Raw genomic sequence first — 229741 nt, forward strand, 5'->3', positions numbered from 1 at the left:
TATTACTCACAGGTAGCAACGACGCCTGATTGGCCACGCTTCTCCCTTAGCAACCAGGCGATTGGCTGTCTGGTATCCAGGAGACCGACGTCAAACTCTCTCGGGGAAAAGGGAGAGAAAGTCTAGGGGGAGGGAAGGGTAGGAGGGGGAAAAAGAGGAGCAATGAATGAAACGCCCGTCGCCTGGCCTTCCCCTCTCCCCTTTCCTCTGCACTCAAGGAGTGCTTCCTGGAAAAAACACCAGTTGGGGCGCTGCCTTCCCCTCAAAACGGAGGGGCCGGCACTCTCAACCTGCTATAAGGAAGTTAAACCGCAATTCACCAAGGAGTGGGGTGTTCGCGAAGCCAGCTGTGTAGACCAGTTGTGCTCCTCGGGCACAAACTCGTTTTATGGACGCGAAATCTCGTCGTAGCTTTTTTCCCCCAAACTGACTCTCTTGTCCCCCTCTCCTCCCCTTTTAGAAGAAACCGAACTGAAAAAAGGATATTTATTTCTAAAGTCCCAAAGTGTGTGAGAGGAGGAGGGAAGATGGGTTTGGGAAACAGGCTGAGGGTGGGAGTGGTCAGGTGACTGATTTCTTGTTTATTGTACTAGTTTAGATTCCTAAAACGAAGGCAGGGTTTTTAAAGAACATAGAAGTTTTACTCAAGTTCTGCTTTCCTAGTGTTTGGGTTTTTCAGTTGTAAACGAGGAAGAGTGAGATTTTGGTTGTGAAAGTACGGAAGCATTTTAAATTAAAACGCGCCTTTCTCTGCATCAAAAAATTTATATTACTCGTTCAGTGTTGTCTTCTTTTTGCTTATTTGTATTTTTTTCTATAACGAATATTAATTCCATTTGTTTTTAATAAATGAGTTATTTTAAAATTTTTATATTTAGTTGAGCACAGAAATTACAAGAATATAGGATATTTTGGGAATGGTTTACTCAGAAGAACACTTGATTTTTCGTGTGCTGCAGAGCATAATTTCCCTTTCCATTAGGCAAGTAATATTACTGTACCAAACATCCAGAATTGCAGGACCAAGAATCAGCCATGTGTCTCGATTTGTAATTTGGAAAATATATCACTATAATTAGAGGAGCATATTAGAGGAGCATATGCTTGTCTGAGATTAATATGTCTAACTAAAGATAGATGAATTGTAATTTTGTAAAGTTTATCTATACTTTTCAAGAATTCTCCAAAGGGAAGACAGAGATTTACTTTTCTGAATCTATAATCCCAGGTTTAAAATTTAAGAGCAGTCAAATATTGATTAAATAGGTATTGATTAAATATTAGTAGTGGTAAATAGAATTTTTAAATCAGAAATTTAGATATAAAACATTTACGGGTTATTGCTGCTCAGCTCAAGGGTATGAGAGGGTTTCAAACCAAATATAAATACAAACACACACACAGTGAGGCCCCGTGGCACACAGGAAAAAGTAGTGAAGAGCAGATATTGGGAAATCTGAATTTCACCCATTTCTCAACTTTTAGTTCTCTCATCTATAAATATTTATTGGATTAATCTCTTAACTCTTTCAATTAAAAAATTCCATATTTAAAACTCAATGCCCCTAAAGTAAATGGTGTAGTTCTTTTTCAAATATAGATTGCAAATAAAAAGAAAACCAGATTCATATCCTTCCAACCTTGCCAGTCACAAGGTATAAAATTCCCTTTATTCAAGTTTGCCCTTTAAAGGACCCTTTATATGACTTATTGCTATTTAACATTTACTTTAGAATTGTGCAAGGGAGTAGACTGCTAAATGGATATTTAAATTTATGAAAGAAAAAAAGAATTTGATATTAAGCTCCAGGTGGTATCACAACCAACAGGTATTCCTCTCTCTGGCCAAGTGATAGTCACTGAAAATCACAGCCCTTCCCTTTCACATCATTGCATTCCACACAATTTCTGGAGTGGTACTTTACAATAAAGGTAATAGTTGTTTGGTAAATGAATAAATTCCAGGGAATTCCCTGGTGGTCTAGTGGTTAGGACTCGGTGCTTTCACTGCTGGGGCCTGGGGTTCAGTCCCTGGTGGGGGAACTAAGATCCCGCAGCCTGTGGCGCAGGAAAAAGAAAAAAAGAGAGAGAGAGAGAGAATAAGTCCCAACGGTTCTTGAAAGTGTCCTGAATTATTACCTCATTCACACATATAAACACACATACACAGCTCACCTTGATTTCTGAGAGAGATGTCCTAAACTTTCTAATTCTCATTCTGTTTCCTTGTAAACTGAGACAAGATTATGGAAGAATCACCATCACATGATCTGTATTTACTAAGGCTCATTTCACTTCTAGGGAATCAACCTTTTACCTTTTTTGAAAATTAGGCAACATACAAATGTAATGTTCTTATCATTATGGTTATTCATTTCTTTTAGATAGTCATGCAACATAAACCACAGCATGGGGCTTCCCTGGTGGCGCAGTGGTTGGGAGTCCACCTGCCAATGCAGGGGACACAGGTTCGAGCCCTGGTCTGGGAAGATCCCACATGCCGTGGAGCGGCTGGGCCCGTGCGCCACAACTACTGAGCCTGAACTCTAGACCCTGCAAGCCCCAACTACTGAAGCCTGTGCCACAACTATTGAAGTCTGCACTCCTGGAGCCTGTGCTCTGCAACAAGGGAAGCCACCGCAATGAGAAGCCTGCACACTGCAACAAAGAGTAGCCCTCGCTCTCAGCAACTAGAGAAAACCTGGGTGCAAACAAAGACAAAATGCAGCCAAAAAAAATAAAAAAATTAAATTAAATGAATAAATAAATTTATTTAAAGAAAACCATAGCATGCACCTTTAAAAAATTATGAATAAGGAACAATTAAAAACTAATCATTAGTTATTAAAAGCCAAGTATACCAATTCTTTATGAAACATTTCTCAAAGGAAGTCACGCACTTATGACTTAGGGAACCTCAGTGTGGTTTCCTGTGGTTTCTCATATAGATTAGTAGAGGAAGGCCATACATCCTCTGAGAGATGGGAACACACACATTTGTAATTACAAGATAACTAGATAACATTGAACAAACCCATTTATCTTTGGAACAGGCAATTTCACTGAAGCAACTTGGTCTGATATGAGAATGTCTTCTTATAACTTGCTCTCTCCCTATTATCTTGATGAACAAAAATGCAAACAAAATTTTGAAATTTCTTTCCATTAGCCAAGAATGAGGATTTTGATCTCACCCAGAGATTATAGTTGCAAATCCTAGGAATGATCCAGTGTTCACAACATTTTAAGTACAAAGAACATGTATTTAAAGTCTCTGTGAGCCAATGTTATCACTTTGAATATATGAATTCTGGATTTCTTCCATTGCACACTATGTTAAGGAAAATTGAAAATGCTCTATTGTAATGATACATAAATTTAAAGCATAGATTGCATCTGTTATTATGCAGCTCTGCTTAAAATAGAAATATATACATAATTCTATTTTATAAAATAGATATTAGGGTCCTATAATTCTGGATATATATAGAGAGAGAGAGTGAGAGAGAGAGAGAGAGAAATACACACACACACACACACACACACACACATACAACTGTAGCAGACACTGTTGCTAGCTCACCCATTTCCCATGCCCTCTCCCCTTCCTCTTGTCTGCCTGACTAAAGAGGCTATAAGAGCTAAATACGTAACTTCCCAGCCTTCATTGCAGTAGGGGTGGCATCGTGACACTGTTCTGCCAATGAGACATAAACAGGCATCAGCTGGGAAAACAATCAGGAATCACCGGGAGAAGATTCATCTAATAGAAATTTCTCCAGTGATGGAAAGATGCTATATCTGTGCTGTGCAGTATGGTAGCCACAATTCTCATGTAGCTACTGAGCCCTTGAAAAGTGGCCAGTGTGACTGAGGAACTGAAACTTTTATTTTATTTAGTTTAAATTAAATGCAAATTTAAATAACCACATGTGGCCAGTGGCTCCTGAATTGGACAGCAGGGATCTGGAGGCCTTTTTTTTTTTTTTTTAATTTATTTACGTATTTTTGGCTCCATTGGGTCTTTGTTGCTGCGCGTGGGCTGTCTCTAGTTGTGGCGACCGGGGGCTACTCTTCGTTGCGGTGTGCGGGCTTCTCTCTGCGGTGGCTTCTCTTGTTGTGGAGTGTGGGCTCTAGGTGCATGGGCTTCAGTAGTTGTGGCACATGGGCTTCAGTAGTTGTAGCACATGGGCTCAGTAGTTGTGGCTCGCGGGCTCTAGAGCACCAGCTCAGTAGTTGTGACGCACGGGCTTAGTTGCTCCACGGCATGTGGGATCTTCCCAGAATAGGGCTCGAACCCGTGTCCCCTGCATTGGCAGGCGATTCTTAACCACCATGCTACCAGGGAAGTCCTGGAGGCCTCTTTACTTACATGAGTAGCATTTGGGCTGGGATGACCCAAAGGCTAGGCTCAGCTGGCACTGTTGATTGGAGCATCTGCACATGGCCTCTGAACTCTCTCTGTGGCTTGGGCTTCTCATAGCCCGGCAGCTGGTTCTGAGAGGAAGCATCCCAAGAGGGAGTTTCTGGAGAGCGAACATTCCAAGAGAGCCACGTGGAAGCTGCATGACCTTTTATGAACCAGCCTCAGAAGTTATAAAGCACCACTATTGCTATAGTCTATTGGTTGAGGTAATCATAAGCCTGCCTAGATTCAAGAAGAAAGCACATAGATCCTTACCTCTCAAGGGAGGAATGTCAAATAATTTGGGATCTTTTTTAAAATCATCACTGGGACACTTTCACCTTTTCCCTGCCTTAACATGCGTCTAATGGCAGGAGTTGCAACAGCCTTCTTATAAACATGAAGAGAATGCAAGATAGTCATAGAGATAAGGGCTCTGACCAAACCTAGTAACTGCCTGGGTTAGGTCTACTTTTTAATCCACGTTAAATGATTCATGACTTACAGCTGAGCATATTCTCAACAAAAATACCAATTTAACATCTTTTAAGGAAACCTGAACTTGATTCTTAAAAAACAAATGTTTTCAAGTCTAAAATATCAGGGCTTCTCTCTCATTATAAAACCTGGATATGCCCATTGTAGAAAATTTGGAAAATAGAAATAAAGAAGAAAATAGTGATCATCTTTAATCTCACCACACAGTGACAACCATTGTAAGTATTCTGCTCCTTTTCTTTCTGAATGAGTTTCTACTGCATATGCAGTTTTGTATCTGCAGTTCATTTAGCATTACATTGTTTCTATTTTCCAATACACTAAGTATTGTCATAATCATCATTGTTAATGACTACGTTCTATGATTTAGAATAATTGATTTAATCATTGCTCAGCATGTAGGTTGTCGAGAATTTTTCTGTATTAAAAACAATCATATTTAATCAAACATTTTAATATATGTCTTTAACTACATCCTTGGGATAGTTCTACATGTGAATTTTCTGGGTCAGGGAGAAGAGATCATTTTTTTTTAAGGCCCCTAATACATAATGCTCCACTTTCCTGAAAGATTGTATTACTTAATACTCCCAGTGTATAATCATGTCTGTTTCATTACATTTTTCTATTCTTGGATAATTTGATAAGGAAAATGGCATCTCTTTGTTGTTTTAATTTAGATTTCTTTGAATAGATGTAGGACGAACATATTTTCACATGTTTATCAGCGCCTGTATTACTCTTTCAATGAATTTTCTATCCACGCCTTTTCTCTGTGTTTCCATTAGAGGTCTTTGTGTTTTCCTCTTCAATTTGTGTGAGCATCCTGCATACTGTGTGCCAAATACGTCACTGATCATGACTCTGATCTTAAATTTCACTCTAGAATTTGCCCAGATGTTTTAAACATGTGATTTATATTGATGCCTACAACCTTGATTTCCAATCTATTGCTTCATTTTTTAACATTTGGTCTGACTCAAAGGTTACCAATGAATGCTTAAAAAAAAAAAAGCAAAATAAAACAGTTCTAATCATCTTTCCTCAGTGCTCTTTCTCCTTGATCTTTTTGCCACTTTTCACACTGTTTACTGGTAACTACTTGAAATATTCCCTTTTGACTTTGCACGTTCTTGCATTGACACAGAATGTACTCAACGTGACTCCCATTTCCTATCTCAGCTGTAGTTGAGTGTAGTAGAAAAATTAGGACCTTGAAACCAGAGGATTTGTATTTGAGTCCTGCTCTGCCAGATATTAGTTGAGTATGGCTGTGCTGGGTCTTAGCCTTCATATAATAAATAGATGCGGGCTTCCCTGGTGGCGCAGTGGTTGGGAGTCCGCCTGCCGATGCAGGGGACATGGGTTCGTGCCCCAGTCTGGGAAGATCCCACATGCCGCGGAGCGGCTGGGCCCGTGAGCCATGGCCGCTGAGCCTGCGCGTCTGGAGCCTGTGCTCCTCAACGGGAGAGGCCGCAACAGTGAGAGGTCCGCGTACCGGAAAAAAAAAAAAAAATAGATGCAATAATTACCCTCTGATCTGTGTGAGAATCAAATGAGATAATGCCTCATCATGGTGGTGAAAATTCTTTGTGAAAGGTAAAAGCCTACATAGATGTTCACATTGTCTTGCATCCTTCCCCCCTTCCTCTCTCCTTTCCCTTCCTCTCCTGACCTCTCACTTCCCTTCCTCCTCCTCTTCCTTTGCTTCTTATAGCTGATGAAAATTTGATTCAGCTCAAGTAAGAAATATGTGAAATTACTTTTAAACTATAAACAAATATTATTATTATTTCTTTAACATCTTTATTGGAGTATAATTGCTTTACAATGTTGTGTTAGTTTCTGCTGTATAACAAAGTGAATCAGCTATACATATACATATATCTCCATATCTCTTCCCTCTCGCGTCTCCCTCCCACCCTCCCTATCCCACCCCTCTAGGTGGACACAAAGCACCGAGTTGATCTCCCTGTGCTATGTGGCTGCTTCCCACTAGCTATCTATTTGACATTTGGTAGTGTACATATGTCCATGCCACGCTCTCACTTCGTCCCCCTTCCCCCTCCCCATGTCTTCAAGTCTATTCTCTATGTCTGCGTCTTTATTCCTGTCCTGCCCCTAGGTTCTTCAGACCCATTTTAAAATTTTTTATTTTTTTTAGATTCCATATATATGTGTTAGCATATGGTATTTGTTTTTCTCTTTCTGACTTACTTCACTTTGTATGACAGTCTCTAGGTCCATCCATCTCACTACAAATAATTCAATTTTGTTTCTTTTTATGGCTGAGTAAACTATAAACAAATATTATTAACACACTCTTCTCTCAGATACAGTCTCCCCAACTTGTCATTCCCTCCTTCAAAATGTCTCTCAGAATCTCATGCCTTGGTGTTATTTAATTCTTAGGTTATCTAACTTCCCATGGTTTATGTCCTGTCTCCTATGTTGGATTGATTCCAAGCTTTTTTAGGGCAGGTACCATGCCTTACACTCTTTTGTACCTTTGCACATGAGCTCTATAGTGCCTTATAGTCAATCAACATAGACTGATTGATGGCTTTGCTCTGCAGTTGCCTAATCCAAAGAAAGAACACAGAATATTTGAGAAAAGGTAAGTGGATCAGAGTGGCTAGCGTTTAGGTTCAGAAGGTGAGATTCTAGAGAGGAGGCTGGGTAGGCAGAAGACAGATTACCAAGGGCCTTCGGTTAGGAAATTGAGATTTTTGTCTTTAATGGATGGGAAGATATTGAGTGCTTTTTCAGTTAGAAAATGACATTATTGGAATTCTGTTTGGAACCTATCTTATTCAGCGCTGAACCCCAGAGCCTAGTATAGTGCTTTGCACACAGGAATTGGCCTGTCAGTGTGTGTGCAATTGCTTTTATCACTCAAGGGAGTGTTCTTCAATTGTTTGGTATTCTGAAGATGAAATACTTTGTCTTTTAGGAAGGAAATAGACCCTGCCTATAGACCAGTATTTCTATCCTCCTTGGAACAAAAGAATTCTTTGGCACAGTATAAGCCAAAATCTTTTGGTTTCTGAAAATCCTAAAAATTCTCTGAGGAGAATTGTACTGAGGCTCCATCAAGTGTGGTTTCTTCTGCCTCCACCTTTCCTGTCTGTGCGGGATATTTGCTGTTACTTTAAACAGCATCCACTCCCGTTCCTCCAGCAACAGTCCTGATTTTTGTTTGAGCATCCAGCCCTCTCCCACTCTCTACTCATGTACTTCCTTTGGGACCCACCATCTAGTCTGAAGACAAGTAGAACATGACATTCTCCTGGTCGCTGTGATGCGTTCAGGGATGGCCGCTGACCTATTAGGCCAATTGAAGCCAGTAACTCTCAGTTCTGGGACTTCTATCTGAGGTATCAGGGATAAGGACTCTTTCCCATGAAATATGAGCCGCGAAGGCTCACATCTGAGGCTCCTGGGGCCATCTCAGTGCCATCAGTAGAGAGCTGTCAGAGAATGCAACTAACATAGGCAAAACGTGGAGAAAAGCCAAATCCTGGGAACAGACTTTGAGACCCTGTGTCACCTCTACTTGGACTTTTGGCTTCAGGATGTCCAAGCATGGATCACCCAAAGAGCAGAGCCAAAAAGCTTTGTGTTACCACTTTATTTATTTATTTATTTTAAAAATTTATTTATTTATTTATTTTTGGCTGTGTTGGGTCTGCGTTTCTGTGCGAGGGCTCTCTCCAGTTACGGCAAGCGGGGGCCACTCTTCATCGCGGTGCGCGGGCCTCTCACTATTGCGGCCTCTCCTATTGCGGAGCACAGGCTCCAGACGCGCAGGCTCAGTAGTTGTGGGTCATGGGCCCAGTTGCTCCGCGGCATGTGGGATCTTCCCAGACCAGGGCTCGAACCCGTGTCTCCTGCATTGACAGGCGGACTCTTAATCACTGCGCCACCAGGGAAGCCCTGTGCTACCCTTTAATTGAGAGTGAAAGACCAGGGAGTGGGAGTGAGGGATGAGGGGAATAAGACAGGGGAGGGGGGAGAACCAATCAAATGTTGCATTCCTGAGTCGGCTGCTGTGAAGAACAATTGTTTGATCACAAGGGCCAGTCCTCCAAGAAGTCACATAAATTGCATCCGAGGAAAGTCCATTTGAGGAAAGGAAGGGTGAAGAATTTATACACTGGTTGCTGTTTCCCACTGATCAAGATTCATATCATGGCACGTTAACTCTCCCATATTTCTGGGTCTTGGACATTGGAAGCCAACTGAGGGTCTTGCACTCTGGTGTCAACTGGGAGGTCCCTAGGCAGGAGGCAAGAGGCACAGTGTGAGGTAAGGAGCTGTCAGACTGTGCCTGTGTGATGTTAGTTAGAGCCTGTGGAGATCTGGTCACAGCAATGACAGCTGGAAGGAGAGAAGGTGAGGCCAAGAGAACCTGAGGTTGTGCCTAAGAGGTATCAGATACTCATGAACTAATAATAAGTTCCTTTTTGGCCAAAAACAAAGTGGGTTAGGTTTCTACATAAGCAATCTTGTGTCCACAACCCCCATTTCCCCACTCACTGAACTGCAGTAGCGCTCACTGTCTGGGCCATTCGTTTTGGCGTGGAAGTGTGCGCTGCCTTTTTTGTTACTTAACTGTCTTGCATTGGTGTGTGTCCTGTCTCTACAAGAGATCTGTGTGAGTGCAGGGAAGTAGCTTCTACTACCCTGTGCCTGTGCCATTCACGGGAGGCTTTATAAATATTTGGTTGAGCTGACATTTCAAGTTTCATGAAATTCAGTGTTCTGCCATTTGGTCATTTGCATCACAATATATGCTGTTCTTTTAACCTATTACATTTGATCATTTGGCCGGTACTTACGCAATGAATCACCAGATGATTTCACATGCTCAGTGGCGTGTGGATTCTAAAGTTAAATCATTGTTCTTCTATTCTCAATATGGTTAACACGAAAAAATATTAAATGACATGTAGAATAGCTCTAGGAGTTTTGATACTGACCCAAGTAGGAATTCCAGAAGTTACAAATGAAGGGAATAATTAAATTATAGAAAAATTGATATATTAATTAGATGAAAAATAAAGATTTGGATAATAACCTTGATTTAGTAGATATCTGTGTTCTTGTAGGACTTTCCAAGGATAGACATTATTTTCAAATGTCCATGAAATAATTTAAAATTGCCTGTGTAATATATCGCAAAGGAAATTTCCATAAACTCCCCAGACTAGAAATCTTATGACCTAAACTGTCTGCAGAACATTAACACTAGAAATTAACAACAAATATAGCAAAAAAAATCTATTCACTTTAAAAGCAATTTAAAAACACTTTTTGAAATAGCTTTTAAGTTAAAGAGGAAATCAAAACTGAAATTTCATGTAATTTGTAGTTAAATAGGAAAGTAAAACTGAAACAACAGATTATTTTATTTTATCTTTTATTTATTTTTAAAAATTTTATTTATTCTTTGGCTGCACTGGGTCTTCGTTGCTGTGCACGGACTTTCTTTAGTTGCGGCCGGGGGGGCTACTCTTTGTGGTGGTGCGCAGGCTTCTCATTGTGGTGGCTTCTCTTGTTGCAGAGCACGGGCTCTAGCCGCGCGGGCTTCAGTAGTTGCAGCACGCGGGCTCAGTAGTTGCGGCACGCAGACCCTAGAGCTCGTGGGCTTCAATAGTTGCAGTGCGTGGGCTTCAGTAGTTGTGGCTCGTGGGCTCAGTAGTTGTGACTTTTGGGCTCTAGAGTGCAGGCTCAGTAGTTGTGGTGCATGGGCTTAGTTGCTCCGCAGCATGTGGGATCTTCCCGTACCAGGGCTTGAACCCATGTCCCCTGCACTGTCAGGAGGATTCTTAACCACTGCACCACCAGGGAAGTCCCAGATTATTTTAGAGTAATGACAATGTGGATGCTATAAAAAGTGATAGATGCAGAAAAAATGATAACTGGAGGAAAATTTATTAACCTAAACACATTTATTAGAAAATAAGAAAACCTGAAATGAAGTTATTAGAGCATTCAACTCAGGATGCTAGAAAAAGAGAAGCAAAATAAACCTAAGTAGAATGTAAGAACTGTTATTCATTCTTTATAGATACAACAGAAATTGATAAAATAAAAAACAAACATCAAGATGTCCAAAATCAAAAGCTGATGATTGACCAATAAAATAGATTAAAATTTTACAAGTCTGTGCAAGGGAAAAGGACTCAAACTGACAATATTAGAAATAAGAAGAAAACATGATTACAGAAACAGAGGTTATTAAAGAAGAGAATATTATGTACAACTGGATTAAATCTGTATTAAATTTAGATTTCTCAGGGAAAATATAAATTATCTCAATTGACTTAAAGATAGTATCAAACCTAAATAGACCACCAACCATGGAAAAAAGTTGGAAAAAAAAATAGTTTAAGGTCTACCCACAAAAAAGAGGCCAGGGTGGTCTTATGGTAAGATCTAACAAACTCATTCCATGAAGCTGGCATAATGCTGATACTATAGTAAGCAAGCATAGGACAGTAACAAAGAAAAAAGAAAACCAGGGCTTCCCTGGTGGCGCAGTGGTTAAGAGTCCACCTGCCGATGCAGGGGACACGGGTTCGTGTCCCGGTCCGGAAAGATCCCACATGCCGTGGAGTGGCTGGGCCCATGAGCCATGCCCGCTGAGCCTGGGCGTCTGGAGCCTGTGCTCTGCAACGGGAGAGGTCACAACAGTGAGAGGCCCACATACCGCAAAAAAAAAGAAAGAAAAAGAAAACCAAAGGCTAAATTTTTAAAATCCTAAATTAAATATTAGCAAATTGAATCAGCGTATTAAAAGTAATGCAAGGATGATTCAACATTAGGATATTTGTTAATGCAATTCACTACACTGATACACCAAAGAGGGGGGAAAATGATCATTTCAGTGGATACCAAAAAAAAAAAAGCCTTTGATAAAATCCAATACCTTTTTATGATTGGAAAAAACAATGACAACTTCTTTTAAGTGAAGTAGAGAAGGAAACATCCTGGATTTCCCTGGTGGTCCAGTGGTTAAGACTCTGCACTCCCAAAGCAGGGGACACAGGTTAGATACCTGGTCGGGGAACTAAGAGACCACGTGCTGCTCAGCGTGGCCAAAAAATTATTTTAAAAAAAAGAGAGAAGGAAACATCCTTAACTTGATAAAGTCTTCATCAGAAACCTACAGTAGTATTACTTAATGGTGAAGTATTAAAAGCATTTCCTTTAAAGTCAGGATTGAGATAAACCTAGTTGATACCATCATTATTATTAAACAAGCTTGGAGTACCTAGTCATTGTAATGAGAAAGAAAAGGAAATAAGAGGTATACATCAACATGTGAAGGGATAAAATGGCATTATTTACCAGTGATATGATTATTTATCCAGAACTTCTAAGGCCAACACCTTAAAAAATGATTGTGGCTTATGAAAGAGTTTAACAATGTGGTAAATTAGAAAATAAACATATGAAAAAAATCAATAGCTTTCCTATACAACAGCAATAATAAATTAGGAAATATAATAGAAAAAGGATATCATTTACATTAATAAAAAAACTATAAGGCACTTAGGAACAAATGAACAAATAATATACCTACACTGAATAAAACTATGAAACTTTATTGAAGGACATACAAATATTGAGTATGGAGAAACAGTTTATATTCCTGAATGAAAAGATTCAGTATTTAAAAGATATTAATTCTTCTTCAAATTAATCCCTATTGACATTCCAGCAGGACTTTTTATTTTATGAATATACTGGTTCCAACATTCATCTGGAAAAGAAATATATAAGAATCGCCAAGAACACTTTGAAATAGAAGTGTTTGAAATGAGAGGAGCACCTCCTGTTATATATCAAGACATACAACAAAGATATCAAAGATCTAATAATAAAAACTGTGGTATTGACGTAGGAATAACCAAATGGATGAGGAAACAAAACAGAGTCCTGAAATATATCCTAACTAAATAGGAGCTTAGTTTATAACAATGATGGCAATTATAATTTGTGGGGAAAATGGTGTTGGGACAACTGGCTATCAATTTTAGGGGGAAGAAGTTATAACACATCATACACAAAAATACCAGGTAGTTTAAAGATTAAAACATTTTTAAAGCTTAAAAGTCAATAAGAAATAAATATACAAACTTTAAAAAAATCTTCCTTTCTAAGGAAGGCGCAAATCCTAAAGCCATAAAGGAAAGATTAACAGATAGACTACAGATAAACAGATTTATCTCTTAACAAAAAGATTAACAGATAAGCATTTAAATCTTTGGTGTAACTAATTTTTTTAAGATAATTTTCTAAAATAATTTTTTTAAATTAATTAATTTATTTGGCTGCATTGGGTCTTAGTTGAGGCATGCGGGATCGTTAGTTATGGCATGCTAATACTTAGTTGCAGCATGTGGGATCTAGTTCCCTGACCAGGGATTGAACCTGGGCTGCCTGCATTGGGAGCATGGAGTCTTAGCCACTGGACCACCAGGGAAGTCCCTGGAATAACTAATTTTGATAAACAATATCAAAAGACAAATGACCAGCTGAGAAAAATTATTTGCACCTTGAGCAAAGAACAAAAGATTAATATTCATAATATATAAAGAACTTCTACAAATCAACAATGGAAAGATATATAAACCCAATGGAAATTGACCACAGTAAAACGGAACCATTCACTGAAGAAAAAAAATACAGCTTATTAATAAACACATAAAATGACATTCACTCTCACTAATAATATGGAAAACAAAAATGAAATAATGAGATATTTTATCTTGTCCACTGGTTTGACCGAACTTACTAAAAATTGCTAATTGTTGGCCAACGAGTGGGGGAAAGGGCATTCTTAACAGGAATTCAAATTGGTTAAGTATGAGGGTGAGGGTGAAAATTGATGCCATTTTGTAATGAGAACAAAAATGCCCACAAGTGTACGGAAAGATATATCTTTAAAGATACTTACTTGTAAAGACACTTACCGTTTAGAATTGTAAGGAAAATGGAAGTAGCTTAAATGTCCATCAATAAAGGATTGTTGAATAATGTTGATAAAGCTTGTACTTTGAAGTTGTTGATGAGATGAAGCCATATGGATGGCAGAAGATAACATGTACCAGGTATTGTTCTCTGTGCTTTACATCCATTTAATCCTCACAGAACTCCTCTGAGGAAGATACCATAATTTGTGCTATTTCACAGATGAGGGAGCTGAGGTGCAGTGGGATAAGTCATCCATCTAAGATCAAACAGCTGGTAAGTGGCAGAGCTGGGATTTGAACCCTCGGGGTCTGGCTCCAGAGCCTGTGGCTTGACCATGACCCTAAATCGTGCTTCCATAGGACTATGACTGGGAATTTAAGCAAGTATCAGAAAAATACTGAATAATCTCATTCTTATTAAAAGTGGAAAACATGTTTTGGTGCAGAGGAACAAGTGGTTACATTTGGTGAGTGGTGGCTTTGGAGTTGGGTGAAGGGGCACTTACGTCACTTTGATTCCATTCTTCGTATATTGCTTGAATTTTTCACAGTGAGCACTTACTTTTGCAATTCAAATATTAAATATATTTTAATATTTATTGTATATTATATATGATTTATAGTCTTAAATTATCTTTACATTTGGGGTTTACTTCTTTGTTTATATAGTGTTTGTTTCTAGAAGCTTCCTTCAGTTCAAACTCTTAGCTAGTAAAAATGAGAACAGAATGTTCATGCCTCATCTATCTGCCTACACTGCAAAAGCATTAATTTATCACTTTGGAAGAGATCTGATTTTGTGCATTTTTTTTTTTTTTTTTTTTGCGGTACGCGGGCCTCTCACTGTTGTGGCCTCTCCCGTTGCGGAGCACAGGCTCCGGACGCGCAGGCCCAGCGGCCGTGGCTCACGGGCCCAGCCGCTCCGCGGCACGCGGGATCCTCCCGGACCGGGGCACGAACCCGCATCCCCTGCATCGGCAGGCGGACGCTCAACCGCTGCGCCACCAGGGAAGCCCTGATTTTGTGCATTTTTAAATATCTATTTGTTACAAGAATTTCGTAAATGGTCTGGCTAAAATTTAACATACTCCCTAAAACAGAATTTGCCTTTTTGTTCCCAGCGTCTAGATTTCCCTTCCACAAGTTTTTTCTTTTTTAATGTTGGGGGTAGGAGTTTATTAATTAATTAATTTATTATTTTTGCTGTGTTGGGTCTTCGTTTCTGTGCGAGGGCTTTCTCTAGTTGCGGCGAGCGGGGGCCACTCTTCAGCGCGGTGCGCGGGCCTCTCACTGTTGCGGCCTCTCTTATTGCGGAGCACAGGCTCCAGACGCGCAGGCTCAGTAGTTGTGGCTCACGGGCCTAGTTGCTCCGCAGCATGTGGGATCCTCCCAGACCGGGGCTCGAACCTGTGTCCGCTCCATTAGCAGGCAGATTCTCAACCACCACCAGGGAAGCCCCCCACAGGTTTTTTGTGCGATGCCATGCTGGGTGCAGGGGCCGTGAGACTGAGCAAGCCCCAGGCTAGTGGGAGCCACAGATACTTCCCAAGCCAGAAACTGGGGCGCCATCTTGGCCACCCCTTTTGCTCACCTCGTCCCTATTTCCAACCTGCCACTGAGCCAGTCTAGTCCATCTACCACTCTCCAGGCCACTGAGCAACCCTTCGCTGAACCACTTCACCAGCTTCCTGCTGGCCCTCCTGCCATCACTCCTGCCCCCATCATTAACCCATTCTCCACTGCGCAGGTGAGAGATCTTTATAAAAAGCCAAGAGGACATGCTCCTACCTCTTACCCGCAGCACGATAAACCCAGCAGTGTTTCCCATTTCTCTTCAGTGAGACCAAAACTCTCACGGAGGTCTACAAGAGCCTTGGAGGACCTGGCCTGCCTGTCCAGCCACAGCCCAGAGCTTGCACGACCTTCCTCCACCCTCTTTTACTTCCTCATATATGCCAGGTTCCCTTTCACTTTGCTCAGTACTACTCATTCTGCCTGGAGCCTCTCACCAACCCCCTTCCCCACCTCTCCCCCAGACCTCATTAACCTCTACTTAGCTTCCAGCTGGTATTTCTCTTCTTCAGGAGAAGCTGTCCCAACCCTCACTATTAGAGCAAAGTCCTCCTCTTTACCTCCGTAACTCCCGTGTAGTTATTTACTCAACTGTCTGTAAGGTCCATAAGGGTAGGAGCCATGTCTATTTTGTTCCCTGTGGTATCCCTGGAAACAAACACAAAGCCTGACTCATCCAGGTGCTCAGTGAGCACTTGAGTGAATGAATGAATGAGTCAATGAATGAGTGATCCTGCTGCCTTAGCAGACAGATTGTGGGGCTGTTGGGGCATGGCGAGACTGTCTTTGCCTGGGGGGTGGGGAGGCATCACAGAGAAGAAGGAGGCCTTGAAGGGTGGGTATCACTTCACGGACAGGGAAGGGCAAAGGACATTCCAGACTTAGAAGCTGCAGAAGCCTGATGTAGACTCCACTGTGCTTGTCAAGTCACAGAGGGGAGAGGCAGAGATAAGTGCAATTGTGGGTGAGCTCAGCCTGGGAAGGGCTCTGCGTACCAAAACAGGACTTGACCTTTATTCTGCAGGTAATGGGGGAGACTGGGAAGGTTGTTAGGGAATGTCTCCCCTACTCCCTTCTTTCTTCCATCTCTCCTTCCCTGCTCTTCTTCTTTCTGGAGACAGGGAACCTCCAAGTACCAGACAGTAAGTCTTTGGATGGAAATAAAGTGACAAGGTGCTGTCAGGCCATTTGGCTCAAGGGACCCCTTTTCTTGGCCCTGTCCCCAGATGTATAAAGCAGAGCTAGCGTAGTTGAAAGAGGGAAAGTCACTCCCCAGGGCAACCACATTCTCGCAGAGAGGCCTGGGAGCCTCTGAAGCACCCAGGATGCTGAACCCCAAGAGTGGAGGCTAGAGGGAGGAGTTGAGAGGGCAGGTGTCCATCAGTGAGAATGACAAATTGATGAGGCCGCTGACAAGTGTCTGGGGAGGGTCCCTGAGGGTGTGCCACCTTCCGGTGTTTCTTCTGCATTGTAGCCTTTGCCACAAGGCCATTGAGGGGTTGAAGACCACAACTCCAGGACTCTGGCTCTGGGGCACAAACAATTTCCACCGTGTGCCTCTCTGAATAAGGTTGGTGAATAAGTGAGCTCAAGGTGCTACCACGGTCTGAGGATTTGCAGCCTCACCTTGAAATTACCAGTGTCCCAGGTGAGGGCACGAGCCTGAGGTGGGTTTGGGGAGACAAGTGCTCAGAGGGCCAGGCCTGCAGCCATTTCCAAGGGTTCAGACCCCTGCTCTCCTGGTACTTCTGCAGACATTTCAAACCCTTCAAAATGTTAAAACCATGGGACCTATTGGCTTCAACGTTCCCCACCCTGCTCTTTGGCCTTGAATTTGTACTTCAGTTCAACAGCATTCATTGAATGCCTGCTCTGTGCAAAGCCCTGTGCTAGGCTCTCAGTCATGAGGGTGAATAAGTCATGATCCTTGCTCTCAGGAGGCTTCCAGTCTAGTGAGGGGAACGGATACAAACAGAAACTTTCAGAACAATGTAAAGACCTCAGAAGAGGTCAAACTCTATGGACTCCACCTGACTTTTTACTTTCTTTATGTAACTGCCGTATATAATTCATGACCTAGAGGCTTGACCCAACATTTTATCATCTTTGCAATCCTTGGTTTTTTTTCCCTCCAGGACTCTTTTGGGGTTTGGGATCATTTTGCGTTGTTTGGCTACAAAGGTTAGATGTTCTTCAGTGTCTCCTCAAAATTTCCTCTGCATCATTGACCAGCTCTGTCTCCTCTGAGTTAGGTGTGCCCCATCCCCTCCTCACCTGGGAAAGACAGGCCTTTAACAGGTGAGCTGAAAACTGCTGAAGGAAGCAGCCAAGATGTGGCTTCTGAAGAGGAGAAAGAACATGGGGAGGGGGGGTGGGGGAGGGATGGATTGGGAGTTTGGGATTAGCAGGTGCAGACTATTATATACAGAATGGATAAACAACAAGGTCCCACTGTATAGTCCAGGTAACCATATTCAATATCCTGTGATAAACCATAATGGAAAAGCATATGAAAAAGAATATATATATGTATAACTGAATCACTTTGCTGTACAGCAGAAATTAACACAACATTGTAAATTAACTATACTTCAATTAAAAAAAAAGAAGAGCAGGCAGGAGGGTCCCTGGCCATAAATATGTCCTTGATAAGGTCCTACAATTTCAGTTAGAACTTTATGCCTTTGAAGATGGACGAGCCCTGAGAGGAATGACGCCTTAAATAAATCCTGACAACTTATCAACTCTAGTGGGGATGTGTCTACAACAGGGAGAGGCGGCCAGCTTTCTAGGCCCTCCTCATTCTCTAGATTTTGAGGTTGTTTCAGTTAGCTATTGCTTATTACTCTGTAACAAACCACAGCAAAACTTGGTGGCTCAAAACAATGGTTTATTGTATCTCACATGCTGGGGGTTGTCTCCTTGGGCAGTTCTGTTAGTCTCATCTCTGACCATTCACGTGGCCTCAGTCATCTGATTTGGGCTGGAGGGTTCAACATGGCCTTATTCACCTGCCTGGCAACTGACTCTGGTTGTCAGTCCTCCAAGTGGCCTCTCATCCTCCATTAGACTGACTGAAATTCATCAAGTTATGGTGGTCCCAAGGTTATGAGAAGGCAATAGGAGAAACTGGAAGACCCCTTTAGGCCTAAGCTCCGGAATTTGCACAGCATTATTTCTGCCATATTCTATTGGTCAAAAAAGGTCACGATTGGGCTTCCCTGGCGGCGCAGTGGTTGAGAGTCTGCCTGCCGATGCAGGGACACGGGTTCATGCCCTGGTACGGGAAGATGCCACATGCCGTGGAGTGGCTGGGCCCGTGAGCCATGGCCGCTGAGCTTGCGCGTCCGTAGCCTGTGCTCCACAATGGGAGAGGCCACAACAGTGAGAGGCCCGCGTACCGCAAAAAAAAAAAAGGTCACAAGGCCAGTCCATATTCAAGGGGATATCAACATAGAGTTGACCTCGATAAACAACAAGGTCCTGCTGTATAGCACAGGGAACTATATTCAATATCTTGTGATAAACCATAATGGAACAGAATATGAAAAAGAATATATGTATATGTATAACTGAGTCACTTTGCTGTACAGCAGTAATTAACACAACATTGTAATTCAACTATACTTCAGTAAAAAATAAATTTAAAAAAATAGCCTTGACCTTTTTGTGGGGAAGCAGCAATATCACACTGCACAGGGGGTGTGATTCATGGAGGCCAATATTCTAAACTCTACCACAGAGACCTAAAAGATGTAAAGTGTGAAGTGTTTGCTTCAGGACAGCAGGGTAGAGGAGTTGTAAGTTTCCTATTCTTCTATTTCCATGACCTTTTTAAAAAATTTTTTTATTATTTTTTTTTATTTACTTTTGGCTGCATTGGTCTTCATTGCTGTGCGCAGGCTTTCTCTAGTTGTGGGCAAGCGGGGGCTACTGTTCGCTGCAGTGCATGGGCTTCTCACTGCGGTGTCTTCTCTTGCTGTGGAGCATGGGCTCTAGGTGCGCAGGCTTCAGTAGTTGTGGCACGTGGGCTTGGTAGTTGTGGCGCATGGGCTCAGTAGTTGTGGCGCACGGGCTTAGTTGTTCTGCGGCACGTGGGATCTTCCTGGACCAGGGATCGAACCCATGTCACCTGCATTGGCAGGCTGATCCTTAACCACTGCACCACAAGGGACTTCCATGATCTTAACTAGGGTTCTGTTATCTTTTGTCAGCAAGAACAGCATACAAATCTAGTTCGCTTGACTCTACAAAGGCTGTCCAACTGCTACATAGTGCTCTTTGACCCTCTTCAGTTGCTAAAGCATGTTCTTCATGCCCAGCGATATACTGCTAAACTGGATGGGATGGGGGAACCCTGATTTGTAGCATTTGCCAGTTTCTGTGGTATAAATACTCCTACCATGGCTGGGCTTCCCTGGTGGCGCAGTGGTTGAGAGTCCGCCTGCTGATGCAGGGGACACGGGTTCGTGCCCCGGTCCGGGAAGATCCCACATGCCGCGGAGCGGCTGGGCCCGCTGAGCCTGCGCGTCCGGAGCCTGTGCTCCGCAGCGGGAGAGGCCACGGCAGTGAGAGGCCTGCGTATCGGAAAAGAAAAACAAAAAAACAAACTCCTACCATGGCTGATTTCAAGCTACTAATGTGACATCACTAAATGAGGAGTTTGGAATAGATACATATAATTGATTCTCAACCCTGTACAAGCCAGCTCCACACCTGTTCCTTATCTCTGGAATTTTCTAGAAAAAGTGAATACATATTTTTTAAAACCACGGAAAGCAAAAAGCATAAACCTTTCTTGGTGCCAAAATAATAAAATGTGTTAAGAAGACAGAGTCTTGTCTTGGAAAGTGAAGAATTCCACCACTATTAGGCAGTCTGTGGCAACACTGGAAACTAGATGGGATCTAAACAAACCTAGTGATACCTTTGTGTGGACATAGACAATTTCTGGAAGGGTACTCATGAAACTAGAGTGGTTATTTCTGGAGGTGATGGTGGGTGGAGGTGAGGGACCCATCTTCAGTTTTTTACAGTGAATTGCATTCAATTTATAATTAAATAATTAAAATTAAATAAGCATACATAGACTCATTGAACTTTACTGACTATTTGATTCAGGGAAACTTAATTCCAGATAAGTTAGGGAATTTGCCATGCTCAAGACTAGGACCCAGGTCTCCCCATCTGGGAATTCAAAATTCTTTCTCACAACCTTAGGGCTGCCCCACTCCATACAGTTACAAATGAGGAAGAGGTGATAATTGCACCACCAAAAGCGTGTGGAAATTTGGAGAGCCTTACCCTGAAGGACTGTGCACAGATCAGAAGGCAACCCACTGGGAGTAGCTTCCAGACTTGTCAGGCCATCAAAGGGCAACAGCACAGACCCGCTTGGGGACAGACGTACCCTGTGGCCCCAGAGGAAGTCCGACTCACTGCTAGTGTCATTTAACAGTGAAGTAAAGCAAGTTATGGAAATCCCTGATCTGTATCATTGGCCTGAAAGATACTCCTACCCAACCTGTTCTGGACTCTCTCCTTGGGAAACTTCATCACTGGTACTAAATCAACTGATTGTTTTGTTTTTTTGTGTTTTTTTGGAGAGTTTAGGTTTCTTTGATTTGTTTTCCCCTTTCTTGTGCCCATTTGCTTAAACAACCTTCGGGCTTCAACAAAGTAAGTATAAGGCCAGTCAAATGCAGTATGAAAACAAGCATCGATAAATTAATGAAAATAACACCCAAAGGGCAGCCTTATCTTGCATTGGGAAGAGGGAGACACTGCTTTTAGGAAAAGGTCTTGTCCTGTTCAGGATGAGCATGGGAGGAAGGTCAGGGAGAAGGAGTGTTAGCCGACCAAGGCAAATGGGGAACTGAAGGGAAAAACCTATCTGGAAACAAAACAAATCACTGCAATGCAGGCTCTCAGCTCAGAGCTGCATTCAGGGCCCACTGGGACGTGGTTGGAGCCCCTGTAGGGAGATTTCCTTTCCCAGGTTGGGCTGACAGAGAGAGGCCAAACCACCCAAGCACTTGGAGGTGAAACAGGTTCAGCTCAGCCTTCATACTTTTCTGGAAACATTCTGTATTTCCTACTTCATGTTTAGTTCTTTGGGTGTGCAGCCTCTTCCTTGTTGGGCAGAAGTCTCCTTAAGGGTGGTGTCCACATCTTGTCTGTCTTAGTATCTCTCTAAGTGCCTTTCACAGTGGCTCCTTCTTGGCAAGTGATCAGTAAACATGTCAAATGAAGGAATCAAATTCAAGGCAACAAATATATTGCAGATGGACTTGGCTAGCTGGTTTTGCGGGGAGTACTGGGCATGGGGAACTGGGAGTGGGTACAAAATAAAAGGTTAAATAAGATGATCAGGATATGTCCCTGCCTCAAAGAGCTTCCAGATAAATCGAAGAGACAGACTTTGACACGGATGTGGGTTAATTACCCATTTAGCTCCTTGCCCTGGGGCCTATTAATTTCCACAGACTGTGACCAAACTTGAGACACAGTCTTCTCCTTCTGTCCCTCACCCCCATGGGGCATCTCTAGACCAAACATAGGGGAACAGGAGAATGTGGGTGGAGGAAGTGCTGGATCCACGTCGCAGTGGCTGCGAGGGCTGATCTAAGCTCCAGCATTCCATGCAGGTCCCCAGCAACTGAGGACAAGGGCCAAGGCTGAAGTCCAGGGGCAAGGATGGTGCAGGGTATCTACTCAGAGGTGGGTAGGAGAAGGAGGATCCAGAAGGTGTGTTCCAGCCAAGGCCCTTAGAGAGTGCCAAGGGTTAACCTGGAGAAAGCCAGTTCAGGTGTCAGGTCCAAAGGGCAGGAGGAGGGCTGTACGTTGGAGAGGACCCAGGTGGCCCTGGAATGGAGTGGGAGCAGGCTGGGCAGGAAGTAAGTGTCCTGCAGTGTCCGCACAGGACTTCAGAGGCGCCAGCTGTGAAGATGTGGATGGCTTAGGTCAGCATGAAGGCTCAGGGCCAGGACAGACACCTTGCACGTAGCCGCAGAGCCTTTGTCACGTTCCTTGCAAACAAACCCCCAAGGTAGTCCAGCCCAGGTAGGGGAGCCCTGGGAATGAATGCATTCTAAACTCTGCTTTACCCACCAGTCCTGCTCTGTGCTCCGTCAGCTGCCCACTGAGAAAAAGACAGTGTAAGTTGGTATTTTGTCAAGTTAACTTGACAAATTTCCAATTTAAACGGCTGTCTATTTTGAAATTATGTCTGTCTTACTTTTGGTGATAAGATGGCCTTTCTTTCATGGAATTATGGTGATGGTGGGTAATAAGTTTTTGGTTGTTTAAATGGCCTCACTTGGCTAAATTAAAAAGTTGGCAATATTGGTCCTAGACATACGGGGGAAAATCATAAAGCATTGAAGCCCAGTCTGGTTACTACTGCTCTAAGGGACTGAAATCCTGACCCTGAACCCCAGATCCAGGCCAACAGAATACCATCATCATCATCACCACCACCACCACCGACAACAGCAAAAACACTTGTGTAGAGCACTGTCCTAAGCCTTTGCATACGTTAATTAACTCCTTCTCTTGTTTTGACATCTTGCCCACCTATATCTGCCTAATATCTGGCTTTGGCCTTCCCTAGTCTGACCTAGCCCACTGTCAACTGAACCCCAGTTCTGTTGGCTCCCCTACTACAAGTTTCACAGTCTTTTCCCTGACTCCTGGCCACCTAGTAAGTAAACTCCTGCCTCGAAATTCCTAGCCAGTGGCTGTGTCTCCACTCCCTGCTGCCAAATCCATGCCAGACCCTTTATACTGACTATGTGGTTGGGCTCTTACCAGACACCATCAGACCCTCTAGATACCGAGCACCAGCCTGGAAGGAGAGCCACCTGCTGCCCAACGTTGAGCCCCCCAAGCTAACCCCCTGTCCAACTGGACCTTCCCCACTTACCTGTGTCCGACCCTCGTGGGTCCTCATTCCACCCTCCTAGAAGTCTGACTTTACTGCTTGTGTCCTTCTAGAATCTTCCCTGAACAAATGTCCCACCACTGTGTGAATCTTCTGGTTTCTGGGTATAGCCCTTCTCATGGAAAAGCAAATCTTGAGTCAAATACTATACTTTTGTCCCAGGCCTGGAGTTGTTGCTTTAATAACCATTGAGAGCATACTACATGCCACCGTTCTACACTTTACTTGTATTAACCCATGTGCACCTCACCATAAGCTTATGAGGTAGATACTATTGTCATCTCCATTTTACAAATGAGCAAACCAAAGCCCAGAGAGGTAAACTTGCCCAAGGTCACACAGCTAGGAAGTGGCAGGAATGGGCTGAATTCAGGTTCTAGAGACCCAGGCTTTAACTACCACATTGCCTGTCTTCATTTAAAGCCTAAGAAGCCCTGTGCTGGAAAGTTTGGAATCAAACAAGACTCTTTGGCTTATGAGCTCCAAGACTGTGGGAAGTCACTAGTCCTCCTAGTCTCCACTCCTGCATCTTCCATGGTTGTATGAGAATCGACACTAAGCACTTATTGTAACATCTGGTGGACACAACCATCAGCCCCGTTCTTTCCTGCATTAAAACCCTGGCAACCATAAACCTGTCACAAATGGGGCCCAAGGCATTTAATTCAGCATTCTGGAAATATCAGTCACAACTAAGAAGAATAAACCTGCATCTAGGGACTTCCCTGCTGGTGCAGTAGTTAAGAATCCACCTGCCAATGCAGGGGACACGGGTTCGATCACTGGTCCGGGAAGATCCCACAGGCTGTGGAGCAACTAAGCCCGTGCGCCACAACTACTGAAGCCCATGCGCCTAGAGTCCATGCTCTACAACAAGAGAAGCCACCGCAATGAGAAGCCCGCGCACCGTAACGAAGAGTAGTCCCCGCTCGACACAACTAGAGAAAGCCCGTGCACAGCAACAAAGACCCAATGCAACCAAAAATAAATGAATAAATAAAAGTTTTTAAAAAAACAGGTCTGCATCTATTTAAAAAAACAGGTCTGCATCTATTTGTAAAGCAGCAGTTTGAGTCTGATGGAGGCGGTGAATGCAGTGTTTTGAAGCATGGACTCCCAATTCTGGCTGCCCAGGTTTAAGTCCGGATTCCACAATAGTGTCTGACTTTGGGCACTTTTCTTAACTTCCCCAAGCCTTAGTTATTTCATCTCTAAGGGGGATGACAATCATAATAATACCTACCTCATGTAGGTTGTTGCTATCCAGCTATCTATCATCTATCATCTATCATCTATCTATCTATCTATCATCTATCATCTATCTATCTATCTATCATCTATCTATCTATCATCTATCTATCATCTATCTATCTATCATCTGTCTATCATCTATCTATCATCTATCTATCTATCATCTATCTATCATCTATCTATCATCTATCTATCTATCTATCATCTATCAATCTGTCATCTATCTATCTATCATCTATCTATCATCTATCTATCATCTATCTATCTATCATCTATCATCTATCTATCTATCATCTATCTATCATCTATCTATCATCTATCTATCTGTCTGTCTATCTATCTATATCTATCTATCTATGTGTAAAGCCCTTAGAACAGTGCCAGACACACACAAAAAGCTCGACATGAGGGTGCACTGCTATTAGCCTCTGGGCTAAGAGAACTGGGACTTTACCACCACTTCACAGTCAAGGAAACTGAGACTCCAAAGAGTTGCGTGAAATGCTCACTATAACATGGCTTTTGTGGGGTGGAATCAGAATTGAAGTTCGGAGCCTCTGGTGGAAGACTTGTGAGCTCCTTCATTTCTTCCAGTAGTTTCTTATTTCCATTTCTGATATGGCTTCAGTTGGCCCTGATTCCCAAGCCACCAGTTTCCAATCTCATTAATCAGCTTCTACAAAAGGACATTGCTGCTGTTTGGAGCAGACCCGGGCCCATTCAGCAGCTGTCCACCTACACGCTGTCCCCAGAGTGCTGGGTGTCAGTGGGGAGGGCATTTACCTCCATCAGGGGCCTAATTATGTAAACGCTGAACATTCGAGATGAAGGGGAGAGTGTGGCCTGCTCAGGGCTGATGGGTGAGCTGGCTGGTGTCATCTTCTCTATTTCACAGAAAGGAGGCTCTATCTTGAGAGCAGCTCAGCTACGGCATCTCAGTGACTTTGTTGCAGGTGATGGGGCAATGAAGGCTGAACTGGGTTAATATAATTCTCCAGTGACTCATCCCAGAAGAGGACCTGTGATGGCTCATTAAGCTGTCTTAGAACTTATTTCAGGCCCACATCCCCAGGATGAACGCTCTCAATTTGTTTATTGGGTCTCCAACAATAGGCCACTATTCTTCCCTATAATTCGGTTACACAATCTTTCCCCTCGTGTCTTTCAGCCTCCCACTGAAAATCTGCCTGCACTGAGTGTGTGCTCCCCAACCCTCTCCCAGATGCCTGACTGGCATGTCATCCCATCTTTGATGGGTAGCTCACTGCCTTCTTGCTGAGTTTGACTCTGCTCACCAGGATCCCCTACGATGCAGGCGCTTACTCGCCTGCCTGAGCAGATTTTGTTCTTTCCCTCCTAAATCTTCTCTCTCTCACTGACTCCAGACTGCGTGTAGACCTCTGAAGTATCCACCTTCTAGTGTCTAATGAATGTCCTGGGTCTTCCAATTCCCCTTTGATCCAAGGTTTTTGGGCGGATGTATTTAAATTAATTCTTTAAAAAAATATACAAATAACTCATGTTTATTGTAGAAAAAACAATACAAATCTCCCATAATTCTGCCACCTACAAATAATCTCTATAAATATTTTGGGGGATACATCTTCTTAGATCTACCTCCCCACATTCCAAAGTTTACCTCTGTGCCCTTCCTTGCTGGGGTACCTCTGATTTGTCCCCCCCAGCCTGGTGTACTGAAAGTATGCAGATGCCATTTCTTTTTTTCTTTTTTTTTTTTTTTATTTATTTATGGCTGTGTTGGGTCTTTGTTTCTGTGCGAGGGCTTTCTCCAGCTGTGGCGAGCGGCAGCCACTCTTCATCGCGGCGCGCGGGCCTCTCACTATTGCGGCCTCTCTTGTTCCGGAGCACAGGCTCCAGACGCGCAGGCTCAGTAGTTGTGGCTCACGGGCCTAGTTGCTCCGCGGCATGTGGGATCCTCCCAGACCAGGGCTCGAACCTGTGTCCCCTGCATTGGCAGGCAGATTCTCAACCACTGCACCACCAGGGAAGCCCAGATGCCATTTCTTAATGAGCATCTACTATAGGACAGGATACATTTATCAGCTTATACATGGATTGAGATTGTGGAGTCACCTTCCTCATGGCCTGGGCACAGCTCCAGGTGGGACTATCTTGCCTACATTTCTCCAATAGCCCCCTCCTGGTCTCCTGTCCTTTGCCTTGTCCTCCACAGGGCCTCCAGAGTGAGCAGACCAAGACATTAATACCACCACGTCCTTCTTCTGCTTGCAGCCTTCAGTGGCTTTCCATCTCCTTCAGGATGGAATCAGGACTGCTTAGCCTGGATCCAGTGGCTTCTCATGACATGGCTTGCTTTTCTGGTCTCTTCACTTGCTTCCCCATTAAGGTATCGGCTCTCTACCTTTGTCAGGCAGTTTGCTCTTCCTAGAGTGGGACAGCTTTTTGTGCTCCAGGATCTTTGCATCCACCGCTCTCTCTGCCTGGAATGAGCTTCCCTTCCCCCTCGTCTGTCTGGATGATTTCTACTTTTCCTTCAAGACCTAGTTCAAGCATCGCCTCCTCCAGAAGACTTCTTTAACCCCCTCCCCTCCCATCTTGTCCCATCTCGGTTCAGTGCTTCCTCTCTGCGAGGACATATTGTGTTACCTGTAGAACTTGACTCATGACTGACGATCTGCTGCCTTGTCTATGTCCCTCCCTAGATCATGACTTACATGGGGGCAAGCACTGTGTTTTTCAACTGTGTTTTTCTAGCCACTAACAAAATGTCTGGCCCATGGTTAAAATTTTTTTTTTCTTACTAGAATGTGAGAATGAGAAACATACCTGTAGCTGTCCAATGTTATTCTTGCATAGGAAGTAAGCATTTTTATTAGACCCAGGTACAGCTTACACTTCAAAATTGATTCTGACACTGTTTGTACACACTTATGATCACAAAGCTTTACCTTATATGTAAATTATCCCATTTAATATCATTTCAACCTCACAATAACCACATGAGATAAGAATTATTTCCATGTTATAGATCAGCAAGATCCAGGGATATATCAGTATCTTACAAATAGTAAATAACAGGATTGGAATTTGAACCAAGGTCAAAGCAATCACCATTCTCTGAAGAAATGATTGAGATTCGATTCTCTTTAAGGTTTTTTGAATGTAGAAATTTGTTTCCCCATCTGGTTCCTTGTAATTTAGCAGACAGATAATCATGGGTTTGCATCCTACTCAAAGGTAATGAGGGAATTTATGGCTAACTCACGGATTGGTGGGTGACTCTGGCACTGACTTTCAGTATCACTACTGTCATCAAGTTGCTCAAACCCTGCCCCTCTCTGTCCTTCTTCTCACAAGTATGAGAAAACTTTCTCCAGTCATCTTCCCTTAACCAAACGTTTTCAGCTCCACTTGAAGAGGTGGGGAATCGTTACTCACCAGTGAATTACCACCGACTCAAGTGACATAGCTGGTACTTTGACCAGCCTTTAAGATCTGAACAGAAGGACTCTGATACTGAATGTTCCTTATGGGTGGAAAAGTGCCTCGTTAGACTCTGCAGACTCTCATTCACTCATTCATTTGAAAAAACATTTACAGAGTGCCTAATAATCACAGTTAATAACAGTAGCTAACATTTATTGAGGGCTTAATATGTGAAAGGTGCTGCTCTATGCCCTTCACATGTAGTAACTCATTTAATCCTCATTGGTGGAAGATTCCCTCAGGCAGGAACTATTATTTTGACAGTTTTATAAATGAGCAAAATGAGAGACAGGGAGGCAATGTAACTTGCCCAAGGCCACACAGCCCATGGTATATGCCTCTCCCACCACGCCCAACATTATCTGCCATCTTTGGGTACCTGGAGGTGAGTGTGAGGCCCCGCCCCCAAGGAATTTATGTGCTCGTGCAAAAAAGATATGGCGCCTAGAACTGTAATACGCTGTGACCTTCCATGTGCAAGATGAAAAGAAGCATAAGAAAGGGATGTTTGGTGGCTAGCTGATGACATCAGAGGAACCAGAGAGGAGGTGACGTTTCAGCTGAGCCTTAAAGGACTAGTCTGAGTTAAGGAGATCAGAAAGGCTGGGGTCTGTTGCAGAGAGCAACCTTTGCAGTGGGGCTAGAAGCAGCAAAGTGTGGAGATGGAAGAATAACTTGCTTGAAGACAGTTCCATGGGGTTGGCTTACAGGATCCCCAGGGAAACATGGCAAGAAATGGGCTAGAATAGTAGGTTGAGCCAGGTCATGGAGGGTCTAGAGGAATTGTACTTTATTTTGTGAGAAATGGAGAGCTCTGCAAGGCGTTTTAGCAGAGGAATGGCATGATTAGATTTGTGTTATACATGTAAGCAATAGGGAAGGTAGACAAGTGGAAGAGTCAAGAAAAGGAAGCCAGGAGAATCAGTCCACCAACTCCTGGCTGGAATTACCCAGGCAAGAAACACACGGTCCCCCAAAGAAGGCACTGGTTGGAGAAGTATTTTAAGTAGAATCAACAGGACTTAATGACTTTATGCTTCTCACTTGGGTCTTATGTGGATAGGCTGACATTAACCATGGCAGGAATAAAGGAGAAGAGCTCCCTTGTTCATCTGCTTTTTTTTCAATAAACACTTGGTCAGAGAGCCAAGACCTACACCAGGTAGTGGAGATCCAGCAGCCAATCAGACACAATCCCGCCCTCGCAGAGCCCACAGTCTAGTGGGTGAGGCAGGCTGGTAAACAGACTGATTACAGTACAGCGGGGTGAGTGGGCCACTCACAGAGTGGAGTGCTTGGAGTCTGCTGATGAAGCCTTTCCATCAGTCCTGACCGGCATGACCCACCCCGGAGGCAGCACTAGTTTCTTCTCTGCTCCTTTGCTGGTCACTCTACCTCCCTGTCACTCGGGTTGTCCAGCCTGGTTTCCCCGGGGGCAAAGACCAAGAGTCCGGCATAGAAACTGGGCATCCCAGCCTGTGAGCCGTGTCAGTGCCCATCTAGGGAATCCAAGAGCCAAATGCCAGGAGGACTAGATAGAAACCCCTAGTCCAAAGGGCCAGGAATGGGGAGGCAGAACCGAGAGTTTGGAGTTGAGCAAACACGAGGCCCAAAGAAGCCGGAACTCCCGGGATGATTGTCACAACCCTGGGGAGATTTGTTTTCCCTAGTGCACGAAGAGACTGCGACGTATAATCAGTGCAAATGCTGCAAAAAGCCACGATCAATGGCAGCGGGGCCTGCAGTGATCAGTGACCGTGGCCTGCCGCTGCCTGGTAAGCACATGGTGCACGGGTGCTGGGGGCTGGCAACAGGCCCAGAGGTAGGACACCAACCAGTGTGCCTTTCCTACAGAGAAGGGCAGAGAAGTGGCCCAGTCCCCACATGCTGCCTGCCTCCTGGGTAAGCCGTGCCGATTCATCTGGGCCTGCTGTGGACCACAGAGCAGGGGCACGCTGCCGGAGACCAAGGGAGGCAGAGACGGGAGCCACTGCACAGACAACGGGGCCTGCGAGGAGGCTCGTCCCCCACCCCTCCTCCAATTCCCTCTTCACAAAGAAAAAGAAACGAACAGGGTCAGCAAGAGCTGGAAGCCGTGTTTGAGCGGAGCAAAAGCCGACCGTGCCTGCTGGCCTCTTTGGGATGTCCCCAGAATCCAGGCCCTGCTCGGAACATTCAGGGCGTGTGGAGGCCAGTAGAGAAGAAGATAATGGGAAATGAGAGACACCTTGGACAGGAAAGGGAGCAGCAAAGGAGATTTGGGAAGGAGAGTAGAAGCCAAGGCCCTGTTCCCTGTCTCTGCTTCTTACTCTGCTTACAGCGGCCTCATTCCACGTGGCCCCTTGGCAAAGGGGCTGGAGGGGAGTGGTGGCGGGACAGCCAGCAGTGAGCGGGGCACCCACTTGAGCACTTGAAGCCTGACAGCCCCTGATGGGAGATGACAGCAGGTCGACTGAGTCACGAGAAGGCAGGAAACAGGGGAGGGGAGGGGTGTGATGAGGAGGAGACCAGGCAGCTGCAGGCCACGGTCACTGATCACTGCAGGCCCCTCTGCCATTGATCATGGCTTTTTGCGGCATTTGCATTGATTATTTGTTGCAGTCTCTTCATTTTATTAACTTTAATTCCTAACTGGGTCGATCAGCAATTGTTCTTCCTGGAGGGTGTCATTATGATTATAAATAAAGCCAAGTGGAGAGTTTGGACAACCAACAGCTGTGCCGTTCTGTGCTGTAATGAGCCTGCCTCCCCACCCCCCACCCCCTCCCTGGAGAACCCATTTTCCAACAATAGATTTGTTGCTTCATTGGCTCAGATGGAAAGCTGAGGTCTCAGAGAAGCCTCACACTTCATTGTTTGGAAGGAATCAAGACTGATGTTCTAGGGGCTAATTAGCTTGGGTATTTATTGTAGCAGCCTTTTGAATTTACAGCCCATAGCAGTAAATCAATTCCAGAAATCACATCTCCTACATGAAACCTCCCTGGGTATGGTACACATTCCTTCCCACCTGACCAGCTGTCCCACAGATCTAGCCCCTTCTCTCCATGCCCATTGTCCAGGCTTCCGTTCAGGACAACGCAGTTTACACCTAGATTATTCCATAGTCCTCCTGGTTGGTCTCTCCATGTTGTGCATCTCACTTTCTCTAACATGATCTTCCTAAAACGCAAATCTCTCCATGTCTTGCCCCTGCCTTCCAGGATAAACTAGATTCCCCTTAGCAGAGCACAGAGCCTTTCATAATCTGGCCCATCTGACCCCCACACTCCTGCTGTACCACTCCAAGACCATCCCAAACACGACCAGCCCCTCATACCCCTGGACCTTTGCACATGTAATCCCTTTTCTTTGAATATCCTTCTGCCTCCTTCACATGGAAAACTTCTATCCACCCTTCAAGGCCCAGTCCAAATACCTTCTCAAATGAGTCTTGTTGAACTCCTTCCAAAAGACACCATTCCTTGGAGCTCCCACTGGACTTTACATTCACTTCTCTAATTGTTTGCTCTCTTGCCCTTATATGTCCATCATTGCTTGGTCTAATATTTGTCCTCTACTGTCTTAAACCCTGTGTGTCATTGTGTCGTTCTGGAAATGTAGATGCATTTTGGGCAGGGATTCTACCTCTGATATGGTTTTTTTTTCTTTAAGGCCCAGCCCAGATAAGGGCCCTATGTAGATGGTGTAGGAATGTTCTACGTTATAAAGCTGCTACTGCATACATGACTAAGTGTTTAAACCACTGCTTCCACTAGAATGTTCTGTGATATTGGAAATGTCCTATATATACATTGTCCAACGTGGTAGCCACTAAACCCCTTGTGTTTATTGAGCACTTGAAATGTGACTGGTACAGTTGAGGAACTAAAAGCTTGATTTTATTTAATTTAACTAATTTAAATTTATTTACTTATTTAATAAATTTATTTATTTATTTATTTTTGGCTTCATTGGGTCTTCGTTGCTGTGCGCGGGCTCTCTCTAGTTGTGGTGAGTGGGGGCAACTCTTCGTTGTGGTGCACAGGCTTCTTATTGCGGTGGCTTCTCTTGTTGCGGGGCACCGGCTCTAGGCGCACGGGCTTCAGTAGTTGTGGCCCACGGGCTCAGGAGTTGTGGCTCGCGGGCTCTAGAGCGCAGGCTCAGTAGCGTGGCGCATGGGCTTCGTTGCTCCATGGCATGTGGGATCTTCCTGGACCAGGGCTTGAACCTGTGTCCCCTGCATGGCAGGTGGATTCTTAACCACTGCGCCACCAGGGAAGCCCTAATTTAAATGTAAACAGCCACATGTGGCTAGTGGCCACCATAGTAGAGAGCACAGGTTTGGATCAAGCCGATTTAGAATAAAAGTTAGCCTAAAGAGGCAGCCTACCTGTATCAGATTTAGCACCTCACAGCTATATCACAATCTTTTTTTTTTTTTTTTTTGCGGTACCCGGGCCTCTCACTGTTGTGGCCTCTCCCGCTGTGGAGCACAGGCTCCGGACGCGCAGGCTCAGCGGCCATGGCTCACGGGCCCAGCCGCTCCGCAGCACGTGGGATCCTCCCGGACCGGGGCACGAACCCATGTCCCCTGCATCGGCAGGCGGACTCTCAACCACTGCGCCACCAGGAAAGCCCTATATTACAATCTTTGAATAAAATAAGCGCTAACAGTGATAATAATAAGGAGTTGAATGATATTTTCGTGGCTCAAACTGGGACTCTATCACAGGGTCGTCAACCCAGTCAAACTTTTGAGGGTCTGGGGCCATGTCACCCGTGGCCTTGATTAAAACATGTGCAGACTGGCAGGATCCTGCCAGTAAGTGCTTTCTAAAGAGTCAGCTTGAAAACAACTAAGTGAGTGACTCCTAAATGGGTAGTGATATTTTCCCAAGCAGGGAGAAAGGTTTCTAAGGTATCCCGAGGTCTGAGAGACATTACAGCCCGAGATTCTTATGAAGAAGAGCTTAATTTACCCCTAAGGAGCCATTTATTGGCCTGGGCCTAAAAACTTCAGAACAGGGGGAGACTAGGGCCAGCCCAGGAAATGTGCAGTGCCAGGCTCATAGGTTTCCTTAAACTCCTGCTCCAGTGGAAGATCTTTATGCTGCCTGTAATTTCCTACCTCTTAGCAATTAGCAAAGCATATGAACACGAAAAGAAAGGTTCAGGACTTCCCTGGCAGTCCAGTGGTTAAGACTTCGCAGAGGGTGCTAGTTCGATCCCTGGTCTGGGAGCTAAGATCCCACATGCCTCGGGGCCAAAAAACCAAAAGTGATATTGTAACAAACTCAATAAAGACTTTAAAAAAGGTCCATATCAAAAAATGTTAAAAAAAAAAGAGAGAAAGAAAGAAAGAAAAAGAGAAAGAAAGGAAGAAAGAAAGAAAGAAAAAGAAAGGTTCATCCTTTCTCTTTGGACAGCTGCATCATTTGGAGTTAGGGGTGTCCAGAGCTCTCTGGTGACTGATGGCAAGGTGGAACAATGTGACAGGGAGGTGAGAGCTGGGGTGGGACTGACAGCAAAAAAGTGAAGTTCTCCAGCTACAGGCTGCCTGCTCCAGCTATCAGCCCACGCTGGTGAAGAGGGAGGGCTCGGGAACAGAAGTACCCACCGCCCCCGGCCTGGGGAAGAAACGGTTTTACCTTGGGGGTGGCAGGCAGAGAAGTCAGGGTGAGGCTGCCAGTGTGGCAGCAGCTCTGTTTAAAAACACTCTCACGGGATGGTAAGAACTAGCAAAAGGAAAATAATTATGGCATTTCAGCTAACAATGCATCTGCTTAAACTCAGGTATAAATAAATCCTTAGGCCCTTCTCTACACAGCGCAGTCCATTAATCTCAACCTTGAGCTGCCGCTCTGCGGGGAGGGAGGGCAAGGGAATGTTTCCTGGAGAGGCAAGGGGGCTCCCTCCTGCTCCCTGAAGCACCAAACCACCTACAAAACCAGCTCAGTCCCTGAGGAGAAGAAAAGGTCAAGATGCAGAACAGGGAAGGGCTGCATTCAAAATCCCTCCCCCTCATACATTGTAAAATGGTACAACCATTTTGGGAAACAGTTTGGTGGTTTCTTAAAGAGTTAAACGTATGCTTATCATACAGCCCAGCCATCCCACTTCTAGGAACTAATGCAAGAGAAATGAAAACATACATCCACGTAAAGACTTATATGTACGTGTTCGTAGCCACTTTCTTCATAATAGCTGCAACCCAGAAATAACCCGAATGTCCAAAAAACAGGGAATGAATAAACAATCTATGAGATATCCGTACGGTGGAGTATTAGTCAGCAGTATAAAGGAAAGAACTACCAATAGACACGATGACATGGATGAATCTCAAAATTATTATGCAGAGCGAAAAAAGTCAGACACACGAGGACAAGCAGCATGGTAACCTGTATCAAATCTAATCTATAGGGACAGAAAGTGGATCAGTGGGTGCCAGGGGCCGGTGCCTGGGGCCAGTGTAGGGGCTGGTGATTGACTGGGAAGGGGTCTGGAGGGAATCTTTTACGGTGATGGAGATGTTCTACACCTTGATGATTGTGGTAGCTACTCAAGTATATGCACTTACCAACTCATTGAACGGTACATCTAAAATGAGTACATTTTATTGTGTATAAAATAGGTATACTTTATGGTATGTAAATTGACCTCAATAAAGTTGATTAGAAAAATAATTCCTTCCCAAGAGCCTGGATGAGGGGCCAAAGCCCCCATCTTGTCAGAGTGACCACAGGCCTGAAGCTTGTCCTACAATAATCTTACCACGAGCAGGCAAATGTCTTCCCAGAAAGCCTAAGCAAAGATCAGGGCAGTCTCCCTCAAGGCCTGGTAATACCGCCAAGCAGGATAGCAGCTCCCTGGTGCCCTGGAAAAGGCTCCTCTCTGGCCCTTGATTCTTAAAAGTCTAGAATTTCTGGCTGAACAAGAAGGCCTGGGCCCAGTCCCTGGGCAGCTTCTCCTCAGCTCGGGGCAGGACGCCTAGCCACTCCTCACGCAGGTGCCGGCCTGCTGCCCAAGCACGGGGCCCGAGGGCCCTGCCAGGTCCCCCTAGGGGCAGAGGTGGGAGACCGCCCAATGCCCAGCCCGCCCTCTGCCCCTACACCGCACCACGGTGGCAGGGTCTCTGCCTAGAGAGCAGGCTCGCAGGGGAGGGAAGCAAGGCCCCAGCACTCAACCTGGTCCCCCAACCAAACTCTGGGCCAGGGGGCCCAGAGAGTCACCCAGACCTTGACTCTGAGTGGGGATGGTTTAACAGCCCCCAGAGAGGCAGGGAGTCGGTGACAGGACAGGGCCTGGAGGCGTGGACTTTGAACTCTCAGCCCGGTGCCCTTTCCCCCACTTCAGACTGGGCTCCCAGTTACTTTCTGGGGGCAGGGTTTTTAATGGGGCTGGTTCTGAACAAGAGTTCTCCAGGGCAAGGCCTGTGAAACAAAGGGACTGTCTCCCGCAGTGGCTGGCGGCCCCTGGGGAGTGGGGCCTGGGACCGGATTCTGCTCACCATAGGATCTGGCCTTCCAGACTGCCCGGGTCCTCAAGGGTCCCGGAGCCCCACCTCCTCTGCTCTGTCTGGATTCACCTATCTCTCCTTGTCTCTGTCTCTCCGCCTCTCTCTGTCTTTGCCTCCCCTCCCCCATCCCCTGTTGTCACCTGCCCCTGTTTCTCCTGCCCTGCTCAATCTCGCCAATCCACAGGCTGTTCATTCCCAGGGGTCCCCTCCCCTTATCTTCCTGGCAGCTGTTGGCCTTGGCCTGGAGGTACAGGATTAGTTAACTCTTCCTCTCCTCCCACCCACTGCATTTCCAGAGAATGAGCAGCAGCAGAGCACCAAGGGCGGCCTAGGGTTAGAGTTCAGGAAGTTTGGGGTCTGGCCCTACCTGCCTCATCGTGTGCCGTGAGCTGGGCCCTTGCCCCCTGCATCTCAGTTTTATCAGCTGTAAAATGAGAACATCTTACCTTTTTACTATCCCAGCTCTGCACCACCCCCCAGCATACACACACGTTCCATGTTTTAAAAGTTTAGAGCTATCAAATTACATTTTTCAGTAATTATTAATTCAGGAGCCAATTTTGTATGAAACAAAACCAACCAAAGCTTCTGAGCAGCATGCCATGGTTTTGTTTCACATAAAACAGGATCTGGAATTAATAATTACTGAATAAAGGTGCGTTTATCATATTTTCCATTATAACTCCAGCAAAGAAACTTGACATTTTAGTTAAGCCTGTGTAGCCTTCACACAGATAAATGTTCTATTTCTGCTAGGCTTTTGGAAAGATAAAAATCAACTCCAGGTCTCTTCCTCCCCGCTATTTTCTGATCTCAGGTGCGAAGTGGGCAGCCAAGGATAGGTGATCTTTAAGACCCCTTGTATTGCTGGAGTAGTAGGTCCGAGTGTGTCTCACTGGCTATCGTATCAGTCACTCATTAGGCACCAACATCATTGGTCCCGCCTACCAATGGCTGGCCTCCCATCAGGTAACAAAGAGAATCGCCAGCAGGACAGGGCCTGGGCCCCAAGACCCGCCCACAGCACGAACCCTTCTGCTCCTCACCTGCCAGCCCAGCCCGCAAGTAACCCCAGAATTCAGAGCTAGTGATCATGGAAGCAGGAAGAAGCCATGGTCGTCAGGAACGCCTCAGGATTTTCCCGAGGGAAAGAAGCCAGTTGCCTTGGCAAGGAGACAGCACTTGGGAGGAGAGGCTGTATACCAGACCATCTCGAGGGGCTTAAAGCGAATGTGCAAGGAGAGCTGGTCCCCTCGGCACAGCCGCCCACTCCGTACCCTTGCTGTAAACACCTCCCCTCATTCCACAGGAGGGGGACGGAGGCCCAGGAGTGTCACTTCCTTGCCATTCTCTTTTTTTCTCTGTCCCCGCCCCCCCTCCACTGCTGCCCGCCCGGCATCCCAGGTTCCCATGGAATAGGTCAAAGGCACTGAGCTGGATGGGATAACCTGGGTTTCTAATCTGGGACCCGAAGTGAATTCCAGGTCGGTAGCCCCTGCTCCTAACTTTGTTCCCTACTGGACACTCCACGTGATATCTTAGAAGTACCTCCAATTCAGCCTGCTCACACCAGCCCACTTTCCCCCTTTGGTGGGGGAGCTGCCCCTCTGGCAGGGCTCCATAGCTTTGCACCTGGCCACCGATCACCCAGGCTCTGCCTTCGGACCCAGGGGACCCGCCACCAGCTACTCTTCACCCCTCTCAGCCCAGGCCTCATCCTAGCCCTCCTAGAGCACGGTGGTGGCCTCCCAGCCTCCCACCCACCCCCACACTAGAGTCAGAGGGGACTCTTCACTTATGACCGATCGCTCACAACCTTCGTCAAAACCTTGAGTGACTTCATCGTACAAAGATTCTGCGTATGTGCAGAAGGCAGAACGAGGAGAAATGAAGGAATGATGGAAGTTCTTGGAGGAAAAGATGGGGAACCATTCATTAGACTCAGAAACATGGAGTGCCTGGCTCAAGGTCACCCAGCAAGGCAGAGGCAGAGTGGCATGTTTGGGGGACAGTAGTGCTCTCTTTTCACCAGGGCAGCTGACCACCCCTCCCCCCTGTCGCCCCCACTGGATACTGGAGCTTCCATGTGCCCTAATCTTGCACACTCTTTCACACCTCTGCTTCTTTATTCATGCATCAGTGCCCTTCCTCTCTTCCCCCACCTCCAGTTAGCCAGCTGCCCAAGCCTAGCTGAAATTCTTCCTCCTCCAGGAAGCCTTCCCTGAATGCCTGTCCTGGCACACCTCTCTCCACGTCACTCAGCACTCTCAGACTTAGGTTAGAATTATTCCTGTGCATGCCCGCTAGGAGGGGTGGGACTCATCTTACTCACCTTCATATCTCCAAGAGCACCCTGCACAGTGCCTGGCCTGTCACAGGTGCTCAACAGGTATTTCTGGAATGAATTATCATTATATTTATACTGTCATTATAAATGTCTGGCATGGACAGAGCCCTCATTTGAATAAGCCACTGGACTCAGTATGCAAGTCAGAGTGCATGTGTCTTCACAATGATTAACCCTGACGATTAGCCCCATTTCACAGGTGGGAAGACTAAGACTCAGAGGAAATAAGTAACTTGTCTGGGTCTCACTGTTAGAAGGTGGCAGAACTGGTACTCGACCCCAGTGTGGCTGATTCGAAAGCCTGATGCGGCCCTGTGACTCTGGATGTCTGTGCTCTGTCTGCAGCCCAGATGACAGTGCAGCCGGGCCAGGTGAGCCGTTGGCGAGGGCCCCAGGATTCTGCCGGCCCCAGGTGGCCTTTCTAGCTTCATGACACAGGCTCCACTCAGACCTGCTTTGTGGATGACCCTGGTAGTTTAGATCCTGCCCTGGAATCCTGAGTCCAGCCAGGTGACAAGAGTCCTTAACTGGCCCCCTGCCACAGGAACACAAAGTACCTTTGCACACAACCTCTCTTTGCTGGTGATGGCAAACAGGGAAGGCCCAGGGCAAAACGGTAAGGTGGCAGGAGTTTGTTTTGGACGGTGTTTGCAGCCTCTCTGTTCTGTTCTCTTCCCACTTGGGGTTTCCTGCTGGCTGCCCCCTCCCCTTGCTGCAGACTGCCTGCTGCGGTGTAACCCGTTTGTAGCTCAGAGTGGTGTGAAAGGACTGCCGAGGGAACCTGAGGCTTTGGGGAGATTTGTGATGAAGCGGGGCTTTCTCCTTGGTCATGGAATCTGGACCAACCGAGAGCTGGTCCCGAAGAGAGCCTGTGATTGTTTGGCCCCTTGAGTGACCCCCAGTCACAAAGCTCAGTGGGAAAGTGTGCTCTCTCTGTTGCTTCCCTCACTGGATCCAAGTCCCTGTGCAGAGACCCCAGATATGGGGCCTGCACAGCCTCCTCTACCTGCTGCTCCTCCTGTCCCCCTCCCCACACAGGGCCCGCTCACATTCACCCCATCTTGTGTGCCAGGCCTGCACTCAGCCTTCAGACATCAGCTCACTTGATCATCGCTGGAGCCCTGAACTCTCCACCCCATGTGATGGATGAAGATGCCGAGGCTCGGAGAGGTTCCGTGAGCTGCTGGGATTTGAACTTTGGCCCGTGTGGCTACAAAGCCCATGCAGCCTTGGCTCCCTTTCCATGCACTGTGCCCCTGGGCAGGGACACAGCCTGACGCTTCTGCTGCCCTCAACTGCCCAGCACTGATGTCCCCGGAGAGCAGAGGCCAGCCAGGGACGAAGGAGAGGGGCTGCCCAGCACTGTGGCTTCGCTCCGGGGGCAGGGTCAGGCTGCCTGCGCTGGCTCGTTCCTGCTTCTATGACCAACCTGAACCTCAGTTTTCCCTTTTGTGAACCTATTTCTAGGGATTCTTCTGAGGATTAAACGAGGTAGTTTGAACTGAGTGCTTTGAAGAGTGGCCCATGGCAGGTGCTCAAGAAAACCTTGCTGACAGCCTGTGAGCTGGGTGGGGGCAAGGTGAGGAGGGGACGGTGATGAAATGGCACAGAAACCACAGGAAACTTCATCACAGAGACTGACAGCCTATGCAAGGGAAGTATCAAAACAAGAAGAAAAAAACTTTAAAATTTTGGCTGAGTAAAGGCAACAGTATAATTACCATCATTTATAAAAACTACTTCCCATTAATGCCTAATTCCCATGAAGCGCAACAATGATTATCTCATTAACTATGTGTCAGATTAACTTTGTTGTAGGTTTTATTTGATTAAAACAGTGAACTCTCAATGTGTATGCTCGTTCTTCATAGTCTGTTAGTGTCTGGAGCACAGTCCTCTGCTGACAACTTTTTCTAAATTAGAAGCCGTATTTCCAGGGAAGTGGCTTGTAAAATTCAGTTATTTTGATTTCCCAAAGCGAGGTGAAGCAAAGGTGGAGAGAGAGTCTCAGAGCTTCCACCAGCACCCACCCTGGAGTTTGCAAAGGCCAGTGATGAAAGGTGAATTATGTGTCAATGTTTTAATAACTTTGGGGCTTTTGTATTATTTGAATATTTTACTATGTGCATTTGTATTATTTTGTGGTAGTGGAGGATGCTATGTTTTCCCCCAATACATTGAAAACTCTAAAGTTGTTACCTCCTGGGTTCTATCTCCCCCATGGGGAGAAAACGTTGCTCTCTGTCATATGCACTTAAGCGCCTGACATTCTTCTCATGTTCTGATAGGCAGTGCAACCCCCTCACCCCTACTTTTCACCCTACCTTAACAGAGAAAAGCTGCTGGCTGACAGCTCCCATCTACACAGGGTGATCGCTAAGAATTTCCAATAGGGAAGTGTCATGCTTTGCCAGCTCTGGGGAAGACGGCGTAACTGGCTGGAACCTGGGCCACGGCGCAAGAGAAGACAGAGCTGGCTGGGGAAAGGGTCCCCCAGAGGTGGGCTGGTCATCTTCCACGATGCCAGACTAGAGGCATTGTGTCTAGAGGCCCAAGCCGTTCAGTGGCCCCTCTCCCCTCCAGGGGCCCTAGTGTGCGCCGCTGACATGTGGGAGAGTCTCTGCAGCCCACACCAGACCCCGAGGACCCTCTTCCCGAACTCAAGCTGTATGTTTGTGGTGGGAGGAATTCAGAAAGAAGAGCCCAGTGCAGAGGGGAAGACGGGACGGGAGCAGCAGAGGTCCCTGACATCATGACAGAAGAGGGAGGCCAGAGATCCAGGAGAGGGTACCATCCTGCTGTCCTGATTCCTCGGGGGTCTGTGCACACCGGGGGCCTGCAGGCGGAGGACGAAATGCCAGGAGGAGATGGCTTACTCTGATTCAGACTCGGCTCTCAAGGCCAGAGACAAGGGCAAACTTGGATCCTGGAGGACCAGGGTAGGAGGGCCTCAGAGAGGCTGACGGAGCCAACCTGACAGTGAGGTTGGGGAGGCACTTACTGGTTTCACCGCACCCTGATCAGAACCCAGTGCCCAGATGTGGTTTGTAAAAAGAGCCCTCAGCTCAGGGCCCCTGGAGACCAACCTCCCCCAGCCCTGACCTCACTCAGCACATATACAAGTTAAAATTTCTCCATAGCCACATTTTTTTTTTTTTTTTTTTTTTGCAGTGCGTGAGCCTCTCACTGCTGTGGCCTCTCCTACTGCGGAGCGCAGGCTCCGGACGCGCAGGCTCAGCGGCCATGGCTCACGGGCCCAGCCGCTCTGCGGCATGTGGGATCTTCCCGGACCGGGGCACGAACCCGTGTCCCCTGCATCAGCAGGCGGACTCTCAACCACTGCGCCACCAGGGAAGCGCTATAGCCACATTTTTTAAAGTGTGAAAGAAACAAGTACAATTAATTTTAGGAATATATTTTGCTTAACCCCACATATCCAAAATATTATCCTTCCACTATGTAATCAATATAAAAATTAGTGAGATCTTATATATTCTTTTTTTGTACTAAGTCTTCAAAATCAGGTGCGTAGGGACTTCCCTGGTGGTGCAGTGGTTAAGAATCCGCCTGCCAATGCAGGGGACATGGGTTCGGGCCCTGGTCCAGGAAGATCCCACATGCTGCGGAGCAATTAAATCCGTGTGCCACAACTACTGAAGCCCGTGCGCCTAGAGTCCACGCTCCGCAACGAGAGAAACCACCGCTCGCTGCAACTAGAGAAAGCCTGCGCGCAGCAATGAAGACCCAATGCGGCCCCTCCAAAAAAAACAAAAAAAAGCAAAATCAGGTGTGTAGTTCACTCTTGCAGCACCTCTCAGCTTGGACTAGCTCCATTCCAGGGCTCAACAGGGAGCTCGTGGCTCCCTCATTGGGCGGCCCAGGTCTAGGGCTTTCCTTATGCCCTGCCACTCCCCAAAGGGTCCGTCGTTTGGCCTCCTCAGAGCCCCCAGGTCCAGATCCTTTTGCCTTTCCCTGACCCGGGAGCAAATCAGCCTTTGGGTCTGGGTGCCCATCTATTTTTCTTTTGTTGAACAAGGGAGGCCCGTGGGGTAGCTGTCACCTCCCCTCTCCGGGCCCTAGTTTAATCCTCTGTCAGGTGAGGGGTTTTCATTAGACTTGTGACTTTCAAGCAATGGAACCTGTTTTTTCAAAGGAGATCTTATGCAGAAGCCCAAAGTATACATCAGAAGAAAGAGTTGCTGTTCTATCTGTTTCAAGATGATGAGGGGCTCGGGCCCTGCTTCCTCCAGGGTGGGGCCTGGATCGGTAAATGATTGGCCAGGCCCCAGAGTACCAAGGAGGAGAACACTGCATCACTCTGCAACTCACACTTCACACATCATTTTATAAACATGCAAAATGACACTGTAGGTTGCTTATAGACCCATATATATAGTAAAAGTATGAAAACACGTGGGAAAATGTATCATTCTCAAGTTAGTGGGCTCTGAAGAGGGAGGGAGGAAGGAGATGGGCTAGGGATAGCACTTCGGTTCTATTGTCAACATTTAATTTTTTGACCAAAGGAGTCCTAAAGAAAATACAACAAAATGTTAACATTTGTTCAAGCTTAGTGGTGGGTGTGTGGCTATCTAAAATATGACTCTGTACTTCTCTGTATGTTTGAAATATTTTATAATTTAAATTTATTTAAAATTTTAAGAAGGGTAAAAATCTATAATTTGATGTCACTTAAAGCAAAAAAACATTTGTTTTAATAGTAAAATATAAGTCCCTCCCCAGCCACAATCCCCCACCCCCAGCCCTGCTTATCCCTGCAACCCCTTCCACCCTTCCTGCTCTGATAGCCCAGGGATCCAGGAGCTGAACTGACCAAGGGCTGGGGTCCTGGGGAGAAGGACTAGAGTCAAGCAATTATGCAATAAACATTGATTGTACCTACGGTTATCAGACACATGCGGCCCCTGGGGTGATTAAGACGCAACCTGGTTCAAAAGAAGCCTAAGAAAGGAGACCTCCCATGGCCCCTGGCCTCGGTGCTGGATGTGGGAGGGCTGAGGGAGGAGGCTGGGGTCTTCTCCCTCCCTGGTTCCTGGGGCTCCCAGTCTGTAGACTTTAGGGAGCCCCCTCTTCTCCAGTTCTCACGAAGTTCCCCTCCAATCCCAGCCTGCCTCTCCAGTCCACTGTGGATTGCTCTGGACTCCTCTAGCCAACTCCGGGGGACACCGCTTGATCACTCATTTGATTGTCTGTGTCTTCTTCCCTGAGCCCTGGCTCTGGCTCCTCCCAGTAGCCCCTCCTCCCACCTTGGCCCTTGAAGTCCCAGAAGCTTAGGAAGGTCACCTTGCTGGGCTGGGCAAGGGGGAGGTGGAGGGCCGTGTGAGGGCAGCCATGTACTAGGTCCAGTGGGGTTATTTCGTTCCAGCAAACAGGTCCTGCTGGTTTGTCATTTGGAGAGTTTGGCCCCAATTCCCATGGGCTGGTTAAATGGTAACTTGTCTTTGGTTGTTTGTGGAAAAGTGACAGAGAAGGAGCCACCAGCTCTAATGAGGGGCAGTGTGAGCCCCAGCTAGCTCTGGGTGCTGGACGGCAAGGGAAACTTATTTCCTTTCTTTTTTACTCTTTTCTGGGATCTCCCCCTTCCACACAACTTCCCGGATGAGTAAGAGCAAGGAGGAGTGGTGATGATAACAACAGAGTTCCACAGCCGCCCAGGCCTTTCATGGCGAGACTGCTTAACCAATAGCCACTGTGCCCATTTTACAGAAAGAGCAAAAAAGGCCAAGTGGAGTGAGGTCACTATGAGTCACTGGCCTTCCTGGCTCAACAAGGCTGGGCCAAGAGGCCGAGCAGGCCAGGTGGGGGTGGGGCTTCACCTTACAGCCTCCCCTTTTTCCAGCAGAGCCAACTGTCCCTACTGGCCTTCAACCCCTGCATTGTGTGGTCGGGGGCGGGGCCACCACCCTCCCTTTGTTCAGCATTTGCCTGATTACAGAGCTGGGCACACAGATCTCATCTGCTCCCACAACAGCCGTCGCAGGCAGGGCTGGTTTTGCAGGTGAGGGAACCCAGAGTCAGAGAGATTAGGGCCCTCTTCAGAGCGTGGCAGCTGTCAGCCTGAAGGAGACCAGGCCTCCAGGCGCCAGCTCAGGACTCAGGCTCGTCTGAGGCTCCCAGGCTTGTGCCAGGCCTGCCTCTGCTTCCAGAGGAAGGACCCCGGAACGCGGCGTTTCTGGTCTGAGTGTGGGAAGGATGAGGGCTGGGAACCCGCAGGGGTCCATTTTGGAGAGGACAGTCGGTTTGAGAGCGAGGCTTCGGACCAGCCGTCCATTCTCCCCTTTCGGCTGGGTCGGCCTGTCTCAGCCCTGAGACAGTCTGTCTGCTCGCTCCCAGGGCGTCAGTGCTGCCACGCTTACTGGCATTAGTTTGGCCATTTCTCAAGTGGCGTCCCACCTGTCACTGTGTGCTCACCTGGTGTCAACATTCTAGTGAGAAGAAGGAAGAAGGAGGATCTCCACGCCCAGCCCGGAATCCCAGGTGGGCAGAGGGAGTTCTCTCCAGCTTCTGGAGACCTTGGGGAGATAGGCGCCCGCCCACCCGCTCCCAGGGTGGGCGCCACTCCCCAGTCAGAGACTGTGTGCAACACAGGACAGGCCTGGGTCATCCTGGCTCCATGGAGCACGAGCGGTGACTCCTGAATTTCCTCCTCGGTTCCCTGGAAAAGATACTACCTTCCTCAGCAGGTCTTGTGAAGGTGCAGTGACGTAACGTGTGTGCGAGAGCCTCAGGCAGGGCCTAGCCCACAGTGTGGGCCCAGCAGCCCCCTCCCCCATGGCTCCCTGGGCACCTCTGCTGCGATTTCAGCCTCAGAGGAATGGGAGGCTCCAGGAGGGAGCACGGTGTCCTCACCCTCAGCAGCTGGCCATGCTGGGGCCAGAAGATTTCGCTGAGGAATCTGCAGAGGTCAGAGGGAGGCAGGAGCCAGGGTCACAGGGCAGGAAGGCTAAGGTCAGCTGCCCATGGCAGGCCACGGCTGGGGCTCTCCCCACGCTGAAGGCTGGCTTGTTTCCTCCTGCAAAACCGTGTTATGTAAATAGGTGCTGGGCTGAGCACACACGAGTGAGCGTGGAGGGTCGAGCGCCCAGGGTGTCCACCGGCCTGTCCCAGTGCGGATCATTGTTTAGCCTGCTCTGGAAACCTCTCTAAGGCCAGAGCAGGTGGCCCAAGGAGGTGGGCTCCTTCCCAACGTGTTCTGGGAGGGGACACTAGGCATCTGGTCCCAATGATGGGCCCGTCCTCCTGCAGGGAGGAGGCTGAACGATGTAGCCTTGGAAAGCCCATCACCTGGCTTGGGAGGAGAGACCCTCTTGCCAGGTACTTCCAACCCTTGATCCAATTTCTCCCTCCCTCAGGAGACCCAGATGGGAAAGGGTGTGGCTGGTTTTCCAGGGGCCCATGTCTGGCCACTGCCCTTAACAGGGTCAGGCAGATCCCATCTGCTGAGAGAGTGTGTCTCAAGTGGGCACCAAGTTCCATTTCCAGGGGTGCTGGGACCTCTATCTCAGCATAGAGGAAGGGGCGTCCCTTTTCTCTGCACCTTCTGGTCCTCCTGCTTCCAGACACTCGCCTCCCCCAGGGCACCCCAGTGGGTAACTCTCCCACTCCTGGGACCCTGGACTAGGGCTGCCCTTTCAGAACCAGTTTGAAGCCTAACAGTGACATGTCCCAGTCCACCTGAGCAGGAGGCTACAGTGGGGTCCGCACAAGCCACAGTTCAAGGCTCAGAGAGGCAAAAAGATCGATCCATAGAGACCCGAGGGTAGACCGCAGGACGTGTGCAGTGTGTGTCCTCCCCTGGTCTGCAGGGACTACGCGGCCTCACAGAGTAACCCGAGGGCCCCTCCTCTTCCCTGTGGCCCTATCAGAGCTGCTGAGCAGCACAGGCCTTCCTCTCTGCAGCAGGCCTACCCCTCGCCCTGGGGGGTGAAGGAGGGGGAACAGAATGAGGGGCTGTGGCCTCCCTAACATGAGAGAGGAGCATTTAGGTCCAACTGGCTGTCTAGAACTTATAGAAGCACCCTGAGAGGTTGACCAGTGACCCCTGGCTCCGTGGGAAGTCTGTCCTCCCCCCAGGGGAGCCGAGAGCCCCAAGAGGTCTCCTGGATTAGAGGGCAGCCCGGATGCATGTTGGACAGTCTGGCAGAACGGGGGCCAGAGCACCGGCTGATCCATTGTGGGGGGACGCGGGGGCCCTAGCAATTCCCTTGGAAATGGAGAGACTGACAGGGCACAGGCTGGGAGGGGAAAAGCTGGTAGGCGGCTGCTGGACAGGCAGCGAGCTCTGTGGGGCCCAAGGCCTCTTCCTAGAACTGCCCTCAGCCGTGTGTCTGAGGCCTGGGGAGGCACTCACCCTGTGTGCGGGGGCAGGCTAGGGTGGTGCGGAGGTACGCTGGGGCGCGCTGCTGGAGAACACACGGGGTCCCTTGGCCGGAGCTCAGGAACAAAACTGGCCTAGGGCACCCTCTGAGCTTGCTGCCTGGCCCCTGCCCAGAGCCTCTGAAGAGGGAGGCAGCAAGGAGAAAACCCCAGGGGCGTTTCTCAGCCCCTTGCTCCCTGGCTTCCCTGTGGCCGGGCACCGCGGGGGACCGCGGGGGTGGACTCCACCCCACAGCTCCTCCCACCTCGCAGGTCGCACCCTCCCCCACTTTGTGCTCCTGACTTTCTGCGGTTGACTTCCTGCAGAGCAGTCTGTTATTCCCACTGTGTGGAGCACAGCGGTGGCTCCGCCCCCGGGGCCCACCCTCTGGGCACAGGGGACCCTTGTTGACAACCTGACTCCATTATAATGCAGGGTATGATTGGGCCAGTCACACCCGCTACCCTGACCTCGAAATCCTCATCTGCTGACTGACGGCGTGAGACCAGAACACCCCTTGAGCAGCCATCCAGACCCTACAGTCTCCCATCCCGTGACCTTCCTCACCAGCACCGTCCTTTACCTGCCCCCCCTCCAAGGGGAGCGGATGGATAACTGGGCCTTCTCCTCCCCAATTTCGAGGCGTCTCTCCCAGATCCCACGTCAAGGGGCCCAGCGGTCAGGGGGACTCCCTTGGAAACACCTGAAGTTGCCACTCACCATTGGACTAGGTTTTTACAGTTTACCGCGCACCTGTCTGTTATCCATGATTTCCTTTCACCTTCGTTGCGAGGTAAATATTGTTAGTTCTATTTTACAGGTGAGAAGACTGTCTCGGGCCCTGTGACTTCGCTTAAAGCCACCAAGCAAGTCAGGGGCAGGGCTGGGTTTTGAACCCAGATCTGCTTGCAGCCCGGAACGGGGTCCCAGCAGGGCCCCTGGGTCGCCCTCCTCTAAGGGGTTGCAGCGGGAACACCCAGGCGCCTCCATTCAGGGCTTGTCTCCGCAGGCGGCTGAGCCTAGTGATGTCAGCATTGCCATGGAAACCCTTCCCCTGGTGTCGGGGAGGCTGGGGCAGGACCAGCCTCCCCGGCGCAGTTTCCCTTTGTGTGGACTTTGCAATGCGTTGCCAGGGCAGTGGGGCCCGCCGGAGGGTTGGCATGGGGTGGAGAAGGCAGACAAACCCACACTGCATCCCAGCAACACAGCCCATGGTGCCCTCACGAGGGAGGGGCTGCGGTCTAGGGTCTTGGGCTGGTGGCCAAGGCCATGAAGGTGTGGGGGGAGACCCTGCGCCCCTGCTTATGGCCCCAGCCTGGTAATAGGTTTCAGCATATTTAGTGCTGTCTTGGGGTCCTGCCACTTCAGAATCACCTGGGCCAGGGTCTCGAGAAAAAGGTAAACCCCAGGGTCACTGCAGACCTACTCGGCAGCGGGTGGGTGGGAAAGAGCCTCCGTCTGACCTTGTCCCAAGGCAGTTCGGGTGTACCGTCAATTCTGAGAACCGCCCTTTAGGGAAGGTGCGGTTTACTGAGCACCTCATTGTGTGAGGCCCTTTGGCCTAATTTATCTTGCATAATCCTCTGGCCAACGCTGAGACGGGGAGGTAAACAGAGGAAATGGGTTTTTGGTGGTCTTTCTAAATCCCCATTTCACAGTGGAAGTCACTGAAACTCAGAGAGCTTAAACCTCTTGGCCGCCTGCCATCACCCAACTTGAACGTGGCCGAGTCTGGATTCAAACTCAGGGGTCCGAGGCCCTACCCCGTGGCCTCCCCACTGGCCGGGGCCAATGGCATGGGCCAGCAGCCTGGCATCGGTAGCTTCCTCCTCCTGCTGGTTTTCCAAGAAGAATCCTAAAGTACCTTTGCAGAGTGGGCCAGCTCTGTCCTGAGCCTCCCACGTGCTCCCGGATCTAAGAGGGCCTTGAACCAACAGAGAACCACAAAGCCGGTGCCTCCCCGCCTGCGTCTGCGGCCCGCCCTGCCCGATGAGGAAACCCATGCTGTGCCCCCTCGCAGCCCCGCTACACCCTCTTCTGCACGACTGTCTGCCCCGACATCCTTGCTCTCTTGAAGGAATCCTCCAGTCCCTGGTCTCTCCCCCTGCCCTGGGGTAGGTGGCCGCTGACCCAGTCCACAGAGATGCCCCCTTCTTGGAAGTCTCCAGGAAGAGAAACTCCGTGACCTTTGCCTCTGGGCTGACAGCCGACAGCCTTCCTTTGTCCAGCTTCACCCCTCCTGCTTTCTCTGAATATTGGCTCCTCCAGCGCTGTCTCCCTCTCTCTTAACCTCTCAGGGTGCTCAAAGGGACTTTAGTCCTGCGGTTGTATTCTGCTGGTAACTCTGGGAGGAGGCTGAGACCCTGGCTGATGCCACGGCCACCGGGTTGGGGCCCCACCTCCCCACCTGCATCTCCTGCATTAAAGGTCAACAAACACCAGTGATGTTGGATGAGGGCTGAACACACACCAGGGATGCCAGAAATTGTTGGATGGTGAATGGTGACGGGACTCTCAGCCCTGTGCTGGGTGTACCTAAAGCCAGCCAGCATTCCAGCCCCAATCATTACCCGGCTCTGCTTGTCATTCTTTCATTGAACAAGTATTTCCTGAAGTCTGTGCTACATACTAGGAAGGATTAAAAAAAAAAGAAAGTTTCCAAACAAGCCAAAAAAGATTGACGAGGATAAAAAAACCCAAACAACTAAATACCTGTGATCCCTGCCCCCATAGAAGAATAGAGCCTAGTTGTAACTCATGTTTAATATCACTTTGGAAGAAAGGAAAGCTACCTCCAAATTACTCAGAATGGTCATCTTTAGCTGGTGGCTTCGTGGGGGACCTTTAGTACCTTTGTCGTGTTTTCCAAACTCTGTAAGACGTTACATAAACAGAGCTGCCCCAGTAAACACAAGTGTTCCTTCGGATCCTATTAAGAAACGTATCATTTACAGCCTCTGGGTCTGGAGGACAGGTCGGAGGTCAGGTGGGCCATTCCCTCTCCCACAGGGGCACGCCCAGACAGGTGATAAGTTCCCCAGCCACGCCTCTGCAGGGAGAGTGAGGCTGCCTGGGCCGAGAGAGACCTGGCCACGGGGCCCTGGAGCTTCCGACCCCAGCCAGAGAATGCAGAAAAAGCAAGGCACAGAGGGCAACTCCTAGCACAGGCCTCTTAACCTCCTCCCTGGGCCTGCCAGCCTCAGGGAGCAGAGGGGAGAGCTGAGGGGTAGAGATTTCCTGAAGGGGAGAGGCACCGATGAGACCAGGCCTCTCCCAGTCTCAGTTTAGTCATCGGTAAATGACAATAATACCTCTTGCACTGATAGGGGAAATTCAATGAGAAAACTGGCCCCTGGGCACTGAGAGGGCACCTGGCACACGGTAGGTGCCACTGCTCAGTGGATGAATGCACGGCCTGGCTGTTCTCCCTTATTGGGTTGGACGTCCCCATTGTTACCGTGAAGCTGCAGAACTTTTATAATCTGGGTGAGAAGCCCTCCCTACTCACATTCTGGAGCGCAGGCTGCAGCAGAAAGCCCAAGGCTGAAGACGCCCTGGTGTCCAGCTCTCTGGAAGTTTTCCCAGTGCCCTGGGGCCCAGGCAGCCCCACTGGGACTGCCACGTCCAGTCCTACCACACCCCAAGCAGCAACCGCAGGAATGAAAGGGATTATGGCTGTCTTGTGGGACATTCAAACATTTAAAAACCCTGTGAAGGCCAAGAGTCCATCTGTAGGCTGCAATCCATGTTCTAAATCTCAGCGTTAATCTTGCTAAAATAACACCTTTGCATTTTTATCAGGGCCTTTCCTCCAAAAAAAGAGACCATTTGTGAGGGAATCGCAGGCCATTTGGCTGCCCCTGGGTCACAACAGGCATCCGTGAGTCCTGTGCTGACTGACGCTGTCTCCCCACAATGTATTTTTAGGCACCAGTGGATTAGAGATTTTGTCAACAGTCTGAGGCATTGAGTTTTGCCAGCATATAAGGTGGGGGCCGCTGTGGAAGGAGAGAACATGAGCCGTATCCTGCATTTGCAGAGAGGGGGTCCACTGCACGGCTGGGCTTGGGATTCTTGGGAGGTCCCAGAAACACCCCCTTCCCACACTGAGTAGACTAGGGTTTGCACCTGCTCCTGCCTTCAATAATCCCTGCATTTGATTTTCTAACCAACCATGAATGAGACCATGATTCCCATTGCAAGTGAAGAAATTGAGGCTCGAAGGATAAATTACCAGAGGTTGCACAGGGAAGAAATTCAAGCCCAAAGAACTAGAACCACGTTAGAGCAGATTTCCCAAAGGCCCTGTCCTGTCATATCTCCCCCAGGAGACTGCGTCTGTTGTGGCTAGTGGGATTTCTTTCCCTTTGTAAATTTTATCTTGTAATCATTACCCAAACCCCATGTTAATACCCATGACAAGAACCCAAAAAAACCGAAAGATAATCTGTAACCAAAAAAAGTTGTATTTCCACATGTTTCCTTCCAACCATTAGTCATAGGAAATTCCTATTTCAATGCCTCTGAGATATGCATTTTTCCCTTTTCTAAAATATAAATGCATTTATAATTGACGTATACACATAATGTGCCTGTAGTTTTCTTTTCTGCCTATAAAAGCTCTTGGTAAATCTCTTGTGTCATAGAATCAAAGAAATAGGGTAGGTCATTTTGTGGAGATATAATAAAACCGTCAATGTGATTTGCCTCCCACTCCATTCATTTCTCTGTAGATCTCTCCACATCAGCAAAATTTTAAAGAGGTCCAGCCCCTACTGGATGAGACCCAGTGTATCATAATCCCTGGTTGGCTACCCTCACACGGAGCACTGGGGTGATGTGACTAACTTCCACACAAATTAAAACAGCAGTAGAACGTATGTAAGCCACAACTTATAAATTCCAAGGGGAAACAGAAAGGAAAGAAACTGACATTTAAGTGAGCACCTACTCTGTGCCAGCCTTGTGTTGGGGAACTTGAGGAATGAGGAGGGCTCTGGCCCCAGATTATAAAGGAGGGATGTTTAACAATTCTGAGGTCAGAGTGGGGAAGGTTTCCAAGGGAGAGTAACCCAACCCGTAGTGTTCCCTGACCCTCAGGAATCAATAAACCAGAGTAAGGTGTTTTTTTTAAAGCATCTTTAAACTGAAGGTGTCTTGTTAAGCTGCTTGTTTTCAGATGCCAATTTCTGGGCAGCCACTACCTGTGCCTCCCACCACAGTCTGAAATGATGAGCCTCAAAGGTTATTGAGAATCAGAATCAGCTGGAGGGTAGGTTAAATCACAGATTGCTGGGCCCCAGCCCAGAGGTGCTGAGTCACTTGGCCTAGGGTGGGGTTCCAGAATTTGCATCTCTAACAAGCTACCCGGGATGCTGGTGCTGCTGGTGTGTGTCTGAGGATGGCCTGAGGAGATTTTTAAAATGCTGGTGCGGGCTTCCCTGGTGGCGCAGTGGTTGAGAGTCCGCCTGCCGATGCAGGGGACATGGGTTCGTGCCCCGGTCCGGGAAGATCCCACATGCCGCAGAGCGGCTGGGCCCGTGAGCCATGGCCACTGAGCCTGCGCGTCCGGAGCCTGTGCTTCGCAACGGGAGAGGCCACAGCAGTGCAGTGAGGGGCCTGCGTATCGCAAAAAAAATAATAATAATAAATAAATAAAAATGCTGGTGCCTGGGCCTTCCCCGAGGACTCTGGGTACAGCCTGGGCAGCAGGATTAGCAAAGCTCGCCTGTGATCCTAATATACCGACATGATGGAGAGCCACCGGGGTTTATGGCAAAAGCCACCAGACCTGATTCAGGTTCCTCAGGTCTGGAGGGTTCCTTGGATTTCAGGGACAACCTGCTCAGTCTTCCTAGATCAGGGCCTGCCAGGTAGTGGGTCTCTGAGTGTCAAAGGGAAGCTGTCTCATGCAAGCCACACTTCCATACCTGTTTCTTTGAAACCAAATAAACTGTTTGCTAATGCTGGAAGAAATGTGTAAGCCTATTACCCACGTATAAATCAGGAGATGTCATAAAACCTTCTGGTCCCTCTGGGCAAGCATCTGGGCACGTGGCAGCATCTGGCTGGAGCTGAGAATGGCCACCCTTTCAGATAGGCACGCACTTGACAGCTCGCTGCAGTTCCCATCACTTCCTGTGAATTAACTGCCCTGGGCCTGAGACACCCATTGATCTTAGCTCCTTATTCATCAGTCTACTCCTCTGTGCCCCCCTTGTCACATACTACTGCTTCATAACAAATCACCCCACAACTTAGTGGCTTCAGATTGCCATTTTGTTTTGCTCGTGGTTTTGTGGATCTGGAATTTGGGGTGGTCTCAGCCGGGCAGTTCTCAGCTGGGGACTGCCATGGGCTGCGATCCTGTGAGGGTTCCCCTGGGATGGATGCACGGGGTGGTGTATGCTCACGGCTGCAGCTGATGCTGGCTGTTGGCTGGGGGCTCGGCTGGTCTTTCAACGGAAGTGCTACACGTGGCCTCTCCAGCATGGCAGTCTCTGGGCAGTCAGACATCTTACATAGCTTAATTTCCCCTAGAGCGAGCATCCCAAGAGAGCCAGAAGAAAGCTGCCTGGCCTTTTCTGATCCAGCCTTGGAGGTCAGGCAGTGTCACTTCTACCGCATTCTATGGGTCATAAGTGAGTCATAAGGTCAGCCTAGATTCAAGGGGAAGAGACAGGGACCCCGCTTTCTAAAGGGAAGAGTGTTGAAGAATTTGAAGACATGCTTTCAATCCTCCATAACCCTCAACACATTTGTTGGATGGATGGTTGAGTGGATGTATGCCAAATTGCTCCCCACCTATTCTGTCCTATGGGTACTTAGTTCTTTCTCTCCTACCTCCTTCTCCTGCCCCACCATGACACCAGCTATCTGAGAATTGGCAGGGCAGAGCAGCCTGGTGGTGGAAGAGCCAGCTCGCTAACAACTCATGGCCTGCTGCCAGCTGCTGGGAAATGGTGGGGCCGGTCCCTAGCTAGTCCTGGGCTTCAGTTTCCCTGCTCAGATAACAAGGCGCTGGGCCACATCTCTCCAAGGCCCTCTCTGCTCTAACTTTAAGAACATCCAGACCTTTCTTCTTGCTTTCTGAGCAGGTGGCTGGAGGTGGAGTCCGGTCTCCCTCTGCAAGGAGGTTTGTTTCTAAATGACATAAGCATGCACAGTACATTCTGGTGTGAGAAATTCAAATAGTGCAGAAGTATGCAGAGTAAAGTGTGAACTTCCCTCCGACTTACCTTTAGGCCCTGCCTCCCTTCAAAGGGGATCAGCCCCAGAGTGCAGTGACCACCCTCATGGCCCCTTTAAAAGCATCTAGTTTCCTGTACATTGCAGATGCAGAGATAGCTTTGCTGGGGATATGTGGTTTGCTTTTTCTTTAACATAAATGAGACCATACTGTTCACGCTGTTCCCCAACTTGCTCTTTTTCACTTAATTCTGCCTCTCTGGCATCTCTGAATAGAGATCACCCCCAAGTCTTCTGTACGCCTCTAGAACATACCACAGCAAGAACGCGCCATAGTCCATTTGCCCGTTCTGCTTATTGTCAGACATGTTGGTAGTTTCCAGTTTTCCATTATTCCATGCAGTCTTGCAGTGGACATCCTCAGGCTGTGTTCAGCACCCCCGGGGCTTGCAGGGCTGCGCGACTCTGCATCTCTGCCCAATGATGCCGAGAGGCTCCTTCCGGGCAAATCCAGTTCAAATCCTGAGGGCAAGTCCGGAGCTGTGTGGCCTGGGACGCCTCACTTAGGCTCTCTGAGAACTCGCAGAGGAGCCGATGAACACAGCTACTGCCTCCTCCGGGCAGGCGGCCGCAGAGGCAGGAGGGCCCGGCCGCTGGCTGCTGCGCTCCCCGGTCCGGCTCTGGTGCGGTTATGTAAGTGGGCCGCTAATACTGCTTTCATTGTCGGTGGAACCCAAATTTAAAAAGGAAATTATTCTCCTGATGCTCAATTCGCCTAATCCCCATCTGTCTCTCCCCTGGTCCCCACCCCCCCGCACTCGCCGAGCGCTAGCATCTAAGGGCCTTGAACACGCTCCAGATTTCTAATTTAGTTTGCTTATGCAACCAAAAATATTATGGCCGCGGCTCCTGGGGGTGACTAAGTCTGTATTCTGGGCTCCAGGCACACTAAAAACGGCAGCGCCAGGGCCCCGCGCCGCTCGCGCGCGCACCACACGCCGGCTTTTTTTTGGTTCCTCCGAGGCGCCGGCAGCTCTGCAGCGGTGGGAGCCGCAGGAGGGAAAGGCCGCCGGGTCGCCCGGAGCGGGGAGGGCCGGGGACGCCCGGGAGGAAGGAGGGTAGCGCCGCGAGGGCCGGCCTGGGGCGCCCGCACACGCCGGGGGACGCTCTGGTCGCCGGCGCCTGGGTTCCTCTCGGAACCTCAGCCTCCTCCCATTTCTTTTATTCTCCGGCTCTCATTCCTTTGTGCCAGGAGCAGGAATCCGTCTTTCCCGCCTGTGCCCTTACCCAGAGATCTGTTGAAATACGTTTGCTGCACCATTGTTTATTCTGGAATAGCGAAAAATTGGAAACAGCCCTTCTATCAATGGGGATCCATCTAATAAATGAGGGGAACTTCGACACTCTGGGGTACTGCGTAGCTGATAAAAAACAATGGGTTGATCAGGATGGCTTGATGTGGATTCAATTAAATTAAAATTAAATTTAAAAAAGGCAAGTCACAGAAAAAGAGAGTATGGTTTTAATTGTGTTTTTAAAAAATCATCAATGTGAAAATGGAAGCCTACAATGGACTAAGGTGGTCACCTCTGGCGAGTGGACTGAGATTGGGGATGGGGAGGGTAAAAGAGATTTTTGGGTTTCATCCTACTTCTGCATTTTTTTTTTTTAATTTATTTTTTGCGGTACGCGGGCCTCTCACTGTTGTGGCCTCTCCCGCTGCGGAGCACAGGCTCCGGATGCGCAGGCTCAGCGGCCATGGCTCACGGGCCCAGCCGCTCTGTGGCATGCGGGATCTTCCTGGACCAGGGCACGAACCCGTGTCCCCTGCATCGGCAGGCGGACTCTCAACCGCTGCGCCACCAGGGAAGCCCTACGTCTGCATTTTTTCAATCATACAAAGAGACTATATTCATGTATTACTCCCATAGCTTTAATTTGCTTTCAATGTTACAGGGGAGTGGGAGAGAAGAGCAGGGAGCTTCCCTGACTCATAGTCTCTGGAAGCAGTGGTCAGATCAGGAGTGGGACTGGCAGGAAGGCATCTGCTCTCTACCTGCCCCTGGTTGGGGCTTCAAGATACAGGACTACTGTGCTTTGAGCTCTTGCTGCCAGAAGTCTTGGGGCTGAGGGCTGGATGGGCACCTGGCCTGGCAGGGCAAATGCTGAGGGGCAGAGCACTGGACTGGGAATCAGAAACTCGGCTTCTAGTCCTGAAGTTCTGGCTGGAAGGCCCAGTCTCCCTTCTGCCCGCCACTCTGGCGTCCGCTGCCCTGATGGCCAGGCCAGGGCTGGGTGTGAAGGTGTGGCGACCTGGTCACCGGCTCTGAGGCCTGGGGCCGAATGTGAGGCCTCGGCCACTTCTGGAGAAGTGTCACCTGACTTGACTTCTCTGGGCAAGGCCAGGGCTCCCTGAGGCCCCAGATGCAGAGGGCAGCACGTGTTTCCCAGGCCTAAGACAGGCCCAGTCTGTGTCTGCACAGCACTAATCAGCCAGACAGTGGAGGCATCCACACCGTCACCAGAGGAGCAAGGAGGCTGCCTGCACACAACGGGCTGTCTCTACAGCGTGCTGCCGACGTCCCCAGGTGGGCACTGACTCCTCCAGTAAGGTGTTGTCGTTCCAAACCAGGAAGCCCTGTGTGGGACTAGCTTGATGAAGTGTCTTCACCTCATTCCTTCTTGAGGCCTTCCGTCTGCTCAAGCACGTGGAGACTCTTCACAAGATGTACTAAATGCAGCTTTCATCAAAAACAGGTGACTCGGGGGCCCTTTCCTTCCAGAGCCTCCCAGGGGCTCAGAGCCCTACACACCAATGAGCTAGTGAAGGCGGGAGATGGATGGGAGGCGAAGGACGGTACTGGCGCAGTTTGGGGAAACTTCAGATGAGCGTGATGAGGTACAGGGATGTGTGGAGGACATGGGGGCCACCTCATCTGGGAGAGATGAAAACTAACGGTCCTGCCAACGGGGGGCACATGTGCCAGGGCAGGAGCAGGGAGCCAACATTAATCTCTTTCCTCAGAGCTTGACCCCCTGCAAACGCACATCACAGGCTCACATACAAGCCCGTGCTCACACAGCAGGCGTGCAGGCAGCACAGCTCCTCACACGAGCACACCCACTCGTGCACACTCGCACACACCCCCTCACATACAAGCAGGCTCACCACACACGAGGAGAAGAGCACACGTCCATGCACACTCCCAGTACACACCCACACAAACCCTCGTGCCCAGGCAAACCCATGGGTGCTCACGCACAAGAAGACAAGCACACAGAAGACACCAAAGCACAAATAGGGGCACACACGTCCACACACGTGCCAGCACCCACCCACGTACACACACGTGCAGGTGAACACGGATGCCAGCCCTCTGGAGCTGCTCAAGCGGGCGCACACAGAGGACACAGCTGCATCTCCACACTCATGCCCTCATACACAGGGTGACTTTTTTTTTTTTTTGCGGTACGCGGGCCTCTCACTGTTGTGGCCTCTCCCGCTGCGGAGCACAGCCTCCGGACGCACAGGCCCAGCAGCCATGGCTCATGGACCCAACTGCTCCGCAGCATGTGGGATCCTCCCGGACCGGCGCACGAACCCACGTCCCCTGCATCGGCAGGCGGACTCTCAACCACTGCGCCACCAGGGAAGCCCCACATGGTGGCTTTTAAGGCCATAGCAGGCTCCCTGCTTCTTCTTGCAAGTGGGGCCAGCGGGTGTGGAGTGAAATTGTGGTTTAGAGGGAAGCTGAAGGACTCCTAAAGTACATTTAGCAAAGCAGTTCACAGAGGCATATGTCCTTCGAGTATCTTTATCTTTAGCACTCATATGTCTAGCAGAGTCTGGGTGGCTCAGTATTGCTACCAGGAAGGAGGACAAGCGGCAGATGGCCTCTGGGTGCAGAGGAAGGATACCCCTTGCTCCTCGTCACCCTCCCCCCCCCCACACACCATAGTGTTCCCTCCCCCAACCGACTGGGTTCCCCAGAAGCCTGCCCCCTTCCCACCAGGAAAACAGCCAGCAGGGCAGATTCTCCAGCCCCCACCCAGATGCCTGGAGAGAGGGTCAGCCAGCCCCATGCCCCCCGCCTCAGGAGCTCAGGTCCCCAGAGTACTTGGGGCCATAACCATCAGCCTTGGGCCTGGGCTGTGGCTGACTGTGGGAGGCCTCTCCCCAGTTCCCCCAAATGTACGCATGGATGGTGTTTTCCACTACTCCTGAGCTGGCAGAAGGTCTGGGCATATGCCCCAACCCTCTGGCTGGTTGCAGACAAGCCAGTGGATTTCGAAAGCTATTTAATCCCTGGGTTCTGACACACCCAGTTCACCACCAAGCAGGATCTAGTGCCTACGGATCTGATGTCAGAGGGCGGCCCTGGCACAGCTCCATCCTTCCCGCCCACATGAGCGTGGCGGAGCCAACAGAGAGAAAGAAGAGCCCCAAAGCCTCACCTTGTGAATCACAACCATTTGCTTCACGCCAGGCCTGCAACATCAGCACCTTCTAAAAAAATGATGCTGGAAAAGAATAAGAGCAGGAAAAAGAATCAGGGGCTATCAGGTGAGGACAGCAGATAAGCAAAGCATTACGACCTTGTGTTTATTTCAAAACAGTACTAAACGTATTTAGGCAGAGAAAAAACTGGAAAAACTAACAGTAATTATTTCTAGAAATTTATCATTCAACAAATATTTGTTGAACACCTAGTATTTGTCACATTGTTTTAGGTGCTGGGGTTATAAGAGTGAAGAGACAAAACCCTTAGGGATCTTAGATTCCTGGGAGTTAACAGACAATAGCAAACACCTAAGCTCAATATATAGCATGTTAAACCGTGATAAGCGCCATGGGAAGAGGGCAAAGGAGAAGAGATATGGGTCACTGGGGAGCTGTAATTTTTAATAGATTTTATGTTTTAGAGCAGTTTTAGATTTATAGAAAAATTAAAATAGTACAGAGAGTTCCCCCAAATCCCTCCCCCTGTACACAGTTTCTCTTGTTATCGACATCTTAGAATGGTGCATTTGTAACGCTTGATTAATGAACCAATATTATTATTAACAAGTCTATTGTTTATTCAGATTTCCTTAGTCTACCTAATTTTCATTTTCTGTTCCAAGATCCCATCCAGGGCACCACATTATACTTAGTTGTTTTGTCTCCTTAGGCTCCTCTTGGCTACGACAGTTTCTTAGATTTTCTTTGTTTTTTTTTTTTGCGGTACGCGGGCCTCTCACTGTTGTGGCCTCTCCCGTTGTGGAGCACAGGCTCCGGTCGCGCATCCTCAGCGGCCATGGCTCACGGGCCCAACCGCTCCGCGGCACGTGGGATCCTCCCGGACCGGGGCACGAACCCGTGTCCCCTGCATCGGCAGGCGGACTCTCAACCACTGCGCCACCAGGGAAGCCCAGCTTTTCTTTGTTTTTGATGACCTCAACAAAACTAGGAAGTCCCGGTCAGGTATATTGTGTTGGAATTTGCCTAATATTTTCTCATGATCAGACCGGGCCTATGAGTTTCCAGGAACAAGATCATAGAGGTGAAGTGCTATTTTCATCACATGTCATATCAAGGGTACATGTTATCAACGTGATTTATGGCTCTTGATGTTGACCCTGTTCACCCGGCTGAAGCAGTATTTGGCAGGTTTCTCTACTCTCCCCTCCCCTCTTTCCATACTGACATCTTGGGAAAGAAGTCGCTTGGGAAGGAAGTGCGTGCAGCCCACACTGGAGTGAAAGTTATGCTCCACTGCCTCCGTTTAGGGTGAAGTATCAACATAAATTATTTGGAATTCTTCCGCATGAGCGATTGGTCTCTTCTCACCCATTTATTAATTTACTCAACACATTTATAATGGACTCACAGATATTTATTCTACATTTGGGTTATAATCCAGTAATACTTTATTTTGTTGCTCAAATTGTTCCAGCTCTTTCACTAGCTCCTGTGGCCTATTGACATGCCCCCATCCATTTTTTTTTTTTTTTTTTTTTTTAGCACTTCCTTACTCTCTGGCACAAGAAGATGCTCCAGGCTTATCTTATGTACTTCCTGCCCCAGTCCTAGAATCAGCCATCTCTCCAAGAAACCCTGGATCCTTTTATTGTAGAATGGTACTAGAAACCAAGATCTGGGTACTAGGTGTGCTCTGTAATTTTTAATATGATGGTTAATGAAAGCTTCTCAGAGAAGGTAATATGTGAGTGAAGGCCTGAAGAAGGTGAGAACAAACCATAAAAATATTGGGGGAAGATCACTCCAGGAAGAGGAAGACTGCAAGTGCAAAGGCCCTGAGGCAGGCATGTGCATAGTATATGCAAGGAACAAGGAGGCTAGTGTGGCTGCAGCCAGATGTGGGAGAGGTGGGGGAGGTGTAGATAGAATAGAGCTATCACGAAGGCTGTGGCTTTCCGCAGATGGACAGGGGAGCAGACGGACAAAATGATCTACTTTGATTGTGGGTTTTTTTTTTGACACACCACGCGGCATGAGGGATCTTAGTTCCCGACCAGGGATGGAACCTGTGCCACCTGCAGTGGAAGTGCGGAGTCCTAACCCCTGGATGGCCAGGGAGTTCCCCTAAGTTATTTCTTAATAAAATCCCTCTGGCTATTACGTCAGGAATAGAATGAAGGGGATGAGCAGATATCGTTGTAGGAATCCAACGAGCAATGATGTTGGCTTAGATCAGGTTGAAGCAATGGAGCCAGGGTAAGGGGCTGAACTCCGAGGCAGAGCTGACAGTGTTTTCCGACAGATTGGATGCTGGGCGAGAGCTGGGAGCCTGATCATCTGGAAGGAGGCCGCTGTGACTTGTCCCATTTCGGGAAGACTGGAGGAGCCGCAGTTTTGGCAGGTTTCAGGAGCTCACCTTTTGGACACATTAGTTTAAGACGCCCACCGTTCATCCAGTCTGGAGCTCGGGGGAAGGGTGGGCTGGAGATATGAGATGAGAACAAGGCCCAGGTGAGAGCCAGGTCTCCAGCCTCCCCGCCCAGCACTGAGACGCTCATTGATTTTAGCCAGTCGGAGCCTCAAGGCCACGGGCTTAGGCCTGTTCGGGGCCGATGCCACTCAGCCCAAGCTGAACCAGGACCAGGAGCCAGCCCTCAACCATGCAGGGGCGGAGGAGCCCCTGAGGGAAGTGGCCCCAGATCTGGGGGAGGGCTCCGTCGGTTCCCAGAGAACCCTTGGCTTTGCTTTAGACCAGGATTTACCACGCACAGCTGGGGCTCAGGGCATGGAAATGCTCAGAGTCGGGGTGGGCTTTCTCTCCAGCTGGGTGCTTCCCAGGGTGGGACTTGGGAACCACACTTACTTTTTCCTCAGCACCCAGCCTCTGGGCCCCAAGCCAGTCATCAGGTCTGCCAAGTGAATGAAGGACATACTCTGGTGGGCAGCGTCTCTGGTCTGTGGGCCGGAGGTCACTGAAGCCCTGAAACAGGAGGGATGGAGGAAGGGAGAGAAGGCGGTAGAAGAGGGGTGAGGTGAGGGGATAGGAGACAGGGGGAGGGAGGGGGCGGGGAGGGTCCTAGACACGGGGCGGGGGTGGTGGGAGAAGGAGAAGAGAGGGGACACAGGGGAGGCCAGCAGCCCTGGGCCTCAGGACTCCGAAGCCTGGGGAGTGGGCAACGGCCAGGAGCCCTTCTTGCCTTCTCCCTTTCTCTCACCCACCCTCCTACCCGTCAGCAGATGCTGTGACACACAGTCAGACCACCCCTCCCCCGACTGGCGGTCTCCACCCTGTCCAGGCCACCACTTTCTCCTATTTGCGCCTCTCTAAGAGCTTCCTCCTGCTTTTGCCTCTACAGTCTGTGCTCCTCAGAGCAGCCAGAGCTCTGCTTCTAAAACAAAAACAAGGTCAGGCCATCCCTTCAAAAATCCTGGAGCGGAGAGGCCTCCCCCAGCCCTGCCCCACCTGCCTCCACCCTCCCGGCCTCCCTCCAGGCCTCTCACACTGGCCTCCCCAGTGCCCCTGACACCCCAGGCCGCGCCTGCCTTGGGGCACCTGCACTGGTGGTGGCCTCTGCCCGCCCGACCACTTTCCTCCACTTTCCCACGTGCCTTATCCCCTCATTCTCTTCAGGTCTCAGTTCAGACGTCACCTCAGGCCTTCCCTGGGCACCCTCTACCACTGCTTCTCACCACCCCCTTACCCAGCTTAGTTTTTCTTAATACTTATCCCCGGTTCATATATATATTTACATTTAAGATTTCCCCCACGAGAACTGTTTTGCCGCCAGTGTGTCCCCAGCACCTGGAACAACTCCCAGACAGGTAGGCACTTCATAATATTTGTCAAATAAACTAATGGCCACCTCTCACCTCAAGAGTCCCTCAGGGCTGGCGCAGGCCATCCTCATCAGGTCTGACCGCTTGGCTCTCAGAAGTTCTTAGACCCTAAAGATGGGAAGGGAATGCACCAGAACCGCAACAGAGCCAATCGCACCCTCCTGCAAATCTGCAATTCCACCTGAGGCTGAAACCTCACACCTTCCCAGAGCCTCCTCCCCGCCAAGCCTTCCAGCCAGCCAGGCCCCGGATCCTACAGGTCACCTCCAAAACATCTCCTCAGTGAGGCTGAAACCTCACACCTTCCCAGAGTCTCCTCCCCCCCAAGCCTTCCAGCCAGCCAGGCCCCAGAGCCTACAGGTCACCTCCCAAGCACCGCATCAGTCCCGCTCTTGTCCGGCCCCATTGCCCCCTTGCTCATCAGCTCAAAGCCTCAAAGCTCGCACAGGAATCCAGAGTGGTCTTGCTAACAAGCGCGTCAGGCCTGTTCCCTGCCCCTGCTTAAACTCCTTCTGTGGTCCTCAGGATAAAGTCCGAAGTCCGGATGCCTCTGCCTCTAGCCCCACCTCCTCTCCAGCCGCCGCACCCCCCCCCCCAACCTGGGCTCTCCTTCCTTTGAGCTCCTGTGGGGGATCGGCCCCATGGTGCCCTCCCAGCCCCCCTCCTCTCCACAACCCTCTTCAGTGACTGCAGGTAGTGGTGTAACTGTCATCCTGCCTTCCCACTTTGAGTTCTCAGGGCTCTGTCTTGAGTCCTGTTTGCACGGCAAGCTGGCTGACCTGTTTGGATGTTTGCCAAGAGCGGCTGTGATGGGTGAGGGGGGCGGTGGAGGGGAGACCACGGAAGGAGGAGACCAGGACGGGTGCCGAGGCCCCTGGTCTATCCCTTGGCGTCCCCACTGCTGACCTGGCGTCAGACCCTAGGCTCGGTGGGCAGGACTGGGTCTCTCTGCTCCAGGGCCTGACACAGAAGAGGCTCTTAGGAAACATCCATTAACTGTCTGGCTGAATGGTTGACTCCAAGGAGTGGCTTGGAGTGATTTCTTCTTTTCTATGTTTCTGTATTTTCCAATTTTTATAAATAAGGTACATCCCTCAATGTTTAGAATGAAAAACAAAAACTAACCTTGAAAAATCATTCTTATGAAAATGTTGACTAAAAAGTAACACTTCCTGTATCTTCCAAAGCTGAAGAGACGCACACCCCTTGCCCAGCCATCCCTCCCGTGGGCACATACCCAACGGAGATGCGGTCCTGTAGTCACAATAGATCAAGACTAGCGTGTTCATGGCAGCTGGGAACTGGAACCTACCCAAACGTCCACCAGCCGTAGCATGGGTGAAAACGTTGTGATGGGGTCACTTGGTGCTGAGCTACCAGCCATGAGGACTTAACAAGACTTAAATGAAACATAATGTTGGGCAAAAGAAACTAGACACAAAAGAGCACGTGCCGTATGGCTCCATGTCTGGACAGTTAGCGTGGACAGTTTAGAAGCAGGCGTAGGGGGTTAGCTTAACTCTGGGGCTAGTGAGTGAAGGTGTCCTGAGGGGCTCTGGGCGCTGCTGAGGCGCTGTTGTTTGATCTGAGCGCTGGCTCCACAGACATGTTCAGCTTGCGCAAAGTCATCCAGTTGTACACTTTTGAGCTTTACAATTTTCTTATGTATGTTTAACTCCAGAAAAAATGTTAAGGAAAGAAAACGGCATGCATCCTGGAATGAGTTAAATCTGCCTCTCTTTTCTGTCCAAAGGGGGGCAGAGTGCAGGTGTCCAGGGTCCCTGGTGTACTGGCCTCTCACCGGTGCCTCCAGAGTTCCCCTCCAGTCTCTGAGACACCCGACCCCGAGACTCAGATTCTGTTTCCATCAAGCCTAGGGGATGCTCTCCAGAGCTCTGGGGTCAATTCCCACCATCACAATTTAGGACCGAGAAGCAGGGCTCTGGGGGGCTACAGGCTGTCCCTCCCTGGCTGGGTTACTCTGGGCCTCCCTGCCACCAGCCACCAGCTGTGAAGCAGGGCGGGGGCTGGGGGCTGGGGGCTGGGGGCAGGGGGCATGCTCCGTGTGGGAGGGCAGAACACAGCACAGGCCGCCTGGGTCCTTGAGTCCTGTCTGGCAGCCTCGTGGCACCCTCCCATCCCTGTAGGGCAGCCTGGCAGGAGCTGCTGTCACACTTCAGTGCCTCCCTCGCAACCCCCATCTCCAGCAGAGGACAGGGAGCAGGGCACCTGCTTCCCTGCACCCAAGGGCAAGGGAAGCCCAGGGACCTCATCTGACCTTGTGCTTAGCCCCCAGAGGTCACCACATCGGGGTCTAGGGGCTCAGGTCGCCACAGTCAGGACGGGGGAGGGCAGTAACCAGTCCTAGCCGAGCAGCAGCCCGGGGAGGGGCGGGGATCCAGCGCTGCCCTCCGCCATGGCCGCCAGGGAGGTTATAAATAACCACCGCGGGTCGCGTTACCTCCTGACCTCCAGCTGGAGCCCAGCGATCCGCAGTGATTAGCATCTCCTCGCTCGCCGCCCACTGCGAACAAATACCCCTCTGTGTGCCTCCCGGGCGCCGGGCCTCACCGCGGGGGCCGCAGGAAGCAGGATGTTGGCCCGGAGTCAGGCACCCCAGGCTCCCTCCCGCCTCCCCGGCCTGGGTCTGCCCACAGGGGTACCCCCTTCAAAGCCAGTGGGAAGGAGGCAGCACTGGTGACTGGCCCCCCTCCTCCCAAACGTTTCCGGAGTCACACAAGACAAACAGCATTCTCCCCAGCGGGGCCCCACCTTCCTAGATGGCAACCGAAGCTCAGAGGGGGATGTGACTGGTCCAGGGTCACACAGCCATACATGGCTGACAGGGAAGCACCCAGATGTCAGACGTCCTAATTTTGACCCTGAGTAGCCATTGTAAAAGGAGGTTGGGGATGGGGAGATTGGCCTATTCATTCAACACATTTCTGCTGAGCATTTACTAGGTGCCAGGTGCCGTTCCAGGCAGAAACCCTTACCCCTGTGGAGCGGTAGTCTAGGCGACGGGGTCACTGACTCCCTGGAGCCTGGGGTCTCTTGATGGAGCCGTAGTCCAGGCAGCTGCTGAGGGTCTTGAGGCCCAGGGAGGGAGACTGGGTCAGGGAGTGAGAGGGCCAGGCTGAGGGCGCTGTGGGACTGCAGGTGGCCAAGGCCACGTGAGTGTAACATCCCAAGCTAGGAAGGATTTGTCTCATTAGTGGGCGCCCTCCCCCACACCGCTTCAAATGACCTTGCACCCAGGGCAGAGGGTGAGGTCTCACACAGCACCCAGTCGCGGTGGTCGTCCTGGGGGAAGCCACAGGACTGGGACTAGCCGAGGAGCTGGCTCTGCCCAGTGCAGAGAGGAACTGAGTCAGGAGGTTTGAAGAGGCCAGCAGTGAGGGAGGGGGTGGTTCTGGATGCTTCCTTCCTTTTCTGCCACGCTCGCAGACACTTGGAAGCACTTGTAAGAACTTGGGCTGTGTGGCTTCACCATCTCCTTGCCCTCTCTGGGCCACCATTTCCACAGGTAGGAATGAAAGGGTCTGGCTGCCTGGGGTCCTGTTCTAGGGACTCAGAGATCCTCCACTCCGAGTCAGGCTCAGCCTGCGCGTGTTCCCCTTGCTCGATGAAGCGCAGGGCAGAGGTCAGCGGAGGCGTCGGGTGTGGCCAAGTGGCCATGGGTAGCCAGTGCTGGCCAGCCCCCCCCACCATGTGTGCAGAAGTACCGTGCACACGTTGCCTGCGTGAGCGTGCGGGACATGCCTGCAGCTGCATGCGTGGGAGTGTGCCTGGTGGGCCGGTGGCTGTGTGAAGCACGTGCGCAGAAGGGTGTGGATGTCCTGGTGTGTGGATATCACTGTGTGCATGGGGGAGGAGATGGGATAGCGTGTGTGCGAGTGCGGAGTGTGTGGGGTCCCTCGTGTCGGTCCAGGTGTGCACACGGAGGGCAGTGTGTGTCTTGGCTGGACTTAGCTTGAGGCGCGGGATGAAAGCCTGGCGGGCGCTCCCTCACTCTGCAAACTCCCTCTGCCCACATGGTCAGCCTGTGGCCGATGGGGCCTGACCAGTCAATGAACTCAGGGTCTGGAAGAGTCAGCAGCTTTTCCAACCTCTTTGCCAAATGAGATGTCAGCACAGAGGCAGGGGTAGGGGTACAGGCTGGGGAAGGTGGCAATGACTTCGTGACAACTGGCTGCTGGGGAGGGGGTGGGGAGCTGGGCCTGGCTGGAGTGAGGAAACCTGCCCCACTAGCCCCTGTTTGGAGCAAGGCCTGGGGACCCACTCTGGGTGGGAGCAGCGGCCCAGCCCCAGGCTCACACTTCTTGGGGACCCCTTGGTTCCCTTTGTGGGGGGCGTGGTTATGCCAGGGTCTCCCAGGAAGGCGGGGAGGGGCACCCTGGAGCACTGGGCACCTTCCAGGGGCTTTCACAAGCCATCCCATGAGCTTACAGCAACCCCATGAAGTAAGGACTCTTATTCCTCTCTTGCAGATGAGGAAACTGAGGCTCAGAGAGGCAAAGGGATGGAAGTATCTGAAGCCATGCAGCTAGAGTAAGTGGTGGAAGTGGCCTAGAAACGTGGGTCGGTGTGTCTCCCACTCCACCCCACCGTGACGCGGGACAGCGGCAGGGGTAGCCCTTCAAACTGCTCCTCTGGGAAGGCCTTGAAGTTTAGGCATCGGACCTTCTCTGAATCCTCAGACCCTCCACATACTTCTCTACAATTTGGGGGACAGGAGACATCACTCACCATGCAGTGGGGCCACCACAAGTCCTCAGAAGCCTTTCTCTGAGCACAGGTGGGAGGCTGGGCCCTATTGTGAGCACAGTGCCTTGGTCCAGGGATCAAGGCCTGGACTCACAGGGATGAGGCTCGTGCTGCTCCTTTGTGGGGTTAGAGGGGCCCCAAGATCACAGACCCAGGGGTGCGTGTGAGTAGCATCTTTGCACCCAGAAGCTGAGATCACGTTTGGGGTGCTGTTTCTTCAGCCATTGACTAGTTTCTCATAATAATAATAACAATAGTAATAATAATAAAAACTACCCCTGCCTATGCCTTATAGTTCATAAAGTACTTTCACAAGCATTCTCTCACTTAGTCCTTACACCTGCCCTGTGATGAGGAGTTAATATACCCGTTTTTTGGAACCAGAAACTGAAGCACAGGAGGTTCTGGGACTAGTCTCGGCTCTCATGGCCGGGAAGTAGCAGCCACCCAGCCTTCCTGACCCCTGCCCAGACCCGCTCCTTCCACAGCAGCAGCCCTTCCCAGAGGAGCGTGGTGATCATCCGACTTCTCCAGGGGCAAGCCTGCCCCGTTCCCCGCACTGAGACCAGACAATGTGCTCTTTTCATCTGGGGCTGTGTGAAGACTGGTCCCCACCCTCCCCTCCTGCAAATACTGGGGGCTGGGATGGTGGGGACGATGTAGAGAAGCAAAAGTGACTGCTGCAGAAGAGAGCTGGAAATAGGTGCTGGGGAGGGGTCCCCACTGCCCTTGGCATTGGGCCCAGCAGAGGGGTGGCAAGGACCAGCGGCTCCTGGAACATGAGCCCTGTACCAGCTGTTGCCATGTTCCCATCTGCTTGTGGCAAAATGAGAAAAATAAGGACAATACAGTGGGGTTTTCATACAGGTCAACCTACTCAATCTGAAGGACTGTCCTCTTACCTGAGTTGTGTATTTTCGTGTGTATGTGTTTGTCTGTGTGTTTAAAAGGACTTTTCCTTTGACATTTCCTTTTAATGTCCTTAACTCAGCAAAATGAAAAACTGGTGACCATGTCAGAATCTAAATTGTTGTTTTGGAAATATTAGTGACCTGAGAAATCCTAAGACTGGGAGCCACTGAGCCAACTCCTAGTTCTTGGTGGGACCTGGCATAGAAGCTGTTTTTTAGTTGAGGGATGATATCTGAACAGCTGGAAAAGCCCAAGGGGCAGAAGGGGCCCGGCGGGGTTCCTGCCCAGACTCAGCCCCACAGCCCCCGAGCCCAGGTATCCCCAGGAAGCCTGAGCGGAAGGAACATTTGTGTGACGCACAGGGAATTCTGAGAAAGGCCTCAGGGCTAATTCTCCATGCCACACGCCCTCAGCTTCTTCTGTGGTCCGGAGGCAGGCACAGATGCTCCCCTAAACCTCACCCCTGCCTTCCCCGGCCGTCTCAAGGCAGGTTTCAAAATAGCACAAGCCCTGGAGGAGACGTCATGGGTCAGGCTGGCTGCCTGCCCCTCAGAGAGGGCACATTGGTAATGTCAAGGCCAAATATAGAGGTACCCAGGACACCGATGGGGGACTCCGGGCCTGGGGAGCTGCCCCAGCTTCAAGATGCCTACCCTACCCCACCCGCGCCGAGCCCTGTACCCGCTAAACCCGGGCAGCTGGGAGGCAGTGCCTCCTGGCCTGGCCGAGGCCCAGGGACATGTCCTAACAAGTCCTGACTGGAGCTGGAAGGGCGCCGGCCTGGGCTGGGTGTGAGCGCGGGGGCACGGCCTCCGTCTGGGGTCTCTCAGTGCTTTTATAGGCATCATTTCCCACAGGCTGTGCCTGAGATCAGGTGACTCAGGGGACAGAGGAAGTGGGTGCTCCCAGGTGGGAGCACTCCTGCCCTCCTTTCTTCCCAGCTTCCTAAGGAGACCAAGGCCGTAAATCCAGGGGTGGGAGGCAGAGAAGAGGGCAGGCAGCCAGGCCAAACCCCAATAAACTGCTTGGCTCAGTCGAACTGCAAATAATTAGTCCTGATCGCCAAGGTTGCCTCCACCCTCCACTCTCGGGAATTAAAAGTCAAAGGGCAGAGCTGCTGACGCAAATGTCAGGGGAGACGGGTGCTTTGGAACAGCTGGGATCCTGCTTCCCGGGCTCTGCCACCCCAGTGCCCTGGGCACGGCGTCCTCCAGGCCAGGGCCCGAGAGCCCAGTGTCCACGCAGGGAAGGGGGTGTACTGCCTCTCCCTCTTACCGGTTCTAAGGTGAACCATATTTGACTGGAGGTTGGTTAATCAGAAATTCCCATGAGGGCTTCCCTGGTGGCGCAGTGGTTGAGAATCTGCCTGCCAATGCAGGGGACACGGGTTCGAGCCCTGGTCTGGGAAGATCCCACATGCCGCGGAGCAACGGGGCCCGTGAGCCACAACTACTGAGCCTGCGCGTCTGGAGCCTGTGCTCCGCAACAAGAGAGGCCGCGACAGGGAAAGGCCCGCGCACCACGATGAAGAGTGGCCCCCGCTCGCCGCAACTAGAGAAAGCCCTCGCACAGAAACGAAGACCCAACGCAGCCAAAAATAAAGAAAGGAAGAAAGAAAGAAAAGAAATTCCCGTGACATGGCATTGCCGATGCCTGGGGGCCTGGGGAGAAGCAGCGGCTCAGCATCTTGTGAGCCCCTCTCCCTCCCACGCCTAAAAGGGAGGACGAGAACTCCGCCCTCTCTACCGGGGGTGGGGGTGGGGCGGCTCCCTGAAACCCGATGTGCGTCCCGCCAGGTCCACCCTGCAGCGTGCAAGCCCTGGGCAGCTGCACCGTGGTCTGTGCACCAGTGGTGACCCCCAGTGGTTAGTGTGGGACTTAAACTTGGGCTACTGCAGACCCAACCCTGAGCCTCAGCCCAGAGCAGTGGCTGGGGAACTCCGGGGTGTGCAAGGTTTAGGGATTTGATTTTGGTAAGAGGGCTGTTGGCATTTGGAAGTATTTTTGGATGATTTTTCTTAATTGAACTGTGGCTGGATCTAGGCCTACAGGTCCCACTGTTGGCGAATCAGCTTCAACGTGTCTAAGAATGCACTCATCTGCTAGCCCTGAAACTGCTCCCCCTCACTTCCCTGTTTCTATTAATAGCATCACCACCCTCCCAGTCCCTCAGGCGCTGAACCTCGAGCCTCCGAGTCATCTTCCACTCCTCCCCGCACTGGGCTGGGTGGCTGGTCCTGCCCCTCCTCACTCTGCAGGTCACCCTTAACACCCTTTTCCCCCGGTACTCACGGCCGCTGCCCCAGTTAGTCAGCCTATCGCCCGAGCTGTTGCCATCCTCAACAACGCCTCTGGGTCAGACCTGGGTATGTGACTGGTCCTCCACTTACCCGCTGTGTGACCTTGGGCAAGTTACTTACCTTCTCTGAGCTCAGCTTCCTCAGTTGTAAAATGAGGATAATAATGACAGTCCCCACCTCACAGAGCATTGCAGAAATTAGACGACAGAATGTACATAAAGAGCCTATCACATAGGAGATGCTCAGTGCATGTGAATTATTAGAGAGCATCCATCCAGTCCAACTTCTCCAGTTTAAACAAGTAAACTGAGGTCAGAGGCTGGAATGAGAGCTAACGTCTGGCATTGAGTTCCAAGTGCCTTTACAGCACGCTCCAGTGCAGGGCGAGTAGAAGTTCCTGGAGTCTTGAAGCTCCTCTCCACCCCCGCCCCCATCATCGTGTTCTAAACCCACAACCAAAGGCCACCTTCTGAGTTCACTGGACCCACCTGCCTCCTTCAGGGGCAGGTATGCCTGGTAAGAGTTGAGGTCACTCAGCCATAGCAAATATTTTCTGGGATGAGACAACCACAGATCACGTCCAGTGGCTGTGAGTCAGGGCGACCCATCTACAAGGTGCTGAGTGAGGTCCGGCACGTTGACCTGGCCTCCTTGGGGCTGCTGGACATGCAGGGCTGTGGCCATACAGCAGAGGTCAGAGGAGGGCAGGCTCCTACTCTTGCAACCCCGCCCTCACGTCCCTCTGCCGACTCACACCCACCCCACCTCCAGGCCTCGGGACTTCGCTTGGGGGTCAGAGGGAGGGCAGGCTGATTCAGCCAGCTTCCCATCTAGGCACAAATGGGCAGCCGGCATCCACAGCCTCATTGAAATTGAAAGTGGGAGCCTTGTTCTGGGAAGAGATTTTCAAAGGGACTTTTAAATTTTTTTATAAATTTATTTATTTTGGCTGTGTTGGGTCTTTGTTGCTGCGCACGGGCTTTCTCTAGTTGCTGCGAGTGGGGGCTACTCTTCGTTGTGGTGCGCGGGCTTCTCACTGCGGTGGCGTCTCTTGTGGAGCATGGGCTCTAGGTGCGCGGGCTTTAGTAGTTGCAGCACTCGGGCTCAGTAGTTGTGGCACATGGGCTTAGTCCACGGCCTGTGGGATCTTCCCGGACCAGGGCTCGAACCCGTGTCCCCTGCATTGGCAGGCAGATTCTTAACCACTGCGCCACCAGGGAAGTCCCTCAAAGGGGAACTTTTCCCCACAAAGAAACAGCAGCAAGAAAAGCAGATGACCCAGGTTCAAACGTGGGCCTATCCTAGGGCCCTTGGACACCTACCTACCGTCTAAGACAGTGGCTCTGGAAGAGGGATAGTTTTGTTCCCGAGGACATCTGGCAACGCCTGGAGACAGTTTTGGTTGTTATAACTGGGGAGGGGTGGTGTGCATGTCCTCCTGGCATTTAGTGGGTAGATGTTTAGCAGCCAAAGATGCTGCTAAATATCCCATAATGCACAGCATAGACCACACGACAGAGGATTATCCAGCCCAATGTCAACAGCGCCCAGGCTGAGAAACCCTGGTCTAAGAGCCATCTGTCCAGCAGGGGAAACCCTTGCCTCAGAGCTGCCTTGGAGATTGAGGGAAACAATGCATGTGAAGAACACGACTGGACCTAGCTCATGCTCCGTGTCTGCAAGGGACCTTTGTTTGCTGAGGCCTTTTCTTGGCCTGGGATACCCTTGCTGGTGGGCGGAGGTGGAGTGGACACACCCCCTCACATGAGAATTGATCTTTCTGAATTGATATTAGTGTTTCTGCCCCACACAGCCTGAGGCAGAGTTTCTAGAACAGTCTGGTGCTCACTTGCAAACCCTTTCAACAAACAGAACTCAGGCTCTGGAGGGGAAGCCCACTGTTTCGGCAAGTGAGTTCCGTAGGGAAAACGGGGCACTTGCCATCCCACCCGTGCCTCTCAGCGCTTGGGCTCATCAAGTCTCCCTGTGACCCACCCACCCGCCCCTTTCACTTGAGCCTGTGAGGCAGAGAGAGGGGAGAGGACAGGAGGCGAAAAACACCTCCTCCAAGCTGTCCTCAGACCCAGCAGATGCCCCCCGGGGAGGAAGATTTGTTTAGAAGCAGCCCCGCGCAGAGGCTGCTGTGAAGCAGAGTCTGCAAGGGTCCGGCCAGCCCCCCTGCCACTCACCTCAGCTGGCATCTGCCTCTCCTTCGGCCTTAACAGCCGAGGGGTCAAGTGTCTTCTCTACAAAAATCGGTCCCAAATAAATCATCACCTTCTCCTCTGGGAGGGGACTGGTGAACCCAGATCAGAATCCCCACACCCTGGCCCCTGAGCTCTGCTTTGCTGGTCTACCAGCTCAAGCATAATAGATTATCGGATTACAGCCCCGATGGGGGTGGAAAGGTCAGGCCAGTTGATAAAGATGGGACCCTGAGACCCCTTCTGGCACTGTTCATTTGTGGGGTCTGGGGGACCTGGGGGATTAAAATCACACCCTCCTTCTCTGGGTCTCAGCTTAAGGCACCTGTTCAATGGGGGACACCACCACCTTCCAAACCTCACTGATGGCAGTAGGCCAAGCTGGGGGTGGGGTTTCTGAGTCTGGAAATCCAGACTCCAGGACAAGCCCAGACACAGCTGTTCTCAAAAAGGAAGCAGCAGCAGTGGGGGAAGGGCAACACACCGAGAAGAGGGGAAAGGGGAGACCCAAGAACTTCCGACTGATTGAGCACAGTTAAAAGGGCCTAACGAAGGATCTGTTCTGAGTCTCCAGGTCAGAGCTGCCTCCTGCCACAGGAATCTCCTTCCTGGGGAAACACTGTTTTCTCCTTTTCTTTTCGCTGCACTGCTAGGCTTGTGAGATCTTACTTCCTCAACCAGGGATCGATGGAACCTGGGCCCTCATCAGTGAAAGTGCAGGGTCCTAACCACTGGACCCCCAGGGAATTCTTCCCTCTGGGGAAACATTTATGGGCTTCCTGCTCAAGGGGTGATCCCATCATGAAAGTTCTAGGCTCAAACGGCTCACCAAAAGTTCCTTCCAAGGACCCTCATCCCTCTGGCTGTTCCAGCTTCCAGCTTTCCTGTCACTTTTTTTTTTTTAATAAATAAATAAATAAATTTATTTATTTTTGGCTGCGTTGGGTCTCTGTTGCTGCCTGCAGGCTTTCTGTAGTTGCGGTGAGCGGGGACTACTCTTCGTTGAGGTGCGTGAGCTTCTCATCGTGGTGGCCTCTCTTGTTGTGGAGCACGGGCTCTAGGCACGTGGGCTCGGTAGTTGTGGCTCGTGGGCTCCAGAGCATGGGCTTAGTAGTTGTGGCGCACGGGCTTAGCTGCTCCGCGGTATGTGGGATCTTCCTGGGCCAGGCTTGAACCCGTGTCCCCTGCATTGGCAGGTGGATTCTTAACCACTGCGCCACCGGGGAAGTCCCTTTCCCGTCACTTTCTAATGCCACAAACTTTCTGACATCCTCCCCTCCCAGCCCAAGCTTTTCTCCCAAGCTTTTCCCTTCCTCAACTGGCTTTACACTGGGTGCTCCCAGATGGTGGGATCTGGCCTGTAGCTTGGCACAGGTGGCTGGACAAAGATGGACAAGCTCCGGGTGGTATGTGGACGGTAGAAGCTGTCTGTCTCTCTGACCCCAGGCAGGAAGAGGGGGAGTGAGTGACAGAAACTGTGTATGAGGGCTGTCGGCCCCTCATACCCACCCAAAGGCCCTGGAGCATCCCTGAGCCATCTCAGGCCCTCAACTCCCCAGGCTTGAGGATGGCAAATATCCCTCTTCTCCAGGTGTGTGGCTGCTCCCGTTCCCATTTCACCTGTGTGTGCGCGCGCGTGCGCGATGCGTGTGCGCACACACTGACTGGTCTATAGCACTTGAAGGCCAAGGGGGAGGTGGCACGGGTCCTTTACCCTGTGCGCTCCCTGCCCCATCCAAGGCAGCTGTGACCACCCCCACCCCCCACCAGTGTTGGCCGGCCTTCTCTCCCTCCTTGGGGCCCTCACCTGCCTCCATTAGTACAGTAATATCTCACAATACCCCTTTCCCCTCAAGAGGATCCGACAGCTTCTTGCAACTTTGGTGGTGGTGTTGGGGTAATAAGCCCTAATTTCCACTCTTTTGTTCCTAATGTTTAGAATCGTAGGGGCAGAAAGGGACCTTGAACTCACCCAACCCCCTGACATTTTACAGAATAGAAAAATGAGCTTCCCTGGTGGCGCAGTGGTTGAGAGTCCGCCTGCCGATGCAGGGGACACGGGTTCGTGCCCCGGTCTGGGAGGATCCCACGTGCCGCGGAGCGCCTGGGCCCGTGAGCCATGGCCGTTGAGCCTGCGCGTCTGGAGCCTGTGCTCCGCAACGGGAGAGGCCGCAACAGTGAGAGGCCCGTGTACCACAAAAAAAGAAAACAAGAAAAATGAGGGCCCGAGAGAAAATGACAGCCTAAAGCTCGTGGCTACTCACAGCAGCTTGGGACAGGGGTCTGAGTGTCCTGGCACGAGGCCCAGGCATCTGGATGCACTGTTACACAGCCAGCCCCTCCAGGAGTTAACTGAGTGGTGGTGAGTTAACTGAGCGGCGGTGTGCAGGAGAGGCAACTGGAGATTCATTCCAGTCACAGATTCTCTCCCTCTAATCCTCACGCCCTCCTCGTTTCCTTTTCAGCAGTGGTTATAAAATCCAGGAAATAAGTGTGGATTGATGGCCTACAAAGGGCTCAGTTGGTGCTGCGACCTACTGAGTTATGTAACTCCTGTTTATTACCAGCCTTGGATGAAGTTTCTTATTGAAGCAACTCACTAAGCTGATTCCATGCCATTTCTTTTTGCCTTGTTCAGAGGTGGCAGTAGCAGAAATTCCTTTGCAACTTCAAAAACCAGAAATTGGCGGTATGGATACTTTCAAAAATTCCCTCCTTTCATCCTTTGGGCCAATGTTTCTCTCTTATCCATAAAAACCCCTGCTCACCTCAGCAGGGTCCCAGGCTCTAGACCACCTGCCTTCCCTTTGGGTTCCTGGGCTACAGGTTGCCTTGGCTGGGGAGGCTCAGAAATGGTGTTTTCCCTACCCCTGGTGAATGAAATGAGGGAGAACTCAGGGCTATGAGAATCTAGAGACAGTCTAGTAGAAGGAACACTTCCATCGCTGCTGTTGGAGAACAGCCACTCTGGGCCTCTGCTTGCTTGTCAGTAAAGGGAACCAGTTTACCTTATCTGTACACTTTGACCCCCAGTAGGCACCCTTCTTGATCTGGTCCGGCCTGCCTTACTGGGATGGACAGCCTGGTGAGGATGAAGGGGAGGGATGAGGGGCCGGCAGTCTTTGGAAGGCTAAGCCCACCACAGCGCCACCTTGTGTTCAAAGGGCAGCAGAGCCCAGCCTCTCCATAGCAAGGCCGCTTTCCCAAACAAGTTCATTTCCTGTTCCCCCACCCCTTTTCTGCTCTGGCGGGGGGTAGGGGGGGCATACTGGGAAGCCAAGGATCCTCCCTAATTAAGCATCACTTCTCAGGCTTTCTCTTTTTTCCCCAAGTGATGCCACCAAAGGGCCCTAGGGAGAAGCTCTCTGAAGGCTCAGCTGACATTCTAAAGTAGACTTCTGGAGACCTGTTCCCAGGTTCAGGAAGGGAAAGATGGACGCCCAAGGGAAGCTCAGGACCCATAGAACTCAAGTGTCTCTCTTCTTAATAAGACATATTCCTTCCATTCACGGGAGTGATACTTTGATGCCTCAGGGACACACTGGTGCACAGAGACAAACTGGTGCATCAGAGCAGTTGGTTTTACTGAGTGGTGTAGGCTATGCAAATTCCATTAAGGGTCTGGCTGGGCATGAAGGCTATTAGTCCACACAACTCAAACTGCACATGGCACAGATGACCCAGCCTCAAAGAATATCACCCTAGAAGAAGCCTTAGAGCTCATCTGAGCCAAGTCCCAACTTTCACAGATAAGGAAAGCGGAGGGTCCAGAGAGAGCGATGACTTTTGATGGCTCAGCAGCAGGGAAAGGCTAGAACCTTTGGCTCTTTATGAAGATTCGGCTTTTGAGATGTTTCCTGGCTCCCATCATACCACACCATAGTGGTCTTTCAAAGAAAGGGCTGTCACCTCGGCGCCCCAGAAACACGGACATAATACGAGGCAGAAGAGTCTGATAAACCCCCAATTGGGTAACAGCCCAGGATCGGGTCTCTAAATCCGCCAAGGTCTGCCTCGAGGCATCTGCCCAGTTTCCGCTTATCTCCAGCCAGGCTCCTCCAGGAAGGATGTTTGAGATGCCTCTTAGAATCAATATTGGAGTCTTTTCTGGTGAAGAACATGCCAAACTTTTGCTCCTAGTTCCTTATTTACAGACCCAGGCAAACTCTCCAAGATAGAAATGTAGATTTCCTACAGAATAAACGCCTGTTTCCACAGAAGCATAATGGGCCAAAATACAGCAAAAGGCCAGCAGCCGAAAATTCACTCCAGGATTTGTCACTTTGGGCTAGCCAAAGGTAAAGAAAAGTAAGTTTAAATTAGAGAAAGGACAATAGGAAAAGAAATTGAGGCCTCAGTGGGGAAAGGACACAATGTTTGTTTACTGTTGAGTAGTACATTAACTCACTTAATCTTTCCAACAATCCTTTGAATGATAGATCATTACTACAATACTCCTGAGGACCAAAATTCAAGTTTTTGAAAGACTGCTCCACTCTCTTTGGGGATTTCTGTACCTGAGATGGCCTGCAAAAATCTTAACAGATGAGGGTTTGTGATCTTCCTTGGGCGGAGTAATGCTAAGCCTCTTAGTTTTTAAAAAAATATTTATTTGTTTATTTATTTGGCTGCACCAAGTCTTAGTTGCAGCACTCGGGATCTTTCAGTTGCGGCACACGGGCTCTTAGTTTCGGCACGTGGGCTCTTACTTGTGGCATGTGGATCTAGTTCCCCGGCCAGGGATCAAACCCGGGCCCCCTGCATTGGGACCGTGAAGTCTTTCACCGCTGGACCACCAGGGAAGTCCCATAAGCTTCTTAATCATGTAGAAAGCATATAATCCTCCTTGCCACCATACCACACCCTGTTGTGCGTCAGCTGTTCATATTTTATTTAGTCCTGTACGTCTTCTTTCTACCTGTTTATATGCAGTGACTAGGAGTTTAATTCTTGTCATAAAGCATTATGAAAAAGATACTGAAAAAATACGTTCTGATGGCATCTAAAAATGTCAAGCTCACCACTGTTTTCATGTTTCAACATGTCCCTCGGTGTGCCTGCACAGGAATGAAATGCACTCTTAGATGAAAAAGAGAATATGGATCTCCTCCTGTGTTTAATTTTCATGGAACACTTCTTTCCCTTCAGCTGGGGAGTGTCGGGGCAAGAGAGAAAGGCGTTCCCTGAAAGGTCCAATAGACCTGAGGTAACTCTGTTTCCTAACACAGTTCCTTTAGGACAGCCACGGTCTAGAACGCTGATAAAAAGACTGGAAATAAGAATATTCTGTACTACGTAAGGACTGAAGACAGTTTTCCCCTTGTTTTTACCACATTACAAAATAGCCAAGCAGACACCATACCAGTATCATTTTCCAGCTAATGCCTCAATGAATGGCCATAATACTTGACTCCACTTTACCATTTTCGTGTCTACTTTCCTCTCTTACCCTAATGTCCTTGAAGGTGTCTTACTCATCTTCACACACCTGATACGTAGGGACCACCTGCCAAAGCCTGGTGTTGAGTGCCTAGTGGCGGTAGGTAATGTGCCGACTGCCGTCACACCATTGCTTCATTAAGCCATCACAAGAACCCTTTGGGATGTTACTCTCCTTTTATAGTAAGGAAACAGAATAGTTAAGTGACTAGTGAAGGGTCGCAAAATTAGGGAACAGTAGACTCAGGACTTAACCCCAAATCTCCTGATCTGGGATCTAATACTTTTCCCAACACACTTGCAGTAGCCTCTAGTGTGGAGTTAGTCTGGTTATACCTCTGATTATATGAGGACCCTGGGACTTCACTTATCTCAGCTAGACCTGTTTACCAACGGGCAAGGCCCCTCCTGTGGCTAGGCCTCTGGTTCACCTGAGGACAATAATATACTCCAAAGGGTGGCTCTGTGGATCACCTGTGAATTTATGGAGTAAACACCTTGAGGAAATTATTAGATGTTATGCATATGCAAGCTAGTCATAACAACTAAAAGGTAATAGTTTCTTCTATGAAAAAAATAGCCTTACCAAATGAATGGAGATGAAATATTCCCTTTAAGCTTTTAATGTAGCAGTAAGTTCAAAGTACCCTAAACTTCAATTATCCATAAATCAAAAAGGAAAGAGCATTGGGTTGAGTCTGGGGTGAACCTGCTAGCAGGTCACCATGTGCTGGTAATAAATGGCTAAGAATGAAGAAGCTTTGCGCTCCTGGAAAACAAATGTTTGTGAATTCAGCTGGGCTGCTTGAGTTCCTCTTAAGCAGCTATTCCCAATAGAAGGATCAGAATCACCAGGGTAACTGTTTTACCAAACACACTAGTAGAATCTGATACTCCTGAGGTGAGAGGAAGAAGGAAATAATTTCATTCTGGAACTAGCTCCTCGGTGATTTTGGCCACACCTCCCTCTCCTGGCCTGGTTGAGAACTGCAGCTTTTCTGTGCAGTTGCTGCCCACCCTGAGCTGTGGGTGGGAAGCCCTCCACTAAGTTTGGAAAGAGAGTCTCACCACTGGGTGGGACTGAGGGCTACAGTTCCAGGTAAGACTACAGGGCTCCTGTCCTGTTCCCTCAGTAAAATTAATATGAACGTTTGCTGTCCTGCGCTGTTACTGTAGTCTCTCACTAGAGACTGGCTGAATCAGGAACATGATTAAATGAGGCTCAAAAAAAGCTTCCAGGGCTTCCCTGGTGGCGCAGTGGTTGGGAGTCCGCCTGCTGATGCAGGGGGATGCAGGGGACGCGGGTTCGTGCCCCGGTCCGGGAAGATCCCACGTGCCGCGGAGCGGCGGGGCCCGAGAGCCATGGCCGCTGAGCCTGTGCGCCCGGAGCCTGTGCTCCGCAACGGGAGAGGCCACAACAGTGAGAGGCCCGTGTGCCGCAAAAAAAAAAAAAAAAAAAACAAAACCTTCCAAAACAGTGACTTGGCAGGCCCCAAAGGACTGAGGGGCAGTTAGGTTAGGTCCTGTAGAGTAGGGATGAGACAGGCTGTTCATTGTATTCTAGAGCATCCAACCTCACTGGAGAGATGGCTGTGCCTTCATCTAGTGAACTGTCCTATCACATGCCGATCAGGACGACTTCTACTATCATGTCAGAACCCCACAACCTTGTAAACAAAGCACATGACATTAGACTAAATACCACTGTAGTGAATGTGGATTCACACTGTGCTACCACATGATTCGTTTTATAATCATCCTTCCTTCCAGAGTCTCTCCCAAGCAAATGGATCACAATAAGCACACCATATTAGTAACATCTGCATGACAGCCTGCCTCTTATTACTGAGTAGCCTGGCAAATGGTATGCCTTGTATCATGTGTGGCTTGTTACTCAGCTCGCCCACATTTCCAGAAAGCCCTATTGTCTATTATTCATATGTCACCTAAACACGTGAGCCAAGCAAACATGTTCTTCATGTACTGCTCACTGCTCACCCTCAGCCAGTGCCAAATGGCGACAGTCCTGACCCTTGGAAATGACATGTTCGATGGGAGATGATTATTGGACTTTCAAATATAAATCAGGTCAGACCCCTAGGAAAGGCAAAAACAAAACAAAACACACTCCTCATACGTGTTTCATATACATATTTATATATATTTCATGTACAAAGTTACATTCTGAACCCCAGGGATTCCATAATAGAAATAAATACTGAAATAACTACATTGCTAAATGAGCTTTTTGCTCATAGAAATGAAGCATCAGCCTCTAAAGAAACAGCAAGTGGGACCCTCTAGAACCCATTTTTAAGATTATAGAGGCAAGTAAAATTCTGAATAAAATGTCCTGGACAAAAAACAAATTCAGACCATAAAATGGCTAAAATATATTCAAGTGTTGAGAAGTGTATGACAAAATTAATAATAAAAACTTAATTTTTTTAAAAGAAAAGAAAAGACATTTAGTGTTACAAAATAGCATAACCCTGTTAGAAAAGCATTTATGATTTCCACATTTAATTCTCTCTTCTCTTCTCTTCTCTTCCCTTAGTACAAACTGGGACCAAAACGAGTCCCTTTCTCAACGTGATCAATTAAGAAGAGCCCTAAATCTGGTTGAATCCTTTGGTAATGGTCATAATACTCACAAGGAAATAAATATTCAGTTCCACAGCATTTGCAAGACACACGTTCTTTAGGACAGTTAGTATTATGAGACAATTGTTTTGCTTTGTTTTGTCACTAAGGCAACCTATGTTAAAGGGTCCATTCTCACACGCAGGAAGACCTTTACAAGAAATGAACAACACAGAAACTGAGAGAATATATCTTAACCTTTTCTATGCAAACACGCTTCGTGTGAAAAGTTATGTGCTGCATATTTTGCACTCAAAATGTTTTACACTCTCAACAAGCTGCAGCTATTAAGATATTCATTCCTATTTTAAAAATTTAGATCCACACAAATTAGAAAAAAACACTCAAAACTGAGTTCCTAAAGAATATTATCCCTTTGCCTCATAGGGATTTGAACCTGCATTGAGCAGTGAGTATTACGTTGATATATATGATACTGTCATTTTTGTAAATCAGCAATGTTTGAACATCGGAAATTTCACATGGTTCAACATCACACATAACCCAAACATAACAGAATGAGAAAATTCTCAGGTATTCCTTATTTCTTCCAACAGGGGTAATTTTTTTTTTTACATGGAGAGACCAACCTGAGGTACTCAAGCCTCTTCTTTACCACTGATGTGGTAGCTATAGGCAATTACACCAACCACTCGCTGCTTACAAGAAGCTTACATTTTGGCATTTTCTTCCTAAGGCTACCACCTTGACCAAAGTGAACGCTACAAGAATATAAGCCTATTGTTGGGGGAAAAGGTGGAAGTAAAGCAATCTGCAAAAAATATTTAACTGAAATTACAAACATAAAGACAAGCTCTTAAAACAAATTTTACAGACATTTTTGTACTCTCTAGTCCCTGAAGTTAAACAGGGCCACAGATGTCTGACAATTTTAGATAAAATAGCTACACACCTATATTCCTTAAGTTAAAGCCGGTACGCTTAAAAAGAGCAATAAACAACCATTGTAACATGTTTGCATTTTTCATCTTTAACTCCTGATTTCCTAAATTACAGTCAGTCATAGAAACATGTAAAAGACCAAACGGTACATGGGGTCTGATTCTGGGATGTTTACTTCTTGGGATTAAAATTCCCAAACACTTTGGTGTCTCTTTTTTGTGAATTTATACAACATTCCTCCAAAATATTTAATAATGTGGGTTTTTTTTTAAGGTATTGCCAACAGTGGCTCAGATTTATAAAATAAAATAAAATAAAAACATAGCTTATAAGCTATAGAAAAGTGACCTAAGTTTTGGTGCCCTGAAAAAAGTGACTAAGTAGCTCAAGTAAAAAAATTATCCTTTTAATACAGCTTTTACCAAAAGTTTTTTTTCTCCTAGCCATCTAAAGTGGCCACAATTGTACTGTGTACATAATGTGCTTATAGACACCTGTGGCCAAATGGATCCAAAGGCCTCCTCTGACGCATTAAATCCTGTGTACTTTATAATCTAGCCTAATCATCTATATGCTTAAAAGACACTGGTAGTACTTTTTACAAATATCTTTCCATTACAGTTCAGAAAGAAAGTCATTGGTCCTTAAGGATGCTTAGACAATCTGAGACTTCTGTTGTTTCCTTTTCCTGAAGCAGTCCTTCCGATGACTGGGGGGCCTTTGTCCAATAACCTCATATTTTTTAAGACAGTGCTTAAACTTATATTTAGTTTTGCTTAAAGTAATGGATTAAGAATGATAAATCATAAATTTTCAAGAAGGCTGAGAGGGAAAAAAACTGCAGCATAATGGTTTTTTAAAACTTATTAAACAAGAAAATCAATTATACCCAGACTGTATTTTTTAAATGGGCATTGTGAGTGAAAAGATTGTAATGTCAACTTTTACTTTATGCTATTTTGTCTTATTCTCCTTCAAAGTCTTCTTCATTGAGGATGGCATTTTAATCTCAAAAGGGCACAAAAGCTTAAATACCATTTACATACAGAACATCAAGTACTGGCAGTTGTGTAGTTTTATACAGAACAAGGGAAAATACCGTTTCTAATTAAATCTCTCGTTCAGTTCATTAGGCCATACTCCATCACCACTACAGCTTTACTCTTACTAACTGATAAGAGCAGTCCAAGAACAACTGGTAAACAAGTGAATTTTTTACACGGAAAAAAACTCATCCAACCACCATCATCCATTGATACAGAAATCCAAAACACAATTTCCTTAAAAAAAAATCCTCCCATTGCTGAAGTGTATCTTCTAAGCCTTATAAATAATAAACCTTTCAAACATGTCAGTATGAAAATGAGTGAGACTAGTCTCAAAAGGAAACAAACAAGCAAACAAAAAAAACAGACTATTCAGAGAAGCAGGCCTCATAAACTTTAGAGCTCTAATAAGTCAGAAACAAGAAACTTTTATTTAAATAGTGTAGTCTTAATTTCTTTAATATAAAATCCCCCCCCCGCAAAATCTGATGAAAACAAAGTTTTATATACCATATAAACAAGATTTGTCAGATTTGAAAGTGAAAGTTAAAGTAATTTACAGTTAGCTTTTAGCCCTCTCGGGACATTTAGATAAATCCTGATAATCTACCTGATATTAGTTTGTGTCAATTTTATAATACATAGGGGAAAACTTTACTATTGTACTTAATGGTACAGTTTCATTTATCAAGTGTTTCCATTAATTTCATTATGAGTGATAGCTAAACAGTGACCCCGTCAAATGAAGTAAGCGACATTAGCTGTGGCAGAGTAAACCACAACTGGATTGCTTTCTAAAATTCACCAGTTTGCAGAAAGTAAACATTCTTTGATTTGTTCATAATATACTGAAATTGCCTATAACACTGGTGCAGTAAAACAGCTAGTTCCTGTATTGTTACAGTAGGACAGATTTTATAGCATAGTTAACAGAAAAAAAAATGCTCATACATTATGTGGTGAAACTTATTTCACAAAGAGAGCATTAAATAAAGGGAAAAAGGGAAAATAAACCATGCAGAAGAGATGGCTTCCCCGTCGCCACCTGTTTCCTATGGGTTCACTCACTACCATACATCACTTGCCACACTATCAAGTGACTCCTTTCCGCTTTGGCGACAGAAGGCTCGAGTGGAAGATCCTCTCCAAGCAGCTCTGATTCTCCACCTTCATCACCTGGTGGATGACACGGAGACTCCGTTAAGCATTTTGAAGATACAGGCTGATGCACATCAGACTCACGGTTAGTCCATGAGCAGCATGCATAAAACTCGTCTGCCACCCATTTCAGAGAACACCATAAAAGAAATGCCATGCGTCACAATCCTCACTGCCTAACTTCTGAAAGAGACTACTGAGATCAATTTCTCATAGCTAAAATATTACAGGATACGAAAAAGGAAATGGAACAAAGAAAAGATCAAATTCAATTTTTAAAAAGTATACTTACTATTAAAATCAACCTATGCTTTAAGACAAATTCTGCTTTTCAGGCTGGATTACCTAGAGATACTGACAAACCTGGTTAAGCAATTTTTAGAAATTTTTAGTGGAAATGAAAAGACCACATAAAGATTTTACTGACATACTCTTTAGTATGGTTCAGGCTACCATGTTGCAATCGAAGAAGAAGTTCCAAATCACCCAGCCGAGTGAAGGCCATCTCTCTCTATAAAGGAATTCTGCACCAACAGTCAGTTCACTTTGAAGTGACTCCATTCCTACTGACATCACCATTCCTAACCTTAACATTAAAAGCCCTGCCTTAAAAATGTGTCAATGAGCCTTCTGCATCAGAAATTTTAGTTTATACTAATTACATGCGGCACACTGTCATTTATATGACCCTAAATTTTATATTCTTTTTTTTAACAGAATTAAAACTGAAGTTTTAGTCACCAGTCTACAACATTATATTCTCTAAGGCCTTACGTTTAGAAACTTTTTCAATCATTGTGATTTTAGGCCAGTCCAAAAGGTTCCTTTATTTATAGCAAATAAATAAATTTACATCACAGTGCTTTACAGTTTACAAAGCACTACACTTCCACAAGTGTTTTCTTTGAAACCTCTCTGGCCATTCTTTCTGAGATCCCTTCCTAAGCACTCATGATTCTTTAAGTGCAGTATTAAAGCAGGGCTCTATCCTAGAACCTTTTCTTCTGGCCCCTACATACTCTCCTTGGGTGAACTCATCAACCCTTGTGACTTCTAGTACCACTGCGTGTCAGTAGTCCTCATATTCCTCCCTCCTGAGATATGAAACTCTTATACCCAAAAGCCCGGTGGACATCTTCCACCTAGATAACTCCCAACTTCCATGCACTCCAAGGTCAACATGTCCAACACAGAACTCCTCATTCCACTCCCTCCAGATCTGCTGCTTCTGTTCTGATAGTCATTAACTCTAAGTAAATGGATCATTACCTCTTCCTTCACATTCTGTCAGTTACCAATTCCCCATCACAGTGCTAGTCTACTCCTACTGTTTCTACCTTACTCGTTTATTTTTTCCTAACCCATTCCCTACCTCTAGTCTTACACCTCCAATCCATTTACACACACATATGATCATATTGCTCTTCTATTTAAAGTCCTCCAATAATTTTCCTTTGCTTTAAAGTGCAAACTCCTTAATTAGGTATATAAAGGCCTTCTATAATCCAGCCCCTCCCTCCATTTCTAGATTTATCTCTGGTCAAATTTATATTTGCTTCTACTCCATGTTCCAGTCATTTTTAAGTAGTTTTTCTTCAGCTAAGGTGGTTTCACATTTCTAAGCCTTGGTCAAGCTATCTCTTACCTTGGAATGCCAGTCTCCCCAGCCTTCCCCATACCATCCCCACCCCAATTCTTCAGACTCATGCTCTTCAGTACTGAGTCATCTCAAGCATCATTTCTTGACTTCCTTCTTCCCCTACCCCTAGGAAAAACTGACTACTACCCATCAGAGCATCTGTAACACTAATTTATTAACATGTTTCTATCTCTGTATTGTTCTGTAACTTACTGGAGGGAGACTTTGTCTGATTTGTTTTTGTATCTCATGCTCAAGGCTAACAGGTACACAGTAGCTAATTATTGTTTACAAGGTGAGAAAATGAACAAATGAAATGAATTTGGTTACAAACAACACTTTATGAAGTATTTTTATTTCTCCACTTTGCAGGTGAGGAAACTGAGGTTCTGGGAGGTTGAATGATTTCCCCAAGGCCTGCTGACTCCATATGCTCTTCACATATACCTCAACATACGACCAAACCCTGCTGTTTTCTAATGCTCCTTCAAATAAACACACCTTGGTATAAAAAGGAAAAAAAAAAAAATCATGAAAGTAGGAAAAAAAGAAATATAAAATCATTTTCCAAGTAAAGAGTTCAAAGAAAACCTCTTAGAAATCATGTATCTGAGTTTCTTGCTTACTGTGGGTGAAAATCCACATCACGGAACAGTGGAAACAAAGCCCCCAGAAGCAATGACCTACCCATTCGGAAGTCAATGTAGCCCTCTCCTCCACTGATGACAAGCATAGACTTCAAGGGTGTCTGGCTGCCAGGCTCCTGTGCAGATGGCCCTGCTCTGTCAACTGTTAGATCTGTGCCACTGCTGCCACTCTGTGGGCTGATGACTTGACCTATTTATACAGGAACAGAAGTGAATATTACTTATCAAGGATTGGGGTGGGAGAGACTCATTTTTTCTGAATATTTTCAGAAAGCTGAACAAGGTAAGTACATTCTAATACAGCCAAAGTACTAGGGATGTTAGAAGCCTCTGCATGATCAGAAAACATCTATAAAGGTCATGAAAGCCCAATTTGAAATCCAAGTAAAGCTATTTTGTACTAAAACAGAAATAGGTCCAGAATCCAGTATGAAATCTATATGTGGCTCGGCTGGTCTTAACTGCCTGCTTCAGACTATTATAATATACATTGTTTTATCTGAGGGGTAGTGGAAAGATCTCTCCCCTGGAAGGGTACATGTGTGTTTATGTAAGAGACAGAAAAGTCTTCAACTTAAGCCTTATGAATTTGGATATTCATAATTAATATTTGAATTGATTTCAAATCCATGGTTTCCTCATATTTAAGAAAAGTACATCTTATTTTTAATTTAGATTATGCAAATAAAATTACTGGGTAATGTGTAATTTGTTCTAACATTTAAATTCTAATGTAGAACCTTTAAGCATGAAATGATAGAGAGAAACCTTGAAATATCATTGACACTATAACCTCTATGAGTATGGGGTATTTTTTCTTGCCAGGTCTGCTGTCCTTTGGTCGAACTACACAGACCACGCCTTTAGGTGATAACAGGACAGAGTCCCATGATGTGAAACACTTTATAAACAATTTATGTTGGACATGGATAGGACAGTTTGATTTATTTTCACAGTGCCTCATTCATGCGTTATTCAATTATACTCTAGAAGAAATCAAGCCTGCTAGAGATAACTTCTGTTAGCAGACTAGTTAGTTTTGCCACAGAAGCAAGAGCACAGTGGTATGATATTAAGGCCATCCTGAATGGTTTAATCCTTAGGGCCAACTGGCCAACAAACAACAATGTTGCCAATTCCACTTCCAGATTTATACCCAACAGAAAAGTCTCTCCCATGTGCACAAAAAGGTCTACTGCAGTACTGTTTTTTAATAGTGGAGGGAAAACAGAGAAAAAGCCTAGAAGTTGATCTATAGGAGAATGGATAAAAGGTAGCATATTTATTCAGATATTAGAATACCACGGTTAAATGAATGAACTAGATTTTTATGCATAAATATTAACAAATCTCAAAAATGAGAAATAATTTGCAGAATAATATATACGTAACATAAGACTTAAAAATACAAAAAATACTATATATTGTTTATGTTCCAATGTAGTAAAAATACAAAAACATGGGCAGAAGGATAAATTTCAACTTCAGGATAGTGGTTATAGATGGACAGGGAAGAAGGAAGGGAAGGGGATTAGAGAAATATAAAGGAGACTTAAAGGGGACTCTATGGCATTATTTTTTTAAAAAAAAAAAAGCAGGAAAAGGAACTTCCCTGGTGGTCCAGTGGTTAAGAATCCGTCTTGCAATGCAGGGGACGCTGGTTCGATCCCTGGTCGGGGAACTAAGATCCCACATGCCGCAGGGCATGTGCCCATGTGCCACAACTACTGAGCCCGCATGCCACAACTACAGAGCCTACATGCTCTGAAGCCCCTGCGCCACAAATACAGAGCCCACACAATCTGCAGCCTGCATGCCACAACTAGAGAGCCCGCATGCCACAACTACAGAGGAGCCTGCGCATTGCAACAAGAGCCCATGAGCCACAACGAAAGATCCCACGTGCCACAACTAAGACCCAACGCAGCCAAAAAATAAATTAAAAAAAATCCATTTCTATAAGTTTATTCTGAGGAAATAATTATACAAAAATATACATGTACATTTCAAGAAGTTCATTACCATGTTGTTAAGAATACTGAATAATTGGTTAGGGTACCATATGCCAACCCTATACTATATACATTTAATCATTTAATCTTTGGAACATCCTTGGGAAAAATTAGAGTGGCTAATTTTATGTGTCAAATGTCTTGGCTCTGGTGCTGAGACATTTGCTCAAACTCTAGTCTAGATACTGCTGTGAAGGTACTTTTTTAGAAATAATGAACATTTAAATCAGTGGACTTTGAGTAAAGCAGATTACTCTCCATAATGTGGGTGGGCCAATCAGCTGAAGGCCTTAAGAGAAAAAGAGAGGTCCCTCAAGGAAAAGGGAATTCTGCCTCCGGGCTGCCTTTACACTTGAGCTGCAAACATCAGCTCTTTCCTAGGCCTCCAGCCTGCCAGCCTTCTCTGCAGATTTCAGAATTGCCAGCCCCCATAATCACATGAACCAATTCCTTAAATTAAATCAATCTCTCTCTCCCTCCCTCCCCCTCTTTGCACTCGCTCTCTCTCATACACACACACACACACACACACACACACACACACACACACACACACGCACACGCACACGCACACGCCCTATTGGTTCTGTTCCTCGGCAGAACCCTGACTAATACACTGAGATACCACCATGTCCAACATCACACAGTTGGTGTGGCAAAGCCAGATTTGAACTTTGTCTAACTCCTAAACTTGCCTCTTACAGGGAAAAAAAATCCAAAACATAGGTCCTGCTTACAGATGATCAGTAACATCACTTTAGTATTCTCAAGGGACAGAACATTTTTCACTGGACATCATCACTGCCACCTTTCATCTGGATGGTGCTTTATAGTTCCCAAAGCCCTTTCATTAATCTTTACAACAAATGAGGTTGGCAGAGCAGATATTAATCACATCCACTTAGGAAATGAAGAAATGAGTATCAGAGGTTAAGCAATTTGCTCAAGACAACATGGCAAGTGGTAAAGGCCCAGAACCCCAGACTCCTGCTGTTTCTTGGCACAGCGCTATAAGTATCAGAGCACATTTTCCATCTCTTCCTGAATATAGCCTTGATGATAGGGACTTCTTTCTAGAAATCTCTTTTATGAGGCCAAAACCATTTTCGGCATTCTGCAGTGACAAAATAATATCATTGCTTTTCAAAAGTAAAGAAGTCTAAAATCAAGTTTGTTTTTGGGGTAGAGATTCCAAAACAGCTTCTATCAAGTATCTCTACAGCACTTTATTCATACCTCCGTTATAGAACATTTCATGCGTTATACTGGAGTTTTTCAGTCATTTCAGTACTTAGTATTAGACTAGGAAGAGGAACCAAGGGACAGACAATTACAGTTGGCCCTTGAATAATGCAGGGGTTGGGGCACTGACCCTCTGTGCAGTCAAAAATCTGAGTGAAATTAAGTCAGCCCTCCATATTCATGGTTCCTCTGTGTCCACAATCTGCATTCAAAGATTCAACCAACCATGGATCATGTAGCAGTGTAGTGTTCACTACTGAAAACAATCTGTGTATAAGGGGATCAGTGCAGTTCAAATGCACATTGTTCAACAGTCAACTGGACAAACAACTTCTCAATAGAATAATCTAACTCACCTGGGACTGCCACAAAGAATTTCACAGCATCCCTGTGCCCATGGAAGCAAAGCTGTGCATGTGCCATTGAACAATAGGGTATAAATGTCCCTGGTGTCACTTTATCACTGTTTTCATCACCATATACACGGATGACACTTCCAGGACGATTTCCTGATGCTCCTGAGGTTTTATTTGCTACAATAGAAAACCAAACACCAAATATTTTCCCCTAGAAAACAGTCATGATGCAAGAGATTACTGGTTAATCCTTATGATATTATCTAAAAGCTACAGCCAGTTGAGATAAAACAAGGGCAGCAATGCCAACTCAAGACAAAGCTGGAAAAAAAAAAAGATATACAGCATGCTAGTTATTTTTAAGTTTCTCAGTAAATGGAGTAGGGGATTTTGCCAGTCTAGCAATAGCTAAGTTTACTTTTTAAACACATCTATTAATTTAAAAAAATCATTTTAGTTAATAAAAGAAAAGATTTCTTAGGTATGTCTGTTTTGTTTTTTAATCCTCATTTTAGAAAACTAACCGGTTATATAGCTTAAAGTAAACAGGTATATTTTTTAGCAGAATTTTTATAGTTTATCTTTTGATTTTTTTCTCCCTTGTGGTAAGAATATCTCCCTTGAGAGGCAGTAAAAAGTTGTGTTTAAAAGGATCCATCCAGTACAGTAGAGTAGCTTTTATTTACACCAGACTGATCGTTTGCCGAATTATTTTAGAATGACCAGACTCACAAAACATCCCCATTCCATGGACCAGTAAGTAGAGGAAAGAAACATGATTGGTAACAGGAATAAACCATGTAGATTAAAGACAGTTTTCAGAGATGTTTCGTGTTTTTATTGGAGGGAAAACAAAGTCTGAAAGAAAGGTCAGCTGCAACGAAAGATGATAAACAGACTAAGCTGCTGAGCAGTAGCTTGGAGGCCACGTAACAAACATTAAAAAAAAAACAAAAACAAAAAAACACCTGCTGCAATGCAGTGACTGCAAGTGGATGACATTTAGGAACATTCAAGAGGGTATCTAGAGACGTGAGAACGGCCTCACGGTGGCCATGAGAAGCCAGAAAGAAGAGTGTGGTTCAGGATCTGCACTTACCCCTCAGCCCCAGTAAACGTCCCTGGTGGAGGATTACGGCTAAAGTGAGAAAGGAGGAAAGGGGACATGGAGAGGTGCATGACAGGGAGGAGAAGGATTACTATGAGATGCCACTCTCAGCGTCTTCTATCTGGCAACTCAGGAGCTCAAAACTCCTAACTAAATTAACAAAATCCAACTCGGTATAATACCAAGAAACACACAAAGTTCTTACCAAAGCCTCTAAAGAATATCTCTGCTCAAAAAGGACAATTTATTTACTGTGATTTTGCTTTTCTTAATTATAAAGCAATTTAAGTGAATGAGAACTTACTGGGGAACATTTTCTAAATGCTAATATTTTCCCCTTTTCTTTAAGAAATCCCGTGCAAGTAACTATGCTAAAATGGAACTCTGGTCTGTGAAGAACTGAAATGAACTCTGGGGATCCTGGAATCTCTTAAGATATAAGAAGTGATCTAAACATGTAGATTTATAAGTTGTTGTAGTAGAAAATACAGCTGGGATTAAGAATTTAGGTTCTTTAAATTGGTGGTCCAGTGGTTAGGGCTCCTTGCTTCCACTGCCAGGGGCACGGGTTCTCTGCCTGGCTGGGGAACTAAAATCCCACAAGCCTCGCGGTGTGGCCAAAAAAAAAAAAGAATTTAGGTTCTTTAAAGGCTCCAGATATACCACCATCCAGTCCTCCTCCTTTCCCCTGAAAATTCTGAGGTGTTTATTTATTGACTTGTTTTATGGACTTATTGCACTTTTTTTCAAATCATTCCCTGCCCATGAATTCTGCAGCACAAAAACACTTATTTAATGAATGATCAATGTAATGGAACATAATATGAAAAACATACAATGCACATTTTGTTCACAAAAATAATAATAATGAAGCAAATATAAAAAACATACAATGTACATATTGTTCACATTCTTTTCAAACAGAGGTAGATGTCTTGTCTCCAATGTCAGGAAGGATTTGCTGGCCTCCTAAGAAACTTCTCCCACAACTCTTAAGCCAAATGGAATATCCTGAACTAACTGCCACAGAGATATGGAAAACTAGGATATTAGATAGTTAGGTAATGTTTCTGGATACTAGTACAATAAAGCTGAAAGAAAAAATGGACATCAACCATTATTTGAGATGAAACAGGACCATGATTCCTGAAATGAGAAAGAGTTTCTCACAATGAAAAACTTTTAACTGTAAATATTGGTCCTGATATACTTGCTAGAGTCTATAAATTTCACAGAAAGAGTGAAGGAACAATAGTTAGATCTCTGCCATCAGTTTGACTTTCTGAATTACCACAGATTTGCCAATAACTAAACAATTCCTTCTACCTGAATTCCAGACAAGGCTGTTCCCCACAACTCTCCTGTGACAGTTACCTAAAAACGTACTTACTTTCTGTCAATGGGATGGAGATAATGACACCGTTTCCTGTCCCTACCCACAAACGATTGCAAGACACCATAAGAGCTGTGATCCTCACAAAAGAGAAGCCCAGTTTTCCAGTACCTGTATGACAGGAGAGAAGACATTTTATTGAAAAACTAGAGCAGATGATGTTTTAGGTTCCAAGTCCCTAAGAGTAGCTGGACTAATATAGCAGAGAGGAAATGTGACCAGAGCTAGTTGGATGTTTCCTGAAGAAGGTACACATCAATGAAGGCGAACGCTCATTTGGCTTTATCATCTATCTGACAATTCACGGTTAATGGAAAAAGAAAACTCTAAAAGTGGCTGGCATTACATTATCATTGAGAAGGAAGATGCTGTGGATCAGGAAATACGATACAGGATTTACTTAAGGAGCTGCAAAACCAAACCAAACAAACCAAAACACAAAACAAAACCAAAAAACCTCAACAAAAACAGTTTACTAGATTGGGGAAATTAAATGTCCTTCCATTTTATAAACGGAGAGAGTTCTTGCTTGCCTTAATTTTCTTTTCACAGGTAAGAAACAATCTTTGCTAACAAAACCTACATTCTTTCCTTGTTTATATATTTGAGTCTAAAGCAGTTTAGAAATTTTAGGATACCATATGCATGTAATTTAGGAAGAATAAATGCACTTTTTATTTCAAGGGAATTTTAAAACTGATCTTATTTTCAGGGATTTGAGAGGCAAAATTATTAAACAGATAATACATTTAAGACAAACAGCATCTAGTTACTCATAAGTTCTACTTACTAGAAATGAGAGTATGATCATAGAATCACAGTGTTAGAAGGAACCTTAAATAGTCTAAGCTAGAGATCTTTAACTTATGGGCAAAGTATATTCCTGAAATTAGTTTATGTCTATGTGTATATATGGCTGATTCAAGGGAGAGGGCACATCAGGTTTCCTGAGGGCGACGACTCTAAAAAAGTTAAAAACCACTGATGCAGTTCAACCTCTCTTCATAAAGAAATCATTTGTGACATCCCTAATAGTCATACAGCACTGGACTGGGATGCTAAGGATACTGCAAGGGACAAACCAAAGATAGTCCCTGCCCTTCATGAAGATTAAGTTCTGTCGGGGAGAGAGACAGTATGTATGATACTGGTACAACCACAGTAATGATAAGCCCATGAAGAAAAAGTATAAGAGGTCCTAAATAAAACTGGGAGATCAGGAAAGGTCTCTTTTGGATGTGACACATAAGCTATGCCCTGAAAGCCAAGTAAAAAGGGACTAAGAAAAACTTCTCAGACAGAGGCTACAGCACATGTGAGGGCCTTGAAATGGGAAAGAACTTGTTGAGTTTAGGTCCGTGTGGGCAGAACAGAGTGAGCAAGGAGAGAGGTCCAGACCATTTAAGTTCTTCTGATAACGTCACAAAATGTCATCTCACCTAAAGACAAGAATATTCTGAAAGTGGCTGGCATTACATAAGTGGAGGTATGTCTCAGTGATATCTGCACACTGGTTACTATGCAGAAAGCTGACTGGAGTGGAGACAGGAAGACCAGTTAAGAGGCTCATAGTCGTCTGGGGAGGAAAGAATGGTGACCTGGCCTGTGGGAATAGTGGTAGATATAAAGATGTAACTAATTTAAGGGAATTCCCTGGTAGTCCAGTGGTTAGGACTCAGCAGTTTCATTGCCAGGGCCTGGGTTCAATATCTGGTTGGGGAACAAAGATCCCGAAAGCTGCATGGCGTGGTCAAAACAAAACAAAAGACGTAACTGATTTAAGATATTCTGGGGGAAGACTTGACAGTTCCTGCTGATGGGTTAGATGTGGGGAACAAGAGAGGAGTCAGAAGTGATCCCAAGTTTCTGTCAAGACCACAGGGTAGATGGAGCATTTGCCTGACTCTTTCAGTGATAAGAGCTCACTATTCCTGAGGCAACTTACTCATTGGTTCAACCCAGCATTTGAGACCATTTAAAAATAAACCATTTTCTTTGACTGACAAAGATAAAATGCTTTAGAAGCTTACCTAGCATTTTGCTTACATAAGGCTCAATGTCCACATCCTGCAGATGTTGATAAGTGTGTGCATGATAGAGACGGAGTGTGGAATCCAAACGAATGGAGACCCACACGCCATCACCCACCCAGGCAAGCTGCCGCACTTGGCTCTCCTTCCGGGGGTGTGCATCAAATGATTTCTAGAAAAGATTGTTCAATCACAATGTTACTTTTATTATGTCGGAGTTCGTGTTTAAAAACTGTGCAAATTTGCACAATAATTTGGCAGACTATATATTAAAAGAGGAGCCTAAATATGTTACTCTTATATACACAATTGCTATTATCCTAGACTGCAAAACAAAATGAAGAAGAACCAAAGGATGTTGGATTTCAGCACTGTGTAGGATATCAACTTATGAAAGCAATGCTGACACATCCATTCTATGTAACAGCATTCAACAAAAAGATTGAATTTAACCTCAGGATTTTGTATTGTTACAGAGCAATACACAAAATAAGATCCTGTTTATAATTAAACAAAAAGGAACTTACAATGATGTATGTGTGTGTATAGATATCCGCATGTAAGGAATACATCTAAAACATAAATGCCAAATGGAACTTCTAGGGTTGGGAACAGGATTTGGGACAGAACTTTCATCTTAAAAATTTCCTACTGTTTTTCTTTTCTTAAACAATTAGAATAAATTTATGTATTGTGGCAAAACTTTAAGAAAACAATGCTAATGCTAAGAGGTTTTTGTTTTTACAACAAATTCCCACTGCAATATTATTCCTCAGTCTGTGACACATATACGGATTTGCCTGGATACACACTGAGTAGTGGGGGAGACTTGAGGGTCCTGCTCTCAGATCACCTCTACATAACTAAACATTTCAAGAACCATGTATTCAAATAATACATGTATGCATCCACGGATACTCAGACACACATTTAGTCATTCATGTGTGAATCTTCCTTCCTTTCTAAAAAACCACTTCCCCTACTCATAGTCAAAAGCAGAAGGAGAAGTAAAGTAACACAGAAAGCTGAGAATTCATCCAAAATATCACCGGAGTACCCCAAAACACGCAGATTCAGATAATAATTTCTAAAGAAGAAAATAATTAAGCCTTAGGGTCTTCAGGTAATACAAATTCAGTTAAGTACAGAAAACATGGGTTAACTTGCCTCTATTTTCATGGCCTTTGGCTGAACCACATAAATTTTGTTCCTATAGCCACACCAAACTTTGTCATGTACCACAGTCATGCATCGGATGGAATGGTGAGGTCGTCCAAGATCTAACAAGTGATAGTTTGACAAATCCCACTGCCCGTCTTTAAAATAAGAAACAGATGATTAGTTTATGCACACTACCTTTTACTCAATTTTAATTCAAGAAACATTCTATTTGGGTGTGTAATTAAATTTATTGACGAAGCATCCCCCGGATACCATGTATTCAGTGTATATTTACAGAGATTGAGTTCTTTTGTTCTATAAACTGCAAAGTTGGAAGAGACCTCAAAGGTCATATGGTTCAACCTGTCTCCCAGTACCTGGACCCCCATGTTCTCAACAGCAGTGATGTGATAAATCAGTTATAAGTTACCTGTTTATAATAATATTTTAAGAATTAGAATGGATTTAAGGTTATTTTGGGGATAATACTGCTCTCACTCACTTGCATTTTGATATATCTTCTTGGCTAGAAGTCAAGGGCAATGCATTGCTAACACTTTAGGAATTATGCATACTATAATTTTAGTGATGACAGAAATACATACAAATGAGAACCAACCACTGTAAGCTTGCTTTGCTTGAACAATTTCAGTGAAAGAAAACATACTACCTCACAAAGCAGCTGTTCCATTGTAAGAAAGCTATAATTGTCTTAAAAATATTCCCCATACCTAGCTAAAGTCTGCCTGCCTTCTTGTACGTAACCACTCATTAATCTATAGCTTTGCCTAATGGAAACACAGAATAAACCCAGTCCCACTTCATTGCTACTGCCCTGTCTTCTCCTTTCAAAACCAAGCACACCACAGTTTATGGAATCTTCATCCTAACTCCGCTTTGTCCAGATCCATTTAATGTTGATCTACTAGAGTGGAGCAGGATTATCACCAGCCCTGCTCTGGACTCTAATTTCTATGAGGCTTAGGATGTTAACTCGTATTGAGTTTGATATCACTCTTCAGACATATCTCCTCCATCTACTCTTCTGAACCCAAATGTAGGACTTTACATGTATCCTTAGTAAATGTATTTTGTTTATCTTGTTCAATATAATTTTGGATTCAGTTTACCAAAATATTTATTATTCCATTTTTTCTAGGTTCTTCTACTCACTAGTTGAGTGACCATGAACAAGTGACTAAAATACTCTGTGCCTCAGTTTCCTCGTCTATAAAGTGAGGATGACAATAGAATTTTCTTCTTAAGTTGCTGTGAGGATTAAACTCAGATAGTCTATAAAAGGGCCTGAACAAGGTAAAACGGAGGCCTCTCTTTTTGTTATGGAGTCATTAACCAGCAACCTCTAGCACCTGCGTATCATCTACCTCACATTTCTTGAGGCCCCAAAGGACATGAGACTTTGGGAAAAGGCTTGTGAAAATCAGAATTTAGTGGATCTACGTTTTTATAATATTTCCCTGATCTACCATTCTAGTAGGTAGGAAATGAAATATCACTTTTGTTTGATACATGTACCAAGGAGTTACACGCTCAATTCCCTTAATTTAATTCACTCAAGGCAGTTTTCTGACACCACCACCCTTCTGTGTGCAGATGGTAGAAACACTGGTTTAAAGGGGAAGAATATAAAGAACGTAACATGAAAATGATTAAACCTTACCCAATTAAAAATTCTTTTTAAAAACATCCCAAATGTAAGTGGTTGCAAATTATTTTTAAAATACTGGGCAAAATAAAACATATCCTCTCACTAAATTTCTCCTAACTGAATAAGTATATGAGTGAAAAACAAATACCGCCATTGCACATTCTATAAGAGGACCACGAGGACTATTTGCTCATTATGGTAAACAGGTTTTCACCGAGGTATACTATTAATGTATGTCTGCAGGCAAGAACTCACATACTCACTGATGTCATACACGGTTAGTATTCAGCTTAAACCTTTATTCTTTCTCCTATTAAGTATGATTTTTTTAAAACATAAGAAGCCAATCTGCTTGAAAATGCTCTTGCAAAGCAACAAATTAGCACACATGTTATATATTCATAACAACTCACCAACTCCTCTGTGAAAGATTGCAAGGGTACCATCAGCCAGGGCCACTAACACAATTCCTTTCACATGTCTGCAAACAGGAATGGGGATTTTAGAACTCTCCATCTGGGAATATGGAAGACACTGCATGCTACCGAGCTAGTTCAGAGTTTCTCAGAAGACCAGTCTGTGATGTATTAGGAGCTTACACGAGAACCTAAATGAACATCATTCTTTTCTTCACTGAGAAAGTCTTGCTATGAAAATGTCAGCTCAACTAAATAAAAAGCATGTGTGGTGACTCAGTTGTTTCACTTTCTAGCCCAAGTTCCTCCTCCCATCACAGACTACCAACAAAAGGTCCACAGACCAGAGACACACACCCCAAGTAGAACTAACAGAGTCAGCTCTGTGGACCTAACAGACAAACTGACTTTTGATAGTCAACATACAGGAAAGGACTAGTAAATCAATGCCCCAATCAACATATTCACAAAGTATAAAGAATTCTCTAAAACAAATATAAATTAATGGGGTTTAATTGGTTTTCTCCCCCAAAGTACTAAAGAACTCTCAGTATGGTGAGGAATCAACCTGGCAAGTTTTCTCTTATACTTAAAGTTCTCCGGTTTACTTCCTAGTTAAGAGTTTCAATCTCACTCATAAAGAGGGTTACAAAAAAATATGGATACTGATTTAGTCATGAAGCACATGTTAACTTTAATAGTCTTAGAATCTAGCTTATACCAAAATACATATTTTTGAATGGAAGAATTTCTAAAATAAAACTTACACAATACTGAGAATCGAATCTTTAAGTTTAATAGAATGGAGACATTTCCTCCACTGGGCTACAGATGAATGGACATACAAACTGCAAGAACAAAATCAAGACTGGTAAGGCATAGGGAACATCAAGTAGTTGTTTATATCTAATAATGAACACAAAGTTCTTTCAGAAGGAAAGAAGAGTAACATAAAAATTCTAGGAAAAAACAATAATGAGAGTAAGCGTAGGCCTAAAGCAGAGAGATAAGCTGCTTAAGCAAACAGAAACATACAAAGAACAAAAAGGCAGAACTAACGCCTGGTTAGTCAGCCTCAGGTTACCCATGCTTCAGAATCCTTGGCTAGAAACCTTTTCAAAAAAATAATCTTACTTTTCTACTATACTGAGCTTTCTGATGACTGAGTGGTTTACACCAGGGAGTGGCAAACTAAGGCCCATAGGCCAAATCTAGCCATCTACCTGTCTTAGTACACTATGCAGACTAAAAATGGTCTTTACATTTTTAAACGGTTGGAAAAAAATCAAAAGGAGAGTATTTCATGACATACGAGACATATGAAATTCAGTGTTCATAAGTTTTATTATTGTTGGAACATAGCCACACCAGTTCACTTCAGTGCAGTGGCTGCTTTTGCACCACAACAGCATAGTTGAGAAGTTGCTACAAAGATCATATGGCCACGAAACCTAACATATTTCTTATGTGACCCTTCAAAGAAAAAGCGTGCCAAACCTTCATTTTGTAGTGTGAGACCTTTATGGGAAAGATGTACTAGTCATCCTGTTTAACCTTAGGAAAAGCACAAGTCTGTAAGACTCCCCACACTACTACAAAGTCCTATAATGTCTGTTATCATCTCCTAAGCTTTCAGACTCTGATTTGTCCTGGTTTTCCTAGAAGTTATGTTTACAATTGGGCCCTCCTGAAGCCAAAGAGATTGTTTAATCCTTGATATTCCCTGAACACACTCTAGCTTATATAACCTTTTGTTGTTCAGGATCTCCTATTTCTAGATCACCCAGATTTTAAAGTTTTATTTACCTCTTTTTCCAAGAATATTATATAAAAGGAACATCCTGTGACAAACATATGGTTTACCATTCAGAACCAATGCAAGTCAAAGTCCAGTTTATGAGGCAGTTGCAACATAACCTCAAAATTGTGCGTATATAAAATTCTTTGCTTTAATAAGCACTTTGTGTTTGTATTTGTATGTACCACATTTTAGTTATCTTCTGATTTCAAAAGCAAAAATGAAAGACTAAAGATTTCTAATATTAAAAGAGTTGGTACCTACCAGCCATTCTGAGCTCCAAGCCACATTGTTGGTAAAAGGCTACTCATTTTCTGGGCTTCCTCTCTCATCAGGTCTTGTTCATTTTGTAATACTGATATTTGATCTTTATATGCATCTGAGTCATTACTGGAAAAGGTGAGACAAAGGAAAAAAATCTGAATATGTTTAGCTACAGTTTTCAGGGATTGATCATTTCTATATTTTAGTTTACAGTTTAAAAAAAAAATCAAATAATCGAACACTAAATTCCAGTAAAGCCAAAGTTAAATGCTTATATTAAACATTTCAAAAAGAGAGAGAGAGAGAGAGAAAGAAAGAAAGAAAGAAAGAAAGAGAAGAAGAGAGAGAGAGGGAGGGAAGGAGGGAGGGAGGGAGGGAGGGAGGGAGAAAGTGGAGAAGGAAGGAAGGAAGAGAGGCAAGGCAATGAGGTGCAGGGGGGAGGGAGAGATAAGAAAGAAATGAAAGAAATATAAATACATATATTTCAGCAATTGTTCCAGAAGTAACATTAAGATACTAGGAAGCTCAAGGTACAGAGAACTGAGTTAAGACACGGTGATGAAATATAACAGTGAATATCCAGACTATAGTTAAGGTTCTCCCTTACAGTTATTTTGAATTTTATGAGTTTCTTCTGTGGGGAGAGAAAGAGGAGAGATAGTTTGTTTAAAAACCACACACATACACACACACACACACGAGGGTGAATTATAAAGAATTTGCTAAAATAAATTAATAAGCTGAAACATGCTTGTATTCTACCCCAAAACCTTCATTCTTTGGACTGTCAGAGGACATTTAGTAAAAAAAAAAAAAAGCATAACTGGGATATCAAATTCAAAACAGACAAACAAATCAGTAAGTCCAAAAAGATAACTTTATTCTTAAATTAACAATTAAATGTTAAGAGACACCTGGTTGCTCTATTCATTAAGAGGAAGAATATTAAATTGTAAAAAGACTCCAGTTTTGATAGACTCCCATCAGCTTTCTATAAGGCCTAGAGAAGGCAAGAAAGAAAATTAAAGAATTTGCTAAATGGGCCTTATTTTCAAAGGAAGAATCTAAAACAAATTGTTTTCTGGGCTTCCCTGGTGGCACAGTGGTTGAGAGTCCGCCTGCCGATGCAGGGGACACGGGTTCGTGCCCCGGTCCGGGAGGATCCCGCGTGTCGTGGAGCGGCTGGGCCCGTGAGCCATGGCTGCTGAGCCTGCGCGTCCGGAGCCTGTGCTCCACAACGGGAGAGGCCACAGCAGTGAGAGGCCCGCGTACCGCAAAAAAAAAAAAAAAAAAAGGGGGTCATTGAAACCCACATGGGAAATTTAAATTTAAATGGCCAATTTCACTGACAAAGTGGGTGTGAGAGTAGGAGAAGGGATTAAAATGGCAGAGAGTTATTAACAGAATAGAAGACAGTGAGTACAACAATTAACAAAAAATCATACCAAAAGAGAAAATGACTGGGAAGATTTTGACTAATATACCTTATAAGTAAGTTTTTTTTAAGTTGGAAGGAATAGAGAACAAATGGGTGAAAAAAATATGTCTAGAGAGAATGCAATGGAAGGAAAAGATGAAGACATAGTTGGAATAAGTAATAACATCTAAATCTACCACAACAACGTCAAATAGTAGGAATATTTTGACTGCTTGAGATCATTTTGGTTCCTTTTATGTGTGCACTTATCTGGTTCCCTAAATTGTTAACCCATTTGTATACCTTGACTGATATACTGGTGAGAGGTCTTCTGGGATTTGAACTCCCAAAGGATCTGTAAAAACATGCTCTGTGTACACGCCAGTTTGGGAGATATCCACGGTATCTTCAGCTGACCCTGCATTGCCTTCTGTAGCTTCAGTTGCTTCTTCTGCTGTTGGAACATTTTCATCAACCTCACTATTTTCTGTTTCCTTTTCTACAAAATAAATAAAACATGCTAACGATCCTAAGTTTGAGCTTTTCTTCCAATAATTTCCCCACACACAAACCCCCTCTATAGAATTCCACTCTGCTACTCCCTTTTCCTCCACACTATGTAATAAGACTGAGGATTCTTGATTTCATTTAACATTCATCACTCGATCTTCTTTCAAGCTCTTTCATCCTTGTTACTTTAAGGTCTAAGTTTAGTCCATAATGAGGCATCTGGGACAGGCTCAGACTCTATACAGATGGTATCTAAGGAGGACAGACATACCTGGTGGTTTTTCTATCACTGGAGATGTTCCGTTGGTACTAGGGGAAGTGGCAGCTGCTGTCACACCTTCTGTAGAACAACCAACCACCGTGATGCCTCCCAACAGGCTGTCTGTCTCTGCTGAGCTATTGCTTGTCATGCTTCCACATAAAGATGCTTTGTCTACTTGTCCGGATTCTGAAAGCTCTTCTCCCGCGGGGTAGTCTGTTTCTCGTGCTCCTGAAAAACAAGATAAACCTTCGTTTAATAGCTCAGTAAACTCCTATAAATAGCATTTTCTCCATTAAGGCAACAATAGGTTTGAAATAAGAGTGCAGGTGAGACAAAGAGCTATTCAAATACACTGCCAAGATGGTAACTAAATTTTATTTAAACTAATTTAAACTCAATTCACAATTTGAGAAAGTAGCTTAAAAAATTAAGATAATACTTCTATTAAGGCAAGCACAAGTAAACCTGAAAATGTCAGAAATGACATTTCTGTTCTTAATATGAGCTCTTAAGCAGCCGCCTAATGAAATTAAAAACAATGAAATCTAGGGCTTCCCTGGTGGTGCAGTGGTTGAGAATCTGCCTGCCAATGCGGGGGACACAGGTTCGAGCCCTGGTCTGGGAGGATCCCACGTGCCGCGGAGCAACTGGGCCCGTGAGCCACAACTACTGAGCCTGCGCATCTGGAGCCTGTGCTCCACAACAGGAGAGGCCGCGATAGTGAGAGGCCCGCACACCGCGATGAAGAGTGGCCCCCGCTCTCCGCAACTGGAGAAAGCCCTCACGCAGAAATGAAGACCCAACGCAGCCAAATAAATAAATAAATAAATAAAATACAAAAACAATGAAATCTAATTATATCTGACAAGGTAGCAAAAAATTTTTTTAATTATCTCTATTACTATTTGAAATATGAACTTCCACCACTATAAAAATTAATACAGGACTTCCCTGGTGGCACAGTGGCTAAGAATCCGCCTGCCAATGCAGGGGACATGGGTTCTATCCCTGGTCCGGGAAGATCCCACATGCCATGGAGCAGCTAAGTCCGTGAGCCACAACTACTGAGCCTGTGCTCTAGAGCCTGCGAGCCACAACTACTGAGTCCGAGTGCCACAACTACTGAAGCCCGGGTGCCTAGAGTCTGTGCTCCGCAACAAGAGAAGCCGCCGCACCACAATGAAGAGTAGCCCCCGCTCGCCGCCAACTAGAGAAAGCCCAAGTGCAGCAACGAAGACCCAACGCAGCCATAAATAAACAAACAAACAAATAAATAAAATTAATACAGCCTAGGTGTATACAGTGCCTTAAGATATTAGTAACACATTTAAAAACTAAGCATTTACCATAAAAAAATAAACCTCTTCAGTTCTCTTTATTTAGAAAGCTGTTTTTATTCCTATCACATTACAAAAAATTTTTTGTAGTAAAATATACATATATACTACACAAAATTTTCCATTTTAACCATTTTAAGTGTACAATTCAGTGGCATTAATTACATTCACAATGTTGTACAGCCATCACAGCTATGTCCAAAACTTTTCTGTCACCACACACAGAAAATCTGTACCAATTAAACAATAACTCTCTGCTCCCTGAGCCCCTACCACTGGTAATCTTTAATTTAATTCTGTCTTTATGAATTTGCCTAGTCTAGATAGCTCATGTAAGTGGAATCATACAATATTTGTGTCTGAGTTGTTTCCAAGGTTAATCCATGTTATGGCATGTATCAATATCTCATTCCTTTATATGGCTGAATAATATTCCACTGTGTAGATATAACATCAACCTCTTTAATTTTTTTGGGGGGGGGGCTGCGCCGCGTGGCATGCGGGATCTTAGTTCCCCGACCAGGGATGGAACCCATGCCCCCTGCAGTGGAAGCACGTAGTCCTAACCACTGGATCGCCAGGGAATTCCCTTTAATTTTTAAACCAATGTTTTAACATCACATAATATTTAATATACAACTTTAGAAGGCCTTCCCTTACTATTCAATCTAAATAGCCCCTTGCCCTCTGCCACCCACTTATCTTCTCAAATTTCCATTGTTTTATTTTCTTCACAGTATCTGAAAATATCTTTGTTAGTCATTTGTTTCCAGTTTATTTTTGGTCTTCACCAACTAGAAAATAAACTCCGTGAGAGAGTGGTACATAACTATCTCCAGTAACCAGTCGGTTCTTGCCAGTAAGGAGCTGTGGACGGTGGGAAGAGAGGAGCATGGTACTCTTACCTGGTACACTTGCTATACACAGAACATGAGAGTTGCAAACAGTGAAACTATCTAGGATGTTGCCTGGTTGGACAGCATCAATAATGATAACTTTTGTAGCTGAATGAGTGCTGGTACAGATCCAGACTAGACTGGATAATTCTTCTTGGTTTTTTAACTCCTTCTGCTGCTCCTGCATAGGCAAAGTAAGGAAAATGAATGTTTAAAATGAGACGTGTGTGTAAATATCCATGCGACTGTGCCTCTACACTAAAGGACAATACTATTGCAAGTTTATTTCCAGATTATTTGGAAGGCTGAAAGTATAACCACCTTTCAACAATAATTAGCAGACTAAGAACTAGCAGTTAAAGCAGATCAGTGTTAAAGCTGTTCTATATCTTGACTGTGATGATTGCTACACAGGTGCATACCTTTGTCAAAACTCTTTGAACTGTATCCATTTAGAGCGTACATTTTATTGTATGTAAAATATACTCCAGTAAAACTGATTTAAAAGAGAGAGAGGGGGGATGAGGAGTAAGCAAGGGCGTAGTAACCCCAATTAGAAGTTGGACCCAGAAGTAAGTTTGAGATCAAAGAGCTAAGCAGTTAGTCTCAGAAACTGGGTCAATTGTTAGTGTAAGCACTTACCTTAAGTTCCTGATCTAACTTGTCTAAACTGCTCTGAGATGCACTTCGCTGTTCACTGCCTTCTGCATCCAAACCAGCAACATCCTTGTAAAAGACACTCGCTCCAACCACAGAGCCACCGTCTCTGGTCTTCCCACCTGACAAACTGACTCCAACAGCACACCACAGCTTTTTTGGGTTAAAAAAAGATGGTATTAAGTCACTTTCTCTCTAAAAATGTTTACAACTTTTCACATTTCTTTAAAAGATCTAATGATTACAAACAGAGGGCTCTAAAAATATTCAAAGTATTCCAGTCTAAAACTACAAAATGAACAATAACCTTGCCCACGAAAGTAGAATTTAAACTTTTTTGGTTTTAGGAAAAACTTCACCAAGATTTTAAGCAATATTACCATTAACTTCAAAATTAATTTACCTTCATTGATGTATCTTTTTCATCTAGAGGTCTGAGATAGACAGGTACAGGTAAATTTTTCATCTTATTTTCCCCTTGTCCATTGGTTACCTAATAATTGGGGAGGGGAGAAAAAGACACACTGGGTAAGCCTCATCAAAAATGAACTTACAGGGCTTCCCTGGTGGCGCAGTGGTCGAGAGTCCGCCTGCCGATGCAGGGGACATAGGTTCGTGCCCCGGTCCGGGAGGATCCCACGTGCCGCGGAGCGGCTGGGCCCATGAGCCGTGGCCGCTGGGCCTGTGCGTCTGGAGCCTGTGCTCCGCAACGGGAGGGGCCGCAGCGGTGAGAGGCCCACATACCGCAAAAAAAAAAAAATAAGTGAACTTACAGAACCACTGAGACATGGACAAGCACTGCTGTAACATATTTATTCTATGAAGTCAAGTTCAAGTTAACTTTGTCATTCTTATTTGAAAAATAAGCAGAAAATCAAGTGGCAATTAGAGAAAATAAGATGCTGCTTTGGGAGCTCAGAAAAGATACATTAACTCACAGACCTGTTAGTGCACGTGTGTGTGTGTGTGTGTGTGTGTGTGTGTGTGTGTGTGTGTGTGTGTGTGTGTGTGTGTGTGTGTGTGTGTGTGTGTGTGTGTGTGTGTGTGTGTGTGTGTTAGGGGTAGGGAATATGGTAAAGTTCCTGAAGACCTGAATTGAGTTTTAAGTTAACAGTTACAGATACTGTTTTGTTTGTTTTTAACAAAATCTTCAAATATTAAAATAGAATAGGATACCCCAAGTGACATGTACTCAGCCACCTCCTATTGACCCCTCTCCTTCCTCACAGAACTCAGAGACATTTCTCTTGAGCTGAAGGGCTCAAGAAAACCGCCTAAAAACCAGTACCCTCAATACTTCTCTAAACGTGTGCCAAATCCATGCCACCTGAAGCTGAGCAGATTGGGGCGTGTAGTTCGAGTCTTTCATGCCCAGGCCCACTCCTCCCCCTCGCATTTCCCATTAGATGCTCTCACCGTGTTCAAACGTTACCTGTTTGTACTTTTGAGGCAGGCTCCAGCCAAAAGCCTGCACTCTACCATCTTCCTTCTGAACATGTGCCTTTACCTGACGATACTGTTCTCTCTTCTGTTCTCTGCGTGAGGCTAAACTAGCTTCAGTTCTAAAAGGGAAAGAAATTTCCTTTTTAAGTTAAGTGAATATAACAACAGCTTATCTCCCCTCCCCTGCTAAAATAGCATAAATAACAAGAAAAAATTACCTTGTGTCAGGCAGTTTACAGACACTATATAATTTAATCCTAACATCTCTAAGGTAGGTTATCATACTCATTTTATAGGGAGAGACACTGGGGCTCTGAGAGATTAACTTTCCCAAGTTCATCTACCTAGTGAGGAGCAGGGTCAGGATGGAAAGCCAGTTCCTTCTGACAACAGAGGAAATGATCAAACAACTAGGACAAGGGCTTATATAGGTCTTCAACATTTCTATTAATATTTATCAATGTTGTCAAACTAGCAAAAAGGAGATTTTAAAACATTTCTCCTCTTTATGAAAACTAGGAGCAACGTACTTAAAGGCAGTCAAGTTATAGGAATAGTTTCTTTATAGCTGATCTGATAAGGGGCAAGAATATTCTGAACTGTTAAGTTATTTAGGGTGTAACCGCTAGTCTGAAAAATACTTACTCTTCGCTAAGGAAATCAAAGGCTTTGGACTTATCCCCTGGGAGTTGAGATAAGGTGCTGCTTCTTTTCTTGACGGAAGGAGTAACGTGAGAGGTGGGTGCATTGTACTTCAGATTAACCGGTGGTTCAGGCTTCTTAGTAGTGTTACTTGAGGAGCTGAAAAGTCTGCTGAAACTAAAAGGAAAATGAGAGGATGTGTGTGTGCAGTGTGTGTGTGTATTACATGCATGGTTAAGAACAATCCATCATTTTCCACAAATTCCAGAGAGCTTTTACAAGGAAATGAGTTAGAAACCAGCAAAAAGATTTTTTGTAGTTACACACTGCAACCTCAGCAATAACTCACAGCCAAACTCAGACATTCAGGAAAGAGAAACTATTGCCTAGAATGGCAGATCCCTGTTCTTTAATTAGCAACCCTCATAATGAAAGGAAGGAGCTCCTGAGTACAGGGAACTTCTCGTAATGAAGAAATAAAATAAGACGGTTCCTTTAGCCAGCCAGTGGTTGTTAAACAGCAAGGTTATGGCTGCACGGTTTGAACAGAAGCTTAGTAAGCCACTTCTAAAAATAGTCATAATAAAGTACTAGAACACATACTACCATTTTAACACGTACCTTATACATTTTTTTAGTAACCTCAATTTAAATAACTATTTTCACATCCACTCAAAAAAGAGAAAAAAACCTATTTCTATTAAATACCAGAAAAAATTCACCAAAAAAGGGCAAGTTTTAAGCACAGTAAATGCACAGTACTTCCAGCACAAACACAGTTCAAGTCCAAAACGCACAGATACACACACAACTCAAACCCCACAAACACTAAATTTCTAATCTTCACTTTGTAAAGTTCCTTACAATCACACAACCAGTGAATCAGTAACTTTAATGGGGATCCAGAAAACTATCAACTCTAAAAATAATTCCCCATTATTGTATTTAATTTAGTAGAGGATTCCACTAAATGCATAACCAACATGATGCATCTTACGATAGTCCTCAAGAACAGCCTTACCGAGCCGGCATACTACATACCAAAAAGAAAAAGTTCAGTTTAGCTATATACCCTAAATTTAAGAAAGAAAGCAAAAAGAAAGAAATCATTTGTGAAAATAAATTTTGATTCTAATCTCATCTCAGAGTCTTTGTGTGTTTTTAGATACTTACAACTGCCAAATGCTTGACCTTTTTTTTTCCTGCATGGCTGGATTTTCTCTTGATGCACTACAGGGAAAGGGAAAGAGAAGGGGTGGGAGACAGAGAGAGAGATGTTTAGTGAGGTAGTCTAGCTTTCTATCTGAAGAACAAGGGACCCAAGAAGTTCATGAAATACATGGAGGAGAGTCAACAATTTCAGCAAATAGTTACTTCGACCGATTGTGTCAGTCAGTCTGTTAAGGCCAATACAACTAATATAAATAAAATTCCATCCCTCCCTCAAAGAGCTCAGACTACTGATAAGAGACAAAATTATTATCTGGGCTGGACAGATAGCCAACAAGCCTGAATGTTAATATTTCAATTTTTTATTGAAGAGATATCCTCCAACTTCCCTTCTTATTAAAATATTGCATTGTAATTCCCTGTCTCTACATAAAGGTACCATTTGTTTTACACTTCCAGCTCTCAAAAATTAGCTTGTAACTTTAGTGTTCTGATGGGTCATTTTTCACAGAACTAAAACTTTTCCATTACTGAAAAGCTGACCAGGGAAGAAAATAAACTGCATTGGGACTTCCCTGGTGGTCCAGTGGTTAAGAATCCGCCTTCCAATGCAAGGGACGAGGGTTCAATCCCTGGTCAGAGAACTAAGATCTCACATGCCATGGGGCAACTAAACCCACACACCACAGCTACTGAGCCCGTGCGCTCTGGAGCCCACACGCCACAACTAGAGAGAAGCCCGGGCACCGCAACTAAAGATCCTGACACAGCCAAATAAATAAATTAATATTTAAAAAAAAAGAAAGAAAAGAAACTGCATTGATTCAATAATTCGACAGAATTTCAAAAAGAAAAAAAAAGGCACTGCAAATTGATTTAGTAAGGTTGTAAGGTTTCTGCTATGACTGTCAGAGTCCCCTTTTCATTTCTTTTTTTAAGGACTGAATTTAAAACATATTTTAATTCAATGAAGAAAGTTAAGCCACCATTTTTATTCACCTGTTGACTACCATTTCACTGCTAGAATTAAAAATAGGAATGAAAAGTGGAACCTGACTATATGCCTCAGTTTTTTAACTATTCACTCATTATTTATTCCATATCCCTTAAAAGCTGGAGTTAAGAACATATTTGTTAGTATATTAGTTTCTCTGTCCAATAAATAAAGATTAAGATAGTAATCTTCTTCCTTCTTAGCAGCTACAAGGAATTACAACTTTTGCAAATTGTAAATGTGCTATACAAAATGTTTTTATTACTATTAAGTAAAGGACATAATCATAAGGAAGTAACAGTTGGCGGTTAGAAAATATTTTCATAGACTTTAAAACAAGGTGTCAGTGTGTACTATTATTGGTAAATCTGATGTGACAATCCAAACTGAAAAATATGGGCAAATTAGGGGGCAACTAGTTTACAAACTTTTCGTGAGCTCTTTCTAAAATTAAAATAAGGAACGCTGCTACTGAAGATATGACCATTAGATGGCAGCATTAGGTGAGATTTAAGATCCAACTTACAAAGATGTCAATTGAAGGTTGCGTTTTGCATGACTACTCAGAAAGGGGGGGGTGGTGGAAATCAGGAATATTTTACAGGAAGTCACTGACTAGGACTGATTTCGTTCCCTATGTGGCAAATGAAAACTTTACCTCTTCCTGACATCACTGCAAAAGTAGTGTCAGTTTCTACATTCTTTCAAAAAATGACTAAAGAAATTTTCACATATTGAGGTGTGGGGAAGTATTCTGGCTTATACATGATTTAACTCAAATGTTATGTGAACTAAAACAGCCTATTTGTGGCCTATCAAACATATACTGTACATATGCTTTCATTATTAGAGAAAAGGGTGCACTGACCAGAAGTAAAGAATGTCCATGTTAAAGATAAAGATGAAATGCCTCCCTTCCTGGGACACCAATGCTGGTACTCACTCTTTTGACGATAAGACTCCCTTCCCAGGTGTCAAGGCCATACTGACTCACTGTGTACACGCTTATCTGGTTTTTTTGAAACCTTGAAGGAATGTATCTGTGACTTGTTTGATGTTATTTGTTCTGACAAGATATAAAACTGTGCTGAAAACCATGCCTCTCCAGAGCAGCTCCTCAGAGATATCCAACAAGCTGTCTCCCAGGCTGCAGTCCTCCACTTGGCTCAAATAAAATTCTTTTCTATTCCAATTATAGATTGTTTACTGATTATTTTCATCGACAGACCATCATTTAATTGCCCTTTAGAGGTTGTGGGAATATTCTCCAAGAGGCCTCACTGGCCCAAAAGGGACCCACTTTGATCACATTCTGTTACTAACTGCTAGTGTTTCTTTAGACCTCTCTTAGTAAACAGAGCAATGGGCTTGGATCCCCAAGGCAGGACTCTAGTTCTGAATAAAGAAATGAATATCCGTAAACAAACAGTAACCTAGTAAACAAAGAGGAGAAAAACACCAGAGGTACTTCTCATACAAACCGAATCATCTCTGTCCATCGAACAGCTTCCTGAAGCTCCATCAATCTCTCTTTATATTGGTTTCTCTCCATTAGAACTCGGGCCATTTCTACTCTAGTAAACCGCTTCCTTTGGGCTGTGGGAATATCACTCTATAACGAAAAGAAGACTAGAGATCACTCTGGGAGCCTGTATCTGTTTTAGTGTTATCGCAGACTTAAGTAAAAATTTTAAGCTTTTAACATTCCTTAATTTCTAATCTAATGGATAACAAAAAAAAAGGTCTAATAAAAATAAAATCAATAAAGAGATATACTTAATTATTTATGACTGAAAAAAGTAGACAATTTAATTCCTCAATATAAATACAAATATTTGAATATATTATAAAGGAAATACAAAGAATAGTGCAGATTTTGAAGAAAAACAAAAAGGCTGTTATCTCTATAGATTTAATACACTCGCCTGGAAATGTTGTTCTCACAACAGTATTTTAAATCCATGTTCTATAACAAATACTAGTTATTCAGAAAATAGTTACAAGTAAGTTCCTAAAGGGGTTCATTTATCTCAAACTACCAATCTACATACACACTCAAAGCCAGCGAAAAGCATAAAAACCTGTTGGCTAGCTACCAAGGTACCCAATGCTAGGAGTCACTAAAACACCAAAAGAAATATAACAAGATGGAGACAACTGTATTAACCAGAATTATTATTAGGGAGAATAAGGAATGTGAGCATGGTACGACCCCAAAGGGGCATGCTCAAGTCAACTTCCTTCTACTGCTGATTTCTAAAGGCTCTTCTGGAGAGGAAGGTTGGGTTAACTGTAGGGCTTTTGTTTTGCTCAATGCAGTATGCACATTTTGAATCACAGCTGAAAGGCATGGGACAGAAAGAAAGAGGCTGAGCTTCGCTTATCCCTCAGCAGTCTCCTTCTTTGTCCTCCTGCTGCAGAACTTAACCTCTCCTTTAAAAAAAAGTCAAACAACAAATGATCAAAGGATTTTGAGTTTGCAACACAGCAATCCCACTACTAGGTATATACCCTGAAAAACCAGAAGACTCTCACTGTAATGTTCATAACAGCATTGTTGGTGGTAGTAAAAAGCTGAAAATAACCTAAATATTCATTTACAGGAAAACAGATACAGAAATTGTAGTATATTCATAATGGGATATTATAAAGCAGTGAACATGAATGAACTATACCACTATACTACAACTAGGGTAAATATAAAAAACATAATACTGAGAAAAAGAAGCAAGTCTCCAAAGCTAAATACATATAAAACACAAAAACAGTGAAAATTAACCATACCTTGTAAGGATACATACATGTGTGGTATGATAAAATTATTTTTTTTCAAGTTAAGAAAATGATAAATACAGCATAGTAGTTTCCTCTAGAGGGAAGAGCATAGGGTATCTTCAATGTTTGATAATGTTCTAGTTCTTAGGTTAAATGGTAGGTTCATAATGTTAATTTATTATAATGTTAATTATAAGTTATTATTCATAACTTACATGTTACATATATTTTTTAATGTATCAAATATTATATAAAAACACAAATAAGAGATTGAAGGGGCACAAAATAATCATTCTGATCAGGACATCCATATATCTCAAGTTTGATACTTGACCGGCAAACACCTGTGACAGGAATGATACCCTAGCTACTGACAGAATAACTGGCATGCTAATAACATTGGCAAGAAGTTCATATTTATTCTTTTGTATTTATATGTTGACAACAATATGGGCTAATTGCCTAGTATTAAAGTTTCTAGACTTCATCTTTTTATGTTTAATACCATTAAACTATTTTTATTCTTAAGGCTTTCATATATTTCTAAGTTAAAATTTGAAACAAAACAAAAACAAAAAACTCCAAAATATCCCACCTGGTCCTTGAGCTTGAATAGGCAAACACAAGTCAGAGCACAAAGCCATGGAGGAAAAATGAGCACACTGCGCATAGCTAGAAAGCTTAGCATCTGGATACTATGTGGGAGCAGGATCTAGCCTATTCATGATCATAAGCACGATTTTAACTTTTTCTTTTCATCTTTATAATGCTATACCCAAAGCTTAATTAACAAGATTTCCCCAAAATACCAAAATATGGTAAGTTAAGAAAACAAGCCCAAAATTATAAACCTACATCATCATCATCTTTTGCTTTTTGCCTTGCATCTTCAGCCTCTGCACGAGCTCTAGTGGGGGGTAAAAAACAAAACATGTTATTTGAGTTGACCTCACCTTTTTAAAGAATAAAGAACAGGTCAAAAATTTTAACTACCACTAAATGATTATTTTTCTTTTTCCAAACAGGGTATTTAGCTGCTTTCATTTAGGGGAACATTATCATAGCACTGTTCTCAGAAAACCAGGCATTAAAGAAAAGGAAAATAATGAATGTTTACAGTTTCCTGATTAGCAATATTTGAACAGCTCTTCTAACCTCTTTCATATCATGACATGCACAAAAAATTATAATATTCAATAAATGGAAGGGTCTGTTCAGAGCAGAGGCAATCAGCCAAGCACTTAACCCTATCCCAGGCAGCCCTGGGGCCTTTGTGACGAGAGCGCTAAAGGTAGCAGTCTCGGGGTTACACCTATAACCTTGGTGGCACACTGGCAAAGCTTGTTTGGTTTAGAACAATATAGTGAAAACTTACTTCCTAAGCTCTTCCTCCAATTCTCTGTTCTTCTCCTCTAGCTTCAGCTTGGCTTGTTTCACAGCCTCCAACTCCCCTTGCAGCACGTCTTTCTCACAGGTAAGTTCATCCACTTTTGCTATCAAATCATTCTTCACTACATTCAACGCATTTCTAAGAAACACATATTTCAAGAGCACCATTACAAGTAAATATTCTTTCTATCTCACAGCTTATTTCTCTTGTAGACTAAAGTAACTACAATCATAAAGCTAAATAATGACTGAAACCTTCAAAGGTATTCTACCTGATGTTGTCTGTAGATAAAGGTTTAAAAAAAAACCCCACAAAGCAATGGTCTGTTTTCTTATCAAAAAAGAATAAACGGAGGAACTTCCCTGGTGGTCCAGTGCCTAAGACTCCATGCTCCCAACGCAGGGGGCCCGGATTAGGTCCCTGGTCAGAGAACTAGATCCCACATGCTGCAGCTAAGAGTTCACATGCTGCAACTAAAGATCCCGCATGCTGCAATGAAGATCATGCGTGCCGCAACTAAGACCCAGCGCACACAAATAAATAAATATTTTTTTAAAAAGAAGAATAAATGGATAAGGCAAGGCAGACCACTAAATTATTAAAAAGTCAGAATTAAATAAAATTAAACTTTTAACAAATAGCATCCAGGACTTCCCTGGTGGCGCAGTGGTTACGAATCCACCTACCAGTGCAGGGTACACGGGTTTGATCCCTGGTCCGGGAAGATCCCACATGCTGCGGAGCAACTAAGCCCGTGCACCACAACTACTGAAGTCTGTGTGCCCCAGAGCCTGCATGCCGCAACTTCTGAGCCCACGCGCCTCAACTACTGAAGCCGGAATGCTCTAGGGCCCGTGTGCTGCAACTACTGAAGCCTGTGCACCTAGAGCCCATGCTCCGCAACAAGAGAAGCCACCCCAATGAGAAGCCTGCGCACCGCAACGAAGAGCAGCCCCCGCTCGCTGCAACTAGAGAAAACCCGCACACAGCAACAAAGACCCAACGCAGCCGAAAATAAATAAAATAAAGTGGTTAATTAAACAAACAAACAAACAAAAAAACAAATAGCATCCATAAGGGTACCGTCCTTAATAAGTTCTGAAAAGATATTATCTAATCAACAAAGTAAAATTAATCCTTGAATTTACCTTTAATAATCAATAAGAAAGTCTAACCTTGAAAAAAATGAAAAAGAAAAAAATCTAAGATCTAGCTCCTTTTGCGTATCGTGGACATAGGACATCATTAGAGCTACATTCTGTTTTGGATATACACAGATGTTCCAAAGTTGCTCTGACACAGCAAATTTACAAAGGGGCCTGACCTGCTTTTCCACGTAACTCCGGACCCACTGCACTAAACAAAACTCCAATGTGTTTGAGGGCCTAAGTAAGACTCCACAAATTGCTACTAAGGAGGAGAGTTCTGAAGAGGTGGGCCGCATATAGATAAAAACATTTATGCAGAAATAAAAGAAGCCCCAAGAGGAGAGAGAAGAAAATAGATATCCCAGGGGAGGGAGCAAAAACCACATAGGACACATCCAGAAGATTAAGAGAAAGGCATGGATACTTGCAGGGTAGAAAGGAGATCAAAATCTGTTTCTGAAAAGAACAGAGTAATGAAACACACCATCAGTGAAATTAGGTCCCATTACCTATTTGCTTGTGTACGTGTGTATGCACAAGCCCACACACAGAGAAGCGGAAGGACATGGGGTAGTGAGACTGCATTCGTGCTATGTTAAATTAAAGATGTGCCATTGAATTGGATGAGAAGAAAATCCAGTATCTTTTGTTCCCTGTTGAAATTTTGCATATACTTACTTGGTTTCCAACAGTTGTGTATTTTCCAATATAAGATTCTCAACTTCACGACCCATTCCTATCAAAGAAAAAAGATAAAAACTTTGAAAATAAATTTATTAAAATTATATAAACTTATAATAAGCTATAGTCTCAAATTTTATTTTATAAATTTTATCTGTCCTTTAGTCATCTCATTCTGTCTATAATTTCATTTTATGTATCTACTTATATGGATTATAAAATTATAAATAATTATCTACCACAAAACAAGCTAAAGATTTTCTTAGTCTGTATTTTGCTTCTCATAGATAATATTTCAAAAGAACGAAGACTTTTCTGCCAAATATTCTAAAAAGTAGCAGTATTTAGGGGGAAAAGAGAGTAGCATTAATATGGATCAGAAATCATTTCTAAATCACACCTGTTATTGCAGGCTTTTGCCTAAAAATTAGGTCGTATTAATAGAGAACAGGAAGAAACAAGAAAGATCCCAATGCAGATGAAACCTTACCAAAGAAATTATGGTCTTAAAGCCCATGCATTCCATGTAAAGCAAAAACAAAGAACAAGAAATGTTTTATGTAAGAAACAGAATGAAAATAGATCATTAATCTGTAGTTTTAGCCATGATATGAAAAACATCTGAAATCACAATGTCATGATTTAACGCATAATGATGTGCAAAAGACAGAAATCAAGGTGATTTCCTTCATTCATAAGGATGTTCTGATATGTTACCAATTCTTTTGCAAAATAAAATTGAATATAATTAGAGTGAAAATCCCAGATCAATAATATAAAGATTTCTTCAAAGTGCCACCTCTGAAATGATAATGCTTAGTGGTCAATTTATACAATCATGTTTAATAATTTAATGAGTACTGTAAGGTAGGCAGTAGAGCATTCAATGCAAGATCCAATGTAGAGATCTTTAGGGAGAAGAAAGCTATTTAGTTTGCTACTCACAAGAAACTGAAGAAATCAAACAACCCATTAGGGAATATACCTCAGAAAGTTACAACAGAGCAAAGCAAGCACAACAAAAAACCCATCACTCCACTAATATTGGTAAATCACATACAATGGAATATTCATAACCCACCTAAAAAAGGAAGTAAATATCTCTAATGAAAACAATGTAAGTTAAAGGAGTTAACGTCTCTTTATTTTAAAAAAAGGTAATATTTCAAATAACTTAAAGATAATTTAAAACGCAACTAATCTAGGAATGCTAAAAGTTCAATGCTCACATATGGACTCATATTTTGTCTGTATTATAATTACCTCAAATATTCTTAAAGAAGAAGGTACTTCTGCCATGAAGAATAAATATCAGAAACAGTAGCTTATTTAATCATCTACATATTTCTAAAAGCTGAAAATAAAGACAAACTAAAAGTTTCCAAATTCCAATTTAAAAATGAATTTTGACAAGATATGTTGAAATATTTGCTTTAAACACTAATGTTAACTTTTTAATAAAGCTATAGAGTCAAAAGAAATATGGTTAAGGTTGGGTGAAAAAAGTTTATATAATGACTATGTTTGCTAAACTCTCAAGCACATAGGGAGATAAGCATAAAAGCTGAAAATATATGCAGGGGGAAAAATAGTTGAGCAGAGAAAAAAAAAAAGAGAAAGCATTAAATGAGAACAGCAGCCAAGACCACCTAGCTTAAAAAGCAGTAATATTAAAGAATTTAAAAGCATACACACCAGAATATTCCCCTGGGTAAGCAGCCCAAGAGAAAAAACGAATGAGAATCTCAATTAGATTGTTTTCAGAAAGCAAGATCTACACTCACTTATTTCAAAATGAGAGAGAGGAGCCAATAAAATTGAAAAGATGTGGAGAAACCAAACACAATAAAGTATAAATATTATAAATAGGAAAAATTTTTGAAATATGTACTCTATGGAAATCATATCCTATAATGTAGTTTCTAGAGTTTACACCTTCCCAATGAAGAGTTCTCCTAAAATCTAGTGTATAAATTTAATATATAACCAATAGGATCGTCCAAAGTTTTCACTTTGAAATGTATCAATAAAAACTAACCAATAACTGTAAGAAAAACATAACTTGAAGTGGCCCCATTTCTATTCATGACTTCAACTACGCATAAACTTAGGTCTGACATATTTGGAAACCTTACCTATTAAAACAAGCAAAAAAACTGCCTGACGGTTTTAAAAATAGACATCTCATTTGGATTTTAGCACTGATTCTCAAGCTCAGTCCATAGATGGGCTCTGGATTATCTGTCACTTCCTTGAGAAAGTATGCACAATTTTATCTATTTCTGTATGTGCATTTTTCCAAAAGTACACTACTCTCTTACAAATTCTCCTGTAAAGGAGTTTTAATTCCAAAAGGTAAAGAAGCGTAGGTTTAGAGGTGAAACAAAACTGTTAAAACTATTTAACAATCCATTCACTTAGCTGCTGTGCTTTGTCCCAAAGACTCAACAGTGAGCAAAAGATATAGTTGTCTTTGCCACATTGAGCGTATCGTCTAGCCAGGGGGACAGGCACACTAAAAAACTACAATAAAGTATTATGAAGAGTTGCATAATAAACTGCAGTCCTATGGGAATATGTTTCCAGACAACTGAGCTTTAACTAGGGGATCAAGGCAGAACTCCTGGAGGAGGATATTCCATTTAATCAGAGGCAAGGAGGAGATACAGAGACAGATACATAGATTTTCTTTTTTAAGAAAGGACGCAAACAATCCTTCATGACTGGTTTTGAGGGAAGTGTGAGAGATTTAGGATGGAGAACTGAGTTGATGGTGAGGTTATTCACTGAGTTAGTATATGCTGGTATAAGAACAGCCTTTGGGGACAGGACAATAAAGAAAGATGTTGATGAACTGAGCTTTAGGCATATCAACTATAAAGTTCTACAGATCATCTTAAAGATGTCTGATGGGCTGTTTGGAAGTAATAGTCTGGGGCTGTAGGAAAAATCTTGGATGGAGAGAAAGACTTGAGAGCAATTAGCCATGCAAGCCAAGAAACAAGAGCAAATCGGACCTCCCAAACATGGAAGCCAGACTGCGCCAGGGACATCTGCAAACTGGGCGGAGAAAGAGGGTCCTGCAAAGAAGACCGAAAAGAAATAGTCAGAGGCAGGAACGAATGCAGGGAAGTCTGATACCACAGAAACCAGCAAAGACCGTTTTAAAGACAAATGCTATTTGAGAAGTCATGTGAAATAACTTAGAAGGAACAGCTGGATATAGCAAACAAGAAGTTGTTTCAGGGAAGGTTAGTGTGGGGCAGAATGCCAGACTGTAGTCAGATGAGGTGCAAGTGGGACTGGGGAAATCCTCCCAGTTAAAAGTAGCCTCCCTTTCAAGAAGTCTGTTTTGTCCCCTGGTGTATCACAAGCATCTAGAATAGTGCCAGGCTCATAACAGACGCCTACCTCACCAATATTTCTGCAAAAAAGCACGCCTGGAAATGGGAGAAGAGTAAGTGATAGGGTGGAAAGGTACTAAAGATAGGGAGTCAGAGGAGGGCAGTAGTTTTATTTTAAAATGGAAAAGACCTGAACATGTTTAAATGATAACAGGAAGAAGTTAGTAAAAATAGTGAAGTTGAAAAAATAGAATTTAATCAAGAGAATGAAAATCTCAAGAGTAGGATGCATGAATGTATGATTTCCAAGTTCTAGAATGTGGCCATGGAGGGTAAGTGACTAAAGTGAATAGAGAAAAGGATCATTGGAAATAAAGTCAAGGGATGAGACATCAATCAAGATAAAGGACAAATTCTGGGGGATTATCTCTTTTAAATTATTAAAATCTGAAAAAAGTAATCTAAATACTGACTACATGCATAATGATCTCAAAAACAAGGGAAGAGTTTTACAACAACACAGCAATTAGAAAAATGAATAATGAGTTACAGAAATGGACTATGTACTTATTTATCAACCAACGTTCATTTAAGGAACTTTGTGAGAAACAATTTTACTAGTTTAACTATGTTCCATTTAGTGAGTATTACACTGCAATTACTATCACTGAACTGACCAGAAGAGAAGCCAAGGAAAAACTATGTGCCTTGGAGATGTCATTTAACATCTTTGACCAAAAGTATTCATGTAGGCTTAAGTCACTACACTTAAGGTGATATATTAAAACTTCTAATCTGGAACATTCTAAAGATAAATATATCAATATCTGCAAAAGGGAAAAGACAGTAGTTTACAGTCTATTTCTTTTTTTCAAAGTGGAAAGGAAATCAGAATTTTGCTTTTAACCTATTTATTATGCTTCATTTTCTGACTTAAAGAATGGAAACTTTCGGAAAATACTTGATTTAAAAGACCACAATTATTTCTAAGTACTATGTGGCTTCTTAACTCTACAGGGAAGAAAGTTTGGGGCCAATAACCTCAATAATGATATTACTCAATACTGGATTATAAGGAAGCAGAGTGTACAAAGAACATTTAAAAAGTACTTCATTCTGGTTAAATACAAAGGGGAAGCAAGAAGGAATTTTCTTTTAGATGACGTATATTGATTCTGGTGGTGGTTATACAACTCCGCATTTGTTAAAACAAAAAATTGAACCTCACTGTATATAAATCTGAATATAAGTTTAAACATTAAAAAATTCTTCTTTCTAACATTTTTTTGCATCTGCCCCTCAATTTTTGCCAGGGAATCAGTTTCTTAAACCAATCAAATCTTAAAAGGAACTTTTCATGCATAATTTAATCTTAACAAAGAGTATAAATTTAAATGTAAAAATGGAGTGCTCCTTAAGAATTAATCTTTTAGCCTTTCTTGAGAAATTCAAGCTCATTCAATTGCATCCAACGTTTTACTGAGACTTTAATGGTGGGAGTCTATGTCTAACTCAGTTTTGTTTATGTACTTTCAATCTCTCTTACTTTACATAAGACTGTGAGCTCTGTTTAGACAGAACTTGTATTTCCTTCAAAAAATATTTGTCGAGGACATAACTAGTAACCAATAAATTTAACATAAATGAATGCAAGTAACACCTCTCTAGGCTCACAAGAACTGACAAACAGCACCTTTTGAGAACAGTGTAATCTGTACTGAATTTACACTAAGGGATACAAAAAATGTTTGGAGACCAGAATCCATCCCAAAGGCATAGATTTTTTTTAATACTATAACATTTTCCATTTCTGTAAGGTCTTAAGTTATAAGAAAGGCACACCAAAGCTAACTGACATGTCATGTAAGGTTCTTTTTTGGCCACGCCTCATGGCTTGAGGGATCTTAGTTCCCCGACTAGGGATTGAACCTGTGCCCCTGCAGTGGAAGCACAGAGTCTTAATCACTGGACATCCAGGGAAGTCCCATTCATGTAATTATTGTTGAAAGGAACTGTAGAGATCACCTAGAGCAGAGCAAACTTTTTCTGTAGAGGGCCAGATGGTAAATATTTTAGGCTTTGTAAACCACATAATCTGTTACAGACAACTTAACTCTGCTGTTGTGGGGTAAAAGAAACTATAAACAATCCGTGAAAAATGAGTGTGGCTGTGTGAACTCTACTCGTACACATAGGAGGTGAGCTGGATTTGGCCCATGAGCCGCAGCTTGTCCAACCCTTGAACTCTTTCTTTTTATGCACAAAGAAACTAATGTCCAGAGAGGTTAAGCTATTTGGCAAAGGTCACCAGATAAATAGTAGAAGAGCCAAATGCATTATCCTTTTCAAACCAGATATTCTTCAACAATACAAACTCTAAAATGATTACATTTCCCAAAGAGCTAAAACAGAATACTCTGTGAAATCTCAGAAAAATCAAGTGTTATAATTTCTTATTTAATTAAGGTCAACAGGATTTAATGAACGCTATTTAAGACAGGAATTAACTATCCATCAATCCATAAATCTATACATCTATACATATACCCCATATATACATATATCACTGTGCTTCTTCTATGTAATACTGTTCTCAGAATATAGCAGGAGTTCAATAAATTGTGTGACATGAATTCAAAATACAAACTAAAATGTAATTCAATTCTAGGCACATCCATAAGTGAACATATTCTCATTTAAAACTTTCATCATCTCAAAGAATACATTCTTATTAATTATGTAAAAGTGCAATAACTCTGCCCCACTGGACAGTTAGAGACATTTTAAAGAAATTTTCAATTAAGTCATTTAAAAAATCTATTTTTAAAACAGTATGATACTACTTCAGATAAACTATCATACCTAGTAAATCTGCTCCTTCATCCACATCTCCAATTAGACCTGAACCAGCTGAAGATAGTTCTTCAAAGAGAGACTCTGTATTGCGATCAAAAGCTTTGTTCTCTATGCCTTTGGTGGGAGTGCTAGGCAGAAAAAAACAAAACCAAATCAACAAATAAGTCAAAGATGTTTTCAACAGTGCAAAATGAATACAAAAGGCTAAGTTACATAGGAATTTTTTACCTGTAATTTACATTTAATATAAAATATAATTTAAAAGGATTTCTCAAGGGTGTCATAAGAGATTCCCATTAAACTCCACAGAGAGAACTGTTGATGAATATATAGAATGTTTTTGCAGTGAGATCCTAGCAAACACAAACAGTAAATGGCAGCTAAAAGAGAGCACTACTCTGCACTGTTCAGGCACTGGTCTAAGTCCTTTCACAGACGACCTTATTAAAACCTTCACAGCTACTCTACAAAAGATCTGCTGCTATTATCCCAACTTTACAGAAGAGGAAACTAAAGAGGTTATGGAATTTGCCAAGATCATCCAGCAAATGAGTCAAAGAGGCAGAACTCAAACCCAAGCAGCCAGGCTTCAGAATCCATGATCTTAACTACCATGGTCCATGTTGTCTGGGTATAAATTAGCATGGCCATTTTATTTTTCTTTTAAGGGCAACTTGGCAATATCAAAATTTAAAATGTAAATACCCGCTGACCCAAGAACTTGATGTTAAAAAAATTCCTACAGGGAATTCCCTGGCAGTCCAGTGGTTAGGACTTGGTGCTTTCACTGCAGTGGCTGGGGTTCAGTCCCTGGTTGGGGAACTAAGATCCCACAAGCTGTGCAGCGTGGCCACAAATAAAAAAAAAAAATCCTACAAAGCCCCTGTCACAAGAAGGCAATTATGTACGTAAAAGGATGGTCAGAGCAGCAAAAAGTTGAAACCCAAGTGATCATTAACAGGGCACAGATGAAATAAGTTATGGATATACCTAAAAGTTTCAACTTTTAACTTTAAAAACATTAAAATACAGCTTTAGAAATGAAAGAAACCCATTATATAAAGGCGCTTTTTATAAAGCAAGTTGCAACACAGTATGTATAATATAAGCCCTTTTTGCAGGGGTATGGAGGAGAATGGGGAAATGTACATGTCTGTGCATTAGTGTTACATTAATAGAAAAAAGTCTGCACAGGATTTCCAGTTAAATACGATGGACACAGTCATTTATCACCCAATAATTCAGAAACTCAACTGAAATGACAGTAAAGGAATTTAAAAAGTATACACCCACAAGGACATAGGGAACAGAAAAAGAAACTACAGCAGATGAAATGTGAACAAAATTATATAAGCTAGAAAACAGATGGGCAAACAGTAGAAATTGATTTAACAGACCAGACAAAGCTTCAACTTAAGCCATTAGTGTTTAGGAAGGAAGTCAGCAGGCTGCTAGAACCCCTGAAAGGCTCAGGAATTGAAGGAACCAGCAATCTGCAGAGAGAAGCATGCAAGAGGGAACATAAGATAGAGGGATATGATGAAAGACAGCACAAGAAGCTATATGAGATCTAAATCCAACCCTCCAGGACAGTGAGACCTCCCTTCTCCTGGCATTGCTCCCTGAACAATGGAAGCCAAGGTTAAATGTTATAGGCAGAAAACTGGAGAATCAATGTCATTTACTTAAGTATGAGCAAAACAGCCACAGAGAACCAGACGATCAAAGAAAGCCTCTATCATAAAATTGAGTCCAAAACACTCAGAGTAAAAGGGGACAGTGAATGCAGACAGCAGCAAAAACTTAAAAAAAAAAATTTTATTTTATTTTCATAATAAAGTTACATCTGTAAGAGAACTGTAGGGTGTTATAAAAAGTAACTATCCAAGAAAAACAAAAAAACTTTTAGAAAAAAAGTTGACGAAGGCTGAAAGAGAAAGTTGAAGAAATCATCCAGAAATTATAACAAAAATAGAAGAGACAGAAAAGAGGGGAAAAAGGGAATTGTGAGGGTCAGTCCAGAATGTTCAATATCTACCTAATAAGTGTTCCAGAAAAAGAGAAGAAAAGACAACAAAAAGGAGAAATAAGAGAAAATTTCTCAACGGGGAAATATGAATTTCCAGATGAAAGGACTATTGCAGATACAAAAGAAGATGCCTACATTGAACACATCATCATGAATTTTTAAAAAGGAAAAAACAAACAAAACAACAACAAACAGGGATAAAGATCCTAAAGGCTTACAGAGAATATATTAAAAAAGCAAGAATCCAAATGGCAACACTCCACTAAACATGACAATGAATTAATGTCCTCACAATTCTGAATAAAAACTTCTGAAGATTTCCCAACCTGGAATTCTATATCCAGCCAAACTATCATTCCTTTAAATGACATTTATCACATTCAAGTTCTCAAAAAACTTACTTCCAAAACAGCCCTTGCCAGGAAAGCTAGTAAGAATATTTCTGTCAAAACAAAGGCATAAATCAAGAAGCTAGATGTCATGGTATCCAGGAAATAGAAGATGGAACAAAGGAGAGAAGTGAAAAGAATGCCCAGCATGAAAATGAGGGCAAATTCCAGGACCAGACCAAACACAAAAATGTCTACATTGGAGAATGGTAACAGAAGGTTCCAGGAAACTGGTTTTATTTATATTTGGCCATTTTGAGAATGTTTACATTTATGATTTGCAGGGTATCTGTTAGTGAAGTAGTGATAGGTATGTAGAAACCTAAGCAAAAGAAACAAACAGAACAAAACCAAAAGAACCCCGAGGCTTTACTAAATTAAAGAAAAACGAAGTTATAAAAGAAAGGAAATGTAATCATAGTATATTCTGTGGCTAGGCTGTTATTAGTATTTATATAATCGTAAAGATATAAACAATGAATGTTAATTTAACAGAAACTGAGATATAATTATATTGGGAGGATGAAAGGAAAGATGATGGTTTAAAGAGCTATGCCCTATAAAGTCAATAGCTAATATTGCAGCCTTTTTTAAACCAGGACTCCTCATTTGATCCACAGGATACAGAAAATGATTTGAGTGACTATTTGCTCAATTCTCCCAAAGAAAGTATATAGCTAGTACTGTTCTAGATGCATAGGAGTATAAATATTTATTTATTATTTTTTGGCTGCAGCGGGTCTTAGTTACGGTGCACAGGATCTTTCGTTGCGGTACATGGGCTTGTCTCTAGCTGCGGTGTGCAGGCTCAGTAGTTGCAGTGTGCACAGGCTCCAGAGCGTGTGGGCTCTGTAGTTGCAGCACACAGGCTCTCTAGTTGTGGCACATGGGCCCAGCCGCCCCGCAGCTTGTGGGATCCTAGTTCCCTGACCAGGGATTGAACCGGCATGCCCTGCATTGCAAGGCAGATTCTCAATCACTGGACCACCGGGGAAGTCCCTGCACAGGAGTATAGCAAATTCATTATATACAAGGGGTACCTTAGGGCATTAGGACTTGATTTTCTCACTGAACCCCAACTGAGAAAGAGAAGAGACCAAGGAAGAACAGCATAGGATGTGATTTAGATACCTGAAGATAAATACCCAAAGAGACCTGAGAAGTGATAGAGACTGCCTCTTGGGAGTGGGAATGAGGGGTCAGTAGGGGTAAGGGCCTACTATTGCCCTTCATATTTTGTATTATGATTTGACCTTAATACTGCCATACATGCTTTAGTCTAATAAAAATGTTTTTGATTCTTAAAAACAGGTTCAGAATGACAAGAGCGCACAACTGTTAGTAAGTAGCTGCATCTCTTAGGTTTAGGAGAGGATGAATAAGAAGCAAATTTCACTTTTTACACTCTGCATTGTTTAATTTCTTAAATAAACAATAAAGAAAAAAATCTTTCAATAGAGCACAGCCTTTGAAATCAGAGTCCTAGATTGAATCCCAGCTCCACCTCTTGCCAGCTTGGTAACCCTGGACAAGTTACTGTACAACTCTGAGCTTCCTTATCTGTAAAATGGGGGTGAAGACATCAACCTCATAAGGTTATAATTAAGATAAAATGATATAAAACAATAATGAAGGTAACAATAATGTTAGCTAACATTTATTGAACTGGACACTTTGCCAATGATTTAACATATACTGATTCATTTACTCCTTATAGCCATCTGAAGTATTATCATAATTCCCTTTTATGGATGAGGAAACTTACCTCAGATTCAAATCCAAGTCAGGATTTGAATGCATGTAGCCTTATTCTAGGCTCATGCTTTTTAACCGCTACTGCATATAAGGTCTAGCAGTGATCCAAAAAATGGCACATATTTTTATGGCCATTGTTAATTAATTAAAAAATAAAATTTATGGAAGAAATTAAAAGGCAGCAGCTCCTGTGTGACATTCTTGAACATCAGTATATTTCAGATGATCTTCATTAAGATGATACATACCATTCTCTTCTAACCTATAAATAGCCTCCCCATGTAAAATGATACTAAAATGAGACTAATTTCTTCTAGTAATGAGATCATTACAGTTTTGAAGGGAATACATTGTCTTCTTCCTGACTGGGGGAAGGAATAAAGTTTCTTCAAATTATATTTTCCCCACTTTTGCTGTTATGTTTTTCCCAGTTCCACAAAGTAGGGAATACTCCTTGGCTGTCTTTTTTCCCCATCCGTCCACATGCTCCTAGTCCCTGATGCTGCAAAGGTAACACTTCACAGAAGATTTAAACTATGTACAATATCCAGCTTCAAAAAAGAGAAAACTGAAATATAACATCAACATTTCTTCAGCAAAACATCTGAATGCATTTTATCTGGTCAGAGACCAGGGGACAACAGTGTGCTTTGGGAGAGGGGAAAGGGAAGGATAAGATGTCCTAATCGGGCTTTTACAGTACCTTGAGCCTTTATATCCACTGAGATCTTTGTCCATATCCAACTCAGGAGTGGATTCAATGATTGCCTGAACTTCTGACTTCTCTTCATTTTCAGCAGAGTCTTAGGAAAGAACAAGATAACAAAAACAATGCATATAACACATACTGCCCCTGTTATGAAAATTGCTTCTATGGTTGTAAATACATCATTTGATCATAAAAAATTTTTAAGAGTTGATTCTAGGAAACACAAGGTTAGACAGACAATATGTCATATATTCAATTAACAGTAAATATGAGCAACTAAAAAATAACCAAAGGAAGTTTTCATTTGTGTTTCTCTGGACACAGTGCAGTGTACACCAGGCCAGAACTCACTGTTTTCCTTGTATTTAAGGGGTGAAATACAGAGAAATTAAAGACAAAGACTAATGACCTAAGGTAGGGAACAGAAAAAGAATGTCCTCCTGCCTTTCAGGCTCTCAACCCCTCAGCCACTGCCCCACCACTTTTCTCTCTGAAACTTTATGTAATCATCACATCTTAAAGCTTATTTACAATTGAATACAGTTTTATAAATCTATGGCAGTAACACCCCAAAGATGTCATATCCACATCTGGATTTATTGAATACTTTGTCAGTATGTAAGTAAGTAGGGTCACTTACCTGTTGATACATTTCTAGTTTCTTGGACTACCTGTACTTCAATATGCTTGCTTCTCTCTAACTTATCTGGTGTATCTGCAACCTTCACAAATCCTTCATTCTCTTCATGTAAGGGAGTATCAGTAGGAATTGCTGCCACATCTGAAGCAGTTGTTGATGCTGGAGTGGTAGCTTTAGATCCTCCCTGGCTGACATCAGAAAGTTCATCCTACGAATAAATATAATTAGGGAAAACATTCTGACAAGTAATTTATGTAAAACTATCTTTTAAATGGGTTAAGAAACTTGAAAGAAAATTCTATTAAAAAACAGTAAGTCACTGATTACCAAAGGAAATCAATAAATAATCTCTGCAGATTATTTTCAAGTAATTAGGAAATATTTAAGCAATCATGTTTTTCCAGACATACAGGAGATTCTTCTAAATACAAGACCTGAAGATAAAAGTAGAGTGGCAGTATTAGCAATAAAATCATACATTACTGTCATCATCAGAGTTTGTAATGGCAGTCCTAATTTGTAAAATCATTTGATAATAAAGACTTGTTTCCAAACACTTAGAGCATGCACTGTGTGGTAGCTACTCTAAAACAGCAATGGAATAACAAGATTCTTAATCTCAGGATACAGTTTTGTAAAAGGTGTTCTTAAAACATCCTGTGACCAGGGAATTCCCTGGTGGTCTAGTGGTTAGGTCTCCGTGCTTTTACTGCCAATGGCCCGGGTTCAATCCCTGATTGGGGAACTAAGATCCTGCAAGCTGCAAGGCGTCACCAAAAAAAGAAAACAAATCCTGCATCCAGATCACTTGAAGTGCTTGTAAAAAGGACAGATTCTAAGTCCAAGCCCAGACTTTAGGCAGTGAGATCAGGTAATCTGCATGTTTAACAAGCAATCCAGGTCATTTATATATAATCATTAAAATTTCACAGCTACTTCTAAGATCCACAGATAGGCTTCAAGAAGTACATGCCCAGACTGAAAATTTATGCAAACATTAAAGTACAATGAATTTTTCTAGGAAAAGAATCTACAACTTTTATCAGATTTTCAATGGGGTTTGTGACTCCAAAATAATCAAAAACAGCTGTCCACTAGCTACCAATAACGAGGCAGTTCTTTACAGCAAAGCACCCAGTCTTAAAGAGAATGGGACAAAATGTTTAGTACTAGTAATGATGATGATGATGATTAGGGTGAATTTAGTGAATTTACCAAATGTATAATTTTGGATAAGTTATGTATTCTTCCTATAGCTATGTTTTCTCATCTGTAAAATAGAGATAATGGTACCTAAGTCATTGGATTATTCTAAATTTTTCTGTATAAAGACTTAGCGGTGTATTCACACATACCAAGTGTTTAAAATGTTGGCTATTTATTACAATTTATAACAATACATTATGCACAACTTTGAAAATTTGGCAATACATGCTTCTGGCCTAAGGAGAAAAAAAGAATATATAAATATATTAAATTGTGCTATGGTGGGGGATGATTATTAGTGATTTTTATTTCCCTCTTTAAAATTTTCTCTTTCTTAACTTTTAAAGAACATGGTTTAAAATACATTATAGCTAAATCAACTATAGTTCAATAAAAATAAAATAAATTATAGCTATAAAAATAATGGAATAGAATCCAAGCAATTAAAAATAACTAACACTATACCAATCTTACACTGTCTGAGAGATTTAGGTTATTTTAAGTGCTGAAAAGTAAGAGGGTGTTCAAGGTTAAGACTCTCTTCAAGTATAAGAAAACATTTTTTGACATATAGTCAACTTACACATGCTATGACGGACAGCAACTACAATGAAAGTAATCACACTTGGAGAACTTAACCATCACCAAACCTCTTAGCTTTACAACATTAAAATGTTTCATCTCCATTTTCTTCTCTTAATATTTTAATTTACTATAATGCATTTTGATGTATGGCTGAACTAATATAAATCAATTACCAGATGAGAACAAAGGGCATGCAAAAGAAAATATATTCTCTATGGCAAACCGAGAGCTCTTTACCCCTTCAATAGTCCTCCCACCCACACTCTTCATCCCTATCCCAGGCTTTTGGAGGTTATTCCCCCCTTATTTTTGTTTTTAATAATGAGAAATCTAGAAAGTCAGACTGTGACCTAGCATGTTGTACTCACTAAGAGTTTTGAGTATCTTAGCTCTTCTGGTGGGTTTAAGCTCTAACACGTGGATAAAACCCAAATATTTGCTGAAGACCGTCATCCTAGTAAATTTTTGCTAGTCTCATTTTCTGACAGTTTATATTGTACTTGGCCTTTTATAATAGTTGGTCAGCTACTGATTATTTATTGCTCATCAACATTTTAAGAAACATATATATCCATGACAGATGATCCATTTAGCAAAAACAAATCTCATCTGAGATTCAGAATCTATCAAAAGAAAAATAAAGTGGCATATCCATATTAGCATACAATACTTACTTAAAATGAATTTTCAATGACATAGGAACATGTTATGTTAAATTGGAAAATATATATACTTTTAAGGAAATAATCAGAGATGGATAGAGGATGTTATTTATAACAGCAGAGAACTGAAAACAACTTAAATGCTCCAAAATAGGAAATTAAGAAAATTATAGAACATCCATACAACAGAATACTATGCAGCAATTTAAAAAACTGTGTTGTAGAAGAATACCTACTGAGATGGAAAATATTCACAATATTCTGTGAAGAGACTGGGGACTAAAACAGTTCTGTATAGTATAATCAACTAAGAATGGCTAGAAAGAGCTATGTCAGGACACTCATGACAATTCTAAAAGTGGTTGCCACTGGGTAGTTTGATAATGAGTGACTTTTGCTTTTACTATGCTCTTGTTAGCACTTCTAAATATATATATTTTTAAGTAAAAGAAAATTATAAAATTCAGAATATAAATCTATATATGAAGTATGGTCTCAAAAACAATTTCTACTTATTTGTTTGTATGGCTGCGTTGGGTCTTCATCACTCTATTTATTTATTTATTTATGGTTTCTCTTGTTGTGGAGCACGGGCTCTAGGCACGTGGGCTTCAGTAGTTGCAGCACTCGGGCTCAGTAGTTGTGGCGCACAGGCTTAGTTACTCCACAGCATGTGGGATCTTCCCGGACCAGGGCTCGAACCCGTGTCCCCTGCATTGGCAGGTGGATTCTTAACCACTGCGCCACCAGGGTTGTCCCTCAAAAACAATTTCTATAGGTATATAAAGAGACTAGAGATAGTAAGTTTTACTATAACTAGATGAAATTCTCTTTTCAATTTGAAAGTTTTGAGAAAAGAAAACCATTTATACTATTTATGAGTTGGGACTATCCATTCATTATTGCCTTGTGTTTAAAATAACTTTGATTACAAATATTGCAATATTAACCGTATGCTAATAAAATCAGCTGAATTACACAGCCAACTATTTTCTTTTGTGCATCTCAAATACAGAACTGATATCCAATGGGAAGAAAGACAAATCAAATACATTACTAGTTCAATCCTCTATCACCTCCTCCCCTGTTAAAATTAAAGGACAAAATTATTTGACTATTTCCTGGAGCTGGAGACTGGCACCTAATACAAAAGTATCTGATAAAAATTTCATCAAGCTGGGCTTCCCTGGTGGCGCAGTGGTTGAGAGTCCGCCTGCCAATACAGGGGACACGGGTTCATGCCCCGGTCCGGGAAGATCCCACATAACGCGGAGCGGCTGGGCCCGTGAGCCATGGCCGCTGAGCCTGCGCGTCCGGAGCCTGTGCTCTGCAATGGGAGAGGCCACAACAGTGAGAGGCCCGCGTACCGAAAAAAAAAAAAAATTTCATCAAGTAAATTAGCTTGTTAGAAGTTGAGTCTGGAAAACTGACAATAATATTTCTGGAGCCAAAGAGGACTATAGTGAAAACAACTAGAAGTCACCCTGAGTACCACTCTCTTGGTCTTTGTTTTGATGTGTACTCTATTTAACAGAAAAAATAGAAGTGGCATTATTTTGGTTAATCTAACAGCCTGGCTAATTCACATTTATGTTATCATATACATGAATTCCCAATTAAAAGTTTAAAATATAAAGTACATTTAAAAATTAATATAAAGAGTCCAAGTTCTGATGAAGTACTGATGGACAGCGCTTAAACCCATCAAAACTGTGGATTCAGAAAGCCCTAGAGAATATCAAGTTCATCTACAATGAGAAAATTATATGCCTTTGAAGTTATTTGAAAAATAACTGGAGGTCGATCTTGACCTTGTTGTTTCCATTTATCTCTCAAATAAAAGTCAAGTAGAGAAATTATTTCCTCTTCCTTCATATCACCCTACCCCACAAGGTCTAGCTATTTTTACCTTAAAAAAAATTATGTAGTAATTTAAAAGTTCACAATATAAACAGCTTGGCAAAAGCCCTCTTCCCCAAAATCATTTGTGCATCTGGGAGTATGAAATAAAGTAACCAGGAGAGAGCTGAACCTAAAACAGGAAAAGGACTCTGACACTTCAGGGGATCTCAAGATTTAGGGCTACAAGGAAGTGGTAAATTAGGATCTGCTTAGAAGATGGTATTTTAAAATGCTATCCAAATAACATGAGATTATTGATCTGTAACTCACTTCCCTTTTATACTTTTACCACATAAAAATATTTTACACACATTAAAATAGCTCACAGTGTGGGCTGTACTTCTGACAGCTGGATCCCAGGGACAGACCATGAGAGCTGAAGAGGGAAAAGCTCTGAATTTTAGGGAATAGTTCTCAAAAGACGTATTTCTCCTTGGTCTCCCAGATAGTGGAGACATAAAGCTCCCAAGATTAGCAGGAAAGCAATGAGGTGGGAAGTCTCTGTCATGTGTTTGAGCAAGGGCACAATATTCTTATATTGTATCTCCTATGGAAGAAATTATGAAATTCTGTCACTAACTATGCCTCCAACTAAAGATAGAAGGACAAAAGACAAACCTAAATATTAGCCGGCTAAAAGATAAAATGTATCACTTTTGGTCAACAATGAGTTCATATGATACCAGGTACAAAATGAGGGAAAATGTTTTACTAGGACCTAAATGGAAACTGGAAGCATTTACATAAATTATTCAACATAAAGTTACAGGGGAGTTGCATGCTGTAGTTTCGCATTCACTCTGTGACTTCTGGAGACTTCTAATTCCCATTTTATGCTGGTCATACGCCAGGTGTACTGTTTTGGCTAATAGTTTTGACTACAAATGCTGCTTTATTTATCTGAAGACCACCGGCCTCTCAATTTCAATTGCCTGATGCCATTAAGATATCCTCTTCAATGACACAGGTGGGTGCCAAAAATGGAGACTCACCAGGTGGTCAAGTGTCTTTCTGATAAACGTTACTTGTTTAGTAACCCCATTCCCACTCCTTCAGTCTTTAAGAAACTCTTACACTGTAGGCTTTCATGTCACTGGAAAATGCCCACAAAAACGAGCAACCTGACTTGGAGTTCCAGTGTTACAACTATAAAGGAATGGCACTCTTGTGCAACAAAACAAAATAACAAGTGCTGGTGAGATGTGAAGAAATTAGGACACTTGTGTACTGTTGGTGGGGTTGTAAAATGGTGCAACTGCTATGAAAACAGTATGGAGTTTCCTCATAAAATTAAAAATAGAACTACCACATGATCCAGCACTATCCCTTCTGGGTATAAAACCAAAAGATTTGAAAATAGGGATTCAAAGAGATATCTGTATACCCATGTTCACAGCAGCACTATTCATAGTAGCCAAGAGGTAGAAGCGACCCAAATGTCCATTGAGGGATGAAATGGATAAACAAAACGTGGTATATGTATACAATGGAATATTATTCAGCCTTAAAAAGGAAGGAAATCCTGTCACAGGCTACAACGTGGATGAACCTTGAGGACATTATGCTAAGTCAAATAAGCCAGTCACAAAAGGACAACTACTACATGATTCCACTTATATGAGGTATCTAAAGTGGTCAAATTCATAGAAACACTAAGTAGAGTGGTAGTCGCCAGGGCTGAGGGCAGAGGGAAAGGGGAGTTGTTGTTTAATGGGTATAGAGCTTCAGACGTGCAAGACAAAAAAGTTCTAGAGATCTGTTTCACAACAATGTGAATACTGTTAACACTACTGGACTGTATACTTAAAAATGGTTAAGATGGTAAATTTTATGTTATACGTTTTTTATCACACAAAAAAAACAGAACAGGTGTCATTACTTTTAGCTTCACTTGAGATACCATAGTGAAAACAATCTGGTCTTTGTGCTATTTTCCTACTGGTTTTAGATTATCAGGCTGAAAGTCTATAGGCCTTTACAAGATACTTTCAGATGTTCCATTCATCAAATGCCTCCCGTACCCAGTGCTGTATAGAATACATATGTCATGTGTTATCTGGCATTGCCCCATTACTATTTACGTTCAGAAAGACTATAAAGTAAGTTCACAACTATAAAAATAAATTATCCCACTAAGGACAACCTAGAAATGTTCCAATACAGTGTTTTCCTAAGTAGCCGCCTGATTTCATCTGAAATAAGCTTTAAAAAGGGGGCAAGCAACTCTGCTACATAAGTTTGTCTTTAGCTTCAAAGATTTTAAGCCTAATGTAAGTAAAAGACAAAATTACAGAAAGTAACTAGCCCAATGGATACCAACTATAACACTTATCACCTTATATTTAATTTCTATGTTTACATTTCTTTCTCCCCAAGTTAAAGTTGTGTCCAAAGCAGTAGTTTTAACACTCTTTTGATTTACAACTCTACACCATAAGAGAATCACAAAATTCTGTGTATACAAGTATTTTCTAGAGAGCTTCGTATCTTTAATTTGATTCCTAGAGGAGTCCGTGACCCAAAGAAACACTGAGAAGCATAATTCTAGACACATTTAGGTGAAATAAGTCTGGATATAAATTATACTGTAGGTTCAAAAAAATTTAGAGAGGCACGGATGACCTACCTCTGAAGGTATTTCTGAAAAAGACACTGTTCCACTGTCATGGACCTGCTGAAGGCCTTACCCTGGTTAACCCTGACCTAGTAGGTAGGAGAAAGTCTTATTTTGTCTTTATATCCCCAGGGTCTAGCATATCAAGCCTGACATGAAGTAGGCTCTCAAAAGATGTTTGCTGAATGAAGCTGAATGGTGCCCTGACTGGGGCTGAACAAATCTGTTTAAATAGGGAGGCAGCCCATGGTAAAATGACATACTAGGCTGTCTCCAGGATACGTACAAGTTATGTACATTCTGCCCTGAGGAAGGTATTTGTGCAAAGCATACACGTTTTCTTACCTAGAGCTGGAAAAATAGAAATAGGCTGAATTTCCACAGGATTTACTTATTATTTTCTCCTTTATTTCAAAATGCTGACTTTAGAGAGGAGTAAATTACAGATTACAGTAAAGCCCTAGCAACCACTGTAGAAGAAATAATTTTCTTTTTTATTTCAGGGAATAACATCAGCAGTCTTCCAAACTGAGCACTTGATGTCTTGAAAATAGCAGCTGAGAAAGTACCCAAAAGTTAATCACTTTCATTTACTTTTTACAAAACGTTTTGAAACCCCATTCTCACCTCCTGTTCTATAGCCTTCAGAGGTTCAGGGCTACTGCTGACCTGAGAAGAGGGAAAGATTATAAAAGCGAAAAAAAGAAAAATCATGTATTTACTAGGTGTCAGCATGTTTCTAAGTATCTTTGGCTTGTGCTACCTCTCAGAATAACAAGATCTATCTCTTTTATCTACTTTGTTAAAATGAGGGTTTGGGGGTTTTGTTTTGTTTTGACTTAAAATCACCTCCTTTAAGCCTCTTTTTTACACCATCTCATGACTCAAAAGCCACCTCTTGGGTCTTGTCTTACCTTATACTTTGTCAATAAGCAGTTTATCACTTAACCCTTTTTTCTATTCACACAGCTGTGTGAAATCTTCCTGAAATTTATCCTAATCATCTCGAGTAATTAACATAATAAATATTGCAGTTTAGCATACTTGGAAACGTTAACAACACTCTTCTTCCCCGCCCCCTCATTTCTGAAACTGTTAAGAGAACACTGACAATCGAAGGGTAACCAAGATTCAAGTCCTTTTTCACAAAAACATCTATTCACTCATATTCTTCATTTCTATCTGTACATTTGCCCTCTTTGAGACAAAAGTGTTTTTCTTAAACACAAAGCAACTTCAAGTTTTAAATATTCTTAGTCTGGAAATCCATCAAAGTCTTTTGAAAAGTCTAAAATACAGCTCTCCTAGCTCTCTGTTAATTCCCACAAAAAAACCCACAGATGAGCAAGGCATGATTCACTTTTTTCTTTTTTTTTTAAATTGAAATATAATTGACTTACAATACTATACTAGTTTCAGGTGTACTACATAGCGGTTTGATGTTTTTAGACATTACAAAATGATCACCACGATAAGTCTAAGTACCATCTGTCATCATACACAGTTAATTCCATATTATTGACTATATTCCCTATGCTGTACATTACATTCCCTTGACTTCTTTATTTCATGAATGTAAGTTTGTACCTCTTAATCTCCCTCACCTATTTCACTCATCACCTCATGACCCCTCCCCTCTGGCAACTACCAATTTGTTCTCTGTACCTATGAGTCTGTTTCTGTTTTGTTATGTCTGTTCGTTTTGTTATGCCTGTTCGTTTTGTTCTTTGAGGTTCCACATATAAGTGAAATCACATGGTATTTGTCTTTCTCTGTCTGACTTTTCTCACTTAGCATAATACCCTCTAGGTCCATCCATGTTGTCACAAATGGCAAGATTTCATTCTGTTATATAGTTGGATGATATTCCATTTAATCTATAGCATGACTCACTTTATACAAACCAGACTGCCTCTCCCTTAATATCTGTTTACATGATCTTTGATTCTGGATTCTCATCTTCAACTCTTCTCAACTATCATTTCATCAGAAGCTAGGTCAATAACTCTCTAAATAAAAATGAAAAGATTGTGAACATAACATTTTAAAATGAAAAACAAAAAGCAAGCTGCAGGAAATACTTAGAGCATAAACCCATTTATCGTTTTGGGGTTTTTTTTTAAGATTTTTTTTTTTTTTTGATGTGGACCATTTTTAAAGTCTTTATTGAATTTGTTACAATATTGCTTCTGGGTTTTTTTGGTTTGGTTTTTTTGGCCACAAGGCATGTGGGACCTTAGCTCTCCGAACAAGGATCAAACTGGCACCTGCTGCATTAGAAGGCTAAGTCTTAACCACCTGGACTAAGTCCCTAAAACCATTTATCTTACAAAGACATATATGAGTATGTATTATCTATGTACATATATAAAGAAAAGGGTATGAATGATATACCAACTATTCAAAATGACTGAGGCAAAGGAATGGAATTTAGAGTTGGACAACTATACATTTTTACTCTAGATTTTCAATATTATTTGATTGTGAAACATTATTAATATGACTTTTTAAAAAATTATTAAGCCTACTTCCTAAAATATTTGGACTCTGAGCAACTTTACAACACTTCTAGCATCTGGCATTGTGTGTGACCTGGTAGGCATCAAAATTTCTTAATGCAGAAAGCAAGGTAATTTTTCTTCAACAGGAAATACTTAGAGCTATTTTTCTTATTCCAAGAGTTTGTTTAAACATTAAATATCAATAGTAATAAATACTCATGTGCCAATTACTTCAAAAAAAAGTCACATTAGAAACATAAGCTTTAAATACCATCGTTTTTAAATAGTGTTGTTTATTTGGAGTTTTACCATTTTTCATTCTCAACATACACTAGCGTCTTGGTCAATAAACAACACCATAAATATGCCAAAAAGAGGAAAAAAATCTCATTGATTAACACCCACTAAGAAAGAACTAATTCCACTGCCTCTTCTCTAAGCAAGAGTTTAAAAGGGGAGAAAGTATGCATCCTATAATTTTATTTGTCAGTTATACCTCAATAAAAATGAATGGGCAAGTACCAAAATATTAAGAGGAGTAAATCTTAACTCCCTTTTCCCTTCAAACTGCAACTGTCAGCTGTGGATGATTCCTGAAGTTATCTAATGAGGATATATGTGAGTGGGAAAGTTTGTAAATAAAAACTGAAGTTATAGAAGAAATTCCTTACCCTCTGTCCCAAGCAAAACCAACCTGAAATATTACAACATATAATCCATTTTTCTTAAAATTCTATTTTTATTTTACCCTACTGTAAACACTAATATAAAAATCCAAAAGGAGATAATGTATACTATAAACTAATGGAAAAACCCAACATAAGCATCAACGGAAGAAAGGGCCTAGAAGCAATCACATTCCAACCAGTAAGCACATTTAGTGCCTAGATCTTGGTTCCTAAATACCATTCTGCAATAAACAGAACCAAGGCTTCTTGGAGAAGCACTTGACTGCACAGCAGGGGCAGGGAAAATGCAAGAGCCTGGAGCATCTGATGGTGTCAGGAAGGAAGGACTCAAAAGAGTATGGGCATGTCGAAAGGGTATAGGATGACTCCCGGAAGAGCTCCTGATGTCCAAGGCTGAAACACTCTGAGCAACAAAATAAATAGTAATGGGACTTCCCTGGTGGTGCAGTGGTTAAGAATCCGCCTGTCAATGAAGGGGACACAGGTTCGATCCCTGGTCTGGGAAGATCCCACATGCCGGGGAGGAACTAAGCCTGTGCGCCACAACTACTGAGCCTGCACTCTAGAGCCCACGAGCCACAAATACTGAGCCCGTGCACCACAACTACTGAAGCTTGCGCACCTAGAGCCAGTGCTCCACAACAAGAGAAGCCACCGCAATGCGAAGCCTGCACACCGCAAGGACGAGTAGGCCCCGCTCGCCACAACTAGAGAAAGCCCACGTGCAGCAATGAAGACCCAAAGCAGCCTAAATAAATAAATTAATTAATAAATAAATAGTAATAGCATTGGATAACCTACAGAACAAAATAATACCTTTGAGTTCAAATATGAAGGAAAGAAGGGAGGGAGTGAGCAGCTCTCCCTCCCCAAAGAATTACAGTTAATGAATGTAGGATGAAGAAAATAGAAAATAAGCATTACAACACCACAGTAATAATTATTGTAGGTAAGATTCACTGATGCACATTAAAATCAGTAAATGAAAGTTTGAGGAGAAGCAGGATATTGGCTCAGTCTCAAAATATATCCACCAAGATATTAATTAAATTATAAACAGAAAAACAGTAACTTTACAGTGAAGAAATCCAACACACACCAGCTGAACCAAGCAATCGAGGTTAACATCACCACTACGGCATTCTACAGTATTCTTGCCAAAAATATATAGCCTCAATCTAATCATAAGAAATCATCAGAGAAGCCCAAATTGAGAGCTCTTTTACAAAATAACTAACCAGTACTCTTTAAGCCTGAAGGTCATGAAAGACAAGGAAAGGCTGAGAAACCGTCAAATGCTAGAAGAGACTGAGGAAACAACTCAGCGCAATGTGGGATCCTGGATTGCATCCTGGAACTGAAAAAGAACAGTAGTGGGAACATTGGCAAAATCTGAATACAAGTCTGTAGTTCAGCTAATAGTATTGTACCAATGTTAATTTCTTAGTTTTGATAATCTTACCATGGTTAGTTAACATACCAATGTTGGGTGGGTGATGGGTATCGTTCCTTCTGTACTATTTTTGCAACTTTTCTATAAGTCTAAAATGTTTCAAAATGAAAAGTTAAAAACAAAACAAACCAAGAGCTTTAACTATTTGGAAATTTAAAATCACACATGCGTTTTACAACAGGATCTTTAATCACAAAAGACACAGGAATAACGTTTAACTACTTTAGAGATTCAAGCTTGGGAAAACTAAAGAAATAGGAACAATTTAACACAAATGGAGGAGGATGGAAAATTCTTCTAAACAATAATGCTGGCTCTGTTCAGAAATTTTCCATTCTGCATGCTAAGCACGTCCCCTGACGAATGCAGCACACATTGACCACTGGCTTTATATACCAAACCCTGCTAACAAGACCTTCTCACAGCAGTTCCACTGAAGTATTTCAAGTCATGTGGTTTCAAAAGTACTCTTTAAAACTTTCACAAGTAGGTATCAATCCAATTGCTTTTTAGCTAAAATTGTTTTTCTCAGTTCTAAAAGTCACATTCTACTAATAACCAACAACCCAGGAGACTCTAAAGGAAAAAATAATACTTTTTCGGAGTATATATACATATGTGTATACTCACACACGTCTTTAGGCATGCGCAGGTGCATATACATGCATAGGTGTATATATACATATATATGTGTACATGTGAAACTAGATGGAATCTATGAAATCATTGCCAAAGTGATACTAACCAAGGTCTAGAAAACAGCATGAAAATTTTATGTGTAGGGTATTTTAAATAATATTTAAAACACTTTGTTCTCTTTCTATATTTGGGCACAAGGGAGAGATATCTGAACTCTAAACTTGTAAAGCAATGAAGAACTTATACAACACAGCTGGTGAGAATACAAACAGCTACCATCCCTTTGGCAGGCAATTTGGTGATATCTAGCAAAATCTTAAATACATGCTTTAATCCAGCAATCCCACTTATGGGAATTATAAATACAAGTACTAAATTAAGTACAAGGTTATTCAATGCAGCATTGCTTATAATAGCAAAAGATGAGGAAAAACTGAGATGTCCTGTCAATAAAGTAGATTTTAATGGCAGATGGGATATGTGATCCCTTTCCCCTGGCCCTTCCTCAATAATTCTGATGTATCATTCATCGCCCTTCACTCCGTTGTTTTCAATTTTTTTCTATCGGACTCCTCTTCTAAGCACACAAACAACCCAGTCTCGCGCCTTCTAAGAGTATTTTTCCCTTCACCCTGCCAATTGAAAACATCTTTTCACTGTCCTCCCACCACAACCACCTTTCTTGAGTAATATACACTTTCTGTTTCCTCCTTCGTGAATATAATTCAGTTGGATGAACAACCTTACCTTAACATTTTTGCCCATTTCCACCCTAGCATTTTTATAATACATTTTCAACAGAAAATGTCATTTAACATAAGAAGTTCCTTTTTACCAATTTTGCTAGTAGCCCCCCATTAAGAAATTTCTGTTAATGATACAATATAAAATTCCTCTGCTTTCTGCCTTAAACTGATCTCTAAACTCGATTTGAGGACCATCAAAAGGTGTCAGGTGAAGCTTCATGTAAGCTGTGGCATTTAGATTGGCCTTGAAAGAATACTTCTACTGGTGGTAACCTAAGCAGGATACAAATAATGTATGTGGGAAAACTATATAGAAAAGGATGCACAGGTGTGGAGTTAGGAAAGGGGTCAAAGTCAGAAATTCAAACTTGTGAACACTGATGGGTGAATGGTATTTACAGACATGAAACTTGAGCTACCCACATTAAGTAGAGAAGGGGGCTGAAATTTAAGCCCTAGAGAACTACAACATTTAGAGGTGCAAAAGCAGCAATGGAAAAGGACCTGTGAAGAAAACCAGAGAGAGAGGGAGAGGGGGAGATGGGAGACAGAGGGAGAGGGGGAGGGGGAGGGGGGCGGGGGAGAGAAAGAGAAAGAGAAAGAGAAAGAGAAAAAGAGAAAGAGAAGTATCCCGGGAGCAAAGTGAAGAAAGCATTTCAAGAAGCAGAAAGTGGGCTTTCCCTGGTGGCGCAGTGGTTAAGAATCCGCCTGCCAATGCAGGGTCACAAGTTCGAGCCCTGGTCCGGGAGGATCCCACATGCCACGGAGCAACTAAGCCTGTGCGCCACAACTACTGAGCCTGCGCTCTAGAGCCTGCGGGCCACAACTACTGAGCCCATGTGTCACAGCTACTGAAGCCCATGTGCCTAGAGCCTGTGTTCCACAACAAGAGAAGCCACCGCAATGAGAAGCCCGTGCACCGCAACGAAGAGTAGCCCCCGCTCACCACAACTAGAGAAAGCCTGCGCACAGCAACAAAGACCCAACGCAGCCAAAAATAAAATAAATTTTTTTACAAAAGAATGATGAAAAACAATTAAAAAATAAAATTAGAAGAAAACTAAGTTGGAAAGACAAATTTTATTAATAAAAAAAGCAGAAAGTATTCAAATGTGTCAAATGCTGCCACAAGGCAAGATGGGAATGAGAATTTTCCATCACACTATTTATTTAGTTATTATTTATGGCTGTGTCCGGTCTTCGTTGCTGTGTGTAGGCTTTCTCTAGTTGCGGCGAGCAGGGGCTACTCTTTGTGTGGTATGCAGGCTTCTCATTGTGGTGGCTTCTCTTGTTGTGGATCATGGCCTCTAGGCATGCAGGCTTCAGTAGTTGTGGCACGAGGTCTCAGTAGTTGTGGCTCATAGGCTTAGTTGCTCTGCAGCATGTGGGATCTTCCTGGACCAGGGATTGAACCCGTGTCCCCTGCATTGGCAGGGAGATTCTTAACCACTGTGCCACCAGGGAAGTCCCCATCATACTATTTAGAGAGATGGATATTTTGGGTAACCATGAAAAAAGGCACATTGGTGCAGTAGGTAGCACTGAAGTCTCAGAGGAATGGGATGAAGAGAAAAAAAAACATTCTTCAAACACACCAAAGTTTGTCCCCACCTCGGGGTCTTTACAGATGCTAGTTGATCGTCCTGAAACACACAGTCCTCTGGACCTTTCCATGCACCTGTACCTTCTTCATTTCAGGGCACAAGTCACCACCTCCAAGAGGTCTTCCTTCATCACTCTAAAATAAGCACTCCTCCTTACTAATTACTCTCTAGCCCCTTACTTAGCTTTTTAAAAATAGTACATAACACTACTTGAAATTCCATGATTTCATTTATGTGTTTGTTTGTTGATTTCCCCCACAAAAATACAATAAGTAAAGGAATAATATGTACAAATACTTCTTTTTAAGAACAACTTGTATATTTTTCTAGGTGCATGAGTCCTGGCAGATTTTCCAGTACAGCTGTCCCTTGGTATCTACAGGGGATTGTTCCAGGACTCCCTGTGCATACCGAAATCTAGATGCTCGAGTCCCTTATATAAAATGGTATAGTATACCTGAAGATTTCAGGTATACTATATAGGACTGGATTAAATAACAATCTTCTCTTTAAGGTATCTTTTTGGATAGTAGTTAAAATACAGTTACCATATGGTATACATTTTTGATGTCCTAGAAGTATTCCTGCTACTTAATTTTGTTTTGGGAAAGGGACATGGCAAGTAGGCGATTGAGAGCTGGGTGTTTTGGAAGATCTATTAAACCAACAGGCAGGCTAGAAAAGTCAGTGTGGCCATAGGGGTAAGATGAGAAAACTTCCTAGTGGCATCACTGTGGACACTGAGCAGCTGCATAATTACCTTCTAATAAAGTGAGCAAAAAAGAAAGGAGAATGAGAAAAAGGTGAGGTTAGGCCTACTGTTAAAAATACTTTTCAGTGAGAGCAAAGCTATGAAATATTTTTTGACTGTTTACTGTTTTGAGCACATTTCAGAGGTCAATGGAATGATTCTAAATGCCTCTACCTACTAGAGCTGAAAAACAGACCATTTATATTATCTTCAAAAGAGTCTTTCTAACATCTAAAACAAATAATTCATTTGACAGACATGTTCTGAGTGACGATTATGTGCTAGACACCTTTTCTAAGTGCTAGGGATACAGCACTAAACAAACCGCATGGATTTGGAGAGAAACAAAGTAAATAAATAAATGACTTCGTAATTTAGAAGTATCATAAGAGCTATCTATATAAGTACTTAAACCATGATAAGTAATTTGGAGAAAAAGAGACCAGAAAAAGGAGATAAAGACGTAAGTAACTCACCTGTATTCATTGTAGGTGGCCTGTTTGTTTTATGACAGAGTCGATTTTCTAATGTAACAAGGTTCCTTTATAATCAGTGTTCCCTTTATAAATATTGCACTTTATAAGATATACAATATAACTTCAATTATTTTCAATTATTAGTATATCTCCACTCTTAGAATATATTATTATTTATATTTATAACTTATTTGGTGACAAGATCTTGGTCAAGAACATATCTATAATGAACTAACACCAGGCCTTTTTAGCTAAACACAATGCACTTTTGGATACTGCTTTATGAAGGTTTTGAGGAAAGTATCATGGGTTTTTTTTGTTTTTTTTTTTCAGTGAAGCCCTACTAAATTGTGAAGCTTCCTAACAGTGAACCAAGGATTTCAGTTGGCAATAATTTTCGGTTCACTGGTCACCCCATCCTAAACTCATATAATGTAAATCAAGTAGAAATAGCCTAAATCAAATAGAAATGTCATTAGTATGACAACCAAGATGTAACAAAGCTTGACTCTGTTTTCCTATATAACTTGAAAAAGTATAATAAAAAACTAAAACTCTTGGGAAGAGCTCATTTCCAATTTAAAAAAAGCATCTGTTTTACGAACTAAAAATGTGTACATACTATTTCGTTTTATTATGTTCTGGCTGTGTAGCACTTCAATTTGGATAAGAAAGCTTATAAAACATAAACTGAAGGTTTTCACAGAATAAAGCTTACCTTCAGGCTGGTATGAGAACGTGGTTGACTTAACTCCTGAAATTTCCATTGCTCTGATCCAGGGGTCTCGCCACCTTTCTGAGTGTCAGGTGTAAGCAATCCATCTCCAGCAGGTAATGGGAAAATCCCTAATGATATAGGGCGTTCTTTTCTATTTGGAGAGGGGAGAAAAATTAAGCATTAATTCGTTTTTAACTGTTATTCATCATGACTGTAAGTAATAAGGCTGGGCTGTCACTGCTCCAGAATTATCACTCGTAAATAATTCTGTCTGCCTATCTGAACAAGCAGACTTACCAAAGAGAAAGGACAGAGTCTCAGAAGCTAAATTAGCCCCAGGGAATCAACTAAGAAAGGTAGTAAAATATAGTTTAGGAAATCTTATTAAGTTACTGATGAGTCCCTTACCCCAACTCCTGCTTTTAGACTTCCCAATTCCTCATGTTAATCCCTAGATATTTACCGTGCCTCTTCAGGGTATCTCTTTTCTGCCTAGAGGAAAATCAATATATGGTCTAAATCAGGGCTACTGATTAAATGGTAAAAAGAACATGTGGACCAAAAAAATGTTGCCCGCCATTTCAGTAAACAAACAACGTTGCCTGCCATTCAGCCATCAGCCACCAGCCACTGCAGCCAGCCCTGATGGAGGGCCCTGAAGGGAATTCAGGATGGAGAAAAACAGTATACTGACCCTAGATAGTTAAGACGTATATCAAAGGAATAATTTCAATAAGCCCAGACTCCTGCATGTTCCCATACATAGAAAAGCATTAAAATCATTAACTTGAGATGTCTGTCTTTTGTGATTAGCAGAAATCTTTTGATGTTCCACTATATGTTGTTTTTTATCTATTTATTTTTCTCAGCAAAAACTCCTATATATCCTGGTTCCTCCCTTTGCCGGTTTGGGACGGTTCCTCAGAGCTATCTGAGAGGCTGCCCTGCTGGGCTATAGTCCTTAGTAATGTCTCTGAATAAAACATTAATTCTCAACTTTTAGGGTGTGTGTGTGTGTGTGTGTGTGTGTGTTGTGTGTGTGTGTGTGTGTGTGTGTGTGTGTGTGTGCGCTTTCAGAGTTTTATCCCCTAAAGTAGGAAAGCTGTATTGTTCTACAGAACCAATATATGAGACCCTTTCCACCACATTATGTATGAGAAAACAATTGTCAGTTTCTCCAAACAAGGAGGCCAAAAAATTCTATGAAAGACTGTAGAGTTTCCAATGCTTTGTGGGAAATTCCAGTGAACAAGAGTTTCGATTTTAATAATAGAATTTTAACAAGAAACACATCCTTTGTTAATGCAAAGGACTTTTAGAGGGTAGAAATAAGCCTGGGTCATCCTGGGTCATTAACTCAAATGGAAATTAGCAAGAAATGAGACACCAAAGGTTTGGAGCTTCTAGGAACCATAGTACTGCTGGTAAAAAATGTAAGTTAGAACAGAAACACTGAGGTTATAAATAAGTAATATAAATAAATAATAAATTGGAAAATATTCAGTTTTTCTAAATAAGTCTTTATTCTGTAAGCTTATTTTCATACCAAGAAACTTAAGCCACTTTTGAAATGTGCCCTCACTGAACACAAAGGGTACACTGCTTTCATTCCTAATGACAATCAGAAAGGATCAGTACAACTGTCAAACACCTCCTTAAAGATTAGGTGAAGCAAAAGGGTTGAGGGACTGCATTTTATTAAAGTTGTAGGCACAAGGAAATAGAACAGGACTTTTCTCTATCAAGAGTTAATTATTTATAACTTCTTCACACTTGGGGTACTTTTCCTATTTGATTTGGGAGGAAAATTCAAACGCATGTAGGCAGCATAATAAAAGGCTAGATTTTAAAACCAAATCTAAGTTTGTCTCCACGACCTGCCAGAACAACCAAATAACAAAGTAGTCGGCTATTCTTTCTACCAGTTACTCCCAAATGCTGGTTCAGCAAGAAAGTTGTCATAAGTCCACAGCGAAGAGGCATTATTTATTATATCCTTACTGGATAACACAGAACACGTTATACACATACATGCTTCCACATATCATAGAACCTGTTCTTTCTTGAGAATGATTCACCCCTTTGCCACATCTTTTCTGCTTGATTTTAAAATGCCCTTTATTTCACCAAATGATGGTGACAACGATTGGAAATTTTGGGTGGGGAACGTATTTTGGGAACTGAAAATCTAAGGGTCTAAGAGCTACTAGATTACTTATTGTTTTTTAACATATCTTAATGACTTTAGCAAAAAGTGACCAGGAATTTAATCAGATGGAAGGCTCTCTAACCCCAAGTGCAAAGAAAGACAATACAAACTTCATTCGAATTCATCACACTGCCAATGATAATCAAAATGCAGGCCAGTCATGAGAATTATCTTCCTTTATGAATGACAACACAATCATTTTCACACATGTTAAATACTGGAAAAGTTGGGGGAAGGAGTCGGCTGTGGGTCCAAGTTTTACTTTCCTACTCCTGTTAAATACTAACTCTACAATCCAAAATATAAGTAGAATTCAAACCTTTGTACTGCTTATATTTATCCTTCAGAAACTGCTTGACAGGGAGGGAATTTTTCTTCAGAGACTGATAGCTGTCAAGAGGGTCATGATGCTGTAGTTACACTGTTCCAACTCTGGAAAAATTGTATTACTACACACATCTTTTCTCTCCTTTTTTTTACTGATAAACTATGTAAGACTTGGCGGGGAGGGAGAAGGACATGTAATTATGCGCGTTAAGTAGAGTCCTTTTTTCAAAAGGAAACCCTGAAAAGTGAACATTAGTCCTGTACTATATTGGTATGCATGTTTGATAATCTATATATTAAACGCTTCAGTAAAACTCACAAAAGAAACCAAAGAATGAAATACATGTGGGAAAATATCAAGTGGCAGATTTAAAGCCCAGGTGTTTCAATAATGCATTACTGCCTAGAAACAAAGCTATCATCAGCTATCAGAATCCTTGTTACATATTTTTTAAAACTGCCATACATCCATTTTTAAATTGGTTATTTAAATGTTACCTTATGTGCGTAAATAACTTTGCAAATGTGTTTTGAAACAGCTTTATTATTCCCATTTAAAACAAATAATAATTAATAAAATCTACTGTGCATATTATAAAGAACAGTAAAAAGGTTACATTTGTTCAACACCCACCATGTGGCAAGCACTCAGATGGATGATTTATTTACATTATCTCATTTAATCCTCATAAGGAAATAGGAATTATTTTCCCTGGTTTCAGATTAGGAAAAGTGACACTCAGAGACTTTAGGCACTAGTAATCAGCAGAAATGGGATTCAAAGTCAGGCCTGTTTTGACTTCAAGACCCATGTACTTTCCTTGGAGCTACCTATTTCTTGACAATTTAATCTTAATATTAAAGACTGAATATGGAAGACTTTCTTCAATCAGATCAACAGCAACTTTTATGTCAAGGAACTTTTTGAATTTAATTGTAAGTTATTTTATGAATAAAACAGCTAGAGCTAAAATAGTTTTGCTAAAAATGTAGTAGATATAAGTGACTATGAAAATTATTTACTTGTTTAATTTACAGTATATCTTGCGACTGATTGAATACAAAATAATCATCTCACGTGTTTTTTAAAACGACCCAATGGGGTAAGAACCTCAGAGGAGGAAACTCTGGCACAGAGAGTAAGCACCTTGCCAAAGGCCCCACAGCTCGCATGTGGCAGAGCGTTTGTAGCCAGGCAGTCTGACTCCAAACCTCTCACCCACTGCACAGCACTGCATGGCACAACACTGCACTGCATGGCACAGCACAGCACTGGCATCTTAAATGGAATGGAAACCTAAGCCAGCCCTTTAAGACTAATCTTATTTGAATAGTCTAAATATTCTTGAGTCAAGGTATTTTTCAATTTCCTAAAAGCCTATATATAGATACATACAAATCCTTTATGTATTAAAATATACACAAGTAATAAGATTTGCTCCTGATTTTTATAAAATCAGGAAAAAAAAATGACCAAGTACCTAGTTTTAAGACCATAGTTGAAATTTAATTTTTGGACCTTAAACTAATGTTGAACATGAATGGACCTATGAATAAAAAAAGAACACATTGAGGGAATTTACTACTTTAAGTCCACAATTAGGAGTTGAGTTTTAAGTAAACACTTATAAAAAGCTATACACTATGAACCCTCATTTAAAACGATGCACAAAGCAAAAATCTCAACAAATCAATTTTAGTTTGATGAGTTAGAAAACAAAAGAAACCAAAACATTAAATCTCTAAAATACAGAAGATGGTTCTTAGAGCGTGCAAGTAGACTGAAGAGCAGAAAAGCTACAGAGATTGATGACTACCCCCCACAAGCGGGCATGGATATTTGTCACCCAAGTCTACAAAGAAAAGGCAACATCTGACAAAACAATAGTGAATAGGCTCTGTAAAGCTTTCATAACTTTGATGTGTAAATAATTGGGGGAAAAAATGAATTCCTTGCCCTAAAAGGTTTAAATCCTTTTTCTTTAAAATATATTTTGTTTTAGAAAGAAAATATTTAAGTTGTCAGTTCCCATGAGCTGCTATCAAAAATTGCAAAAACTGCAAAAAGGATGCCTGAACCTCCATCAGTCAAAGGATAGTTGGAACAAAATAAACACCTATGGCCTGTGCCTAATCAACTACAAGTCCCACCATAAAAGATTATTTGCTCCTAAATATTCAGATACTAAACGAAGAGACTGTGCAAATTTAGACCCAATGCCCGACTCCTGCTCTCCCTTTACTCTTTGAACACTGCTTAAAACAAGACCACACTGATCTTGTACTTGTGTATAAGTACAATCTGAAAATCTTTTTCTTAAGTCGGTGCTTTCCAAACACCAAGCCGTATCCCTAAGTGACAGCCCATAAATTACTATAAATAAGAAATGAAATCTCAGCTTCAATCCATTTTCCATTGTTTCAATCTGCAACAGAAATGGTTACAAAGAAGACCCGTGAAGCTAAAAATTCAAGAAAAACCAACTAAACAGGGACTTCTAAGAGAGACTAAAGTACCTGAGTATCCTTGGTAGGTTCTGCGTCAGAGCTGGCACTCCGGTAGAAATAGAAAAGTGCACAAGCAGCAAAACAGAGAGAGACACTAAGATAGCAGAATTAATGACCACCGCCCCGCCAACAAAGCCAAACACAAACAGCAGCATGCATCCAGGACTCATGGCGCTGTGCTGGCATGGTGAAACACCGGAACCAGGAGGCCTACACGGGGGCCAAAGGGGTATCTTTGTAGTGAGGATCTGTCATTCAGCTGCTGCCACAAAAACAATGCCATCAGCAGCAGCTTTCCACTCCATCCTGCAGCAGCTCCGAAGCGATGACGTCATCCCGCTCTCCCCACCTCATAACCATAGAGCTGCTGCTCCTAGCATTTATGCAGCAATCCAGAGCAACGGCAAGCCTATTAACTGTTTTCCTCTCCACTAAGAGTCCTGGCTTAGCTCATTGGCTACAGTGCTTGGAGATCTACATAATTTATTCACACTCCTACATCAAACAGAAGTCTTAGCTACTAACCCTTTCAAACATGCCTCTCTGTAACAAAAAGGACTTTTAAACCAATTATACAGGAGAAATGAAAATTTTCAGCATTCTCACAATCAGACAATTTTAAACCTAGTGTAATCTTCATTAAATATCAGAAATCAATCAAAATACCTCGATATGTTGCCATATAGCATGGCTCACAATTTACCTCTTCATTAGTGAAAGCTGTTCTGTTTTTCCATGCTACTCTCTCCGGTAGCATTCCAACTACAGTAGAGAGCTTTTTGAATCAGCTTAACTATTGTTCCAGGATTAAAGAACAGAGAGAAACAGAAACAAACAGATTATTTTATTTCCCTTTTTCCCAAGGCAAAAATGTATTAAAAAGCTTACCTAATTCTACTATGAGCTGTGGACTCTAGTTGATCACCCCCTGAGAGCTGATGAAGTTTTGTTCTTTCTAAGTGTTCCATATAATTATGGATCATCTATTTTGAAGAAAGAAAAGAATACACAAAATTTTAAGACTAATACCTGGAATAAAAACATACTGTTTTAGCAAGGGAAACCTTTTAATATAAATTTCTTATTTATCAGACTACAGTTCCATGTAAAAGAATATTAAGAATGAAATTTTCTTTTAACGGCAAAGGAATATGCAAATGATTACATTTAAGGATGCTAGTGTCCGCAAAAGTAGCCAACATCTTGCTTAGCATAGCAAAAAAATTTTTTCGAACCCTGGCCACGCTTTCACTGCTGTGGCCAGGGTTCGATCCCTGGTCGGCGAACTGAGATCCCGCAGTGGCCCAGTGTGGCCAGATAAATAAATAAATATATTTTTTTAAAGTATGCTTTTGTTGTGAAAATTTTACTTGGCATGCATGCATATACAAAAATTAAGAAGTATGTAAATCAATTTGAAACTGTTATTTACTTCAAATAAACAAAAAGATGAACTCTGATGCATGGATTAAGATGGGTAATTCTATCAAATCAAATATAAAAGAATCAATCAGGCTGTTCCCCAATTAAAACTAGCCCAAATAAGAAATGTATCAGACAACGAAAAATTAATACAGAATCACATGGATATGGTATATGAAAGCATTTTTAAAACTTCTAAATTTAAAGATTTTCTCTTTACCACCATTTAAAGAACAGCTTTCGTCTTTGTGTCAGTGAGTCAGAAATAATGAGCTGTTTCCTTCTTGTATCAGGGAAAACTTTAAGGGAAAAAATTTAAATGAGACTAGTATAACAAAGTGATGGTTGGGCCAAATAGATACCAATTTAAATTTTCAAAAGATTTTAGAAAATCTAAGTCAAATTCTTTTATAATGGAGAGTGATTATACGAATTTGATTCGTTCAAATGGAAGAATCTAAGTTTCTTTAAGCATTCAAATGAATAGAAATCTCCCCTAGACTGCTTTTATAATAATCTATTGATATTTATTCAATATAGACAAATAAAAAGATTAAATAAAATGCAAAGATACAGAATCAGTTCTACCCCAAATGATGCATTCTATAGATTGATTCTTGTCTTAAATGAATACATTAAAAAAGTTTTAATTTAGAAGATGTTGAATTCCAAACCTTCTTCAAATGACTGACCCAAGTAACTATTTCTGACATTCCAAAATGGTCTACATAATGAAATTGGTTTCAACCCAATTAAACTAACACTTAATAGGACAGAACAACAACAACAAAATGGCAGCTAATATTTATTGAGCACCAACTACAAATCAGCCAGTGCATGTACATTGTTTCAATTAATCCTCACAACAACAATATGATTTGCTAGATAAACTCCAGTTTAAGGAGGTTAAAATAACTTGCCCAACTTGACCAGCTAGTTAATGATTAACTGTGCTCTAACTGTCAGCTAGTTGGCTTTGTGGCCAGAACTCAGGTCCATCTGCCTCAGTCATCAGAGTAGTTAAGCATTACAGGACTCATGGTGTATCTGTCCTTTCAGTCAATTCTGGAGGCAGGCAATAAGTTCATTGTCCTTTCTTCCTCACTCCCACAAGAAAACCCCACATCCTAAAGCATTTCCTGATGTCTGAAATAAAATATGCACTATATTCTATATATGCACAAAAAAGTAGAAATAATAAATTATACATAAAAATTTAAGTTTTAATTACAGGGCTTCACAGAGTAGCTCAGGTTGTTTTTAATAAAAAACTGAGTAGGGGGCAATGCTGCCAGGTAGAAAAGAGAGGTAGGGTAAAATAGGATATGCTTTAGATAACCTACTATTGGGTCCACCAGCCCCATCCCTCCTTATCTCAGAATGGTAACTCTCAATTTTCTCCGGAAAATTAATGAACATTAATTCACACATATCCAGGAGTCAATTCAGCAACAAGTAGCTGGAGTCATGAAGAAGGGTCCCAAGTACACTGTTTAGAACATCCCAACTCCCCTCCCACTTAGAGAAATCTTCACAGCAGAGGTTGACTGTCAACTCTGGCTAAAACTGAAACGCAAGGCAATAGTTATTAGAAAAGCAAGGCAAAAATAGAGGTTTTGAAGACAAGTGGCATGAATCCTTTTAATTCTGTTGGCCTTGAATCCTTCCATATGCAGCTCAAAATCCTACAAGTATATCCACAAAGCCACTATTCTTAAAGTGGTTGAGATGGCATAAAACAAAGAGGCAAAGAAAATTTTCTAGTGCATTTAACGTCCATGTGTTTCGTAACCTAAAAGCATTATTGAAAATTCAGGCAAGGGAATCAGACAGACCCAGGTTCAAATCCAGTCACATACTAGCATGGAATTTGGGACAAATCACTCCATCTTCTCTTTCTAAGCTTCAATCTGTAAAATGGGGGTGGATTATAAGAATTTACTCAGAGGATGAGATGAAAATGCATTTAAACAGTCCCTGATGTAAGACCAGGGTTCAAGTTTTTAGTGATTAATATAACAGTATGTATATTTCCTCCAATGCCCTCTTCAAGATATGTCTTCTTTCAAGCAAATTCAGTAATGTGTATAAAATTTTGAAGTTAATTAGAGAACAGTTATTCATATTACAAAAAGAGCCAGAGATTTCTCTTAAGCAGCAAACAATGCTTTTGATAAAAGTGCTTTTAAACAACTTTTTTGTAGCCTATAACAAAGGTTACCTTAGTTAGAAGTAACAGTGGAAAGATTAAGGTTAAATCCTTCAGACTTCCTTTCCCTGAAGGTTTTCAGAATTTACCTTTAAAGGACACCTAGTTCTTTAGCATTGGATAGCTATTTATAATTGCTAATTGAATTGTATTTCTAGTACAGCTGTATAAACACAGAAAAATGTGGGCTAGAATAGAAAAGACCCACATTTTAAAGCAGCCATATCTGTGTTATATAAACCTTCCTTGAGGCAGAACGAAATACAGAGAGCCTATCAGGGCAGAGGATAGAAGCTGCTTAGGACTAAGGGTGGGGACCCTATGAAAATGCTACATGTTAAGATCTGCCTTGGTTACTAGAGAGACCCAAATCTCTGCCTTGGTATTTAGGATTTTCCTGAGATCTTTTCTTCTTCCTGGGCTGTCCTTCTCTGAAGGATCAGAAATAGAAAAATTATTATATCTTTTCATTTGAAATTAAGATGTCAGGTTGCTTTTTCTGCTGGAACACATCTTCACTTTTGCTAAATACGTATATGAGAGAAAATATGAAATTTCACTTTACAATGATTTTTTTTCTAGACTGCATATTTTATACATATTTCAATTTAACAATCCTCAACTATTACAAAGGTTAAAACTTCAGTGAAAAAACAAAATGACTATTCATTATTCATCACTATCAACTATTTATGGCACATAAACCTACTCCCCCAAACATGCTTATAATTATCAGCATTGATAAGCACTACCAGTACAGGGCATTGTTCAGGCACTGAATTGAATGGTGTGAAAAGAACCAACGATATACCTTTAACAATCAATTGTTCTTTTAACAGTCTTAATATCTACCAAGTACCTGTCTTATTAAAATGTGGTTATTTTTTACATACTGAAAAGGCTGCTGTGTAAGCTGTTCCTGTTTTTCAAGAGCTCTATGGTTCCAGCCCTCTGTGGCCAATCTTTTTCCTCCACCACTAAATATCAATTCTGTGACACTTCATGCTTAGTGTGTGGTTATGTAAGTTAAAACAGTAATAATCAAACCTCACATGTCAGGAAGAAATTCCAACACCTCCCAAGAAAGTGTTAAGCACACTAGTCTCCAAAGCAAATGAAACTGAGTGCGGTGGGGTTTTACATTCCTTAAAAGCAACAATATAGGTCCCTACCAGAGGCAGGATAAGAGATCACCCAAACTAGTGAAAGGAAAATGGAAGCTGAAGACTGGAACCATCTGTATCATGGGAAAGACTGGACTAGAAAGGGAAAGAGAGCAATTATTTTTTTCAGGTAACAGTGCATGCATCTATGAAAATTCTATTTATTTAGGTATGTGAACCCCAGAATGACCATGATACACAGAAACAATTTTCACATTAAGGAGATAGAAAGAAACAAAGGAAACACATAAAAGGCTGACAGAAAATCATAAAAAGAAGGTTAAAAAACCCTCAAGTACATTTTCTAAATTGCTTTGAAGAGATTATGTGCTAGAGTTTTTCATCTAAAATACTGAAATTTCATGCAGAAAACCTGTTTTAGAGTCATTTTAAGACATTATAATTTGTTGGTTATTTGTTATGAGCTTGATGCAAATAAGTCCTTTATACTGTATTATAAATGTAGAGACTCTGACCAACAATTTACCAATCCATCATTTCCCAACAGGTAACAAAACAAATTATATCTATTCTCTCATATTAGTATAATGTATACTTTTTATTATGCACACATTAAGTTTTTACTTAACCAGCCAAAGACACAAGTATTACAACTGCCTTAATAATTACAATATTCTGTGTAACACTAATTCACCACATGAAAACTTAATGCCAGATAAAAGACATTAAAAGTCAACATTTGGTAACTGAGTACATGCTACATGAAATTTAAAGTCTTCTCAAAATAATCTCCAAGGATTATACTAGCTGATTTTCAAAGAGAAATTAAGACACATTTTCTAAGGTTAATTTCTGTATCTCAATATTAGCATGGTAAGAACAACCCAGAAACCCACCTCTGTGTGTCTTTGATGTAATGCATTATATTCCTTCTTCAGTTCTGCTTCTCTTTCTTCAAGTCTGCTAACTGAAATTAAGATACATACACTTAATCAAAACAAAATATAAGAAATTTACTTGAAAATTCTATCTTTAAAACTTGGAATGGGTTATCCATAATCCTTGATAACTTCAGGACTCATTGCTCCATATGAAATTCTTCACAAAGCTAGTGACCTCATTTCATCATCCTTAATAAAACTTTTGGAGAAGGAATAAACAGAATTTTTTAAAAAACTAAACATCTGATTGCTTCTCCTAATATGTATATGTTTATCAGGTCATCCCCATATAAGTAGGTTTTTAACATGATATAGAATTACCTCTTGGAAAAACACTTTACAAATCTCCTCATAGAAGTTTTAACCTGGGACTAGGGTCCAAATCATTGATTTCTAATATTATTCCAGCTCTTTTTCACTACTGAGCAGTATGTGAACATGTCACTATTTATAAGTACTTTCTCTACTTCAGGTCTTAATTTCAGGGACTCATCTTCTTTTATTTAGCTCCCTCTGCTGATGGAGTTTGTGTGAGCCACTACGTGGCTCATGGAGCACAACTTTGATACTTTAAAAAAAAGTTTTAAGATCCCAAGATACAGAATGTCAGAACAGGATTTCACAGGAAAGAATGGTATCAGAGAGGAGTGATTCTGAGAGAAGATGGAATCCAAGCAGGACCACGAAGAAATTACAGTACCCAAGATAGACAGTGATGACAGTAGAGCAGGCAGGCACTGTTATCACAGAGAACGGAACACAAAACCGTGGAGGTGGCAAGGAAGAGGGGAGACCAGCCAGCCTGGAGGAGCCCATACTGGCTAAGGAGCAGTGGGAGACAGTCTGCTGGGGAGAAGTAAAGCTGGTGCTAAAGGAGCTTGTCAAGATGCTCATTTAAGTCTGTCTGAAAGCATGAGAGCAGTTGTAAACGGTCTCCTGGTATAAGGGTCAGCTAGCTATAAACATGCAAGGCTGTTTGTAAGTGACAGCCAGTGACTGTGTCAGCTGGCTGTAGAAGTAACTACTATGAACTGTAACAGCACATGCATGAACGTTTTCATATGCCTAATATTAACACACCAGACACCATATATCACATAACTTGTGCTGCCTGGTAAACTCATTTTTGGTTTGTGTAGCTTTGTTTGAATATATCGAAAATATACCTTTAATTAGGAAACCTGTAGCTTTGACTTTTGATTTGTTTCTAATCAAGCCTATGTGTTGGCTCATTAAATTTGCAACAGTGAGTAAACACACTACAGTATCCATAGAGTCACACTTTATTGTGCCAGGCAAGGCTTGAGGACATGGACTGCTCATCTTATCTTGTGGCTGAAAGCAATAAAAAGCAAACCTATAAGGCAGCTGTTTTGTGATAACACAACAGATACTGAAACCATAATAAATTTTAGTGCAGCTTCTGTGATTTTTATTTAAAAACAGGAAATCCAAGCAACTTACCAATTAAATTAATCTCAAAGCATAATCCTAAAGCTACTGAGTGAACCGTAAGTATCTTTAATTGCTCATCTGTGTGAATCAAAATTTTCCTGGTATTGTGCAACCAAAACAAAAAATTAGAGGCTGAGACTAAAATAAAATTCCAACTATCATCCATAACCCTCAATTTCAAATTTGTGCTCAACAGTAGAGCCCCCTTACTCTTGTCAACTAACTTGGTATAAATTCATAAGATAAATTTATATCACCATCACTACCACTACCACTAACAGCTAACATTATATAGTACTTGTTAGGTAACATGCACTGTCCTACGTACTTTATATTAACTAACTTGAGCCTGACATTAACCTTATGACGAAAGTTTAATACATTTCATTTTAGAGATAACGAAACTGAAGTAAATAGGGGTTAAGTAACTTGCCCAAATTCACAAAGCTAGTAAATGGCAAAACTACAATTCCTAATGGAAGAGACTAGATCCAGAATCAGCTTTTAATTACCATGGTATTCTGCCTCTCAAGAGATACTCTTTTAATTTGTTTTATATATTGGAGTCAACTTTAAAATTTCACTTTGGGGAAAAAAAGTATAGAGAGTACTCCTTTATTACTTGAAATAAAAACCCCTCTGCCTGGAAAGAACCTAATCACAGATACTACAAAACTCAAAGGTATCAAACTGCCAAGTAAAATATGTACCCAACTTTATTAATCATGATGAAATGCATATTAAAGCCCAAATGTGGGAATTCCCAGGTGGTCTAATGGTTAGAACTCTGTGCTCTCACTGCCGAGGGCCCGGGTTTGATCCCTGGTCGGGGAACTAAGATCCCATAAGCCAGGTGGCGTGGCAAAAAAACAAACAAAAAAGTAAAAAAACAAAATGCAACACTACTACATACCTGTCAGAATAGCTAAAATGAAAAACAGTGTTGGTAAGGAACAAGTTCTGGTAAGGAACTTTTATACACTGCTGGTGGGAGTCTAAATTGGTACACCCAATTTGAAAACTGGCAAGATTTAATAAAGTTAATATTTGCCAACCCTGTGACAAAACAATTTCATTACTATGAAATATGTCTACGTGTCCACCAAAAGGCATTTAAGACAATACTCAAAGCAGCACTATTTGTGCCCCAACGTGGAATCAACCCAAATATCCACCAACAGCAAAATGGATAAATATTCATGCACTGGAATACTATATAATAATGAGAATGAGGAAACTATTGCTGTACAAAACATCATGGACAAATCTCACAAACAGGATATTGAGGAAAAGAAGCAGAAGCAAAAGAATACAAAGTTCATATACATACATAACTAATCTAAAACTAATCTAATGTGTCAGAAGTCAGGATAGTGGTTACCTTTGGGGAGGAGTTATGACCTGATGAATTTACTGTGTATACAGCCCAACCCCACCCCAGTCCAAACATAATGTGTACCCATTCACACAAGCACTTTCCTTGGCTTGAATACTCATCATTCTTTATGTTCTCCAAGAACTCCTATAAATTCAACATATAGCGCAGGATTTAAACAGACTATTCAGAACCATAACAAATAAGCTGTATTGATTCATCATTAAAATGTACAGGGAGATGAGGAAAAAATGTTACCAGATTGGAGAATTATAAAAAGAAATAGGGCTTCCCTGGTGGCGCAGTGGTTAAGAATCCGCCTGCCAATGCAGGGGCCACTGGTTCAAGCCCTGGTCCGGGAAGATCCCACATGTCACGGAGCAACTAAGCCCGTGTGCCACAACTACTGAGCCTGCACTCTACAGCCCGCGAGCCACAACTGCTAAGCCCGTGTGCTACAACTACTGAAGCCCGTGCACCTACAGCCCGTGCTCCACAAGAGAAGCCACCGCAACGAGAAGCCTGTGCACCGCAACAAAGAGTAGCTTCCACTCGCTGCAACTAGAGAAAGCCCGCGTGCAGCAACAAAGACCCAATGCAGCCAAAAAAATAATAATTTAAAAAAGAAAGAAAGAAAGAAAGAAAAAATGATTGCCATCATTGGAGGATAAATTGGAATTACTCTTTTGAAAGTCACATTGGTGATACGTATTAAAATAAGCAATGTGTATATCCTTTGACCCATTGTTACTATTCATTTGAAAAGGGCCTAGAACAGGACCTCTCACACCTGTGTCTTTCAAATACAACAATTAAAGGTACCGTTAAAATGAATGCAGTATTGGGCTTCCCTGGTGGCGCAGTGGTTGAGAGTCCGCCTGCCGATGCAGGGGACATGGGTTCGTGCCCCGGTCCGGGAAGGTCCCACATGCGGCGGAGCGGCTGGGCCCGTGAGCCATGGCCGCTGAGCCTGCGCGTCCGGAGCCTGTGCTCCACAAAGGGAGAGGCCACAACAGTGAGAGGCTCGTGTACCACACAAAATAAAATAAAATAAAATAAAAAAGTAAAAAAAATAAAATGAATGCAGTATTATCATAAATGCTGACATGGGATGGTGCCTAGAACTTAATGGAAGGATGTTGAATGTTACTGCTATATCTGAAATTTAAAAATATAAAACAATGCATAGTATGATGTCACTAAGATGTCTACAAAGTCAAAACGAACTGATTTTCTCTCCCAAACCTGCTCTTTCTCATAATCTTCTTACTCAGGCAAAAATCTTGCAACTATCCTTTTGCTCTTCTCTTTTCCCACACTGCAATCCATCAGCAAATTCTGTCCAGTTTACCTTCAAAATAAATCTAGAATCTGACAACTTTTTTTTTTTTTTTTTGCGGTACGCGGGCCTCTCACTGTTGTGGCCTCTCCCATTGCGGAGCGCAGGCTCCGGACGCGCAGGCTCAGCGGCCATGGCTCACGGGCCCAGCAGCTCCGCGGCATGTGGGATCTTCCCGGACCGGGGCACGAACCCGTGTCCCCTGCATCGGCAGGCGGACTCTCAACCACTGTGCCACCAGGGAAGCCCTCTGACAACTTTTTACCACTTCTATCACTCCCACCTTGATATAAGACATCATTTCTTGCCTGGATTATTACAATTATCTCCTGACTAGTGTTTCTGCTCTAGTCTCTGCTCCCCTGTGTTTAAATGGTAACCTGGCTGGAGTCAGATAGTGACTGACTGCTCAAAACCCTTCAACAGCTTCCCGTGACAGAAAGAAAGAAAGGAAGGAGTGAGGGAGGGAGTCCTTACTCTGGCCTACAAGACCCTTCAGGATCAGATGTGTCAAGCCACACCACTTCTGTTCCCATGGAGAATTCTTGTCTCCCCACCCAACTGTTACAGACTGAATTGTCTCCGACCCAAATTCATATGTTGAACCCCTAACCAATGTAACTATGTTTGTAAACAGGGCTTTCAAAAGGTAATTAAGGGGAATTCCCTGGTGGTCCAGGGTTAGGACTTGCTCACTGCTGAAGCCTGGGTGCAATTCCTGGTCGGGGAACTAAGATCCCACAAGCTGCGCAGCACAGCCAAACAAATAAATAAATAAAAATAAAATAAAAAGGTAATTAAGGTTAAATGAGATCATAAAGATAGGGTCCTAACTCAATAGGACTGGTATCTTTTTTTAAGAAAAGGAAATGATAACAGAGCTCTTTCTCCCCACACACGCACAGAGAGAAGGTCCTGTGAGAACACAGAGAGAAGGCCGCCATCTGCAAGCCAGGGAGAGTGGTCTCAGAAGAAACCAAACCTGCCAGCACTTTCCAGCCTTTAGAACTGTGAGAAAATTAATTTCTGTAATTTAAGCCACCCAGTCTGTGGTATTTTGTTATGGCAGCCCTACAAGAACTATTGATAAATATCATTAAGTTAACCTTTGAGAGAAACTTTTATACACAATGTTTATCAATTGACTTGGGACAGACAGCTGAGCTTGTAGCTCATAGAAACAGGTCCTGACTGACTTTATGGCAGCTTGCTAACCGACGTTGGTTTGTGTAGCTTTGTTGTAATGTACTACTTAATCGTAAGAATGTGGGAAAGACATAAAGCCCCAAAATACCACTAATTGCCGGAAATCTCCTACCATTTACCTAAATGAACATGATCATTGTTCAAACTGGCTACAAAACTAATAAATTTTTGTAGAAATCTACAAAAATTTCTTAAATTTCTATTAATCACTCTGTCCCCTTAAGCATTTTGTATTATTTCTATCGATAATTCCTTAATCCTCCATTCACAGCTTTTTAACCCATTAGACTTAACGTTCTACTTATTTCCATTTGGCATCATAGTCTTACTTTCACCTCAAAAATAAACTTGATAAACTATCAACCCATTCTCTAATCAACCATTTCATATTATATTTACTAATCTCATATAAATTATCTATATCTGTATTATTTCTTAGCAAGCCTGTATCATACAAGAAAGGGCATTTAACACATGCAAACCACATATGGTTACATGTGACTTGCCCCTGACTGTTCTTTTTTTCAATAGATTTTATTTTTTAGAGCAGTTTATGGTTCACAGAAAAAATGAAAGTACAGTTTCCATACACCCCTGCCGCCACACACCCATATCTTCCCCCACTATCTACATCCCACACCAGTGTGGTACATATATTACAGTCAGTAAACCTACACTGACACATCATAATCACCCAAACACTAAAGTTTACATCAGGATTAACTCTTTGTGTTGAATATTCTATAGATTTGGACACATACATAATGACATGTATCCACCATTACAGTTTCATACAGAGTAGTTTCATTGCCTTAAAAATCCTCTGTTTGCCACATATTCATCCCTCCCTCCCTCCCTCACTCCCGCCCACTGTCCATTTTAACCATGGTAACACTTATCTTTTTACTGTCTCTATAGCTTTGCCTTTTTCAGATTGGCTTCTTTTACTCTGTCGTATCTTTTTGAGGTTCTTCCATGTGTTTTCAGGGCTTGATACATCACTGCTTTTAGCACTGAAAAAGATTCCACTGTATGGATGCACCACAGTTTATTCCCGTTATCTTCATAAGTGCTACAGTCTTAAAACTAAAAGCCTGAAATGCTCATCATCTCATCTGAGCACTAAAGTTAATTTTCTTAATCTACAAATATTTTCAGTTAGTACTGCTGCATATTACAAACTTCTACGCTGACAGATGATTTCCATATTTTCACTGTTCTTAATACAAAATAAATCACAAGTACACTTAAATCAAGCTCTCTCTCAGCTTTCTGTATGAATACATGAATACCTATTACAGTATTCAACACAACTAATTTTATTTTTTAAGGCAGCAAAAGATCCAGGCTAAAAGTAGAACTGACAACACTGTACTTTACATCAGCCTATTAGTCTGATGCATCACTGTTGTATTCTGATTTTCTCTCACCTGTAACTATGTTTTTAAGAATGTTCCACCCAAAAGCTGCAGAAACTGTGCACTCTCTTCAACTGCACCTGAAACATTCTCCAGGATAGATCACGTGCTATGCCACAAAACAAGTCTCAGTAAACTTAAAAACACTGAAGTCGTATCAAGCCGCTTTTCCAACCACAGTGCTATGAGACTTGAAGTCAACTACAAGAAAAAAACCACAAAAAATACAAACATGTGGAAGCTAAACAAATGCTACTAAGCAACCAATGGGTCAATGAAGAAATCAAAGAGGAAGTAATGAAAATGGAAACATAATATTCCAAGATCTGAAAATGGAAACATAACATTCCAAAATCTATGGGAGACAGCAAAAATAGTTCTAAGAGGGAAATTCAAGAAACAAGAAAAATCTCAAATAAACAACATAATCTTACACCTAAAGGAACTGGAAAAAGAAAAAGAAAAACCAATGTGAAGAGAAAGAAGGAAATAATAAAGATTAGAGTGGAAATAGGGACCTTCAAGATGGCAGAGGAGTGAGACGTGGAGATCACCTTCCTCCCCACAAATACATCTACATGTGGAACAACTCCTACAGAACACCTACTGAACACTGGCAGAACACCTCAGACGTCCCCACGTCCCTGGGTAGGGCAAAAGAAAAAAGGAAAAACAGAGACAAAAGAATAGGGACGAGACCTGCACCTCTGGGAAGGAACTGTAAAGGAGGAAAAGTTTCCACACGCTAGGAAGCCACTTCATTGGCAGAGATGGAGGTGGGCGGGGGGAAGCTTTGGAACCACGGAGGAGAGCACAGCAAAAGGGGTGCAGAGAGCAAAGCGGAGAGATTCCCGCAAAAGGGATCAGAGCTGACCAGCATTCACTAGCCTCAGAGACTTGTTTGCTCACTCGCCAGGGCGGCTGGGAGCTGAGGCTCCGGCTTCGGAGGTCAGATCCCAGGGAGAGGACTGCGGTTGGCTACGTGAACACAGCCTGAAAGGGGCTAGTGCGCCACAGCTAGCAGGGAGGGAGTCTGGGAAAAAGTCTGGAACTGCCTAAGAAGCAAGAGACCACTGTTTAGGGTGTGTGAGGAGAGGGGATTCAGAGCACCACCTAAACAAGCTCCAGAGATGGGCGCAAGACGCGGCTATGAGCTCGGACACCAGAGATGGGCATGAAATGCTAAGGCTGCTGCTGCAGCCACCAAGAAGCCTGTGTATAAGCACAGGTCACTATCCACACCTCCCCTCCTGGGAGCCTGTGTAGTCCACCATGCCAGGGTCCCATGATCCACAGACAACTTCCCCAGGAGAACACACACCGTGCCTCAGGCTGGTGCAACGTCATGCCGTCCTCTGCCGCCACAGGCTCGCCCCACATTCCATATCTCTCCCTCCCCACAGCCTGAGTGAGCCAGAGCCCCCTAATCAGCTGCTCCTTTAACCCCGTCCTGTCTGGGCAGGGAACAGATGCCCTCTGGCGACCTACACACAGAGGCGGGGCCAAATCCAAAGCTGAACCCCAAGAGCTGTGTGAACAAATAAGAGAAATGGAAATTTCTCCCAAAAGCCTCAGGAGCAGCGGATTAAATCTCCACAATCAACTTGATGTACCCTGCATCTGTGGAATACCTGAACAGACAACGAATCAACCCAACATTGAGGCGGTGGACTTTGGGAGCAAGGATATATATTTTTTTTTTTTTACTTTTTCTCTTTGTGTGTGTATGTGTCTGCTTCTTTGTGTGATTTTGTCTGTATAGCTTTGCTTTTACCATTTGTCCTAGGGTTCTGTCTGTCCGTTTTGTTTGTTTGATTTTTCTTTTCTTACTTTTTAATATTTTTTACTTTTAAGAATTATGTTTTATTTTATTCCATTTAAGTTTTTTCTTTCCTTTTTTATCACTCTTCTTCTGAGCCATGTGACTGACAGGGTCTTGGTGCTCCGGCAGGGTGTCAGGCCTGTGCCTCTGAGGTGGGAGAGCCGGGATCAGGACATTGGTCCACCAGAGACCTCCCAGCTCCACGTAATATCAAACGGCGAAAGCTCTCCCACAGACCTCCATCTTGACGTTAAGACCAACCTCCACTCAACAACCAGCAAGGTACAGTGCTGGACACCCTATGCCAAACAACTAAGCAAGACAGGAACACAACACCACCCATTACAGAGAGGCTGCCTAAAATCATAATAAGTTCACAGACACCCCAAAACACACCACTGGACACGGTCCTGCCCACCAGAAAGACGAGTTCCAGCCTCATCCAGCAGAAAACAGGCACCAGTACCCTCAACCAGGAAGCCTACACAACCCACTGAAACAACATTTCGCACTGGGGGCAGACACCAAAGAAAGCAATGGGAACTACGAACCTGCAGCCTGCAAAAATGAGACCCCAAACAAAGTAAGTTAAGCAAAATGGGAAGACAGAGAAGTACACAGCAGATGAAGCGTCAAGGTAAAAAAACCCCACCAGACCAAACAAATGAAGAGGAAACAGGCAGTCTGCCTGAAAAAGAATTCAGAGTAATGATAGTAAAGATGATCCAAAATCTTGGAAATAGAATGGAGAAAATACAAGAAAAGTTTAACCAAGGACCTAGAAGAACTAAAGAGCAAACAAGCAATGATGAACAACACAATAAATGAAATTAAAAATTCTCTAGAAGGAATCAATAGCAGAATAACTGAGGCAGAAGAATGGATAAGTGACCTGTAAGATAAAATAGTGGAAATAACTACCACAGAGCAGAATAAAGAAAAAAGAATGAAAAGAATAGAGGACAGTCTCAGAGACCTCTGGGACAATATTAAATGCACCAACACTCGAATTATAGGGGTCCCAGAAGAAGAAGAGAAAAAAAAAAGGGACTGAGAAAATATTTGAAGAGATTATAGTTGAAAACTTCCCTAACATGGGAAAGGAAATAGTCAATCAACTCCAGAAAGCGCACAGAGTCCCATACAGGATAAATCCAAGGAGAAACACACCAAGACACATATTAATCAAACTATCAAAAATTAAATACAAAGAAAAAATATTAAAAGCAGCATGGGAAAAGCAACAAATAACATACAAGGGAATCCCCATAAGGTTAACAGCTGATCTTTCAACAGAAACTCTGCAAGCCAGAAGGGAGAGGCAGCACATATTTGAAGTGAAGAAAGGGAAAAACTGACAACCAAGATTACTCTACCCAGCAAGGATCTCATTCAGATTCGATGGAGAAATTAAAACCTTTACAGACAAGCAAAAGTTAACACAATTCAGCACCACCAAACCAGCTTTACACCAAATGCTAAAGGAACTTCTCTAGGCAGGAAACAGAAGAGAAGGAAAAGACCTACATTAACAAACCCAAAACAATTAAGAAAATGGTAAAAGGAACATACATACAGATAACTACCTTAAACGTAAATGGATTGATTAAATGCTCCAACCAAAAGACATAGACTGGCTGAATGGATACAAAAACAAGACCGTATATATGCTGTCTACAAGAGACCCACTTCAGACCTAGGGACACATACAGACTGAAAGTGAAGGGATGGAAAAAGATATTCCATGCAAATGGAAACCAAAAGAAAGCTGGAGTAGCAATTCTCATATCAGACAAAATAGCCTTTAAAATAAAGACTATTACAAGAGACAAAGATGACACTACATAATGATCGAGGGATCAATCCAAGAAGAAGATATAACAATTGTAAATATTTATGCACCCAACATAGGAACACCTCAATACATAAGGCAAATGTTAACAGCCATAAAAGGGGAAATCGACAGTAACACAATCATAGTAGGAGACTTTAACAGCCCACTTTCACCAATGGACAGATCATCCAAAATGAAAATCAATAAGGAAACACAAGCTTTAAATGATACATTAAACAAGATGGACTTAATTGATATTTATAGGACATTCCATTCAAAAACAACAGAATACACTTTCTTCTCAAGTGCTCATGGAACATAATCCAGGATAGATCATATCTTGGGTCACAAATCAAGCCTTGGTAAATTTGAGAAAACTGAAATCGTATCAAGTATCTTTTCCAACCGCAACGCTACGAAACTAGTTATCAATTACAGAAAAAAAATAAAATCTGTAAAAAATACAAACACAAAGGGGCTTCCCTGGTGGCACAGTGGTTGGAGGGTCCGCCTGCCAATGCGGGGGATACAGGTTCGTGCCCCAGTCCAGGAGGATCCCACGTGCCACAGAGTGGCTGGGCCCGTGGGCCATGGCCGCTGGCCCTGCATGTCTGGAGCCTGTGCTCCGCAGCAGGAGAGGCCACAACAGTGAAAGGCCCGCATACTGCAAAAAAAAAAAAAAAAAAAAAAAACACATGGAGGCAAAACAATACACTACTAAATAACCAAGAAATCACTGAAGAAATCAAAGAGGAAATCAAAAAATACCTAGAAACAAATGACAATGAAAACACGACGACCCAAAACCTATGGGATGCAGCAAAAGCAGTTCTAAGAAGGAAGTTTATAGCAATACAATCCTACCTCAAGAAACAAGAAAAATCTCAAATAAACAACCTAAACTTACACTTAAAGCAATTAGAGAAAGAAAAACAAAAAAACCCCAAAGTCAGCAAAAGGAAAGAAATCATAAAGATCAGATCAGAAATAAATGAAAAGAAATGAAGGAAACGATAGCAAAGATCAATAAAACTAAAAGCTGATTCTTTGAGAAGATAAATAAAATTTATAAACCATTAGACAGACTCATCAGGAAAAAAAGGAAGACTCAAATCAAGAGAATTAGAAATGAAAAAGGAAAGTAACAACTGACACTGCAGAAATACAAAGGATCATGAGAGATTACTGCAAGCAACTCTATGCCAATAAAATGGACACCTGGAAGAAATGGACAGATTCTTAGAAAAGCACAACCTTCTGAGACTGAACCAGGAAGAAACAGAAAATACAAACAGACTGATCACAAGCATTGAAATTGAAACTGTGATTAAAAATCTTCCAACAAACAAAAGCCCAGGACCAGATGGCTTCACAGGCGAATTCTATCAAACATTTAGAGAAGAGCTAACACCTATCCTTCTCAAACTCTTCCAAACTATAGCAGAGGGAAGAACACTCCCAAACTCATTCTACGAGGCCATCATCACTCTGATACCAAAAGCAGACAAAGATATCACAAAAAAAGAAAACTACAGGCCAATATCACTGATGAACATAGATGCAAAAATCCTCATCAGAATACTAGCAAACAAAATCCAACAGCACATTAAAAGGATCATACACTGTGATCAAGTGGGGTTTATCCCAGGGATGCAAGGACTCTTCAATATATGCAAATCAATCAATGTGATATATCATATTAACAAATTGAAGGAGAAAAACCATATGATTATCTCAATAGATGCAGAAAAAGCTTTCGACAAAATTCAACACCCATTTATGATAAAAACCCTCTAGAAAGTAGGTATAGAGGGAACTTACCTCAACATAATAAAGGCCATATATGACAAACACACGGCCAACATTGTTCTCAGTGGTGGAATACTGAAACCATTTCCACAAGATCAGGAACAAGACAAGGTTGCCCACTCTCACCACTCTTATTCAACATAGTTTTGGAAGTTTTAGCCACAGCAATCAGAGAAGAAAAAGAAATAAAAGGAATCCAAATCGGAAAAGAAGAAGTAAAGCTGTCACTCTTTGCAGATGACATACTATACATAGAGAATCCTAAAGATGCTACCAGAAAATTACTAGAGCTAATCAATGAGTTTGGTAAAGTAGCAGGATATAAAATTAATGCACAGAAATCTCTTGCATTCCTATACACTAATGATGAAAAATCTGAAAGAGAAATTAAGGAAACACTCCCATTTACCACTGCAACAAAAAGAATAAAATACCTAGGAATAAACCTACCTAAGGAGACAAAAGACCTGTATGCAGAAAACTATAAGACACTGATGAAAGAAATTAAACATGATACAAACAGATGGAGAGATATACCATGTTCTTCGATTAGAAGAATCAACACTGTGAAAATGAGTATACTACCCAAAGCAATCTACAGATTCAATGCAATCCCTATGAAACTACCAATGGCATTTTTCACAGAACTAGAACAAAAAATTTCACAATTTGTATGGAAACACAAAAGAATAGCCAAAGAATAGCCTGAAAAGCCAAAGCAATCTTGAGAAAGAGCTGGAGGAATCAGATTCCCCATCTCAAACTATACTACAAACTACAGTAATCAAGACAGTATGATACTGGCACAAAAACAGAAATATAGATCAATGGAACAGATAGAAAGCCCAGAGAAAAAGCCACACACATATGGTCACCTTATCTTTGATAAAGGAGGCAAGAATATACAATGGAGAAAAGATAGCCTCTTCAATAAGTGGTGCTGGGAAAACTGGACAGCTACATGTAAAAGAATGAAATTAGAACACTCCCTAACACCATACACAAAAATAAACTCAAAATGGATTAAAGACCTAAATATAAGGCCAGACACTATCTGTTAGAGGAAAACACAGGCAGAACACTCTATGACATATATCACAGCAAGATCCTTTTTGACACACCTTCTACAGAAAGGGAAATAAAAACCAAAATAAACAAATGGGACCTAATGAATCTTAAAAGCTTTTGCAAAGCAAAGGAAACTACAAAGAAGACGAAAAGACAACCCTCAGAATGGGAGAAAATATTTGCAAACGAAGCAACTGACAAAGGATTAATCTCCAAAATATACAAGCAGCTCATGCAGCTCAATATCAAAAAAACAAATAACCCAATCCAAAAATGGGCAGAGGACCTAAATAGACATTTCTCCAAAGAAGATATACAGATTGCCAACAAACACATGAAAGGATGCTCAACTTCACTAATCGTTAGAGAAATGCAAATGAAAAGTACAATGAGGTATGACCTCACAGTGGTCAGAATGGCCACCATCAAAAAATCTACAAACAATAAATGCTGGCAAGGGTGTGGAGAAAAGGGGACCCTCTTGCACTGTGGGTGGGAATGTAATTTGATACAGCCATACCGTTCTCCACTGTACTATAGAGAACAGTATGGAGGTTCCTTAAAAAACTAAAAATAGAACTACCATATGACCCAGCACTCCCACTACTGGTCATATACCCTGGGAAAACCATAATTCAAAAAGGGTCATGTACCACAATGTTCATTGCAGCTCTATTTACAATATCCAGGACATGGAAGCAACCTAAGTGTCCATCAACAGATGAATGGATAAAAAAGATGTGGCACATATATACAATGGAATATTACTCAGCCATGAAAAGAAACGAAATTGAGTTATTTGTAATGAGGTGGATGGACCTAGAGACTATTATACAGAGTGACGTAAGTCAGAAAGAAAAACAAATACCGTATGCTAACACATACATATAGAATCTAAAAAAAAAAAAAAAAAATTGGTTCTGTAGAACCTAGGAGCAGAACAGGAATAAAGACACAGACGTAGAGAATGGACTGAGGATAAGGGGAGGGGGAAGGGTAAGCTGGGAGGAAGTGAGAAAGTGGTATGGACATATATACACTACCAAACGTAAAATAGATAGCTAGTGGGAAGCAGCCGCATAGCACAGGGAGGTCAGCTTGCTGCTTTGTGTCCACCTAGGGGTGGGATAAGGAGGGTGGGAGGGAGACGCAAGAGGGAGGGGATATGGGGATATGTATAGCTGATTCACTTTATATACAGCAGAAACTAACACACCATTGTAAAGCAATTATGCTCCAATAAAGATGTTAAAAAAAAAAGAGTGGAAATAAAAGAAACAGAGACTTAAAAAACAGAAGAAAAAAGAAGATAAACTTAATAAACCTTTAGCCAGACTCATCAAGAATAAAAGAGGGCCCAAATAAATACAATCAAAAATGAGGGGCTTCCCTGGTGGCGCAGTGGTTGAGAATCTGCCTGCTAATGCAGGGGACACGGGTTCGAGCCCTGGTCTGGGAAGAGCCCACATGCCGCGGAGCAACTGGGCCCGTGAGCCACAACTGCTGAGCCTGCGCATCTGGAGCCTGTGCTCCGCAACAAGAGAGGCCACGATAGAGGCCCATGCACTGCGATGAAGAGTGGCCCCCGCCTGCCACAACTAGAGAAAGCCCCCGCCTGCCACAACTAGAGAAAGCCCTTGCACAGAAACAAAGACCCAACACAGCAAAAATAATTAATAAACTCCTACCTCCAACATCTTCTTTAAAAAAAAAAGAAAGAAAGAAATGAAAGAGAAGTTACAACAGATTCCACAGAAATTCAAAGAATCAAAAGTGACTACTACAAACAATTATAAGCCAACAAATAGATAACTTATCTAAGAAATGGATAAATTCCTAGAAATATACAATCTTCCAAGACTAAATCAGGAAGAACTAGGAAATCTGAACATACTGATTACTAGTAAAGAAACTGAATCAATAATAAAGAGAAAAGAAAAAACTTCCACACAACAAAAGCCCAGGACCAGATGTCTTCCCAGGGGAATTTTACCAAACATTTATAGAAGAGTTAATACCTATACTTCTCAAAGGACTTCAAAAAATTAAAGAGAAAGGAATGCTTCTAAACTCATTGTATGAGCCAGCATTACTCTGACACCAAAACAAGACAAAGACACCACACCAAAAAAGAAAACTACAGGCCAATATCCCTCATGAACAATAGATGCAAAAATCGTCAACAAAATATTAGCAAACCAAATTCAACAAGACAATAAAAGAATCATATACAACGATCAAGTGGGATTTTTTTCCAGGGATACAAGAATGGTTCAATATAGGCAAATCAATCAGTATGATATACCACATTAACAAAACGAAGAATAAAAACACACGATCACACATCTCAACAGATGCAGAAAAAGTAGGACAAAATTCAACATCTATTTATGATAAAAACTCTCAACAAAGTGGGTATAGAGGAAATGTACCTCAACACAATAATGGCCATATATGACAAACCCACAGCTAACATCATACTTGACAGTGAAAAGCCAAAACTTTTCCTCTAAGATCAGAAACAAGACAAGGATAGGCACTCTCACCATTTTTTTTTTTTTTTTTGGGCTGCACTTTGCAGCATGCGGGATTCCTAATTCCCTGACCAGGATCAAACCCATGCCCCCTGCAGTGGAAGCTTAGAGTCTTAACCACTGGACTGCCAGGGAAGTCCCCACTCTCACCATTTTTATTCAACATAGTATTTGAAGTCCTAGCCACAGCAATCAGACAAGAAAAAGAAATAAAAGGCATCCAAACTGGAAAAGAAGAAGTAAAACTGTCATTATTTGCAGATGGCATGATACTATATATAGCAAACCCTAAAGACTCCACCAAAAAACTATGAAAATAAGTGAATTCAGTAAAGTTGCATGATATAAAATATACAGAAATTTTTTGCATTTCTATACACTAACAATGAACTATCAGAAAGAGAAATTAAGGAAACAATCCTATTTACAACTGCATGAAAAAGAATAGAATACCTAGGAATAAATTTAACCAAGAAGGTGAAAGACCTGTACTCTGAAAACTATAAGAAAGTGAAGACAGGGCTTCCCTGGTGGCACAGTGGTTGAGAGTCCACCTGCCGATGCAGGGGACACGGGTTCGTGCCCCGGTCCGGGAAGATCCCACATGCCGCGGAGCGGCTGGGCCCGTGAGCCATGGTCGCTGAGCCTGCACACCCGGAGCCTGTGCTCCGCAACGGGAGAGGCCACAACAGTGAGAGGCCCACGTACCACCAAAAAAAAAAAAAAAAGTGAAGACAATACAAATAAATGGAAATATACACTGTGCTCATGGGTTGAAAGAATTAATATTGTTAAAATGTCCTTACTACCCAAAGCAATCTACAGATTCAATTCAATCCCTATCAAAATACCCATAGTGTTCTTCACAGACTAGAACAAATAATCCTAAAATGTGTATGGAACCAAAGAAAATCCCAAAGAGCCAAAGCAATCTTGAGAAAGAAGAACAAAGCCAAGGTATCATGTTCCCTGATTTCAAACCATACAACAAAACTATAATAATCAAAACAGTATGGTATCTTGAAAAAAAAAAAACAGTATGGTACTGGCACAAAAATGAACACATATTTCAATGGAACAGAATAGAGAACCCAGAATTGAACCAACACTTATATGGTCAATTAATCTATGACAAAAGAGGCAAGAATATGCAATGGGGGAAAGACAGTCTCTTCAATAAATGATGTTGGGAAAACTGGACAGCTACATGTAAAAGAATGAAACTGGACCATTATCTTACATTATATACAAAAATGAATTCAAAATGGATTAAAGACTTAAATATAAGACCTGAAACCATAAAATTCCTACAAGAAAACACAGGCAGTATGCTCTTTGACACTGGTCTTAGCAATTTTTTCTTGATGTATCTCCTCAGGCAATGGCAACAAAAGCATGGATAGACAGTGGGGATATATCAAACTAAAAAGTTTTTGCACAGCAGAGGAAACCATCAACAAAACAAAAAGGTAAGCTACTGAATGGGAGAAGATATTTGCAAATGATATGCTGGATAAAGGGTTAATATCCAAAATATATAAAGAACACATAAAACTCAATATCAAAAAAGCAAACAATCTGATTAAAAAATAAACAGAGACCTGAACAGACATTTTTCCAAAGAAGACATACTGATGGTCAGTAAGCACATGAAAAGATGCTCAACATCACTAATCATCAGGGAAATGCATATCAAAACCACAAGGAGAGGGGCTTCCTTGGTGGCGCAGTGGTTCAGAGTCCACCTGCCGATGCAGGGGACATGGGTTCGTGCCCCGGTCCGGGAAGATCCCACATGCCACGGAACAGCTAGGCCCGTGAGACATGGCCGCTGAGCCTGCGCGTCTGGAGCCTGTACTCTGCAACAGGAGAGGCCACAACAGTGAGAGGCCCGCGTACCGCAAAAAAACCCCAAAAAACACAAGGAGACATCATTTCATACCTGTGAGAATTGACTATTATCAAAAAGAAAAGAAATAAGTGTTGGAAAGGATGTGGAGAAAAGAGAACCCTTGTATACTGCTGATGGGTATGTAAATTGGTATAGCCACTACGGAAAACAGTATGGAGGTTCCCCAAAAAATAAAAAACAGAACTACCATACAATCCAGTAATTCACTTATGAATACTTATCTCAAGATAATGAAAACACTAATTCCAAAAGGTATATGCACCCTAATGTCCATGGCAGCATTATTTACAGTAGCTAAGATATGGAAGCAACCTAAGTGCCCATTAACAGATGAATGGATAAAGAAGATGTGGCATATATATATATATATATGAAGTGGAATATTGCTCAGCCATAGAAAGAATGAAATCTTGCCATTTATGACAACATGAATGAACCTAAGAGGATATTACCCTAAGTGAAATAGACAGAGAAAGACAAGTACCGTATGATCTCACTTATATGTAGGATCTAAAAAACAAAAGAAATATAACAAAACAGAAATAGACTCTTAGATACAGAGAATAAACTACTGCTTGCCAGAGGGAAGGGTGGTAGCGGAGGAGTGAAATAAGTGAAGGGGATTAACAGGTACAAACTTCCAGTTATAAAATAAATAAGTCATGGGGATGTAATTATAACAAAGAGAATATAGTCAATAATATTTTAATAAGTTTGTACGGTGACAGTAACGACTTATAGTGGTGATCATTTTGTGATACATAAAAATATCAAATCATTATGCTGCAAACCTGAAACTAATATATTTTAAGTCAATTATACTTCAAAATTAATGAAATGGTAATAAGCTTCTCTAGCATAAGTATTATATACTTCCATCTTCCTCTTCACTCCAGTACAACTACTTAGTCTACTTACTCGAGGCCCTAAAATAATTTATTTCTCTATCCCATTAAAATTAAATAGGTTTTGGGACTTCCCTGGTGGCAGAGGAGCTAAGAATCTACCTGCCAATGCAGGGGACATGGGTTCAATCCCTGGTCTGGGAAGATCTCACATGCCACGGAGCAACGAAGCCAGTGCACCACAACTACTAAGCCTGCACTCTAGAGCCCACGAGCCACAACTACTGAGCCCACACACCACAAATACTGAAGCCGGCACACCCTAGAGCCCATGTGCTGCAACTACTGAAGCCCGTGTGCCTAGAGCCCACGCTCTGCAACAAGAGAAACCACCGCAATGAGAAGCCCACGCACCACAACTAAGAGTAGCCCCCACTCACTGCAACTAGAGAAAGCCTGTGTGCAGCAACAAAGACCCAACACAGACACACACACACACACACAAATTAAGTAGGTTTTTTCTTTTGTATAGTTACACCCAGATGTATTATACAAATCAAAACAAGACCACTAATATATTACCAGTTAACTAGTAGACAACCATATTCAAAAGAATATGATTCAAAGATAGTTCAAATATTAAGTTATCTACTTCTCCACTTATGAACTAGTAACTAGACACATCAGGATGCCAATGAGAAACCCAAGGGATATCTTCCCAAAGTGGATGTTCACTGTATTCAACTCTACAAAACTAGGTAGGCTTTCAGACAGCCAAGGAAGAGTTTTGGTTGATTCTAGTTCTGAGACCAGCAGGATAAACAGGCAATTAAAGGGGTCGGGGGTGGCCATAAAATGTAGTATATATCCATATAATGGAATATTATTCTTAAAAAGGAATTAAGTAACGATACACGCTAAAATGTAGATGAACCTTATGCTAAGTGAAAGAAGCCAGTCACAAAAGACCATATATTATATGATTTCATTTATATGAAATCCCAGAATAGGCAAATCCATAGAGACAGAAAGCAGATTAGTGGGTACTAAGGGCTGAGGGAAAGCCAGGAACCATGAGTGCTAACAGGTATGGAGTTTCTTTTTGGAATGATGGTGTTCTAGAATTTGATAGTGATGATAGTCGTACAACTTTATGAATATACTAAAAACCACTGAATTGTATACTCTAAAATGGTGGATTTTATGGTATGGAAATTACATTTTTTTAAAGGGGCAGGAAGTGTCATTCAAAGTCTATTCCTTAACATAAGCATCGGAAAATTGCATCTCAATTTAACAGTAACCTATTTTTTTAAAGTAAAAGTCAGGAAGTTAAGGGAACAAAAAAGAAAATATCAACACTTAGTAAATGTTTGTTGAATAAATGAATGAATATTCAGTGAAGAGTTTTAAAGCAATAATAAAAATTAAACCAGAGTAACCTTAAAGTTATTAAAAAATCAGATGAGAGTACAAATCATAAATGCTATATTTTCATTAAAGTTTCCTCACCTTCTCTTCCTCAGGTTATTCACAGTAGAAAGAATAGGCACATGATTGCTAAGCTTTAGTTACATTCCCTCCCTTGCCTCAACACTTGAGCAAAATCATGTACCACCTACTAAGGCTGTTAGGCTAAGGCAAAGACTAGCCAAAGCAGTTTCTCTTTTTCTTGGGACACATAGCTAGACTATATATCCCAGCCTCTGTAAGTGAGCTTCTAACTGAGTTATGTAGCCAATGAAGTAGAAGTGAAAGCTATGTGTACTACTCCTAGGCCTGGCCCAATAAAAACCTTCCACACACAATCCTCCATTCTCTTTCCCCTTCCTCCAACTCAATGTAGGTATGACAAACTCAGAGCAAAGTTGGAAAGGGCCTGTGTCTCCAAAGGAGCCACCCATGTATCAGAAACATCCAATTTAAATTTCACATAGGGAGGAAATTCCCTGGTGGGCCAGTGGTTAAGACTCAGCGTTTTCAGTGTTGTGGCCTGGGTTCAATCCCTGGTTTGGGAAGTAAGATCCTACAAGCCCCGCGCAGTGCAGCCAATCAATCAATCAATCAATATAAAGAAAGTAAGACGTTTCTCATGAACAAGAAATAACATAACATCTGAATCATTATATATGTCTTTTGCAGCTTGTTTGCTACAGCAACTAGAGTTACCTTAACTCATACATTAGCTTGTAAACACACATTAAAAACCTTCTAAAAGGCAGTCTAAATTATCAAAGGCATGTCACTTCATGGTGCTTAAGAATAGTTTATATCTTTGTTATTCTGGATGATTTTCTGAATGTTGTTTTGGCCATTATTTTCTCCAACCTAACATCTCCAGCAAGTATCTTGACAGAAATTATCTATGTCTTCCCACATTTCATGTTTTCTTTATCTGTACTGTGATTCTGAATATTAGTATTATATTTTTAGGTATATGAGTTAACCACCAAGATCATATAAAACAAATTCAGAACCTCTCACTCTTTTCTTAAAATACTTACATCAGTACAACAACACAGTCAATGGACTCAAGTTTTCTCAAGGCCTAAGTCACATGAGATGGTACAGTGTTTAACTGAAAAGTACCTTTAAATGCTGGGAAGAGCCTTATCTTCAAAGTCCTGTATGCCACCCAGTAATCAGTAAGGGGAAAAGAAAGAGAAGTAGAAGGGAAGGGAAAGTTGGGAAAGGAAGGCCCACCAGGGCAAAGATGGCAGACATCCCCCAAAACCTCAAGTATCATAAAGTTAACCTATACCTATACTGTTGTATTACATCTGAAATGTTTAAACAAGAAAAGATCGTTTCTTGTTTAATAGTTCCCATGTGAACCCAAACCTCAAAATGATCTCAGGAAATATCCTCAAATCATATGATTTTACTCAAACTAGCTACAACCTGAGATTAACTTGAAATAAACAAGATTCTGCTCATCCTTCCTATTCCCAAACAACAGATAATCTGCCAATTTTTTTAAGCTGCTAATATTCTAGGGAGAAAAAAAAATCAAACAAATCAAGGCATTGAAAACAATAAGGGGGTGGGGGAAAGATAAAAGAAGAATCAAAAGACTAATTCAAAATGTTCCCCTTATAATAGCTAATGAAGATACTTCAGCCTCATTTCAGATGCTCTTTCTTTCCATTCATCTTTCCAAAGAGCAAGAGGATATGATTAAGGCAGGAAGAGCCACCTGCTCTACCTGCTCAAAATCAGAGCTTACCTCCTTAGATTGATGGCCTTTGCCAAGTTTGGAACACCTTCCATCTCTGTTGTCTTCTGCCCCATCAGACTGCTGATAGGCCTATGGGGGGAAGAAAGAGAAACAGACCTTCTAGAATGCCATATCCAACTCGTTATTTGCCTTCTCAAAAGGAATCATCAGTTCTTACTAATCGAGGAAGGCAGATAATCCAACTGTTACTTGGCCTCAGAAGATTGACATTGGTCTTTCAGAAGCTTTCCTTAAACAAGTTAGCATCAAACGTCTCAACAGGTAAGCAAGAATCAAGTGCTCACTTAAGAGCAAATAAATCACAGACACAACCACATCAAAACAGCAATAAAAACCTCTGCTCTGCCAACTAAGTCCTTCACCATGTCCCTAAACTTAAAAAGATTTTTCAGACAGACATTATATGCCACCTAAAGTCTATGTAGGGAGAGTCCATGCTTTCCCTCAGCACATATTCCCATGTATCACCTTCATGGTCAAGAAATACTTCCTCATGATCAACCAAAAACAACAAATTCATTTTCTCTGATTTAATCTTCCAAATTTACAAAAAAACAACTTGGTATCTTCCTTACTCATTCCTTTGTTTGAAGAATAACCAAATCACTCATGTTTATTCTGTACTCTAAGCTAAATCACCATCAATCCTTTAACTCTTACTCATAAAATTAATTTTCCATAAAACCTCTAGTTCTAGATATTAATTATGAACTACAACCTTAAGTTTCTCAGTAAACAACAGTAGACTTCAGAAATGAACAGTCCAAATACAGATAATAAAACATAAAACAGGTCTGAAGACCACATAGATATTACCTAATGAAGCAGAAGTAATAAAATGTTAGTGTTTGCATAAATTATCTTGTGCCCAATTATCTGCTTTCCCTCTCACACACAAGCTCTTTAAAAAAAAATCCTTGGGCTTCCCTGGTGGCACAGTGGTTAAGAATCTGCCTGCCAATGCAGGGGACACAGGTTCGAGCCCTGGTCCGGAAAGATCCCACATGGTGCAGAGCAACTAAGCTCTGCCCCACAACTACTGAGCCTGCACTCTACAGCCCATAAGCCACAACTACTGAGCCCACGTGCCACAACTACTGAAGCTCACGTGCCTAGAGCCCATGCTCCGCAACAAAAGAAGCCACCGCAATGAGAAGCCCGCGCACTGCAAGGAAGAGTAGCCCCCACTCACAGCAACTAGAGAAAGCCCGCGCGCAGCAACAAAGACGCAACGCAGCCAAAAAAAAAAAAAAAACCTTACATAAAGTTTATTAAATATATAGATATTCTTAATATCGCAAAGATATTAGATTCAAGTTAAATGAACTAAAAAACTAACTTTCTACTAATAACAAATTTTATTTTTGTAACTTTTTAAAATAAGGAGATATAAATCTGAATCTCCTCAAGCTGCCTTAATAAGAAGTATGCTTTCAACAAAAATATAAATCATCAGTTGTCTACTTTCATCATTCTAAAAATAATGTAGAAAGGGACTGCCTCTTGACACGATAAAATTAAAATGAAAGAAGTAACCTATTACAGTATTATGGAAATTCTGAGAGTATTAATATTCTTTGCCAATTGCAAAGTACAGTAAAGGAGTTAATAAAGCTTTTTATTTGCCTGAAGATATTTTTTAAAATAACTTAAAAAATAGTGACAGAAAATATTTAGGCCCTCTCAACTATTAACTTTGGTGTGAACCTACGCCTGTTAACTGAAAAAGATTATTTTTCTTCTGTGTTGTGAAAATTCTCAATTTATCAATAACATCACTAACACAGCCCTTGCTTATAAATAACTCCCAAATCTGAAGTATGTTTTAAGCCATTTATTCCTTTAAAATTAAAAACATGTTTATGATTATACTACCTTCCCATTATTTTCCATTATTTTCTAATGGTGTGCCAATTCTTATGACCAAAAAGGAGAGTTTTCCGTCTAATAATGTGTTTCAAGGTAAAGGCTTGAAGGTATTTTATTAGACTAAAATCTATACTAAAAGTTTAAAAAGCAAATGAATGTTATATGGGAGATGGGAAGTGTAGAAAGGTCAGAGTATAAAACTCTAGCACAAATGTCTTCAGGTGTCAAAAATATTTTTCCATTTAACTTATTTATTTATTTGGCTGCGTTGGGTCTTCATTGCTGCTTGCAGGCTTTCTCTAGTTGCAGCGCGCGGGGGCTACTCTTCGTTGCAGTGCTCAGGCTTCTCACTGTGGTGGCTTCTCTTGCTGCAGAGCACGGGCTCTAGGCGCACGGGCTTCAGTAGTTGTGGCTCGTGGGCTCCAGAGCACAGGCTCAGTATTTGTGACACACGGACTTAGTTGCTCCGTGGCATGTGGCATCTTCCCGGACCAAGGCTCGAACCCGTGTCCCCTGCATTGGCAGGAGGATTCTTAACCACTGAGCCACTAGGGAAGTCCCCATTTAATTTTTAAAAATGGATTTTCATTCAAAGGAAGAAAGGGCAGATTCAGAGATTATTTAAGTAGCTTAAAATCACTGCCATCTAAATCTTGCCATCTTCTCCACAATTCAAGGAAAAGGTCATCTCTTATAAACTCAAGTAGCTTGAGGGCAACAGAATTTTCCCAAGAGAAAATCAAATAGATAATAAATGGTTTTCTACATCAGCTCTGGGTGTTAATATGTTGTAAATAATGATTCAAATTCATAAGTTATGATAAATAATGTGGAATTTGCTACTAATTCTTCCGTCTCCAATTCTGTTCATATAAAAAATGACCAAACACTACTAAATACCAAGAACCACTACAATGTTCATATTCCTTGCCCTACTTCTGTAACTATATCCTAAGAAAATTACCAAAAGAGGGCAATCTACAGGTGTGAAAAAATATTCACTGTAATATGATTCACTACACTGGAAAAAATGTCCAACCAACCAACAGAAATTTTTTGAGTTTTTAAAAAACTTCGCCTATATTTATTTTTACCAATTCATTCATTCCTTAATTCCACAAAGGATTTGAGATAGTTTACAAGAACATATCTTAACAATTCACTATATATGTATAAAATGTGGAACAGGAAAAAAACAATTTAAATATGCCACCCAAGGCCCAAACCAGTTGTTATGGTTGTACTTCAAAATTTGTTCTGAGTTTCTGAGTAGCCAAGTTAAAAAAACAAAGTAGCCATTAAATACTTCTCATTAGAGAAAAGGAGAAAGCACACACAGTTCCTCAGGGAAAACAAGAATTGTTAATAGACGGCATAGCTTCTGGATGATGGGTGTTGACACATTTAAAAAATAAAGATTATACAATAAGGAAAACACTTATGATAATGTTAAAGGAAAGATGCAAAATTATATATACACTCTGCAGTGATATAAAAGCATGGTACATATGGAAAAGACGAGACGGTCATACACATAACCTTTTTCCCCACAAAACTATGGTTTCTTTGACTGTAATGACCACATCATATTCTTCTGTGCCAAAACCATGCCTAGAGGCTGAATGCTAGGCAGATAGTAGTAGTTTTTTTTATTTTTAACATATTAAAATGTCTGTATTTACTTAAGATAGTATTTGGCTTACAAGAATAGAAATAATCAGTATATAACAGAAATAATGAATATAAAAAGTATTTTCTGATGAAGAACTCATTGCTGCCACACTATGAATGGCCAGGTTGATTGCTTACACCTTACATAGCTGAAAAGCACTAAGGGCCTCAATCCACAACTTCCTTATTCCACTCCACATATATTTCAGATTCTTCCTTAAGGCGTACAAGATGTTAACTACCAAGAAGTATTACTATTATACCCAGATAAGGAACAATATGTGGCCTTTTAAAAATTGCTTTATTTATGTTGGAAAAGCCAAAATAATTCTTATGTAGTTCAAATTTTGAAAAGAGAGCAACCAGATATCTCCAAAATCAAACATGACCATAAAATTATAATAAATTTTTTATATCATCAAAAATTTAAAAATCATACCACAACAACCTGATAGATTCCATACCATTAAAAGCTGTCAAGTGTGTTCTTTAATTCAGTTCCTATTTCTTGACTTTTCTTGCTTCTCAAATAGCAAGTAACTACAACCAAAATTTCCCCTTTTGACATAAGAAGTAGTCCCAAAGCAGAACTTGGACTTTCATTGTGGCTACTTCTTACAAGGGATATGTGCCCTAAAACACATCAATCAGAACTGTCAGTCTTTTAAAGTTAAAGACTCTAACACATTTATAAAAACAAACATGGAAATTGGACGATATTGTTATCATACGGCACTCAAAAAATAGTACTAAACACAAAAAACTGCACGCATCCTTCCTCTCTATAGGTATCATCATCAGTAATTTCTTTGGCCTTAAATGATTATTTAAAAACAGATGTTCAGAACACTAAAAAACACATTTCAAACATTTAAAAAGTTAAAAAAAATGTTGGGTTACAATAAATCTAATAAAAATCACTATACAGTCTTAAAAAACCAAAATTACAATATTAAAGTCCAGATATTCTGTATCCTATTATACAAAAAAAGAATTAATATACTCTGACATACATCCATTTAAATATGTTTTCATCTTTTAAAAAAATATATTCCCAGTCCCGTTTTTCCAATAGGATAGGGCACTGATGATACTTAAAGATTACCTCCTACCACCACCTTTTTAAAAAATAAAGGGGCTTTGATTCATATTGGAGACCTGGGGAAGGGAAAACTAAGGTGGTAAAATGAAAAAAGTCGAACTATTTCCACCCCCCCCCAATTTTTTTCAGATGTTTAAAATGTGGTAAAATAAAGACTCAGAAGAAAAATTTTAGATATATTTAGATTTCATATTATATTCATTTAGAAAAAAATAGAAGAGCGAGGAAAACAATTAGATGGAAAAGAGAAAAAGATTCCAAGGTATCAAAGGAGAAGGGAGTAAGTTCCAAAGCATTATAGCTTTAGCCCATGGACCAAGAGACTATCAGCTTTGTGCATCTCAACGGTCAATTCTGATTAATCACAGTTTTAAGTTCTTTAACTGTTACTTAGACAACAAGATTTATTTCAAAATGGAATAGCAGGGGGAAAAACGGGGATAGCAGACATCCAGGGGGAGAAATTCTTGAGAGAATATTGTATTAATAACAAAAATAAAGTTCTCAGATCAAATATAGCTCAAGACCATATCCAATACTTGGTGATTAATTTACACATCCCTTCCACAGAGAATTATCAATTATTTTTAAATGACACCTTATTTTTAAAAAATTATCTTGAATTAAAAATAGGATACATGGTAATCAATACTTCTGAAAGAGAAATGAGAGAATGGACACCAAAGAACATGACAATTCCAAAAAAGGTAGGTATGACTCACTGGACTGGAAAACAATCTTAATTTAAAAAGCTACTATATCAAGTACAAGGTAATTCTTCCTTTAATATTTCCTATCATAGAAGCAGATTATTTAGTGCATCAAAAGATTCTAGAAAAGGAGTTCCTTTCTAAGTCAAAAGAAAATTTCCTTATCCAAAACTTGATACTCCTCAGAAGTCAAGAGGTAAACGTACTTGGTACAAGAATGAGGTTGGTTCTGTCAAAACTGCACCTTTAGTGTTTTGTTCTAAAATACTATAGTCCCTGATATGAAAACGCAATCAAGTTAGGATTCACTGTTAACAAAGGCAGGGTACAGCACTCTAGGTATCTACACGCCTAAAAGAACAAAGACATGACACATGGCTCATTTTGTCTCACTCTGGTGGCCTTCCATTACCAAATATCCACTGGCTCCCTTCCATGACATCTGCTTAATAGCCATTTGAGTTCTCCTTGAATTCTAGAATGCCTAAACTCCAGATTCCCAGTGATTCTAGGTTTTAGCTCTATTGGACTCTTCCAGAGTCCTAAAGGGAGCAGCCAGTTATCATACACACTCTAAGCCTGGTAGTGAAGGTTATCCTTCATGAATGCCAGTCCTTTTACAGCAGGTGTCACTATGTAACCTTCCTGGGTGGTGTGGGAAGAGTAACTGCGGGCCATCTAGAAGTTTACAATCCTGGGAGGGAAAACTGGAGAGTGATCTGCCTGAATCAAACATGAAAATATGCCATAAAGTTTCTTTTTTGAATTTTGACTTAATTAGGTCCACTTTCATTAGACAAGAAGGGGAAGAAGTCCTTGGAATTTGAAACAATAACTATATTTGAATCAAGAATATATGAAATTATATTAAAAATGAAATGGTTCTGAAAAATGTCGTTCTAGTCCCCTCAATGTCCTCGGTTTTCCATAGAAAGGAATGAAAAAGAATTCAGTAATTTTTTTATACATACTTCAAAGTTTCTCTTACATTTTTAAATTTCAAAGCAACACAGAAACCAATGGAACTTTGTGTAACTGATCAAAATTTGAAGAAATGGTTCACATGTACACACCCCAGAATCCTGCACGATGGATACAGCATAGTGTTAACTACTATACAATGTAAGCTACAAACAAAAGCTGAGAGCTAAATTGAAGAAGAGAGTCCTATAGGTGTCTGACTTAGTCATTTCTGCAGACATGGGTACCACATGAAAATGTGAACAAAAAAGAATAAACCAAGCTCCCAGGTCTCACTTTTGAGGGTGGAGTGACAATTCCAAGCATATCTGGAACTGTACTCAAATGTCAGGATGAGTCATTCCACTCTTTAACATATTTTACTTACTCTGGTCAGCATAGTTTTTGGCCTTGAGTTCAAGTTGTCTTGTTTGAGATTCTAAAGATTCCACTCTGGTCTGTAAATCCTTTTTTTCCTGTTCTTGAGAGTCTTCAAATTCAATGAATTTCTAATAAAGAAGAAAAATACATTATTTTCATTAGATAAATGAAACATTTTTAACATTATAAACCCCTGTGTTTCTTGGTATCAAGAATCACAACTTGGCATTAACTACTCAAGAAGATCTCAGAATCATGAACTTAGGTTGATTTTTAGTTTCTCTATAAAAATTAAGGTTTACGAGACTTCTCTGGGGGTCCAGTGGTTGAGACTCCGTGCTTCCATTGCAGGGGACACGGGTTCGATCCCTGGTCAAGGGAACTAAGATCCCACATGCCACACAGCACGGCCAAAAAATTAAAAAAAAAAAAAAGTAATAATTAAGGTTTAAAATCTCCAAATATAGAAGGGAAAAGATGACAAAATAATATTTATGAAAGTGTTTCCACTTCATTATAACAGGCATTCCAAAGAAAATACATAGAGATTGGTTCAAGATGGTGGAGTAGAAGGACATGCTCTCACTCCCTCTCACAAGAACACCACAATCACAACTAACTGCTGAACAATCATCGACAGGAAGACACTGGAACTCACCAAAAAAGATACCCCACATCCAAAGACAAAGGAGAAGCCACAATGAGACGGTAGGAGGGGCACAATCACAGTAAAATCAAATCCCGTAACTGCCGGGTGGGTGACTCACAGACTGGAGAACACTTAGACCACAGAAGTCCACCCACTGGAGTGAAGGTTCTGAGCCCCACGTCAGGCTTCCCAACCTGGGGGTCCGGCAACGGGAGGAGGAATTCCTAGAGAAACAGACTTTGAAGCCTAGTGGGATCTGATTGCAGGACTTCGACAGGACTGGGGGAAACAGAGACTCCACTCTTGGAGGGCACACACAAAGTAGTGTGTGTATCGAGACCCAGGGGAAGGAGCAGTGACCCCAGGGGAGACTGAACCAGACCTACCTGGTAGTGTTGGAGGGGCTCCTGCAGAGGCGGGGGGTGGCTGTGTGTCACCGTGAGGACAAGGACACTGGCAGCAGAAGTTCTGGGAAGTACTTCTTGGCGTGAGCCCTCCCAGAGTCTGCCCTTAGCCCCACCAAAGAGCCCGGGTATGCTCCAGTGTTGGGTCGCCTCAGGCCAAACAACCAACAGGGAGGGAACCCAGCCCCACGCATTAGCAGTCAAGTGAATTAAAGTTCTACTGAGCTCTGCCCAGCAAAGCAACAGCCAGCTCTACCCACCACCACTCCCTCCCAACAGGAAACTTGCACAAGCCTCTTAGATAGCCTCATCCACTAGAGGGCAGACAGGAGAAGCAAGAAGAACTACAATCCTGCAGCCTGTGGAACAAAAACCACATTCACAGAAAGGTAGACAAGATGAAAAGGCAGAGGGCTATGTACCAGATGAAGGAACAAGATAAAACCCCAGAAAAACAACTAAATGAAGTGGAGATAGGCAACCTTCCAGAAAAAGAATTCAGAATAATGATAGTAAAGGTGATCCAGGACCTTAGAAAATGAATGAAGGCAAAGATCGAGAAGATGCAAGAAATGTTTAACAAAGATCTAGAAGAATTAAAGAACAAACAAGCAGAGATGAACAACACAATAACTGAAATGAAAAATACACTAGAAGGAATCAATAGCAGAATAACTGAGGCAGAAGAACGGATAAGTGACCTGGAAGACAGAATGATGGAATTCACTGCTGCGGAACAGAATAAAGAAAAAAGAATGAAAAGAAATGAAGACAGCCTAAGAGACCTCTGGGACAACATTAAACGCAACAACATTCGCATTATAGGGGTCCCAGAAGGAGAAGAGAGAGAGAAAGGACCCAAGAAAATATTTGAAGAGATTATAGTCGAAAACTTCCCTAACATGGGAAAGGAAATAGCCACCCAGGAAATAGTCCAGGAAGTGCAGAGAGACCCATACAGGACAAACCCAAGGAGAAACACGTCGAGACACATAGTAATGAAATTGGCAAAAATTAAAGGCAAAGAAAAATTACTAAAACCAGCAAGGGAAAAACGACAAATAACATAAAGGGAACTCCCATAAGGTTAACAGCTGATTTCTCAGCAGAAACTCTACAAGCCAGAAGGGAGTGGCATGATATACTTAAAGTGATGAAAGGGAAGAAACTACAACCAAGATTACTCTACCAGGCAAGGATCTCATTCAGATTTGATGGAGAAATCAAAAGCTTTACAGACAAGCAAAAGCTAAGAGAATTCAGCACCACCAAACCAGCTCTACAACAAATGCTAAAGGAACTTCTCTAAGTGGGAAACACAGGAGAAGAAAAGGACCTACAAAAACGAACCCAGGGCTTCCCTGGTGGCGCAGTGGTTCAGAATCTGCCTGCCAATGCAGGGGACACGGGTTCGAGCCCTGGTCTGAGAAGATCCCACATGCCGCGGAGCAACTGGGCCCATGAGCCACAATTACTGATCCTGCGCGCCTGAAGCCTGTGCTCTGCAACAACAGAGGCTGCGATAGTGAGAGGCCTGCGCACCGCGATGAAGAGTGGCCCCCGCTTGCCACAACTAGAGAAAGCCCATGCACAGAAACGAAGACCCAACACAGCCATAAATAAATAAATAAATACATTAAAAAAAAAAAAACAAACCCAAAACAATTAAGAAAATGGTAATAGGAACATACATATCGATAATTACCTTAAATGTGAATGGATTAAATGCTTCAACCAAAAGACACAGGCTGGCTGAATGGATTCAAAAATAAGACCCATATATATGCTGTCTACAAGAGACCTATTTCAGACCTAGGGACACATTCAGACTGAAACTGAGGGGATGGAAAAAGATATTCCATGCAAATGGAAATAAAAAGAAAGCTGGAGTAGCAATACTCATATCAGATAAAATAGACTTTAAAATAAAGAATGTTACAAAAGACAAGGAAGGACACTACATAATGATCAAGGGATCAATCCAGGAAGAAGATATAACAATTATAAATATATATGCACCCAACACAGGAGCACCTCAATATATAAGGCAACTGCTAACGACTCTAAAAGAGGAAATCGACAATAACACAATAATAGTGGGGGACTTTTAACACCTCACTAACACCATTGGACAGATCACCCAAACAGAAAATTAATAAGGAAACACAAGCTTTAAATGACACAATAGACCAGATACATTTAATTGATATTTATAGGACATTCCATCCAAAAAGAGCAGATTACACTTTCTTCTCAAGTGTGCATGGGACATTCTCCGGGATAGATCATATCTTGGGTCACAAATCAATTCAAAAAAACTGAAATCATATCAAGCATCTTTTCTGACCACAACGCTACGAGATTAGAAGTGAATTACAGGGAAAAAAAACGTAAAAAACACAAACACATGGAGGCTAAACAATACGTTACTAAATAACCAAGAGATCACTGAAGAAATCAAAGACGAAATCGAAAAATACCTAGAGACAAATGACAATGAAAACACGATGATCCAAAACCTATGGGATGCAGCAAAAGCAGTTCTAAGAGGGAAGTTTATGGCTATACAAGCCTACCTCACGAAACAAGAAACATCTCAAATAAACAATCTAACGTTATATCTAAAGGAACTAGAGAAAGAAGAACAAACAAAACCCAAAGTTAGAAGGAAAGAAATCATAAAGATCAGAGCAGATATAAATGAAATAGAAACAAAGAAAAGAACAGCAAAGATCAATAAAACTAAAAGCTGGTTCTCTGAGAAGATAAACTTGATAAACCATTAGCCAGACTCAACAAGAAAAAGAGGGAGTGGACTCAAATCAATAAAATTAGAAATGAAAACGGAGAAGTTACAATGGACACCGCAGAAATACAATCATCCTAAGAGACTACTACAAGCAACTCTATGCCAATAAAATAGACAACATGGAAGAAATGGACACATTTTTAGAAAGGTATAACCTTCCGAGACTGAACCAAGAAGAAACAGAAAATATGAACAGACCAATCACAAATAATGAAATTGAAACTGTGATTAAAAATCTTCCAACAGGGCTTCCCTGGTGGTGCAGTGGTTGAGAGTCCGCCTGCCAATGCAGGGGACACGGGTTCGTGCCCCGGTCCGGGAAGATCCCACATGCCACGGAGCGGCTGAGCCCGTGAGCCATGGCCGCTGAGCTTGCGCGTCCGGAGCCTGTGCTCCACAACGGGAGAGGCCACAACAGTGAGAGGCCTGCATACAGAAAAAAAAATAAAAAATCTTCCAACAAACAAAAGTCCAGGACCAGATGGCTTCACAGGTGAATTCTATCAAACATTTAGAGAAGAGCTAACACCCATCCTTCTCAAACTCTTCCAAAAAATTGCAGAGGAGGGAAAACTTGCAAACTCATTCTATGAGGCCACCATCACCCTGATACCAAAACCAGACAAAGATACTACAAAATAAGAAAATTACAGACCAATATCACTGATGAATATAGATGCAAAAATTCTCAACAAAATACTAGCAAACAGAATCCAACAACACATTAAAAGGGTCATACACCATGATCAAGTGGGATTTATCCCAGGGATGCAAGGATTCTTCAATATATGCAAATCAATGTGATACACCAAATTAACAAATTGAAGAATAAAAACCATATGATCATCTCAATAGATGCAGAAAAAGCTTTCGACAAAATTCAACACCCATTTATGATAAAACCTCTCCAGAAAGTGGGCATAGAGGGAACCTACCTCAACATAATACAGGCCATATATGACAAATCCACAGCAAACATCATTCTCAATGGTGAAAAACTGAAAGCATTTCCTCTAAAATCAGGAAAAAGAGAAGGATGTCCTCTCTCACCACTATTATTCAACATAGTTTTGGAAGTCCTAGCCATGGCACTCAGAGAAGAAAAAGGAAAAAAAGAAATACAAGTTGGAAAACTTGAAGTAAAACTGTCACTGTTTGCAGATGACATGATACTATACATAGAGAATCCTAAAGATGCCACCAGAAAACTACTAGAGCTAATCAATGAATTTGGTAAAGTTGCAGGATACAAAATTAATGCACAGGGCTTCCCTGGTGGCGCAGTGGTTGAGAGTCGCCTGCCAATGCAGGGGACACGGGTTCGTGCCCCGGTCCAGGAGGATCCCACATGCCGCAGAGCAGCTGGGCCCGTGAGCCAAGGCCGCTGAGCCTGCGCGTCCGGAGCCTGTGCTCCACAACGGGAGAGGCCACAACAGTGAGAGGCCCGCGTACCATAAAAAAAAAATTAATGCACAGAAATCTTTTGCATTCCTATACACTAATGATGAAAAATCTGAAAGAGAACTTAAGGAAACACTCCCATTTACCCTTGCAACAAAAGAATAAAATACCTAGGAATAAACCTACCTAGGGAGACAAAAGACCTGTATGCAGAAAACTATAAAACACTGATAAAAGAAATTAAAGAGGATACCAACAGATGGAGAGATATACCATGTTCTCGGATTGGAAGAATCAATATTGTGAAAATGACTATACTACCCAAAGCAATCTACATATTCACTGCAATCCCTATCAAATTACCAATGGCATTTTTCACAGAACTAGAACAAAAAATCTTAAAGTTTGTATGGAGACACAAAAGACCCCGAATAGCCAAAGCAGTCTTGAGGGAGAAAAACGGAGCTGGAGGAATCAGACTCCCTGACTTCAGACTATACTACAAAGCTCCCGTAATCAAGACAATATGGTACTGGCACAAAAACAGAAATATATATCAATGGAACAGGATAGAAAGCCCAGAGATAAACCCATGCACCTATGGTCAACTAATCTATGACAAGGAGGCAAGCATATACAATGGAGAAAAGACAGTTTCTTCAATAAGTGGTGCTGGGAAAACTGGACAGCTACATGTAAAAGAATGAAATTAGAACACTCCCTAACACCATACACAAAAATAAACTCAAAATGGATTAGAGACCTAAATGTAAGACCGGACACTATAAAACTCTTAGAGGAAAACAAAGGAAGAACACTCTTTGACATAAATCACAGCAAGATCCTTTTTGACCCACCTCCTAGAGTAATGGAAATAAAAACAAAAATAAACAAATGGGACCTAATGAAACTTAAAAGCTTTTGCAAAGCAAAGGAAACTACAAACAAGATGAAAAGACAACCCTCAGAATGGGAGAAAATATTTGCAAACAAATCAACGGACAAAGGATTAATCTCCAAAACATACAAAGAGTTCATGCAGCTCAATATTAAAAAAACAAACAACCCAATCAAAAAATGGGCAGAAGACCTAAAGAGACATTTCTCCAAAGAGGACATACAGATGGCCAAGAAGCACATGAAAAGCTGCTCAACATTACTAATTATTAGAGAAATGCAAATCAAAACTACAGTGAGGTTATCACGTCACACCAGTTAGAATGGGCATCATCAGAAAATCTACAAACAACAAATGCCGGAGAGGGCGTGGAGAAAAGGGAACCCTGCTGCACTGTTGGTGGGAATGTAAATTGGTACAGCCACTATGGAGAACAGTATGGAGGTTCCTTAAAAAACTAAAAACAGAATTACCATATGACCCAGCAATCCCACTACTGGGCATATACCCAGAGAAAACCATAATTCAAAAAGACACATGCACCCCAATGTTCACTGCAGCACCATTTACAATAGCCAGGTCATGGAAGCAACCTAAATGCCATCGACAGACGAATGGATAAAGACAATGTGGTACATATATGCAATGGAATATTACTCAGCCATAAACAGGAACGAAATTGGGTCATTTGTTGAGACGTGGGTGGATCTAGAGACTGTCATACAGAGTGAAGTCAGTCAGAAAGAGAAAAACAAGTATCGTATATTAACACATATATGTGGAACCTAGAAAAATGATACAGATGAACCGGTTTGCAGGGCAGAAATAGAGACACAGATATAGAGAACAAAAGTATGGACACCAAGCAGGGAAAGCAGCGGAGGGGTGGGGGAGTAGTGTGATGAATTGGGAGACTGGGATTGACATGTATACACTGAGGTGTATAAAATGGATGACTAATAAGAACCTGCTCTATAAAAAAAAAATTAAATGTTTAAAAAAGTGGAATTACTGTGTTAAAAAAATACATATACCTACTCCAAATATATAAATCCTTTAACTTAACTAGTATACTTACATATTCATCTGAGTTCAATACATAATTTTTTACATAATTTTGTATATAATATGTAAAAGAGAAAACTAAAGGATGGAATATCAATAAATATATTTAAACGATTATTTGATTAGTGAACAGTCTTCTAAATTACCTGAATCATGTGCTAGAAATATCTCCACCAGTCAAATTTAATTTATTAAAATCATTCTCATCATGGAGAGATTATCAATAAATCTCAGTCTTCACCTTGTTTTTTAAATTGTTTTATCTGCATCACTTGACAACTGATCACTCGCTCCTCCTTAAAACTTTTTTTTCTCCCAGTTGGGTTTTTTCCTTGTTTTCCTTCCACTTTGCTGGCTGCTCCTTCTTGGTCTTTGTTTGTTCTTCCTCTTGTCCCCACCTTCTTAACACTGGCAAGCTCAGTCCCTGGACAACTCTTTCTCTTCATTGTTTATTCTTATTCCCTGTGATCTCATCCAGTTTCAAAACTTTAAATACTAAATGAATGCTGACAACCTCCAAATTTCTAGCCCAGCCTCTAGCCCAGACCTGAATTCCAGATTTGTAATGTCCAGTTGCCTTCTGGACAACTCCATCTGAATGTCTAATAAGAACCTTAAACTTAATATGTCAAAGCCTGCTCCTCCTGGTCTTACCTAGCTCATTAAGTTACTGTGGTCAGTTGCTCAGGCCCAAAATTCTACTCATTCTCTAATACGTGATATCCAATTCAACAGCAAATCTACCTTCAGATCTGACCACTTTTCATCATCTCCATCACCATCCTGGTCTGTGCCACCATTATCTATTGCCTGGATTAGTGCAGTAACAATAGCCTCCTAACCGGCCTCCTTACTTCCACCCTTGTACCTCTACAATGCATTTTCCATACAGTAGTTAGGGTGACCCTTTTTAAAAATCAGATCAGTGTACTCTTCTGCTTGAAATCCTCTGATTGCTTGCATTCTCCCAAAGTCCTTACCAGAGACCCCCCAGGATGAATACAATCTATCATCTTCTTACTTCTTTGACATCATCTTCTACTACTCTTCCCCCAGATATCCAAATGGCTTGCTCATCCTCACCTCCTTAACATCTTTGTTCAAATGTCAGTTTTTACTAAGACTTTTTTTGCCCATCGTATTTAAAACTGCAATATGTACTCCCTACTTCCCTTCCTGCTTTTTTTCTCTATTGCACTTACCTTCATCTAACGTACTATATACTTTAGTAATTTATCTTATTTATTATCTGCCTTGCCTCACTAGAATGTAGGTTCCATGAGGGCAGGGATTTGTTTTGCTTGCTGTTGTTATTCCCAGTGCAAAGAATGATGATGGCACACAGCAGGTGCTCAAATATTTGTTAAACAAATGAATACATAAATGAAAAAACTTTCACAGTAAAAAAACTAAAATCCATAGAGAAAACTGTATAATTCACAAATAAACTTAGATATCACTAAATACACTCTAGTTTTAATACGAAGTTTGCTGTCTATTACCTACTTTATGTGTCCTAAAACTTTTCAGTCACTGTAGTGGACATTGTTTTTTGTCTTGTACACACTGTCTTCCTTTGAGGAACTTCTCCCCAGTTTCATGCGAAATCTATTCAGTCTATGCATTTCAATTCGTGAGGACTCCATCTCCCTATGGGTGGGCATATGACCTGAACCAGACTGATCAGAGTCCTCTCTGGGACATTTGCCAGTTTTTAGGAAGAATACAACCTCTCTTCCTCTGGAATCCCAAACTCTTAAGAATCTAGCAGGCTTAAGCTGCAGAGGGACATCCTTTTCAACAGGTGGAAGGAGCATGCCTGAAAACAAAGCCAATGTTAAAGGAAAACAACAAGGGGGGAAAACCCCTAATTAAAGATACCATTTGAGTTCCTACATTCAATATTTCCTGAGGCTGGCATTTCCCAATTGTTTTATTTTTTCAGTGACATAAACCAATAAATTCTATTTTATATAAGCTTGAGTTGGTTTCTATCACAAGAAACTAAAAGCATCCTAATATATTCAGCTACTTTCCCTCAAGAACCATTTTATTTTCTCATTTTATTAGCCAATATTTTCCTAATCTTTGAAGCCTGAAACCTCCAACATCTGTAACACTGGTTCTTAATCATTTGGAGTTCCACAGACTGATTTGGGAATTTGATATATCCATGAACCATGTTTCCCCAGAAGAAATGCCCTCACCTAACCCAAATTCTACCTATTTTTCTCAGAGGCTCAGAGACCGTTTAAGCCCTTCCACAAACCCCACATTTAGCACCCCTGCCCTTTTCTGTGAAAATATTCCATATTTGTCATTGTTTATTTTTTGTAGAATATTAATCTAAAAATGATTACATAAAGAAGGAGTAAAGGTTATAGTAAATGTAAGAAAAGAGGTAAACTTGACAAATCATTCATTCACTCAAGAAACGACTACTTTAAAAAGGGGAGGGGTGGGATTCCTGGCGGCCCAGTGGTTAAGACTCCACGCTACCACTGTAGGGGGCATGGGTTCGATCCCTGGTCGAAGAACTAAGATCTTGTATGCCACGTGGCGCAGCGGGAAAAAAAAAAAAGAAAGAAAGAAACGACTACTTACTTAAACTACTTACTATGTGCCAGGCACATGGAATATGACTGTGAGTATCATACTATCCCTGCCTTCCAAGGGTGTTCACTGGCTACAAATTGAATGCAGGCGGATGATACAAAGGTTACATTGAACAGAAAAGCAGCATTATGTAACAGGATGTTGCTGATGAAGTCTGAGTAAGTTATTTCAACATTTTACCTGGGGACAGAAGCAAAGACTAAGAATTAATAAGAAAATGTAATTATTTTTTTGCCTGCTTTGAAAATGATGCTCCCTTGGCTAACGGAACTGCCATATCTGGGCAAATAACCAGAAAGTCTTATTTCAGGCTTGTGTGCTATAGATAAAATGTTGTTTTAAAGAACATACAGCACCATAAAAAGAAACGAAATTGAGCTATTTGTAACGAGGTGGATGGACCTAGAGTCTGTCATACAGGGTGAAGTAAGTCAGAAAGAGAAAGACAAATACCGTATGCTAACACATATATATGGAATTTAAGAAAAAAAAATGTCATGAAGAACCTAGGGGTAAGACAGGAATAAAGACCTACTAGAGAATGGACTTGAGGATATGGGGAGGGGGAAGGGTAAGCTGTGACAAAGTGAGAGAGTGGCATGGACGTATATACACTACCAAATGTAAAATAGATAGCTAGTGGGAAGCAGCCGCATAGCACAGGGAGATCAGCTCGGTGCTTTGTGACCACTTAGAGGGGTGGGATAGGGAGGGCTGGAGGGAGGGAGACACAAGAGGGAAGAGATATGGGAACATATGTATAACTGATTCACTTTGTTATAAAGCAGAAGCTAACACACCACTGTAAAGCAATTATACTCCAATAAAGATGTAAAAAAAAAAAAAAAGAACATACAGCAGATGTTTACCAAGTAACACCTAAAATGCTGTACAAAGGGTACAAACTTCCACTTACAAGTCCTGGTGATATAATGCACAGCATGGTTACTATAGTTAAAAATACTACTGTATTGTATATTTGAAGGTTGCTAAGAGTCGATTTTTTTTTAAGTTCTCACCACACACACAAAAAGTATGTGAAGTGATGGCAATGTGTTAACTAACTTTTTGTGGTAATCATTTTGCAACATATACCTTTACCAAATCATTACGTTGTACACTTTAAACTTATACCATATGTCAATTATTTCTCCATAAAGCTAGTAAAAAATCCAACTTTACCACTATCCCGCCTTTTCAGAACTCCTTTCTGAATGACAGAAGAAATATCGTCACAGACACACAGCTTCATTTCTTAGCGACCCAGTTTGGCTGCACAAGGGCATGAATAATCCAAAACTATTTAGCAGTCACTATTATATGCTTACTCTTCAAGCCGGCCTACACCTAGATGGTTCAAGCTTCCGCTTTTTTCACATTTTATTACTTAAAGTAAATATCACCTTAAGTAAACAGAGCAAAAAGAAGAGAGATTTTTTTTTTTCCCCCAAAATGATGTGACCGTTTTTTGGACCGGCAGGGTTATTTAACTTCAAATGGAAATCTCTTGTTTCTGCAGTTTCCCTTCACAGGAAATGACTGGAAATAATGAAAATATTCCAAAGCAAATACATAATCCCAGGCCTCTCCTTCAAGCAAATTAAAACAGATAAACTTAGAGACTTCAAAATGAACTGTTTCTCTCAAGGGTATATGTTTTTTCCTTTCTTATTCTAAACAGTGTATCTTAAGCTTTTTGGAATCATGAACTGCTTTGAGAATCTTATGAATATAGACCTTTCCCCAAGAAAATAAATATATGAAGCAGGGAATTCCCTGGTGGTCCAGTGGTTAAGAATCTGCCTTCCAATGCAAGGGAGGCGGGGTTCGATCCCTGGCCAGGGAACTAAGATCCCACATGCCTCGGGGCAACTAAGCCCGTGTGCTGCAACGAAGATCCTCACAGCCAAAAATAAATAAATAAATGTGAAGAATTACAAAGTATTAAAAAATATATATGAAGCAAACTAGTCATTCAATTTCAGTGCATCTTCAAGCTCTATAAGAAATCAAGAATGATTTTCCCCATTTATAAAAATTATGTTAATTGTTGATTTTTAAAAATAAGTTTTTAAATTTCTCTCTTGAAAAATCCCATTTTGTTTGTTTATTTGGAGGAGGTGGGCTGCACCACGCAGCTTGCAGGATCTCAGTTCCCCCACCAGAGATTGAACCCGGGCCACGGCAGTGAAAGTGCTGAATCCTAACCACTAGACCACCAGGGAACTCCAGAAAATCCCAATTTTAAATGTGCATTAAATCTTGTTTGGAAATGTACAGCTGCCGCCTTCATTTAAAATGATAATCACTATTGCACAACAAAAATAAATATGCCTCAGTTCTGATAAAGTATGTTAATAGATCACGCAGGGCACTGAAAGCCTGGTAGGATAAACACTTTTTTTAAAAATATTTATTTATTTATTTTATTTATTTATTTTTATTTTTGGCTGCGTCGGGTCTTCATTGCAGCATGCAGGGCAGGATGTTTTAGTTGCAGTGCACAGGCTCTTCATTGCAGCACGAGGGCTTCTCTCTAGTTGTGGCGCACAGGTTTTCTTCTCTAGTTGTGGCATGTGGGCTCTGTAGTTTGTGGCACTCGGGCTTAGTAGTTGTGGTGCGCAGGCCCAGTTGCCCCGCGGCATGTGGGATCTTAGTTCCCCGACCAGGGATCGAACCCGCGTCCCCCGCACCATAAGGCAGATTCTTCACCACTGGACCACCAGGGAAGTCCTGATAAACACTTCTTAACAGCCTTCAAAGAGTAATCAAGAAAAAGTAACAAATGATTGAAATTATCTAAACTGTCATCCAAGAAACATATCTGTCAAACAGGCTAGTTTTTAGCGACTGTTTTGTGAAATATCCCTGATAACACAGATAACCTTGGAAAGGGAGGTTGCTATAGGGTAGGGTAACTCAAAAACACAATACTGATAATAAGTACAAAAAACTTCAGAAGATGACCTGGTTCTATATGGCACTTCGCAATAATGTGAAAGTGAGAAACATAAAAATTTAAGAAAAAAAAATTTAAGAAAAAGAAAATTGGAATCGAAATAGAGAAGGTGCCATGAAATTCAATCAGCTGCTAAAATAAGACTGTCAGGAGAAAAAGGTTTAGATTCCTGGTCCTAATAGGAGTCCTTTTTCCTGGGTGTGGGTTAGAGGTAGAGCATAAGGGAGGTAATGAGAACTGTTCCTTTTTTCTATTCCTAACCTTCTCATACTATAGTGAAAATAATCAGGCAGTAGCTGGCACGGATTACACTAAGTAGAAAGTTCTCCAACAAGCCTTTCTACTTCTCTTCTACATTCAAAGATCCTAGGCGGGCTAGTTAGCATATGTGAGTACTGCTGAACCTCTTTGTAACTTTGTAGACTACAAACACGTCTGACTCTTGTTTTAAAGTCTTAACTTACTTCAAAAGACATGTCTGCTTTCTACTCCTGTATTTTCAACTTAACACACAAACTGAGATAACATAAAAATAGGAACATAGCCCATTCTGTCACTTTCTAGTCAAAGAAAAATTGTTGTCACAATTAAATAAAACCACACACTTATTTACAATGACTGTTCTCCAGATGCCGGCAGAAATACAGAATAGGCAGTGAGGTAGTACAAAGATACTTATTACAAACTACTCGGTAATGACATTCATAAGATTTACTCCTAACTTAAATAACATATTAACTAAAAATTCTTTATCCACCCAACCAGTCCAAGCACTTACTTCATGACAGCCACCAAAGAAACACAGTAAACAGTTATCAACATAACATGCTAAGTACTACAATGGAAGCAAGTATAAGGGGCAATAGAAACATAGAGGAATAAGCAACTGAATCTGTTTTTAAAAAAAGAGAAGCCCTTTCAGCTGACTTTAAAAGAAACAGTTTATCTAACAAAGTGGGGTAAAGACACTCCAGGCAGAGGTAACAGCACATGCAAAGGCATATAGGCATAAAGATCGGCATGTCCGGCATGTCCAGGGAGATAAAATTTGGGATTGGAATTTCAGTAAATGATGTAATGGGTAAACCATTAGCCAAAGAATATGTTGGGGAATCTCTCCTCTGACTCACAAAGGGAATAAGTGGGTAAATAAGGTTCCTTTTATCCATCCACCCTTTCAACACACAACTTGAGTATTCTAAGGTGCTGAGAATGTAGTAGATTGCAAAACAGATCTGCTCCCTATGCTCCATTGCTTGAAATTTGGCAGAAGAAAACAGACATTAAATATGTGTAACTGATGGGAATTCCCTGGTGGTCTAAGTGGTTAGGACTCAGCACTTTCACTGCAGGGGGCCCGGGCTCCATCCCTGGTTAGGGAACTAAGATCCCTCAAGCTGTGTGATACAGCCAAAAAAATAAAAAATAAAAAGTAACTGACAAAAGACTGATTTGTGAAGATAAGTTAACACAAAAGTTGCCGCTGAGGTTAATGCTGATGAGGGATGGCTGGTATTTGTTACTTTTTTTTGCAGCAGCAGCAGCAGCAGTCATAGTTTATTTGGTAAATAAATCAAATTAGTACACTGTACTATATTACATGCTTCACAATACAGAGAATCGTGTCTTCTTCACAGAGTTAAAAGTTGAAAACTGCAAAACACTTTTTTTTTTTTTTTTTTTTCGGTACGCGGGCCTTTCACTGTTGCGGCCTCTTCCGTTGCGGAGCACAGGCTCCGGACGCGCAGGCTCAGCGGCCATGGCTCACGGGCCCAGCCGCTCCGCGGCAAGTGCGATCTTCCCGGACCGGGGCACAAACCCGTGTCCCCTGCATCGGCAGGCGGACTCCCAACCACTGCGCCACCAGGGAAGCCCAAAACACTTTTTTAACCGTTTGTTTTTATTTTCAGAGAGACAATTTTTTTTTTTTTTGGAGTATGTTGATTTACAATGTCGTGTTAGTTTCAGGTGTACAGCAAAGTGAATCAGTAATACATATACATATATTCCACTCTTTTTTTAGATTATTTTTCCATATAGGCCATTACAGAGTATTGAGTAGAGTCTGTTACTTTCTAAATGACATCAACATGGGATAACAACACAACCTTGGTTTACAAGTCAGTCTCAGGCTCAGGCTTATATATGATGTGATACTTGCCAAGACTTTCTGAAATGAGGAGTTAACATTTCAAACTCTGAATACAAAATGAGACTTTAAAAAATCATAGTTCAAGTTCATACACAATGCAACCACACTGTAATCACGTGACACAAGAAATAGTACAAGATATCAGAAAAGTTATACATATAATGGGAAACTAACTTGATATGACTCAAGGAAGACATTCCCGAGACATTGAAACTGAGACCTGAAGCCTAAAAAAAAAAGTTTATAAAGTAAAGAGCAAAAAGTTCATCAAGCTGAAAGAAACCAAGGAAGTCCAGAATGGCCAAGCTTAGACATCTGGGAGAAAGAATGGCCTGAGATGAGGATGGAACGTAGATAAAGAACAAATCATATAGGGCCTTACAGGATACTGGATCACATTAAGGATGTTTAAATCCACTCATACCTTGAAAAGCTCAGTCTGTGAGGATACAGAGAATGGGCTGTGCTGAGAAGGGAACAAGAGTATCTGAAGGGAGACCAAAGGTTACCACAGTAATGAGAGATGATTACGTGCAGTAGCAGTGAGAATGGAGAGATGAGGAAGAATTCAAGATATTCTGGAGTTAAATAAACAGGATTGGTGACTGAATGAATGTAAAGGAGAAGAGAGAAGGAAAGCTCAGGAAAAAGTCTAGCTTTCTGATTTGGCCAATGGTGAGGATGGTGGTATCGCTTACCTAGGATAAACAGATGCAGGAGAGGTATGGGTAATATAATAGAACTGATTTTTAATATCAAGGTGAGCTACCTGTGAGGTATTCAAGTGCACCATATGGAATATTTATTTGTAAAGGTATCTCATTATTAGGAGTGTAACTGGTACAACCCACGCGGAAGTTAGCAACGTGGATCAAAGTCCTTAAAGAATGTATGAAAAGAGTGTTACTTTTATCATACTTTAAGAGCTTTGATATATAACGTTATATATAGTGTGATCCTACATTTACAAACTGGAGGAAGAGTAGACAGGCAAAATAAAATCTTTGGAGGCATGTATTAAAATGGCTGTTTAGTAGTGGTGGGATTTAGGATGGCTTTATCTTTCTTTAACAGCCTTATTCTTAAGTAATGTAGGGTCTTCCCTGGCAGTCCAGTGGTTAAGGCTCTATGCTTTCACTGCGGAGGGTGCGGGTTCAACCCCTGGTCAGGGAGCTATGGTCCTGCATGCCACGCATCGCAGCCAAAAAAGAAAACAAAAAAAAAAACCCCAGTATTTTTAGGCAAAGTAATTAGGATTTTGGAGGCTCTACCCTTGCCAGAGACATTTTAAAGAAGAAAAAAAAAAAAAGTAAATGAATGCTCATAAGAAGCCTATAAACATTCATATTGATTTAATGTGACAACTTCTGCCAGAGGCATAACTTTATAAAGATCGTCACCCTCCACTACATTTGGCAAATGGTGGAGGCAGGGCAATGTCAAAATCAAGGCAAGTGAGGGGCAGTTTTTCTAATTATAAAACCGTCCTACCCCTGGAGAATTCTGGTTACTCCCTCCAAGCATAGGAGAGTTTGTTAGATCCCTCAGATATGCTGGTGTAGAGTACACATCACCCCCCAACCCCTGTCTGTCTGTCTCTCTCCCTCTCTCAGTTTCTCTCTCACGCTTTTTAAAAAAAGTGTTGGGAGTGGGATAAGAGCCCGTGAATGTGCTTTTTTAGCATGTGTTATAAATACATCTTCACTGGATACCCTTTCTCCTCTCAATAACTAATTAGCCAGAAACAAATGTAACTCCAGACAGAACTCTCCTGGGAGCAACTAGATACTGTTTAAAAGAAAACAAAACAAAAAAAGGCAGTAGACAATACACACTCATGTCAGGCTCTAAAAAGAACAAGCAAAATGGTTTCAAATCCAGATGGCTTATAGGGGCTGTTTTGCCCTACTGTTCTGGAGAAAAACAAATACTTTGAAAAGGCAAGCTCCCTAAATTAAAAAAAAAAAAAAAAAAGAAAAAAAAATCCCTAGAAACTGTTGTTTATTGGAGAAAGATGTCAAGAGACAAAAAACAAACAAAAACCCATAACCTTTAAAATAGCAACTTTGAATACAGTAGTTCTCTAAAAAATACCGCTAAATAAAAGGCTGACTTACTGCTCAGAATCCACCCAGATATTATCCACCCCCCATTTACTCTGCAGAGTGGAGGAAGGAAAATATTTCCATTATTTTAAATAATCATTGCTATCAGTTAAGTTCAGTTAAATGAAATTGTTTTTCAATATAGTATCTTTTAAGAAGTAAGAGGATAAACCATATTATTAAATAATGATTCCCCTCCCCCATCCCTAGAAAAAATTCTAGAAATTTTTAGAAAAAAATTTCTAATACAAATGACTCCATTTCTTCAAAACTAAATAACAAGGGGGTAGAAAAGGAGAACAGTTACAGATTAAGAGATGCCTAAGAGGCATCTTAAACCAAGTATAAATATGTGGACCATCTTCTTTCAACCCTAATTGAAACAACCAACTATAAAATTACATTTATAAGACAATTGGGGAAATGTGAACACTCATTAAATATTAGCTATTATTAAGACTAAAAAAAAAAGAATAATCATTTATAACTTAAGTATGATAATGTTTGCTTTTTTTTAAAACTCTTTTAGAGATACGCTGGTGTACAGTCTTTGATCTGCTTTAAAATTATGGTGGAGGGACTTCCCTGGTGGTGCAGTGGTTAAGAATCTGCCTGCCAAAAAAAAAAAAAAAGAATCTGCCTGCCAATGCAGGGGACATGGGTTCGAGCCCTGGTCCAGGGAGATCTCACATGCCACGGAACAACTGAGCCCGTGCGCCACACTACTGAGCCTGCGCTCTAGAGCCCGCGAGCCACAACTACTGAAGCCCACACGCCTAGAGACCGTGCTCCACAGCAAGAGAAGCCACCGCAATGAGAAGCCCTGCACTGCAACGAAGAGTAGCCCCAGCTCGCCACAACTAGAGAAAACCCGCACGCAGCAACGAGGACCCAATGCAGCCGAAAACAAATAATAAATAAATAAATTTAAAAATTTAAAATTATGATGGAGATGCTGAGGGGAAGTGGGGAGGGACAGATGGAACAATACTGGCTTGACACTGATAACTGTTAAAGTCGAGTGATGGATATGTGGGAGTTCACTATACTATTCCCTTCTACTTTAACAATTGGATATTTCCATAATAAAAAGTTTAAAGAAATAACTTGGAACAGAATTACTTGTAGCATTTAAGTTAATGATGAAATTTTGTAGTAAGAGCTTCCTGTCATTAAAAATCAAATAAATATGCACAAAGGGCCATGTACAAGGATATTTGCTGAAGTGCTATTTGTAACAGTTCAAAACTAGAAGATAACTTAAATGTCCATCAATAGATAGTGAACAAGTAAATTATGACAGATCCATGTTATGGAAACCATGTAATTAGAGAATCAGAGTGAGAGTAAGGCTGAAAACAGGGGGAATGACTGGGAGAATAAAAGCACTAGTAAGTAATGTCCCTAGCAGGTCCCTAGCATCATCCCAGAGCAGCCAGGTGGTCCTCTTTGCCCACCCACACAGAAAATAAGAAGTTTGTTTTCTTAATAAACTCAGTAAGAGAGATTCTAGACTAGGGGAGAGATACCAGGCACAGCCAGGTGCCAAATGAAAAGAGAGAAATTAAATGAAAATCTATATACCAAACAGTAATACTGACAGTCCCCTTTCAGTTCCTGCTCTCACTCAGGTTCTCGTAATAACTAGGTTTATCTACCACTCCACTCCCCACCCCCAGAGAGATTAATCTTTCCTTGGAAAAACTCAAATGTCTCTGAGAAAAGACCATGGGATAATAACGAAATCTGAGTTCACAAGACACAATAAATTGTGCCTAGGCACACAAAACTTCTGGCCATCCTTTTTTAGTGTCTTACTCTTAAAACGTGAAGGGATAATTAAGGGTTATCAGGCATTTGAAGCTCCAACCTGAAAAAGAGAGACCTAATATCAGGAAAAAAGGGGGGGGGATGGAGGTACACTGAGGAAACAGACAAATCAGGGAACAAATAAAAGCTATAATATCCTCAGAGACCAAAGAAAAGTCATTGCATCCATGAAACCAGAACAGTATACTATTTTCAAAAGAATTGGCGAAGAGGGGAAAACAAAAACAAGGGAGAGCTCTTAGAAACTACAAAAGCATGAATCAAAGAATCTAGCACTTGGGGGCTTCCCTGGTGGCGCAGTGGTTGAGAATCTGCCTGCCAATGCAGGGGACAAGGGTTTGATCCCTGGTCCGGGAAGATCCCACATGCCGCAGAGCAACTAATCCCGTGCGCCACAACTACTGAGCCTGTGCTCTAGAGCTCGTGAGCCACAACTACTGAGCCCACGTGCCGCAACTACTGAAGCCCGTGCGCCTGGAGCCCATGTTCCACAAGGAGAAGCCCGTGCACTGCAACGAAGAGTAGCCCCCGCTCGCTGCAACTAGAGAAAGCCCGCACACAACAGGGAGGGAGGGAGGGAGGGAGGGAGGGAGGGAGGAAGGAAGGAAGGAAGGAAGGAAGGAAGGGACCTAGCACTTATCCTGTCTTTCCTGTACACACTATACCTTAGGGTAACCAAACCGTTGATGAGGAGGAAGTTTTCTTTTATAAGAAAATTCAGCTAGGGACTCCCTGGTCGTCCAGTGGGTAAGACTCTGTGCTCCCAATGCAGGGGCCCGGGTTCTCTCCCTGGTCGGGGAACTAGATCCTGCATGCAGGCCTCAACTAAGAGTTCGCATGCTGCAACTAAGAAGCCTGCATGCTGCATCTGAAAAAAAAGATACCGTGTGCCGCAACAAAGATCCCACGTGCTGCAACTAAGACCAGGCACAGCCAAAACAAATAAATAAATATTAAAACAAAAAAGAAAATAAAATAAAGCTAAAAAATGCTGAATGAATAATTGAGTTAGAATAGAACCATTTCCCAATCCTTAATGAAATAACAAGGAATATCCAGTCACTGTGCAGATTCACCTGGTTGCCTCACAAATACGTTTATAGTCAGGATCCAAACAAAGTCCTTAAGTTGCATTTGGATGATATATCTCTTAGGACGCTCTTAAATGACAGATTCCCCAGTCCTTTTCACCCAATGGTCTTAGTAACCATTGATGATCTTAGAGGGAATACTATAAAACTATTGTAAAGTATAATTTAGATCTATCCAGACACAGGTTGTTGCCAGTTATGAGTAAATGAAACTGAACAGGCAATTCATAGAAAAGGATCACATTAGTGATCTGAGAAAAGCAAATTAAAAGAAGAGGTTATTTCACACACATCAGAGTGGCAGCAAAACCCAGAAAGTCAGACGGTATTGAGTGTTGGCAAAAATACAGGAAAATAACTCTTATACACTACTGGTGGGAATATATACACCCCTTTTGACAAGAAATGTGGCCATATCTTTTTAAGTTTACAAATACATATCTTAAAAACTGGCATCTTTATTTCTTCATCGAAGTACACATCTTCAATGCAGCCACTAAAGAAAACAGTATGGAGATTCCTCAAAAAAAAAAAAAGAATAGAACTACCATATGACCTAGCTAGTCCACTTCTGGGTATTTACCTGAAGAACATGAAAACATTATTTCAAAAGGATAAATGCACCACTGTGTTCATTATGGCATTATTTGCAATAGCCAAGATATGGAAATAACCTAAGTATCCATCAATGGATGAATTGATAAAAAGATGTGGTGTGTATATACACACACACACACACACACACACACACACATATACATACACATACATACAGTGGAATACCACTCAGCCACAAAAAGAATGAAATCCTGCCATTTGCAACAACATGGATGGATCTTGAGGGTATTATGCGAAGCGAAATAGGTTGGATGGAGAAAGACACCATATTTCACTCGTGTAGAATCTAAAAAATAGAACAAAACAAATAAACAAGCAAAATAAAACAAACTCATAGATACAGAGAACAGATTAGTGGTTACCACAAGGCAAGGGGATTGTGGGTGGGTGCAATGAGTGAAGCAGGTCAACTATATAGTGATGGATGGTTATACTTGTGGTGACCACTCTGTGGTGACCACTCTGTGGTGACCACTCTGTAATATATACAGATGTTGAACTATTAATGCTATATATCTGAAACATAAAAATAAATAGATTAATAAAGTATATATATTTGAGAAGCTCTTAGGTATGCACTGAATGTTACCACATTCAATGTCTGTAGTACATTATGTAGTAAAATATAGGAAATAACTCAAAACTTTCATCAGCTGAAGAATGAACAGTGATATTCACATGATGGAATATATAGCAGTTAAAACAACTAGATACATATGTATGTATCATCATGGATGGATCTAAGAAACACTGAATAAAAAAAGCAAACTGCAGGGCTTTCCTGGTGGCACAGTGGTTGAGAGTCTGCCTGCTGATTCAGGGGACATGAGTTCGTGCCCCGGTCCGGGAAGATCCCACATGCCGTGGAGAGGCTGGGCCCGTGAGCCATGGCCACTGAGCCTGCGCGTCCAGAGCCTGTGCTCCGCAACGGGAGAGGCCACTACAGTGAGAGGCCCACGTACCGCAAAAAAAAAAAAAAAAAAAAAAAAAAGCAAACTGCAAAATTATATGAAAATGTAATAGGATTTAGAAAAAAATATTTATCCCCAAAATAATCCCAAAGCAATACTCTACACAGTTTATAGATATATATAGATATATATATATATGTAGTGAATGTCTAAAGATAAGAAATAGAAGGACATAAACCAAATTCATGCTGTCACCTTTGTTCTCCTTCCAGTACCACTTCTCTCCCAGAAGGTGACTTTCCCTTTATCTTTAATGTGCTGTATCTTTTACTTAAGATAAATATTTTAAGTAAAAATAAACAGCTAATATTTTACCCTTCATAATATATAGAAGGTTATTTTTTACATTAATGTATTTAGTCTTCTATTGTTTGCTTTTTTTTTTTTTTAAAGAATGAAGAAAGGTCCACGGTGGCGGCAGGGAAAAAAATAAATAAAAAGAATGAAGGTCTTACGTTTCTAGTAAGCATATGTTTGAGCTTCTCTTAAGCAATCGTTCTCCATCTTAGGATTGAGGCAGTTATAATCACAAATACCCTGAGAGATTTTTTCCAAATATTACAGGCCAGAACAGCAGCACTTCTTACAACCAGTCTGATACACCTGTGGGGGTGGGGGTGGGACGGTTTAAAGAACTGATTATTTGGAAACCTTCCCCCAGGCGGTTGGGGGTACTTCCTATTGTAATGAGAAGTCAGGAAGGGTGGCTGAACCCAGGATGGGCCTTGACTTTCAAACTCCCCTTGAGGTCTCAAACCAATTCCTAACTACCTTTTGCCTACAGGTGGCTATGATCCAACTGCTCAGTGTGGACAAGGAAAGATGTCCCAGATGTCTTATCAGTTAAAAATAAAGTCATGTAGGGACTTCCCTGGTGGTCCAATGGCTAAGACTCTGTGCTCCCAAAGCAGGGGGCCCGGGTTCGATCGCTGGTCAGGGAACTAGATCCCACATGCCGCAACTAAGAGTTCACATGCCACAACTAAAAGATCCCGCATGCCGCAACTGAAGATCCTGCACGCGGCAACAAAGATCCCACATGCTGCAACTAAGACCCGGTGCAGGCAAATAAATAAGCGAATATTTTTTAAAAAAATAATAAAATAAAGTCATGTTACAACATACTACATACATTATGATTTCATTAATTTAAAATATATGAAAAAGTATCTGAAAGACTGTGTATCAGGCCATTAGTAGTAAGCTCTCTAACAGGCAGGATTCTAGAAGTATTTCAGTAATGTTTCTGTTTTGTTTTTTCTTTTTTCTATAAGAGCATGTAATATTTTGTCTGTAAACAAGAAAAATAAGTAAATTAAAACAAATAAACCATTAGATGAAATAATAGCCAAACAAGTATCCCATGTGAAGGAATTTTACTCACTGCCCAAAATATCATGCCTAATTGTATAAATGCAGTAGAACGCAACCATTTATTCAACATGAGTTCACTATTCTTGCATCTGTGTATTTTATATTCCTTATAGTCCTTGTGACCAATCACCACAGCAAACAGAGAACAATTCATTTTCTACTGTCTTACCCAAAAACACAAGAAGAGAAACTCACTGGCCTAAGACAGAGGCTATCAAGCAGGAATTGATTACCACACTGATAAAGCTTGAAAAACTGCAGAACAATGAAGTCGGCTACATTAGCCAAGTAATTCTTTACTGACTTTGTTTTACAGTTTTGTGCTTCTATAGGCATGTGATCAATAGTTAACATTTCTGACATTAATTTGCAGATCTTAAAGCTTGACAATGTGGTTTATTTCAAACCTGACTCTGTTATGAAAATATTCTTCTATTACTAAAAATAATCAGAAAATGTCATCCTGAAAAAAACTAGTATTATTGAAGAACATTTAGAAAACGTCTACAAAGAAAAAAATAGTGAATAATCATTTCTTGACAGCTGTTTTTCTATTTTCTTAAATGTTTAATGGGAATTTTCAAAAGTGCATTAAAATGGAGAGAAAAATGGTATAAACCCCTTCATACCACCACCAAATTTCAACAATTATCAGCACACAGCAAATCTTGTTGTATCTGTATTCATCCTCTTTTCCCCCAACAAACTGCAACATCATATGATTTCACTATAAATACATTAGTATGTACAGTATTAAAGATACACTTTATTTTTTTTATTGGAGTATAATTGCTTTACAATGTTGTGTTAGTTTCTGCCACACAGCAAAGTGAATCATGCATATGCATACACACATCCCCTGCCTCTTGGACCTCCCTCCCCCCTCATCCCAACCAACCAGGCCATCATAGAGCACTGAGCTGAGCTCCCTGTGCTATGCAGCAGGTTCTCACTAGCTATCTATTTTACACATGGTAGTGTATTTATGTCAAACCTAATCTCCCAATTCATCCCACATCCCCCTTCCCCCGTGTCCACACATCCGTTCTCTACGTCTACCTTTCTATTCCTGCCCTGCAAATAGTTGCATCTGTACCATTCTTCAAGATTCCACATATATGCGTTAATATACAATATTTGTTTGTCTCTTTCTGACTTCACTCTGTATGACAGTCTCTAGGTCCATCCACATCTCTACAAATGACCCAATTTCATTTCTTTTTATGGCTGAGTAATATTCCATTATATATACCACATCATCTTAAACCATTCATCTATCGATGGATATTTAGGTTGTTTCCATTTCCTGGCTATTGTAAATAGCGCTGCAATGAACACTGGGGTACATGTGTCTTTTTGAATTATGGTTTTCTCTGGGTATATGCCCAGTAGTGGGATTGCTGGGTCATATGGTAGTTCTGTTTTTAGTTTTTTAAGGAACCTCCATACTGTTCTCCATAGTGGCTGTACCAATTTACATTCCCACCAACAGGGCAAGAGGTTTCCCTTTTCTCCATACCCTCTCCGGCATTTGTTGTTTGTATATTTTCTGATGATGCCCATTCTAACTGGTGTGAAGTGATACCTCACTGTAGTTTTGATTTCCATTTCTCTAATAGTTAGCGCTGTTTAGCATCTTTTCATGTGCCTCTTGGCCATCTGCATGTCTTCTTTGCTGAAATGTTTATTCAGGTCTTCTGCCCATTTTTTGATTGGGTTGTTTGTTTTTCTGATATTGAGCTGCACGAGCTGTTTGTATATTTTGGAGATTAATCCTTTGTCTGTTGCTTCATTTGCAAATATTTTCTCCCATTCTGTGGGTTGTCTTTTTGTCTTGTTTATGGTTTCCTTTGCTGTACGAAAGCTTTTAAGTTTAATTAGGTCCCATTCACTTATTTCTGTTTTTATTTTCATTACTCTAGGAGATGGGTCAGAAAAGATCTTGCTGTGATTTATGTCAAAGAGTGTTTTTCCTATGTTTTCCTGTAAGAGTTTTATAGTGTCCGGTCTTACATTTAGGTCTCTAATCCATTTTGAGTTTATTTTTGTGCATGGTGTTAGGTAATGTTCTAATTTCTATCCTTTCCATGAAGTTGTCCAGTTTTCCCTGCATCATTTATTGAAGAGGCTGTCTTGTCTCCATTGTATATTCTTGCCTCCTTTGTCATAGATTAAGTGATCATAGGTGTGTGGGTTTATCTCTGGGCTTTCTATCCTGTACCATTGATCTATATTTCTGTTTTTGTGCCAGTACCATACTGTCGTGATTACCGTAGCTTTGCAGTAGTCTGAAGTCAGGAAGGCTGATTCCTCCAGCTCTTGTTTTTCTTTCTCCAGCTCTGTCTTTTGTGTTTACATACATACAAATATAAGTTTTTGCTCTAATTCTGCGAAAAATGCCACTGGTAATTTGATAGGGATTGCACTGAACCTGTAGATTGCTTTTGGTAGTATAGTCATTTTCACAATATTGATTCTTCTAATCCAGGAGCATGGGATATCTCACCATCTGTTTCTGTCATCTTTCATTTCTTTCATTAATGTTTTATAGTTTTCAGAGTATAGGTCTTTCACCTCCTTAGGTAGGTTTATTCCTAGGTATTTTATTCTTTTTGTTGCAGTGGTAAATGGAAGTGTTTCTTTAATTTCTCTTTCTAATCTTCTGTTGTTAGTGCATAGGAATGCAAGAGATTTCTGTGCATTAATTTTGTATTCTGCAACCTTACCAAATTCATTGATTAGTTCTAGTAATTTTCTGGTAGCATCTTTAGGATTTTCTGTGTATAGTATCATGTCATCTGCAAAACAGTGACAGTTTTACTTCTTTTCCAATTTGTATTCCTTTTATTTCTTTTTCTTCTCTGATTGCCGTGGATAGGACTTCCAATACTATGTTGAATAATAGTAGCAAGAGTGGACATCCTTGTCTTGTTCCTGATCTTAGAGGAAATGCTTTCAGTTTTTCACCATTGAGAATGATGTTTGCTGTGGGTTTGTCGTATATGGCCTTTATTAGGTTGAGGTAGGTTCCCTCTATGCCCACTTTCTGGAGAGTTTTTATCATAAACAGGTGTTGAATTTTGTAAAAAGCTTTTTCTGCATCTATTGAAATGATCATGTGGTTTTTATTCTTTGTTAATATGGCGTATCACACTGATTGTTTTGTGTATATTGAAGAATCCTTGCATCCCTGGGATAAATCCCACTTGATCATGGTATATGATCTTTTTAATGTGTTCTTGGATTCTTTTTACTAGTATTTTGTTGAAGATTATTACATCTATGTTCATCAGTGATACTGGTCTGTAATTTTCTTTTTTTGTGATATCTTTGTCTGGTTTTGCTATCAGGGTGATGGTGGCCTCATAGAAAGAGTTTGGGAGTGTTCCTCACTCTGCAATTTTTTGGAAGAGTTTGAGAAGGATAGGTGTTAACTCTTCTCTAAATATTTGATAAAATTCGCCTGTGAAGCCATCTGGTCCTGGACTTTTGTTTGTTGGAAGATTTTTTTTTTAACATCTTTATTGGAGTATAATTGCTTTACAATGGTGTGTTAGTTTCTGCTTTATAACAGTGAATCAGTTATACATATACATATATTCCCATATCTCTTCCCTCTTGCGTCTCCCTCCCTCCCGCCCTCCCTATCCCACCCCTCTAGGTGGTCACAAAGCACAGAGCTGATCTCCCTGTGCTATGCGGCTGCTTCCCACTAGCTATCTATTTTACCTTTGGTAGTGTATATATGTCCATGCCACTCTCTCACTTTGTCACAGCTTACCATTCCCCCTCCCCATATCCTCAAGCCCATTCTCTAGTAGGTCTGTGTCTTTATTCCCATCTTACCCCTAGGTTCTTCATGACATTTTTTTTTTCCTTGTTGGAAGATTTTTAATTACAGTTTCAAATTAATTACCTGTGACTGCTCTTTTTATATTTTCTAATTTTTCCTGGTTCAGTCTTGGAGAGTTGTACCTTTCCAAGAATTTGTCCTGCTCCCAATGCAGGGGGCCTGGGTTTGACCCCTGGTCAGGGAACTAGTTCCCGCATGCTGCAACTAAAAGACTGCATGCCACAACTAAAGATCCCACGTGCCACAACTAAAGATCCCCTGTGCCACAACTAAAGATCCTGCATGCCGCAACGAAGATCCCACATGCCACAACTAAGACCTGGCACAGCTACATAAATAAATTAATAAATTTAAACAAACAAACAAACAAAAAGAAAGAAAGTAAAAAGACAACCCACAGAATGGGGGAAAATATTTGTAAATCGTATATCTAATAAGAGACTTCTATATACACATAATGGAAAATTATTCAGCCTTAAAAAGGAATGAAATTATGATACATGCTACAAAATGGATGAGCTCTAAAAACAAGCTAGGTGAAACAGGTCAAACATAAAAGGGCAAATATTATATGATTCCATTTATATGAGGGTCCTAGGATAGTCAAATTCATTCAGACAGAAATAGAATGGTAGTTTCCAGGGGGTAGGAGAAGGAGGAAACTGGAGTTATTGTTTCATGGCTATGGAGCTTCAATTTGGGATGATGAAAAAGTTCTGGAGATGGAGGGTGGTGAGGTTGCATAACAATGTGAATGTACTTAATACCACTTAATTATACACTTAAAAATTGTTAAAACAGGGGATTTCCCTGGCGGTCCAGTGGTTAAGACTTCACCTTCCAATGCAGGGGGTGCGGGTTCAATCCCTGGTTGGTGACCTAAGATCCCACATGCCTCAGGGCCAAAAAGCAAAACATAAAACAGAAGCAATATCGTAACAAACTCAATAAAGACTTTAAAAATGGTTCACATCAAAAATCTTTAAAAAAAACTGTTAAAACGGCAAAATTTTTTACGTATATTTTACCACAATAAAAAAAATTTAAGGAGAAAAAACATGGTGGCAACTATATAAAGTGAAATTTTCACAGAAGAAAAAATCAAGTTAGCGTATTTAAAACAAATGCAGGGACTTCCCTGGCGGTCCAGTAGTTAAGACTCTGAGCTTCCAATGCAGGGGGCGCAGGTTCGATCTCTGGTCAGGGAACTAAGATCCCATGGGCTGTACGGCACGGCCGGAAAAAAAAAGCCAAACTTGACAGCACAGTCCTTTACTTTCTGACTCCTGATTCGCTATTCAACCTCAGTTCTTGTCACTCACCTATGTAAATACACAGAAGAATGTGTGTATTTTTTAAAGAACATATGGATAACTAGTACTTACTACTTAAATATATCAAAAAAATAAATATTATGTTTTGTAGTTCTCTGAATACATCACACACTTTCAAACCTCCCATACTTTGACTCAGTGACACATAACTCAGTTAAATGCCACCCTGTCTCTGTTAAGTGTCCCGCAAGTTGACTTAGGCTTTTAGCATCTTGTACATACAGTACTTGCTAAGCAGAGCAACAGATGAGTGGGTAATTTCTGTCAAATGTTTCCCAAATCAAATCACAGCAAACAAGTACAAGTAGACTATTTTCACAGTAGAACCAAAGACAAACACTAGTCTTTTTAAAAAGTTACTTTTCTGGTTTTACAAAAGCCTATTTATTTGATTCCACAATTCTGTGCAACCTGTTTAACTTTTTAAAAGTTATTTGTTTTTGAATAGGCAGCAGTTACCAAAAAATGAGGCAAGGGCAACAAAGGAACTGAAAGAAAATTTAAATTGAGTATCTGATAATTAAAATTAGAAAGTTTGGGCCTCCCTGGTGGCGCAGTGGTTGAGAGTCCGCCTGCCGATGCAGGGGACACGGGTTCGTGCCCCGGTCCAGGAAGATCCCACATGCCGCGGAGTGGCTGGGCCCGTGAGCCATGGCCACTGAGCCTGCGCATCTGGAGCCTATGCTCCGCAACAGGAGAGGCCACAACAGTGAGAGGCCTGCGTACCGCCAAAAAAAAAAAAAAAAAAAAAAAATTAGAAAGTTTATTTATACCATATTAGCCTAGAAGATGCTTTTAATCAATATAGATCTCAATGCCTAAGAAATAAATGTTTACTATTCTTCAGAATAAACTTGTCTTCAAAAATATCAATGTTGTTTTACTAACCATTTTATTTGTTACTATAGGGTACTATTGCTGTATCCTAATTAGAAATGTCTATCAAAAGTTCTAAGTAAAAATTAAAAATTAAGTTTTGGCACTTAACTGTCATTTCTGCGGCAAGTTTATTCAGATAGAAGAAATTATTTCTCAACCAGTAACTTAGAAATAAATATTTGTGGCTAAAATAAATTAAAAAACAATCAGAGCCTTCTATCATGTGAGGACACAGTGAGAACACTGCCAGGAAGTGGGTCCTCATCAGATACCAAATCTGCCAGCACAATGACCTTGGACTTCCCAGCTTCCAGAACAGTTGGAAATAAATATTTGTTGTTAAAGCCACTTAAACTATGGTATTTTTGTGATTGCAGCCTGAGCAGACGAAGAGAAAACAGATGTGGTTGACACCACTTGTTCTCCCCTCTTTTTCTCTTGAAAGCAGACTTGATGTCCAGAGTTCTGAAAACCACTTTTTAACCATGAAGTATATTACAAGAGGTCTCAGAGTCTTGGCCTGGACTTTGATGCCAGCACTCCCTATCTCCAAATTTCTTGCTGTGAGGGAAAAAAAAAAATCAGAGAGGGAATTTCCTGGCAGTCCAGTGGTTAGGACTCTGTGTTTCTACTGCAGGGGGCATGGGTTCGATCCCTGGTTGGGGAAGTAAGATCCTACAAGCCACACAGCACAGCCAAAAGGAAAAAAAGACAACCAGAGAATCATGGTGCTAACATGACTTTTAAGATCACCTAGGCCAACCTTTGCTAATGCAGAAGCAATCTCTACAATACTCTGACAATAGTTCCAATGATCTTAATATTTCAATTTTTAAAATGCCTAAATATTTCTAGACTATCTACTATGTAGGACAATGTAGGTAAAGTGTCTGTAATAACTATACTCAGGAGAAGTCACTTTTTCTGTATATGCCTAAGTCAAAGGACTTATTGAAGAACTTCCTGGAACTTTCTGGAAGTTTTATTTAGCATAACTTGGCTCCAACAGTAAGGACAATAACTTGAATGCACAAAAGAGAATTTTAAACAGCTAGGCTTTGCAATTCGACCTTTAGCATACTTATCTATCCACCATCCAACCAACCAACAAATATCTAATACCTACTGCATCCCAGTAGTTTAGTGGGGGAATTAAAGCAATAGGTTAGTTAGGTAAAACACTGAAAGTACTATGAGAGGAGGACAGTATGCTGTGGGAAGACATAAAATGGGTACAATCCAAACTTGGGTGTCATAAAAGGCATTCCTGAATTGAAACTTGAAAGATGAATAATGGTAGCCAGGTAATAGAAGAGAAAGAGAGTGCCAAGCAAAGAGGCAGCTTTTAAGAACGCCTGGAGAGAATGCCTTTTGCATAACAAACTCAAGGTATTCAGTATGGCTCTAAAAGGAAAAGATTAGACTGGTAAAATAAGGAGCGGTCAGATTACAAGGCCCTGTACATTAAAAACTTTAGTCATTTCAAGAACTTTAGACAGAGCCACTAAAGGCTTTTAAGTGCGGAAATGATCTGCCATTTTGGAGAGATCCAGGTACAGTGTGGTGGACAGTTTATAGGCTGGCAATATGGGAAGCAGACAGATCAGTTATAGGACAGTTTCAGTTGTACAATCATTTATTCAGAAATTTTCAGTGGGACTTCGCTGGTGGCACAGTAGTTAGGAATCCACCTGCCAGTGCAGGGGACACAGGTCCAAGCCCTGGTCTGGGAGGATCCCACATGCTGTGGAGCAACTAAGCCCATGGGCCACAACTACTAAGCCTGCACACTACAGCCTGCAAGCCACAACTACTGAGCCCAAGTGCCACAACTACTGAAGCCCGAGCGCTCCGCAACGAGAAGCCACCGCGATGAGAAGCCCACGCATCACAGTGAAGAGTAGCCCCTGCTCATCGCAACTAGAGAAAGCTCACGCATAGCAACGAAGACCCAATGCAGCCAAAAATAAATTAATTAATTTTTTTTAAAAAAGAAAGAAAGAAATTTTCAATGGTTACTTCCTATGTGCCAGACCTGGTATTCAGTGTAAATGAAAGAAGTTCCAGCTCTTCAGAGTAGTAAAAATAGATTTGAAAAAAAGTAAAGAGATTCCAGACACATTTAAAAGTTGAAAACAAAAGAAGGCAGCAATGGGGATGAAGGAGAGAGAACAGTTAAGAATGGTGACCTGGTATCTGGCTAGGTATATAGTGGTATCCCTCACGAAGACTGGGAACAGAGGATGAGAAAGCCTGGAAGTTAAATTCAGTTTTGGACATGTCGGGAGACATTCATGTCCAATAAACAACAGTAATATGGATCTGAAACCCCAGGGAGAGATCTAGCTTTAATAGGCTGTTCTTAATAGCCTGTCAGCTCCGTGAAGGAAGAATCTTGTCTGTTTTACTCACCACTGTATCCCCAACAGATACAGTACCAGGCATACAGATGGCACTCAATAAATATCTGTTAAATGAATGAATGAGATACACATTTTGAAATACTCAACAAATGGTAAATTGAACTGATCAGAATGGATAACATGAGCTACGCAGCGTGCCGAGTGGGAATTTACGGGGATCTTAGAAAGAGCACCAAGGAACACCAAAGCTAACGTGACTAAGAAGAATCCACAGAGTGGTCAGATAAGAAAGAGGAAAATCAAGAGATTTCAAAGTCAGAGAACCAAAATATAATGTTTCTTAAAGAAAGAGTGAGCCAGAGAGTCAAATGTTGCTGAGAAGTCAAGTATGAGAACGTGTAAGACAGAAAATAGAAGAAATGCATTTACGACAGTTATTCACTTTTGTGAATTTTCTTACTTGGTTTTATTTTTTATTTTTTTATTTTTTGGCTGCCCCATGCGGCTTGCAGGATTTTAGTTCCCCGACCATGGATTGAAACTGTGCCTCAGCAGTGAAAGCACATAGTTCTAACTACTGGATCGCCTTGGCATTCCCATCACTTTTGTGAATTTTTAAGAATATGAGTAGGCTGGGACTTCCCTGGCGGCACAGTGGTTAAGAATCTGCCTGCCAATGCAGGGGACACCAGTTTGATCCCTCGTCCAGGAAGATCCCACATGCCGCAGAGCAACTAACCCTGTGCACCACAACTACTGAGCCTGCACTCTAGAGCCCGCGAGCCACAACTACTGAGCCCACGCGCCGAAACTACTGAGCCCACGCACTGCAACTACTGAAGCCCGCATGCTGTATGGCCTGTGTACTGCAACTACTGAGCCTGCATGCTGCAACTACTAAAGCCCGTGTGCCTAGAGCCTGTGCTCCGCAACAAGAGAAGCCACCACAATGAGAAGCCCACACACTGCTACGAAGAGTAGCCCCCGTTCGCCGCAACTAGAGAAAGCCCACATGCAGCAACAAAGACCCAACGCAGCCAAAAATAATTTAAAAAAGAATTACCCACAAAAAATGAGATTAAAAAAAAAGAATCTGCCCGCCAATGCAGGAGGCACGGGTTCAGTCCCTGGTCTGGGAAGATCCCACACGCCGCAGAGCACCTAAGCCCACACGCCATAACTACTGAGCTTGCGCTCTAGAGCCTGCAAGCCACAACTACTGAAGCCTGCGTGCCTAGAGCCTGTGCTCCACAGCAAGAGAAGCCACCGCAATGAGAAGCCCGTGCACCACAACAAAGAGTGCTCCTGCCCGCCACAACTAGAGAAAGCCTGCATGCAGCAACGAAGACCCAATGCAGCCAAAAGTAAATAACTAATAAAATAAAAATGAACAAAAAAAGAATATGAGTAGGAGAAACTCTATTATACCTAAAGTTTCATATCTAAATAATTACTCATCATATCTAAATAATGAGATGAATTATTTCCTGCATAGACAGCTTCCCTTTTATAAACTTGCTTGTTCCATCTAAAGTGCCTGCCTAGGGCTTCCCTGGTGGCACAGTGGTTGAGAGTCCGCCTGCCGATGCAGGGGACATGGGTTCGTGCCCCAGTCCGGGAAGATCCCACATGCCGCGGAGCGGCTGGGCCCGTGAGCCATGGCCGCTGAGCCTGCGCGTCCGGAGCCTGTGCTCCACAACGGGAGAGGCCACAACAGTGAGAGGCCTGCGTACCGCAAAAAAATAAATAAATAAAGTGCCTGCCTCTTTACTCTGTATCACCTCACCTTTTTTATTTCCCGTGTAACACCTATTACAATCTGTAATTAACTGGTTTGTTTATTCTTTATTACAATATAAACTCTAAGAAAGCAAGGGCTACCTTACTTGTCTGATCTGTTTGTGGCCACATTCTCAGAGTCTAGAACAGTGCCTGGCTCAATATATATTTGTTCTTTCTGATTATTCATGTCTCCTGTTTATCTACCTATGGGAACGGGATAGGAAAGAACTAGAAGATCATGGAGTTTCTGCCCAGCCATTAAAAGATACCTGCAAGAAAAGCAAGTGAAAATACATTTTAAAGGACAATAACAGAATCCAGAATCACAAAAATCCTAGACCCATCCCCTGTGGAGAATCCAATCAGCAGGACCTCAAATTACAAGGAAAAACTTCTTCTCAGGCTCTATAAATCCTAGTGGAGCAGGTAAGCAGTCAGAAACAAGGTAAAAAAACTTACTAGAGAAAACATTAAATGTAGGGTAGTTTCTCAATTTCTGCATCTCTAAATTTCAAAGGAGAAAAATAATCCATGGTATTTTTATACTGTAATCTTAAATAAAAGTTTTTAACCAATTTTGTTTTATAAATCTCAGATTTAAATTTCTTACAGAAAAGTAGCTAAACTGCAATCGTTTCTTCCTTCCAGATGAGTGACATTAGTTCACTATAAAAATATTAACTTACCTCTATAACTGACATGTACTCTGTTCCTAAACATTAATTCAAATGGAATATTAGATATTAAAAAATGTTCTCCTATGTAAATAAAATTGTGGTTATATGGTACAATGCTTTCATTTTGAGGATAATTACTTTAAGTACTGAAGGGTGATGTGTCATAACATCTGCAATTTACTTTGAAATGGTTCAACAATTTAAAAATATGCGTATGTATATATATATTTTGTCTTATGTATCTGGTGTGTAGGTAGATAAATAAAAGAACTACTGAATCCAGGTAACAAATATATAGATAATAAACAAACTTTTCATTTTTCTGTATTTTTGAAAATTTTCCTAATAAAAAGCTGGGGGTGGTTTATTGAAAAAGTTTACTGACCTCAAAAATAAAAGGGGGGAATTCCCTGGTGGCGCAGTGGTTAAGAATCCACCTGCCAATGCAAGGGACATGGGTTCGATCCCCCGTTCAGGAAGATCCCACATGCCACGGAGCAACTAAGCCCGTACGCCACAACTACTGAGTCTGCGCTCTAGAGCCCACGAGCCACAACTACTGAGCCCGTGCACCACAACTACTGTAGCACATGCACCACAACTACTGAGCCCACATGCTGCAACTACTGAGGCCTGCCCACTCTAGGGCCGGTGTGCCACAACTACTGAGCCCGTGAGCGACAACTACTGAGCCCATGCACCTAGAGCCCGTGCTCCAAAACAAGAGAAGCCACCGCAATGAGAAGCCCATGCATCGCAACGAAGAGTAGCCCCTGCTCGCCACAACTAGAGAAAGCCTGCACGCAGCAACAAAGAACCAACACAGCCACAAAATAAATAATAATAATAAAATAAAGTATGTAGCAGAGTACATGATACAGAGCAGGTACTCAAAAATGTTAATTCACCATCTTCCTCTTAAAAAATAAAAATGGTATTTTTAAAGTTCCCAATAATAATTCTAGATCCTCAACTTAGAAACTTCTCTACTGTATTAACATGTAAATTCCCATGGCTCCGTTCAAACGTATTCAGCAGAACTATGCCAAACTACTAGACACGAAAATTCTTTTTTTCCCTTAAAATGTACTGTTTATTATTTTTTCTTTTAATTTTTATTGGAGTACAGTTGATTGAAAATGTGCTAGTTTCTGCTGTACAGCAAAGTGAATCAGTTGTACATATACATATATCCACTCTTTTTTAGATTCTTTTCTCATATAGGTCATTAGAGAGTATTTCCTGTGCTATACAGTAAGTCCTTATTAGTTATCTATTTTATATATAGTAGTGTGTATATGCCAATCCCAGTCTCCCAATTTATCACTCCCCCCATTTCCCCCCCGGTAACCATAAGTTTGTTTTCTACATCTGTGACTCTATTTCTGTTTTGTACATAAGTTCATTTATACCATTTTTTAGATTCCATATTTAAGCAATATCATATATTTGTCTTTCTCTGTCTGACTTACTTCACTTAGTATGATAATTTCTAGCTCCATCCATGTTGCTGCAAATGGCATTATTTCATTCTTTTTTTTAGGCTAATATTCCACTAAATATATGTACCATATATTCTCTGCCCATCCCTTTGTTGATGTACATTTAGGTTGCTTCCATGTCTTGGCTATGGTAAACAGTGCTGCAATGAATGTGGGGGTGCATGTATCCTTTCAGATTATGGTTTTATCCAGATATATGCCCAGGAGTGGGATTGCTAGATCATATGGTAGTTTTATTTTTAGTTTTTTAAGGAACCTCCACACTGTTCTCCACTGTGGTTGTACCAATTTATATTCCCACCAACAGTGTAGGAGGGTACCCTTTTCTCCACACCCTCTCCAGCATTTATTGTTTGTAGATTTTTGATGAAGGCCATTCTGACTGCTGTGAGGTGTTACCTCACTGTAGTTTTGATTTGCACTTCTCTGATAATTAGTGATGTTGACTATCTTTTCATGTGTTCTTTGGCCATCTGTACGTATTCTTTGGAGAACTGTCTATTTAGAGCTGCATTTTTTGACTGTGTCGTAGCAACCCTTGTTGGTCACTTTGTTTTCAAGTATTTTCTCCCATTCTGTGGGTTGCCTTTTCGTTTTGTTTATGGTTTCTTTTGCTGCGCAGAAGCTTTTAAGTTTAATTAGGTCCCAGTTGTTTATTTTTGTTTTTATTTTCATTACTCAAGGAGGTGGATCAAAAAAGATATTGTTGCGATTTATGTCAAAGAGTGTTCTGCCTATGTTTTCCTCTAAGAGTTTTATACTGTCCAGCCTTAAATTTAGGTCTTTGATCCATTTCAAGTTTACTTTTGTGTATGGTGTTAGAGTGTTCTAATTTCATATTTTTACGTGTAGCTTTCTAGTTTTCCCAGCACCATTTATTGAAGAGACTGCCTTTTCTCCATTGTATATTCTTGCCTCCTTTGTCATAGATTTATTGACCATAGGTGCATGTGTTTATTTCTAGGCTTTCTATCCTGTTCCATTGAATTATTTTTCATTTTTGTGCCAGTACCATACTGTTTTGATTACTGTAGCTTTGTAGTACAGTCTGAAGTCAGGGACCCTGATTCCTCCAGCTCCACTTTTCTTTCTCAGAATTGCTTTGGCTATTCTGGGTCTTTTTTGTTTCCATATAAATTTTAGAATTTTTTTGTTCTAGTTCTGTGAAAAATGCCATTGGTAATTTGATAGGGATTGCATTGAATCTGCAGATTGCCTTGGGAAATATAGTCCTTTTGACAATACTGATTCTTCCAACCCAAGAACACGGTATATCCTTCTATCTGTCTGTGTCATCTCTGATTTCTTTCATCAGTGCCTTATAGTTTTCAGAATAGAGGTCTTTTGTCTCCTTAGGTAGGGTTATTCCTAGGTATTATATTCTTTTTTTTTTTTTTACTTGATATAGGCAATTTTATTTTAGATTACATGGGCTTCTATTAGAAGTGTAAACCAACTGAGTTATCACCATACTACCCCTTAAGCAAACCCTGGGATTTACTGTCCTGATGTCTAGTCTGATGTTACTACACCCTACCCTGCAAGGCAGTGGAGGGGGCGGTGGGATGTCTCCACAGGTCTGGTAGGCAAGAGCCTCCTTGCCCAAAACCTGGCCCTTGGGTCTGTGGTTTTGAAGGGACAATCCTATCAGCACACTTAACAAGAGGGATGAATCAAAATACTGCTACTTTAGAAATTCAGACGTGTGATTAAGAGAATGGACATTTAGGCTTTAATGACTAAAGCAGCTACTTGAGAAACCATAGCTTCCCAATGCCTGGACCCATTTTTATCCATACTTTATTTTTCCATATTCCCATCACATCTGTAGTTACCAAAACCTGTCATTCTTTTTGATGTGACGGTAAATAGGATTGTTTCCCAATCTTAGAGGGAACGATTTCAGCTTTTCACAGTGCAGAATGATGTTAGCTGTGGGTTTGTCATATACAGCCTTTATTATGTTGAAGTAGTTCCCTCTATTCCCACTTTCTGGAGAGCTTTTGTCATGGGTGTTGGGTTTTATCAAAAGCTTTTTCTGCATCAATTAAGATGATCATATGCTTTTTATTCTTCACTTTGTTAATCTGGTATATCACACTGATTGATTTGTGGATATTGAACAATCCTTGCATCCCTGTCATCAATCTCACTTGATCATGGTGGATGATCCTTTTAATGTATTGTTGAATTCGGTTTGCTAGTATTTTGTTGAGGATTTCTGCATCTATGTTCATCAGTGATATTGGCCTGTACTTTTTGTGTGTGTGTGATATCTTCTATGGTTTTGGTATCAGGCTAATGGTGGCCTCATAGAATGAGCTTGGGAGTATTCCTCTGCAATTTTTTGGAAGAGTTTCAGAAGGGTAGGTGTTAACTCTTCCCTAAATGATTGCTAGAATTCCCCTGTGAAGCCATCTGGTCCTGGACTTTTGTTTGTTGGAAGTCTTTTAACCACTGTTTTCAATTTCAGTACTTATGCATGGTCTGTTGACATTTTCTATTTCTTCCAAGTTCAGTCTTGGAAGGTTGTGCTTTTCTAAGAATTTGTCCATTTCTTCTAGGTTGTCCATTTTATTGGCATGATAGTTGCTTTTTGTAGTCTTTTATGATGCCTTGTATTTCCTTTGTGTCAGTTTTAACTGCTCCTTTTTCATTTCTAATTTTATTGATTTGAGCCCTGCCCCCTTTTTTTCTTGATGAGTCTGGCTAAAGGTTTACCAATTTTGTTTATCTTCTCAAAGAACCAGCTTTTAGTTTCACTGACCTTTGCTATTGTTTTCTTTGTCTCTATTTCATTTATTTCTGTTCTAATCTTTACAATTTATTTCCTTCTACTAACTTTGGGTTCTGTTTGTTCCTCTTTCTCTAGTTGCTTTAGGTGTAAGGTTAGGTTGTTTATTTGAGATTTTTCTTGTTTCCTCAGATAAGATTGTACTGCTATAAACTTCCCTCTTAGAACAGCTTTTGCTGCATCCCAGAGGTTTTGGACCATCCTGTTTTCATTATCATTTGTCTGTAGGTATTTTTTTCTTATTTCCTCTTTGATTTCTTCAGTGATCCACTGGTTGCTTAGTAACATATTGCTTAGCCCCCATGTGTTTGTGTTTTTAACAGTTTTTTTCCTGTAATTGATTTTTTTTTTTCTTCTTTTCTTTTGGCCATGTCGTGCGGCATGTGGGATCTTAGTTTCCCCGACCAGGGATGGAACCCACGCCCCCTGCATTGGAAATGCAGACTCTTAACCACTGGACCACCAGGGAAGTCTCTCCTGTAACTGATTTCTAATCTCATAGCGTGTGGTCAGAAAAGATGCTTGATATAATTTCAATTTTCTTAAATTTACCGAGGCTTGATTTGTGGCCCAAGATGTGATCTATCCTGGAGAACATTCTGTATGCACTTGAGAAGAAAGTGTATTCGGCTGCTAAGTCCATCTGGTCTAATGTGTCATTTAAGGCCTGTGTTTCCTTATTGATTTTCTGTCTGGATGATCTGTCCATTGATGAGACTGAGGTATTAAAGTCCCCCGCTATTATTGTACTTCTGTCGATTTCTCCTTTTATTGCTGTTAGCATTTGACTTATGTACTGAGGTGCTCCTATGTTGGGTGCATACATATTTACAATTGTTATATCTTCTTCTTGGATTGATCCCTTGATCATTATGTAGTGTCCTTCCTTATCTCTTGTAACAGTATTTTAAAGTCTATTTTGTCTGATATGAGTATTGCTACTCCAGCTTTCTTTTGATTTCCATTTGCATGGAATATCTTTTTCCATTCCTCACTTTCAGTCTGTATGCAGACACCAGAATTCTTAAGTGAATTCCACAGACTTGTATTGAAGCTAATAACAAAATATCACTGGCCAAAACTTCAAAATATATACAATTTACACACATATATTTCTTTTTATATATATATATATAAATTTATTTATTTATTTATTTATTTTTGGCTGCATTGGGTCTTCGTTGTCGTGTGCAGGCTTTCTCTAGTTGCGGCGAGCAGGGGCTATTCTTCATTGCAGTGCATGGGCTTCTCATTGTGGTGGCTTCTCTCGTTGCAGAGTGCCGGCTCTAGGCGTGCAGGCTTCAGTAGTTGTGGCACGCGGGCTCAGTAGTTGTGGCTTGTGGGCTCTAGAGCACATGCTCAGCAGTTGTGGTACACAGGCTTCATTGTTCCACGGCATGTGAGATCTCCCCGGACCAGGGATCGAACCTGTGTCCCCTGCACTGACAGGCGGATTCTTAACCACTGCGCCACCAGGGAAGCCCTACACACATATATTTCTCAATGTCAGCTTTTTTTTTTTTTTTTTTTTTTTTTCAGTATGCAGGCCTCTCACTGTTGTGGCCTCTGCTGTTGTGGAGCACAGGCTCCGGACACGCAGGCTCAGCGGCCATGGCTCATGGGCCCAGCCGCTCTGCGGCATGTGGTATCTTCCCAGACCAGGGCACAAACCTGTGTCCCCTGCATTGGCAGGCGGACTCTCAACCACTGCCCTACCAGGGAAGCCCTAAATGTCAGCTTTTTGAATAAACACATTGCATACATTTTTAAACTGGGTCTATGCTGATATTTCTTATCTCAACCTAGTAATTTACTTAGGTAACATCTATATTCATTATGAGTGCTGAGCAGGACAAAAAAAAAAAAGGTGTTTTTAAAATAACTCAACCATTGGTCAAGGGAACAAAAGAACAGGTATTTGGCTACAGTCTAATACTAGCTCTCCTGGGAACCAAAAGGTTCCAAGTGATTTAAGTATGCAGTGCGTAGTTAAAGGTAAACTAAGGAGTCCAAGAAACTTACGCACCAAACATAGGCACCGAATTGGGTCAGTGACCTATGTCTTATAACACAGTAATCTAGTGAGTAGTTCTTACTCTACTAATCCATCTTGGTACCTTACCCATTTTCATAGTCTCTTTTGTGATTTTAAATAAGTAAAATATGAATGTCACCATCCCAAGGACACATAATGTATCTCAGTTAGATACTTAAATTCAGAAATCTCTAAAGGTAAAGGGTAAGATCTGTCTTAATAGCGAAACAATGGTTAACTGATTACCACTTCACAAGGTAACACACACCCCCTCCCACCAATGTACACACATTCCCCTAGAGAACAAATACACTGTTCATTTCAGAAAGTGCCTGGAAGTAGGGATTGACTAGACGCAAGGACATATCTACTCTGACTAGGGGCAATGTGAAGCTTATTTCAAATAGTTCTGCAAGAAAAACAATGGTATTTTTTAAAATATGAAAATATGTATTTTAAGTGTGTTTTAAAATGTACTCATTTTATATACAAAATAATTTGGGCATACAGAGATCAATGAAGCACTAAGGTGTATTTTGAGCATTCTACAACTTAGAAATTAAGAGGTAACATAACATTCTGAAAAGCTGCTGACCCTTGCTCTAACTGAACCAAGAGAGAAATGAAGTCAGTACCTCAGTCAACCTTTGGACCAAAAATCTTTAATTCCCTGAAGATACCACAAGATACTGGTTTCAAGGAAAATAATATGGTGGCAAATATATAAAGTGAAATTTTCACAGAAGAAAAAATCAAGTTAGCCTATTTAAAACAAATGCAGGGACTTCCCTGGGGTCCAGTGGGTAAGACTCCACGCTCCCAATGAAGGGGGTCACGGTTCGATTCCTGATCAGGAAACTAGACCCCACATGCATGCTGCAACTATGAGCCTGCATGCCGCAACTAAAAAAAGATCCTGCATGCTGCAACTAAAGATCCCACAGGCCGCAATGAATATCGATGTGCCGCAACAAAGACCCGGCACGGCCTAAATAAATGTTTAAAAAAAAAAACACTGAACAGGTGCCACAGAGAGACTTCACTTTTTAAAAGTGTTTGAAAACTTTACATCAAATGTTAACAACTAATGGACCTACTAACAGATCATCTGTGCATATAAACAAACTACTTTTCCCCTACTGCTCCACTTAGTTTCCTGAACAGGGATGGAACCCATGATCCCTGCAGTGGAAGCTCAGACTTGTAACCAATGGACCACCAGGGAATCCCCATAATCTACTTAATAGCGAATTAAATTTCTTTTGACACTAGAGTAATAGAAATAAGGCTAAAAATCTGAATAAACATAATTACCAATTTAAATAACTGTGCTAAAGACACAAAATAAACTTAATGTTGAAGCAAATAGGGAATTTCCACTTTTAGCATCCTAAGTCCTCAATAGCCACCATCAACAAATATAAGCTGAAGTATTCAAAAGTACTCTTCACTCCTGTCTTGATAAAAATAAATCATAAAACTAAATTGAGAAGACTTCAAATATTCCTTTTTAAGTGTTTATTAAAGAAGTGAACTTTCACTGTAAATTATTTTGCAAACAAATCAAAATTAATTTCCTTAACTTTTGATTAAAATATTTTTATGAATCAGTGAGAACTATAACATCAATTTAAAAAAATCAATACCAATGCCTGCTTTCCTGCCCACAAATCTTATCACTCACTCCCATGTTCATAGACTTCCAAAGAAAACAACCTGATTAAAGTCTTAATATAAAACATCCATTTTGTTACATCTTTAAGTGGTGATTCATTGGGGAAAAGTTAATTAGAATATTCTCAGTAATATCTCTCATCTCTGCACTTAATCACCCCAGACAAAAAGCCACAGAAAAGCAGTCACATAATCACAACATCTTCTTCCCAGCAAAGATATTTTCTCTTCATATATGCTTCTACCACTCACGGAGGATGAAGAGGGTACATCTTCATTTTTATGTGCAATCTCCCTCTACCCAATCATGCTAAATAAACTCTCACTTTGAAACTAAATTCCCTATGTACAACTGAATCACTTTGCTGTACATCTGAAACTAACACGACCTTGTAAATTCTTTTTTTTTAATTACTCAAAACAAATCATGTCTATTTTAAAAGAATCAGAACTTACACAAACAAAAACATAAAGGGGCTTCCCTGGTGGCGCAGTGGTTGGGAGTCCGCCTGCCGATGCAGGGGACACGGGTTCGTGCCCCGGTCCAGGAAGATCCCACGTGCCGCGGAGCGGCTGGGCCCATGAGCCCTGGGCGTCCGGAGCCTGTGCTCCACAACGGGAGAGGCCACAACAGTGAGAGGCCCATACGATCAAAAAAAAAAAAAAAAAAAAAAAGACAGAAGGTATTCAAATTAAGTAGTACCACTATAATAAAGATTAACTTCCTGATTCCTTGTTGAGAATTCCCGCAAGCAAGAGATTAAAGCACTTCACACCTCCTAAAACGTCCTCATTATTTACACATTCTCCTAAATTTCCACAAAGGTGCTCAGGATTTACTTAACTCTCTCAGGTGATGGTCAATTTCCATACTTTCAAATATTCTTGCTGTAAATACCCTGAGGCATTTTTGCTGTAATACCAGACTTTATGGAAATAGTCTTTGTATTAAAGGCCACAAACACTCAAAGAAAATTAAACAAAGAATCAGTTCTGCATATTGGCCTAAGAGAGACTGAATTTCTGAGTACTTGGGTAAAACTTGATTTATGATCTTACATGAAAACTGATAACAAGATGGTTTCACATTTGTGGTCTGGAAGTTGGCTCATTTAGCATTACATCAATGTTCTGTATTCTCAGATCATGGCCCTTTGCCCAAAGGTTTCATTATAGAAAATTTATAGACATATTTGAAAAAGCACAAATTACAAAGAAAGTCATTGGATAATCTATTTTTTACAAGTCATTTACTTAAGAAATTAATATACAATCCAGAGTCTAGCAGCTTAGTTTTATTTTCTGATTCTGCAACCTGTGGCAAATGGTTTTCTGGGCATGTGCGACCCTGGCATTTTGCCTACGTTTACATGGACTGACAGGAGTTTAAGGCTGAAAGGAGTAGTTTCTTTTATCTGCAGTAACAGGTCATGCTGGGCCTGTTCCTCACCTGTGTGTATATTCGGTTAATTTCACAGTCTTTCCATTTACATCCACACAATGGCAAGGACCTGTCTGAGCATGAAGACATGGCAAGTCATCTCAGGAGTAGTAGTACATAACCTCCGTTCCATAAACAGTTCTGTAAACAGCTAACAAACCAGTGGAAATTTTGATTCCATCCTTAGATTTTCTTTTTCAACCCTTCCTTCCCTATATACTTGGAAATACTCTTGAAATAAAGTCAGTTTTGTTTGGCAAATTCAATAGCGTTCCTTTGAGACAAATGGATCACAAAATCAGAACTAAAAATTATCATACAGTCAAGCTTAAGAAAAAAAAAAAAAACAGGGACTTCCCTGGTGGCACAGTGGTTAAGAATCCACCTGCCAATGCAGGGGACACGGGTCTGATCCCTGGTCCAGGAAGATCCCACATGCCATGGAACAAATAAGCTCGTGTGCCACAACTACTAAGCCTGTGCTCTAGAGCCCGCAAGCCACAACTACTGAGCCCATGCACCACAACTACTGAAGCCTGCACACCTAGAGCCCTGCTCTGCAGCGAGAAGCCACCGCAATGATAAGCCCGCGCACCGCAATAAAGACTAGCCCCCACTCGCTGCAACTAGAGAAAGGCCGTGCATGCAGCAACAAAGACCCAACGCAGCCCTAAATAAATAAATAAATTTATTTATTTTTAAAAAGAAAGAAAAAAAAGAACTATTTGACCTGGTACAAAGGTATAAGTGACAAAAAGTTTAAATGGTGGTACTACTTAGTCTCAGGAAATGAGCGTCACATCCTTAAAACTTTGCAAGTATTGGGGCTTCCCTGGTGGCGTGGTGGTTAAGAATCCGCCTGCCAATTCAGGGGACACGGGTTCGAGTCCTGGTCGGGGAAGATCCCACATGCCGCAGAGCAACCAAGCCTGTGTGCCACAACTAGTGAGCCTGCGCACCACAACTAGTGAGCCTGTACTCTAGAGCCCGCGAGCCACAACTGCTGAGCCTGCGTACCACAACTACTGAAGCCCACGCACCTAGAGCCCGTGCCCCGCAACAAAAGAAGCCACCGCAATAAGAGCCCCGCGCACCACAACAAAGAGTAGCCCCCACTCACCACAACTAGGGAAAGCCCTTGTGAAGCAACGAACACCCAGCACAGCCAAAAACAAATAAATTTATTTATTTTAAAAAAGAAAAAAACTTTTCAAGTATTTTTGAAATACACATGTCGTTCCTTCAATAATTAGTTATTTAGCTTCCTTCAATCACCATATATTTAACCAGGTTTGCTAGATGCTCAAGAAACAAAGATGAATAGGACACTTCACCTGTATTAGATAAGTTCCACAGAAATAATGCCTACACATCCTGAAAGCTAAAATCCTCTACTGTCTCAAGAAGTCAAAGACCTATCACTTGCACTCCAGAGCTGCAAAAGGTTCACTCAAGGTTAGGGCACCGAGGTCACACTGCTGAGGCACTAAAGTTAAAAGCTGGCCAAGAGCACCTGTAAACCGTAGTCTTTGAAAAGGCTTGCCAACTGTCACCCACACCTCCTCAACCTGCCCCTCACCCCGTTCCCGTCCTCTTTATAAATAAACAAAGGGTTTTTAAAGGGAACTGTCCAAGGTTACCACCTGATAAGGAAGAAAGCTTTGATGTGGGATACCAATAAAATAAAATTGCATACTCTCCATATTTACAGAGTATTGTTATACAACACCTAACTGTTGACAAAGTGTCAACCAAGGCACTTAAAACATAAAATAAAACCTCTTTCTCAATAGGGTTAAAACGTCAACAAGAAACTGGCCGAAAGAGGGAGATCTCTAACTTCCCAAAGCAGCAACCCCCAGGAAAGGTGCTGGAACCAGCGGAAGTTACATATCCAGGGCAGTAGTGTTTAAATGCACCCGCCCCCCCCCCCGCCCGTGGTAAAAGTTTGAACCGCCATCTGACTATCCCACGGTGGTCGGAAACTTCCCTAAACTACAAGAGGCAAGCAGACACCCTAAAATCTCCCTCTCAGCCAATCCCAGGTGCCCTCAGGCCAGGCTGTGGCTTCCTCCCCGGACCTTGCTTCCCCCATCACACTCTCTTCTCCTGGACACTCACTAGCCTGCCTGGGCGTCCAACGCCAGCCGGGGGTCCCGGGACCTCGCGGCCGCCGGGCTCGGTCCGGCTGGCCTCGGCCTCAGGCCTGCCTCCTGGAGGCCGGCGCGCCTCCCATCCTGAGACGGACCGCGACCCCCGCCCCCCGGCCCGCCCTCGGGCCCGGCCCTCGCACTCCCAGCCGGCCGGCCCTCACCTCCTCTGCGTGCTTGCGCAGCGCCTTCTCTCGCTCGTACTGGGTGATGAGCTGCTCGTTGTCGTCCCGCAGCAGCTCCAGCTCCACCTGGTGCTCCTGGTCCTGCGCGAACACCGAGTCCAGGTTCTCCAGCACGGCCACCACCAGTGGCATCAGCTCCTTGACCACCTCCTCGTCGTAGCGCCCGATGAGCCGCTCGAACTCGCGGTAGATAGAGCCGGCCAGGCCGGACACCCGCTCCGACATCACGGCCCCGGAGCCGCCGGGCTCCTCCTGGTACACCACACCGTCCTCCAGCTCCATGGTGGCGGGCGGCCGGCCCGGGGCGTCGCCGGCTGAGGGGACGACAAGGGCCCGCACGGGACGGGCCGCTGGGGCTAGGGCTGCGGCTGGGCCCTGCTGGGTGGGGGCCCGGGACGGAGGAGGGGAGGGGTGAAGCGAGCGCACTCAGCCCTACCGCCGCTGCACCAACTGCCGGGACGGCTAAGCCGCGCGCGCCACACGTCACCCGCGGGGCGGGATCCGAGACGCGTCGGCCCGTAGGGCGGGGCCCCGCGGGAGGCCAGGCGCGGCCGGGGGCGGGACTAATGCGTCACCTTTCGCCGGCGGAGGCGGCGTGGCGTCAACACTCGGCGCCGCGAGGTCGTTGCGTAAGCCAATAGGAAAGACTGCGAGAGGAGGGTGGTGAGAAGTGCCCGCCCAGGGCGCGATTTGTAGGGCGAATCCCAGTGGAAAGGGAGGGGTTCTGGAAGAGTGACTAACAGCCCAGAATAGCCAAAATTTTATTACTTTTTACAGCTCACAAAGGGCTTTCACATTTGTTCCTCACCGCAAGGATGTTTGGTGCGGTAGACGTTTGGCCTTCGTTTCACAGACAAGGAAACTAGGCCCGGAGAAGTTATGGTTCACTCAAGGTCACGCAGCGAAAACGGGAAGGAGGCTGATCAGAGACTCAAACCAATCTGATTGAGAATTCCGTACTCAGAGAAGCGGAAAACAGATGGGAAGGGAAAGCAACCTTAACTGGGACAAGGTTTGCCTCAGTGATAAGGTGGTCTTGAATAGAATTATTTTGGGGTTAAAAACAGTATGGATAGCCTTAAACAGAGGCCGTGCAAAGCATTCTGTAGAAGGGTAAAACGAACGCCACATCTTGTGCTTTGGCAAACACGGGTTTTTCTGCTTCCTCTGGCCAACTTGGGAGAGTGGCATTTCCTGGCTCCAGCAACCCTCCTTTCCTCTAATCTTGAAGCAGGGCAGGCTGATGGGTTGGGGAGCAGAGGAGGAAAGAGGTGGAGTCACTGGGGTGATTAAGTCCGATAGTACGTGAGGTCTCAGCCGCCTGGGAGAGAATCACGTGTGGGGAATGACAACACCCAAACCTCAGGCGGGCTGAGTCAAGGATCACTTCCTGGTGTTCTCTTCTAGCTGATACCGAGGGGGGCCCTCTGGGGCTCCTGGGCACAAAAGCCTTTCTGTGTCCCCCATTTCTTTGATTACAGGAAACAGGCTTCATTTAGCCTCCAAGATCTTCCCTGAGTTCCAATGGGTAGTTTCAAGCAGCTGTTAGGGAAAGGAAGGGGATTCATCAATACAAGGGAGAAACAGTCAAGAGAAACAGTAGTGGAGCCTTGGGGCAAGGTCCTAGTTACCCATCAAGGGATACACACAACAATATCTTCGAGCTGTTTTGCAGATACTGAAACCTCCTCCAGGTGGGAGAAGTTAACGATGGTATGTTGCCCAAAAGCATTTAGACCCCAAACCAGTTGGAACCTGAAGGTTGATGATGCTGATTCCTACTTACCTCACCACCAACCCATCGGAAGAATGTCCACAAGCTGATCACGCCCTCTCTGAAACATTACTATAAAACTTCTCACTATCGTCTCCAAGTTAGGACACAGTTTTTCCAGGCAGGAGCCCGTTGTGTCCCCATTTGCCTGGCAAAGTAATAAAACTATCCTTTTCTACTTCACCCAAAACTCTGTCTCCGAGATTTGATTCAGCACCGACGTATAGAGAAGCTGTGCTTTTGGCATCATAGCCTCTGCAAATGGGGCAGAAGACACTCCCCAAAGCCCCTTATCTCCGCAGTAGGTGACTCAGGAGTACTGTGGCCTCAACTTCTCTAAGAATAGGGCCGGGGAAGGCAAGATTTGGATAAAGAAGGGTTCACTGGCGGAATCAGCTACCTCCCAGGATCATAAATACCATGGAGACCCACAAAAGCATTATGGAGGTTGGGCAAGGGCCAAGGTATAAAAAGACAAAAATGAAAATACCAAGCTTTATGAGGTCAGACATGACTGAATTTGTGGCCTGCACTGTCCCCGT

General features: G+C 42.1%; 1 protein-coding gene across 7 annotated transcripts; it reads right to left on the bottom strand.

Annotated features, from left to right (window-relative positions):
* Nucleotides 1-79905: 79905 nt before the first annotated feature.
* Nucleotides 79906-227862, bottom strand: SPAG9 (sperm associated antigen 9). Of its 7 annotated transcripts, XM_082861703.1 has the most exons (31): nt 227405-227862; nt 181822-181942; nt 153222-153292; nt 148459-148553; nt 142527-142677; nt 133577-133618; nt 125981-126188; nt 125335-125434; nt 120465-120586; nt 114256-114313; nt 112415-112567; nt 111895-111946; nt 109746-109876; nt 107274-107330; nt 106104-106277; nt 105448-105577; nt 104419-104508; nt 104001-104168; nt 103368-103539; nt 101135-101353; nt 100657-100852; nt 98937-99062; nt 97642-97722; nt 96872-96939; nt 94796-94944; nt 93629-93800; nt 91596-91709; nt 90197-90235; nt 89098-89274; nt 85528-85677; nt 79906-83219 (listed from the first exon to the last, which is right to left on the bottom strand). In XM_082861703.1, exons 1-31 carry the CDS (start codon nt 227705-227707, stop codon nt 83104-83106), a joined length of 4005 nt encoding a protein of 1334 aa, XP_082717829.1. In that variant the 5' UTR covers nt 227708-227862; the 3' UTR covers nt 79906-83103. The 7 variants fall into 7 exon arrangements, with proteins under 7 accessions (XP_082717829.1, XP_082717831.1, XP_082717830.1 ...); XM_082861705.1 differs by lacking the exon at nt 133577-133618; XM_082861704.1 differs by lacking the exon at nt 90197-90235.
* Nucleotides 227863-229741: the final 1879 nt, after the last annotated feature.

The sequence above is a fragment of the Leucopleurus acutus genome (assembly GCF_964270905.1).
Source record: "Leucopleurus acutus genome assembly, chromosome: 19".
Classification (NCBI taxonomy): Eukaryota; Metazoa; Chordata; class Mammalia; order Artiodactyla; family Delphinidae; genus Leucopleurus; species Leucopleurus acutus.

Coding starts and splice junctions, on each gene's coding strand:
- SPAG9 (XM_082861703.1), bottom strand. CDS start 227,707: ATGGAGCTGGAGGACGGTGTGGTGTACCAGGAGGAGCCCGGCGGCTCC. Junction 114,314..120,464: donor TGAAGGAGCAGATTTACTAG/GTATGATAGTTT, acceptor TTTCTTTGATAG/GAATGGGTCGTGAAGTTGAG. Junction 100,853..101,134: donor AGTGATAGAAAAACCACCAG/GTATGTCTGTCC, acceptor TTTATTTTGTAG/AAAAGGAAACAGAAAATAGT.